General features: G+C 46.8%; 1 protein-coding gene, 2 long non-coding RNA genes, 2 other non-coding genes and 1 pseudogene across 6 annotated transcripts; 4 read left to right on the forward strand and 2 right to left on the reverse strand.

The window, feature by feature from the left end:
* Positions 1–9,407: 9,407 nt before the first annotated feature.
* On the forward strand, positions 9,408–17,203 carry TMSB4X (thymosin beta 4 X-linked). Of its 2 annotated transcripts, none has more exons than XM_058714567.1 (4): positions 9,408–9,454; positions 15,037–15,131; positions 16,240–16,353; positions 16,764–17,203. In XM_058714567.1, exons 1-4 carry the CDS (start codon positions 9,423–9,425, stop codon positions 16,796–16,798), a joined length of 276 nt encoding a protein of 91 aa, XP_058570550.1. In that variant the 5' UTR covers positions 9,408–9,422; the 3' UTR covers positions 16,799–17,203. The 2 variants fall into 2 exon arrangements, with proteins under 2 accessions (XP_058570550.1, XP_058570551.1); XM_058714568.1 differs by lacking the exon at positions 9,408–9,454 and adding an exon at positions 14,452–14,489.
* A 7,517-nt stretch (positions 17,204–24,720) lies between these two features.
* On the forward strand, positions 24,721–222,470 carry LOC131502000 (uncharacterized). The gene is made up of 3 exons (XR_009256945.1): positions 24,721–25,067; positions 28,426–28,503; positions 221,600–222,470. It is a non-coding gene; the product is annotated as an uncharacterized LOC131502000 (long non-coding RNA).
* On the reverse strand, positions 64,923–67,137 carry LOC131501999 (uncharacterized). The gene is made up of 3 exons (XR_009256944.1): positions 66,981–67,137; positions 66,341–66,491; positions 64,923–65,542 (listed from the first exon to the last, which is right to left on the reverse strand). It is a non-coding gene; the product is annotated as an uncharacterized LOC131501999 (long non-coding RNA).
* Positions 184,781–184,865, forward strand: TRNAQ-UUG (transfer RNA glutamine (anticodon UUG)). Its single transcript has one exon. It is a non-coding gene; the product is annotated as a tRNA-Gln (tRNA).
* TRNAR-CCG (transfer RNA arginine (anticodon CCG)) lies at positions 196,876–196,960 on the forward strand. The gene has a single exon. It is a non-coding gene; the product is annotated as a tRNA-Arg (tRNA).
* A 13,896-nt stretch (positions 222,471–236,366) lies between the features above and the next one.
* Positions 236,367–237,336, reverse strand: LOC131502370 (small ribosomal subunit protein eS6-like; annotated as a pseudogene).
* Between the last annotated feature and the right edge of the window lie 51,022 nt (positions 237,337–288,358).

Raw genomic sequence — 288,358 nt, forward strand, 5'->3', positions numbered from 1 at the left:
TCAGTTAAGCGTCCGACTTCGGCTCAGGTCATGATCTCACAGGTGGTGAGTTTGAGCCCCGTGTCGGGCTCTGTACTGACAGCTCAGAACCTGGAGCCTGCTTCGGATTCTGTGTCTCCCCCCTTTGCCCCTCCCCTGCTCACTCTCTGTCTCTCTCAAAAATAAACAAACCTTCAAAAATAATAATAATAACAATCTCCCTACTTTTCGTGATTCAGGGCTGGAATTCTGCCCCAGTATAGTTCTTGGGTAAGCATTCAACAAGCGTTCTTTCAGGCCCCTTGCTGTTATGCATTGGAGATGCAGAGGGAAACCAGCCCAGGCCCACCACTGAGGAGAGCCAGCCCGACTGGGAGAGTGGCAGGGAACAAACAAATGGCAACAGGGACAAATGTCGCCACAGAAGGCTTTCCTCCAGAGGCCTGGGGGTGTGAGGATAGCATTCTGCCTCAGGGAGTGGAGACAGCTTCCCACCTCAGGTCACATTTAAGCACAAGTCTCTAAAATGGCTGCCAGACAGGGAACTTCCGGGGCTGATGGAAACATTCTGTATCTCATCTGGGAGGGTGGTTACACCGCCATACACGGCCGTCAGCCCCCGTGGAAAGCACACGTAGAATGAATGCACTCTGTTTCATGTGAATGAAACGTCAATCAGGTTGATTGTAAACCGTCTGCAGGCCCGGGCGCCATGTTGTCACGTCAGCACGCTGCCTGGCACTCGGTGGATTCGCTGCTGAATGAGACCCTGAAGGGCCGAGTGTGTCCCCAGGAGCCGGCTCCGTGTTGCTCCCGGTTCTGAATCCTGCCTTTGTGCAGCCACCAGGAGCTGAGGGCTGAGGCCAGCCTCTGCAGGGGAGGAGCCTCAGCTAAATGCATTGACCTTGCCAGGCCTTGGGGAGTTCAGGGAAGTCTTTCTGCTTCCTCCTCTTGGCAGGGGGCTCTTCTGGTCTGAATGCAGGGCCCTATTGGCCGACCAGTTCCAGGCTCTGAAGGAGCATTTATCATGTTCGTGGCTCCCATGTGCCCTTAGAGTTTGTTGACTAGTCTCTTCCGGGCTGAGCTCTCAGCCACCGCCTCCAATGCTGTTCTCTTCTGAACCCCCCACCCTCTCTCCTTGCCCCTCCCTGATCCCCCTCCCCTCTTCCCCCTCCCTCCCCCAGGTGAGGACCCAGCTGGGGCTGGGCTGCCAAGAGACCCCAGGCCAGAGCCTTGAGGCCTGACACTTACCAAGGCCCATGTGTGTCTGTGTTTGAGTAGATCTGGATGGACAGAGAGCTGAAGTGACGATTGATTTTGGGAAAGGGTCTCAGTTTCCCCCCTCAAGGTAAGGCTACCAGACAAAACACAGGAGTCCTAGTTAAAGTGGAATTTCAGATAAATCATAATTTTTTAACTACGTCTCAAATATTGCATGGGGTAACGCACTCGAAAGTGTTTGTCATTCGTCTGAAATTCCAGCGGAGCAGGATTTTGGCTACATTTAGCAGCCCTGCTCGGCATGGGGGGAAGCAGTGGGAGAGGACGAGGAGAGCACACAGCCCTCTGGGGGGACAAGGGCGGCCAAGCCTTCTCGGTGCTTCCCCCAGGGCATTGGAATGGCAGGAACCACGGTGACAGGGCAGGGTGTGTGAGGTGTGAGGCTGCTTTCCACCAAAGCCATTATCTGATGAGCCTGATAATTGGGAAAGAAGGGGATGGGCTGTGAAGGTGCTTCGTCCCCTCCCCCACTGTGGGGCTCCTTCTCCCTCCCCGTGAGGCCAGCTGAGGTAGCCAGGTGGGGCACCGAGAGGCTGACAGGGCGGCCAGACTTCTGTCTGGCCTCCTCACCTGCTTTCCCGGGCCTCCCCATCCTCGCAAGACCCACGTGGCACCCCCCCCCTTTAGGACCTTCACCCCATGGCTCCATGGGCACCGAGCTGTCTAGGCAGGCATAGGAGGAGTCAGCGGAGAGTTACTTGCATATAAACGGGTGGACGGATGATGAAACCCCAGGAAACCACGGCTCCTCCCAGCTGGGGCCCCAGGCAAAAGCCAGCCTGCCAGGCTTGGGACCTGCGTCTGGCCTCACTACATCCCCAGAGACCTTGGACCAGTCCCTTACCGTGTGCCCTGTCTCTTCATTTGTAGACGGGGTGCCAGCTGCCTTCCCGCACCCAGGAGGCAGGAATGAGCTGGCAGGTGCAAAGTGATGGCAACATTTAAAAATGAAACACCTGGGGGTGCCCGGGTGGCTCAGTCGGGTAAGCGTCTGACTCTTGATCTCGCTCAGGTCACCATCTCAGGGTTCGTGCACTCGAGCCCCACATCAGGCTCTGCACCGACAGTGTGGAGCCTGCTTAGGGTTCTTTCCTCGCTCCCTGCCCCTCCCCCACTTGTTTTCTCTTTGTGTCTCTGTCTCTCTTTCTCTCTCTCTCTCTCTCAAAATAAATAAATAAAGTGGGGCGCCTGGGTGGCTCAGTCAGTTTGAGCGTCTGACTTCAGCTCAGGTCATGATCTCACGGCTCGTGAGTTCAAGCCCCGCGTGGGGCTCTGGGCTGACAGCTCAGAGCCTGGAGCCTGCTTCGGATTCTGTGTCTCCCTCTCTCTCTGCTCCTAACCCACTCACATTCTGTCTCTCTCAAAAAAAATAAATACACATTTAAAAAATTGTTTTCAAACAATAAAAAATAAACTTTAAAACAAAAATGAAGCCTCTGTACAAATGTACCTTTTTATGGTGGTTCAACCTGGCTACAGGTGCTTCTGCTTTGAGAAATGCAATACGTGAATATTCAGGCACCTACACACATCGCCAGGAGATTCAAACAGCAGCTCCTCTGAAAATATGAATCGATTCACCAAAAGGTAGCGTTGTGCTCGCATTTTACGGGAAAACATCTAAGACCCAGCTTCTGTAGCTGGGATGGCTCTTCATTGGTCATGTGGTAGGCTGGCTGCCTGCACTCGATGTGCTTGGATTGCATTCTAGAAAGGAGGCCTGTGGCTGACCTGTCTACAGTCCATTTGCTTTAGGATTATGAGCGTCATAGTCTTAGTAACTGTCCTCCTGCCCCTTTAAGAACAGAAGTTCCCTCGGTACAGAAAAGCAGGAAGTGTCCCTGCTCTATCTTGGCTGGGAGTTTCACTTCCTTCCAGAAGTGTTTTCGTACTAAAGAAACCCCAAGTCCAAGGTCTCATCTCTTTCTTTCAAAGGCAGCCTTAACTGCCTTTGTGTTGGGTTTTATGAAATTTCTTGGGCAGGAAAATATGCAAATATATTTTTTTACTTTTTAGTTTTAAATAGCCTTTATTTTTTAGAGAAGTTTTACATCCACAGCAAAACTGAGTGGAAGGTACAGAGATTTCCCATATAGCCTCTGCCCACACACACACACATGCAGAGCCTCCCCCATTGCCAACACAGATAATATATTCTTTTCAAAGTTTTATTTATTTGTTCTGGGACAGAGAGAGGCAGAGAAATAGAGGGAAGGAGAAGTGGGGGGGGGGGGCCAAGCAGGGAGCCCGACGCGGGGCTCGAACTCACAAACCCTGAGATCATGACCTGAGCTGAGATCAAGAGTCAGACGCTTAAGCAACTGAGCCACCCAGGCGCCCCGACACAAATAATGTTTGGTAAATATATAAAAGGTGAAAGCAAAACATAACATGATATTTTTAATATTTTAAAATATGAAAGTAATACATGCTTCTGGTAAAATGTAAATGATTGAGGATTCACCAGAGGTAACTTCTGTTCATAGTTCTTAAAATTCCCTTCTGGAAATTGTCTCCGTAACCTCACTTTATTTATCGCACAGAGATAGAAGATACAACATTTAGAAGGTTCTCTTTTTTCCATTTAGGGTTATACTTTGGGGGAGCCTGGCTGCCCCGGTTGGTGGAACATGTGACTCTTGATGTCAGGGTTGTAGGTTCAAGCCCCACATTGGGTTTCTTTCTTTTCTTTCTTCTTTCTTTCTTTTCTTTCTTTCTTTTTATTTATTTGAAGAGAGAGAGCTTGAGCTGGGGAGGAGCAGAGGGAGAGAGGGAGAGAAAAATCCCAAGTAGCCTTGGGGCCTGAACCTTCGAACCCAAGGATCACGATTTGAGCCAAAACCAAGAGCCAGATGCCGCCCAGGCACCCCTGCCTTAGTCTTTTCCTAATGGCTGTGTAATTTTCCATCGTTTGCATATCTGTCACATATTTAACTAACTCCCTAATTAATATACACTTGGGTTAATCCTAGCTCTTCGTCTTACGTACAGTGCTATGGGGACAGATATATGTGCATGTGTGTATGTACGTGTATATCTTGGCATAACTGCACAAACACGGCCCTAGAGAACATTTCTAGCGGGGGAACCACTGGATCAAATGGGAAATGCTGGTTTATTCGTGAGGGCCCCTGGTAGCTCTGAGAAAGTCTACACCAGCTCACGCTTCCAACAAGGGCATGTGAGAGCTGCTCTCAGCCTTCCTTTCCTGCCTTCGGACCAACCTCAGACATTACTTAACCTTTTCATTTTCGTCAGTCGGCAAGGGGCTGAGAGGGCCTGCTTGTTTGATTTGCATTTGAAAGCCTGCCAGCCAGGGGCATCGAGAGAGAGAGGGAGCGTTGGATTCGATCCCAGTGCCGGCACCTGCCGCCGTGATGTCTGGAGCCTCAGTTTGTCCATCTGTAAAATAAGCATCCTAAGCCCAAGACCATGGGGTTATGGAAAGCCTCCGACAAGTGGCCAGCACGACAAATGTGAATGGGCTTCCCATCGAAGCAAAACAAAACCCCAAAGAGCCAATTTCAACTGGCCCAGTCCGAGGCCCAGGAACAGTTTCTGCGGTATCTGAGATCTCACCTTCTTACGCGCTGCCCCTGCTTGAGGGAGGAAAATGCAAATTAAACGCTGCAGGAGAAAACTTAAGCGATCACATCAAATGGTCCGTCTGACTAGTGAGTGAGCCAGCGCATGTTACATCTTGGAGCCCCAGTTTCTTCTTTGTAGGCTGGGGTGTTCACTTTACCTACCCACCCAGGTCGCTCGGGGAATGAGAAGGGACACGGGACAGTGCCTGGCTCTGGATGACCCTTGTGGTTATTCCCAGCCACGGATCCCCCTAACTGCTCAGCCCATGTCCCCCAGCGGGACAGGTGAAGCATAGAGTCCCCTCCACTAGCGGTGATTCTCAACATTTACTAGGTGCCGGGCTAGCTGAAGACCCTTTGGGACTATAAACCCTGCAGGAGGGGACTGGCGGAAGGGCAGCCCCCAACTTTCTGGCCTGCCCTTTGGGATGGAATTATATATCCTGCGATGCTCAGCAAGCTGGGTGCGAGCGAACAGTGCCCATTACCCCATTTTCTAGAGTTTAATGAAACCTTCATGGGCCTGCTTTGTGAAATTATATCTCCCATGTTTCTTTCTTTCTTCCTTTTTTTTTTTTTTTTTAATTGTCTCCTTTGGAAGCTGGGTGCACTCTGAATCTAAGTGACACGTAAGTGGAGACGTCACGGACATGGTTTCTCCGGTGACGTCCGTGCCGCAGACTCTCGCTTGTGCGGGGTGGGGGCGGGGTGGGGGGGGAGGAGTTTGTATCTCCCCAAACTTCAGGTGTTGGAATCGTAATCCCCATGATGATGGTATCAGGAGGTGGGCCTTCGGGCCTACTAGGTCATGAGGGCAGAGCCTTCCTGAATGGGATCAGTGCCCTCTTTTATGAGAGGCCCCGTAGAGCTCCCTCACCCTTCCACTGGGACTGGGAAGAGGGCCCTCACGGGACGTGCTGGGCCCCTGCTGTCACACGTCCAGCCTCCAGAAGTGTGAGAATAAACGTCTATTGTTTGTAAGCCCCCCAGTCGGTGGGATTTCCTTGTAGCAGCCTGAAGGAACCAAGACCCTGACCTAGGAGCTGTTTGTGCAGACAGCTGACATGGCCCCACCATCTTAGGAACAGAGATACAGTAAAGAGTATGTCGCAAAAACGAACAGCTTCACCGTGGAGAAACCCGGCAGACGGCACCTTCGTCCATCGATCAAAGTTAACACCCCCAATCATGGTACAAGCCAACGTCATGAGCCTCCTGATTCGAGACACCGAGAAGGTCACAGCATCCCTCATGCAGCATTCCTGCCAAAAAGGCAAAGCCCAAATCCAATCACGAGGAAACACCAGACAGACCTAACTCAAGGGAAATTCCACAGAACAACTGGCCCGTCGCCTTCAAAAATATTAGTGTCCTGGAAGACCACGAGAGGCTGAGGAAGTTCTAAACTCAAAGACACTGAAGGGACATAACATCTACATGGGACGCGTGCTCCTGGATCGCAACCTGGACCGGAAGGAAAATTTGTTAGAAGGACATTATCAGGCTGATAGGCAACATTCGAATGAGATTTGTAGATTAGATAGCAGTTTTGTAGCAACGGGAACCTTCCTAGTACTGGTAATTGTACAGTGACTGTGCTGGGGAACGTCCTTGTTTTTAGTAAATGCACACCGAGTATCCGGGAGCACAAAGGCGTTATATTCGCGACTTGCTCTCGGGGGTTTAGAAGATACATATAGAGAGATGTATGATAAAGCAAATGTAGCAAAGTATTAACAGTTGATGAATCTGGGTGCAGGGTACACAGGAATTCTTCACTGTGTTTTTGCAACTTTTCTATAAGCCACCTCGTTATCATAAACAATCAGACATTGTCCAAGGGGCGCACCAGGAATAACAAAGACCGTGCAACCACTTGGGAAACACCAAGGGTTTAAGAGGCTACCTCGCAGGAACCAGGAACCAGGGACCAAGGCCAGCCACATTATTATGCAAACCGGATCCAGTATTCTAGCTAGAAAAGTAAGGCATTTATGCAAATAGAGCCTGAGAGTACAAAATATACTATTCAAACATTAAAATACCTCCTCCTGGCCCAAACTAAAATTGTGTCCCAGTCTATAAATAGACAGAAAAATAGAAAGAGTTAAGTCCAAACATGTGCTTTCTCTTCCTGCCAAGGACTACTGGTAGTTAAGATAGAGTGTGTGTGTGTGTGTGTGTGCGCGTGCGCGCGCGCGGTGGCGGGGGGGGGGGGGGGGGGGGGTGCGGCTTATGTCAGGGACACCATTTTCGTGAAGGAGTCACTGTGGGTCTTTGGAAGCCAGGCACGCAGGTTCAAATCTGAGAAATGGATTCATGGAGGATAAAACTAACCAAATGCACGGCCGTCACCGCCACCGCCACGGCCACGGCCACAACAGAATCGGGTGCTGTTTCCTTAGTGTCGGGAACACTTCCAGTACCAATAAATCATCCTGGAGTTAGCAACACTACTCTCACATGACCGACGTTCATAAACCACGGCATCTGGCTCCGTTTCATCCTATATAATCTGCTTCCTGAGGTGTTTGAGCTCCCGCGCCTAAAATCACGCCTCCAGGGCTAGGGGCCCACCGCAGAAAGTAAGGCGCTTTGCTTTCTGCCCTTGGCTCTGCTGAGCAGCGGAATGCCGCTGGGCAAGTCGCTTCCCCTCTCTGTGCTGGCTTTCATCCACTGCAAAATCCTGATGCCAATACCTAGTCCCTTTAGCTGCCCAAGGCCGCCTTCAGGAGAAAATGGCACACAAGATGAAGAAACTGCATCGACAAAGTTCACAAACACCAGACAAACGTGACTCGCGTTACCTAAGGAATTACCGGAGCCCCAAACGTAAGGTGACACTTATAAGCTGGCCTTTCTTCCAACGGTTGTCCAGTTTACTGGTTGCTCTGAGCTCGCGCCTAAGCCCTTGTAAGTTGCTAGTACGGTCTAGAATCTAGGCCAGGCCGAGAACACGCAGGAGGCAGTGGTAGGTAACCTTCCCAAAGCAGATATTCGTTGGTTTATCTGCTTCATTGATAGCCACACCATGATCCCTTCCATTCTGTCTCAGAAATTCTGTTGGTGACTTTTTCTGGGTCCAGAGACCCCCTCCCTTAGATAGGCTCGGGTCCACAGCCATCCGAGAGGGCCTTGGAGGGACCCCAGGGAGTCCCTGAACTTAGAAAGGAAAAAAAACTTACATCCTTTCATTAACCTCGAACTGAGCGTTAGCATTTCCTTCCAGCAGATCTACGGGCGGGCGAGGCTCTGAGCACCGGCCGCTGTCACAAAATAGCACAGACCTAGCGGCTCAAACGACACACATGTTATTTCTCACCGCCCTGGAGGCTGGGAAGTCGAAGATCAGGGCGCAGGTACAGTTAGTTCCTGGGGAGAACCTGTTTCTCGTCTGGCTCCCGGACAAGCTGCCTTCCTTCAAACGTGCCGTCCTTCTCGGCAAGGAAGGTCTGTAGCATTGGCGGTTCCTGTGACTGGGTCACCAAGACACCGCAGATATTTTTATATCTGTTCACCTTCTGCAGATATCTACACGCTCCTCACGACTTTGAATTTATGCCGGACGGGGGACCGACCGACTACTGGATTGTGTTATTTAATGCCTAAAGCAGCATGTCTGTTACTCCCGCACAGTGTTTACACTTCTCTTGGTAACTGCATGGAAATACACTTGTTTTCGCTCTTGATCTCAGGTTTTTCTTTAAGTGTATTTATTTGCTTAGAGAGAGAGAGAGAGAGAGAAGCAGCGGAGGAGGGGCAGAGAGAAAGGGGGACAGAGGATCTGAAGCAGGCTCTGTGTTGACGGCAGAGCGCCTGATCCGGGGCTCCAACTCACGAACCGTGAGGTCACGACCTGAGCCGAAGTCGGACCCTTAACCGGCTGAACCCCCCAGGCGCCCCTAGGCTTTTCTTTTCTTTTCTGCATGTTCATGATTCTGAGAAAAGGTCTGGGGGCTTCATCAAATTGGTGCAGCACGGAAAGAGTTATGAACCAGACTCACTCCACCCCCAACCAGACACTGGAGTGTGAGGAAATGGGCCTATGATTTACTTTTTCTTCCTTTTTTTTTCTCTCTCCACCAACCCATGCCGCCCCCCCACCCCCCGCTTTCTTAATCGAGGTAAAAATTCACATAACATAAAACGAACAGTTTTAAAGCGAACAATTCAGCGGCATTTCAGACGTCCAGGCTGTTGTGCAACCGACCTGCTGTCTCGTTCCCAAACGTTTCCATCACGCTAAAATGAAACCTTGGACCTATTCAGCGGTCATTCCCCTGGGCTCCCTCCCCTCAGCCCTTGGCAACCTCTAATCTCTTTCTCTCTCTCTATGGATTTGTCTCTACTCCGGATGTTTCCCATAAATGGGATCAGACGACACGTCAAGGTCCTCCCATGTCGTAGTGCCCACCAGGGCTCCGTTCCTTTTTATGGCTGGACACTGTCCCCTCGTGTGGCTATACCACATTTCCTTCACGCAGTCGTCCACCGACGGGCATGTGGCTGGCTCTAACTTTTGGCCGACGGCTGTGAATGGTGTTGCTGTGAACAAGAAGACGAGTATTTGTTCGGATGCGTGGCCTTGATGGAACCAATTCGCTAAAGTGAGTTTTGGTAACCATAGTGTCTTTGAATCTCAAGTGTCCATATCGTCTTGACCCCCTCAGGCAGTGGAGTCCTGGCTCTAAATTGCGCAGTAAAAACCTGGACCTCGGGGCGCCTGGGTGGCTTGGTCGACTAAGAGCCTGATTCTTGATCTCGATCTTGGCTCAGGTCATGATCTCACTGACAGTACATCTAGCCTGCTTGCGATTCTCTCTGTCCCTCTCTCTCGCTGTCCCTCCCCCACTCACATGCGTTCTCTCTCTCTCTCTCTCTCTCAGAATAAATAAACTTAAAAAAAACCTTGAACGCAAGCATCCTTTTCTGGTGTTTCCATTGGCCTTGTGTGTGGCCTTTGTGTGAGAAAATGACATCCTCCTCTTCTTGCTTTGTTGCAAATTCTATCTGGGGAATTCTTTCCCAGGGAAGCCTCCTGTGAGAGAAGGTGCTTGCTCCCTCATCGGCCCTGGAACCTGCCAGGCGGTTCTCACGTACAAGTAAGCCTGCAGGCATCCCGCGGGCAGAGAAAAAGAGCCAGGCAGCAAGGAACGGAAGAGAACTGGGGTTGACACCTGACGCAGGCCCTAGAAAAGGGTGGTGGCCGCCAGCTCCCAGGGCAACTAGGCTCAGATTGAGGCCTAGCAGAGGGTGCAGAGGCCGAACCGTCCTGTGCCCCTGCTCAGACCTCTTCACGCTCAGGCAGCATAGGTGGGAAGGATCAGAGAGGGAGGGCATTGTAGGCCCAGGGAGGGGCCCAGGAGTAGATGGGCCCCTTCCTGGGTCCTAGGAAAAGCCAGGGCACTGGGAGTGCACAGGGAATGAGAACGAAAGGGGCAGGACTAGCTTCATAACCTGGGGACACGGTACAAAATGAAAGCGCGGGGCCCTTCGTTGAAAATTAATGATTTCAAGATGGCGGCCGGGGAGCACGAAGCCACGCCAAGGGTCTTTGTGAGAGCGGGGTTAAATAGGTTAAATAGGTTAAAAAGACTTGTACCTCTGCATAGGTCCCATGCCCTTGGAGCCAGCCCTGCAGAGGGGGAATGGTCCGGGTCATCCAAGGAGGTCGAACTTGGCCTACGTGAGGTAGCCTCTCAAACCTAGTGCCCACCTTGATTTTCCTTACCATAAAGCCGTTAGTCACCTTCTGCTGATGGTGTGGGAGACACATTCTATTTAAAAAGCTTTGACGTCCGCCCATTAAAATACGGGGAACACTTGTTACTTGCTGATGATAACTTCCGCTTCGCAGCGGAGTAAAAAGTTGGTCATTTCTTTTTTACACCTAAGTCCAGCGGGAGTAGGCGGAGCCTCCCCTTTCAGTATATTATTATTTGACCTGCTAATTTTTTGTCGCCGCTGTAATGGGAATGACCTCTGGGGAAAATACTGAAGGCGTGCAAAGCTGTGCGAAAGTGCCAACACTGAAGATAACGTAATCGTTTTAATTTTCAAATTTAATTGCTATGCTATGTGACTGCGATATCCGCGTTTCAAAGTTTTCGTGCCGGAAAAATGTATTGCGATGGGATAAAACTTCACCCTTATCGGGCCTATGGAACAAAGCCTAAGGGCCTTTGGATTCTAGAAAAGCATAGTGTTTAAATGAAGCAGCTTCTGAACCAACCCTGCCTCTGGTTTCCATCGGTTGGTTTTGGGTAAATCATTTAATCTCCCCAGGGCTCCCTCAACTGCAGAGGTGCCTCTGTCATAGGTTGGGTAAGGATTTAGGGAGATTACGCATGGAGAGCTCCCCTGTATACGGCGAGCACGCAAAAAACGTTATCATTACGGTCACGACTGCTGCTTCTACTGCGACGGTGATGATCGCGATGGTTGACTCCGGCCGCTGCCTGCTTCTCAATCTTATTTCCTGTTACTTTCTCTCGTTCTGCGCAAGCCCCCGCCAAACTAAGCGACGCACCGCCCCCTGCACATACTTGAAGGTTCTCTGCCTTCTTTTTGGTGCCCTTGCTGTGCAGAGACTGAGTAACCACTTGGAGGGGATGTTGTAGAGGCGAATTCAAGCCACAGAAGGGAACTGGGTTGAATGAAATCCCCTTGAAAGTTCCCTTTGGCGCTAAGATCCCATCAGATCAACAAAGCGAACGGGAAAGCGAGGGGCACGTTTGCTATTCCCCAGAGTGATCTTCGACTCTGCTCTGCGTGGCCTCCTCTGCTCGTTTTTGTTGTTGTTGTTGTTGTTGTTTTTTGTTTTTTTGTTAGTGCCCCTTGCAGCCGGTGAGAGTTGAACTAGATACTGTATATGGATAGGCCACTCAATACCCCTTCCCTGTCATTAGGGGGTGGGACTCGGGCGTTGTCCGTGGGGGATTTAGATGAACAGATGGCGTGGGGCCACCGGGGAAAGTGGGTTGCAGGCAGGTAGGGCAGCTGGTGGGCGGCCCTGGAACCCGGACACAGGGACCCCGGGCTTGAGAAGGCCAAGGGTGGGGAACCTTGCTGCTGTCACTTCTGTTCCTTCTCTTCTTGTTCTGGCCAGTGCTCTGCCCAGAATTTAATAGGTTAAAAAGACGAGGGCTGGTTTGCATGAACCCAGACTTCCCTGGCTGTTTGTCCAGCTTTGAAAATAGCTACAAACCCGTCCCGGGCCATCCCTGGAAAGGAAAATGAAACACAGTGTGGTCCGACACCTCTTCCTGGTTCCACGGGGCATGGGCTTTGGAGGTGGGCCACCCGCCCAGTGCAGGCTCTCTCGGCGCATTTTTCACAGGGTGCTGTGGCCCACGAGCTGAGGAAGGCCTGGCCGGCACCAGGTGGGTGCCTTACCAGAGTCTTCCACTGGAGAGCCGTGAGCTGGGTGGGTGCACCCTGAAGTTCTGTAGTCACTCAAAGCCGCGATCTTTTCAAGTGGGACGGAAAACCCCCACCTCCACGGTGGCTGTGCCCGGCACCCGCTAAGCCACTTAAAATGGGAGCTTCGGTGAGGCGGGAATTATCTGGGACATCTGAAACATGGACGCTGAGAGGTTTGAATCATCTGGGGGAGGAAGGCAAGGTGGTTAGAGCCACAGGTTCAAAGTTGGGCCCAGCCGGGTTCAAGGACCTTCCTCGCTGAAGTAAGTCAGCTCTGCCAGGCATTCTGGGAAACAGAGCGGCCTGCCCCCTCCTCACACGCTTCCTGAGGATTCTCCGGCACAGACTTGGGGGACGGGGGTGAAGGCTTTTATGAACCCCTCAGCACAAATAACACAAATAACTCCCGCCTGAGTTACCGCAACAATGGATCTCTAGCCTCAGTTTCCCCATCTGTGAACCTCTCCTCCCAGACGGGCAGCGGGCAGGACAGGCAGAAGCAAGTCTAAAGCACGTCTGACAATGCCTGATGCTTACAAGGCATCAACCAAGGGGAGATGCAATTTTTTATTTGCTGTAAAACTAACACGAGATCTCATTTTCCCCGGTACTTTATGAAAACATCGAAAATTTGCAATTCCAAACACCGAACATTCATTTATTTTTTCCCTCCACTTGCCATCCCAAATGAGAATAACAGTACAAAGCACTTCCTAAGGCTTTAGGCCTCCCAGCCACCCCGTGAGGTCCGTACAACTGCAATGGCCCCGTTTTACAGACGAGAAAGCTCGGGCACGGAAACATGAATTCACGTGGCCAGGGTCACCTAACTCTGAAGAATATTCCTTCAGTTCGCGTTTCCCTTCATCTGCCTCCCCCTGTCTTTCCATTCTCTCTGGGTCCCAGACAAGGTGTCAGGACAGGCCGGGCACAGTAGACACCCTTCCTTTTAGTGTGTCCCCTTCCTCTCTGTCTGTCCATATCTAAACACAACGGAAGGCTGCTTGCTCGAAACTCGAAACTAGAAAGATTCTCCGGGCATTTCCAAATTTCCACTCCTCTGTCTCTTCTGGAGACATGGCTCTGGCAGGCCTAACCCTTTCTAAGCAAAAGGCCTTGGGGAGAAGAAGGACTGGGCCTTGTGGTCCTTTGTACTGGGAGACACTGCAGGGGAGGGGGGTGGAAGGGGCGGCGGGAAGCAGTGACTTTTGACAGCAGCTGGGTGAGGCAAAATGGAATCCCGGAACCTACAGAAATGGTGGCAGTATCTGAAACGGGCCAGAAATTCACCCTGCATGATCTTTTCTGAGCTTCCACGACCAAGGGGACTCAACTAGGGTAGGCCAGGGGGAGGTGTAATCAGAGAGGTGACATCCTGTTTGGAGAACAGAATGGCAGCCACCCAGCAGAGCATGAACTGGGGAGCCAGACAGTCACCTGCCCCTCCCCACCCCCTCCTGCTTTCCCCCCCCACCGCCCACCCCAGGAAGAAGGAAGTCAAGTGGATAAAGAAATGGGGAAGTCGGAGGTGCTCCTGCAATGGCTTTTAAGGGCCTATATAACACTTGACTTTAATCCCCAGGAGACAAAAGCCACTGCCCTACACATGATTAGTAAGGGGTTTCTGGAAATATTTCCTCAGGATACAGAAAGGGATAAAGAGTATCATGCATACTGTTTCTCAGCTCAAAATCATCTCAGGTAGTTCTTTTCCAACCCACCGGTCTTTTTCCTTTCACCTGCCACTCGCAGGCACAGGGCACGGGGTCTGTAACTAATTTCGGCGGCAAGGGGGTCACGGTACTAGCAGGCAAGGTGCCATTTTGAAAACCGTTCGTCTCCACCGAAATCTCCCATTTCCGGATGTAACTTAGAAGGGCCCTTCAATGTCTTGGGCTGGAAAGGCTCTCTTCGAAACGGAATGAGATTTTTAAATTTAATCTTTCGATTTTAGAAATGATGGGACTGCAGTCTTTGGCATTGGGCCTCCTTAGCAATCACTTTTATATTTAGGAAAATAAGAAACAGGACAGAAAAGAACTTCCTTATTGTCAGGCAGCAAGTCAATAGCAGAGCTTGAACTTGACTTATTTTTCTAAGGCGGGGGGGCGTTGTACCCTATAAAATACGGATAAATTAACCTCCAAGCGGCCAATATTCCGGTTTTTTGATTCGACTGCTCGCAAAAATTATAGCGATGAAGAAAATACGCATGTTACAGTAAGGAACCTTGAAAACAAAATCCCTTCAGGGTGTTTTACCTCCCACCCAATTCAAGGAGAAGCCGGGCGAGGAGACAAAGAGGGCCGGGGTGGGGCGCGGGCCCTCGGCTGGTCCGAAAGCTGAGTCACAGGAATCGCACCCCTGCAGTGGGCGAGGCCCTCCCGCGCGGCCACCGCACCCTGGCTTGGGGATGTCCGCCCCAGACAAAGCCAGCTTCTCAGTAAAGGAATGCCTGTCCCCCCCCCCGCCCCCCCGTAGGTACCACCCTAGACCCTTAGTTATCATGCCCCGGTCCCCAAGAGCAGGCTTCCGCGGCTGTTGCAAAGATCCACGATGCTAAAATAGACACGAAGAGGGAAAATGCATTATGCAGGAAGTGCTGGAGGGTGGGGGGGCTTGCGCCCGTTTTAATTTTCCGCCGTCGTTGCGGTCAGGGTGCACTGGTGCACACGGGGCAGGGGTCCCCCAAACGCCAGGCAGGGTGAGGAGCCGGGGCGCTAAGGGGTTAAGTGGGCCGGCGGGTGACATCACCTCATTTACATAGGAGCGCGCATATAGCGGCGCGCGGCGCGTCCCGCCCGGCATTCGGCGGCGGCCACTGCGCAGATCGGACTTCGCTCGCTCGTGCACCTCTCTCCGGTGAGCCCCAGGGCCCTTGCCTCCTGCCCTCCCGTCCCTTCCCCGCCCCGCGCCCGCACTCGCCCCTCGGCGGTCGCCTCCCACCCGAGGCGTCCCTGCAGCCCGAGCCCAAACGGTCCTCCCGGGGAGGCCTGCCTTGGGGGCCTGGGGGTGCCAGACCCTGCCAGATGCTGGGGGGACGGGGTCGGGAACTCGGTGATTTTAAAAAAACGACCCCCCCCCCCCCCACCGGACCTTCGGCCGTGCAACATCGAGGGAACATTTTTTTCTCCCCCGCCCGAGGCATTCTACATTGTCTCTTAGGCGGTGATTAGTCAGGAACAGAAAGATCCTTTGTTCCAACTCACACCCACCCGAACCCGGAGCTTCAACAATTACATTTTTTCTTGTAGCCTCCGAGGGCTTCTTGGGCTCCTATCTGTCCAGATTCAGGCGGCTGGGCTCCACTGTGAGATGGAAAAAAAAAGGGGGGGGGGTCAGCCCTTCTTGCGGGGGCTGCCGAATGGCTCCTGCGTGCCGATCACCACCGGTCGATGGGGTGTGGGGCAGCTTTGTGTGCAGCCGGCGGCATTGTTGAGCGCCAGCGAGGAAGCGGTAGGGCGGTGGTCGGAGCGCCGGCCGCAGCTGCCGCCTTTGTGAGCAGAGAAGAAAGCACGGGCGCGCATCTTTGGCGGACAGAGCGCGCATGGAAAATGGCAGCGCTGTGCAGCCCGGGATTCATTTTAAGAATTTTTACTCGATCCCATCCCCCCCCCCCCCCACTTGAAATGACTTCACCGTGTTCCCCTTTTAACTAGCCGTGAATGGTTCCACATTGCAATTCACAACCCGCCGTGGTCAATTTCATTATTCCGAAAGATTCGCCCCCCCCCCCCCCGATGGGGGAGCGATCTTGCCGGTTTGGGCCCCGGCATTTGGAAATAATGAAGGGGGGGGTTCTTTTTTGTATAGAAAGAGGAAGCTTTAGCCTTGAATGAAAGCGGAAGGAGACAGAGGTGGGGTTTCAGGCAGGGGATGCGAGGGCAAAAGCGCATTTCTGAGCGGGGAGAGACAAGGGTGGGTCGCTCCTCGCGCGATCTCACCCTCCCTCTTGGCTTTGTATATGCAGCTTCCTCTGCAACCATGTCTGACAAACCCGATATGGCTGAGATTGAGAAATTCGATAAGTCGAAATTGAAGAAGACAGAAACGCAAGAGAAAAATCCGCTGCCTTCAAAAGAAAGTAAGTCTCCCCCCTACTCCCCCCCCCCCCCCCCCCGCCCCACCACCTTGAGAAAAGGCTGGGCGGGAGGATGGGGAGGGGCTGGGAGGGGGGGGCGGGGGAGTGCGGGGGAGGAGCTGACAGCTCTTCATGATGAATGTGGCCTGCAAAGGCTAATTAAAAATTGTTTTGCAGCCAGCCAATAAGGCTTTAATAATTTAATAATGGGATGTTTACAATATATTACGATGCAGTATGTATTCCATTTTATCTGTTCAGATGGTCTTTTTAATGTACATGTTTTCGTGGTGGAACGGCTTGATACTTGGGATATGGGAAGCGATCGTAAAAGAAAGTGCAATCATCTGCCACTCGGCTACACTGAGTCCCCCTAATGAGCTCTTCTCTTTCTTTTTTCTTTCCTGTCACAGCGATTGAGCAGGAGAAGCAAGCAGGCGAATCGTAATGAGGCGTGCGCCGCCAATATGCACTGTACATTCCACAAGCATTGCCTTCTTATTTTACTTCTTTTAGCTGTTTAACTTTGTAAGATGCAAAGAGGTTGGATCGAGTTTAAATGACTGTGCTGCACCCTTTTCACATCAAAGAATCGAGAACTACTGACAAACGAAGGCGCCTGCCTCTCCCATCTGCCTGTCTGGCTGGCAGCGAAGGAAAAGAACTTGCATGTTGGTGAAGGAAGAAGCTGGGTGGGACGACAGAGAAATCTAGAGTAAAAACCAAGCTGGTCCAAGGTGTCCTGCAGGCTGTAAAATGCAGTTTAATCAGAGTGCCATTTTTTTGTTCAAATGATTTTAATTATTGGAATGCACAATTTTTTTAATATGCAAATAAAAAGTTTTAAAACCTGGCTGGTGTGACTGTGGTGTCTGGAAGGAGCGGCTTATTCATATACGAACCCTTTGCCAAAGGGCCGAGAGCGGTCTCGCTGGGGAACGATGATAAGTTAACAAACATCGGGTAATTGGGGGTAAAATCAGAGACGGCGTAGAAATGAATTTCATCCAGGAATGTGAAAAACCTCGTGTGTCCTAGGTGATGGGAAGATTATTTCTTTAGGCTGCTAAATTCCTAGTATGCGTTGTACGAAAACAAAAATACATTTGCAGTTCTTGCCTTTCATAGGGTTCGATAAGCCAACGCCAAATTTATTGCATTAATGGTGGTGGTGATAATTCACAGCACAATCTTTGATTCAGGAGTCAAGGTGAACTTGCTTACTTAGCCAGTGACCAGCATTGACACAGATAGCATTTAAGCAGTTTGGTGGTGAGGAAAAATTACATTTTTAACAGCTCCTTTATAAAAGGATTCAAAATGTGCTTCCTTGTCTAATGGCCGGTGTCAATATTCAAAATTGTTTTTATAAAATGATGGGTGCATTTATGATTAATGAGTATCATTTTTAAATAAAGAGGAAGGACCTCTTTGGATTTAAACGACATCAGGACAAGGAATCTATGTTAAACTTAAAGTCCATGGGATTTAATTGGTTCATCTCGAGGGTTCGCCTTTCCTGAGGCTGATAACTTCTTTGAAGTACCTGTTTTTAACTGATGGGGAAAAGCCAAGCCCTTGTTTGGGGCCATTTAGGTACAGAAAAAGGGAATCGAAGTCTCAGGATTTTTTTTTTTTTTTTAAATACAAAGGATATCATTCTCAAATGTCCTTAACGGATTCCTCGGCTTTGTAAGGACGGGTGCAAATATTTTTTTCAAAAATCCTACCAACGTTCTCAAGTGGCAGCAGCCTTTAAGGATGCCAGTTCACCCAGTAAGTATCTCAGCAAAGCTAAGCCTTGGCCTGCAGATGTCCAGGAAGTTCAACTGCCCCCCCCCAATCCCTGCCCCCAAGACTGAAGAAAATACCCCTCCTGAAGGAGGGGGTGGAGGGCAGATTGTTGATCAGTATTAAACCGGTTGATCTCATTTCCTTTGCTCAACACTTATTTTGAGAAATGCACAGGAAACCATTTACCTGTGGTTTAGACAATCAACCAGACCATCAACTACAAGCGTATCTGCAGCGCCAGGGAAGGGATGTGTGCCGGTTGGCTGCAAAACCCGAATGCCACAGTCTGCTCAGCCGGCCCTCCAGCCCCGCATTTTCTTTTCCCTCCTGCAAGGAAGGGTGTGGACAAAATGAAAATGCCCAAGGCACAAAGAGAGGCCAAGCCCACATGGGTTTTTGCTGTGTCCGTTTTTCAAACCATGCGGAGATGAAATGAGTGTTAAGGGGAGAGGGAGGAAAAAAAAAAGTAAAAATGAAAAATCTGGTAATGATTGAGTCTTGGCGGCGTGGTGTGTGGGATGGGGAAATTCAGAAGCTTCTGTACATATCACACTGTGCACTTAACTACTGCACGTGGGGATGGGGGGTAGGAGAGGCTACTTTTGTAAAAAAAATTGATGAGTGCATTCTGTTTTGTTCCCAAGAGAGGATCTTCCCAGAAGGGCCTGGGATATTTGTGAATCCATATGGGAATGTATACTGTTATTAGGAGCTTGGAGTAGACGGTCTTTTTCACGGACGCGGAGAGTGAGGTCCCCGTTAGAATGAGGGACTGCTCGAATTGAAGGAGGCCATAGCCACCGCATCTTTGACCCTCTCTCCTCCCCCAGGAGGAAAGAGGCCAAGGTTGCTTATGTAAGAGCCTAGGGTCACACAGTCCTGTCCGGGACTTCTGCAAATTTTCAATTGATCCGGACGAATCAAGCAAAAACAGAGGAAGTAAAAAGAGACTCACCCAGAGACTCTCAAACAAAAACACCCCAAGCTGGAGCCTTTCTGAGTTCCAGATTATAAATCGAAACATTATTTCATAAAATTGCAAGCACTTAGCCCTTGATTTCCCCTCGTAGGGTTCACTGAGCTGGCAAGAGAATAAGAAAAACACCCTGCCCAGCTCCCCCCACCCCCGCATATTCCTCACTTTTAAGAGCGCCTTACGGTGCAATCTAAGAGAATTAAACACATGGATTTGAAGTTCAACTATATTTTATTTGAATGTTGTAAGAGGCTAGATGACAAATCGAAGACACAGATGTGCAATGCAGCAAGCTAAGAAGAAAATATGTTTCTATGGCTTAAATTTGCCTGGCTTACGTGTTCCCTGGATAATTGTACTATAGCCTCTGACCTCTCTCGTGATACTGTTGGCTTCTGAGACTTGCGGGCAGGGTACGTGTGTGCCCTAAGTTCATACTCCTGTGGTTTTCCTTCTGTGTCCAATGGGGCCTCGCCTGGTAAGGGGCACATCTTAGGGCTGCAATATCCACTTTTCTTCTCTTAATTGATGAAGACTTTATGTAACGTGATGGTTTCGGGGTACCTTTGAATGTGGGAATGTCATAGTAAATAGCACGATTTCAGATGTGTATATATTTTTGGTTACTGATAAACAAATGGTTGCCAGTGGCCAATGGCCAAATACAGCCATAACTTAGAAGCAGTCTTACTAAAGACCATGGACTGTTTTTCCTTTTTCTGTGACGGTCTCAGACTAGAATGGCCAGCCAAGGACATTGGCATTGATTACACATATTAAGCCTCACTACACTTCTCCTTGGCCTCACTATATATTTTTAAAATATATTTTTTGGGGCACCTGGGTGGTTCAGTCGGTTAAGCGTCCGACTTCAGCTCAGGTCACCATCTCACGGTCTGTGAGTTCGAGCCCCATGTCGGGCTCTGTGCCGACAACTCAGGGCCGGGAGCCTGCTTCAGATTCTGTGTCTCCCCCTCTCTCTGCCCCTCCCCCGCTCATGTTCTGTCTCTCTCTCAAAAATAAGTAAACAGATTAAACAAATAAATAAAATATATTTTTTAATCAATATTATACAGGGATGTCATCCTCAATATTTATTTGTAATAACCACCTAAATGTAATGAAAGGAAAATCACATGTTATGTGGACTCTCCACCTCGTGAAACTTAAAAATTATTTTACGAATATATTTAAAGAGCTGTGAGCAGTGGCTAATTTGCCACTGTTCTTGGTTGTGCTGATTTTGAATCAACACTTAGAGCCAACTACATCTATTAAGCCAGAGTGCTGGGTCATTAGTTCACCCCACCAATATTTATCAACAGAATAGTACATGCCGGGCATTTGTTGATTATTATTATTATATTTGCCACCGAGATCCCTGACCTCATGTGTGTTCCCTTGGCTAAAGATGTTCTTTTCATCTAAATCTGAGCAGAAAATGCTAAGAAATTATTCCTATTCATTTTTAGGGTGAATGATGAACCCAAGGGCCTTGAAGTTTTTAATTATTTTTCATAAAATATATATATATATATATAATTTTTTTTTTTTTTTTTTTTTTTTTTTTTACTAAGTAAACTCTGGACACAACAGGGGGCTTGAACTCATGACGTCGAGATCAAGAGTCACATGCTCTGCCAGCCAGGTGCCCTAGGGCTTTGAGTTTTTAAATACATCTAAACATGTATTCTTTGCTTTACTGTGGACGCTTTCCCCAAATGTATCTATAATGATTCCATTCTAACCCCTCCCAAAGATCTGTGGTGAGTGAAATTTGATGGAAACCAACTGATTCTTTGCACCACAATCAAATATTTTATTAGCATAGAAAGATTGGGCATAATAATTCTTGCCTGTTATCTTTTTATTTGTTTTATTTATTATTTTTTAAATGTTTATTATTTTTGAGAGAGACAGAGACAGAGTTTGAGCAGGGGAGGGGCAGAGAGAGAGGGAGACACAGAATCTGAAGCGGGCTCCAGGCTCCGAGCTGTCAGCACAGAGCCCGATGCGGGGCTGGAACTCACAAACTATGAGATCATGACCTGAGCCGAAGTCAGAGGCTTAACCGACTGAGGCACGCAGGCACCCCTTTATTTTATTTTATTTTATTTTATTTTATTTTATTTTACTTTGTTTTGTTTTGTTTTGTTCTATTCTATTCTATTCTATTCTATGTAATCTCTACACCCAATGTGGGGCTCGAACTCACGACCCTGAGATCAAATGTCGCAAGCTCTACCGACTGCGCCAGCCAGCTGCCCCTTGCCCGTTATCTTTTGATAATCCTTTATGAAGAATGCCCAAGATTCTCGAATGGACTGAATGGATATTATTTTAAAATCTTTTTCTAGGATTTTAGGATTTTGGTGCTGAATTTCCAGAGCAACACTTCTTCTTGCTAAAGCCTTACCCTTCTTTAGCCTCCTTTCTCTAATTTGACAGTAACATTGTTGAGGGCAGAAACAGTCCCTTGAATTTTGAACCCCCTCCCCCTCCCCCCCCCCCCCCCCCCCCCCCGAGAAGATAGCCAGATCCCAACCGCATCAGGATATCTGTAAGTATAGCACTTCTCTGACTGGCAGCTGGGTCACATTTGTTGAGTAGGATTCCACGGCTTTCGACAGAGAGGGACAAGTTATGCTCATGATCTTTTCAAAGCAGCTGGAGCTATATTCCTCGGACATTATTGTCAAACCACCGGAAATTAGGCCTTTCCTCATGACCACACACAGCTCTGTGAGTGCCTGATACCCTTTGGCTACACAGAGACTTCCCGATAGTGTTTTCCCGGTCGAGAAACCAAAATAGTTCCCAAGATTAAAAAACATATTTATATATCATCTCGAGCATCATCTAGGTATTTCAATCTAAAGCGATGGCTTGCAAATAATAATAATAATAATAATGATAACGTAATGGCTCGCATGAAGGGTGGAAAGAATCATTCTTCGTTGCCGCACCAAGCATCTGTTGAGTACCTCCAGCGTGCCCGGCCCTTTCCTGGTTGCTGGGAACAGAGAGATGAATCAGACCTGGGCCTGATGGGAGAGACAGACCCGAGAGAGTGAAGGGGTATACACAGCCACGGGTCTGCTCCTTTGCCTGGCATCTGTTCACGGAGCTATTTTTGCTAGGCGACACCCTGGGCTGGGAGATACACTGGAACTGGTAAAAGGCTGTGTGACTGAGGGGCTTGAAAATCACCCTCGGGCCGTCAGGAGATATCAGAAGTAAAATCATGTCACCCACGAGACCGAGCGCGGACTCTTCCTGTACAGAAACAGAGCCGTCTGGAGGGTAGGGCGAAGAAGCTGTTCGTACTTGTTATCGCAAAAGCAGATTATCGGTGTTACGTGAACCTCGTAGGGGAAGGTAATAAATCATGCTTTTATTGGTATTTCTTAGTCTACGTCTCAATAAGACAGGCTGTAGCGGCTCCACCTGATAAACACTTTTCCTGTTCGTTTGCTACCAAGTTTTATACTGGTGCGGACAGAAGGTTAATATGTTTGAAATGGTTAAAGTTACATTTTTTTGCGTGGGACCGCCGAGATTTGCAGCGCTTTGTACTGGGGTTTGCGCATTCAAAGCGGGCCTCCGGTCATGTATTGGTTTCCTGACGGCTGCTGTAACAAAGTACCATAAATCCAGGGGCTTAAAACAATACAAATTCATTCGCTCACCGTTCCGTAGGTCAGGAGTCCAATGTCAAGGTACGGCCAGGCCACGTCCCCTCCCAAGGCTCTAGGGGACAGTATTTCTTGCCCCTTCCAGCCTCTGGCGGCTCGGGATAGTCCTTGGCTTGTGGTGGTGTAAATCCGGTGTTGGCCTGTGTCTTCACATGGCCCTCTCTGTCTCGGTGTCTTGTCCTCTATCTCTTCTAAGGATGCTTGTCATTGGGTTTAGGGCCCACCTGGGTAATCAAGGATGATCTCATCTCAAGATGGTTAACTATATCCGCGAAGACTCCTTTTCCCAATAGGCTCACATTCCCAGGTTGCAGGGATTTGACGTGGGCCGAGCTCACTGGCGGGGCCGCCATTCGACCCGCTAGGAATCGTGATCGGTAGGTCTTCTGGTGGAGGCATTGCACTGGGATGGTTGGAGCAGTACGCTGGCGAGCAGCACTGTGGGCAGGGACCCTTTGTGGAACAAGTGGGTTTGTGGAAGGAGAGAGGATAGTCGCGGGTTTCGCATTTTAATCAGAAAGTTACTCCACGTTCTAAGGATCAGTATGGAAAACTGGAGCTGTGGGTGAGTGGAGACAAAGGGGCACAGAACGGAAGGAACATCAAAGGTTTGGAATCGCTTATGTGCTTGCTGTGATCACAGAGATCAGTAACATGGGTGGTCACAGAAGAAAGCAATTGTGTGGGTACGGTAATTTGAAATGTCCTCAAGGTGAGTGAAAAATAACATTGGGGAAAATAAGTATATATGCTATTATAAGCAGTTGGCGAGGCCAGTCCTGAAAATTAAAAAGGAAATAATAAAGCTAAAAGAATAGAAAATGGATGATTTAAAGAAAGAACTATAACGGATAACCCTCAGCTTGTCATTTCAGAACCGATTATTGGGGCGCCCGGCTGGCTCAGTTGGTTGAGCGTCTGACTCTTGATTGTGGCTCAGGTCATGGTCCCAGGGTCGTGGGATCGAGCCCCTCGGGGATCGAGCCCCTCGTCGGGCTCCACACTGAACATGGAGCCTGCTTGAGGTTCTCTCTCTCTCCCTCTGCCCCTTCCCCTCTTGTTCTCTCCAAGGAAATAAAATAAACATTTAAAAAAAAAATTGGGGCGCCTGGGTGGCTCAGTCATTTGAGCGTCCATCTTTAGCTCAGGTCATGATCTCGCAGTTCGTGAGTTCGGGCCATGGAAGGGGCTCTGTGCTGACAGCTCGGAGCCTGGAGCCTGCTTCGGATCCTGCGTCTCCCTCTCTCTCTGCCCCTCCCCCGCTCATGCTCTCCCTTTCACACAAATAAACATTGAAAACACAAATACGCAAAAAATGAAAATAAGTAAGACAGTTGCCAACGTTGAGCTGAGATGATGACAGCCCTGTGAATTCATAAATGCAAACAGAAATTCTCGAAGCCATTCATAGATGTCTAAGGTATATCCTCCAAGATCCCACTGACTTTCGCTTTAAAAGCTCTGTATTGTAACAGAGAGGCACGACTGCACACACGCACCGAGAACAGACACACTCGCAACTAAATGCTGGGAACCTTCGTCCAATCAGGGCTGCTTTCCTGAAATAGGTCATGAAGTTTCCGAACAGGAGAGACGGGTACCCCGAAGCAAATTTATTTAGGTCCTTAGTCCAAGTTTCAAGGAATGCGTTCTTCAGATTAAAAAGAGGTGAGGCCAATCGACTCTAACTCAGACATTAAGACCCATCTACCTGCCTTCTGGGCTACGCCACCCTCTTGGCCGTATTCCTTTGAGACAGCTAGTTTTTATTTTCTCCCTCCTCCCTCAGCCCTGCGAGCTGATGCCTATGCATACTGACGGCTGCGGCTACGTACATCCAGAATTTCTTAGACCCTGGGCTTGACCAACACCGGGTGTGACTTAGCCCCCTGCCGCAGGGGTTTCCAATCAGGGCCTCATTAAGCTTCGAGGGCAGTGAGGGCGTGAGGTCTCGGGACCAGGTGAACAAACCCCGCGCAGGGGGCCGAGGGTGAGCTGAGCAAGGCAGGCTGGAGGGGGTGGCACCACACCGGACAGCCAACTCCCCCCCCACCCCCCGGCCGGGCACTGCCACCCTTGGGCCACACCTCAGAGCGAGGCTTTCAAACCACAGGCCGCGTCCCCTTGCGGTCCCAGGAAGTCAACGTAGCTGATGCTCGCCAGCATTCAAAACAAAAATGCAAAAACAGCGAACAAGCTAACACCAGTGACTAACGAGAAACAGAACAGGAACGACCAGACTCTCCTGCGTGGTAAGGGTCGGTGTTGTTTAATCAAACTTCTGTGTCAGTTCCTTGTGTGGGAGACGGTGTGTGTTTACCGGCCTGTGATGTCAAATGTTTTCTTTTTGAGCGTGAGTCAGAGTCACGCTTATCAAGACACCCATTCCCCAACCTCCTGCCTCCCCGCAGCTTGGTTTCTTTTCTCAGGCCGGCTTCCCCTCCTAATCAGTCCCTTCACATTGGTTCGAAACCTTCTCCGCCCCGTGCCTTGCTGCATACCCCGGTCGGGAATCCTGAATCCACTCCGAGAGCCTGTTTCCCATTCGTCCATCCAGGCTCCCACGGGCTAACACAGCGACACGCTATGCCATGCGGTTGCCGCTGAACTTGGCACTTGTCCCTGGCCGGCTCCCTGTTAGCTGTGCAACCTTGCCGACGCCTCACTACTTCTCTGAGCTGTGCTTTTCTCCTCCGCAAAGTAGGGGAGGGGATGGTCCCCACACACGGGCTCGCGGCAAGGGTTGAGAGAAGTCTGTGCTCCTGGAACATTCTAGGTGCTCAGTAGGTGGTCGCTTTTCTAATCAGGACGTTCTCTTACATAACCGTAGGACGGTGATCAAAGTCAGGAAATTTCACATCAGTGAAATAGAACATGAATGTCTTTAATGGCAGCTTTTTCCCTCCTCACTGGGGATCCAGTCCGGGCTCACACACAGCGTTTAGCTGTCCTGTCTCTTTAATCTGAAACAACCCTTCTGTTCTTTGTCTTTCGAGGCATTCACATTTCCGAAGGATACAGACCAGCTGGTTTGTAGAATTTCTCTCACTTAGGGTTTGCCTGAAGTCTTCTCATGGTTAGAATCAGATACTTTTGGGTAGGAATGTCTTCGAAGGATGTCGTGTCCTTCTCGATGCCCCTCATAGGAGGCACATGATGTCAACTTGTCCCACTTAATGACAGTAACTGTGATTGCTTGTCGACATGGCTGGCACCAGGTTTCTGGTCTGTAAAACCGACCTTTTTCCTTTTCCCTTTGTTACTAATCAATAACCTGTGGGGAGACCCTGTTTGTTTTGGGTTTTTAAAAAATATTTATATTTGTTTTTGAGAGAAAGAGAGACAGCATGAGCAGGGGAGGGGCAGAGAGAGAGAGGAAACACAGGATCCGAAGCAGGCTCCAGGCTCTGAGCTGTCAGCACAGAGTCCGATGTGGGGCTCGAACTCACGAACCGACAGATCGTGACTCAAGCAGAAGTTGGACGCTTAACGGATTGAGTCACCCAGGAGCTCCTACGGGGACACACTTTAAGACTCAAGGGGCCCCTGGGTGGCTCAGTCGGTTAAGCCTCTGACTTCGGCTCGGGTCATGATCTCACAGCTTGTGAGTTCGAGCCCCGCGTCAAGCTCTGTGCTGACAGCTCAGAGCCTGGAACCTGCCTCAGGTTCTGTGTCTCCCCTCTCTCTCTGCCCCTCCCCTGCTCACGCTTTGTCTCTCAGTAATAAATAAACGTTAAAAAAAAATTCCTTAAAAAAAGTCTCAAGTCTTCTGCTCATCAAGCTGTCACCAAATAGCTTTGGCATTTATTGATGATTCTTGCCTGTATCGATTATTTCTCTGATGTCAGCAAAGGAGGTGAATTTCCAACTCTATCTTTCCTTCTAATGTGACTTCTCATGTTTGGGTTCCACCTTCTAGAATAAACCAGTGAATGCAATTTCAAAATTTCCATGCTAACAACGTTGAAAATAAAAGCAGCTTCTACTCGTGGGCCTGCGGGCTTGTTCTGCCCGACTAGACTCAACATTACAGAGGTGCCGTGTTCTGAGGAGTATGTCCACGTGCCCTTTCAAGGTATGGCTCATGCAGGCAGGCCTGTGGTGTCATTTCGTCTTTAAGAGTCAGCTTAGGGCCTGTCTGCCACCAACCTTCTCACCTGGTGTGGCTGTGATCTTAAAGAGGGGTACAGACCTGTATGGATAAGTCCTTTACCTTCCGTTCAAATCAGATCTTTAATGTCCACTTGGATCTACTAAACATATTATTCATGATCTGGCAGAGAAGGTGCTCGTTATTAGTTCTGCGTGGACAGCAAAGGCTTGAGGGCCGGTAGGGGCCGATCCTTTGCGGGTTCCCGACGGACAAGGGATGTTTGCGTTGTAGAGGAACAGCAAACACAGCTGGAAGAGTAGGGCACGGGCCTCCACGGAAGAGAGCTTCTGCTCTTTCTCGAAGAACTTCAGATTTGCGCGTTTGACTTCGGTCAGGTGCCCCTGTTTCAACAAACCTTAAACAAACATCACCTGTTCTACTGGTCAAACACCTTCCCAATACCAGTGGGGGTGGGGGCAGGAACAAAAGTCAGGAGAGCTTCAAGAATGTCTGGCCTGCCTCCATTGTCTACCTGGAAAGAATGTCTTCGCCCCAATGCTGCTGTTTGCTTATAACTTGTGCCCTCTCCTATCTTGAGTCTTGAGGTCAGTGCTGAAGCAGCTGTGTCCCTGAACAATGACTCACCCCCGAAGTCATTTTAAGGACACCCGGACCACGTATTTGTTATGGAAACCAGGGAAAAGTCTGTGGTTTCAGTAGGGGCATATCCTCAAAAGAGTCAGAGGCTCCAATATGTAATTAGAAATAATAAACATTTTCTTCTGTGTTTCGGGGGAAGTAGGAAGGTAGCTGTTGACCTTTTAAAAGTGTTTCTGGGACACCTGGGTGACTTAGTTAAGTGCCTGACTCTTGATTTTTGGCTCAGGTCATGATTGCACGGTTTTGTGAGTTCAAGCCCCGTGTCCGGCTCTGTGCTGATGGCACAGAGTCTGCTTCGGATTCTTTGTCTTTTTCTCTCTTTCTCTCTCTCTCTTCCCCCCATCAAAATAAATAAATAAACTTATACTGTTAATTTCCCCAAGACTCTAGTTATTTTCTCTAACCCAGTGACTCTGTGTCTCCCTTGGACTCCATCTGGCTAGACATCTCTACACGACCGTTGTTTAAAGTCATCCTGTCTGTGAAACTTGTCCTTCTAAGTTGGTCAACGGCATTATTGTGGTTCAAGTCACAGGACAAGTCAATTGCCCCTTGTTCCTCCTAGCTCCCATCCATTACTTACCAGCGTGGGGGTTCTAATCCAAATGTCCTCCTCTACGAACCTCGGGCTCTGTCCCTAGGTTCAGGATTTTGCTTCTTTCTGTCAAGCTCTCTCTTCATCCCAGTCATCTTCCAAGGCCCAAGTCATTTCACAGTCTCCGAGAGGCCTCCCTAGATCCTCGTGCAGATGAATTCTGCCCCCTTCCCCGCCCCCCCAACTACGACATTCTGCTGGTACTTTCTGTGAAGGCCTAGAGTCCATGCCGAATTAACTAAACCTCTGTTTTCCTCACCAGATTGGAGGCCCTTATCTGGGCTGGGAAGAACAGAACAGATCCTAGCATGGAGCTCTGTGGAGTATGTGCTCGAGAAACGTAAGTTGAGTTGTTTTCTGTAGAATTTACGTACTACATCTAGGAACACCGCCAATGAAAGGTGGAGGGGAGAGCAAGTGTTCTCCACCTCTGGGGTCACAAGCTCATGTGTCTACAGGTGCCCGGCAGGTCATGTAAACGACCGGAGAGGCCAAGCTCTGTCAAGAGGGGAGGCAGCCCTTTCTTGCCTCCAGCCGTTTACTATAAGGAAACATGGACCCAGAGTTGCCAAATCTGATTTCCTGAGAGGAGGCAGAAATAGAGAGATTTAAATATGCAGTCTTAAAGGTTTTAATTATTGGCTAACTCATTAAAAACATGGTAACCTTTTCACTGTAAAACAAAAAGTAAACTGCCAAAAATAATGCGTCGCTTAATGCGTTATCGTAAGGCAAGCATCCAATTCTCGTAACCATCACCCAGGGCAAGTAATAGAACTTTGCCACCTGCCCCAGGAGCCCCACATGGGCCCCATTCTAGTCTCGACGCCCCCGCATTAATCACTTCCCTACTTTTATACTGATAATTTCCTTTTGCTTCCTTATGGTTTTCTCATCTAGGTGTGCATCCCTAGGTGCTATATTCTTACTAAAAACAAGTTGAGTCTTACTCATTTTTTGAAACTTTTGTCTTCTCATGTACGGCTCACCCCTCCAGCCCTTCCTTAAGGTTCTTCTGTTGACGTACTTGGGGTATTTGACCTGTAAACTTTCCCACAGTCTGGATTTTGCTGATGTTTACTGAACGGTGTGGCTCAACACGTGGCCTGTATTACCTGCCTCTTGGCAACTGGATCCAAAACGTACTATGCACAATCATCACGTTGCTGACTATACGCATTAAGTGTAGTGACTCCATTGATCCCATAACATGGGCCACATAGGGATGCTTTAAAGGGAAACAACCAGGCATCCTGCCAGAGACTGATTTGTTTTTAGCCAGATGGTTCTCTGGGTAGGATTCGGCCAAGACACCAGACTTTCCCTCACCAGGTGACTGGGTTTCCTCCAACCCTGGCATATACTGGTTTAAAAGAGAACTCTAGAACCACTTCCCACACATGGGATGACTCTTACTCCCGGTGCCCAAAGTCAGGAAGTTCAAGGGCAAGGGGCGGGAGGGTTCGAGGTATGATGTGAATACAGCCGCAGGGAAAGGGAGTCCGTCCGACAGACACAATCATACACAGGACCTATGTCTTCCACAGGGTAAAAGGGGTAAAATGAACCCGTGTTTGCAGAGAGACCCTCAGGGTAGCAAAGGCTTGCTGAAAAATCTGACCAGGCATCTGTAAAATCCCCAGAAAGAACACACACACACACACACACACACACACACACACCACAACACAACAAGGGGGAGAAGGATCTAGACAATAGAACGATGACATTGACCTAAATGTCCTAGATGGGAAAATGTTGTCGCCGTCAATGAAAGGGCCCAGTGAACAAAGCTGAAGTGTGCATTTGTGGATGTATGTGCTTAATCATTACCATTTAAGCCGCCTGATCGTTTCAGGTAAAAGTTTGTCCCTCCTGGTAGATTGCTGCCCGAATAAAACTTTTTGTTACAAGTCCAAGACTAAGAACTCAAACACATAAAGCATAATGACCCTTGATTAGCGGACTAACAACCAGGGAAAAACCTGCCTCTAGGTGAGTTGACCTGTACAGCTTCTGCCCTGGGGGCTCCGCCTCTCCTGTTGAGTGCACATAATGTCTCTTGGCAGGTAATTACCGATTATAACAGCAGGTAGACGCCTCATCTGGCCTCACCCCTCTCTCCTCCTTTCCAGCCTCTTTACTTCTTTGTGAGAGACTCTTTCATTGCTTAGCCTACCTCAGGTCCGCCGGTGATTGGACAGTGAAATGTCTGATTGCACGTAGGTGGCTAGGTGAGATTTTCCTCAAAGAACATAGAGTTCCGTATCTGGCAAGAAATGACTTTCATGAGCATGACTCTCTAATGAACTACTGACCTTCAAGAGAAGCGTTCTCTGAATGAAAATTTGCCTGGTCATCATGCTTTGGGCATTAAAAGATCACATCGTGGGGGCAAAGGCAGAAATATGGTTCTTCCTCACAGAATAATTCCAAATTCCGTATATAGATCCTCCCGGGAGAGGCTATTTCCTCCCCCTGCCCCACCGGGTAAGAGTTTGTGACTCACTCGCAAAGACCAGTGTATGAACAAGGAAAGGGGGAAACGGTGACTTTGTAGTGAAGAAACTTGGCAGACAGCACCTTCAGTAAGTGATGAAGGGTAACACCACCTGCGATGTCCAGTGGATTTTCAGGTACCTTCCCTTAGGTTGTCCCCATAGGAGGGGAGCTTGGCGTCTTCCCCAAAACGCATGGCCCCAGTCTGATGAGAAAAGCATCAGGCCAATCCACGTTGAGGGCCACTGTACAAAATTCAGGACCGGCACTATTGAAAATGGTCAAGGTCATGCAAAACGGGGAAAGGTACGGAAACCATCACAGCCCAGAGGAGACTAAGGAGACGTGGCGATTAAATGCAGGGTGGTGTCCTGGGTGGCAACCGCCCCTAGGACTGAAAGAGGAGGTTTAATAGAAAAACACGTGAAGTGTGAATGAAGCCTTGCGTTCAGTTCACAGCAACGTACTGTTGTTGGTTTCTCAGTTGTGATGAGTGTACCGTGCTGTTGTAAGAGGTTAACAATGGGAAAAGTCGGGTGCGGGATAAACGGGAACTTTGCCCTCTTTTTTGCAACTTTTCCGTAAATGGAAAATTATTCCAACGTAACGTCTCTTTAAAGAGAGGAGACAAAACCCCAAAAGAGCATCTTCTAGTTGGGTACTGAGTATTCAACATAGATTTATTTTCATAATTCAATATTTCTCATACCTTGTTCTTGCACAGACCAACTGGGCTTTTTTGTTTGTTTGTTTGTTTGTTTGTTTTCCTTCTATACCGAGATGCCCGGGGTGTATCTCTTCTCTTTTTGAGTTTATTTATTTAAGTAATCTCTACACCCAATGAGGGGCTCGAACCCACCACCCCGAGATCAAGTCATGCCCTTCCGACTGAGCCAGCCACATGCCCCTCCACCGTTAACATAGTAAAGACCTCCCTTCCATTTGTAATAGTTCACGGCAGGCCGTTTAGTGAATAAAGCGGCTAAAATCAAGACTATGAGGTTTCCCGTGGGCTCGTTGATTCTGTTTAATGCCACAGCCATCATCCCTCTTCCAGTTCTGTCTAGCGAGGTCTTGTGCAAATGTACACTCAATCAGGGTGGGTAAATGCTGTGGTTCCCCTGGGCCCCAGAAAATAACGAAACACACATGTTCTCTAGAAGGCGAGCCAACGGTGCTGTCTTTCCATAGGAAGACCTGCTTGATTATAATTAAAACTTTCATTTGACTATTAAAATTAAAGAACAGCTATAAATTAAGGTAACAATATTAAAACCTCTGGGGGGGTGAGTCTAAAAATCCTCTCTGTAATTAGAGAGCTATGAAACTTAAGGAACACTAATTCTTTTCAGCATCAAGGTCTCATTTTGTAAGGAAGCTGGTATTTTGTAAATCACAGCTCTTCCAGGGCTGAGGCCAGATTTTGGTTCTTACCAAGCGTTATTGCCTGAAATACTTTGCGCTTTCTGGGCTAGCCTACCGAGTTAGACTGATCTCTTAGCCTGATTGGATATGTGAGAGTCTGGGTGGTCTCTGTCATGTCATGGCCTTTCTAGATGAGAGTTTCCATCGCCCTACAGTTAGATGTTGGGTTATCAACATTATTTGACTCGTTCGGTTCAAAAAGGTTGGGGTTTTTATTGTAATAATGAAAATAATACCTCCTACCGCAACCTCTCCTTAAGAAGAGAAGGTATGAGTTATCTTTGAGTGGTAGGCTTGGTTATTCGTGGTGTATATATTCTCCTGCCTACTTGTCGATATTTTCCAAATGTGTGTATGTGTGTGTATAGCGATGTGTCACTTTAAGATCATGGAAAATTAAATAGCTGAAAACGTAACAAGGACAAATACTAACAGATTTTTCATGAAGACTTACCGAGCTAAACAAAGGTGCTATGCTCAGGTGGACCTTAATCTTTCACGTCAGTGAAAATTTTGCCAGGACAGTCTGAAAGTTGAACTTGGCCTTCAGGCCATTCCCTGACTATTTTTTTCCATTTGCCAGTCTTAATATTTGCACTTTGTCTTTATAGATCTTACTCCTCCGTTTTTATCTCTCTCTCTCTCTTTTTTTTTCCATTGGATTAAAACAAACAATGAGCTTTAAAAAGCACATTCCTCATGGTAGATATCTCTAGAGAGTTTAAATTTACTTCAAACCGAAGTCTCGCCAGACCACCCAAGTGGATACCCCTGATTTTTCATTATCCGTCAACACATTACGCTTTGGCGGACACAATCGCATAAAAATGGTGCGGTCAGGCAAAACTAAAACTCTGAATAGCCCGACAGGACAGCACAAAACCATGAAAAACCATTTTCCTATCTGGTTCTAGAAAAATAATTCCTACTTTTTCTTCCTCCCTCCTTCCCTCCTTCCTGCCTTCCTTTCCTTCCCCTTTTGAGGCTTGTAAAAGGCAAAAGTATGGATATGGTCATTCGGGTCCTATGAATGGGGACTCTGAGTAAGGCACTGCCATTTGCCGTGTTTCCGCTTAGTTCATGAGATTCCTTTCCTAAGGATATGCAAACACTGTAATCCAGTCTTTTGTATTTTATAGTTATACTTGGGTGTTATTTTTTCTTTTTTTTTACTTTTTAAATTTTTTTTAATGTTTATTTTAGAGAGAGAGAGAGTGAGTGTGTGCACATGAGCTGGGGAGGGGCAGAGAGAGAGAGGGAGACGGAGAATCTGAAGTGGGCTCTGTAATGTCAGTGCAAAGCCTGACATGGGACTCGAACCCACCAACTATGAGATTGTGACCTGAGCTAAAGTCAGTGGCTCAACTGACTGAGCCACCCAGGTACCCCCTATACTTGTTTATCGTATAACATAATGCCCAGCATGATGTGTCTGAGACTAAAACTGTGTGTTTTGTGTTCAGAGTGATGAACGACGAAATGGACATTTGAGTTTGCCCGTGATTATCTTAATTCCCCAGAACCTGGATATGGCTGAGTCCCTTCTGGTTTGATTATCTTGGCTGATGGCCACCAATCATATCTAAGGATTTTGCCATCACGGGGCGGTTTTTTCATAATACTGATATGTGTATGTTAAATAGTGTAAAGGACTCTGGTAATATTAACCTAGTGTTTGGGCCTTCAATCGTAGGAACGACACGGTCCATCCCAGGTTTGTGAGTTTATTGTGTAGAGTGAAATGCATGTACAGGACCAGTTTCCCCCCCCACACACTCTTTTTTTAAAATCTTTTTAAAAAGTTTGTAAATTTTTTTAAGTTTATTCATTTCTGAGAGAGAGCGTGGGAGGGGCAGAGAGACAGAGAGAGAGAATCCCAAGCAGGCCCTGCGCTGTCAGCACGGAGCCCGATGCAGGGCTCAAACCTATGAACCGTGAGACCATGACCTGAGCCGAAACAGAGAGTCAGATGCCCGACCAACTAAGCCACCCAGGCACCCCCAGGACCGGTTCTGTTAGCAGAAGTAAAATCGGTGTCCTCTGTGACGATCTGGCATGATTTGTGAACCTGACCCCTGTAAGGACATGTGTCCCAATTTAATATATGTCTATATATATGTGTGTGTGTGTGTGTGTGTATGTATATATATGTATATATTTATTTATATATTGCTGTTTTTCATCCATATTTTCATTCCAAAAAGAGAAAAAAATCTTTATAATGATTAATACACTAACCCTGATAATATCTCTCTACAAACGGGGAGCCCGCAAACTCTGGCCCGAGGGCCACGTATGGCCAGCTGCCTGTGTTTCTACAGTCCAAGAGCTAGGTTGGTATTTACATTTGTAAATGGCTGGAAAGTAGGTCAAAAGAAGAAATACTATGTCTTGGCATGCACAGATTCTAGAAAACCCAAATTTCGGTGTCTGTAAATAAGGTTTGATGGCCACACTCATTCATTTGTGGCTTGTCCGTGGCTGCTTCCACATTCAGTGGCAGCCTGGGTAGCTGTGACCGAGACTACCTGGCCCGCAAGACAGAAAAATATTTACTGGGTGGCCCATTTCAGAAAAAGTGTGCTGCTCCCTGGTAAAGGTAAGGCTCTCTTCAGAAGGAGAACTGAGGCACAGCATAAAATGTGTAGGCACAGAAAATTCGCCACAATGAACGAACCGGCTCGGGGCGTAAGTGAAATGTCTCGTGTGAGTTAATTTCTGATGAAGCATCTTGTATAAGCCGGGAAGATAAAAATCTGGTGATTAAAAAATAAAACTTAAAGACCGGAACTTTGCATGATGGGCAAGTTTGAAGAACAAAGCCCAAAGATCGAAAGCATTTGAGAAAATAATATTGCCAACGTGTGCCCCTTCTGGACCGCATGCTTCCCTTCCTAAAAGCCGAGCCATACAGCCCTCGGCGATCTCTAACCCTTGCTGACTGGCTGTTGGGTGAGAAACACCCAGCTTTGAGTCTGGTCGGAGTAGGCAGTGATGAGGGTGACCTTTGGATGTCTAGGGTCTCAAAGCAGACCTACTTTGGTGGGGGCGGTGCCATGAAAAGGCTGAGTATGTGTCCTTTCATACATGGCCCCCCCTAGAAGTGCTACAGTCAGGTTCTTAAAAACCTTGTGTATTCCTTTTATTTTGGACATATTTTAGTCCATTTGAAAGGGGATAGCTATGCTTAGAGTTTCAATACTTGTTAGAACCTCTACAGCAGTGGTGGAGGAGGGGCATGACTAAGAACAGTGGCTATCCTGGGCGCCTGGGGGGGCTCAGTGGGCGGAGCATCCATCCGACTCTTGATTTCAGCTCAGGTCATGATCTCACGGCTCAAGAGTTCGAGCCCCACGTCGGGCTTTGCACTGACGGTGCGGAGCCTGCTTGGGATTCTCTCTCTCTGCCCCTCTCCTGCTCATCTTCTCTTTCTCTCTCTCCCTCAAGATAAATAAACCTCAAAACAAAACAATAGCTATCCATCATTTTTTCCAGTTGGGGTGTGTATGTGTGTCTAGAGTGTTTTACTCGGGGGTCATCTCTTGGCGTAGTAGTTCTTAAATGTCATTTATAAATATGTGTTATTTTTATATATTTGTGCGCTCGAACGTTTTATTGAGAGGCTTATTTGTGTTATCGAGGAGTTTGTACACTCGGCCTAATTTTGTATTGTCGCGTAACAAATCACCACAAATTTAGTGACTTAAAGCAGTACGTCGTTTACCTCACAGATTTCTTCCCTCAGGACTCTGGGAACGGCTTAGCCAGATCCCGGGGTCAGGGTCTCACAAGGCTGCGATCAGGGTGTTGACCGGGGCCGTGTCCTCACCTGGAAGCTTGGACCCCTTCCAAACTCAAGTAGTTGTTGACAGAATTCTTTGTCTGCAAGCTGTAGAACCCGTGGCCGCCTGCTTCTGCAAGGTTATCAGGATCCAGTCTCCAGGATTCAGAGAAGGCCTAGCACCTCTTTCGAAGGATGCCTGATGAAGTCAGGCCGCCCCCTAGGATAATTTCCCTTTTGATTACTTAAAGTCAACTGATTTGGGACATGAATTACACATGCAAAATCCCTTTCACCTTGCCATATGATGTAACGTCATCAAGAGAGTGACCTCCATCACCCTTTCACATAACATGACCTCATCATGGTACGACACCACGGGGCTGAGATCATAGGTGCCATCTTGGGACTTTGGCCGCCCCACTGTGGGCAGGAAAAGCATGGCTCCGGGAGCCACAGGGGCCATCTTGGAATCCTGGCTCTCACTTACTCGCTGTACAAGTAACTTAACTCTCTCTGTCTCAGTGCTTTTACCAGTACACTGTAGATCATTCTAGCAACATTTTAGCATCCTAGCACCTACCACTTTGGGCTGATGCCAAAATTATTATTTTTTTAATGCCTGTTTATTTTTGAGGGAGGGAGAGAGAGAGAGAGAGCGCGTGTGAGTGAGTGGGGGAGGGGCAGAGAGAGAGGGAGACACAGAATCTGAAACAGGCTCCAGGCTGCGAGCCGTCAGCACAGAGCCTGACGCAGGGCTCGAACTCACGAACTGTTAGATCACGACCTGAGCCGAAGTCAGACGCTCAACCAACTGAGCCACCCAGGCGCCCCAGTGAATCTTGGCTTTATGAGCACAAAGGGCTCACTCTGGGGATAATGAAGGACAGAGTAGTTCAGAAAACGGTGCTGTAATGCCCCATGATGTACTGTATGTGAAAGTACTCTCTCCCAACAAACAGTAATGGAATTTGAACCTGGACAGAAGTAAATGTTTAAGAGCTGTCCGTGGATTAATTGACGTGATTATTTTGGTTGTAAAGTCAAATCCTTTGCTTCACCAAATGGCTTCTTTGCCTTTACCGCTGCCCGCAGAGCTATGGGAACGTGACAAACGTTTAATTTGTCACACGGCTCCTCCTTTCTTCCCTGACCTAAGGTAAGCTCTGTTAATATGAAAACAATAGAGTCAATGCGGAAGGACATTCGCCAGAGACCTTGATGAAGCATGGTGTGTGGCCAATGGAGAAACACACATATCACACTCAGGACCTGTAGTTTCAGTACTGAAATACAGTTCCCAGCCACCTCCTGGTTTCAAGTTAAGAAGCCTGCACTTGGCTCTTCCTCTGTGAACGGGGTAGGGAAGAAAAAAACCACACACACACACCAAAACCAAAAACCAAGAAAGCCCTCCCCAAAACACCGCTCTCGATGGCTCACATCCTTGGAAATAAAAACCCCCAGTTTCCCGTGATTACAGACTTCCTGACATGCAGGGAAAGCAGTGCGCACCCCCAAGCTCCCCAGCGCGTCTCACAACAATGGGCGCACAGAAATGCACACAGGGCAGGCTCGTCCCCATTATCCTCTTATTCCCCAGAATGCCTTCTGGCCTGGTGACGCGGGGAGGCCTGCTGGCTGAGGAGCCCTCTTCAGCAGGATGGCTGTGGCCTGGCCGTGGGCGGCGATGGGAAGCCTGGGAGAGGAACGTTCCAGGGAGAGGGGCTGTGCCATAGCTCCAGTAACTCAGTCCCCCCGGAATTCCTGACAAGGCCAGTGCCCTGGGCTCCCAGAGTTCCTATCAGAGTGAATCAGGCAGCTAAGTATTCTCAAATTTTATGGAAGAAGAGGAGAGGGAGAGGGGGACAGAAGGACCTCAACACGGAGCAACATTCTGAGTCAAGACATTGTCAAGTCCTGGCAAACCATGCTTAGCGGCCAAGCCAGATCTTGCTAAATTTCCCACAAAAAAGGAATTTTGTTAGAGGGCAGTAGGAACAAGGGAACCACAGGGTCGGTAGATCACTTTTGGCCTTACTTCAGCACCTCAGTATATAACCTTTCCATTTTTATCTTTAACTAACTGGAGGCAAATTGAATAATAGAGACAACCATCTGGAAGTTTCCAAACCTCCAGGTGTTTGACACTGCGGAATTATATATAGACACAAACTGGGCTTTCCATGGGCTCATTATTATTTTTTTTTTTTAATGTTTATTTAAAAAAATTTTTTTTAACATTTATTTATTTTTGGGACAGAGAGAGACAGAGCATGAACGGGGGAGGGGCAGAGAGAGAGGGAGACACGGAATCTGAAGCAGGCTCCAGGCTCCGAGCCATCAGCCCAGAGCCTGACGCGGGGCTCGAACTCACGGACCGCGAGATCGTGACCTGAGCTGAAGTCGGACGCTTAACCGACTGAGCCACCCAGGCGCCCCTTAATATTTATTTTAGAGACAGAGAGAGAGAAAGAGGCAGGGAGATCACTTCTCGGCCTTTTGGCTAAGATCAAGTGGAGAAAGAGGCAGGGAGAGAGGCAGACCGAGAGGCAGACCGAGGATCCGAAGCAGCTCTGTGACCTATCGATCGGTTTGCGTCAACTGGAGGAAAAACAAGCAGTCCAACTGCTCTCAGGAAGGCATCATTGTGAGCAACCGGTCACAGGCTGTTTTCACGTCTGAACTGTGTTGGGTTTCACCTGCACGATTCTTGCGTGTGCTCTCTCAGCGCCCGCTCTTCTGTTTCTCCCCGTTCAACGCCTCTCGTTTTCTTCGTAGTCCTCAGTGGCAAAACTGGACAGACTACTATTTTCTGAGGGCCTCTTTTTCCTTCTAAACATCCGTGGCATTCTTCTTTTTTTTTTTTTTTTCAACGTTTTTTTATTTATTTTTGGGACAGAGAGAGACAGAGCATGAACGGGGGAGGGGCAGAGAGAGAGGGAGACACAGAATCGGAAACAGGCTCCAGGCTCCGAGCCATCAGCCCAGAGCCTGACGCGGGGCTCGAACTCACGGACCGCGAGATCGTGACCTGGCTGAAGTCGGACGCTTAACCGACTGCGCCACCCAGGCACCCCTGTGGCATTCTTCTTAAAGGAACAACCGACCTAATACGTGTATCATTTGCCCCACCTACAGCGTTGTTGCCGAGAAGAATCCACGTGGGTGCTGGCCCAGTTTTAGCCTTCTATTCCTGAACTGTTGGAAGCCACTTAAACAGCTGGTCTATGGGGTGGGGGTGGGGTAGGGGGGACTCCTTAGAGCGCCTTTGGATACCTTCCAGAGAGGGGTATGTTTTAACCAACGCCGCACCATCTCTATGGCTATGATAGTCCCTGGAATTTTCAGGAAATGATGCTACATCAGAGCCCCACCGTTACTTAAGTGTTTGTTCCCGCGAGTGGCGTAGTCAACGGTGGCCCTCTCTACCGTTTGAAGATGTGTCACGCGGTAGGGTCTCTCTTGACAAAGGCGGCCAGCAAGTGACCCTCTGCTCCGCAGCCACAGCACTTTCCGATTGCTCTGCTCGACAGAGGTCAACAGGAAGTGAAAGCTGTTGTGCCCTTCTGGGCTGCTGTTTTTCCAGGCAGAGCAGCAACGTGCGTCTGTACGTTCTTCTAAGGACTTGCTAAGAAAGGGTTGAAGAGAGCAGGCAAGCAGTGTTTGGCTGCCGGTCCTTTGGCTACGACGTGAAAACGCACCGCAAAAAATGACACCGAACGTGCCCTCTGAACTGCAGCGCGGTTGCTGCCGCCACGACTGGCGAGACAAGCCCACGACATTCTAGAAGCATGAGCTCAGCCCAGGAGCCCGGCACAGCCATTTCCCGAGAACGAAAAAGGGTTGGGGCCACGCGGTAGTGTTTCCTCCTCCTGACCTTTATAGCAGCGAGCCGGGCAGAGACACCACGGAAATAGAAATCAAGAACCCCGGAGGGTAACCCAATCATTCCCAGACAGACTGCTCATGAACGTCAAGCCTCCAGCGATCAGCGATTTCATCCATGTGTTCTAGCTCTTTCGTAGACTAGGAGGTTAAATACACAAATTTATGTTCAACTTCTCTCTGTACTAGTACCGTCGTGTGATTTTTTTTTTTTTTTAAGACCCCATACAGTGGAGTGATTTTTAAATATCTGGCGCTTAAATCTTCATCAAGCTGGGGGCTTGGGGATTAACTTTCCCTGATTGTGAATGTTGTGTTTTCCTTTTTTTTTTTTTCTAATGACACGACCTCAGAGATTTTAAACATTTCAGCCACATGTGAGCGCTGAGGGTGAAGGAGGCTGCGTTTTATTTACCCCTGTGTCCCAGGCAACCGGAAATGGTTAGCGTTAGGGTTTGTTGACCGCCAGAAGCCTCGGCCCACCTCTCTTTCTGTTCTTCTACTCCGTCTGACCCTCCCGGCTTCTTCTTCTTCTGGGCAGGATCATGTCAGACTTGCTGGGTCAGTAGCACTGCCTGACGTCTGGGATTACATTCAGGAGAAGTGTCGATTGGACATCTCTGAAGTCTTCAGGGTTTTCCCCTGTGTCGGGGGATTTATTGAGAAAATCTGCCTTCAGCTACCATAGTGGCCTGGTAGCTGGGTCCTCCCTTACTTCCTGTCAGCTATTTGCATTTCTAGGGCCCGTTATAGCTACACATTTCAAAGAACCTCCTAAAATGTGAGGGTTCATTTAATCAAACTGGACTTCTCCCTGGTCTCTGGGATGAATGTGACAACGTTTTGCTCATCCCAGAACTGGTAAACGCTGTGTATGCATGCAGTATATGAAGAAATTATTTAGTACAGTAAAAAAAAAAAAAAAAAAAAATCAGATTTTCTTTCTTTTGGGTGGGAAACCGCTCTTTTCAGAGGTTCTGATGATTCTTCCTGCGACCCTCGCTTTATTCACACGTCCTGCTAACTAACCCCCGTTTATCAAGTCAGCAGAGCCATCCGCCTGCTTCTTTGCCTCCTTTCCTAACCACTCCTCAGCGTCCAGTGTTGGAGGATGGGGACTAGGCCACCTTCTTCTCTGTCTCGGCGCCGGCCGCCTCGCGCGGCTTCAGAAACTCGTTGTGTGCACGCTGCTGGTTCATTCTCTTGAGCCCCTTTTGCCTTAGGGAGAGGCACTGCGCCGACCTTTCCAACAGATCTGGGGCTCCGCACCTTGTTTCGCGTTTCAGTATAAAAAGCAGGGCCTCTGACCTCCACCTAGAAAGGATCTGACCAAGTATGCATAAGGCCACAGCTTCCCGTCTTTGCAGGCTTGGTCCTTTGAAGACCTTTTGCTTTCTTTTCTCACCACTGCAGGGTCTTTCCGTTTCCTGTTGAGCGTAAAGTTTCCGAAGGCCCATTCCCTCCAGAAAGGGACATCAGGGCCGCTCGACTGGACGGGATCAAGGGTCTGGGCCCGCCCCACTGGCTGCTGCAATAGTCAAGTGAAGAAAAAGCGGCCCCGTTAACCACCTTTTCTACGCATACTTTCATCTTGCTTGCAGATTGTTGGTTTTCTGCTGTCTTTTCATCAGCCTTGACGATCAGCTTGTCAACAAGCTATTCTAAAAATGGTCAAAAGGACTCCATGAATTCTTAGCACGGAAGTGATCTTTTTGTTTTTGTTTTTTTTTTTTAAATGTTTCTTTAATTATTTTGAGAGAGAGAGAGGGAAAAAAAAAAAAAAAAAAAACGAACGCGTGGGGGAGGGGCAGACAGAGAGAGAAAATCCCAAGCAGGCTTTGCGCTGTCAGCACGGAGCCCGACGCGGGGCTCGAACCCACAAACCGGGAGATCATGACCCGAGCCCAAATCAAGAGTCGGACGTTTAACCGACTCCGCGCCCCCCTGGGCGGCCCTCAGAAGCCACCCTTTGGATTCTTTTCTGATTATTGCTTTGCTCTTACCACGTGGCTGGTATTAACTAGTTTTGAAAATCTTGGCATCGAACAAACGTCCACCCGGTAGAGTCATTGCCACCTTCCTCAGGGGCCGGTTGTGAGGGGCTTCTTCAGCTAATCGGCAATGACCCCGGAACCTTAACCCCTACCGCAAGGGTCTCCCAGCTAACTCACCTGCCAAACCTCACCGCTGCTTCACCTCTCCGAGCTGCTGGACGGACATTGGATGTAACTCCCCTTAACTGTGGTTGCCTAGCATTGGCCGGGAATCACATGTGTCTCTCCACATAATAAGAATTCTTTGTGGGCCTAGATCCTGGCATGTGGCCTTCTCCAAAACACAAGTGGAGATACTTTTTCACGTTAAATAATGTGCGGGGACCTGCCATTAGCTCCAGGTTGTTTTTGGTTTTGGTTTTGGTTTTTTAACCCGAGTGGTTCTCTGGTGTTGGTGGGGAGTAGCAGGCCAAACAGATCCGGTTCTTTCCAGGCCTCTTTCTGGTCCTTTCCATCTCTAAAGGTCCGTGAGGGATAGGTGAGCTGTGTCATCACGGGTCCTCACTCCCCGTCCCTGGCACGCACGCACGCACATCTCCCTACGGGGCTCCCCGGTTTTTAAAGAAAGGCAAGTGGCAAAGGAGACCTGAAACCCACCTAGTTTCACTTCTGACTTAGGGAGTTTTGAATTTCAACGCTTTCGCGTATGAAACAGTGCGTGGGCAGAAGAATCCTACAACGCGAGGCCGGAGATCGGCTGAGCAATGCACAACCTCTTTCTACTGGTGATTCTCTTCTGGAACAAAAACACAGCCCTACTCAAAGCCAAACAAGGGGAAGGAGAAGGAGAAGAAGAAAAAGAACAAGCAGCAGAAGGAAGAGAACTCATCACACTATGTGAGAGGCACCGTTGAGCAAAGAGAAATAGAACATGGAGGCAAGTATGGCCTCAGAGGCCCTTGGCCAACCCACCTACTTCTAATGCTGTCGCACCTGCGTGTATCGGGGTGATTTCTGGGACGGACGTTTTCACGGAGCCTTTGAAGGCAGAGCAGTTCGCTCTGGGTCTCAAGGCTTGGAAAACAAAAACAGTGCTAAGAAAGACAACTGTTGGGACTTAAGGCCACACACAATAGCATCTCGCAAACGGCTCCCTCCGTGGGCGGGGTAACACTCGAGTTGGGCCGTGTGACAAGAATGGACAATGGGGCATCACCACGGCTTCCCACAGCCTCCTACCAAGCAGAGATCCCTGTTACTGAGGGTTCTGAGCACACTGCCTGCAAATAACACGTTTGCAACTTTTAAACTCACGTTGGGGGCCTGACCGACAAATGTGCTCCGGGCAAATGATTATCTACATGATTTCTCATAGGATTTTGTGGAACCAGCTCTTAGATAAAATATGCAAATGAATCAGGGAGTGAGAGAGGTCTGAAATGTTGCTTGGGAGTGCGAAAAAAAAGATAGAAATGGGGGCGCCTGGGTGGCGCAGTCGGTTAAGCGTCCGACTTCAGCCAGGTCACGATCTCCCGGTCTGTGAGTTCGAGCCCCGCGTCAGGCTCTGGGCTGATGGCTCGGAGCCTGGAGCTTGTTTCCGATTCTGTGTCTCCCTCTCTCTCTGCCCCTCCCCTGTTCATGCTCTCTCTCTGTCCCAAAAATAAATAAAAAACGTTGAAAAAAAAAAATTAAAAAAAAAAAAAAAAAGATAGAAATGTTACGCATTTAAATAGGAAAGGACTAATGAGGAAAAACATATGACACTATTACACTGGAATTTTTCCTTTTTTGGCCATTCCTGAAGTTCCATCATTGTCACCAGTCTACTCAAGCTATTCTTCTGACTTTTAATTTTTTTTAGCATTTTATAAAAAGGGAGAGTTTATCAAGGACAACATCTTGTAGGCTTAGAGTATTTGTAACTGGAGTTTTGAAAGAACTTGTTACTTATTTGCCTGTGTCTTTCCAAGCTTTCTTTGGAATTTTTTTTTTTTTTAAGGGGGAGGGGGGTTAGTTTTCCTGTTTAAATGCTGGACCTCCTGGAGGACATCTGTTTCTCAGAGAATGATAAATAAGGATAGGGGATATGATGCATACGACACATTTTTAAAAAAACATCATCAGGGGCATCTGGGAAGCTCAGTCAGTTAAGTGTCGACTCTTGATTTCAGCTCAGGTCGTGATCTCGCGGTTCGTGGGATCGAGCCCCGTGTCAGCCTCTGCTGGGATTCTGTTTCCCCCTCTCTTTGCACTTCCCTCACTTGCATTCTCTCTCTCTCTCTCTCTCTCTCTCTCTCTCAAAAAGCAAAACAAAACAAAAAAACCTAAACCATCATCAGTTGTGCACAGGTACCTAAAGAAAACACGATGTACGGATTTGGGGGAAAGGGTTCAAGGGAAGTCAGACCCTGGGAGAAAGAAACATAACGTGATAACATACAGCGGTGAATGAAGGGATCTAGCTAGAGAATCAGAAGATGAGTAAGAATTGAAAGTAACGTTGATTTTTCTCCTGGACTTAGAAAGTTGGGGGAACGGTTTAGAAACAAACCCTCCAAAGTTCTCTCATGGAGTATTAGACATGGGAAAGATTGATTTCTAACTGATAGCCCAGCTCGCTGGACAGAGCTGAAAGAGAACATGTGCCTGAAACCTGGGGAGTTGGGAGTAACCAAGGGTGGGGGTGGCCTAAATCGTGTTGAGAGCTCCTTCCCCTCCAGATTGCAAGCTTAGACTCCTGCGTGCTAATCCGGGCTGCAGGGGTGACTCAGTCTGTGTCTGCAAATGAAAGCTTTCGTCCTTGGCTGTGAAATAAAAATAGCAGAGTGCGTGCCACGGTGGGGCTTTTCCTCTGCTAGAGCCAGCCCGAAGGCAGCAGTGAGCGCGAGCGAGGACCTAGTTTGGGGCAGATTGTAGAACCAGTCTGCAGGACTCGGGCGGCGCGCAAACCCTGCCTTCGTCGCTCTTCACGTTTGAGCCCTTTTGCTCACTTGCTGCAAGCGTCTGGCCGCCACCAGCCATGACTGACCCCGTCCAAGTGAAGTCATATCCTGGGGCTTCAAAAGGCAGCTCAGGAGGGAAAAGGCAGCCCACCCCCCCCACGCCCCCACCCCCCCCCACCGTGATTTGGCTGAGCCTGGGAGAACCGGGCTCCCCAAGTCTGTTTGCCAGCTCGGGCTTCTGCAGGAGGAAAATGGTAACACTGATAATAAGAAACAATTAAAGTGATACCTCTAAGTGGGCAAAAGCTGGGCAATTCTCATCATTTTCAGGGAGGCAAAACGGGTTGTGGTGGACCCAGGCTTTCACAGCTACCTGGGGCTTTGTTTCAATCCGAAACTCTAGAACATTTGGTCTGTATTCTGTGAGGCCCAGCGCGGGTATGTGAGTATGGGCTGGTAAGTGGGTGGTGGATGTCTGATTTTGGATTTCAAGGCATGTGCCAAAATCTTTTAGGTTGCCCTACTCCTCCCGGGGTCCAGACTTGTTACCACCACCCCCACCCCCCCACCCGGGGACGGGGGATGGTTATCTACCTTGGAATTGTTGGGATCTTTCTAATGCTCCCAGGACAAATGGAACACTCTGGACCACCAACCCATCATGGCCCAGAGGTTGGACTTCACCCTGGGAATTTTGTTGGTCTCTCTTGTTCAAAGTTGAACCGGGAGAGGTGGTAAATACAGCTGATCTCTCTTATCAGTTACTAGAACGCTTTTCTTGACCCAGATCAGCCATTCAAGGAAAACAAAGACTGCTTCCTTGACCCATATCAGCTCGCATCCTAACAGGTCCCCAGCCCTGGGGGAAGGGAACAGTGAAGGCAAAACACCCTCTTCTTCACCAAATTTTAGTCCCTTCCAGTGTCTCAGGGATGAGGCTTGGGAACAGTCCACCTATCACAGGCCTGAGGTTTCTGCTGAGACTGGTCCCGGCCTGGCAAACACTATGCTTCCAGCAGGAGATTCTGGGAAAACAAAGGGGGGAAAAAAAACAAACAAAAAAAAACCCTCTTAATTCAAGTGGTCCTTCTCACTTTCACTTTGAATGGCTACATCATTTGTATTTTTAAGTGCCCGCACTTCCAGGCACTGGTGGATGTGAGTGGACACCCACCCACAGGGTCCTTCTAGAGCTCTGTGGAATGAGCCAGGCCCCGGGCAGGGGGGGAGGGATGGAGAGAGATTCTATCCTTTTTTCCTTATTAGGTGATTAACTTTAAAGCATTGCAATGTCAAAACAAATAAATACAAAAACACATAAAACATTGCAATGTCTTTAAGGCAAAATGACAGGCTTGTTTTTGCTTGACTCAACTTGTTACGCTGGAATAGTTTTTTTTTTAATGTTTTTTTTTTTTTTTTTTACTTTTGAGAGAGAGCGCGCGCATGTGCGTGAGTGGGGGAGGGGCAGAGAGGGGGACAGAGGATCCGAAGCAGGCTCCACACTGAGAGCAGAGAGCCCGGTGCGGGGCTCGAACTCCTGAACCGTAAGATCGTGACCTGAGCCGAAGTGGGACGCTCAGCCGACCGAGCCACCCAGGCGCCCCTGGAATAGTTTTAAATTCTTAAAAAAAGTGGCAAAGACAGTACAGGGCTCCCCTATACTCCTCATCCAGCTTCCCCGAATGTTAACATCTTCCCGTTCCAGCGCGCATTCGTCAAAGCTAAGAACCCGAGCTGAGTGCGGTCGCGTGTCAGTCGAACTTTGGACTCGATTTGGTCAGTTTTTTCCCCATGGATGTGCCTTTTCTAGTCCAGGAGCCAATCCAGGGTACCATGTTGTGCATAGTAGCATGCTCTTTTCTAGCAAACCCTACTTGAGCTAACCCAGCAGAGTTTCTCACCTGCCTTAACTGAGCAGGACCTTGGCTGGGCCAGCCCTAGGAGACCAGGATAAGTTCTCAGCACCACCACGGGGGGCACACAGGGTGCTTTGCCAACAGCCCCTCGGGACTGGGGAACACGGGCCTAGCTGTGGCCCGGGCCTCACTGGGGACACATGTGCGATGCGCCTGGGAGAATCAGAAGTCGTTCCTAGGTAGACACGTCGGCCGGGGAAGGAAGCCTGGGAAGGTTGAGCAGGGCTCTGCCCGATCTGACTTCAGTAGGAAAGGGAAAATACCGGGTGGCACCAAGCTAGCCATTCAAGAGGTAGGTGCTTGGAACGGAGAAATGTCCTGGTCTCCAAAAACGATGAAAGGAGGCGCCCTGACACTGGCCCGGTCGTGTTTGTGCGCGTGTGTGCGCGGGTTTGTGTGTGTGCTGGTGAGATTTTCAGTCGGGGCTTGTTAGGAAGAAACCCCACCGATCTCTCTTTTCTTTTGCAATGTGGTGGCTGCTCGAGCTATTCAACGTTACGGCAAAGAACCCGCACCCGAAGAAGTGCCTATGTGCCCCAGGCTGAAAGCTCTCGAGAACGCCAGCAGTCCCATACCATTCCAGCCCCCGGGATAGAAAATCGCCCGCTAAATTTTGCCGGTTCACTTTGTCGGTGGCCATCGCCTCGGCTCTCTCCTCACCCTCCTGGTGCTCGCTGTCCACACAGCAGAGCTTTGACTAGTGGAGCGAGAGTCCACTTCCCCCACCAGCCAAATGGCGGCAGGCAAATGGGGCTGTGGGACTGACGCCACACAGCCTCCGCTCCGTCCCCAGAGATCACGGGGTGTCCCGGGGAGGGACCGAACACCGGGTTGAAAGCTGTGCTCTCCAAAAGCAGGGCACCCACCGCTGTCAGGAGGAATTGCAATGTCGGCCCGTAGGATGTCAGGTAGGGGTCAGAGTGTTCCCAAGTTCCGCCTTCCGTAATCAAAGCTTGACTTCTGTTCTCCCGTGAGAATTTGCTCTCTTGAGGCAAAGAAGGCCACACCGTAGCATCCGTGCTCTTCCGGTCTGTCTGCCCCAACACTGCCAGCCCGGCCGGGAGGGGACGTAGGGTGGGGGCGGGGCTGCTGCCTCAGAGCAGCCCAAACTGGGACTCGGAGGGCTGTCGTGAGGCCTGCTGGCCAGCTTAAGTTAAAGGCAAGAAAAGAGGGCCAGACTCCGTCCATGGAGGGCCGCCCCCAGACTCCCGGGGGGGTTGAAAAGGTAGGCTCTGTAAATGAGAACAGTGCCACCTGCATTGTCTATCTCGCAGGGCTCTAGTAAGATCCTGAAAACAAACGAACGTAGAGTACATCGCCTGCTATAACAGCACTCAACAATGGGTGGCCATCCTTCATATGACTTCATGTATCCTAAACGAGCACTTTCCTGCCTTTGAATTCCTAGCAACCGTGAGGGTCTTACTACAGTAAAAAGAGAGCAACCCTTATGCTACAAAGAAAGATAAATAGCACACCTCTCGTGGCAGAGAGGATAAGGGCTGTGCAAAGATGCCCGTGTCCTAAGCTCCGGAACAAAGGGGACTTTATTTATTTCCTTTTTTTAAAGATTTTATTTTTAAGTAATCTCCACACCCAACGCGGGGCTCGAACTCACGCTCTGCTGGGCCAGCGCGGCGCCCCTAAGGCGACTTTAGGTTGCCGATGGAATTAAGGCTGCTAATCGGAAGAACTTGAAATAGAGCGACTGTCACGGAGGATTGGGACATGCCCAATGTCATCCCGGGGAGGGGGGGGGGGGCCTTAAACGTGGAAGCCGAAGGAGTGACTGCAGAAGACAGAACCCTAACCCTCTAACCCTAACCCGGACTCTCACCCTCCAGAAAGCAATGTCAGCTCGCCGATCCCGCGGTCTTAGCCCGGTGAGATCCACGTCAGACTTCTGACACACAGATCTGTAAGAGAACAGATTTACGTTGCTTTAAGCCAAGGCGTTTGTGGCACATAGGAAACTGACACACCTGTCATTAGGCACGCCAGGGTAACAGATGAATTGGTATTTTTCCCCACTTGCCTGGCATGAGCCCTGGTTGCTCAGCCAGAACAGCTACTTGCAGAACTCCTTTGACACTTTCTATTACGTTGGCAAAGATTTATACACAAAATACTCTTGCCTGGTTCAGGCTCCCCAGCTTGGTTTTGGACCGGGCGCGCCCGGGGTCAATTACAAGGGAAATTCCGGACTCGGGGACAAAGTGATGTTGATAAAGTCCAACACAAAATATTTACAGAAGCAAGCCTGGGGCCATGGAGTGGGGGGTGGGGGGGGCTTTCCCCTGTGAAGTCAGGTTTTCTCTGGGAACGACGGGGAGGGCATGCTTTGCTGGGCTCTGAACCTAAAATGCGGGAGGGGTAGATGATAGCCGGTTCACACCGCCTGACCCCCCCCTCCCCGGAGGAGGGCAGAGGGGGTGAGGCGAACCCGCATTCCCAAGCGATCATCTGTAAAAGGATCTGGAAGGACGGAGAGGGAAGTTCTGAGGCCCCTCTAAAAGGGAAGGAAGGGCTCTATGTACTGGCCGCGGATTGTACTTCCTGTTGTGCAGCCGAGCGAGCGCTGTTTCATAACGGCCGGGGGGCTGCGGGGCCCTGTGCTACAATGAGGAAGCGGCAGCCTTGGTTCCTCCATGTTACACAAGCGCCAGGCCTCGGCCACGCGGTGAAATGGACGCAGGCGGAAGAACGGAGCACTTGCACTTGCTTTCACCGACACGACAGAGCTGGTTTTTTTCAGTTGCAGAAGCACCTTCTCGTATGCAACCCTACGGAACGCCCAGGGGATCCTTTCTTCTTGTGCCGGCTCTTTGCTCGCCTGGAGATGAAAAGAGCCCAGAGGGATAAGGTGGGGGTGGGGGGAGGGGGCCGCAGCATGCAGGCATCAGCTGTCGCTGCACCGCCAGGAGCTCCAAAAGCCAGCACGGCCTGTGAAAGAAGGAATCAGGGTCACATCTCTGTTCTACAGCTTTGCCATACATGCCACGAAGGCTGCTTTTGCAGCAGGTTTCAGCCAAGGGATTGGGAAACGACATCTGAAGGGTGATAGGATGTGTCCTGTATGAGTGCCCTGCCCCCGCCCCCCTGGGGGCTGCCGGCACACAGGGAAAACACAGTGAGACACTGCAGAGACCCCCCCCCCACCATAGCTTTTTGGCTGAATGCTCAAAAATCTAGATTTTTCACATCTGTTGGCGACAGAGGTGCAGAACCGGGAGAGTCACTCCAGGGGAGGAAGGCCCACAGGCCCGGGAACCGGCCCCCACCAACACGTGGTGTCATTTGTACCCAGCATTCAGGGCTTTCCATCTCGTCCGGCCAGCTGCTTTTCCAGCCTGCTTCCCCATGACAAGCCTTCCAGAAGCTTCTGCATCGGCCCCACTGGCCCCGAGAACTTGCCCGTCTCTTTCCCTGGACTCCTACATTTCCCCCGCTCATATCTGCCCTTCTGCCCATCCATTCTACTGAGAGTTCTTCTGTTTCTCTGCGAAAACTTCCTTCTTCCTGTGAGCTCACACAACTAAAAGTCACAGGTTTTTTGTTTTGGGGGGTTTTGGGTTTTGTTTTTTTTTTAATTATTTGAAGGGACTTTAGATATCTTGCCTATGTTACAAATTGAAAAATCTGGACCAGAAAAGTTGCACGGTTTGACAATCTTATTCAACTCTGTGCTTGGAAAACATGAACTGAAGTCCGGGTTTTCAACTCACTTACCACTGAGCCCTACTAAATACTGGGGACACCACTCTTCTAACAAATGAAAGTTTGTGCGACTGTATTCTTTCCTCTGTCGTTGCTTAGCCTTTGGGGTTTGGTTTCTGATCCCTCCATTTGATTCTACGGGCTCCAAGGCAGGGATCCGAGGTAAGCTCTGTATTCCCAAAGAGATCTCTCAATCCAAATCACGGATCCCTGATGCTGTCGAGAATCTCTGGCATAAATGTTTATTGACATTCGTATCGATTCAGTGATCAGGTGGCTTTTCCCCTTCCAGCGCAAACGTCTATGAAAGGCGGGCTGTTTCCCTCCACTGCAGGGTCTGGGGTTGGGGTACAGATCTCAAGCGTGCCCCCCCCCCCCATTGTGAACTCTGGCTGTTTTCATCACAGTACATGACATTCTGGACTTCCCCCCCACAAGACTCTGGTTCCATCTCAAAGCCCTGTCCTTAGCATTCCCCACACGGACCACACTGGAAGTGATACCATAGGCTCAGTTTTCATGCAGAGATGCGGTATATGAGGAAGTAAAAAAAAAAAAAAAAAAAAAAGGCAAGGGGAAAACAGGGCTGCTTTGTTCCCTTTAATGTCAGGTTTGGTGGGTTGCAGAGTTTGGGGCAGGCTTTGGAGGCCAACAAATGACACCATACTGCCTCTTCCGTATTCTCCAGGGAACGTGGCTACTGAATTCCTTTTGCAAAGGAAGGTGGGACAGTTTCAGCTTAGCATTTCAACTAATTGCATAGTATCACGGCCTTTCACAGCCCGGATTTAAACTTCTGGGTCTTTCGACGCAAGCTCGTGGTAAAATGAAATATCGCTCTTGCCGGGTCATTCGCGTATTCTAGGCACTATGGAAATACTGATCTACGGTTTTCAGCATTGCCAGGCGGAAAACCATGGTCAAGCCTCTTGGGGATGCCTCCCTCCCGCTGCCTAAGTCAGGCCCCGCTTCCCACCTCTGCGCACAAATATTTCCTCCCCGTAACGTTAGAGAGAGAAGGTCAGATTACATGGCAAACACCTATCAGTTCCCACCTCCTAAGCAGCTCCTTTTTTCTTGGTGCCCTGTGGTAGGTGGGGGAGGGACGGGGAGTCCGACTTGGTGTCAGATTTGAGTTCCAACAGCAGGGATCCTGCTTCCTGGCTGTGTGCAGTTAAGTGAGTGCACGTCTCCAAGCCTCAGTTTCCTCATCTCTAAAATGGAAACGATAAGGCCAGTCTCAAGGGGTCATTGAGAGCGTTAATGAGGTCATGGGCAAGATGCACCCTGTACAGTGCCTGGCACACGGGGGGCACCGAATGCCTTCAGGTGTTGTTCTTGCCATCATGACTGTGGTAATAACAGTATCTTTCGCGAGGTTAACAAATAAAAAGGGGGTGCCCGGGTGGCTCAGTCAGTTAAGCGTCCGACTCTTGATTCCGACTCAGGTCGTGATCTCACGGTTTGGTTCCTGAGCTCGAGCCCCTCGCGGGGCTCCGTGCCTATAGCAGGGGGCCGGCCTGGGATTCTCTCTCCCTCTCTTTGTGCCTCCCCCCCTCACGCCATCTCTCGCTCCCCCTCAAAATAAATAAACACTTAAAAATAATAATACAAAATAAACAGAACCGGTCGGGTGAATCCTTACAATGCCATGTTAAAACCCTAGCAGATAGTAAGGGCCGTTCCTTGCCATCAGTCTGCTAGTCCTTCCTGTTCCACTTCGGGGCCCAAGTTTATCCGCATTTTTATTGTGTAATTTGGCTTTGGTCCACCTTCCGCTGTATTCCATGTTGTTCTGTATTCCACAGAACCTGACACAAGGCCATATGTATGGTAGTGCATTATAAAACATATAACAGAGAGAACTGATTATTTTTTATTTCACCAACCAGTTTACTATGCCACGTAATCAGGATGACAATGTCCACCATGCCGACCAGTGCTCTGGTCTGGGGACGATGGACGGGGATGGCTCACGGTCACGTTCTGAGCAGCAACCTGCCCCCCGCCCCCCAATTCTGTGTTGTCAACACTGGGGAGAGCTTTCGGTTCTACGCGCGCAGGACCCAAGCCGTTCAGGGGCTGCTGGGAACCGGACCTGGAAGGGACACAGAGGTCGAGCAGAACAAACTAGGTCCCTCTTGCTGAGCAGCTGACGCCTGCCATTTCCCACAATCCTCCCAGCCATTGTCAAGGCAAGAAGCTGTGTCCTCCATTTTAATGAAGAAATGGGGATCCAGAAAGATTGAGTAACCTTGTCAGAATCGAGCCAGGCTCTCTGACTCGACGGCCATGTGCTTCCCCACCATGCTGCCCGGACTCCCCAGCGGTATGGGCGGGCCTCCCTGGCCCATGCCCAGGAAGCACGCTTCACTTTCTGAATTACTCACTGCTCTCTGAGGCATCTTGGACAACTAGATGACAGCTTTCACACATGTTTTCATCTCTCTCCTGCCTCCCTGGGCGTGTCAGGAAGTCATTCGCTGCACGCTTTCCAGAATGATAGGCTTGAGGCAGACTTTCAAATTATGAGGCTCGTTTGAACGGAATTAAATGTTCCGCCTGATGTCTTCCACGGGGCCTTGAACCCATCTCCAATAAGGATCTTTCTGATTGAATCTGGTTTTAAGAAATGTACTTTCTCTTAACTCGCCTTCAGTAGCCCCCGCCACCCCCACCCCCCTGTCCTGCTACTGTGACTTGGAAGAAAATTGGTGTAAGGAATCAGAGACCGCTCCTTGTAGTGAATACACTTGGAATTTCCCCACAAACACAGACTCCCATGACAACCAAACAAAAAGCGAAAAGGAAGGAGAAACTCACTATCTTAAAGCCGCCAGCTGTAATTCCTTTCTGCTAAAAACTGTGGTACAACATAGATTCTATTTAAATGTTTGTTATTTTTACGGCTGACGGAATAGACACTGAGCTTACAAGCCCTTTCTGTTGTTCTGTTTTGCCTCTGAACTGGTGCGGAGAAATCGCTCCCCAATGAGTGAATCGATGCATCGATTTGATAAATCTGACCCATCCACCTAGCCCACCCGGTCAAGAATCATTTTGACAATTTCCACTCTCTCCCCCTCTCCCCCAGGCTGTCTGGACTGGCGTACCTCTCTGTGGCTCAGCGAGGAAGCACTCGATATGGTGTAGGCCAAAATAATCCACCTGTTTCTGGCTTTCCCCTAAAAGTAACTCATGCTTGAACATCACTGATGACAGCTGAACCTTCTGTTCTAAAAGGAATTGTACATGTATTTAGCTCTATGAGGTTTACTTCCCAGCCACGCCATTAGCCAGGTCTATGTACGGATGTAATTCACGTTCACAACTCTGCGGCCAAGAAAGGTTCGATTTTATGTGTCATCGTCACTTTCATTTGTCTCATTAGAGCCTCTAAGCTGGGAGGCTGGGTGACGAACTCGGCAAGCTGATCGCCCCCGCCCCCGTGATGGTTCCTTTCTCTGTAAGAGGAGATAAGGTTTTCCTGTGCAGTAAACTCTCCAGATATGCTTATCCCCGGGTACTTTAAAAATCAGAGCTGGGGTGCATTTTTCTCTCCATAAATCACCACCGAATGAGCCCGTGACAGATCAGTAGCTAGAATGACTCCCAGCCAATCCTGGGATAATTCCTTTCTTCTTGAGCAGAGGCTTTCAATGCCCCGGGGCTCCCCTCCCTCTTATCAGAAGACACCATGCAGTGTGCGGTGGGTTTTAATTAACTCACTAAATGTGCTGGCCCTTTAATTCTCTGCATGATGTTGTGTGTGTTCTAGCCTAAGACACACAACTCCTCCCCACGTTTCTCTCTTCAGAGAGGCGATTCTGCGCAAAGATTCCCCACAAGCATTTGTACGGTCTCTGAGTGTAGTAGGAGAAAGTTTACTGAAAGCCCAAGTAAAGGACATTAGCCAGATAAACTGTGGTAGAACAAACTGGGATATTAAGCATCTGTTTAACACGAGGTGTCTAAAAGTATCCGAATATTATGGAAAGTGTCCAATGCGACAGTGAGCGTCCTTGTGTGGGATCACGTGCACTTACGCAAGAAATTCTTTAAGACACATTTCCAGGAGTAGAATTGCTCATTTCCAAAGTTTGATCGGTCTTCATTTAATATAGTGAGGCGGTGGGGGGGGGGGGATCTTCAGAAAAAAAAAACCTGTACACACTTCTGATCACACAGTGGTCATCAGTTGGATGGGACAAGACAATAATCGATTTCCAAGGGACCGTTTTTAATCCATCCATCTGGGTCTAGGGACATGCTGGAATGCTGTGCTAGAAACTCCAAACCCTCTATAAAATAGGCCATCAGCTGTGCTAATAAGCCCCTTGCATCCATTAGTTGATTTATAGACCTTCAACAAGTATTTACTGAGCATGTGGGTCAAGTATCCGTTAGGGACTCACGTATGAATTAAGACGCTTCAAGGATGCTCGAGGAATTTGGGAGAGACCCTGCAATTCTGTGTTGAATGTGTATCTGCATGTATGCAGGACTCCTAGATAGTGGGGGGCTGGGGTTGAGCCAGCCATGAGAGAATCAGAAAGACAAGACGTCCTAGGCTGGGAGGCAGCAAGGGCAAAGGCCCTGGGCGGGCAGAGTGGGGGGACCAGGAGGAGGGCAGGAGGCCGCCCTCTATGTTGCAGGGGGAGAGAGGAGATCTATGCTGTCTGCTGGGGTGTCACAGGTGCGAGAAAGCAGCCCACGGGCCTCATACTGTTGCCATCTGACTTTCACAGCGTGGACAGCCAATGGAAGGATCGAAGCAGGGAACTGAAGCGATCTGAGGATTCGTAATGAAAATATAATAGTACGTCTAGCATGATCCTTCTGGAGATGTCCTCCTTCTAATGAGTTTGGGAAAGAGGCCTTGGGCTGGAGGCAGACGGGAGCCTCGACCGGGCAGAGAGGACCATGTAGCAAGGGAGGAATGAGGAGCTCTGGGTACTGTGTGCCTGTGCGGGGGGGGGGGGGGGGGGGGGGCAAAGTCTGAGTCCACCCTCTGTGTTTGCTTTGCTCTGGGGCCACCACGGCCCGCCCTTTGGCCAAGATAAGAGACGAGTGGCTTGAAAAGAAGCCTCCCAGTCCCCAGCAGCTTGTTTATTTGAAATGGGAAGTTCCTTGGAATGGGGCTTGCCCGCCACCTGCGAGGTCAGTCTCCGGGTCGGACCAGGATTCACCAGGCTCTCGTGGGCACTAGCCCCCGCGGCGTCCCTTCTGTCCCGTACCGTCCCCTTCTGCGTTAGCCCTTCTGTAAGGCCGGGCAGCGTCCGCTCTTCTCGGCCCGGATCGCACGGAGCTTGGGCACCACGTTCGGTGCCCCGACTCCAGACCCCCGACCCGAATCCTGCTCTGAAGCCGGTTCTCCAACGAAGTCATGGTGGACCCATTCGGTCACTGGGAAGGGAAGCCAGTGACAGCAGAGACTTTGTGTCAAGTAAACACAGCAATAGGCTCTTAACGGAGGAACACGTCTTTCCTCTTTAGCCAGTTGTTTTGTTGTGTGGAGGGAGCCCCGAGCCGTCCAGGGGACACCATTCCACGGCTCTGTCCTTCCCGGGCCTCCGTGGGCCCGGGCTCGTTCGCGCTGTTTTCTCTGGCGACGCGCCACAACCTGACAGGTCAGAGTTGCGGAAAATCAGAGAAAAGGGGAGTCCGGAGTACGCGTGTCAAACAAGCTCCTCGCCGCACCCCCGGGAAAGAATGGGCCCGTGGGCCCCGCACGAAGAGAGGGTGCGCACACAGCACCAGGACGGGGAGGGATGCGCAAGGCCCCGGGGGCCCTTAGGGCTCCCCGAACGGTGGCGGGCGACGGGACGGACGCAAATATCAAATCTGCCCGACTGGCGGGGGGGGGATCAGCCAGCTGTTTCCCTGTTTGGCCTTTGCCTTTCTCAACGGGGGGCATGGCCTTCAAGGGGTGCACCGGGTCCCCTCAGTGCGCCCGGGAGGGTCCTTCCCCATTCCTTCCTGATCATTCTCTCCCCGCCCAGGGGCGAACAGGAGGATACCCTGTGACTATTTCCGGTCTCACAATGGGCATGACTGTTTTGTCGCCTGGGCCTGCACATCTGGGGGAAATGCCTGTTTTCCTTTGAATTCAATAGGCAGCTAATGACTTTCCCATTCCTCTGGGCCTCTCCGAGCTCTGATGGCACGGCCACTGATGGCTCGTGCAAATATAAAGCAGTCGGGTACACTTCCTTCCATTGCAAAAGGAGACTTTCGGAACCCATCGCAGATGGGTGGTCTTGTATGAAGATTTGGTTGAATGCTAAAAATAATTTAGAGATGTGTGTGTGTATGTAAAGAAAACTTTATTTTATTTTTAATTTTTAAAAAATGTTTATTTTTGAGAGATAGAGATAGAGACAGGGTGTGAGCAGGGAAGGGGCAGAGACAGAGAGAGGGACACGAAGAATCCGAAGCAGGCTCCAGACTCCGAGCTGTCAACACAGAACCCGACGTGGGCCTGGAACTCACGGACCGTTGAGATCATGACCTGAGCCGAAGTCTGACGCTTCTCGGACTGAGCCCCCCTGGGCGTCCCAAGGGAACTTTATTGACATGAAGCCATGGACGCTGGGAGTGGGTCTGCTCACCAGGAAAAAGGGTAATCTCTTCTGTCCCTTAAGTGTCACATTTAGAAAAGCCTGGGTTGGCAGGAGAGATAGTTAGCTTCACCCCTCACTTCGGCCTCTTCGAGAACGTTCTTTTTTAACAACAAAAGGGTGTGCAGATCACATAGCACGGCAGGTCACAGGAGTCACCCTTGCCACGTTCTGTAGGCCGTTTGGTAAAAGAGAAACAGCGATTCATTTTAAGAATAAATACAGAAAACCATTTTATCTACAAGGCAATTCCATCTGGACTGCAGCCAGCAAGGACTAGTCAGGCTCCTAGTAAGTGGTTAGTGGCACAAGCAGACTCGAACGCAAGAACTTCAATCACTTAGACGCACGTTTGATCCTCTGGAAGGAAGCTGAAGAAAATCCATGACCTAAATCTCTGAGGCCGGGTATTTCCAAGGAAACTACCCAACTTCCCAACTGTCTTGGATTTAACACAATTAACGAAATGCCTGACAGGCCCCCACAGTTCTTTGTGTAATTAGATCGGTACCAGTAAAAGTCATCAGCCTCTGAGATTTACATCCTTTTCCAGCCAAGACCCCTTAGGCTTAGTAACACATCCAAGTGGAAAGAAGAGGAAATCAAAACCCAGAAAACAAACAAAAACAAACCAAACTACTGATGCAATTAAGAGCCCAGGATTTTTCCCGAAGGCAAACAGGGAACTCGCACCACCAGGGAGACTGTCGGCGACCTGCCTTTACTCTGCGCGGGCACGATCCATTCTTGATGTTTTAATAAACATGGGCGGGTAGCAGTAAAGTCCTTGTGTTTTGATAAAACGCAGGTCAGTATCATCGGCCTCATTTTACAGATAAAGAAACTGAGGTTCTGAGAGTCACCGGCAGTCTTGAAGTTGAGAAGACTGTAAGGCCAGGACCCAAACCTAGGACCTGGGACTCTGTGTTCTCTCCTTAACTGGTACACCTTAACGGGCCTCACCGGGGAAAGATTTCACATTATCATTTCACATAGAATTTTTATAATTTTTTTTAATGTCTATTTATTTTTGAGACAGAGAGCGTGAACAGGGGAGGGGCAGAGAGAGAGGGAGACACAGAATCCGAAGCGGGCTCCGAGCTGTCAGCACAGGGCCCGACGCGGGGCTCGAACCCACGAACTGTGAGATCATGACCTGAGCCGAAGTCGGACGCCTAACCGAGTGAGCCCCCCAGGCGCCCCTCACATATAGTTTTCAAAAAGTGGAGTTGGGGGCGGGCAATGAAACTATGACCCAAGCGTATCTAAGACAGCTCACTGGCATAGCAGGTCATGAAATGACTAGGGCATAGACGTGAACTAGTCAACTAAAATGCACATGGGACTGGCCCAGACACCATTGATGGCATCATCTGGAGAAACGTTGAAGCCTATCAAGAAACGATGCCAAGCAGAAAAGTGGTATGTCACACAGCGATCAATATCTTGTGTTCCTTCTCACATGAAGTAGTGATTCCTACGTACGACATATTCCTTTGTTTTGGCAACGATTTGTAGGTTGGAAGAGAAAAACCCTACTCCATAGATTTTAAGATAAGCTTATGGAGAGGAGAACGGGAGTTGGAAGGTGGATGCCTAGCAGCTTGGAAGACAGGATCAGGATTGGAAAGAGATCAGAGGAAATTGAGAAGGGATTCACAGACAGGGGCACCTGGGTGGCTCAGTGGGTGAAGCGTCCGACTCTTGATCTCGGCTCAGGTCATGATCTCATGGTTCATGGGATCCTCACATCGGGTTCTGCCCTGGCAGCGCAGAGCCTGCTTGGGATTCTCTCTCTCTCCCTCTCTCTCTCTGCCCCTCCACTCGCACGCTCTCTCTCAAAATAAATAAAAATAAACTTAAAAAAAAAAAAGGATTCAAAAAAAGCATGCAACAAATACTTGTTGAGTGAGCAATCAAAATGCAAGGCAGTTCTTCTGGCAAAATGGAGGTAGAGAAGTAGGTCATAAAGCAAACGGTCCCTGGATCATAGTTACGGTTCCTTTGCTTCTGAAACAGAAACCAAACTATATCATAACAAGCAGAGATGTCCTCGGTAACACCAGCTCATCGAGTGGCTATCTGGTTAATGCTGAAATTCCCATGAGGTGGAGACCAGGAAAATGAGAATCAGAATGGTCACCTGCCTGTTGGGCACTCAGAGGCTAGCTCTTGACTGGCGCGTGAAAATGTACTCCTTTCGCGTGTTTTGGCTTTATTGAGGAGTAATTGACATATAGTGAACTGCATGTATTAAAAATGTGCGATGTGGTGAGTGTTGATTTACATGCACACCTGGTAAGATAATGAACGTATCCATCATCCCTAAAAGTTTCCTCGCGCCCGACTATAATCCCTCACCCTCTGCCCTCATTGCCAGGCAACCACTGACCCGCTTTGTTCCTACTGATTGTATTTTATAGACTTCTTTTATAAAAAGGAAATCATACAATAGATCCCCTTTTGAGTCTGGCCTCTTTCACTCAGCGTAAGTATCTCCACAGCCATCGTGTTTCACCTGTCAATATTTCCTTTCTCTGTATTCCCCGGTAGGACCCTATTCCCTATGGTTTATCTTTCGAGGCTTAGTGATTACTTCCCTGGATAGATTATTCAGCTGACACATTCTTACCGCCTTTATTCTACGTTTTTGTTGTTTGACTCACCATAAATACCCACATCGATTTACTTCAGGATTTGCTTTTAAAGGTGTCAGGAGGATTCCATGCGAGCTCATTCATTCACTTGTTTAACTATGCAGCCAAGATTGAGCCTTTACTGGTGTTAAAAGAGAAACTGAGGCACATGAAAAACGCAAGTTGATTTGAGCAAACATCGATGTGGCGGGGGCAGCGCCGGGCCGGCTGTGGTGAGGGGCGCGTCGCAGACGGGGGTGCCGCTCAGGGAGAGATTATATAGAGAAAAGGCAGAAGCGAAGGAAGGAAATGATTGATTGGCTATCGCTTCAAGCCTCGTTGGCTGTTGGGGACTGGTTGTTTTGGGGTTTCAGCTCGCGAACCTTGAGGCGTTTGCAGGCTTGCATTTGGGTTCGCTTACCTAGGCCTCCACGGTATTAGAGCCTCCTGGGCCTGCCGACCTCTTTATTCGGTACTAAAGAAGACAGACGTGAATCCCTCACAATCCAATGAGAGGAGATAGCCAAAGAGTTGAGATGCGGAGAGGAGATGCGAGCAAAGAGTTTGTAGTATGTTAGAAGCTAAGACGTGCCATTTAGAAAGAAGGGAGCAGGTTTACGTAAAGGGCCATCAGATGCCACGCTAAGGATGCGGCTCGACTCGGACCACCTCCCACAAATCCAACCGGACGTGGTCTCTGGTGGGCTTTTTCACGGTGTCCGCGCCACGAGACTGCACGGAAATCAGCCCCCAGGGGGGACTGCAAGCCAGGCTGCCGCAATGATGGCAGGAGTCAGCAAGGCGATCGTCCCATGCGGGGCTTCTGGGACCCCCCTGGAGGAGAAAAGCCGGAGAGTGGGAAATGAGGAGGGGGTGGGGGGGGGGGAGAGCATCATCCAGAAAGTCAAAGCTTGTCCCGTGATGGTGGCCCGTGTCTCCTTTCGGTTCCAGAGAGAAACCTGGACCCAGGAACGTGTGTGCGTGGCCGATTCCAAGCCCTCAGCTGTTTGGCGTGGGGCGGGGAGGGAACGAGGCAGAGCCGACTGCCAGTTGAGCCCAGCCGAGATGTCTTGCTCAAACGCTGAGGAAGCAGGGCCCCAAGTCCGTAACCGAAGAATGTTGGACGCTTCCCCAGCCGCACAAATGGTTTTGCATTTAAGCTTAGGTAGGTTTGAGGGAGGAGCGTGAGAGGGTTTCTGTGTAGCCGGAGGAAGAGAACCCTCTGGGCCTGACTTCGGCGCTTTCACGCCGGTGACACCTGGCGCCCGGCCAAGGCAGCCTGAACTTTCTGAGAAACTTCATTTCCTGTTCCCACTGCCTGTGCTGCCTGGAGGGTTGGGGTGACCGAGGCAGGGGAGTGGGCTGCGGGTTAGATGAAAAGCAGGGGGGGGGGGGTGGGACCTGTCTGCTCTGACATGGCTTGGCAATTCTCGCCGGGGCAACTGTAAAAATAAAACTTTGTGCTGCAGAAACTTGGTCCTTTCGGCGGCGAACTTCACTCGTCAGGGTCTTAAGAGGCTTTGGGGAAGACGAAGTTTCGGGTTTTGTTTTGCTTTAGAGCCATTTAGAACAAAACTACTGACTCAAAGCTCAGCGCGGGCCTTACCGCCAACCTAGTTCGAGCCTTGCGTTCAGAGCCACTGGGTGACAGTGGCGGTTGGGGGCGCTGGGGGGATGCGAACAGGATCCACGCACGTCTCCTGACCCCGAACAGGGTGCGGGTTCCCCCACGGATGGTAGGAAAGTGCAATTCCAAATACCAGGACTTGGCGAGTTTTGCGGGACGTTAAGTTGTATCTCACAAGCCGACTTAAAAAAAAAAAAAGGTGCGCCGACCCGTCCAGAGCTTCTAATAGGGCCGTGCAAATTTCACTTCCCGGTGAAATTAATCACTCTTGGTGTAGAGAGGCCTTTAGAACTGCGCCAGTTCCTGCTTGAGGTTCCGGACCGAAAAACAAAACAGGGCCGCGCGGTGATGGGAAAGGGACTGTTGGTATGCTCTTCGGCTTCCTGGCTAATTACGATGCCTTCATGACATTCAAAGGAAACTTGCCTCCCTCGGTGATCTGCAGAGAAGGAAGGGCGGCAGTAGGTGAGCCAAAGAAAAGACAGGGCCCTCCAGTGAAATGCAGAGCAAGACCAATCGGGCCCAATAAATTGAACCTGCAGCGGGGCGGCGGGGGAAGCATCTTAATTTATAAAGGCAATAGATACCCCAGTAATTTGGAAAACCAGCACAGGCGGAAATCAGGTGGGACCAAGAGGTCTGAAACCAATCATAGCTGGTTTTCTCATCTCAAGGACGTGTTACTGAAAACAATTTCGCAAACAAGAGGCCAATAGAAGGAATCGTGGTCTCTTCCTTAAGGTCCATAGCAAACACACACACAGGACACACAAACCATGCGTGTGCGAGGAATTAGGAAACAAGACAAGAACAGATAGAGACGATAAAGCTTTTTAACACTGAACGGCAACTGAAAATGTTCTCTGATAATATTCCTTAAGAAAAAGGTCAACATGATATTTTGTTTTGCCCATTAGGACTATGCTTGATGAATTTTGCTCCTGTGGTTAAAATGATATTAATTCAAGATTTCCGACGTCTCCTTGGAGAGCATCTGGTTGCTGGTCAGGACCAATTAGGCTTGATCGTTTCTACAGTTTGGTTTATATCAAATATCAGTCTTGGCATTCTACGGGCTGAATCTTTTTACTCCCCAGTGCTTTGAACTGTGTTCCACTCTCAGCCTGCCCTGACATTGCTGAATGAATGACTTCGGCAGCTTCCGATCTTCTCTTCTTGAAATTTCCCGAGTGTTTCATTATGGCCATTCAATAGCTATCCAGTCCCTTCCGAGCGCTGTTCATTAGATTCCTCCCATTTCTGCCTCTTCCCCCTTTCTCACCTCCAGTTTTCTCTGTAGCTTTCTCACCTCCAGTTTTCTCTGTAGGGTGCTTTGGCATGCTAGATGGCTTTCTTTACACAGGATTAAGATGGGTTCCAGGAATGTCCTAGGCAACAATTTCTGGATGTTCAAGTCCATTAAAATAGGGGTCAAGGTGTTATGAAGGCAAAGAAGGTTCACCATGATGATAGGTTGAGTGAAAAGAACACCCGGTTTGGGGACCGGTTGCTTTCAGATGTCTTTAAAGATATCTTAATTTCTCTTTTAGAAATTCTTTACTTTTAGAAATGATTCACCTGGATGGCTCAGGTGGTTAAGCATCTGGCTCTTGATTTCAGCTCAGGTCATAATCTCGGCTCAGGGCCTGATCTCGCAGTTCATGGGTTCGAGCCCTGCTTCAGGCTCTGTGCTGTGGCTCCTGCTTGGGATTCCCTCTCTCGCCCTCTCTTGCCCTCTCTCTCTGCCCCTCCCCCACTTGTGGGGGCATGTGTGCACTCTCTCTCTCAAAATAAATAAACATAAAAAAAAAAAAAAAGAAATGGTTCACAAGCCTTCGTTGGGCTTGAGGACCAGGGAGGAGGGCCTGCCACAGGCTCGGGGCATTTAATTGGGTCCTGTCCTACTTCATTCACTCCCACAGAGCATTACACGATGCTCTAGTGAACCTACCAAGTCGAAGGCTTGCTCGGCAAATGGCTTGCAGGGGATTGGAGCAGGGCCGAATGTTCTGGGAGACGTGCTCTGTGTCTTTCGGCGACTCAGGCTTGCTTCCCCCTGACACTGAGTTCACCCTCGTGTGACCTGCATGACGTCAGGAAGGAACAAAGATCAGGCAGCCACAATCAAGGCCATCCAGAGTGCACTCTGTTATTACCGGTCTCCTTCATACCTGGTCGTCACCTGCTCTTTCACTGCAGGAGCCCCCCACAGGTGCTGACCCCTCGCCCATGCCTTTCCTCTCCTGCTTTCCAGATAGACCCCAGGGCCACGAGCCTCTGACCGCCAGTGGTACCCTGTGTCTTCAGTCGGGCAGAAAGGAACAACCCACACGCGGCCCCTTAGCTACAGACTTAGGCCTGTCTCCTCTGCTAGAAAATTCCTGCAAAGCCTTTCCCCCTCTTTAGACTAGAAATGCTGACAATGGATTTGACTCTATCCGGGACTTTCCTACTCCACTGGGCCCAGTGTCTGCCTAAAATGGTGGGCTGGGAAATGTGAGGGTCCCCGGCCTCAGAGATCAGGGACGATGGTGTCTCCGGCTCTTTCTCCACCTCTGTATGGTGAACCTGGGCCTGCTTCCTCATTGTCCGCTCTGGGTCCCTACCCCTCTGACCGCCCTACTGGCTCGTCCCAGACAATTCTCTCCACCCCAACATGGCCTCCTGCCTTAGGCACAGCGGCGGCTCCACCCACAGGGCCCGGCTGGCTTGGCAGCCATCTTTGCCCTTGAAGTCAGCACGCCTTCGTACCCGAGAGGCCTCAGTAGCCCGCGGGGAATCCCCGAGTCCTGACACTAAACACCACCAGCTATCCTCATTTCCCCACCGCCCACTGGGCACCCTAATTAGCCAATGAGACATCTTGGGTAACTTTGAACCAGAATTGCCTCAGGGTTCCCTCTCTTTCAAGCTCTGGATCCATACAACTTGCAAACCCCGTAATCAGACGCGCGCGCGCGCGCGCGCACACACACACACACCAGCTAGTGATCTTCAGCTAAGAATTCAATGCTATCTCGATTTTCTTTAAAAGAATGCCAAATCAAGGAAACGTTCTCCCTCACAAAGCAGGATGAGATGGCAGGTGTGGACAAATGAGGGTCCCAGAACTACTCCTTGTCAGGCACGACCATCTGGAAATGAACCGAAAAGGATTCTCCGGTGTTCCGCAGGCTCCAAGCGTTCTTTTAAGAACACCGAGCGTTCAAGTCACAAAACCCTGAAGGAGTTCTTGTACGCTCTCAGACGGGGCGGTTTGCCCCTTTTCCCAGCTGGGGTGTTTGTGAGATGTCTCTCAAAAAGAAACAACTCAGTACGCAAATCTCTGGGCCTCGGTGAAGCGAGGAAGTCTATTTGAGGCGCCTCTGGGCTGAGGAAGCCCCAAGACATTTTTCACATGGGTTTTGTTAACTAACCAGAGCATTGAGGGCCAATATGGACACTTCAATTTTTTTTTTTCCCCACTAGAGGTTATCTGCGAAGACCACAGGAAATGTTTAAGCAAATTCAAAGGCTATTTCTCAAGAGTTATTAGGATAAGTATAGTAATTTAGAGGCTCGGTTTCTAACAACTGGAGGCCTGACTCCTCCCACCCCCAACCCGCGCTCCACTCAGTTATGTGACCTGACTAACAAATAATCAAAATGCTTGTCAACAGATGTCGGACTGATTTTTTTTTTTTAACGTCTTTTATTTTATTTTTTGAAAGACAGAGAGCACGAGCAGGGGAGGGGCAGAGAGAGAGAAAAAGAGAGGGGGAGACAGAATCCGAAGCAGGCTCCAATCTGTCAGCACAGAGCCCGATGAAGGGCCCGAACCCACACCCGTGAGATCTCCACCTGAGCCCAAGTCGGACGCTTAAGCTGAGCCACCCCTATATTTGCCCCTATATTTGCAATTTTTCATAAAATGTCAGAAAAACAAACCTAGCACTCAGTGTGAAAGCGTCCAGAAGTCTAAGATGTGGCTTTTGGTCCAAAGACTTGGGAGCATCCCTACCCTGTAGCCTGAAGGAGCCATTTTGGCTCTGCCGGCCCAGCGGACGTTGCTGACTGAGCTGACCGGGCTGGTGGCGCAGGGATGGGGGTTTCCGCCACCCAATATCCTCTAGCTCTTTCACTGTTTTGTGTTCCCTTACGTGTCAGCCTTTTCTCCAATTTTTAGACGCTTGGCCACCCTTTTTGCCCGAACTCGGGCTCTGGCATCATCAGGCTCCACGCAAGCGTTTATCTGCTTCGAAAGTGTCCCCCCTTCCTCTCCTCTGTGCAAAGTCGAGGAGGGCTCTTCTCAGTGGCCTGTCCTGGAGTCTTTCCAACTAGATCGGAAGTCCCTGGAGGGCAAGAACAGGATCTTGGCGGGTCTCCCCCCCCACCCCCCCCCACCCCCCAGCACGGACCACCATAGCCGGCCTTCGGTGGCCGTGTGCAAATGCTGCCTTTGTCCGCACGTGAGTCAACGCCACATCTGCTCAGAGCGGAGTTCCCCACGCTGCTGTGGCCCAGAACCCCTCGGGAGGCCCCACAGCACACGGCTGCCTGCGTCCTTACCCACCGGGTTCCTGGGGGGGGCCGCAGCGGGAGGCGGCCTGGGCCTCAGGATGTGGGCCTCTCCCCAGGGATGGGCCCGTGCAGGCGGCACCCGGAGCCCCTGGGGCTGCAGGCTCTACCGGGTGGTTTCACTTTCCCGTACTCTCTTTCATTTGGTTCTCAGGACGATCTGGCAGGTCTCGGGGGCAGACGGCGATCATCTAAGTCACCGGTTCTCGACTGGGGCCCGTCTCGGCCTCCAGGGGACATCCGGCAGGGTCTGGAGGCTGCTTCAGTTGTCACACTTGGGGGCGGGGGCCTCCAGTGGGTAGCGGTCAGGGAGACCGCTAAACACGCCACAGTGCACAGGTCAACCCCCCCCACCCCCCCACCCCACACACGGAATTATCTGTCCCTAAATGTCAACAGGGCTGAGACTGAGGCCCCCTCCCCCTCCCCACCATCTGTGGCAACGTCTGCTTAGCTCGGGCTTCTTAGTCAAAGTAATTTCTTTGTAGCCACCTCCCACCCCCCACCCCTCTCCCCCCACCCCCCCCACCCCCACCACAGGCTGTGCCCCCGCCCCCCGGTGAATCAGACACCTGCATGGCAGTTGATTCCAAAGTGCATCAGAGACAACTGTTGATGATGCGGGTGGGGTTGTCTGCAATGAGTGAGGAGGCGGGCGTCTGATGAGTGTCCCCTCTGGCCCGGGGCCCTTGACACGCGGGCCGTCTGCTTCCGGCGACAATCCTGAGAGAGATTCTAAATCAGAAACTAAGCTCCTCACAGAAGGTCGCGCATCCAATAAAGGGCTCGAGCTCCTAGTCTCATGTTAAAGACAGCAGGCTGCCTCAGATCCTGAATGGATCCGTGTTGTTTTTATGTAAACTGAATAGTATCCCGTGTTTCACAAAACCCCTTGGAGACACTTGGGCCTAAAACATGTGCTACCTTCGTCACTCTTGAGAGAAGCTGAGGTGTCATCCACACGTAATCATTACTTAGCAAGGCACACGGATGAACTTTCCTCGAAATCCCACCCTCCTCCACCCCACCAGGAAGCGGAAAATGCCTTGTATGGCAAAGTAGCAATCACTTCTGCCTTGTCAGAGCCACGGTTTAACCGTGTTGTCCCGCATAATTGCAGTGACTGCGCGGACAGCAGCTCCTGAATAATCTGTGATAGGTCAATTTCCACAGTGTCGAATGTCACCGTTAAAACAGAAGCCACGTACTTACCGTGGTACAGCCAGACCTGGCACAGTTCCTGGCCTAAGGTTTATGCCCACACATGCCGGCTGAGCGAACCACAAGGCTCGTCCGAATAAATCAGGATACGAAGCAACACGTTCAATTGATTTGCAGAACGGAAACTCTAGAGAGTTTTTGCTTGAGATTGATGCCTTCTCTAGTAGTAGCCAAAGAGGCGATAGCTGGCTTTCGTTTCATTGTCAGGGCACAAATAGACATTTCACTATTTCTTTTCTTTTCCTTTTTATTTTTTATTTTTTATTTTTTTTTTAGTGTTATTTTTGAGAGAGAGAGAGAGAGAGCAAGCGCGTGAGAGCATGAGCAGGAGAGGGGCAGAGAGAGAAGGAGACACAGAATCCGAAGCAGGCTCCAGGCTCCGAGCTGTCAGCACAGAGCCGGATGCTGGGCTCCAACTCAGGAACCGTTGAGATCACGACCTGAGCCTAAGTCGGATGTTTAACTGACTGAGCCACCCAGGCGCCCTCCCCCCCCCCCCCCCCCGTTTATTTTCTCAGGGACCCTTGTGCACTTTTGGTGGGAGTGTAGATTGGTACAGCCATCATGGATGACACTCTGGGGATTGCTCAAAAAATTAAAAAATAGAGCTACCGTATGATCCAGCGATCCCACTTGGGGGGATCTGTGTCCAAAGGAAATGAAATCAGGATCTCAAAGACTTACGTGTACCCCCACATTCGTTGTACCACTAACACACACACACACACACACACACACACACACAGGAATATGATTCAGTCTTAAAAAAAAAAAAAAAAGGAGCAAACCCTGCTCCATTTGAGACAACATGGATGAACCTGGAAGACATTACGCTACGTGAGATAAACCAGACACAGACAAATGCTACATGAAATCACTTCTGTGCGGAATCTGCAGGAGTGGCACTCACTGAAGCAGAAAACAGAGTGGCTGCCTGGGGCTGTGGGGGGAAATGGGGAGATGTTGAACAACACGTACAAGGTTTCAGGTCTGTGGGATGAGTACGTTCTGGGGATGTAATGTATGGCACGGTGACTGGAGTCAGTAATACTGTATTGTATACTTATAATTTGCCGTGTGGATCCTAAGTGTCCTCAGTAGGAAACAGAACAAGAACAATGGTCATTAGGTGAGGTGATGGACGTGTTAATTAGCTTGACTGTAGCAATCATTTACCAATGTGAATAGACACCAAAAACAAGATGTGGCGTACCTTAAATATACATAATTTTTGTCAATTATAAAGCTAGAAAAACAAAAAGAACAGCCAAATCAGAAGGCTGATTTCCCCCTAAGATTAATCACGCATCTTGAAATATTACAAGGTTATTTTTCATCCTTATATCGGAATCTAGGAACGCCACCAAATATTATATTTTATGGATGAATATAATTCCAATACATCCGCATTTCTTGTTGGCAGACATTAGTTACATCTTTCTTTAAAAAGAGGGATACACAGTTTAAGACAGGAAATGTTTTCCACGATGAGGTTTTTTTTTAAAAGAACTTCTTGTGGTTTTAGTAACATCTGATGACAAATATGCCCAGCAGTGACTTCTCCATTAGGTACAGAACTAAGGACCCATGAAATGATTTCGATTTCTTCGAAAAATCGGAAGGGAAAAAACTAATATGATCCAGCCCAGACTGTACTCCCCATCAAAGCAACATAGTCCTAAAATCTAACTTTGAACATATACATACATATTTTGGTAGAGGAAGGGCTCTTTGAAGGGAGAAGCACCTACAGCCCATGAAAGTTCTGTCTGGTGGTCCTGTCACCTCTCTCCATTCCACTACTCGACTCTTCTCAAAGAAGTGGTTTTTCTCCTTAGCTTCTGATTTCCATTTTTCAGAGAGCTTCATTCAGTCATCCAAATGCCTTTCTGGGTCCTTCAACGGAAAGACACTTTTTACATCCAGGGGATGACAAGGGACCGATTCAGGGAGCCGGGGAAGGGGCAGGCCCTGTGTGAAGCGACCGGCTTGCAGGTCAAAGGTGAGGGGTCATAGATGACTCCAAGATTGTCAGCTTTGGGATTGGGGCAGATGAAGGTACAGTCATCCAAGTTATCTCAGGGAAATAATCAGGAGAGAGGGGATGCCTGACAGGTCTCGTGGAGAACGACACTGGCGGGGGCTCGGGCTGACCTTGGCAGTGGTACAGATCTTGATGCGGCAGGCAGAGGCAGGAGGATAGGCTGGAGGACTGGGTCCAGGATTTTAAGAGTTATGGAGAGGTCAGTAAATTCAAAGACCTCATGGGAGTCCAGAATGTTGAGGCTTGGATGGCCACCCCCAGCCTTGACCACGAGAAGGGCACCTTGGTAGTTTGTGAAGCCCCGTGTGGGGAAGTCAGAATGCAGTGGATAAAGATCGAGAGGCAGAGAGGGAAAGAGAGAGCTCCTCCCTCGAGGGTCGCCACGTTTTAGAATGCGAGTTGACGTGAAGAAGTCAGTGCGAGGGAGAAAGAGCATGCTGGTATTTTCGCTGCTCTTGTGTCGCTCAGAAAGATGCCTCACTGGTCAGAGAGAATGAAGGATAATCATCTAGATCGGGGTCACCAAACTGTGGCTCACAGGCTAAATGCAGCCCGCTGCCACCTGTTTGTAAATAAAGTTTTATTGGCACCCAGCTATGCTCGTTCATTTTCGTATTGTCTAGACTGGAGTCGTTGCGACAGAGACTGGCCAGAAAAAAGGACCCTTTTATTTACTATCAGGCCCTTTACAGAAAGTTTTTCGGCCCCTGTTCTAGGTCAACTTCCTCAACGTAAAGATGAAAAAACAGATACTCTGTTATATTTCTATAAGCATTTGCTGTCGTGTTCTGACAAATCAGTCATCGCCTCCTGGGATGGCTAATTATCTAGTACATCCCTGCTCACGGACCGAATTTCTCCTCTCATCAAGGCGGATTCTCCTCCCCGTTCTAGCTACAAACCCAAACGAAAGCTAGACGCACCTCCATCTCGTTTCAGGAATGTCTGTTGGGTACCTGATGGCTTAGCCTCATCGCTGCTTCTGAAAACATGGACATTTAGGTGAAAAGGAAATACTTTTGTTTCTACCTCCAGCCTTTACTGTGAATCAAAGCTCATGGTCCGGTTCGCAGTTCACAAGAAAGGGCGAGGTCGCCAGAAAATCAAAAATCACATAGCTTCCTGTTTTTGAAGATGTATTTCAACAATGTCACTGAGGGCTTCAAAGACAAAAAGGGCTGTTTGCCAGAGCCGGACGAGCTCCAAGTGTCTTCGTGTGCCTTATTGTTTATGCTCAGGGGTCAGAGCACCGCCCCCATTGTGGTCTGTCTGCTTCCCACCCCTGCGAGTGTTTTGTTATGCCATTAAGGTTCTTGCTGAAACTTAAATGAAACTTCCCTGATTCCTCTTTGTTGATCCAAGCAACTCATGACAGATAAATGCGAAATGACGTGCAACACTAGGGTAGGTTTTGAGGTTGCAATTGGACAAAGATGGTGGAACGATAGTTTAGAAAACGAAAAGAGTACTGATTTTTGCCATTAATATTTATATATCTTGGCATCAAAATCCCTCGCATTCCCTCCATTTGAATCTGGAAAGGTGCCTCTTAGCAGCGCGATAATCGGCTCCCTGCACCCTCTTCCTCCCTGCTCATTCTCACATGTCCCCCACACCAATTTTCTTTTTAAGTTTATTTATTCGTTTTTGAGAGAGAAAGAGGAGAAGTAGAGGGAGAGGGAGAGGGAGAGGGAGAGGGAGAGGGAGAGAGAGAGAGAGAGAGAGAGAGAGAGAGAATCCCAAGCAGGCTCTGCACCGTCAGTGTGGAGCCGGATGCGGGACCGGAACTCACGAACCGTGAGATCATGACCTGAACTGAAATCAAGAGTTGGAGGCTTAATCGACTGAGCCACCTAGGCGCCCCTCCCCCACACCTGTTTTAAATGATGGCCCTGGGCCTGCATAGCCTCTGTCATCCAGCTCCAAGGCCAAAGCTACACTCCCAGACTACCTAGCATGTTGTTGTCATACAGCTTCAGCTCTGGACTGGTTGAAAAGTCTTCCGAGGAAAGTTGATTTTGTTTATATCTTCTAGTATAGAATTATATACAGGGCAGCCGTGGAAGAATCAGAAGATCTGCTGCCTCAAGGGCTCCAGAGAGTCCTGTCCTTTATGTGAATTCAAACTGCTAAAGCAACTACTACACTGACTGACTGTCCTGAGCTTTGGGTCCAGATTCACGTGGCTATCATAGACTCGAATGGTTCGACCTCTGGCCACCACAGTTCAAGAATAGACTCCGGGAGAAATTAAGAGTTTCTGGGGTCTTCTCAGGATGTGGGGACAGTAGGCCTGGAGTGCCTTAAAAGTTTCCCATAGGAGCCATTTTGGATATGACAACCATGTTGTCTGAATTTAAATTTGAAAGGCACGAACACGTATCCATAGACGTGGACGAACATCCGTAAAGTGCTACTGTCTCTGAGCCTAGTTGGCTTTTTAGGCTACGTGGCATTTCTGTAATTTGTCACTGTCAAGTCTCCTACGCGAGAAGCGTTTTCTCGGGCCTGGTCATCCCTGTCTAAGCTGACTATCAAGGTCTGTCCACCTCAGAAATGAGACGCTGGGGCCTAACTTACTCTGCAGCCTGGTGACATATCTGAAAGTCCTTGAATCGAAATGGCCCAGCTGCCATAGTTCTGGCGATCACGCCCCTCGTACCTTGCTAAATGTCCACCAGCCAGAATATGGATAATCAGATATGGGCCCCTGATGACATTTTGGCTAAGAAGACTTTTCTGCATTTACCTACGGCTGTCCCCAAGATGGTTTTTCAAAAGGTACCTTATTTGGAGAGCTTTGCCGTCTTCTCTTTGATGTAAAATAATTGAGGACTAGTCATTCAGACATCATCAGTGTTTAGTATCGAGCCACCTCTGAATCACCAGTTTATTCTGTTCAGATTTCAGGTGAGTCAGGATTCACGAACCCGGACGAGTTAATCAACACAGAAGGAACAGAGACACAGAGGTCATCTTTGGCCGTTAGTGTTTACCATGTCAATGACTGAGATGATCTTAAAACACCATAAAAACCCAGAGGTGATAGCTTAGTCCCATAACATCAGAATTACGAAGCACTTCAAATCAGTATTGCTCTAAATCAGCGCAGTCCGTTCACCACGCTAATTACAAGTAACGCTAATTTGGATGAGTTTCCTGAATAGTCCACAGATTTAAATCAGTGTTTTCTTTCTAGTACAATCCGAGCATTTTTGACCTTTAGAAAAACAATTCTAAAAATAACATGGACTCGGGATGGGTAAGCCAGCCACAGTTTACCTTTTCTCGGTCGCTATTCCTCGCAGGGATAACGCTACCTTATATGAGCTTCCAGGAGAGTTTTTACGCCACTTATAAATAGGCCCATTAACTCCTCAGCAACCTTGTGAGCGGAAACATACCAACTGATAAAATAGGCTGGCGCTGCACATCTGCCCCGGACAACCCCGGATACCTCGGGCATCCTTGTGTATTATTACGTGTACATTTGCCTTATTCCATGGTTGCGCGGTAGCCCATCGTATGGCGATAGCCTATTTTAACCAGTTCCCTTCTGGTGGCTGTTTATGTTGATTCTGGCTTTTTTTCCTTGGCTGGTATAAACGTGGGATTTTTACATCATCGTTCGGCTGTGCAAATTCGTAGCCAACGATAAACGCCTGGATCAACTAGAGTGTACCTTAAAACCTTGTGGTCTGTTTGCACGTTTCGTCGCTGGCATAAAAGCCCGTGCTGGTGTTTAGGAAGGTAAGGCACGTGTGTTAGCAGAGGCATCATGGGGATGGTTTAGAACAGAGCCTTTGCTCACTCTCTCTGCGACAGGCCGTGAGCTGACTAGTAGACATTTTGTATTTCTAGCCCTCCGTGCAAACTGCATGCTGGTTTCACCGCGTGTTATGCCCGGCCTTGATCATGGGGGGGCTCTTCACATACACACTGAACTTTGAGGGTGAGGATGGAACACGGAGAAGACAAGATAAATGCTTAAGATTGCGATTTAGAAAACTGAATTTGCCTGGGGACTAATAAGCCTTTTACTAGTACTACAAATACTCATGTAAGTCTTTGCCCTAAATTATTTATTATTCCTTAGAACTCAGGCTATTTTGAGTATCCCTCGGATGGTCGCTCTACAATGACACAGGCCATCAAGATTGTTTATAAAATATAGAATCCAGGGGCACCCAGGTGGCTCAGTCGGTTGAGTGTCCGACTTCGGCTCAGGTCCTGATCTCGCGGTTCATGGGTTCAAGCCCTGCGTCGGGCTCTGTGCTGACAGCTCAGAGCCTGGAGCCTGCTTCGGATTCTGTCTCTCTCTCTCTCTCTCTCTCTGCCCCTCCTCCACTCACGCTCCATCTCTCTCTCCTTTGGAAAGAAACATTTAAAAAAATAAAATAAAAATAAAATAAAATATGGAATCCAGCTCTGCATAACGCAAGCCAAAAGGAATTGAGGAGGACCTGGCTGCTTCATATCATCACCAGAAAAAGGAGAGATCGGACTCAGAGAAAAAGGAAGAACTGACAGTGGGCCTCATGACCAAGCACAAGGCCAAAATCACACTCTGCTTTGGTCAGGGCCTCACCTCCAGCACCGCTACTCCTGGCCTCCCCCCTCCCTCCAACCTTTAAGGGCCCAACTCCACCACCGAGAATAATCTCGTGCCAGCCTCCGTCATGATGCCCAGTCATTACTGGGGCTTTCTGATTGGCTGAGTGTAGGTCATGCGTTCAAGTCCCGGTCTCGGTGTGACAGCCTTAGGCTTTCCCCTTGGGAGATCTCCCACCGAGAGCCACACACTGGGCAACTGGTCCTAACTAAGAAGCCCAATGCTCCATAGCCCAAAAAATGAGAAATGAGAACTGATCGCCGCCGTGAGGTCTTGACTTGAGGAATGACAGAATTTGTTCATGATTCTCTATCGGCCCCTCGGCACCTCATCTCACCTCCATCCCTTGGTATGTGTTGTAATTGGTTTTGAATGATTCTCAGCAGTAACAACAATAATAACCCTTCACAGTCAACCTAGCGCTTGTGGTTTTCTGAATGCTTTTCCGTGTAGGATGGCATTTAATTAATTACCTTCATGTGGTAGGGATAACTCCCCCCACCCCCCAGCCCCGTCATGTTTACTTCTTTTGACATACCTTGTTTTTCAAACCTTCTCCCTACCCAAACACCGAGCGCGCCGTTCCTGCTTGCTTTCTCGGCAACGTTCAAAGCTCCACATCAGTCACTGGACTGAAGACTTTGCTTTTGTCCCCTGCCCGTCCCTTTGCTGCTTGCCACCACACATCACCCAGCCAGCCGGAGGCAACCCCCCCCACCCCCGCTCAATCCCAAGTGTTTATGCATACATTACCCATTGCCCTCAGTGGAAATGAGGTCCCAGGCTTTGAGTGAGACGGCAACGGCCACGCCCCGCCCATATTGGCATGATTTGTATTACTCAGTATTCCAGAAATGTGCAAATAGCACATTACTTTCTGGTGTTTGCTATTTTGCACATCTCTTCTGTGGATTTGTTCCTTTGTGACCAAATGCCGAAGTGGGATTAAAACTACTTCAGGGAGTTCTATGAAAACTTGCACTAATTCAGCTGTGTGTTTTATTGGAAAAACAGAGGAGCTCTCTGGGCCTCGTCTGACATGCTAAATGTTGGGCCGGATGATTTCTGATCTCTTCTTCAACTGTAATCGTCTATTCCGTGGCCGAAAGTAGGGGCTGACAGAGAAGGGGGCTTAAGGCAACATTTTATTTATATATATAAATATGCATATATTTATATATATGCATATTTATATATTATAACATATATAATATATAAATATATATATTTATATTTAATTATAACATATAACATATATAATATATTATAATACATATTTTATATAATCATATATATTATATATTTTTTATATAATTATATATTATACAATATATATTATACAATATATTTTATATAATTATATATTATACAATATATATTATACAATATATATTTTATATACTTATATTTTTATATAATTATATATATATTATATATTTATATATATATTTATATATTATATATAAAATATATATTATTTTATAAATTTTTATATAAACTATTTTATAAATTATTATATAAATTATATATTTTATAAAATATATTATATATTTATACATTTATTTATTTATATATTTTATATATTTATATATATTATAGTATATATTATATAATATATTTTATATAATTATATATGTTATAAATATATATTTATATATTTATAAAATTTATATATTTATATATAAATAAATATATATATATATATATATATATATATATATATATATATATATCACTGGCTTTATCCGAAAGTGAGAATCCTAATTGAGCATCTTGGAGTAGCTTGAAGATAGAAAAGTTCACTGATGCGCATTAAGTTCAATACTGTCCGCTACTTTAAGACCTTAATACACCATTCTTGTTTTGGGGAGCTCCTGCCTTATTAAAATATAATAGTAATTAGGATCTTCAGGTGTGATAACAGTGTCGTTGGTTATGTTTTTATAAAGTCTTTATCTTTTAGAGCAGGTTTCTCCCATCAACCCTATTGACATTTGGGGGTCATTCTTTGTTAGGGTGGGGGATGCTATCCTGTCCATCATAGGATGTTTATTCCTGAGCTAAGAACCTCCTGACTTAAAGCACGGTGTTCAATTGACCGTACTCTATCAAAGGGATCGAATCATCCCTTCAGGTTCATCTTTTGTGCTATTAATGTGTGAAAGACTAACAAAAACTCTGTCCCTTTAGAGATACTTGTTATTTGTGTTTTTAACCCCGTCTCCCAGATGGCCCGCAGATCTTTTCTGGTGTCATTTCAAATCGGGAAGTGAATCTGGTTAACTATCTTTGCTGCCAGGGTTTTCTTGTCAGATGATGTTATAAGAAATTCAAATACTCCATGTTTTTTTTTTATATTTATTTATTTATTGAAAGAAAGAGAGAGCAGGGGAGGGTCAGAGGGAGAAGGAGAGAGAATCCCATGCAGGCTCCACGCTGTCAGCACAGAGCCCAATGTGGGACTTGAACTCACGAACCACGTGAGATCATGATCTGAGCCGAAATCAAGAGATGGTCGCTTAACCGACTAAGCTACCCAGGTGCCCCTCAAATATGTCACATTTCTGTGTTCTTTATTCCTTGATGTTTTTCTTTTCAGCAACCAAATTATTCTGCCTTTTGTACAAACACTGCTCCCAATCCAGACAAAGGCTTCTCACTCTCTTCCAAGGGTGGCCCAACCAGCATATGCTTTGGTTTGCCCACGCTGTGCCCTCTGTAAATGGTATTATGTCTCGGATCATAGTCCCCAACCGTACGAATTAAAACTGTAGTTTCTTGGGCGCTGGGTGGCTCAGTCGGTTAAGCATCTGACTTCGGCTCAGGTCATGATCTCCCGGTTCGTGACTTTGAGCCCCGCGTCGGGCTCTGTGCTGACAGCTCGGAGCCCGGAGCCTGCTTCGGATTCTGTGTCGCCCTCTCTGCCCCTCCCCAACTCGTGCTCTGTCTCTCTGTCTCTGTCTGTCTCTCTCTCTCTCAAAAATAAACATGAAAAACATTTTTTAAAAAACCAAACTGCAGTTTCCTGGCTGAACCCCAGATCTTCTGAATCTGAATTTCTGACAGTGGGGCCCAGGAAAGTGGATTCTTACCAAGCATCCCAAGGGGTTCTGGTGCTCCTGAAGTTGGGGACCTGTGGCCCTGCTACCTTAAACCCAGGGCCTGCCCGCCACCCCCAGAGCGAGTTTGTCAGCACCCTCACTTTCTGTCTTAGCTACCCAGGAGGCTCCCTTCCCAGATATGCATCCTGCATGGTGTCAGCAAGTTGTTTTCCAAGGAAGATAAACTCTTGATGTGAGCTTCGTGGTGAGGGGAGGATAAAGCTGTTTTTATCTGAAGTTGAGAGGTTGTATCTTGAGCCTTAGACAGAAAACAGACAGGATGAGTCAGCCAAGGAAAAGATGAAAAGGTCCAGCCTGAGCAGATAGAGACAACCTTGAGTCTGACAACGTGAAACCATGCTCTTGGCTCAATAAATAGTTCCAGCACGAAAGCATTGATTTACTGATATGGACCCGGAGAGACTGGCCACTTGGATTATCTCTCTGTGCACAGTGTCTAACTCCGGAGTCCGCCCATTAGAGCAAAGTAGCTTGTGTCTCCTCCAGGGTGACTGGGCTGCAGCCCTTACTCAGATCTGATTGTGCTTGCTTTATCCATGATTCCAAGAAGGTTGGTCATTGGATTGCTCACTCCGCTGAAAATGGGAAGGAGCTGATTAGAAGCAATTTGCAGGAACAAAGGGAACGTGTGGACACGGGCTCCGTGACAGCCGCCAAAACGGACAGAACTTAGAATACTGGAAAATTTGGCCAGATGGAACTCATCATTCCATGATTATGACATACAGGTTAGGTGGGAATGGAATGATATCTTTAAAAGTTGAGTATTCCCCGGGGTGTCTGGGTCGCTCAGTGGTTAGGCATCTGACTTCGGCTCAGGTCATGATCTCGTGGTTCGTGAGTTCGAGCCCCACGTCGGGCTCTGTGCTGACAGCTGGGAGCCTGGCGCCTGCTTCGGATTCTGTGTCTCCCTCTCTCCTTGCCCCTCCCTTGCCCGCACTCTGTCTGTCTGTCTCTCTCTCTCTCAAAAATAAATAAACATTAAAAAAAATTTTTTTTAAGTTGAGTACTCCCAACTTAAAGACTACCGTAAAAACCTAATCCTTAAAAAAAAAAAAAAAAATAGGCCATTGCTGATGAAGTATAATGTTAACTACTTAGGGGTGGGGTAGGGATAATGAAAGGTAGAAAGGCCGTACACAGGTCAAGGAGCGATCCAGGGTCTGGGACTAGATCTTAAACAGGTCTCCTTGAATTCATAGATTGTGTTTTATAAAAGGAAAAGGACAGTTGAAAAACCTACACTGAGCTTCTCTCTTCCATTTGATTGACCTACATTTCTTTGAGCTTCGGCTGATTACCAAAGCATCACGTTAGCAAAATGCTTCCCGCTAGCGTATGGACGTTGACGCTAGAAATGCAATACTCAAGTAATTAGAATCAATGTTCCCTACGCAAATATAAGTGATAGCTCAGAAAGTTCTCTGCATACAGGGAAGAAATAAATCAAGTTCTGGCATAGCTCTGTAAATATTCGCTGATGTCACACAATTCCAGCAATGCCGTCACAAGATCCACGATGTAAATGTGCAAGTTCTAAACTACAATGGAATACTCTTATGTCTACTTGGGTAACCCTTGTATTTGAGGTTATGTTAAGAGAATAAACTTAGTGTTTGTAGTTAGCCACGGAAATCAGCTAAATAGTTCAGGCGATGCTGTTGTGTTAGATGGTGTCAGGCATCTATGTGACTGTCATCTCGAGGGGGGAGATATGCAAAGAAGAACACATGGTGATGAGGGTCGGGAAGATTGTTAGCCAGCACCAGCCAGCTGGGCTTCTATTTTAAATCTCAAATAGGAATTGGAAAAATTGATCTCGTGTTGAGAAACATCTTTTGCCCGAACTCTGAAGAGGCGTGGAAACGTCTCTGCTTTTGGGTTCCTCTGTGCCCTGAGGCATCTTGTCCTCTCACCATGGGCAAGATTCGAAGCTGCCTTGGGTCCCAGTCTCTCTCCATTGATACAGTGTGACTATACTGTTCACCACAGCACAGCACCCCCCCCCCCCCCCGCTCGCCCTGCCAAGGTTCATGACACTGACAAATGACCCTCAAACTCCAAACGTGGTTTCTGGGAGGACCGAACACATTCGAATGGAGGACCGGGGTCTTGGGTCAGGAAGAAATGTTGATTAGGCAGGGCTGTGCTCATTTGATAGCTAGAGAAACTGGTCAGAGCGGCTAGGTGGCTTCCCCACCTCTTGTCGTGTATTGTCTCTGGTGCGTAATGACAGTCGGGCCATGTTCCTCTCGGTTCTGGGAGTTCCTTCAAGGCAGGAGGTGTATCTTAATCATCTTGATGTCCCTCTACCCTAGCAGAATGCCAGGAGCACAGCAGATGTTTGCTGTTTGTTAAATAAGTTGCCAAAGCAAGTCAGAAAAGGAGTGTCCCTGGTAATGGGACTCCCAGCCAGCCCTCCTTTCATTAAGCCTCAGCTCTGTAAACGTTCTTGACAAATATGTCAGTTCAGAACATTCTGGACTCACTGAGGGATTTGTCCCAGCAGCATCTCCCTGGAGCGAGATGTTTAAATTCCTTCGCTGAAGGTCCTGCCTGCATCGTCCCATATGCCTTGGCCAACTCCATGCACACATGATCCGTTTCCTTGGGGCTCCTTCCCCCAGCCGTGGGTCCCCTGAGGACTGCACCTGTGTCACTTGAAGCCAGCACAATGCCCGGTGCCTACTAGCGCTGGGGCGAGCGTATGTTAACGTTGTTTAACACGTGTCAACCACGAACCATGCACTAGGCACCTTCCCAAAGGGCTACGACTGATGACCTCCTTCAGTCTGCACGGTGGCACTCTTACTGTGTTTCCAGTTTTACCAATGCAGAAACAGGACAGAGAAATGTGCAACCTCATCCAACCGAGGTCACACGGGTAGTAATGATGAGAATTAAGAGAAGCCGAGATCGGAACCCAGGGAACCTGGCTCCAGGGCTGACCATACCAGCAATTTCCAAAGCTCCGGTCTCAGGACCCGCCTGCGTCTCCTAATTTATCGAGGACCTCAAAGAGCCTTCCTTTGTGGGGGCCAAATCTCTCAAAGTTTACTCTTGTAGCAATTCAACTGGAGAAACTTAAAAATACTTAATCATGACTCTAAGTGTAGCCATCATGTGTTGAACACGATATATTTTTTATTAAAAAAAAAAAAAAACCCTATACTTTCCTAAACACATCCACAAGAGAATGAGCAAGAACAAGTATGGGTTGGGGGGGGCGGGTCACAGAGATGAAGGTTCTGGGGTCTCATAAAGCCCCTTCACTCCCCCTGTGCCTTCCTGCCTTTGTCCCCTGTGCTCCTGCTGTGCCCGCTCCCTGGCCCGTCGTCCACCTGCGGGAGGCTTCCGGCCGGTCGGACTGGACGGCGCGGCCACCTTATCTGGACCCTCGGAGTCCCCCCGGGAGGGCCCCGCTGCGGCCCTCGCCACCCTCCTCGCTCCTCTCTACCCCCGTGGGCCTCGCCGGGGCAGGGATTTGAAGTGTTGCCCCCTTCCCACCTGCAGCGTTGAGGGCAGAACCGTGGCAACGTTCCGGGGACCCCGGGGGGGCGCGGAGCAGGAAAAACTGGGCCTGAGGATGCAGGGAGGCCCCCTGGAGGAGAGGGGTTGGACCTGATCTGAAGGCCGAGGAGAACAGTTGGAACCCGGGCAGGGACATGGCCTGGAGGAAGGAGGAAGAGGGTGGGAGGGTCGTTGGCAGAGGCTGCTGGGAGTGGAGAAGACTAGAGAGGCCCGATGTCCGCTGCATACAGCAGGCGCTTGGATGGGGGGAGCCCATCGGGTCTCACCCGGTGCGAGTTGCGGAACCACTGGGAACACTGATTCCAGGCTTGGCACAAGCTGTCACTCAGGCCTTTCGGGCGAGACCAAAATGCTTCTCTTGAGCAGCGGCCAACAGAGGTCACATTCAGGAGCCTCCTGATCCCCCAGGAGCCAGGAGACTGGTCCTGGAGGAGCAAGGTCTCCTGCAGAAGAAAGCTCACGGCCACCGGCAGGGTCAGTGAATCTGTTGATGAGGATGCAGGCCATAGCCGTGATACAGATACAAGCGAGGTTGGGGCGCCTGGGGGGCTCAGCCAGTTGAGCGTCCAACTTCGGCTCAGGTCATGATCTCACAGCTCATGGGTTCAAGCCCCGCGTCGGCCTCTGTGCTGACAGCTCAGCCTGGAGCCTGCTTCCAGTTCTGTGTCTCCCCCGCTCTCTGCCCCTCCCCCACTAGTGTTTTGTCTCTCTGTCTCTCAAAACTGAATTAAAAAGTTTAAAAAAAATTAAAAAAAAAATACAAGAGGCTGCACGACTAAGGAGCGGAGTGCTTAAGGGGGCAAGGCTTTAGGTTTAGTCCACGGCAAGAAATCTCTTTTCCTTCTTGTGCCTCAGCTGACCCCGTGGCTGGTTTTTGTTGCTCTGCAGAGAGGCAAATCCGAGAGAGAACGGCTCGCGGACATTCTTTCCCAACAGGTATCACGTTTCAAAAAGCCTAGAAACATCTTCTCCTTGATCTGTTTATTCCAGGCATTCCAGTTCACGCCGCTGAATGAATTCTTTCATTCAAACTTAGCACCGTTGCAAAATCATTACTAGGATTACGGTGGTGCTCGTTGGGAGAGTTTGAAGGCATGGAGACAAAGAAAGAAGCAGGCAACATATCCCCTCTCTTATAATTCCAAACACCCAGACTCTTGTCCCCGCACGGTGGTCCCCACGAAGTCTGTTGTCAATTCCTTCTGTGCCTGTACGCACGTGCTCTCCCACCTATCAAGAGGCGGGGTCCCTCCCCTTGAATCTGGGCTGGTGTCCCGAATTCCTTTGGCCATTAGAAGTCTGTAGAAGTGATGCTGAGCCAGTTCTACGCCTGGACTTTAAGAGGCCTGGCAGCTTTCACTTTCCCTCGGGAAACCAGCACCCATGTCAAAAGTCTGACTACGTAGAGCCTCCGCGCTGTGAGGAACCCCAAGCTAATGGTGAGTAGAGGCCCACGTAGAAGAAGAACCAAGACAGCTGGCACGTGAGAAAAGCCTTCTAGGACATTCCAGCCTACCCTGGCCACCAGGGCAGTGCAGTGCAACGAGTGACCTCAGCTGACATCACATGGAACAGAAAGCCACCCAGATAAGAACAGTTACTCACCGAATCATGACCAATCATAAACAATTATTGATTTATGACACTAAATGTTTTGATTTGTTGTTGGGCAGCCAGCAGTAACAGAAACACCCCATGGTGTTTTGGAATCTTCTCAGTATCTATTTTCAAAGCATTTTCAGCAGAGTCAGACTCCTATAATAACAACAGTTGGTTTTTAGTGCTTTCATTTTACATGGTAGCACACACCTTTTCTCTCGTTACCAAAAGTGCAAGGACTATGTTTAATGAATACACACTATTCAGTTGTAGGGAGGTGTTATCATCTGGGCCAATTATTAAAAAAAAATTTTTTTTTAATGTTTGTTTATTTTTGAGAAAGAGAGTGCGAGCAAGGAAGGGGAAGAGAGAGGGGGAGACAGAATCCCAAGCAGGCTCCAGGCTTTGAGCTGTCGGCACAGAGCCCAACACGGGGCTCGAACCCACGGACTGTGAGGTCACGACCTGAGCCGAAGTTGGACGCTTAACTGACTGAGCCACCCAGGTGCCCCTCACCTAGGCCAGTTAGATCCCCGCCCCCCCCCCCCCCCCCCGCCAGCTCCCAGGAAGATAAAATTGAGACAAAGTGATTCTGGTTAATGTTTGCAAGTCGGATGGCCACATTTGGACACTGTGCAAACGGAAAGAGAAAATCAGTTACAGAGAGAAAAAAGAAAGAAGCAGACGCCAAGAGACGAGAGGAAATGGAGACGAGGCAGCCCATGGGCAGTCTCCGTGGAACATGCTGGTATTCTCATTCTGGCCTTCATATACAGCCCACCGTGTTCCGTGAAATCCTTCTGTATCTGTTTCCAGTAATTCTTCGTTTACTCTTAAACCACTTGGATGGACTTTGGTTCTCTGTAACGGAAAGACTCTTGAATAAGGCGAATGGCTTCAGGAGAAGAGCAAGAAGGAATCTCCACTTGGAGAGGCACAGAGACTTTCTGTTCTAAAGTTACATTTACAGACTTCAATTTCCGGGTGATTCATCATCTCTACAACTTGGAAGCGAGCAATTAACAGGCGACTCGTGCAAAGTCATTCCAGTGATAGATGGACAGTGTATCTCTAGATGCCCACCAGTAAGATGCACTTGGGACGCTGAATTCTGATTCAGGAAGGAAGAGAGGCTGTATTAGTCTGCCTGGGCCTGCCATAACACATCCTGCAGACTGGGGGGCTTAACACACATGGATTTCTCACAGTTTTGAAGGCTGGGAAGTCCAAGATCAAGGTGCCAGTAGATTCGGTTCTTGGTGAGAACTCTCTTCCTGCCTTGCAGAAGGCCACCTTCTTGCTGTGTGTGTGTGTGTGTGTGTGTGAGAGAGAGAGAGAGAGAGAGAGAGAGAGAGGGAAAGGGAGAGAGAGAGAAAGAGAGCACGCATGCACGCTTAAAGCTTCCATATGTGAATTTTGGAGGGATACGCTTTAATCCACAGCAGAGGCCAAAACCCATATGTGTCCCTGAGAAGACTGCCAAATTTTGCCCTTGTAAAATGGGGACGTTAATAATCGTCACCTTACCACACTGAGGCTATGACAGATTATCACCTCAGTTTCGCCAAATCACTCATGGCTTGAGAAATTAAGGACATCTGAATAGTGTGTGTGTGTACATATTTATGCATAATTAATATGGTATTTCTAGGCCAAGAGTCCAGAAACTCTTTTATATAAGCATGTACAAATGTACCTTTTATGTTTGGATGATATTTGACTTCTTCATAGGCAGTTTTCTTCCTTAATCCATTACTTATGATGGTGTTTATCCCTGAAAGATCCTGAGGAGTTTTCCAGATTTAGTCTCCAGTGTTTTAGACGTCCGGCATCCTTGCCAACATGTGGTCTTGAATGCTCTGTATCTAACCTTTTCTGTACAGTATACACATGTGGCTACTGAAATGTGTCAGATCCAAGCTCAGAAGTCCTGGAAGGGTAATGTACACACCGAACTTCGACGACTCAGTACGGATAGAAAATACACAATATCGAGTAATTTCTCTGCCCGTTAAATACTGAAATGGTAATCGTTTAGGTATATTGAGTGAAACACAATGTATTATATTGATTTCGCTTGTTTCTTTACACTCTTTGAAATGTGCCTGGAAACCTTTCAGTTACGGATGTGGTTCACTTTTGTGGCTCACGTTGTATTTCCAATGGAGAGCGCTGGTCTATAGGGTCCAACTCAGCCTTTTATGAGTTCACCCAATAAAGACTGGTAACCTTAAAGCCCCAGCGTGTTTCTTCTCAGGGGCCACAAGAACCAGTGCAAGCATGGAAGAATGGGGGTGCGTTCGCCTTCGATGCCTCCCTTCTTTGTACCCTCCTCAACTGCTGGACGTGACTTGCGACAAGAGAACCTCCCCAGCATGCCCTTCCCAAGACATCTCCCTGAACTTTGTGGTTGCTCATTATTCTTTTTCTGTTTCATCTCCACAAAGCTAACAACCCCTGAGCCTAGAGAATCCCCCACAGTTGTTACATGGGGTGTGGGCTTTAAAACCTTTCCCTCAGGGGCACCTGGGTGGCTCAGTCAGTTGAGTGTCCAGCTTTGGCTCGGGTCGTGATCACGGCTCATGAGTTCAAGCCCCGCATTGGGCTCTATGCTCACAGCTCAGAGCCTGGAGCCTGCTTCGGATTCTGGGTCTCTGTCTTTCTCTGCCCCTCCTCTCCTCATGCTCTCTCTCTCTCAAAAATAAAATAAGCATAGTTTTTTTTTTTTCATTTTCCCCAAAGAATGTAGAAGACAGATTCTCTATTACCCTGTTAGAAGTGAGATCACAACGCTCTCAGTCCAGTAACTTCTGGCCATGTGTCCCAGTAAAAAGATGCATTTCCAACATCCGGGAGGCTGTATTTTGGGGTAATGTATTTAAACCAAGCATCATAAATGCAGTCTATTGCAATCAGTATTACAATCAATATTATGTAGTCTCAAACTGTTTTCCCTTTAGATAATCTCTACATGTTTCTGTATAAGCCCCTCTGCCCCATTTCCGTATCTACTTCCCCATTAAAAGTCTTTAAAATTCTAAAGGTGCCATTAATGACCAAATCACTTCTGTGGCAAAGCTGTCTGTCCGATGTTTTTTAACTGTGCTCCGTTATCGATAGCTTTCTGTTCTTCGGAGTGACGTTTTTCTCATTGACTCGTGATATTTATGTACCATGCACACTCTGAAAGTTCTTGAAGTGCACAGACACCTTTCCTAGGCATACAAACTCTTCCATTGCTGTTCTGTCAAACTGAGGCCTCTACGGAAGGAAAACAGTTCCACATGAACACCGATACTGCGGCAAGTGACATGAGGCCAGGCCTTTGGGGAATTTTTCAAGTAGTCGTGTTTTTTTTTTGTTTTGTTTTGTTTTATTTTGAGAGCAGGGCTTTTTTTTTTTTTTTAAAGTCCCCCCTAAATTAACCCATGGTCTATAAAAATTAGCCAAGATTTAAAGAGGTCTATTAAACAATTTCCCCAGCTACAGCATTATGTTTCAGGGAGTTTATGGAGATAAGTAGGTCTTTATTGGGAATCACCATGAACCTGGTCATTAGCTTTCACATCATTAAATATCTCATTTCAAGGGCAATTATGTTGGACTCTATACTCATCGGAAAATAATTGCAGAAAAAATGTGCCATACGCCCCAGCTTTTCAGAAGCATCAGTGATACAACAGGTGGAAATCAAAAGTAATACTTCCTTTTTGCGTGTGATTTGAAAACTGTGGCCTGGCAGTTTTGCAGGACTAACTGATAGATTGGCTTATTCACGTCCGATGTTAAATGAGCATCAAATTATCCAGATTCTCTAGGATTCTTTTAATCTGTTCCTCCTAAATGTACACATGCTTCTTCCTGCCAAGTTGGGTTTATAGGGTGACTGATGGCTTACTATTCAAAGACTCAGCCCATTAAAATAAGATTATCCGTAGATGGGTGTGGTGAATACATTGTAAGGTGACCCCCAGGGAGTCACATTCTTATATAACCTTTTCCCCTTGAGTGCCAGAGGAACCTGTGGCCTGCTTCCAGCCAACAGAATATGGTACAGGTGATGGGATGTCGCACCCCTGATTACGTTACGTCTGTGAGAAGGCCACATGGCAGGGAACTTCGGGGGGCTTCTAGGAGGCTGATGACAGCCCCTGGCAGATAGCTAGTAAGAAAACAGGGACCCCAGTCCTATTGCTTCAAGGACCTGAACTCTGCCAACAACCACGGAAGCTTGGAAGACACGTCCCTGAGCTCCAGAGGGGACTGCAGTCCCATTGTCATCTTGACTGTGGCCCTAGTGAGACCCTGAGTGGAGGGGCCGGTCATGCTGGGCCCGGCCTTCTGATACAGTGAATGGGTGTTATTTTGAGCCGCTAAATTTGGAGTAGTTTGTCATACAGCATAGGAAACAAATACAGTGGGTTTTCCACTAGTTTCTACAACCCGGTATTCACAAATTTATCTTCGAACTGGTTATTTTCAAACCCTGCCTGTGAAAAAAAGCCCAGTGTTTTCAGCTCCAATCCATCTATGGAAAAAAAACCTTCCCAAAGTGAAATCAAAATGAGTTAGAAAAATTACATAAAAAGGCATACAAGATGCAAGCCTAAGTGTTTTATTATTAGATTCAATGAAGATAATTTCTCTGTCAAATTAGTCTACAAGTTTCCCAACATTTGCTCTCAATTTACATACTCATTGAGGAGGGGCAATAAATAGTCTATAGCCAGCACCAGTCTACGCAATCATGCATTTGAATGAAACCAACCCAACTTATAAAAACAGCTGGTATTTATGGAGGGCATCCTATGCCCTGGACAGTGTGTATAGTCCTTTTCATGAATTACCTTCTATCCATGCCTCTCACGACTCCGTGAACTTTACAAATTCCCCCATTTTACGCATGAACAAGCGTGGGGTGGGGTGAAGTCACTTGCCCAACCGGGTCACATGGCTAGGAAGTGTAGAAAGCCCTGCCCCAACCCAGAAACCTTCACAGAATGATACTGCAGAACTGCTTTATCGTTCCTAATAGGCGAGAGAGTATAATACTCCAGTTATCAGAAATAAGAGTTATAGTTAATTCCATCTTGGTCAAATATCCTGCAAAGTCCTACAGAGGGAGTTTACCGGGCTTTCACTTCCTTCACTGAAGTCTGTCAGGGGTTAAGGGTAACAGTTCCCATCAGAAAGGCCGGGGGGATTTTTACAACTACTGATGCATGGGCCCTGTCCCAAGGGATTCTTAGTTTACCGGTCTGGAAGAGCCAGGGAATCGGGAGGATTTCCAAAGCTTCTCTGAGGATTCTAATGTGCAGCCAGGGTTGAAGACCAGATTTATAAAGAAGATCAGCGTGGGACGAGGAGCAACAGAGCCAATTCTGCTCCAGGCTTGATGCCCTGTTGCCCAGGGCTGTGTGGAAGGGACATGGGAACAGCCTTCCGTCCCCAGCACTCATCTACAGGGACACCCAAGGAGGGTTACAGTGGCTCAAGGGCCACATGTTACTGGAGGACTTCCGCCGACAACGTTAACCGTCTCCAGCCTCTGTCACTCCAGGCCTTCAACAGCTTAGGTGTTTTTGCACAAGTACATTCAATTGATTTTAGTGTTTGAGGTTGTCATTTATGGCAAAATTAGAATTTCATTGCTATTCAGCCCTCATGGTTTGCGAGCATAATTCCTTCTGGAACCATGCTTGTAATCTAAAGCACTTGTACATCAGAGGGAATTTCAAGAACCATGGGTTCAGCTGTGATCATGTGACATTCAGCACATCACGTACTACTCGTATCGCAAGACATCGCTCGTTTACCAAATTAAAACGTATTGGAAATGTTTGCTCGTCCTGCGGAACACTCGCAGAACAAGTTCCTCGCAACCCAAGGGTTTACTGTCCTTCTGTCCTCTTCGAACTTTCCTCAGCATTTTAGTATTTCTGCATTTTATATCCACCCAGCCTTGAGTGACCAAAATTACAAATCATTGAGGTCTTGCTTTGGAGAATTTTGTGTTGGTTCCCCGCCCCCCCATATTAGATTGGACGCAATGGTGGGGCTAGACCCGAGACCGTATTCTCCCAGCACGTTTGCCGGAATCCAGTCTTGTGAGAAGTTCCTTGAAAGGAGAGGTTCCCAGCCCCCTGCTACTCAAAGTGTGCTGTTCACCAGCTGCAGTACCCACACCTCCTGGGAGCCCCAGATCTAAATGCAGAATCAAAGTCCACGTTTAACTGGATGCCCAAATGCTTTGTATGAACGTGTAGGAAGAGTTTGAGAAGCACCCAATGTTGAGACACAAGTATAATTTGGGCCTCCTGTTTGAAGATGAACGACACACATTAGCATAGGAAGAATTCTGCTAAGTCCACTATTGACAAAGAAACATCTACTCCAGATTTTCCCAAATGTATTTGACCATAGAACAACATTGTTTTTAGGTGGCCTTTTATTTTTTATTTTCCTTTATTTTTTCGAATTTAAACCCAAGTTAGTTAACATAGAGTGTGATAATGGCTTCAGGACTAGAATTTGGTGATTCATCACTTACATACAACATCCAGTGCTCATCCCAACAAGTGCCCTCCTTAATGCCCGTCACCCAGTTAGCCCCTCCCCCTCCCCACCTCCCCTCCAGCAACCCTCAGTCGGTTCTCTGTATTTAAGAGTCTCTGATGGTTTGCCTCCCTCTCTGTTTTTATCTTATTTTTCCTTGCCTTCCCCTATGTTCATCTGTTGTGTTTCTTAAATTCCACATATGGGGGGCGCCTGGGTGGCGCAGTCGGTTAAGCGTCCGACTTCAGCCAGGTCACGATCTCGCGGTCTGTGAGTTCGAGCCCCGCGTCAGGCTCTGGGCTGATGGCTCGGAGCCTGGAGCCTGTTTCCGATTCTGTGTCTCCCTCTGTCTCTGCCCCTCCCCCGTTCATGCTCTGTCTCTCTCTGTCCCAAAAATAAATAAAAAACGTTGAAAAAAAAAAAAAAAAAAAAAATTCCACATATGAGTGAAATCATAGGATATTTACCTTTCCCTGACTGACTTATTTCACTTGGCATAATGCTTTCTAGTTCCATCCACGTTTTTGCAAGTGGCAAGATTTTATTCTTTTTGGTCGCTGAGTAATATTCCATTATATATATATATATATATATATATATATATATATATACACACACACACACACACACACACACATACACACACACACACACATACATACACCACATCTTCCTTCTCCATTTGTCAGTTGATGGGCGTTTGGGCTCTTTCCACGATTTGGCTATTGTTGATAGCGCTGCTAGTCCTTTTGGGGTAAATGTTTATTTACTTATTTTTAAGAGAGAGCACACGCACAGGGCGGGCGGGGGGTGCAGGTGGCGGTGCAGAGAGAGAGTGAGAGAGAGAGAATCCCAAGCAGGACAGCACAGAGCTCATTGCAGGGCTCGATCCCAGGAACCATGAGATCACAACCTGAGCCGCAATCAAGAGTTGGACGCTTAACCAGCTGAGCTACCCAGGCGCCCCTCAGGTAGCACTTTCTGGAAACTTTTTGTTGAAGGAGGACATACATCAGAATAGTGTACGTAATGTTGTCGGATGACCATTCTTCATAGGTCCCTCGCCTTTCTGCAAGTCTAGCTGGCAGCACTGACTTCCCTCATTCTGAATTCTCTTCTCCAGGATGTTTATAGAGCAAACAGCCTTGGAAGACAAAGCTAGGGTCTCCCTCCCGAGCAAAGGTCCAGCATAATAAAGCCAGTCCAATGTAATAAAGACAGTGTTTCTCTCCAGGGCAAAGGTCAGGCAGACTTACTATTTTAGAAGCTTCGGGTTTCCCTAAAGCCTGGGCTCTTCAATCAGGACACAAGCCTACCTCGTGCTCAGCATCCCATGGGCCCCTCCGTGTTGCCCAGGGGTCCCCAGGGACTAGGGGGCCCAGGGTGACTGATGCAAACAAGAGGCTCATGTTGCCTGCTGTGCTATGAGCAATGAGATCCTTTGTTTCTGACCCAGGAGTCGCATGTCTCCTGGTGGCATCCACAGAACTGTGGCCGGCTAACTGGTCAGCTTGCAAGGAGGGTCAAATCTGAGACCCTTCACAGTTCTTGGTAATTATATGGATCAACTTGATAGATTTTGTAAGCCGCACATGACCACGAAGCCAGTTACCAGGGCAGGAAAGATAACATTCTCAGCACCCAGAAGGCCTCCTCATGACCCTTTCTGGTCACTACTCTCCTCAACTCAGGTAGACTACCAGTGACCTCATATAGGAGGTCAGGAGCTGTTTTCTGAACCAAGATCAGTTAAGCTGACATTTGCTAGCACTTAGAATGAGTCACTACATTTAGTAAATAATTTAATCTTCAGCGCAACCCTCCGAGGTAGGGACTCTTGTCCTCATTTTATAGGCGGTAAATAAGCACAGAGAAGCTAAGTGATTTCCCAAAGGTCACACAGCTAGAATTTGAACGTAGGTAAGTTGACATCAAAGCTAACTCTGAACTCTGTTACCCCATGGGACCCTGTGTTCTGAACCTGGCATAGGATGTCCGCAATGGGAAGCATCCTGGGAACTCTGGGCATGTGTAGTTTATAAACACAAGCAGGCCCAAGATATAAATACGCTGTGTTCCAAGAGTTTGTTTAGAAGCCAATTATCTTTGTCGTATGGTACAAAAGGTACTGAATTTAGTATCTGAGAAACAAAATCTAGATTCCACTCCTGACTCTTACCTAGCAGCTGTGTGACCTTGGACAAGTCACTTAACCTCTTTGGGCTTCAGTTTCTTCATCAGCGAAATAACGGACTTGGCCCAGATGAGCCTGCAAGTTTCTTTGAACTTTCATATCCTGTATTTTTATATTCAATAAATATTCTCCATAGAATCAATGTCATTAATTCCAAGGCTAGCACCATATTTTTTTAAACGTTTGTTTGGGTTTGAGACGGGGGAGGGGCAGAGAGAGAGGGAGACACAGAATCCGAAGCGGGCTCCAGGCTCCGAGCTGTCAGCACAGAGTTCAATGCGGGGCTCGAACCCACGAACCGCGAGATCATGACCTGAGCCGAAGTCAGGTGCTCAACTGACTGAGCCACCCAGGCGCCCTGCACCATATTTTTTTTAAAGATTTTTTTTTTTCTAAGTAATCTCTCTACCTAATAGGGGCTCAACTTATAACACTGAGATTAAGAGCCACGTGCTCTACCCACTGAGCCACCCAAGAGCTCCCATAATATTTTTTTTCAAGTAAAAGGAACCTCAAAATTATAAATAAACACACCATACTCTAGGCAATATTATCTCCATGAACTAGAACTTGACTACATCGCTCGTGACTTGGTCAAGTCATCTATAGGTGTGAGGCTCTCTTTACTCTGATGTGATGAAAATAAAAAATATTTGTTCTTCGGGGATTCATGAACTCCAACCAGATTATCTATCTATCTACCTACCTATCCTCGATCTATCAACATGTTTTGTAAGGAGGTATGTACTGGGCACACTGAGTTATTTGTTGTTTATAATTTCAGCCAGCCAGCCATCTAGCCATCCATCCATCCATCCATCCATCCGGTCCAAAAACACTTCTTGAATACCTGCCCACTCCTTGCCAGTGGAGGCATAACAACAGAATACAGAGTGATAAAGAATGGCGTCGAATCTAACTGGCTGGGATTTGGGGGTGGGCGGGGGATGAAGCAGGGGTGACTCCCCCGAGGAGTTGACGTAAAAGTTGAGACTTGCCTGACAACGCAGGCCGCCAGCCGGGCTGGTGAAAGCCCGACTGGAGCTGGTCCAGGCCTGGACGCCGAGTGGGCCAAGGCTGGGGGGCCTGAGAAAGCCGAAACCTGGTTTCGCCAGCGGGGTCAATGTACTTGGACTTTTCGGAACCACAATTCCAACAAGCGGCCTGGGGGGTGGGAAGGCGGGGGGGGGGGGGGGCTATGATTATGGCCTGGCGCGGACAGCTGTAGTTTGCAAACTTTCAATCCGTCCTTTGGAAAGAATTCTTTCTTGAGCAGCCAGCCCTTCCCCCTCCAAATTGGGGACATCAGGGAGGGGACTCCTGGAGGGAGCGATGGCTTATTTCGGGTTCCTCTGAGAACCGCTTTCTCTTCGGAGGTTGTATGGACAGAATGGCAAGCCCGGGTGCGCTAAATCCCACATCAGCCTGTGGTCTCATCCCTCCCCTCCTCCCCTCCTTCCTCCACCCTGCCAAGAAGGCCGCAGAGGCTGAAACTGAGTTTAGGGATGCACTTTGGTCTTCAAGGCTGGCTGATTTTGCCCCTTTACCCTGGCTCTGCCTGGTAAAGATGTCAGAGGGGCCCTCTCTGCCCCTCACTATCCTTCGGGCCCAGCCCGACCGCGCTCCCTGGGGAGGAAATCTGAGGGAGGCTCTCTGCTGGAAAAGGGAAGTGCTTCCGGTTTTAGCTTTTGCTTGGGAGATGGGGGTGGGGGAGGGTTCCCGTCTTGCTGCCTTTCCAGCCAGACCAGTCCCTGCGTAACCTGGGGCCGGGGGATGGGCTGGGCTGGGGGGAGATGGTGTCCCGGGAACACTCCTCATTTCCCTTATCAGAAGGACTCCTGTGACTCCTGTGACAGTTTGGCGGATGGAGAGCCAAGGAGCCAGAAGCAACTTCAAACCCAAGTTCGATGTCTGGTGCGCGGGGGGATTGGCTTCCCTGAGCACCGAGGGCATGCCTCTCGGCCCCATTTGGTTTTCATGGCTGCTTTTGTGACGCGGGGAAAACTTGTCATGGCTATTTGTTCTCTGCCACCCAGCAAGGTCTGGCGGGTCACAGGCACTTGAATTATTTGGTGGAGGAGGGAAAAATGAGCCCGAGTGCTGAAAACTTTCTCTGCGCCAGGCAGTGTCAGCGCAGGGACACAGATGCTGGCCTTTTCCTGTCTCAGGATCCAGCCCAGGACAGCACGCTACATGAAGTCATCTGTTTTCTCAAGCAAGATCATTTCCCCTTTCGGCTGGAGAATTTTCATTTTTTTTTTAAATTTCTTTTTAAGTTTTATTTCTTTTTATTTTTTTTTATTTATTTTTATTTTTATTTTTTTTAAGTTTTATTTCTTTTTAATATTTATTTATTTTTAAGAGAGACACAGAGCGTGAGCAGGGGAGGGGCAGAGAGAGAGAGCGAGACACAGAGTCCGAAACAGGCTCCAGGCCCCGAGCTGTCAGCACAGAGCCCTACGCGGGGCCCGAACTCACGAACCACGAGATCATCACCTGAACCAAAGTCGGACACTTAACCAACTGAGCCACCCAGGTGCCCTGGAGAATTGCATTTATTTTTGTATTTTTTGATGTTTATTTTTATTTTTGAGAGACAGAGACAGAAAGAGAGACAGAACATGAGCCGAGGAAGGGCAGAGAGAGAGAGGGAGACACAGAATCCAAAGCAGGCTCCAGGCTCTGAGCTGTCAGCACAGAACCCAAAGCGGGGCTCAAACTCACGAACCGCAAGATGGTGACCTGAACCAAAGTCGGATGCTTAACCACCTGAGCCACCCAGGCACCTGGAGAATTTTCATTCTTAATCATTATTGCCCATCTTTCTTAAAATCCCAGTGTCAATTTTGGAAACATTTATTTTTTAGGTAATGAGGACATTCTTATATTCAGTAGCTGATTGGCCCCTCATGGCCAATGGTAGAGGAAATGTATAACAGTTTAAATAATCGTTCTGGCGCAAGTCGCTATTTTAATTAGCCAAGCAGGTGGTAACACGGGGCAGAAGGAGGGGTCCAGTGAATGCAGCGGGAGAAACCCTCACCTCTTAACTTTTGTCATTTAAAACAAAATGGATTTACTAAGTTGGGCTCTAAATGACTCCTACAGTAGTGTCGTAGGTATTGTATCAATGGAAGTGAGATCATGTCTCTTTGTTACTTAAAGACCTGCAATGTTTAGCAGCACTGTTCCCAATAGCTAAAAGGTGGAAATGGCCCGACTGTCTGTGGACTGATGAGTGTGTAAACCAATTGTCTCTCCGTGCGATGGAATATTACTCAGCCGTAAAAAGGAATGAACTACTGACATATACTACAATACGGATAAACCTCCAAAACATTATTCCAAGTCAAAGAAGCCAATCACAGAAGGCCACGTACTGTCCGATTTCCTTTTACGTGAAACATCCAGAATGGGCAGATCCATAGACACAGAATGCAGACCGGAATTTGCCGGAGGCTGAAGGGGAGAGTGGAATGGGGGTGACTGCTCTATGGGTTTGGGGGTTTCTCTTTGAGGTGATGAAAACATTTTGGAACCAAAAAGAGGTGGGATTGGGGGGCCTGGGGGGCTCAGTCGGTTAAGTAGCTGACTCCTGGTTTCGGCTTAGGTCATGATCTCACGGTTCAGGAGTTTGAGCCCCACGTGCTGTCAGCACGGAGGCTGCTTGAGAATCAATCTCTCTCTCTCTCTCTCTCTTCTGCCCCTTTCCCGCACACAGGTTCACTCTCTTTCTCTCTCTCAAAATAAATAAATAAACTTAAAAAAAAAACACAACAGAGGTGGGGTTGCACAGCATTATGAATTGGTCACTTTCCAATGGTTAATTCTATATTATGTGCATTTTACCTCGGTAAAAAAAAAAAAAAAATGTTTATTACTTAATTAAAACCTGCAATGGCTCCTCATTTCTTTGAGAGTAGGAGCCGAATCCTTACAGTGGCTTGCCGAGTCCTGTGGGATCTGGCCCTGTTACCTCCTGTCCCTCCCAGCCCCCTCCCCGCCTTCCTGGGCACACCGGCCTCCACACGTGTGGTTTTTCCTCTGTGCCAGATGTGTTCCCGCCCTTCACTCCCCTTTGCCCAGGCTGTTCCCTCTGCCTGGAAGACCGATCCTCCCCCCGCCCTTACCCTTCTGGCAATCCTCACCTCCTTTATGTCTTTGCGGTGATGTCACCTCTCAAGGAGGCCTGTCCTCACCCCCTCCATCTCCAATGACACCAGCCTCAAGCATCATTCCCTTTATTCCACTCTATTTATTACCTCTACACAAACATTGTACTTTTACTGATTTATTCTGTTTGTTGCTTGTTCTCTCCTCCCCCCCCCCCTTTCCTCCTCCGTCCTTAGAATGTAGCTCCATTAAGAAAAGGATTTTAGCATGTTTCCACATTCTGAGCTCAATTTGGGTCAAGTTTTTAAAAATGTCCACAGAATCAAATAACAAGGAATCACAAATTCAAGCAGATTCCATTAAGTGGATTCTGGAGGAAATATCCGTAGAAAATGAAGTATCAAATCTAATAGTAAAGTGCTATTAGGGCTTTTTATTCCCTGCCAGTCTGTATACTTCACGGAGGTATATAAGCATTTGGGTTGGGGGCGACTGAGCGGCTCCGTTGGTGGGGCGTCCAACTCTTGATTTCGGCTCAGATCATGATCCCAGGGTTGTGGGATCGAGCCCCATGTCAGGCTCCACGCTGAGCGTGGGGCCTGCTTGGGATTCTCTCTCTCTCCCTCTGACCCTCTCCCCCATGCGCATGTGTGCACGTGCTCTCTCTCTCTCTCTCTCTCTCTCAAAAAAAAAAAAAAAAAAATAGCATTTGGGCTGACGTTAAAACTTGCTTACAAGTCATTTGAGTTTTGAGCCCGAAAGAGTTCCTTTGGGTTGAAAGTTATTAATTAGAGAAGCTGGTGGAGCTGGAAGACATTTCCTTTTGGGAGACAGTAACTTATTATTATTATTATTATTATTATTAACAAATAACGCCATCTCCTTTCATCCAGGCCTATGTGGGCTGTGATAGCTTTGATCGGGGGTGGAGGGAGGACAGAATATAAAAGCCCCTTTCTGCAGGTTGCATTTGTTTACTAAATTTGTGCAGGGCCTCGATGGTGATTGTGGGAGGTCCAAAGGACATCTATATTAGTATTCAAAGTAAGACAACTGGATTTACCACAAGGGGGGTGAAAGTCTGAGAAGGAAAGAAAAAGGAACAGAGAGAAAAAAAAGGGACAAGGATTCAGAAATAGGTCTCTGCCTGAAATATTTTCGTACACGAGCAGGAAGTTGCTCTCGGAAAGCCAGGCCGCAGACTCTTGCATACAGACCTTGTGCAAGGGAATCTATGATTAGAAACTCATATCATGTGCTTCACGCTCTTACATTTTGCAGACGGGGCATCTCTGTTAATCGGATCTTTACTGTGGCTGGAGATCCCACTAATCTGATACAAAAGCAAACAAGAAATGCTACGTCCCTTCCTCAGTGTTGGCCCTCGAGCTGAAACTTATGTGTGTCTGTCTATCTCAAGCGTAAGGAAGCGGAGTACCACGGCATCCGAATTCACCAGGCATCTAAGATTTAGCGCGGAATTCTAATAGGAGAGCTCTTGGGCGCCAAGTTGCAGCCTTGGACAGGAAGGGTTTCTCTATATCAGTTACCATTCTCCCACTCGGCTTAAAGACGCGCTTCATGGATCCGCATTCCATTGTCCAGGCATTGAATGTCCAAGAGGCAGAGGGCAGGTGGGATTTTTTTTGTGAATGCTGTCACCTTAGGGAATCTGCCAGTAGCATGACCCGACACTGGCGACCCTCACGCTGCCGAGCTGCTCTGTTCCTAGCCGCAGAGGACGGAGCAGAGTTTTGCCTGATGGCCAAAGAACGATGAGTTTTCTTCCCTTGCTGTAAGGCAAGCGGATACGAATGCTTCTCTTGGTTGACTTAAGCCTCCTCAAACGATAGCAGGCATTTGTGTTTTTCACGGGGGAAGTCGGATGGCGGCTCAGTCCTGGCGTGAGGCAGGAGTCATCATTTAGGGTTTTTCGTATGCCCTTGGATGTACAGTGAAAGCTGTCTGGAAGACGCCAGAGACTGCCCAACCCGGTGGATGTCAACCGGGGGCAAATTGGCAGGGGCACACGTAGCAGCATCCGGAAATATATTTCATTGTCATGATTCAGCGGGGTAGGCATTGCTACTGTCATCGAGTGGGTAGAGGGCAGAGATACTGCTAAACATCCCACCATGCACAGGACGGCCCCTCACAACAAAGAAGATTCCAAAATGTCACTGAGGCTGAGACTGAGAAACCCTCGTCATAACACACGTTCTACGCGTGAACCCGCTAGAAACAGCCCCCGATTGGTGGAATTCACCAGAACAACAGTCTGATAAAACATAAACCAAGCAACTTAGTAACATTTCCTTCTTCCTCTTTCCTACAGAAAAAAAAACAAACAAAAACAAAACATTAAATAAATGTTAAGAATGACCTTAAAAAAAAAAAAAAAAAAGACTCGGTAAGCAGTCTCCTGAAACGTTTCCCCACAATATCTGCTGTTCTCTGGAGACTCTTACGTTCCCAATAAAATTATTGAAACCACCATAGTAATAACAATTTATAACTGCATTAGCATCGTCTTGGCTAAGCGTGTTTGGGCACCTGTGTGGCTCAGTCGGTTAAGTGTCCGACTTCGGCCCAGGTCACGATCTTGCAGTTCATGAGTTCGAGCCCCGCGTCGGGCTCTTTGCTGCCAGCTCGGAGCCTGGAGCCTGTTTCGGATTCTGTGTCTCCCTCTCTCTCTGTGCCTCCCCCGCTCACACTCTGTCTCTCTCTCTCTCTCTCTCTCTCTCTCAAAAATAAACATTAAAAAAATTTTTTTAAATGTATCTGCTTGTTTGATTATTGCTGTACAGTGTAAGAAGGAAGACTGGAATTTATGCTAGAACCACCTTTAGAGGCATGGCAGTAACTGACATATATCAAAATTCAAGCCCAATAAAGCAAGGCCTGTTTTGGTTGGCCTCAGCCTGTCGTTCTCATCTATTGGACTGAAGAGGAACTCGATCTTCCGTTGTTCTTCCTAGTTAGGAACCTTGATGATCATTATTGAGATATGAAGCCCAAGATACGTTGAAAATGCTAACACAGAAAGTCCGGACCTTGGCTTTGAGAGGTTTGTGCAAAGAGCGCCAACTGGGCGTCAACTTGGGGGATCTCGGCTTTTAAGACCCTTGGTCCCACCGCTTAACTGAATGACCTTGGTCTTCGGGTTTTCTCATCTGTAAAACAAAGGCTCTGAGTTAGGACCCGCAAGGTCATTTTAAACTAAAAAACAATCGCACACATATAGCTAAGTACAGGCCGACCTGGAGCGTTCCACCACCCCCGCCAAATGTCTCTGGTCCTTTTTACCAATTTAGAAGTAACCGATAGCTCCTAAGCCCGTGGATTTGCTGCTTCATTCAGTAGAGGAAAGACTTAGTATCTGCGACAGAAGGATTTTAAGTGATTAAGACCCCCTTTCCTTCATCAGAGAAATGAAATCAGGAAATCTCTGACGGAGAATTGATTCTTCTCCCGCACTCAAATCTGTTTGTTATTCTGAAGTGGTCAGGGTTGGGCATTTGTGTAATTGCAGACTATTTCTCTGTCCAATCTGGCCTCGCAAGCCCCCTCACATAACGGTACCTGTATCTCCACATTAGCCGGAATGTTAATGCTAATTAATTTAGAATTTTCCGAGCAAATCTGTATGCCCAATAGATGACCGGGCAGCGTGGTGCTTCAGCATCTATTGTCTTCTCCAAGACAGGCTCTCGAAAGCTGAAAACAGGAGAGCCAGAGTGCAGAATCAGTGTTTTTTCCTCTACAGGAAGCCTCTCTCCGGAAGCCATGCGGCAGAGCACACAGGCAGCTTGCAGACAAGGAGGTGACCCACACTGAGCCCGAGCGAACCCTAGGGAAGGCAGGCTTTGCTCGCTTCTCAGCTAGTTTTATTCCCTTGCCCACACCCTCCTACCCAGAGCATTCGCTTAGCTACTAGGTCCTTCCGTCTGCAGCCGCTTTCAAGGGTTTCAGGAATGGTTTTACAGTCTTTGCTTTATCCTGATTTTTGTCCCCCCTTGTCCTCCCTTCGTGGGCTTGGATTGAGATGGGACAGAAGAGCAAAGGGCAGTGAATCCCAAACCCGTTTTATTTACTCATTCTTTTGTTTGTTTACCTCCCTCTCAGCACAGCTGGGCAGGGAGGAAGGTGAATCGGATGACAGACATATGGGTTTGCAAACTCTTTAGGGAAGCCACCCTCCGTGTGAGATCTTGTGAACCAGCTGTGTTCCTCTGCTAACGCCGTGTAACGTTAAAAAGAAACGCGCGCACACACACACACACACACACACACACAAAACCTCCATGAGGAAACCTGTAAATGTTTACAAAGGCTTCCCTTCTATGTCCAGCTCCCTTGTGCAAGACGTATCTAATCTTGCAGTCTTGCAGTCTGGTTGCATTTGTAATAAACGGTACAAGAGGTGTTTTTGTTGATTTTATTATTTTTTTTTTATTTCTTCGTAATGAAGCATAACCTGCTTGTAGAGCCCGCGAGCGTGCATCCTAATTTGTGGACTTTCTTCCTCTCCCTTGGAAGGGAAATGCCTGGCCCGGTGCTACTGGGATCGGAAAGGGTGGTCCTAACAGTCTGAGCATCTTAGATGTGGTTTTAGGGCCCTCTCAGACTCTCCACGAATGCTTGTTCGCTTGTGACAAACGACATCGAATGGCCCTGAGACCAAATTCCTAACAAGGCAGCTCCAAGTGTTCTCTTCTAGCCTCTTTTCCCAAAAAGGGCTCACTCAGCTGCGTTAGTAGAGCGGGCTCTTCCTCCTGCGAGTGGTCTCTCTAGAAGGTGGAGGGATTGTTGCGCAAGGGAAAATGGCTCAATCTGAGGGATTCTCTAAGGGCAGGTGAGCAAAGGCCCTGAACCCAGGCCTCTCCTCAACTGGATCCAGCCTGTGGTCCCGTGCGTCGTACCTTCAGATGTTGCACTAAGTAAAAATAAATACAGCATGAGAAATCAAATGGCCTTTGCCAAGTGTGAACGGCACCGCGTCTAACCAACGCCTGACTTGGCCAGAAGCCATAAAGGGTGTCTTGTGTGAATGTTTCCGGCTGCAAAATCTACCTGTTGCGCCGAAACTGCTTCTATCTAACACACGCTTGCATGAACCACCCCCCCCCGCCCCGCCACCCCCCCCTGCCCCGCCACCCCCCCCAGAAGCTTCATGTTTCATGTGGCTCGTGAGAAAGATTGCACAGTGCAGTACAGGTTTCATCAGCTTTGTGCTGTTTCCAAGATGGGAGAAAGAAGGATGTATGCTTTGTATTTTAAGCTATTCCTGAATACTTGACATCTAGAAATCTCTCCATTAGTATACAGATACTATGAGGCAATAGAGAGGAGACAGAGGAGCCACTTTAGCCTTGGAGAGGAGTTGGGACATCTCCAGAGCTAAAAGCAGGGTAGGTTGGCAGAGGGACTTCCAAGGAAGCATCGGGCTGAGACAGGGAAACACGATTGACAGATGGTAAGCTGGTTCTCGAAGGTTCGACAGATGGGATGGGCGTGGGCAGGTTGGTGTGTGAGGCCAGAAGGCTTGCAGCCTCGCCCGCGGAGTCCAGTGCCCAGCGAAGACCAATGAGAGACGGTGGAGGGGAGTGTGGTCTCATGTAAGGTTCACATCAGACCTCACACGTTAGCACCACATGTTCACACCACATGTTCCCCCAAGGAATGGCCGAGTCCTCTCTCCTTGTAAGCAACTATGGACACGTTATTCAGTGCCATTAAACAAGCATCTGGTCAGTTCTGATTGCAAGGTGGGCAGTTTCCTGAAGATAAGAGAACACTGTGACCATGGCCACAGGTCCCCAAATAGGGGCTCCTCGGGCCTCCAGGCCTGTCCTCAAACTCTGCCCAGGGATTGCTTCAATGTGCTCTGAAGGCTATGGTCGACGAAGGCTTTCTCTTCCCTGCACCATCGCCCACGACTGGGCGAGCTTTTAGTCACCATTTCTGAGCATGAAAGCAGGGGCTGTTGACACGGCATGTGTTATACGTTATCACAACGGCCCTTCTATAAGCAGCAAGTAGAGAGAACACAGGATGTCCTCGTAGCCGACATCCTAGCCTCTGTCGAGTCGACTGGACTATTTGCACGTTGCCTTTCCCCCAACTTCGTGTTGTTAATTGACTCAGTTCCCAAACGAGTTTTTAATTACAAGAAACAATACTTAATCACCGTACAGAATGTCAACAATACAGAAAAGCACAAAGAAGGGGGGGGGGAGCCCTTATGAACTTCACCCTCCACGCGCCAAGGTCGCTGTTAACATTTTGATGTATTTCCTTCCGGCATTTTTTTCCCCGCCTCTACATACTTGCCTGAACATGTCTCTTTTCTTACAGACCCCGGTTATTCTGGGTCTTCAGTTTGCTTCCCTCTCTTCTTTATTTGTATTTTTGTGATATTTTAGCCACATCACCCCCATTTTCCTACAACGTGGTTATTAACGGTCATCAGAAGGTGTTGGTAGACGCTATGAGCCTGTCCTCCAAATGTCTCTACTGGTTTACAGTCACGGTAGCTTTGCTCTGTTATCAAAGGATCCGTGGTGCTGAGGACTGATAGTGATCGTGCAGTGGCTTAAGGGAGAGCGAGAAGCCCAGCGCAGCTCCATATCTGGGATTTAGAGATCCAAGAAGAAAACTGAACGCGAGAAAGACGTCTACTTCATCCAAAATGTCCCTTATGTCCCTCACACCCACACTTCTCTGTTCAAGTCAGGGTTCATGACAGGGTGGCCAACTAGGGTTTGAGGCTTCAGCAAGGGGAGGGTGAATGCGCCTGTGATTAGCTCTTGAGGGAGAGGAAAGTGAATGCATAAGCTGACCTTTGAGGTCATTCGGCGCACGCCCACCCCGTGCACCGGGCACCTCCAGGTGACCCAGGGCTCGTCCACTTCAGCTTCTGGCCAGAACTGACGGCGTCATTGTTTTTCTACTGGGGATAATACTCCCCACGGGCTTCCCAAGGGGTGTGGGGGGTTGACTCGCTGGTTATCAGGCTTTGGAGGAGAGGATCTGACGGCCATTTGCAGATTGGCGGGGAAGGCCGGCCCTGGCCTGGGCTCCCGAATGGCTCTCCAGAGACTCCTTGGGTTGCTCCCAAAATGAGGCTGGCCTCACTAGTCTCCATCCTCACAGTTTCTGGGGTGATTGAGCAAGAGACTCGTGATCCGGTCACAAGGGTGAAACGAACGCCTGTGTGGTGGTAACAAAGAATTCCACTGGGCTGGCGCGGACGCTGGTGCTTTAAGACGTCTATCATCTCGGGCCATCAAGGAGAGGGACCAGCTGAAGCCACCCCAACTGAGTCCGGACTTTCAATGGGGCTTTTTAAACCGGCTGAACTATGGCTTGCCTTTCAGAGTGTTCGTAAGCTGCTGCGTTGATAGCAGTACACATCGGCAGCGTGGCCAGAGACCCAATTGAAATTCGACCCAACGTCGGGCCTGAAAGCTCCTGAGACTCAAATGTCAACGACACGGGGGTGCGGCCCCTCAGCTAATTGCCAATTGCCTGGGCCCGGGTCCTGGTTTAAATGAAGAAGGAGGTTGAAGAGCCATTCAGTTGATTTCGACACTTCCTGGGGACGACGTTGAAACCGCAATGTTCTCTTTTAGGGGCAGAGGCCAGAGCCAATCACAGCTGAGGCTTCTCTGAGTGTTCTGCCCATATTTGGCTGTGCTCTTTCTTCATTCACCTAAAACTTATAATATATGCACTTGAAAAGCAAGGCTTTGAGAAGTGGGTGTCTCTCTCCCTGCTATAAAACAAGTCTTATCTCCCCACACTTGGGCCTGCCCGTGGACTTCCCGGGTATAGCTTCAAGGCTAAAGAAAGGAGCCAGTGGAGGAAACGTATTTTTTACTCTTACGAAAACCAAAAAAAAAAAAAAAAAAAAAAAAAAGGCAAACACAGAAACTTCAAGTGCAGCCTCTGGCTTTATACCCTTTACACAAAAATACATTCGAAAACAAACTAGTTTTGTCTTGTGCGCAAATACCCAGAAGTGGCTTATGAGATTATGGGAGATTGCAGAAGGAATGCTGTGTGCATTATTGAGGTGTAGGAGGCCCGTTTCCCAGGGATTCCAAGAGATAAATGCACCCTTCAAAGTACCTTCTTAAGGCTTCTTTGTGAAGGACGAGCAAGCCTTGTGGAAAGATCCAACACACATACGACAAACCTCACCCTACCTTTTTTAAGCGACTGTTTAGTGACCACTTTTATGCACCGTCCATTTCGTTCTCACCACGGCCCCACAAAGGAGTCCCGATTCTTGTCCAAGGTGCCTGGGCTCACAAACGCTGGAGCTGGGAATCCACCCCAGCAGTCAGATGCCCAAGCCCTCACGCTTAACCACACCTCACTCTACTCCACTGAGATGTTCTCTCGGTTTATGGGAAAGAACAGAGGCCTTGAGTCATACGGAATGGCCCTGGGGACCCCCCAGTCTCTAAGAACTCAACCTCCTCCAGCTCTCAGGATCCTAGAGAAAGTTGAGAGGTTTCTCAGCCTGATGCGAGGCCTGAGGTTGGGAAAGTTCCCAGTGATCCCCTAGAGATCACGTCTGGGACTGTCCGGTCAGAGAGGAGCCCACGGTCCACCAGCTGAGCCCCTCACTCGGGGCCTCGTTATTCTTAGTCTCAGGAGCCCCAGCTGTAGAAAGCCCTCCTCCGTGGGGCCGAAGACACATGGGCTGGAGCAGAGAGCCAGCAACATGGTCCTCTGTGTTCTCAAAACTGGGGAGACCTAGAGAAAGGGGAAGGAGGGGGCAAGGCGGCCCAGCCTCCCTCTGGGACTACAGAGAGGCCCCACCTCCTCCCTGCAGAACAGCGGTGCTCACGGGGCCGGGGGCGATTTGGCAATGTTTAGAGTCATTTTGGGCTGCCACAGCCGGGGGGAGAGGGTGCTACTGGCATCCAGTGGGTAGAGGTCAGGGATGTGGTTAAACATCCTCCGGTGCACAGGACGCACCCCCACTCCCCTTAACAAAGAACCATGTGGCCCCAAATACCACTAGGGCTGCGGTGAGAAGCCCTGCCTGAGAGTCGTGGTTCAGTGCATTCTACCCACAGCTCAGAGGAAGCTCTGTCTGGGGCTCCTTCAAGGAGTCATTCTGCAACCAGGAAGCCGGCAGCCTGCACCACTAGGCCGAGGGCGGGCAGAGAGAGGGCGGGACCATGTGTACAGGTTCAAATTTACTGCATCTTCCTTCCCGACAGAGAGAGGTCAGTGTCTGCCTCCGTTTACAGGCATCGGGGCCAAGGTAGGGACTGGCCCCAGGCAGTAGGCGGAATGATGGCCCCCAAAGATGTCAAGTCTGAAATCCTAGAGCCGGTGAATGTTACTTTCTCTGGAAAAGAGAACGGTCTCTGCAGGCATGATTAAGTTAAGCTCCGTGAGATGGGGAGGTTATCCTGCATTTTCCGGGTGGGCCCTGATTGCAAATGGCAAATACCCCTCTGAGCAGGAGGCGGAGGGAGGTGTGACCCATGCGCAGTGGAATGGGCGATGTGAGAGGAGAGGCAGAAGTGGGAGCAACGGGACCAGAAGCCAAGGAGTGCGGGCAGTCACCAGAAGCAGGGTGAAGCAAGGCACAGATGCTTCCCTAGAGTTTCCGAAGGGAGCGTGGCCCCACCAACAGCTTGCTTTTGGCCCGGTGACACTGGTTTCAAACTTCTGGCCTCCAGAACCATGAGAATAAGCCTTCCTTGTGTTAAGTCACTGAGTTTGCGGTAGTTTGTCACAGCAGCCCTAGAAAACTAAAACCCCCCGATACTCCGTGAGCCCCCAAATCGATCAGTTGAAGCTGAAGGACAGGTCCTTCCAGTACAGATGAGGCCAAAGCCCTTCTGGGGCAGGGTTTGAGGGGAAAATGGAAATTTCCTTTGCACCTTCCTCTATACGCTCACCTGTTACACCTTCCCTGTGAAGCACCCTCCCCTGTGGAAATATGGCACCTACCGTCCCTCTGCTTCTCTCAGCCAACAGTTTCCCGTGAATGCCCGGCAAGTGATCGGACAATCCCGGTGCAGGTTTCCAACCTGCCTGGGGCTGCCTCTCACTTTCTCCCTCAGTTTCTTGTCTGCATACGCGTGGCATGTCCTATGCTAGATCGTGAGCTCCTGGGAAGCAGGAACCCTGTTCGATCTATCGTTATGTCTCCCAAGGACCCCAGCGCCTCAGCAAGCACACAGTAGGTGCTCAATCCGCGATTAATGTGTGCTTCCCGTGTCCTTACGATGAGAGAGGTTGCTTTGCTCCCTTTGTTCCCTGGCAGTCAAGAAGCTCAAAACCAAGTGAGATGCTCATAAACCGGAATCCTCACCCATTCGGTCAGATCTGCAGCAACAGACATCGTTAGTATTCTTTGTTTTTAAATTGGCATGTGATTTACATGCGGTAAAAAGCACACATCTTACCAGTACAGCTTGATGACTTTTTACCTCTCTGTGCTTCCTTGTAACGACTGCCCGGATCAAGGTACAGAATCTGTCCAACTACCCCAGCACATTCCCCTGTTCCCTTTCCCAGTTAACTAACCCCCTTGCTCGTCACACCTCAGTGAACCACTGTTCTCTCTTCTACCCCATAAACTAGGTTTGCTTGTTTGCAAATTTCATATAACAAGAATCATCTGGCTTCTTTCTCTCCACGTGACGTTTTTAAGATTTATCCACGTGGTTGTGTGTATCGGTAGCTTTTTCTTCTTTTCGAAAAATTGCTGCGTGTTATTCCATCGTAAGGATATGCCACAATGTGTTTCTCCATCCTTCCGTTGATGAGAGTTTGGATCGTTTCCAGGCTGGACCTCTCGTGAATAAAGCTGCTATGAGCATTGTTGTATTTTACGGCCCTGTGCTTTCATTTTCCTTGGTTATATATCCAGGAATAAAATGGCCAGGCCGTAGGGAAGGTATCTGCTTAACTTTATCAAAACTAGTGTCACTATTCATGGTTTGGATACAAGGAAACAGATTTTTGGACAAAAATGAAGCAGCGACAGTCTTTCTGTACTCATTTTCCCGATTCTGTCCATTAAAGTAAATTTCTTAAAGAAACAGAGTGCCGTATGCATGCCTAGTTGAATCAGCCGTGGAGAGAGCTGGCGGGTCATGAAGCATGGAGAATTGAACGAACACACGCACATAAACACATTCTCCTATCGTTTCCTGTTCGCACCAGCCCGAATCTTCAAAGCTGCTCTTGCCTGGCGTTGGCATTGAACGTGGTGCCCGCGCAGACAGGTTCCCTAAGAAAGAAACTATTTTAAAAGGACAGTTTGCTGTGTAGTGAAGCCCTGATGGAAATGCCAACTGCAGGCAGTGAGAAGAATGTGGAATGAGCAGGACAAGGGCGATCGGATCCTTCTGTGGTGTCCGTTCTGAGTATCTGAGTCTTCCCCCGCCAAACCCGCAGCTCTCCTGGGGCCTGGGCACGGACACCTGTCCTGCTTCCGGCTGCCAGCTCCCTTCAGAAGGGAACTCCTGAGTGCCAGCTGCTCCCCACTTGAGTGCCCCTGAATCCTACAGATCCTGAAGGGCTTTGCAAACGTGACTGGGTGGACCGGAGGAGGGGAAGCTGTTTTCAGACCCTGTAGTGTTGCCATGAGACTGTAGCTTGTCTTTCTACAAGGTGCGTTTTCCAGCAGCCATTACTCATTACAAGGCAGACTTCTTTCACTGACATGGGTGTTTCATAGCATTTTTCTAATGGTGCACGGTGTCGGCTTGTTTTCAGATTAACAAACATCCCACCCTTTTTAAAAAATGTTTATTAATTTATTTAGAAAGAGAGAGAGCGAGAGAGCTCCGGCCAGCAGGGGAGGGGCAGAGAGAGGGAGAGAGAGAATCTCAAGTAAGTTCCAAGCTGTCAGTACAGAGCCCAAAGGATGCGGGGCTCAAACTCACAAACCGTGAGATGACTGACTGAGCCACCCAGGCACCCCCATCCCACCCTTTTTGCTATTTAAAACTCGGTCTCCCTAAAATCCTCATACTGTTCTTTGTCCCTTTCTTCCCCTCCATGGGAAAAAAAAATAGCCGTGTCTGAGCGGCATCAAAACAGATTGAGTCAGCAAATAAGAAACGTCAGTCACCCAGCTCGGCTATCTGGCACCAGGGAATTAAAACAAAGGCGTGATTCAATATCTTTTTTTTTTTCCCTTATTTTTCTTTGTTGTTATTGTTGTTAAACACTTATCTTTCCACTGCTCTCCCGCTGTGTAGATAGTTGTTTTCTGGACAAAAAAACAAATCACCTGTTATTTGATCTTCTTTGCCATTTTTGAGAGAGAGTGCTGATTGACCTCGTCCTGGAACTGTTTTCGGAAGAGAGCACAGCTCTCTCGGGGGGGTTGGTAAACAATGCAGTGGGAACTGGCCTGACGTTTTTCTTAAAGCTTTTATTCAGTTTTCATTTTGAGAGAGAGAGAGCAGCATCAGCAGTTTAAAAAAAACAAAAGTTGGGGCACCTGGAGGGGGCTCGGTTGAGGGTCCGACTTCGGCTCAGGTCATGATCATGCGGTTCGTGAGTTCCAGCCCCGTGTCAGGCTCTGTGCTGCCGGCTTGGAGCCCGGAGCCTGCTTCGGATTCTGTGTCTCCCTCTCTCCCTCTGTCCCTTCCCTGCTCATACTCTGTCTCTTCAGTGAAGAGTTTGACCTAATCTTTCGGCCATTTTTCAATGGAGCTGTTTGTTTCGTTTTTCTGATTGCAATGCGAGAGTTCTTTAGATGTTTCTGGATACGAGTCCTTAATCAGATATGTGATTGGTAAATATTTTCTCCTTGTCTCATCTCGCCTTTTCGTTTTCTTATCGGTGTCTTGTCATACACTCTCGTCATCAGGGTGTTGGGATCGTCCCTAGCCCCACTCCTGACCCCTCCACCATCTTGAACAGCAGGGTAAGGAGCTACGAGGTGCCATTGGCTTTGACCCAATCCATAATACTCTGTGGGTTAAGGTCAGTCTCCTGAAAAAAGAATGTTAACCTGAACAACGGATACTTCACTCTCTAACTATAGTGTGTGCATAGAATAATTTGGGAAGTTTGATTAGCGTCTAGATTTCCAAGTTCCACTCCTTGATATGTTTCTTCCGTAGGTCTGTGGTGAGGTACAGGTTGTCGCGATACTCAGCAATCGCCCAGATTATCTAGACATAGGTGGCTTTGGGGATGATACCCTGAAACTCGAATGCCGCTGACAATGTGTCACGTCCACTACAGTCAGGATGCAAAGTCTATGTCCAGGCCTAGACAAAATGGTGTGGCATAAGTCAGAGGAGGGAGATGTCACCGAAAAGAAGACATGTCGAGTCTGAGGAAACTTGAGCACATTTTTACCAAACATTTGCTCATCCCTTCTTCTGTCTGTCTCTGCTATTATAGGCATGTCTTAATTTGGGCACATACCTTTTATTTTTTTTAATTTTTTTTTAAATGTTTATTTTTGAGAGAGAGAGAGAGAGAGAGAGAGAGAGAGACAGAGAGCACATGAGCGTACATGAGCAGGGGAGGGGCAGAGAGAGAGGAAGGCCGAGGATCCAAAGCAGGCTCCGCGCCGACAGACCGATATGGGGCTCGAACTCACGAATCGCAACATCATGACCTGAGCTGAAGCTGGACGCTTAGCAACTGAGCCACCCAGGTGCCCTTGGGCCCATCTCTTTTAAAAGTGCCTTTCACATGTGATCCTTTATTTGGATAGGTACTGGAGGGGAAAGGTGGTTAATAAGTAAATTGTGGCACGTTAATACAGGTCAATAAATTCTTACCCCTGATCGTGAATAATAACATTTTCTCCTGATGTCAAGTACGAGACTGCCAGGTACAGTGTCACAATAGGTCATCCTGAACTTCACACCCGTCTTTTGTCTTACAATAAAAATCTGGGGGCAAAGGGACAACTTACTCTGCATCTCTCCAAACAAATCCACGAAGGAGTTTGGAGCTTGAGTCATTACCATGTTGTACAGAAAAGAAAACACAGACAGTAGCAACAAAACACCCAACTCTGTAAAATCCAGGCATCCAGATGTTTGGACCGTAGAACACCAAACAATCGGTAGGCCTGAGGTTTGTCCTGAATTGGACAAACGATTCTGACGTGGCATAATTATGACCAGCATGATTTAAGTTTTCTCTACAGACAGAAGCCAGTTGGGAGTGACCTGATTTTCTGTGTTAATTAATCACATGTTATTGTTCAAACTTGTTGGTACCTCTCAGTTAAAATAATTGAAAAGGCCTGTTGTTCTAATCCTGTGGTGGAATGTTTCTTTATTTTTTTAAAAAATTTTTTTGATGTTTATTTATTTCTTTTTGAGAGACAGAGGCAGAGCGCACGCAGAGAAGGGGCAGAGAGAGGGAGACACAGGGTCCGAAGCAGGCTGCAGGTTCCCAGCTGTAAGCACAGATCCCAACGCGGCGTATGAACTCACAAGCTGCGAGATCATGGCCTGAGCTGAAGTTGGATACTTAACCGACTGAGCCACCCAGGCGCCCCGGAATGTTTCTTTAAATTACAGCTTAGTTACGGGCGCCTGGGTGGCTCAGCCGGTTAAGCGTTCGACTCTAGATTTTGGCTCAGATGATGATCTCACGGTTGGTGGGATCGAGCCCCGTGTTGGGCTCTGTGCTGGCAGCGTGGAGCCTGCTTGGGCTTCTCTCTCTCCCTCTGTCTGCCCTTTCCCTACTCTCTGTCTCTCTCCCCCCCTCAAAGTAAATAAACAAACAATAAAGGAATATAAGTCACAACTAGTTAACAGATCTTCTAGGGTAACTAGGGCGCCTCGGCCTCTAACCAACATGAGTGACTGGTGATTGTCACTCAAAGGGGGTGCAGTAGGACAAAACCTGGAACAGGAGGCAAGGAACGTGGGTTCCATTGCTTGCTTGAGCCAAACTATGCCCCCTTACACTTTCCTGAGAGTAGATACTTAAGGAATCGTAAATTTGTAGGAAGACTAAAACCAAGGTGGTTAACCACTCTCTCTAAATATAATCTATGCCCCCAAAGCAAGCAAGCAAACAAAACAATCCCAACAATATGAGCGTTCACGTACCTCCCATACAAAGGGGACCCGAAACCAGGGTTCGGTGAGGGAAGCAGAGAATTATTTTCTTTATTCTCGAATGTGATTCGAGTTATGTATAATTAATACTGAGAACTTAGAAAATAAGGAAAAGACCAATCAATCGAGAAAACCAATTAAAATTCTACAGCTGTCAGCCTATCAGTGTTTATGCCTCCGTGGATCCATACGTGTTTGTGATATACATAGATGTCAAATGGCTACTATTCTGACGTCTGCTTCTGTGACATATTTCTATATTGTGAAGCTCCTTCCGTGCCAACAAATATGTGCCTTTATCATCCATTTAAACGGCCTTATTGTACGCCACGGTAGGCTCGTAAATGTCCGCGATGAACATACACAGTGCTTCCTATGTGCTCGGTGCTGTTCCAGGCCCTCTGATGCCATCGCTGTGATGTAGATAGTGTGACGACTCCTGTTGTACAGGTAGGGAAACGGAGTCAAGGAAAGATTGACTAACTTGCTACCTGAGATTCAACACGGATGTTCTGGTTCCAGGGTCCAAGTTCTTAACACCTGGCCATGTCGCTTCTAACTGCATCCCCTTGGTTATGTAAGTTATTTATATTTTGCCCTTTTTTTCTAACGCTAATTTATTTGTTTTTATTTTTTAAGGTTTTTTAAATATTTATTTTTATTTTTGAGAGAGAGAGAGGGAGGGAGACATAGTACTGGAAGCAGGCTCCAGGCTCTGAGCTGTTAGCACAGAGCGTGACACGGGACTCGAACCCACAAGCCGTGAGATCGTGACCTGAGCTGAAGTCGGACATTTAACCAGCTGAGCCACCCAGGCGCCCCAGTTTATTTATTTATTCTGAGACACAGAGTGAGTCCACACACATGAGCTGGGGAGGGGCAGAGAGAGAAGGGGGGAGAGAGAATCCCAAGCAGGCTCCACGCTCGGCACAGAGCCCAACGAGGGGCTCAATCCCACGACCGTGAGATCATGACCTGAGCCTAAATCAAGAGTCAGATGCTCAATGGACCGAGCCACCCAGGGGCCCCTATATTTTATCCTTTTAAGCAGTGCAATTTAGAGCTATGCTGCCTCACAAGACTAGAGGTGAAACGTGGTGGCAGAAACAAGACGGTACAAGGGGGGCATTCTTTTGGGGGAGCTCAGATTAGACCACGTTCGCTCTCACGGTAACAACCAGACAAGTCCATCAAATCGGCGCAGTTCCCCAGTGGAGGGAGGCTCCGGGGCCTGCGCCCAGGCCAGATTTGCCATGGTGCAGGAGAGATGGCCCCAGCAATTCCCTGGGTCCGGGCTGCGGAATAAGGGCGAGTCCGCAGTAGAGAAGGGCAGAAGGGATATGCTGCAGGCTGAACTCTGACCCACTGCAAAGAGAAAGAGAAGTCCTTAGCAATTGGAGTGTCAGCTTTAAGACCAGGAAGTGAGTATTCATCTGGGGCCGGGTGTGGTGGGAAACTGAGCAGAGAATTACTCACAGCGGAGAGGGGCGGGGAGGAGGGAGGAGACCAGAGTCCTGAGAGCGAGGCAGCTCTTCTCTGCGGGGGCTGGAGGCTCTGCCGGCTCAGCCCAGACACAGGGTTTCCTTCTTGCTGACTTACACAACTGACGTGCGGGGTGAAGGTGGGCGTGGGTGGTTGCTAGTCAACAAGTGGGCAGGTAGGTAAATGCATCATCAAGAGTGACCAGAATCTGGATAAACCTTTCCTCAAAGAAGCTGTCCCCATGGCTCATATCCATCTGAAAAGATGGCCAGCCTAATGAGGCATTAGGGAAATGCAAATGAAAACCACACCAAGACACGACTTCGTACCCAGGAGGGTGGCTGGAATCAAAAAGACCATAACAAACGTTGAGAGGAATTGGAGAAACGGAACCTTCGGACACTGCTGGCAGGAATGGAAAATGGTGCCGCCACGGTGGAAGGTGGCTTGACCGTTCCTCAAAGGGTTAACACAGAGTCAACACACGACCAGCAACAACTCCTCTAGTATACGCCCAAGAGAAATGAAAATATACGTGTACACGAAAACATAAACACATGTCAATACAGGCAGTCTTGGTAATAGCCCGGATGTCCATCCACAGGTAGGTAAACAAAATGGAGCCCATCCACACAATGGAAGACTATTCAGCCACAAAGGGGTGTGAGGAATTGATGCACGGAGGAACCTTGAAAACATGGCACGGAAAGAAAGAAGCCAGCCGCAAAAGGCCATGCGTTGTATGATTCCGTTGATGTGAATTTGCCAGCAGAGGCAAAGCCACAGAGACAGAGAGTAGATGGGTGGTTGCCAGGGGCTGGGGGCGGGGAAGAAGGCGGATGGGCTACTAGTTGGTGCGGAGTTTCTGTGAATCCAACAACCGCCGAATTGCATCCTTTATGATTTTGTCGAAGTTTATGTCTTTTGAGAGAGCGAGCGAGCGCGCAAGCAGGGGAGGGGCAGAGACGGGGAGAGACAGAATCCCAAGCGGGCTCCGCTCTGTCGGTACAGAGGCCCCAGGTGGGGCTGGATCCCACGAACCGTGAGATCGTGACCTGAACTGAAATCAAGAGTCGGACGCTTAACCCACCGAGTGACCCAGGTGGCCCTGAACTGTATAGTTTAAAAAGAGGAATTGTATGGTTTGTGAATTACATCTTCATTGAGGGCATTATGCTAAGTGAAATGAGCCGGGCAGAGAAACAGAAATACTGTATGATCTCACTTATACGTGAAATGCAAAACAGCTGAACTCCTGGACACAGAGAGTAGAGTTCTGGTTGCCAGGGCCCGGGCCTGGGAGAAACGGGGAGATGCGGGTCAGAGGGCACAAGCTTCCAGTTACACGACGTCCTGTGGCCAACATACAGCACGGTGGCTGTAGTTAATCATACTATATTATATACTTCAAAGTTGCTAACAGAGTAGAACTGCCGTGCTCTCATCACCAAAAAGAACCAAGGCAAAAAATTACGTGAGCCGAAGGAAGGGTTAGCTCACCGCGTTGTAATCCTTTTGCAATATACACGCGTTATCAAATACCGGGACCCGCCGTGTACCTTAAAGGGACACAGTGTTATATGTGAACGATAGCTCCATAAAGCTGGGGGAAGGCAAAGTGATGAAGAGAGTTGAGAGAGTAGGAGTGAGAGCCTGAGGCATGGAAAGGCACCGATGGCCCAAGAAAGAAAAGACTACGTGACTGAGCATGCTACAGAGGCTGAGGGAATCTCCAAGAGTTTAGGCGAGAGGTCCAGCAGATAAAATCAGTAATCAGAGGCTCTTTGGGATTCTTTTCAAAGGCCAATGGGAAATCCCCGGTGGCTACAAAACTCAGCAGTTACAGAACCCAGCTTGTCTTTTAAATACAAGTTCTTTTTACATTTTGAATTTTAAATTGAATTTGAATTTTAAATACAATTCCAATTCTTGGATTCTTCCGGCAGAAATAGGTTGCTGTCAGAGCTAATAAAGCCCGAGAGAAATCATGAACTTACAAACTCGGAGTTAAAATTAGCACGCCGTTATTTCTTTTTTATTTATTATGCATGCTAGGGAAATGAGGACTTCAAAATACCTCTCCAATGAAAGGAGCGCATTATCATGGAAGCAATAATGTGAGCTTCTGGCTTTTTAGCCAATTATACGCTCTTGCTTCTAGGAATCAACAACTGTAGGACACAAGTGGAGAATTTAAACTCTTAATGTTCAATAGCATATTTGTGTCACACACAGACTTGAGTGTAATCGCAGGAGCGGGTGGAAATATATTCAACAAAGGTGACGATGGGGTGGGCCAAAGCCCACGTCAAGCGTGGGGTCATCGGCAGATCGTACAGTTTACTCTGAATCCTTTTGGCCTCTTGGTTGAAACTGAAGGAGTTATTGGGGCTAATAATCGCAGTTCAGAGATTCTGAGACTAACACTCCCAGATGAGGAGAGACGGGCTTCCCCAGCCTCGGGGTGGGCAAGAGAACGTCTCCGGCAAATGGAGAACACGGCTGTGTGGGGAGACAGCCGAAGGATGTGTGCACATCCCGGGACCCCAGGTCTAGGCGGTGGCGAAAGGACAAGTTTTGGTGTGGCACCTGCCAGGGTGCCAGGGGAGCCCAGGTTTGGGTGCACCTGTTCTGAGTTCCTCGACAGTGGAAGGCCTGTAAATCTTCTGGAAGAGCCAGATTCTTTTCTGGAGATGGCAGCATGGTTGGGATGAAGCTTCCTTTGACAGCTCCTGGCAGTGACATTAGCAAGACAAGAAACAAAGTAATGAGGAGCGACAGTTAGAAAACCATTTGTGATAGAAGGTTCAGGTACACACACACACACGCGCGCACACACACACCCCAAGCGCCATTCTAGGGAATTTCAAATACGTTGAAACCTGGTGAAGAGAATCCATGGGGAAAGAGAGAGAAGGTCAGAAAGCATGGATTCTTCATAACTTAATTACCATTATCTCTGGGTACGTTCCATTGTGTGGATGTATCATTATTCATTTAGTCTTGTAGCAGTCAACTTTGGGGGTTGTTTCACCCTTGTAGCATTACGAACAGTGCTGCAACAAATTTTCTGTGTCTACATACCTGCATCTCTGCTGGGACAAAAATTACATGCCACGTACACTGCAACAGCTGTCACCGAATTGTTCCGCCAAAATGCGGAGAAAATGTACATGTCCGCCGAAACGCGTACGCGAACGTGTACCGACATTCTTGCCCCTACTGGGTGTTGACAGATTTTAACTTTTGGGACCACTCCTAGTCTAAAAAAGTACCTCGCTGTTGTTTTGATTTGCGATTCTTCGATTATAAGTGGGGGTATCTTCTTTTAAATGTTGATTTATTTTGAGGGAGAGTGCGCATGCATGCAAGTGGGGGAGGGGCAGAGAGAGAGCGAATCCCAAGCAGGTTCCGCCGTGTCAGCGCAGAGCCTGACGCAGGGCCCGACCACACGAACTGTGAGATCATGACCTGAGCCGAAATCAAGAGTCAGACACTTAACCGCCTGAGCCACCCAGGCGCCCCTAAGTGAGAGTATCTTTTCAAAAGTCCACCGGCTATTTATTTTGTTCCCCCTCCCCACTCCCTTCCAGAAACTTCCTGCTTGCCTGATTTCTACCGGTTTATCCATCTTGTTCTTGCTGATCTGTATGAGCTCACTTTCATTCACGCTGCAGTATTTTTCTCAGTCTTTGGCTTTAGCAATAACAGTTTCTGAAATAAAGAAGTTTATACTTTTGATGTAGTTAAACGGTATAAATAATCTCCTTTATGGCTTCTGAATTGGACATCTTGCCTAGGAGGCCCTATTTTCCGCCACGATTAAAAAAACATTCACTTTATAGAATTATCGTATGATCTAGTAATTTCACTCGTAGGTATATACCCCAGAGGACAGACAGTGAGGAGTCAGATACTCGTGTGGCAGTGTTCACAGTGGTATTAGTCACCATCGTCCAAACTAGAGACAAGTCAAGTGTCTATCAATAGATGAATAGATGAACACAGTGTGGTCTGTCCATCCGATGGAATAGTATTCCACCATAAAAATGGATGGAATTCTAATACATGCTACGACATGGATGAACCTTGATGACACTATGCCAAGTGAAATAAGCCAGTCGCAAAAGACAAATATTCTCTGATTCCACTCATACAAGGTACCTGGAATAGGCAAATTCGTCGAAACAAAAGTAGAATTGTGGTTACCAGGGGCTAAGGAAAGAGAGGAATGGGAAATTATTATCCAATGCAGACAGAGTTTCTATTTGGGATGACGAGAAAGTTCTGGAAATGGATAGTGGTGATGGTTGTGGAACATTGTGAACATGAGTCTGTACTTTCTTTCCTTCTTTCTGTCTTTGTTCAATTTATTTGCTTGTCTTCTGCTTTGAGTCACCGTGGTTTAAACGCTTCTCCCATGTACCACTGAGAGTTGGAAGGTTTTTGTTTTTTAATGTTTATTTATTTTTGAAAGAGAGAGAGAGAGAGCAGGGAAGGGGCAGAGAGAGAGGGAGACACAGAATCCAAAGAAGGCTCCAGACTCCGAGCTGTCAGCACAGAGCCCAATGGGGGGGGGGGGGCCTCGAACCCACGAACCATGAGATCATGACCTGAGCTGAAGTCGGACGTTTAACTGACTGAACCACCCAGGCACTCCAGGAAGGTTTTTTTTAATTCAATCTGAGAGATTTTTTTAAAAATAAAATTACGTTTATTTCATTCACTTCTACTGTTATACATTTACACATATGTCTGGGTTTAATTCTGTAATCTTATTTTTTCTTTCCTGATTTTTAAAATATATAAACATGTGAGTTTTTCATCTGATAATTTAGAAGATTTATATTCATATCTGGGGACACAGAGGGGTCACCTCACGAATTGAAATCCGAAACGCTTCAATGACTGTATAATAATCCATCATATGATAAAATTCTAATTTACTCTTATCATTTCCTTTTTTTATAAATTTTGATTGCCTCCAGTGTTTTGCTAATATGGGGTAATGTTATACACACATCCTTGGGCTTACATTTTCTCTTCCTATATTTCAGATTCTCTCCAGAGAATAAATTCAAAGGATAGAATAATGTTATCAAAGAATTTTAATGTTGCAAAATCTGGTCTCTATTGTAAGATTATTTTCCATATACTCTGTGACAATTTATACTCCAAACATTCACATAATTGGGAAGAAAAAAAGTCTTACTTAATATAAGAAATGTGCCCAAATCTTAGCCTGAAGGTCGATATCACCTTGGGATAAAAGCATCCCCTCTGATTTGCATTCTGAAACAATTAAGGGAGGGAGTTCTATAGCCAATTAACTTCACTTCCGTCAAATGTTTGGACTCCTTTTCTTGATGAAGGATTTCAGAGATGATATCTGCCATATTTCTGTGGATTTTTTATACCACCAATAGCCCTAATAACAAGCTCCTTTACCCTTTTTTTTCATCGCAGTGGAAAAAGAAGAGTGTTCTAAAGATCTTTTCAACAAACACAAAGAGTTTATGGAAACTCATGTATAAGCTCGTGATGTTATCGCCAGGTTTTGTAATGAGACGCAAACCAAGAAATTAATTGAGGGAAAAAAAAATCACATCACAGCAGTTCTGGCTTCAATTTCACATCAGCAGGGCTTAGAAGTCATTGCAGCAAGTGGGTTGATCCCTAGAGTATCATTGAGTGACTGTTGGCTGAGCTCCTTAGGCACATAATTTAAATAGATCATGGAAAAGAAGAAAGTCTCCTTTAGATTAGTTCAAGTTATGTGGCATCTTCAAAGGAAAAAGAATTCAGGGTATTTATGTGGTTGCTCACTTCTATAATCTTCTTGCTTGTTGACATAAACTCTTTAGAGTCTCTGGGTGGACTTTCCAAAGCATTCCATGGCGGGTGATGTCGGGTGATAAGTTCCCTTTGCTGTCTCTGTAATCATAGCCCGTACAAAGGGGGAATTTGCAAGCCCCCCCCCCCGCCCCCCATCATGATCTAAAGCCCAAAAGAGGAGTTAAATACTACATGTCTGTGCTTCTCGTCCCTGATCTTCTGCTCCAAATTTTGAGTAGGAAACATGCTATACATCTTCGGCCTATAATTTCTCCCCAGGCTGACTACATTCTATGTAGGACAGGGTCAGCAAACTCCGGCCCGTGGCCCAAATCCAGCCCACTGTCTGTGTTTTTATAGCCTGGGAGCTGAGAATGGTGTTTACACTTTCAAATGGCTGGAAAAAAAGAAATCAGGAGAAGATGAACATTTCATGACATGAAACTTCTATGAAATTCAAAATTCGGTGTCCCCAAATAAAGTTGTATTGGAACACGGCCAGGCGCAATCATTTACATATTCTCCATGGCTGCTTTCGAGCTACATTAGCAAAGTTGTATAGTCGTGACAAAGACAGAAATTCTGTGCCCACAAAGCCAAAAATATTTACTCGTTGGACCTTTACAGAAAAAGTTGGCCGACTTATGTTCCAGAAGATTCATCAGGTTCTGAAGTCTTGCCGAGAGCAGCTAACATGGCCCAGGAGGTCCCATTTGCCCAAAACGGGAGCATCTGATCCCCATTTATAATGATCCACTACGGTGCTCCACACTTCATAGACTCCTCCAACGCGAGTGTTTCCTTTCCTTCCTCTCTGCCCACTAAGGGATCAGGTCCTTTCCAATTGCTAAAAACTCTGTAGTAGGCTGTGCGGTGGGCTAAGCAGGTGAGAGTAAGTAAGGTGGCAGGGAGGTTATGTGTCCGGAAATATGGTCCAGACAGTGCTTCTCAAACTTTAACGTGCCTTTCTCTCACCTGGGGCTCTTGTGAAAATGCAGAATCTGATTCACCAGGTCTGAGGTGGGCCTGGGATTCTGCGTTTCTCACAAGCTCCCAGGTGATGCTGCTGCTCTTGGTCCACAGACCACACTGGGAGGGGCAAGGGTCTAGGGGACTGATGTCTGTTTCTTCAACCGAGTTGGTTGCCTTTTCATCTTTGAATTTCTGTAATACCAATAAAAAATATTCCCAAATTGTGATAGGTGGCTTATATATTCTTTTTTTTAATTTTTTAATGTTTATTTTGAGAGAGAGAGAGAGAGAGAGAGAGAGAGCACACAAGTGGGGGAGGGACAGAGAGAGGGAGACGCAGAATCTGAAGCAGGCTCCAGGCTCTGAGCTGTCAGTATAGAGCCCGATGCGGGGCTCGAACTCACAAACCGTGAGCCAAAGTCAGACGCTTAACCAACTGAGCTGCTTAGGTGCCCCTATATATTCTATCTTATTAGCCATTTCCTTACCTCATGACTTATACCTCTTATTATAAGTAGATTGTGTTTTCTAGAACTTGGATGGGAAGTCTCTCCTATATTGCCCAAATCATGCACTGGGCTCAGTTTGCCTTCAGGACCCTGGTTGTCTTGTCTTTTCTTATCTCCTCTTTTCTTATGGGCCCGAGGTGTAAACCTCCTAAGCCTTCCCACTCATGTCTTACTCTTGGGATCAATCCCCATCCTCATTCCTCTCCTCACCCTTGGACCTCCAGAAGTCCCTCTGCACACCAACCTGATGAACACAGGAGTCTTAACCTTAGGGAACATCTGCTCCAGCTCTAGGGACCTAGAGAATTGAGGTGACACTCCCAAGGTAACCAAGCAGAGACCAGGAAGCCAAGGTCCCCAACTTTCAGCCCTTGAACTTTGCTCTCTCAAGCCTAGATGGCCTAAAATGTCATCAACAATAAATTGTTTGGTTGGCATCCGAGTACATCTGCATCACACGTCTCTGGTAACATCTCTGCAGTGAAGCAGGATCTGTCTGGAGTGACTCTAATGGCCATGGTTCCAGATACCACGGCGGGGTAGCTGGGGACAATAGCTCTAAAGCTCTGGGCCTTTCCCCTGAAAGGGGATTGTTCTCTTGGCTTCCTATGTTAGAGAAATGGGGGTAAAATTCACATAACATAAAATTAAAAAGTGAGCAATTAAGAAGCATTTAGTACATTCACAAGGTTGTGCAACCATCACCTCTAGCTAGTTCCAAAACATTTCACCGACCCAAAGGGAAACACATTGGTGTTACTCCTCATTCCCCCTCACCCAGCCCCTGGCAACCACCAATCTGCTTTCTGCCTCTATGGCTTGGCCGATTCTAGAAATTTCATATAAATCAATCATGCAATACGCGACCTTTTACGACTGCCTTCTTTCACTTGGCGTAATGGTTTTGAGGTCCATCCATGCTGTAGCGCGTGTCAGAGCTGCTTTCTTGGGTATGGCTGAATAATCTGTTGTCTGCATATACCGCCATTTTTCCATCCACTGATGGATATTGGAGTTGTTTTGACCTCTTGGCTATTGTGAACAATGCTGCTATGAAGATTGCTGGACAAGTTCCTGCTTGAGCCCCTGTTTTCAACTCTTCTGGATAGATACCTAGGTGTGGAATTTCTGGGTCATATGGCGACTCTATGCTTAACTTCTGGAAGGTCTGAGTTTCATTTGAGTGTTCGGCTACTCTCCCATGCTATCACACCATTTCACGATAAGGACAAGTGAAATAATCAGGCGACGGGAAAATATCTCACTAGTTAGTATCTTTACCTCCCCTCCACCAACTGCCATTAGCCAAATCAATAAATTTCATTTTATATTGTTTATTTTCCCAGCCCACAACTTAACATAGCAGTTTCTGAAGGGCCAGAGATTTGTCTCAAGGCAGCAAGCAGGAAAGTGAATGAGAGAAAACACAGAGCCCCGTTAACCTTCAGGCTGCCTATAAATAATCCAGGATTGGGGCTGGCTTCACGGACGTGTGACCTGTTTGGTCACGCAGAGCCCCTCACTTAGAAGGACCCCACGCTTGAGTTAATGTTCTGCTGCCTCTGCCTTGAAAATCTTAATCATTTTGAACATGGCCTCACATGTTCATTTTGCACTGGGCTGCATAAATTTCGTAGATGGCCCTACCAAGAAGTGAAAGTTTCTCTTATACCCATCCAGCAGCCTGAACAACAAATTCTAAATTTTAAAATAAACTCTAAAACGGAAATAAAAAAAGATACGTCTGTCACTGAAGGTGGAAGCATTCCAAATGTGGGTGGCTACTAAACAGAATGATAATAGAATAACTCAATTATATTTAAAAATACAGACAACAGATCAAAGCCAGACAGTTTCCACACATGAATTTGCTGGGTCTACTATCGTTGGCCTGAGAAACAAACACAAAAAAGCCCGCGGAGGAAACTGAACCCAAATAAGGACAAAGAGTAAACACATTCCTTCTGCCCTCCAAGGAAAAGTGGAGACGTTTCAGTAAATCCGAAGCAGAATGCAGTTTCAAGAGATGAATGTTAGAGAAAACAGGATACTTTTGCTTAGGCTGCTAAGCGTTTCTGTCATCTTTCGGTTGCAGGAGAAATCCAGGTTCATGGACTCGAGGAGAAATAAATGTGTTGCTGATAAGCCTAAACCCTGCCCTGCCCTTTCCAGTGAAAGCAAGGAGCAGAGGGCCCAGATTTTTCCTAACATAAGAGTAAACAGGTTTTTAGTTCAGGGTAGAATCACAAGTGGCCAAAAAGCTGACGGGGACGTGTCATCTGCTCTCTCTGCTGGCTCTCAGCAAACTTTAGCAATTGCCCAGTTGTGATGTCGTTAAAGAAATCTGGCCAACCACACCCTTGCTCCCCAAACTTTCTTGAGTTAAAACAGTCTACCAAAAACTGATGGGGGGGGGTGCCGCTTCGGTCTTTATTACCAGTGAATACGAGAAGTATCCTCGGAGACCGATCCTCCAGGAGAACGATCAGCATACCGGTCCTGTGCAGAGGCTTCCAGTAAAGCACGTTAGCAATGACGCGATCACGTAATTAATACGGCATGTCAAGGGGGCATCGTAAAAGGCAATTGACAAGTTGGCATCAGGCAGTAATTTGGGGTGTAACCTCTGTCTGGAGGAGCCACGTTGGATGCCAAAAGCAGAAGGACTCACTTTTGTAGGGAAATAAGAGAGAGAGGTGTTTGGCAGCGGTGAGGAATACGACGTATTTGTGGCTTCTTATAAGGAGTTTTTTTAAATACGTTTCTGTTTTTTAATTTTTTTCCGTGTTTATTTATTTTTGAGAGAAAGAGGGACAGAGTGGGAGTAAGGGAGAGGCAGAGAGAGAGGGAAACACCGAATCCGAAGCAGGCTCTAGGCCCAATGCTGGGCTCAAACTCACAAACCGCAAGATCATGGCCTGAGCCAAAACCAAGAGTTGGACGCTTAACCGACTGAGCCCCTCAGGAGCCCCTAATGGCGCATTTACTTTTGATCGCATTCTGTTGAGTCTCTCCACCCTCCACTGGGCTTTTCTGCACAGACAAGGTCATGATTCCGCTTCAGCTTGCCATTGGCTGTTCCCGAAGCTTCCATTGGTCTCCTTAAGGGTGAGGCATGGTCCTCATGGTTTTGTAACTAAGTGTCCACTTGTCTGTCACATCCAACATCCAGTGTGTATTCTTAGCTCGTGCCCAATAAATGCTATCTACTCTTAATTCCTGCGCGACGAGGTTTCTGAACTTCAGCTCTGTTGACATCTGGGGCCAGATCCTTCTCTGCTGGGGCTGTACCGTGCGCTGTAGGATGGTCAGCAGCAGCCCTGGCCAAGGGATGCCTGGGTGGCTCAGTCGCTTGAGTGTCCGACTTTGGCTCAGGTCATGATCTCACGGATCGTGAGTTCCAGCCCCGTATCGGGCTCTGTGCTGTCAGAGGAGAGCCCCCTCTCTCTGCCCCTCCCATGCTCGTGCTCTTTCTCTCAAAAATAAATAAACATTAAAAAAATGCCTCCAGAGATTTTGTCTGCCAAGCATCCCCTGTGGGGCAAAATCATCCTTCTGCTAGAGCATGAGACTACAGATACCAGTGCAGTGATCAGACCCCCCCCCCACAAAGCTGTGAAAACAACACTCCCCCCTCTTTTTCGAGAAGAACGCATCAATATTTTACCAATGCAGACTTCAGATTCTATTTTAATAACATATTTTCAAATCATATTAAAACCCGATTAAAAAAAAAAAAGATCCCTCAGGGGGCACCTGAGTGGCTCGTTGGTTAAGCGTCCGACTCTTGATTTCGGCTCGGGTCATGATCCGTGGTTCGAGAGATCGAGATTTACGTCGGGCTCCGTGTGCCGACGGCACGGAGCCTGCTTGGGATTCTCTCCCTCCCTCCCTCTCTGCCCCTCCCCTGCTCATGCTCGCTTGCGCATACACACGCTCTCTCTCAAAATAAATAAACTAAAAAAAAAAAAAAAATCCCTGAGAGGTAGGTTTAGCTGCAGTCTTTCTAGAGTAGCAGTTAAGAGAAGAGTGTTGAACCCACCCCTTCAGTTTGAAATCCAGAACCTCTCTGTGTGTTCTTAGGAGAGTCCCTTAGCCTAACTGTGCTTCCTCGGCTGAAGAATAATCCAATCAATCTAAGTCATAATCTAGAATAATCATACCACCTGCCAAAAAGGGGTGTGGAGAGGGTTAATATTTAAGATTTGAAAAGCTCTTAGAGGAGTACCCTTCACCAAGTAAACAAGACAGAAACATTAGCTCAAAGCCAAAATGTAGCAGGATTTTCAAGAGGCCTCCAAAGTACAGCACCTTTCTTTAGAACGAAGTTTCTGCTACCCGAGGGATCGGCAGACTAGATGATGCAAAATGTACCAAACATCTTGATACATCCAAAATTTTGGAACTGAATTATGAAATTAGGGTCAGCTCTCTAAGTTTATACTCTTTAAATTTTTGTTTAATGTTCATTTATTTTTGAGAGACAGAGACAGAGCATGAGCAGGGGAGAGGAGGAGAGAGAGGGAGACACAGAATCCAAAGCAGGCTCCAGGCTCAGAGTTTCATGCGGGGCTCAAGCTCGTGAATGGCGAGATCACCACCTGAGCTGAAGTCAGACGCTTAACCAACTGAGCCACCGAGTCGGCCCTCTAGGTTTCTACTCTTAAGACTTTGACCTTGTGGGGCACCTGGGTGGCTCAGTCGGTTAAGTGTCCGACTTGGGTTCGGGTCATGATCTCACAGCTCGTGGGTTCGAGCCCCGCGTCAGGATCTGTGCTGACAGCTCAGAGCCTGGAGCCTGCCTCACATTCTGTGTCTCCTGCTCTCTCTGCCCCTCCCCCACTCGTGCTCGGTCTCTTGCTTCCCCTGTGATTCCAAGCACTTCTTTTGGAAAGTAACAGACACAGTGAATCTTAATAGATAAGAACCTGGAAGTCTCACTGTGTCTTAGGCGTAGTGGTCACTGGGTTCACACCTTCTAGAAGCACAATCACAGAGGAAACCAGTAGGCCACCATTTTCGATTAACACATTCATGTTGCTTCATGTGCCCTGGGACACGGAGCCGTTAATCTCCAGGGAACTTGTCCTTTTAAAATTTTCTTCCCTTTTTTTTTTTTTTACAATTAAAGCCCCAAAAGTTAAAAACATGTGGTTTTTAGACAGTCAACCGTGATAATAATTTCGTCCGTTTCCACTATGTCATGTTGTATTCTAGACTCAGCGGAGTTCAGGGGTAAGAACATAGCCTCGGGGCTCAAATTCCACCTCTGTGACTAAAAACGTGGGTAACCTTGGGTGAGGCACATAATTTCTCTGTGGCTCAGTTTCCGTACGCATAAGGTAACAGCGACATGACTGCTCTCATCAGGCAGGTTTGGGGAGACTGAAATGAAAGTTCCACATTCACATGTCAGTCTAGAGCAGCACGGATAAGGTTCTGTAGATGCGAGCCGTTAGCGTTCTTAATGTTTCATAACCACAGAGGAGTTGATCCTCTTTCAAGTTCGCGTTCACGAGGTCACATGACAGTAAGAGCATTGCTCAAAAAGTGGGGGAAGGTGATTTTTGCCCCACTTTGGAGAGAAGAGGACCGAGGCAAAAACATGGTGAGGAATTCGCCCAAGGTCACCAGTGAATTAGTACCTGTTGGATCTGGAACCGGATCTCCAACACCCTGACTCTTGTGCATTTTTTTTTTTTTTTTGATTAGTGCCTCTCAAAAATTAATGTGCCTTCAGATGATCTGAAAATTCCCTGAAAATGCAGATTCTGATTCAGTAGATCTGGCGGTGGGAAGGCTGTGATTTGCACTTTCAGAAGACTTCCGGAAGATCGTGATGCTGCTGGCCTGCCGACCGCAGTTGGGCTAGGGAAGGTCTATAACTGATGGCTTCAACCGCTGGCATTTCGGATGTCTGGAGGGTATTTTCAGTAGAAGTCAAGGAAAAAGAAGTGTACAAAAGTGTCACAAAACATATCATGGGATAACCTCCCGAGTGATCATTTTCTCGCCACCGTGAAGTTACATGGGAGTTTATTACCAACATACTCGTCGACCTTCACAGCATCAGTACAAACTGAATTCTGCCACGGCCCACAATCAACCAAGGTTTCTATGCTGTTGGCTGATTGGTAGTCCTCCTGGGACCCACGACAGTCCCTCCTCTCCTGCCATTTCCCTTGGAGCCAGGGAGCGTACTCACAAAGGGCTCCATGGAAAAGAGCATTTCTTGGGGCGCCTGGGTGGCTCAGTCAATTTAGCATCTGACTCTTGATTTCAGCTCAGGTCATGATCTCATGGTTGAGAAGATCGAGCCCCACATCAGGCTCTGCGCTGACAGTGTGGAACCTGCTTGGGATTTCTCTCTCTCCAAATCTCTTTACCCCTCCCCAACTCAACTCATGCTTATGTGCATGCACGCTCGCGCCCTCTCTCAAAATAAATAAACATTAAAAAAAAAACAAAAACATTTCTTTCTCCTGAAAACTGATTGCTCCCTCTCCGTATACATATGTTTTTCATTTACATACATATTTCAGCTTATTTTTGCTTTGTTGTTAACCTAAGTAGCCTAAACCAGCTAAAATAAGAACTAATTCCAACTCGTGAATCTAGTTTCAAACCATATCTGAGCTTTGCACAGATCACACAGCTGAAAGAATGGCAAGGTTTTGCAGGGAGGGTGGCCTCTTTAAGATGGCCGGACTGCCATAAAAAGTGGGTACAGATGCACAGAAGAGGGTCAAGTGCAGCTTATGAAAATCAAGTTATTTCTTTCTCTCTCTCTCTCTCTCTCTTTGTGTGTGCGTGTGTGTATAATTTTACTTTCAGGTTACACAGGTCTTTGCATATTTGAGGGGAGATCGGCAGACTTTTTCTATATAGGGCCAGATAGTAAATATCTTGGGCTTTACAGGCCATTGGATCTCTTTTGAAAGGACTCAACTTTGCCCTATAGCTCAAAAGCAACCACAGACGATACGTAAACGATTGAGTGGGGCTGCGTTCCATCGGACTGTATTCATGGACACCGTAATTAGAATTTCAATTCATTTTCCTGTACGACGAAGTATTAATTTCCTCTTGATGTTTCTTTTTACCATGTAAGAATGTAAAAACCGTTCTCAGGTCTCAGGCTGTACAAAAACAGGCGGCAGGCAGGATTTGGCTCATGGATCACAATTTGCTGGGCATTTGAACGCAGCCAAAGGCAACATTCTCGTATATTGTGATGTTAAAAATTAGATGAAGAATATGCTTCAAGATTTCCTGCGTTTCTGATGGCAGTTTTGAAGGAAACCAAAGCTGTGTGCTGGGGAAGTGTTCTGAGTGTTCTGCAAATGTTTTTTTCATGTTAGCTTTTGGTATAGAATTAAAACATTCTCATTTCCTAGGGCTGTTTAGTTTGCGAATGTGAAACCATCAACTTCCTGTGTCAACTTTAAGTAGCCAAGTTTTCCTATTTGTTTAAATTCCTTTAGGGGACCCTCACCTTGTATTTATTTATTTGAGTTCCACAGGCTGACCATACTCATAGCAAGACTTGGGAAACATTAGGTAGTAATTTTCTGCAAAGGACTATATTCTAACCGATTCATTTTACTGAAACTTCCTAAACTATGTGCTTTTATTCAAGCGGTAATGATAGTGATACAGGCTTGTGGCCAGGTTCTTTAGGCCTGTGGCTTGCGTATATTATAACTACAACCATGTGGTTGAATTTTTTTCATGGAGGAATTCTGTGAAGCTGTTTCAGTGTCAAGGTGATCTCTGTGATATGTGTCTTCAACAGTGGGAGAGTGCTTTTTGTGTACATACCCAAAAATCTACTTTTTTTGTTAAATATTCTTTAAACTTTTTTTTTTTTTTTTTTTTTTAACACGGAGACACGAAGAGATACCGAGCACAGCTGGGAAGGGGCAGAGAGAGAGAGACAGAATCCGAAGCAGGCTCCAGGCTCCGAGCTGTCGGCACAGAGCCGGACGCAGGGCTCGCACTCACGAACCGTGAGACGGTGACCTGAGCCGAAGGCTACGCTCAACCCACCTAGCCACCCAGGCGCCCTCTTTCTTAGATATTCTAAACCTACTTTTCTTTTGCGTATTTCATTTTGCATCAGGCCCCATCACCTCTCAGACGCCCTTCCGCCATCACCACACGCGTGGCCATTAATCTCAACAGCCTCCGCCGCAGGAATTTCTTGGAAGTCTGGAAATGAATTTTCTCCAAACACCCCATTCGGTTGTTCCTCCCCTTGGTAGCGCTACCTTAAAACAAGATACACGGGCCTTTTGGTTCGGCGTTCTTCTTTTATGGCTTTTGCAAACCGTCACCAGCTTGTTCAGCGGACCGATCGTACATACGGAGTAAGCTTATTAACCAGAATAGCTCTTGGTGACGCGTGCAATGACTATGTTTCTACTAAAGGAGTTTACCGGGGGAACGGGTCAGTGAGAAACATCTGTATCCATCTGACCTGTATCCATCGTCTAGTCCCCGGCTAGGGGGTAGTGCTCCCACGCACTCCCCACCCTGCGGATCCCTGGGTGGCCTCACGAGGAAAGCACGGTGTCCGGGAGGACAGAAGGAGAAGGACAAGAAGAACTCTAAGTGAGCCAATCTGCAGTGTTATCAGGACCTGGCTATTCCACGTGTGCTTAACTGCCAGTTCGTAAAATCGAAGGGAACAGAAAGGAGGCAGGCCGCTGGCACACGTGCACTTGTTTCCGGTGACTTAAGGCTTCGCAGGAAGCCGCCGGAAGGAGACGCAGTGTCATGCTCAAAACAGACAAGCCGGCCTGGCTTCCGGGCCACCGCCCTTCACAACCTCAGGTGCTGCGGCCTTGCCCTTCACGCTCCCGCCCCCACTGGACGTAACACGGAGGGGAACCCCATTATTTCCCCCTCGGCCGCCCGGCCGCGGGGGAGGCAGGGACAAGCACGACGCGACACCCGTTTCTGTGAAGTCAGGCTGAGTTGCACGTGCGCCGTCGGCTGCACCGGCTTTGTCCTTGCGACCTTCCGAGGGTGTCTGCCTTGGACTAATTGCAAGTGCATCCGGATGCCCTTGAGCACACCTTCTGACGAAACTTACCCCAAACGCCACGCTCCCAGGGCTGTCGCGCGGCAGCTCGGGTAACTTTGCGCAGCCACGACACGGGGGGAGCCGGACGGGGTTCGCGTCCAGAGACCAGGCCCAGGGCATCACGCATTTTCCCCGCTCGCTTTTCTCCTGCCAGCGCCCCTCATTCCCATAATGTGTCGAGCCAGACAGGGAGCGGTGGACCGGTCCGGTCGGCTGATGAAAGGGCCCAGAACCCGGTCGTGTGCGGCCGTGTCCCTCAGCACTACTGCTGTCTTGGCTGGATCAAGGCCAAGGCTCACAGGCGCTGTCCTGTGCCCCGGAGGATGAGCAGGAACCCCCGGGCTCTGCCCGCTGGATGCCAGGACCTCCTCCCCCTTAGATGCGACAGACGCGATTGTCTTCAGATGTTGCCCAATGTCCCCTGGGGCCAGGGTGGGGGTGCAAAATCGCTTCCCGCTGAGCACCACGGCTGTTGCGTGAGGGAGCTGTGGGCGGATTCGCAACGGCTGGGCCAAGATCATTCCTTTCGGCCGGGTTCATCCTTTTCCAGACTTTCCGGTCAGGCAGTCGCTCAAGCTCCGTGACGAAAGGGTGCCCGCTGTCTGCCTAGTTCCTGGGCCCGTCAAAGCAAAGCAGGTGCTCAATCAACGTGTGACGAGTTAGATTCTATTTTCTTTTCTCCTGCTAACCGTCTGCCCCTTCCACTCTGCGCTTAAAGTCCGGGACTGTTGGCTCACTCTTCTTGGCAAGGGGAAGAAAAGGACACTTTGGCTTTGGACCTCGGGTCCTGGCTCAGTGTCGGATCTCCACCTCCTTTTCCTCACCGCCCCCCCCCCCCAGATCTCAACCCGAGAGCACCCCCAAGAATCTTCCAGTGTACCCTGGAAGGCTGAAGGAATGTCTCTGTGCCAGGTAACCCTCATCTCTCCACTTGTTCTTCCTCACCACCGCTTCTTTATCTTTCTTCTCCCTGACCTGAGCCCTTCACGGTCCACTTGTGGCCCTGGTTGGCCATTAGTGACCTCCAAGTCTCTGTTTCAGGCCCCCACATTCCCACCACTCAGGAAGCACCCCCTTTTGGGACCCTCAGTCCCGGGCACGTCTCTTCACAAATGAACATTCACGGACAGCTGAGAGAGGACGCCCTTAGGTAGAGGCCCACAGATGGGAGTTTGGGAATCGGTCGGCATCTAAGTTGCCCAACGACCCTTTTCGTTGGAGCTGTCAAACTCTCCCTGAGCAGAATGTCCACGGCCTTCAGCACATATCCAGAAGGATTTAGGGTACACACACATTTCCAGAACCATGTCTCTAGATCCTGGCCCAGCAAAGTGTAACTGCATTTTGAGATCCGTTAAACAGGTGAGTGGCTCATACTCTATACATCGTCTTTAGGGGAAGGGGTTCATTTCATTATCTCAACAAATGCATATGGAGCCCTATGCAGTATAGCCCTAGTATACAGTAGGGCTCCATATGCATTTGTTGAGATAATGAAATGATATACTAGGTCCTGCACTAGGTATCAGGGGTATGGCAGGCAGTAGCCAGATCCCCCTGCCTTCACGAAGGTTACGATAGCAGGGCTGGCTAGCTCAAGAAAGGAACAGGGGCCGGCATGCAATTCCGAAGGCAGCCAGTGTCTTTGATCATTTTAGAAAGTGAAAAATCAAAACATATGCTGTGTGAAAGGTGCACAGCGAAAGAATCCTTCCATGGATCTGTATAGATCCGTAGCATTGCTAGGGAAAAGGAAGTATCACAAGAGTCATGGAGTCTAGGAAACCAAATGGATGGAAAGACACGGAAGCCTTTTGTATGGAAGAAAACTTACCAGAGACTTTTGCTCCGTGTTTCTGAAAGAAGAGTTAAGTTCTAACTAAGGCTCCTTTCGAAAATTCAAAGAAAACTTGAAGAATTCATGGAATTACAAATGCAATTAGAGTATAGAAGCCTTCAATAACAACACGAAATGTTTTGGGGCACCGGGCTGGCTCAGTTAAGCGTCCGACTCTTGATCTTGGCTCAGGTCAGAATCTCACAGTTCGTGAGTTCGAGCCCCGCGTCGGGCTCCACACTGATGGCACAGAGCCTGCTTGGGATTCCTCTCTCCCTCTCTCTCTCTCTCTCTGCCCCTCCCAAGCTTGAGCTCTCTTTCTCTCTCTCTCAAAATAAACAAATAAACTTTAAAAAAAAAGAAAGGTTAAAAAAAACAAAATAATATGAAGGGTTTTGTTTTGACCCTTTCATCTCATGGTGCTGGAAAGGGAAAGAAAAGCCACTAGGAGATTTGGGGCAATAGGGAGTTCTCCAGACAAGCTGGTTGCTGGATCATTTTGGTCCAAAAGCCCTTGGTGATTTTCTTCTGCATGGGAGGTGGCTGTGGAAAAAAGACGCAGTCCATTATTTTTCTTGATAGAGTCATATGAAGAATGATATTGCAAAAGGAGTCTGAGGTTATGCCAGAGCTAATTATATAATTGATTCTCCCATTAAAAAAAATATGGTCAAAAGCCATTTTCAAAACTAGATTTTTGTTTTCCAGTATACTAAGCCTAGGGCGATTCGTAACAAGCGACAATACTGTCTTATCCCACCCATTACTTGTTGATGAGAGTATTGTTCAAAAAAAAAAAAAAAACTGGCGAAAGAAAGAAAAGGAAATTGGATGCACAATGATTACATTCTGGCTCAGGAAGGCAAACAAAAGAATTAACATGGTTATTTCAGTTGAAAACCTTAAGAAACAAGGAAAGTCTCGTGTCGCCAGACAAGAGGAGGACGGGTTTAATAGAGGCATATGAGAATATTACCTTAAAAGGCAGATGAGAGAATTTAAGTTTGGGAAAGAATCATTTGTCATATTTGAAAGTGGTTTGCTTTTTCAGATATTTCCAAAACGTATGAATAATAGTGTTTGTAAATATTTTCGAGTCTCCTTATTGGCATAAGACAATCTTAAGGAGCTGAGAAGACTTAACCTGAGTCCTCTAACCCTCCACTGAGGACTCAGAATGGAATGAGCACCAAAAGACTAAAGATCAGAATTTAGATTCTGAATACCATTGGCCAATGGATAGGAGTCTAACATAATTATCAAAGGTTTGATTGCTGAGCTCCTAATAGAAAACCAGTCATCACCAGCATTGAGTGACAGCTCTCTGGAAAGAGTAATGCCTGATCAATCTCAAACCATTTTAAAATAAAATTACTATTTTATGAAATGAGGATAGTTTGTGGTATTAGAACATTAGGGAAAGGACAACTAAGCCCATTGCCTCACAACCAACACAATTCAAAGATTCTTTGACCCACATGTGGCTTCCTACCAGTTTGCATCTAGGAATATAACATAATACATAAAATATTATTTTATATTAAGCAATACATAAAATATTATTTTATATTAAGCAACACCAACGATAAAAAAAAAATATGTCCTGTGATTCTGTATATAGTTCACCCTGTTTTTCTTTGAGAGGCGAGGTGTTTGAGGATCTAGACTGTGACAGAGACAGTAAATGGATTGCAGATGTAAATGACAATATCGTCACGGGGACTTTCTATTTATGGGCATTTGTCAGTTGCACACGGTATACATACCAGAACTCTGACATGGATTATCCCAGAGCTCTTTCCTGTGACCCACTGGGTGGAAATCATCCTGGAAATCCCGGTGGTTAGTTATTTTTTTTTTTTTCTGGGAGGAGTATCACCATGTAGTTAAACCAATTGTTCTGACACTCCCAGCCTCCCCACATGCAACTGCCTTAGCGGTGGAAACGTGCGGTCAGGGACTGCAGGAACTCATGTGATGATGTGGGCTAGGTGTCTACTATATTTATAACAAATTCACCAACAAAGCCCATGGGATCATCAGTGACCTCTGCTTAAGTCTCAGAAGTGCCAAAACTGATGGGTAGCCTCAAACAAGAGCCCTTTTACACACACACACACACACACACACACACATGATAAATACAGGACATAATTTGTTTGTTTCCCAAATACTCTTCTCTTTCCCCAGACTCTGTCGGCTCTACCACCAAGACGGTTTAAATAAATCAAACAAACAAACAAGTACAATAGTAACCTTTATCACTAGAGCCCAAACGATTATTTCTAGAAGCTGGAACTCAGCAAAAGTCGTTTGAGACCGGTATCCATTCGAGAAGGCACTGGTTTCTGGATCTTTACAATGTGTGTCCTCCTCCCTGGAGGACGAAAGGATTGCTGGGGAGATGAGGGTAAAATCTGCTTGATGCAGCTTGTTTTTCTCTGTACTAGAAATTCTATCCAATGCTCGTGGCCTTGAAAATAGACTCTGGGTTGGAAAGAACGTAAGTACCTGTAGAGAGACAGGATTTAGAAGCTAGAAGGATGCTCTCTGGGTGGCCACCGCCACCAGATTCCATTTCATTTCTAAAATTGTAATTTCTGTGTTCATCCATTAGTTTGCATAGGGCTTTCTCATTTTGCATTGTTTTATTTTGTTTCCGTTCTGGAGTCCCACGCCAACACGCTGTGAGGAATAGCTTCTAGACGGTGTTTATGAACAGCCAGAGGCAAGGATCAAGTTAAATAGCACATATACTCCCAGTGGGACTTTCCTCTTTGCATTTCATAATCTTCACGTTGCCGAATGCCTTAAACTACACTCTGTCTTCCCTATCAGAATTGCCAAGGCAAACTTCAAAGAGCTCGAGATGTGACCTTCATGCAAATATATGGTGAGCCTGTATCAAAGACATATTGAATTCATTCACGAGGAAACCAGCATATAAGTGACACCGCTGTGTAAATAGCGGAAAAAGGAATGTCATGATATGATTGTGACGATCGATACAAAACTGTTTAATGTCCTACGAGGCAATAAAACTGTAGCCTTACAGATGATCCCTTTTACCAAAAAAATCGTTTCTAAGTCATCAGTCTATGGGTTAACATCTAACTTCATAGGGTCCCAGTCCTAATCAATGATAAAAGGTACCTCAAGCAAAGATGCATTTCTGTAGAGAGTTCAAGTCCCTTGGCCTGGTACACAGTGCTTCGGTGTGACCTTGAAAGGGCACGCAGTCATTCTTTTGCTTATTGCCAAGCGCTGGAGGACTTTTCCTCCCAGGGGCCACACATACGGTACCCTGTCTGCGTTTCAGTGGAGGGGGTTTTATGGGTCTCGGTCTCTGAAATTCCCTCCTAGTCCCCCCCATAGCTTCTCTGTGGCGTGAGAAGCTTCAGCAACCGAAGGAAAACCCCGATATTTCAAAAAAGAGATCTTGAAGGACTTGTCTTTCAAAAAGCAAGCTTTTGCCAAGAACCGGAGGCCGTGAACTGTTTGTCAATATCCTTCTGTAATCGGACGTTGGGGGCGGGGGTGCGGGTGTGACTGCCCACCGCCGGCCACAGCTGCTCAGTCTACACTTTGCCAGCCCTCACTTGCAGTCAGAAAGTCCTTCCGAATGTTGCAATGAACAAAACCAGAAGCCCACAGGCCATCTGGGGGGCAGAGGAAACCGCAGACAGACTCGCCATCCTCCACTGGCCCCCAACTCGGGTCGACCCTGTTCGTTTCTCACTATTTCAAGTCCTCTGACCTTAGCCGGAGGTTCAACATGCAGTGCTGACTGAGCAGGACAGGGACAGAATCACAGCTCTTGACACAGGCTGGGAGGTGCCAACGGTCAGATTCGAATTCCGGGTTGACCGTGTTCCCGGAGCTGCGCCCGCCTCAGTCTCCGTTTTCTCGTCTGTCCGGCAGGGCTGGGGACACCTCACCTGCCTACTCCAAGGAAGTGTTTGTGATAATGAACGGAGTTGCCACTCTTATTAAAAGCCACCGGGGGCGGCCCGGGTGGCTCCGTCGGTTGAGCATCCGACTCTTGGTTTTGGCTCCGGTCACGACCCCGGGGGTCGTGGGATCGAGCCCCGTGTCGGGCTTCACGCTCAGCATTTGGAGCCTGCTTAAGATCCCCTCTCTCCCTCTGCCCCTCTCCCCCACTTGCATTCTCTCTCTCTCTCTCTCTCAAATAGACAAATACATAAAACTCCTTGAAAACAAAAATCTACCCTACACTGGACGCCCACTGAAATGGGTGCTTTGTCTCCCCTAACTCAAATCCTGCAGCAAGCCACACAGCTGTTGGTCACTGCGGCGTGTATGACAAATCCTGTTAGTTGCACGCCAGTACCCGTTCACCCCCTTCTTCTGTGCTAACACAATCGCAATTTGTCTGCGGCACTGACGTTGCCCAGCCCTGTGCCACGGGCCATCTTGTAGCCGGGAGCCATGTGACCTGATTCCCGGCAGGGAGCCCTGAGCAGAAGTCTTCTCGGGACAGGGGCGAACGCTGGACAGCCTCTGATTCCATGACCAAAGGAGACCGGGCCGGCTGGTGTGGCCTTTCTCTCTTCTCTTCCCATTTGCCTTCTGCCTTGGACGCAGAAGTGACGCTTGGAACCTGGAAAACGAGGGAGAGGCCCAGACTGCTGGAGGCATGTGGGTCCCGCTGCGACAGGGTGGAGCCCTTTCATCGGAACGCGCCACTGTCCGTCTCCGCACTTCCTGTTATGTGAAAAATTCGTGCCTCCAGCCTCGAGCCGCTCAAGTCTGGTTTTCCACTACTCGCAGCGGAACACGACACTAAGCGATGTTCACGCAGCAGCAAAAGCGCCGCTCTGAGGAGCTGTTGACACCACGGGAGGCTGTGCTTGGGGGGGGGGGGTTGGGAGCAAATGGGAAATCTCTGTGCCTTCCTCTAGCTTTTGTTGTCGTATGCACCTAAAACTGCTTTGAAAAGTTTAAAAGTCTCGGGGCGCCCGGGGGGCTCAGTCGGTTGAGCGTCCGGCTTCGGCTCAGGTCACAATCTCACGGTTCGTGGGTTCGAGCCCCGCGTCGGGCTCTGTGCTGATGGCTCAGAGCCTGGAGCCTGCTGGAGCCTGCTTCGGATTCTGTGTGTGTGTGTGTGTGTGTGTGTGTGTGTTTCAGTGCCTCCTCTGCTGTGCTCTCTCTCTCTCAAAAATAAATAACCATTTTTTTTTTAAAGTTTAAAAGTCTCGAACTGTGTGGGCACCCACTGCTGCACTGCCTCTACCTCGCCGAGCTCTAGCTGAAGGAGAAGGGGGGTAAGGAGGTGTCTGTACTGCGGCTCCTACTAAGCCGACAGCCCACAAACCGACCGGGGGTAAATTCCGCCCCCGCCCCCCCCCCCCCCCCCCCAGCCACCAGCTACAAAAGCCGTTCGCAAGAGCGCACCCTCTCCTGGAGGGGCAAAGAAAGCTCACTGTGACAGGCCTGGTACTGTGCGCGCCTCGAGGTTAGACGCCATCATCGGAAAGGCACTGAACTTCTGGTTCGCAAACTTCCTTTCCAGCGTTTGGTGGGAGACATTGCCATCGGTGCCGCACAGGATGCAAGGGAGGACTATCTGGGGGGCCCCTGGGGGGCCTCTTCGAGGACACCAGCCTGTGTGCTGTCCACGCCTAACGTGTAACAGTTGTGCCAAAGGCCATCCAGCTAGCACGCCGCATGCGCGGAGAACGTGCCTAAGAATCCACTCTGATGGGAAATATTTCACGCTTCAAAAATTCCCTTCTTTTTGTTATTGGTAGTTCTGAACTTTAGATCCCCACCCCCACCCCCCACCAACGGGGTCAAAAGGGACCTACGTGTATGATTGCCAAGTGGAAAAACAGGGGATGGAAATCAGGTATCGGCAGTGTTTCCGTTTTCATTTGTGTGTGAATTTTTCCCTTTATTTATTTGTGTATTTTAAGCTTTGTTTTGTTCCGTGCGTGTGAATTTTTAATACAAATGCAGGGACCTAAAGCAGTAATGCAAGTCAAAATGCTTCAGTGAACGTGTTTCAGCGGTTCAACTTTTATAACAATTACAAATGAGCCTGTTAAAATTTTCCAGACAATGCCACCATTTGGAGGTGTTTTTTTTTAATGTTTGTTTATTTTGAAAGAGAGAGAGAGAGAGAGAGCACGAGCAGGGGAGGGCCAGAGAGAGAGGGAGAGAGAATCCCAAACAGGCTCTGTACTGTCTGCACCGAGCCCTCCTAGGGCTTGAAATCAAGAGCCATGAGATCATGGCCTGAGCCAAAATCCAGAGTCAGATGCCTAACCGACTGAACCACCCAGGCACCCCAGCATTTGGACTTTTTAAAAACAGGAACATTTCTGGGGCACCTGGCTGGCTTCGTCGGAAGGGTGTGCAGCTCTTGATCTCGGGGTGGTGAGTTCAAGCCCCATGTTGGGTGTAGAGATTTCTTAAAATAAATAAAACTTAAACAAACAAACAAGTAAATTTCTTACTGACTTCAACTAAGTGGCGTTTGTCGCATTTTTATCACACGGATTCCATCCAGTCACTATACTTTTCTAACTGGGCTGACCTACAGGCAAGCAAGCACATGTTTTTAATGTTGTCTGTCTTCTGTGCTGTTCCTGTAAGTTTGCTATTAAAATACATTAAACTATTGTTTAAAAAATGTAAACTCTCTAAAAAGAGCCGTGTCTGCAGGAGTTTGAAGTTTGGTTATTCAGGGAATGTCACCTCCTTTATGAAAGCCCAGAGGCTCTGAATTCTGGGGCCTGGCTTTTCTTATGGAAATGCATCGGCCTCCCTCCCTAAGCCTCTCTGCCCTCCCTCCCCCCAAAATCTTTAAAACTTATCTTCAGTGGCCAATTCTTCCAAATTAAGTGTTTGATTATTACCCCAAAGTAAGGTTGGTTCTTGACACGGAGCAGCTGTTTTTAATCACTTTGCCCTGTTATTCCTATAAATTACAGAAATACCTTGGAATTGAAAATACTCTGCCTTGCAAACTTCATTGATTCATTAAATCAAAAAAGGAAGGCATGCTGGCTAAGTTCTAGGCTTTGGGAAGACAAATACAGTCTAGGGAAGAAGATAGACTTGGAAACAATTCATTTCAAAATGGCTGGAAGGAAAGCCACCAAAATATCGTTGTGTTTATCCTGAATGAGAAGGATCCATGAGTGATTTTGCTTTTCTACGTATTTCTAAACGTTTCCAGTTTTCTATATTGAACATACATAGTGGTAGGCAGCCCAGACTCAAACATTAAAAAAAAAAGTCTTTCGTTGGGATAATAACCCCTGAATTTTGTTTTGATAGACAGGTATAGGTCACATTTTTTCAGCCAACCTTACACATTGACTTTTGTCAGACCCCACCCAGCTCCTAAGCTGGTAAAGTGCAAGGCGCCTTGGAGATGACCTAGGCTGACTCCCCCACTCGCAGATGAGGAAACTGAGTCCCAGACAGGTGAACGGCAGACAAGTGGATCCCGGGGCACTGGGCTAAAACCGGTGTTCGTGAAACTCTCAAGTGGATTCCTCCCCCATGGACATGGCATTTCAGGGTTAAAAGTCCTGTTGGGAGAAGACCAGACAGGGGGGGAATGGCCTGGTTAGCAGCAAGTATTTACAATCCATTCTTAGTGCCAAGGGTTCTTCTAGAATGTTTTTAAATCGACTTTATTTTTTGAGCAATTTTAGGTTCGCAGCAAAATTGAGGGAAGGGACAAAGACTTCCTAGTTTCCCCCTTCCCCCACCACACGCCCAGCCTCCCCCATTGTCAACATCCCTCACCAGAGGGGACATTTGTTACAACTGATGAGCCTACACTGACATCATCACCCAGAGTCCACAGTTGACATTACCATTCACTGGGTATGGAACATTCTGCGGGTTTGGACAAATGTAAAATGTAAAATGACCTGTGCTCCCCCTGTTCATCCTTTCCTCCTCCCAACCCCTGGCCACCACTGATCTTTCTTTTTTTTCAATGTTTTTTTTTTTTTTAATTCATTTTTTGAGACAGAGAGAGACAGAGCATGAGCACGGGAGGGGCAGAGGGAGAGGGAGACACAGAATCTGAAGCAGGCTCCAGGTGCCATGCCGTCAGCACAGAGCCCGACGCGGGGCTCGAACTCACGGACCGCGAGATCGTGACCTGGGCTGAAGTCGGACCCTTCAACGACTGAGCCACCCAGGCGCCCCCACTGATCTTTCTACTGTCTGCATGTTTGCCTGTCCTGAATGCCGTATGGTTAGGAATCTTAAAGTCTGTAGCCTTTTCACACTGGCTTCTTTCACTGAGGAACAGGCATTTAAGTACCCTCCATGGCTTTTCATGGCTTGATGACTCCTTTCTTTTTAGTGCTGAATAATATTCCATTGTCTGGATGGATATATCATAAGTTATCCATTCACCTGCTGAAGGACATCTAGAGGCTTCCAAGTTTTGGTCATCAGGAAGGAAGCCTCTATAAACATCCATGTGCCGGTTTTTGCGTGGACAGAAGCTTTCAGTTCTTTTGGGTAAGTACCACGGAGCGTGATTGCTGGATCATATGGTAAGAGTGTTTGGTTTTGTGAGAAACCGCTAGACTGTCTTCCAAAGTGGCTGTGCGTGGGCGGCCCAAGGAGAAAGAACAGTGCCCTCCCTCACCCCAAGAACCCAGAAGTAAATACTCCTTGTTCCGTCAATGAAGGCGTATGAGGCAAACTTCTTGCTATGATCCAACGTACGCGAGTGTTTGAGATCCTGAAGACATGTTATCTAAAACCCACACAGCACAGGGGAGCAAAGGGCCAGTGTTGGCTTTCACCCCGGAGATATTCTGCTCCTGGAGAAAGAGTCCCCAGAGCTGTGTTTGTGCACAGTGGGAGGGGCCCCCAGGATACGGTTTATCTGGGCAGAGCCTGGCCTTCCTGGGCACTGCCTTCCTGCACCCCCTCTTGGCCAAACCTCTGGCTTTATCTCTTGATAATTTAGGGTGTTTGCTCAACCTGCCCTTGTACTTGGGAGGTGCTGCAAGCAAGTGGCTGTGTTTCACGGCCCTTTTTCCAATCTCTGGGCCTCTGTAAAAAGAAATCAAGAGGGAGGAAGGGGAGGAAGCTGGATCAAACCTTTCAAAAAACAAAACTCATAAAGCTCCAGGAGCGAAAAAAATTAATCATAATAATTCTTATATTATTATTTTTTTTTTTACTAGGTAGTTAGGCTTTATGTGTCCTGGCATGTCTTGAACTTCCAGAAGAGGGTTGTAAAAATGCCCACCAAATGTTTCCTGTAAAAGGAAGGAAACACCACTCACGAGAGAGGGGTGGATAAAAACCAAGGTAGATATAAAGTCTGTGTTCCCACTTAAGGGACTGTTACTATCGAAGTGAAAAAATGGTGGAAAAGGAGCCAACCTCATGTGATCTGATGAAAGAAAGAGTCCGCTCTGTAGGTCTTCTAGGAAGCCATTAAAAAGATAGCTAACCTAAGAATCCTTTTTATAAAATTAAGATACAATTTGCATACCACAGAAGTTACTCTTTTTTCTTTTTTTCAAACGCTTATTTTTGAGAGAGACAGAGAGAGCAGGGGAAGGGCAGAGAGAGAGAAGGCAGAGGGTCCAAAGCGGGCTCTGCGCTGACAGCAGAGAGCCCGAGGCCAGGCTCGAACTCACAAACCATGAGATCATGACCGAAGTCAGACTCTCAACCCACTGAGCCACCCAGGCGCCCCGAAGTTACCCTTCTAAAGCGTACAATTCAGTGGTTTTAGGATGACCAGAAAGTTGCACAACCATGACCGCATTCTAATTCCAGAACGTTTTCATCACCCCAAAAAGAAACCCCACACTCATGACCCGTCACTCCTCATTCTCCCCCTCTCCCCAGCCCCTGACAGAGGCTGCTCTGTGTTCGGTCTCCATGTGCTTGCCTATTCTGGATATTTCATGTAAGTGGAATCATACTCTATTTTCTTTTGGGTCTAGTTTTTTTTTGTTGTTTGTTTACTTAGCATAAGGCTGCTTTGGGCAGGACCTCCAGACACCCACCTGGTCACCTAACGAGCGCCCATTTAGTCAACGTGAGCTGGGAGAATTGCCCTGACGGGACAGTGGGTGATGCACTGTATCTACGAAACTCCTTTTTCAAACTAGGTGAATTGCTAAGCCGTGGGGCAAACACAGTCAATTTTCAAGGGCAAAATGTCACTCAAAATGTGTGGTGATGTTTAGACATTCAGGGAACGGATTGTTAAAAATTCTGGCAGAACCAAAGAAGACAGACCGATCGGCATATGAAAAGTCGTTCCGCACCACAGGTCGCGAGGGAAATGCATATTACCAGAGCGATGAGATACGGCTTACAAACACCTATTAGAATGGCCAAAATCTCAAACACCAACACCACCAAATGCTGGAGAGGATGCGAAGCAACAGGAACTCTCATATTTTGGTCGTGGGAGTGTAAAATTGCACAGCTACTTTGGAAGACAATGACCCAAACTTGGAAGCCTCTAGAGGACCTTCAACGGGGCACCTGGGTGACTCAGTCGGTTAAGTGTCCAACTCTTGGTTTCGGCTCAGGTCATGATCTCATGGTTTGTGACTTCGAGCCCTGCCTCTGGCTCTGTGCGGACGGCACGGAGCCTGCTTGGGATTCTCTCTCTCCTTCTGTCTGCTCCTCCCTCCCCTGCTTGCTCTCTCTCTCTCAAAATAAATACACATTAAAAAAACTTTTTTAATATTGGTATTAATTTCCAAAGCTAGGGTTGAAGTACTTTCTGGTCTGTAAATTGCCTTTTCAGACTAATGTATACAGACTATGTCATTTCGTATTCTCATGGAGCAATGGGTCCCACCTCGAACCTGGATGGAAATGCATATTCCCAGACCTCGTCTGAGATCTACTTAATCAGAAACTTTGGGGATAATGCACAGCAGCTTGTGTTTGATTTAATAAGTCCTCTGGGGGGATTCTGATGCACATCCAAATTTGAGATGCATCTTTTTTCTTTAACGTAATCGCTACACCCAACGTGGGGCTTGAACTTACAACCCCGAGATCAAGAGTCACTTCCTCTACCGACTGAGCCAGCCAGACACCCTGAGATTCATCTTATTTTATCATCTGCATACAGCATGTTTTATGCTACCATTCTTCTTTTAAGAAGTCTCTGAACAGTTGTTGTTTTTTCCTTATAAAAATTGCCATGCGTAGATATCCTTATAATCAAGCCTTTGGGCATATCTACAAGTATTTCTCTAGAATAGATGTAAGAAATACCATTGCTGGGTCAAAGGGTGTGCACAACTCTAAGTACCCACACACTTTTTTTGCTACAAGATCACAGGGTCAGCACAAAGTTGGACTGCGGTCTGGAGCCAATGTCTTGTGTCTGTACAACTCCACAATGCCCTTGTACCGGTGACCCCCGCGATGACATGAGCATTCCAAGGAGAGCGTTTAGAGTAGGCTCAGGATGTCCAGACACCAGTGCAGGAAAGCATTAGCTCATGAGAAAGGATCTGAGGCTTCAGAAAGTGGAGGGAAAGGTCAGATGGAAAGCCAAGAGTGCTCCCCAGAAATAAGCCAACAGTGGGGGAAGTTATCACAAATTCAGCTCATGAGAGGATCGACTAGGATTGAATTTAAAAGCAAGGAAAGTATAAAAGCAAAATTTAAATGTCGCCATGATAAAGAATCTCTCCCATTAGCTATTACATTAAAACGCCTTACTGCATACAGGTCAGGACATTATTAAAACAAAACATTCCAAGCATTGTCAATGTTTCCAGAGACATCTGAGTCATCTTATAAAAATAGGTTATTTTTCGCTTATTACTAAGAGTTGGTACGAAATGTTAGAAATAGAAACGAGAAACCCTTCACCGGGGCTGGTGATACATGACAAGGAACTTCAGTATTCCTGGAGCGAGTCCCCGTTCAAATGGGGGTCCCTGTTTGAGGCTTACCACTGCCAAGCATAAAAGGGACAGAGGACCACACCAAACCCGTGACAAAGAGCTGTGTTCAATAGGCATCAAGCATAAAGGGAACAAGGCTCCAGTCTCAACTATGTTACTTCCAGACACGTGACCGTGGCCAGACCCTTCTCTTAGCTTCCGCGCCAAGGGCACGCAGGTATCTGCCCGTGTTTGTCCCCCTGGATTACAGTGGGCGTGAAATGAGGGAAGCGTTCTGAACATGTTTCCTGAAGGATGGCATATGGTACGTATTGCCATTAGAGAAAGCGGACGTGACGAGCCAGTGGCAAGGCTGAGAGATGGATGGGTTTTTGTCTTGACTGAGTGCCAGTAGGTGGCTCTGGGTAGCGACTAGGATAGATGCTGGTGGTGCCCCACTTGGATCCCCTCTATGGGGCCGATACATCACCCCCAGAGGCAGGATGTTCACAGCTCTGCCCTCTTCAGAAGTTTGCCCCTGGCCAAAGGGAGTCACCTTGTCTGGGAGGCCATGCTCTTCCCCTACCAAAGGTGGGTTCTCTTGCTTCAGGGCGCAACTCTGTGGTGCTCTCCATGCTCCGGAGCTCCTTCGTGGGATCAGGCCGGAGCTACGCTGAGACTGAATCCTTGTTTTCCTCCGTTTCCTTCTCTACTATATCTGCCATGCGCCTTTTCTCCTCAAAGCGCCTCCCTCAGTGATTCCCACGCACCCACTGAAGACCGTGGGGTTACCTCCCAATAAACCGATCGTTAGCTGAAAATGTCAGAAGTCAAAGATGCATTCACTACGCCTAACCTACTAAACATCATAGCTTAGCCCAGCCTTGCTTAAATGTGCTCAGAACACTTGCCTTCACTTACAGTGGGGCAAAATCATCTCGCCCCAAAGCGTATCTGATAGCAAAGGGGTGACTCTCTCGTGTAGTTCATCTTAGACTGTCTGCAGCTGAAAAACAGCCTGGTTGTGTGCGGACACGGTGGTCGTCAGTGCAGTTGATCAGTCTCGCGATTGTGTGGCATAATGTAAACATTATTAATAATGTTTTGTTTTAATAATGTGGCGATCCTCGAGAGAGGATCGGACCGCATATCGCCGGCCCCGGAAAAGATCCAAACTCACAATTCCAAGTACTGTGTCCACTGAATGCGTGTCACTTTTGCACTATCGTAAAGTCGAAAGTCTTAAATTGAATCCTAAGTCTGGGGCCCTCTGTGGTTTTGTTCCTGAGCCGTTTCTCAGCCCGAAGAGTTTGTTGAAATTTTGGTTACCAGGGTGCTCTGTGATTCCTGTACCGAGACTGGTTAAATACTCATTTTTACCCAAAACGTTGCTCTCTACGATGACCTTGGTGCTTCTCGCGTTACCCGGGTCCTATGATGTTCTACTTTCCCTGCAAAGTGGCCCCAAGAAATGACTTGAAAGTGAACTCTCTCTCTGGATGAAACACAATTCTTCCCGAGCAACTCAGAGCTTACAAGTTGGTAAGGTTTGCTGATCTAACTAAGTCAGAGCCTTGATGATTCTTTTGCCAACTGTGTAAATGAACGTATCCTGGTTTTTTGGTTTGGCTTCTAAAATGTGTTTGTCCCTCGTTACCAGGCGATCTTTCTACAGATCGGATGGAATCTCCGAGGGCCATGTCCCTGAGCATAAAAGCATTGCCACTGGAACCTCCCGGGCTACAGACATGACTCCTGTTTCAGGCAGGAGTGCTTCCCATGGTAACCTTCACATGGGGCCCATTGAAGGGGAAGGCAGGAGAAGGGTCTATGCTGTGGCATTTAATCGATTTCCCATAATTACCTTGCAGAGATGGGCAACATTATGATGGGCAACATCAGAGATGGGCAACATTCTAGCCTAATGGGGCTAGAAGTCTCACTCGCTGGCTGTCAGGCAGATCGTTTCCCCAAGTCTCCCAGCTTCTTGCGAGTTTCACCGACTTGCGCAAACATCACCCTCTCTGCTGACGTTCACAAACACTGCTGCCGTCCTCTGTCCTTACGCCAGGAAAACACAGAGTAGAAAAAAAAAAAAAACTGGGGAAAAAAATAGTTCTGAGTTTTGCACCTCTCCTGAACCCTAGAGTCCTTTCTTCCTTTGTCTCTTTCTTCCTCCAAACTCCAGTTATGCAAGTATTTACTGAGCTTATGGGGGGTGCTCAGCAGGTAACAGGGAGTAGACCAAAGAGAAAGAAAAGCCAGCCTCTGCTTTTATGTTGCTAACAGTCAAGTTGGAGAGATTAAGACGTGGCCGAGTTGGTATCGTTATGTACATTTCTCAGATAAAGAAACGGAGGCTGGTAAAGCCTAACTGATATGTCTGGGGTCACCCAGCGACCGATTTTGGGCTGAGACTCAAATCCGGTTCCTGGCCAGCCCTCCTTCCACACCGCCCCCATCACGTCTGTTCACGAGTAAGGCATAGCATGGCTGTGTTCTATGGCCATAGGATAATATACATTGAGAAGAGAAAGAATCGGGGCGCCTGGGTGGCTCAGTCAGCTAAGCGTCCAACCGTGGCTCAGGCCGTGATTTCGCGGTACGTGGGTTCGAGCCCTGCGTCAGGCTTCAGATCCTGTGTGTGTGTCTCTCTCTCTCTCTGCCCCTTCCCCTGCTCGTGTTCTGTCTCTCTCAAAAATAAATCAACATTAAAAAAAAAAAATTATAAAAAAAGAAAAGAGAGCGAGAGAATCCGAGTCATAAGAAAAGTGCAGCAATGACGTTGTGGAGCTCTAGAATACGATTGCCTTGGAACTGTTACAGAAGATGCGTATTCAAGGCAGCATTTTCTGATCAGCAAGTAAACCCATTCTAGCGTCCAGAGATTCTGTTGTGTGCCTCTCTGAGTCAAAAAGAAAAGAAAGTTACGAATGCACTGTGTGCTCGGCATTGCCCTAAAGTGTTGTGAACAACTGAAGTAGGTAACAGCATGACCTCCGAGAATTTACACTCTTCTCGAAAAGAAGTTTTCCAAATCAATGGTAGTTACCAGGGAGAATTCCCCAAATAGCCAGACCACTTGCTGCCATTGGGGGAGGATTTTTTTTTTTTTTTTTTTTTTTAGAGAGAGAGCAAGCGGGGGAGGGACAGAGAAAGAGGGGGACAGAAGATCCCAAGTGGGCTCTGCTCGGAGAGCAGAGAGCCCGACGCAGGGCTCGAACCCACGAACCTTGAGATCGTGACCTGAGCCGAAGGCAGACGCTTAACTGGCTGAGCCACCCGGGCGCCCCTTGGGAGGATTTTTAATTGCACCTCGTAGAAGCTCACCGTGTGACACCCATGTGATGTGCGCCTGCCAAGGAATGCATCCTGGTTTTTTCTGAAGCAATAGGACTTTCTTGCCTGTTTTAATTCCAGCAGACGATTTAAGGTCAAATAGGCCACTCAGGGTCACATCTCTGAATAACTAGCTGGAGTTGCTCTACATAAGACCAGCCATGGGGTCTGTATTTGTGCTGTACGATGTCTGGATTGGGAAATACTAATGGGGCAGAACAGAAAGGCGCCTTCTCTCCATTCCACGAGCTAAATATTCAGTGAGCAAATCATTCCACCAGGCGCTCCATGAAGTGGCATCTCGGAACATTTTATGCTAAAACCCCAGCACGCTGGATATCATTCCTTAGGAATTTCTGCTACAGTATTTTTATTTGAAAACCCCTTTATTCTTTAGACTTCATTCTGGGAAAAAATAAAGGGAAGGCAGGATGAGATATTGGCAGAACGGCGCTGGCACCGTCTGGAACGTTCTGTGAAGTTTCCTCAGTTCTTTCCCAAGCGTGTCTGTGCAAAAGCCACTTTCCTTTTCCTATGGCATCTTTTCCCCTCACTTCGTTAGGTGCCAAATCAGCGCAGTGAGTGGCCAATACATTTTATCAAAGATGAGCTGCGTCGTGGTTTCCATGGTAGGCTGCTGATTCCTGCTTATTCTGGCTCAAGCGAATCTCGATGTCCTTCTCTCCCGTATTCCAAATCCCACTCACCGTAAGGGCCCAGGCCCACTGTTCAGAAGCATCACGGGACCTAGAGCTGGACAAAAAGGTCTAGAGTCTCGAGGATTCCTGGTTCACTACATATGGTGTGAAATACGTATGGTATTTTTTGTATTAAAATATTTTCCAGGTGATTCCGATGAGCGGCCAAGGTTGGTGACATCTAGTCTGGCTTAAGTCAGTGGTTCTCAAGGTGTGCTAAGGCATCAGCCTCCCCAAGAACTTGTTAGAGATGCAAATTTTCAGGTCTCCACCCCAGACCTACTGGATCAGAAACTCTGGGTGTGCGGATCGGCGATCTGAATAATACGCCCCAGAAGGTTCAAGCCTGAGAACCCCTGGTTGATCTCTAAGGGGCCTTTGCTCTTGCCCTACGAGTCTTTATGTTTTAAATGTTCCACAGACATCTGTGATGTCACCTTAGTCTGGGAGGCACTTGGCAAGGAAAACCAAGACCCAGAAAGTTACACGGCTTGACCACATTCATGGTCGTGCAGTGACCCAAACAGGGACAAAAGCCCTGACTCTTGATTCTCAGAACTCAAGCTCACTGTGAGCCCTCTTTTCAGCCTTTGAGGAGTACAGGCCAGGAGAGCTTTTCCATCTCTACATTCTGTAAACATGTACAATACTCTTTATCGCCCCATTTGAGCTCCCACCTAATTCTGCCTTGCCCGGCTAATTAACTTTTCCACGAGGCAGGCTGTGGCCTCCGGGTGTCAGGCACGCTGGCAATATTTGTCCCCTACCACGCTGGTGGCCCTTGGGCAAAACAGCTCCTCCCACTATCCTTACTTCTGCCGCCCTTGTCCCGTCCTCATCACAGGATAGGGCGGCGTAATCACACGGCTTTCCTCTTCTAGATGAGACGCAGACAGCTCGCTTAATATTAATAGAATGAATGGAATATATTTGCCTGGCAGTCGGCTTTTGTATAGCATCTTTTCCTTTAATATTTTATTGTTGAGCGCGTTATTTGTATTTAAAAGGTGTTGAATGTAACGTGATGCAATCTGTTCTGACATGGCAACTTTTTGAGGTAAAATTCACGGAACATAAAATGAACCTTTTTAAAGCATACAATTTAGTGGCACTGAGTGGCTCCCAGGGGCTCTGTGTGACTGGAATACCAAGCTGAAGGTGGGCTGAATTTGGAGGAAAAAGGAGAAGTGTAGACCTTGCCGATACGTTCCCCACGTGGCACACGTTGTGGGTTAAGATGCGACAGTGGGAGTCTGTGGTCTTCGGATGTGAATCGACCTCCTGGCGGTTGATGTGACTGTGGATATTCAAAGGAGACTCTTTGCTGGGGACAGTGATGCAGGGAGATTTGAGAAAGCATTCAGACAAATGCTGGCGAGGCACCCTCGTCTCTCTGCCCTTCCCTCCTCCTCTATGAATGGACCGTAAGACGAGGGCCTCTCACTGTTGTGCAAACATCACCACTATCTAGTTCCAGAACCTTTTCATCACCCCAGAAGGAAACCCCATGCCCATGAAGCAGGTTTCCCTTTACTTCCAGCCTCTGGCAACCATCAATCTACTTTCCGTCTCTGTGGATTTGTCTACATTTCATATAAGTGGAACCATCCGGTAGGTAACCTGTGGCGACTGGCTTCTCTCATTTAACTCCGCGTTTAGCGATCCATCCTCGTAGCTCGTGGCGGTGGTTCGTTCCCTGTTATGGCTGAGTAGCGTTCCATTGTGTGGATAGACCACATTTTGCTTATTCGTTCGTCCACCGATGGACGTTTGGGTTGTTTCCACCTCTTAGCTGTTGTGAACAGTGCTGGATGAACCTTCGTGCCCAAGTATTTGTTTATCTATTTTCAATTCTTGAGGGAGCCCATTCACCTTTAAATGTGGAGCAGATGTATATCGGGGTGGGCGGTAGAGGGCAGCGGGCAGAGTCCCGTTTTTTGGTCCTCATTTGGGGCCTCACATCATTATTCTTTTGTAAAGGCCCAAATGGCTACAAGGGAGAAGTTTTGTGACCCACCTCATCTTCTATATGCGAAGGGTGGGGACCCTGCCCAGCTTTCAGCTTGGATGAGAGACTCAGCCATGGCGAAGGACCTTCGGTTCCAGCTAGCACCGTGTCGAGGGGAAGGCTTTTGGGTTTCGTCACTTAATCACAACTTCCTGTTATTTCAGAAGGATGAAAAGATTATTGTTCATAGAAAAAGGCACCAGATAGTAGACAGCAGCTAAGAAAGCATGTTCTGAGGAGGATCTTTTTAATGACCGAGGGAAACCATTTCGATCTAATAAGGCTATTGGCGGAAGGATCCTGCCTAAGGCCTCAAACCCAGCCGTGGTAAATCACAACCTCCCTAGTTTCGCACCATGTGAAGAAAACACAGCGTATCTCCGGGAGCTACGGAAAGGAAACAAACACACACAGAAAATGGAAGCTGCAAACTGCTAATATCTCTTTGTAGTCTGGTTGCCATGGCTCTTGGTTCCTGCAAAATACTGGCAGGCCTACTCCAGAAAGTGGTTAACGAAGGAGTTGATAACCACAGAGGCGTTTACAGATTCCTATCTTTCAGGCTCTCCTACCAGCCTGAAGCCTTCTGACTAAGACTTTACTCCCACCTTCTTATGGTTTCTGGAGCTGCCGGTGATTAAGGCGACACAGGAAGAAATGAAAGAAAACCCCACTCAGAACACAGCAGCCGGTTCGCCACTGAGGCTCCCAGGGGCTCTGTGTGACAGGAATACCAAGCTGAAGGTGGGCTGAATTTGGAGGGATAAGGAGAAGGGTAGACCTTGCCAGTATGTTCCCCACAAGGCACACGTTGTGGGGTTAAGATGCGACAGTGGGAGTCTGCGGTCTTCGGATATGAATCGACCTCATGGTGGTTGACGTGAGTGTGGACATTTGGAGACTCTTTGCTGGGGACAGTGATGCAAGGAGATTTGAGAAAGCATTCAGACAAATGGTGGCGAGCCACCCTCGTCTCTCTGCCCTTCCCTCCTCCTCTATGAATGGATCTGTAAGAGGCGGGCCTCTTCCGGTCCCCGGGACCCCAAGAAGCCTCCCCCTTGTCTCTTTGTAAATCAGCTTTATTGAAGTAGAACTTAGATACAATAAGTGACATACGTTTAAAGTACACAATTTGCTCAGTTTGACACCCTGACACCACTGCCACAATCAACATACAGAATATTTCTCCTTCAAGAGTGTCCTTGTACCTCTTTGTGGTTTGTTCTAACCTTAGGCACCAAGTGATCTACATTGCATCAACCCAGGTTAGTTTGCGCAGTACGTACTCTGTGTTGTTTGGCGTCTTTCGCTCCACGAAGGGATTTTGTGATTCAGCCCTATGATGGCACATCACAGTCCATCGTGCCTTTTTATTACTGAGTTGTAGCGTGTTCCCTCATGCACCTCTTTTTGTTTATCCATCTTCCTGGTGGTTGGGTTGTTCCTAGTGTGTGGCTATTGTTTCTCCTCTATCTCTAATTGTCCTTCTCTCCTGGGGCACCTGGGTGGCCCAGTCGGTTCGGCGGCCGACTTCCGCTCAGGTCATGATCTTGTGTTTCATGAGTTTGAGCCCCGCGTCCGGCTCTGTGCTTGACAGCTTGGAGCCTGGAGCCTGCTTCGGATTCTGTGTCTCCCTCTCTGTCCGCCCACCCCACCCCCACCCCCCGGCTCACGCTCTGTCTCTCTTGCTCTCTCTCAAAAATAAACAAACATAAAAAAATAAAAATGTGTCTTCTCTCCTGCCTCTGCCCCCTTAACATAGAAATATGCCCAATCTCTTCCATCTTTAGACAAATACTTTCTTGACCCAGCAAACTTATGTGCCCAGTTGGGAATAGTGATGGACTGGGCTTTTCTGGAACATTCGGAGATTTTGTAGGCATAATCCAAACATATAAGGCAGGTGAATCTAAGAGGCCTATCACAGTCATGTCATAAGCCAGCCTTTGCAGATATAGTTTATCTAATCTGTATGTTTCTCAGGGCTGGCTCACAGTCTCTACAAGTGGCGGCTTTAGACTGGGATACCCCTGGACTATTTTTCTTCCTTTTTCTGGACCAAGCAACCATTCTGTGCCTCACTTTCCCCTTTGGAAACCAGGAAGACCCTTTATTTATAATTATTTAAAATTAGCGAACCAAGTAAAAGTCAAAGAATCCTGGCCTTGGGTAGAGAAAAGGCAGTGACCAAATTGTAAGGATTTATATCTCATCTTGAGTATTGTAAATACTGGGGTCAAGTTGGGGTCAAGGATAACTATTTGTTTTAAATCAAAAAGTATAGGACAAGTCAGGGGCGTCTGGGTGGCGCAGTCAGTTAAGTGTCCAACTCTTGATCTCGGCTCCGGTCATGATCTCACTGTTCGTGAGTTCGAGCCCAGCATCGGGCTGTGGGCTGATGGTGTGGAGCCTGCTTGGGATTCTCTGTCTCCTTCTGTCCGCCCCTCCCCTGCTTGTGCTCTCTCTCTCTCTTAAAATAAATAAACTTCAAAATGTGTTTTGAAAAGTACAGAACAAGTTGTATAAGTTATACTACTAGAATTGTAAGTGTTATGGGTGTTATCGGTGATAGAATAGTCTGAGATAAAATTGGCAAACTGCCAGGGTCTGACACCATGCCTCGTGCATAGTGGTCGCAAAAAAAGTGTCAAGTAACTGAACCCACCCCTAATGAGGCAGACGGCTGGGCTAGATGCTGGGTCATCCTTGCCCATGGAGGTCCTTGTTGGGTATTGGGTTGGCACCGCGACTGGAGCTTACACCAGAACTTTCTCCATGAGGCTCGATGGAAGATGGAAAGATGAGGACGAGGCGTTTCCACAACCCCAGATGGAAATGGTTATAGTGACTTAAGAAGCCAGACAGAATTCCCTGATCATGTTTTTTTTTTTTTTTTAATGTTTATTTATTTTTGAGAGAGAGCGCCAGTGGGGGAGGGGCAGAGAGAGAGGGAGACGCAAAACCCAAAGCAGGCTCAGGCTCCGAGCTGTCAGCACAGAGCCCGATATGGGGCTCGAACCCACGTGCTATGAGATCATGACCTGAGCTGAAGTCCTGGAACTCACGTGCTGTGAGATCATGACCTGAGCTGAAGTCAGAAGAAGCTGAACCAACTGAGCCACCAAGGAACCCCCTCCCTGATCATGCTTAAAAATCATAGTCTTTGCAGGAAGAGGTGACTGTACTCAATGTTGTGGGACTCAGTAAGTCATTAGGCCCCCCAGAGCTTCAGTGTTACCATGTGTAGAATGGGTGTACCAATGCCACGCTCCAGTGTGGTTTAAGGACAACATAAAGTGATGGACATAGAGTGTGCACTGCCCATGCCCAGACCATTGTACATATTTAAAGGCAGTGGCGATGGTAATGGTGTTAATATTCCAAGAAGGCTCCTCTTTGTGTTTCTCTGGTAGAATAATGGCCCCCAAATATGTCCCTGTCTTAATCTCTGAAACCTGTGAATATATAGCCTTGCACGACAAAAGGGATTTTGTAGATGGTTTAAGATCTTGAGATGTGGAGCTTATTCTATACAAACCTGGTGGGCCCAATGTAATCACAAGGGTCCTTAAACGAGGAAGATAGGGAGAGATTGGAAGATGTGATGCTTTCAGGAAGGAAGAAGGGCCCACAAAGGAAAGAATGCCAGTGGCTTCTAGAAACCAGAGAAGGCAAGGAAATGGATTCTCCCCTAGAGACTCCAGAAGGAACAGCCTTTGCTGACACCTCGATCTTGGCCTAGTGGGATCCATGCCAGACTTCTAATCTATAGAACTGTAAGATAACAAATCTGTGCTGTTCTGAGCCACTAAATTTGTGGTAATTTGTTACAGCAGCCATAGGAAATTAATACAGTCTCTAAGGCAAAGCCAGGATTCCAAACGTGACTGGAGCCTCCACCAGAACTTTCTCCATGAGGTTAGACAGAAGATGGAAAGATGAGGACAAGGTGTTTCCACAACCGCCGATGGGAATGGTTGTAGTGACGTGAGAGGCCAGGATTCTAATTCTCGAGTACTTGGTCATGACCATTTCAAGTTCCTGGGGAGTACACAGAGAGGACATTCCAAACAAGTGGATAATGCTTTTTTACTAGCTACAGCCATGGCCCTACACCTCCAGGTGGGAAATCTCACTTTGGCCAGCTTGCCTAGGCCCTGGGTGGCCCTCAAGGAGTTGAGCAATCTTGGAAATGAGGCTGTAAGGCAATCGCAGTTGGCCTTTCATGGGCCCTGCTTGGCTACAGCTTTGACTTTACGTCTTCACTTGCTAATGAGGCAGATGGCTGGGCTAGATGTTGTATCACCCTTACCCATGGAGGTCCTTGTTGGGTATTGGGTTGCTAAGGTCATTCAAATTGAGACATCTGAGAGGCAAGTGATTTCTGACTTTCTCTGAAATGATACTTCTCTGATATCAAAACTTATCAATAATAATTTAAGATATCACTGCATCTTTGAATAGTATTCGAGGATAGAAAATTCTTTGGGACCCTAGAATACTATTCAGGTAACTTGACTCTCGTGTTGGGAGCATTTACTTGGATACAACTTACGGAATGGATCGTGGTTGCTCTCCAGAGAACACTAAACACGAATAGGATTCTATTCATCTCCATATACTTAATTTCTTGCTGACCTAGCCAATATATGTTAAACGTAGACCTACGATACACACTTTAGTATGGTATTAATTGATTTCTTTTAAGAAACCATGTGCCAAATATAAGCCTTTCGAAAAAAAAATTACTACCAATTGGAATTTAGAGTACATGTGTCTAGTCTGTAGAAAGCTGATAGCCACACTAACATGGTCATTTATTACTTATTGAATTTGCTTAGTCTTTAGGTCCAATGCCATGCACATAGTAGGCTCACAGCAGTCATAAATGATGGATTTTTTTTTTTAAGTACGTGAGCTCAGGTCATGATCTCGCGGTTCATGAGTTCGAGCCCTGGGCTCTGTGCTGACAGCTCAGTGCCTGGAACCTGCTTCAGATTCTGTGTCTCCCTCTCTCTCTGCCCCCGCCCCCCGACTCGTGCTCGCTTGCTCGCTCGCTTTCTCTCTGTCTCAAAAATAAACATTAAAAGTTTTTTTTAAATAAAAAATGTATATGATTCCACCATTCTCTGGCTTTATGAATGTGGAAACTCCAACATAAGCACAGCCAATTATCTGGCTTTCCAGACACTTTCCAATAAATCAGACAGAGAGCCCAGGCTCAGTCTATCAGTGTCCAAGGGCTGCACAATGGTAAAAGCCAGACATATCAATTCACAAATGAAACCAAAACATGTTCCCCCTAATTCATCATTTCACATCAATATGGTAGTTTGTGAGTTGTGTTTGACACATTCACACTCTACAACCGAGCATCTCCAGCTCTGGTTTGATTTAAATTACTATTACTCAGAATCGTCTTCTGAATTAAATCAACCAACACAGGCATCCATATGCAAAAATATGAGAGTTTAAAGTGTCCTTGGGAAATTAAAATACAGGCAGGAAAGAAAAATCTTAAGGTAGTATATACCATCAACTGAGCAGAACACATAATAATGTGGCTACAAAATAAAGATCATCTTTTCTTTGACAGTCCAGTTATAATGATCTGATTTGGCCACAAGTTGTTGTTTTTTTTAGACAACTTTACTGAGATGTAATTCACATACCATACAATTCCCCCATTTAAACGTGTACAATCCAGTGGTGTTTACTGTATTCACAGGGTTGTGCAACAGTTACCTTGACAATCATTTTTGGAACATTTTCTTGAGTCCTAAAAGAAACCCTAAAAGTCCTAAAAGAAACCATTACCCATTCCTTCAATCCCACCCCGGGCCTAGGCAATAGCGAATCTACTTTCTAGCTCTGTAGATTTGCCTATGGCGAACATTTCATACAAATGGAATCATGGAGTATGTGACCTTTTGTGTTTGTTGGCTTATGAGTCGATGGCCGTTTGGGTTGTTTCTACTCTTTGGCTCCATGAATAATGCTGCTGTGAACCTAAGTGTACAAGTCACTGTGCGGACATTTATTTTTTTTTTTTTTTCATTTCGCTTGGGGATATACCTGGACTTCTGGAATTTCTGGGTCATATGGTAACTCTATGTCTAATCTTTTGAAGAACTACCAGACTGGTTTCCAAAGTGGCCGCACCATTTTGCATTCCCACCAGCACTGTGTGAAGGTTCCAATTTCTCCACATCCTCGCCAACCCTAGTTACTGTCAGTCTTTCTATGATAGCCACCCTGGGTGTGTGTGAGGTGATATCTTATGGTGGTTGGCCATGAGTCTTTTCCTAGGACCACGGGTTTAGGGAAAGGAGTTTGGGGGTCGGAGGGGGGGTATGGGTAGGGGAGATCAGGGGCAAGGGCATAAAGGTAGGAATCCCCCTCTCCCAGAGTGTTGATTTCATCTGTCGAAAGCCAATCATTTGGGTTTGCACAGAGGATCTGTGTAGGGAAGTAGAGAGGGATTAAGACTAGAAAACTCCATCAAAGGGAAAACTGCACTTAAACAGGCAGAGGGTCCTGTAGGCTGGGTCAATGTGTGCAGGAAATGGTAGACATTGAAGGGGGTTTGATGACAAAAGTCTTGCTCTATGAGGATTAATTTGGACACACAGAATATCTTGTGTGGGAGAGAGGGACAGGTGCTGGAAGCATTGCATGAGGTCAGCCATCGGATCGGAATGCTGGTGTTGCGCGCACCCAAGTGGGAGCCAAGGTGCCTCTGAGAATGCCACCCTGGGTCCCTGGGGAAATTCTGGTGTCCTAAGAGAAACAAAGAAGTGAGAAAGAGCAGCTATTTTGTGGGCTGGAGAAAGGGACAGGGTGATTTTCATTTTATAAATGTCACGTCTGGGGGCGTTTTGGACAGCAGGAGGGATGAAACATGGAGAGAGGTTTTGGTCCGAACAGGGGTCTACAAACTCCAATATCTTGTGATAAGTGAAAATTACATGAAACTCCAATTTCAGTGTTCATAAATACAGTTTTATTGGAACACAGACGTGCCTATTCATTTGCATGTTGTTTCTGGCTGCCTTCATGCTGTGAAGACAGAGCTGAGTCATTTCAACAGGGACTGTATGTCCTACAAAGCCTAAAATATGTATTATCTGGCCTTTGGCAGGGAAAGTTTACCGACCCTTGGGTTGAAGAGAAATTTGGGAGGTGTGGCCTCCTTACTGTGATACTTAAGGCCGAGAAAGCCTGAGAGTGACACGAATTGAGAAGTTGTATAGCAAAAAGTGGGCTGGAACCAGTCCTTGGGGCAGCTTCTATTTCGGGAACAGAGGGAGGTAGGAGAATCAGTGAAGAGAATAGGTAAATAATTTTAAGTAAACCTCAACTTAATTGAACGTGTCAACTCCCAGACCACTTGATTGCTTGGTAGTTTAAACACACTCCCAAAAGGAAGATCCATAAATGAAGTTGCAAGCTGGGGTGGTTGGGACGAGCCTGTGACAAGGAGACCTTTGTCCTGAGCAAATCCCCACATCCAGTCTTTCCTCCCTTCTCCCCCAACACGGTGCGATGTCTCACTCCTGCCTTGTTCCAGGAAGACCTGGCTTCTAGCTAATTCTCTCCGAACAGGGTATGAGGAAGAATATTCTACTAAGGCAAATGTTTGGTAAAAGCTCAGAGTGCTATTCCTGCCCTAAGACTTGAATCTTAATAGGGGAAATTTAACACACCCTAAGGACTCTCAACCCTGGGAATTTCAGGTAAACAGGGAATCGGGTAAAAATACGGTGGGGGAGGGTGTTGGTGGGTAGATCCTTGCCCTGTCCCACCAACGAGGCTAATTGTGAGTGCCAGCCATGTAGGGGTTGAACCCACCAGCCTGCCAAGTGGCCTTGGGGGATTTACTCCAATATTCTGTTTTGGTAACTCACGTGGACTCTGCCTGCCCTGACAGCAGTGAGCCCGGTGTGGGGCTTGAACTCACCAACTGCGAGACTGTGCCCTGAGCTGAAGTCGGAGACTCAACTGACTGAGCCACCCAGAGGCCCCCAAGTCACTTTTAAATGAGAGGCATAGAAGCATTAGAGTCTCCAGTATTTACTTAATTCATCATTGTAGACTGGCTATGTCAATAACAATGAAGTTGAGAGGAAAACACTTCCATTAATGTTGCAAGTGAAATGGTTTCTTCCTTTCCTTGGGCCCAGCACAAGGAGTGGGGAACAGAAAGCCATTCCCAGGAGTTGCCCTCCCTCCCAGCCCTGAGTACACCGCAGGGCAATAGTCGTGGCTGAATGCCCAGGCCCAGAACCACGAACAACTAACCTGTGCCCTTGAAGGGAGGAAACACATTGTGTTCGTGGACTCTGCTCTTTGGGAGCAGCTCTTGTGGGAGGCCCTTGTGGGCCCAGACCCGATAGAGCATGTGCTCTCTGACCAGTTCTCCATCTGCCATTTGTTTCTGGGGCTATTCAGGAAGGACCAGCTGGTGTCAGTCGCCCCGTGAAGTATGGATGTAATAAATTACCCTCCATCTATACACGCATACCCCTACTCACTTAGCTTATCTCAGCCAAGGGACTAGGAGAGTTATGGAGGAACTGTATTAGCAGAACTTACAACTTTGGAGAAATCAGACCCTGATTTTCCTTCCGACCCCCACCTACCCAAATTAGTATACACTCTGTTTTCTTCTGAGTGTGTGCCCACGGCAAGTTGACTGTTGACTGGCAGTTGATGAAAATGTCTCACTGTCCATCCAATATGGGGCCATCAAAACCTTCATAATACAACGTAACTGCTGACGTGTGAATGATCTTAGCAAGGATCTGGTCCACTGAGCACCGACTCCCTCCCTTTCATATATTGGAAAACCAAGGCCCCAAGAATTTGAGTGCTTATAAAGGATAATAGTTGCGAGAAAACTTGGAACAGAATTCAAGGCACCTTGACTCACAATCCAAAGCAGCTTTCTACCAGTCCCAGCTGAGTTGATGAATGTAAAAAAAAACTTTGTAAATAAAATTATAACACCCATGAAGATGTGAAACACTGTGACTTAGAGTTACTAATCACAAATTACCTGTCCTTTGAGATGCCTCAGTGAGGATCTTGACAGACACACTTGTAATCCTGCCCTAAGTAACGAGCTTTCTGAGACACAAGGAGCCACCAGAGGCCCACATCTAGAGACGTGAGGGAATGAGCCAAAGAGATGCTGTGGAATATAATTTTGCAGGCAGAAATCGAAAAGAATTCCTTAGTACAAACCCCTCTAGTTCTGTGTGATTTTGTGTTTTTGCTTTAATTAAACTAAGAGAAACACCAGCTTCTTGATTGCAAGGGACTTTCTACAGAGACTAAAGGGTCACGCATTCCCACGCACCACCCTGCCTAGTGTAGGGGCCAAGGGCATACCACCCCAAACGTGCCATTTTGGTATATTGATTTTTTTTTTTCTTGGTATATTGCTTATTTTCAATAAAAGCTACTTAAGAGACAGCTTTCCCAAAAAGGGCACAGAGACCCTCCTCTGTCCGCCCCCCCCAAAAGGCAGGAAATAAGTCTCCCCGTGTGAAACTTGCCTTCCTGTACCACGAGGGAAAGAGATTTCCTTATCACTAGAGATAAGGAATTTACAGCTGACAGGCTATATAAACAATGCGTATTACTGCTTACTAATTTACTACCCCTGCCCAAAGTCTCTTTAGAATTCCTTCCTAATTGAAGCTCCCAAAATTAAGCGGTTTTTGTCTGTTTGTTTGTTGTTTTGTTTTCATCCTGTCAGTTAAAAACTGCCTGCTTTAGGGGCGCCTGGGTGGCTCAGTCGGTTAAGCGTCCGACTTCGGCTCAGGTCACGATCTCGTGATATGTGAGTTCGAGCCCCGCGTCGGGCTCTGTTCTGACCGCTCAGAGCCTGGAGCCTGTTTCAGATTCTGTGTCTCCCTCTCTCTCTGACCCTCCCCCGTTCATGCTCTGTCTCTCTCTGTCTCAGAAATGAATAAATGTTAAAAAAAAAAAAAAAAACTGCCTGCCTTATATTTCAATTTCGTTATTAGGCCTCCCCGCAGGCACATAATAAAACTTGGGTTTATTCTCTTGTTAAATTGTTAAATTATTCTTAAACCAGCTGGAAGAACCTTGGAGGGAAGGGTAAAATTTCCTCCTTCCTACACTAGACAAGCCACAAGGCCCCCTGCATTAAAGGCTGCAAAATTAGAGAATAAGAGTCAAAACATCTGAAAAGCAGTGACAGTGCAAACTTTGTATAACGGACCACAGAGGCATGTAACCACACGAGGTCAGAGAAAGAGCTGGATAGAGAGCGCTGGGTGGGGGCGCCTGGGTTGCTCATTCTGTTAAGTGTGTGACTTTGGCTCAGGTCATGATCTCACGGTTCATGAGTACGAGCCCCACTTCAGGCTTGGACTCTCTGCTGTCAGTGTGGACCCTGCTTCGGATTCTCTGTCTCCCTCTCTCTCTGTCCCTCTTTTGCTTGCCCGCTCTCTCTCAAAAATAAATAAATATTAAAAAAAAGAAAGAGCTGTGTGTGTGAGCGACAGGTGAATGGGAGGAAGGATGGATGGATAGATGGATAGGTGAGAAGGAAGGAAAGGAATAGAAGAAGGAAGAGAATGGGCCAAAACATCCGTTGTAATCCATCTCTGGGTGGTGCTTTTAATTTTCCAACCTCGGCTTCTCTGTATTTTATACATTCCGGTATTTTCGTACAGTCAGTCAACGACAACAACAGCATTTCTAAAACAGGTGCAATTTGCAAAGAGGCTTGATGGACCGTGACAGACACAAAGCCCTTGAAATTCCCAGCCCTGCCCACCAGGCAATTCTGCTTTCACTTGGGCTCTTTCCCATTCCTCATCCACGTGGAGGCTTCAAGAAATCCCACTAGATGAAGTCCAGACCACATCTAAGACAGAACCCCCTACACTTGAACTTTTCTCTGATCCTTTTGGCGACTAGGGCTTGCTGGAGATAAAAAGTTGCCTTTAGATACAGTCATCACCACCCAGCGCCCAGGGCTGTCATTCGGTTTTCACCAATACCGGCTCAACTCGCCCCTGAGAAAATGTCTTTGAAATTATGACCTTCACTCAGTGCCTCCAGGTTAATTTCGCCGCCGCCCCCCCCCCCCCCACCCCGGAAGAATCTGAAACCATTGGACAAACCCAATTTGATTCGCAGAGAGCTATTGGCCCAAATCCAAACCTTATCTCTTGGCCCTGAGAAAATAGCTGTTGTTTGGATATGTTAATCATTTAGCTATTAAGATCTCTCCCTTTGCCGTTGTATCTTTTATCTACCGATTGCTTGACAAAATTCTTCTATGGTGCTTTCTTCATATTTTCTTAACTCTACAGTACTCTTAAGGCTAAACGACATGATCTATCTCCCAGCTACCAAAGACGTCAGGAAATAATACGCTTTGACTCCAAAGAATGTGAAAACAGGAGAATGAAGGTTTTTGTGACATTTTTAAACCCAGATCAAAGAAGGCTACTTAAACCGGGAAAAATACATGTTATCCAGCACGTTTTGGAAAATTCATTCGAGGGTTTTGGAAACACTTGGGTGGGATCGTAGGAACCTCTAAGAAGCAGGAACTATAATTTTTAACTTCTGTAGAATTTGTGACATTTGGGTTTAATTTTGGTTGGTTTCGGAGACTGAAACTATAGGGATTTTCCTTTCTAAACACGTGTTTTTGTCTCTAATATGAGCTAGGAAGTTTTCTATTACAATAAAGGAGTCAAAGTTGGATGAGATCTGGCCCAGTGTCTGACACATTATAGAGAGACAATAAATCATCACTCAGTGAATGAACAACTAAAATCTGGTCTTATTCACGTGAGATTGAAAGTGTCTCCCATCCTGTCAGGAGCGAGGTTTTAGGGTTTGTCCACCAGGTTCCTGGAAGTGTCACAAGCCACAACATGTCTTGCAGAGGGCTCATCCCACGGCAGTCTGTTCACCTCTGGCGTGGTGAATGTGAGCGTCTGTGATGAGAGGTCTTAATGTAATAACAGTGATAATAATATCATCCAGCATTTGTCAAACGCTTACTTCTTGGAAAGTACAGTGCGAGGCGGTTTCCTTTATATCTCATTTAACCCTTCCAGTCCACATATTTGCTGTGACTGCTGTTACAGGTGCGGAAACCGTAGCTGCAGACGGGTTACGTGATGTGTCAGCACCCAGCTCTGCAAAGTGTTAATGGCAGGAATCAAAACCAGGATTTACACGTGCCTCTGTGGTGCTACACGTTGTAACAATGCTAGGAAATCTGATTTGCCAGGCAACGTGTTAGCCTCGGTTTGGACGTTTTGAGTATCAATTTAAGTGATCGATCATACAGTTGACATGTTGTAGAAAGCTAACTCTGGGGGCGCCTGGGTGGCGCAGTCGGTTGGGCGTCCGACTTCAGCCAGGTCACGATCTCGCGGTCCGTGAGTTCGAGCCCCGTGTCAGGCTCTGGGCTGATGGCTCGGAGCCTGGAGCCTGTTTCCGATTCTGTGTCTCCCTCTCTCTCTGCCCCTCCCCCGTTCATGCTCTGTCTCTCTCTGTCCCAAAAATAAATTAAAAACGTTGAAAAAAAAAAAATTTAAAAAAAAAAAAAAAGAAAGCTAACTCTGTCAGTCATGTGGAAAAGGGACTGGAGTCCTAGGAGGAACCTGGGGGAGGGGGGCTAGCTGAGCAGCACGTGACTCTGACAGTAGGGCAGGGGACAGAGGATAAGAATCTGAAGAGAGAGCTTGGAGAAAATGGAACCGATTCAAGCAATAACTCCAACAGAACTTGGTAAATCCATTGAAAGGAGGCGAGGAAAGCATCTAACCTTATTTTAAGGATTTTAGGGCAAATACCTGGAAATAGGGCGGGAGGAGGGAGTATGGGGATGATGGGTGCAGAGTGGCCGGGAACCTGGTTTGGAAAGTACATCTTTGGGAGTGATTCTCCAGTGAAGAGGTGGGACGCACGGAAGGCGGTCGAAATACAGGGCTGGGGGATAAGGGCCACATTGCCAATAGAGTGAGACTTCTCTGCTCCTAAATTGCACGTACGTTCGAGAGTGGGAGAGCATGTCTATTAAATCGTAGGGTTTTCAAAAAAAATTGAACTTTCAACGACTCTTGGCAGGAAACCAAACTAAATGCTAGAATTCGGTGAATTTCTACCCACTTCTATTCAGATACAATGAGCGGCTTTGCCACTGACTCCCAGAGTCACACAACGGCTTTTCCTGGTGGTTTTGCCTGGCATGTTTATGCAATTCCTTCTCGGAAACATCCAGTCTCCCCGATCTGAATAAAATTTCTCTCCCCAGGGTGGGGAGAGTTCTAATGTCCCCGAGGTCTGCCTGCCGGCCCCAGCCCCTTTGTGGCTGTGTTATGGTATCCTGTCATTTGGGCTTAAATTTCAAATTCCAGCGTGGCTTTGCACTTGAAGCCTGGGGCTTTGTGCAGAGCCTGGCACTCCGGCCCTTTTCTCCGTGACATCATCGTCTTTCTAATTACAGAGAGGGTCACTTTTACTTAAGACGAGTGAGGGCTGTCAGGGAGGGAGTTTTCCTTCCTCCAGTTTTAAGGCCGCAAGAGCTGGTTGTGACCCTCTGTGTACATCACGGCGCGTTCTGGCTTCTCCAGGAGCAGAAACTTCCCCGAAGGTGATAATGTTTCCAGCCAGGCCTGTGCCCATGTCCCCCTGCAGCGAACTTGTGAACCCTTTGACTTCCTGTTGGGAGAGGAAGTCTGTCCTCTGAGATGCTCTGATGTTTCTCCTCTTTACCCAGCCTTTCTGTTGACAGTGGTGACTTTCCAGACTTCTCCGTCGTTCTGCACCTACCCCACTCTCTCGGCAACCGAGACTGAGAGCAGGAAACCCACTGGTATTTTTACAATCCATGTAAAGATAGAGCAGGCCAGCCATTAGCTGCTGAATTTCCACAGGACGCCAGGGTTTAGGGGAGAGCGAATGTCAGTTTGGGCGCAAATATTTTTGGCATAGTTCACGCTGTGATACAATAGCAAGGCCATTAAAAGGTTAAAATATGTTCCTTTGTGTCTTGGGTGGCTATAAGAAATCTTTTGTCCCTAAAAATTCCTTCCTGGGTAGCTTGTGGTTTGCTACCCTCAATGTCTGCCTTCATTGCATCTCCTTGCTAGAATCTTCTGTGGATGATCAGTTACCGAGGTCACAGGAAATCTGGCTGTACTTGGCTTTCTCTGAATCAGGCGATGAGGCTTTCTTCCAGCAAAGTGTAAGTGACTCAAGATAGGGAGTAACAAACTGAGAGTAACTAAGGAAATTTCTGTTGACAGGCCCAAGAGTGGATTAATTTAAGGACTAGATTTCCTTGTAACCCTTGTAACTCTCCCGCCTGGCTGGGGAGAGTATGGACCGTTTTTATAAAGTGTTTGCTGCAAACTAATATAGACATGTTTGAGTTTTTCATGGGCTTCAACTACTCAGATAAGAATGCAGACTGTGACAAGGTTGAAGATGTTATGAATTATTCCCTGTGAGGGAAAAGGGAGCAGAACAGGTAAACCCGCGTTCAAAGGGACCAGCACATGGGATTCTTTACGACACACAACTTCTAAGAATCCTCTGATGGAAAGCCTCTTCTAAGAAAGGAAGATATTTACACATAAGGTGCAGTGTTCTGTAATAAAAGTATCACTATACGCTGCACAAGGATAGGGAGAGAAATGACTGTTTCCATGGCTCTGGGCAGGGGAGCTAGTGGAAGCATTTGGGCTAAACAGTGGGTGAGTAGGATTTGCCAGAAGGGGAATAAGTGAGAGAGAAATCCCCGCATAGGAGAAGAACATACCCCAAGGCACAAAACTATGAAGAAGCAGGATGTGTTCACGGAAAGCCTAGAATTGCAAATGGCGTCAGTATAAGGTACATGGGAAGTTGGCTGTGAAGGACCATGTTGAATTTTATCCATTAATCAACCAAAGATGGTTGCGTTCCTTTTTCTTTCTTTCTTTCTTTCTTTCTTTCTTTCTTTCTTTCTTTCTTTCTTTCTCTTATGTATATGTCAATCAGGTATATCTATGTTTCTTTGGATTTTTATTTCAGTGAAACAGAATGAACAGAGTAAAAAGCCATGGGGACGTATTTAAAAATCAAATAGTAGGGGGGCCTGGGTGGTTCAGTATGACTCCTGGTTTTGGCTCGGGTCATGATCTCGTGGTTCGTGGGTTCGAGCCCTGCATTGGGCTCTGCGCTGGCAGCAGAGAGCCTGCTCAGGATTCTCTCTCTCCCTCTCTCTCTGCCCCTCTCCCTGTTCGTTCTCTCTCTCTCTCAAAATAAGTAAATAAAGTTTAAAATAAATAAATGAAAATCAAAATCAAATAGTCCTCATAAAACTTATGAGACAAACAAGGGTTGTCCAACCCTTCCACATCCTCAGTCTTATGCCCATAAGCATCCATACTCAAGTGTTCTGGCTCTTTCTTCTCTCGTGTCTACCTTCTACCAAATGCTTAATCTTCGTCTATCATAATAGAAAGTCCGAATAATATGTCTAAAAATTAGCTTCCTTCATTATATCAATCCCAGTTCTCCCAATAGTAGTATCACAGTTTGGGGATCAATCTGTATTTATGCTATTATTTCCATCATATATATATGAATAACATATATATATATGTTATTCAAGTAGTGTACAATAATTGTACATTTTTCCCCTAGAGTCAAAATCACATTATTTTTCACTCGCTTAGTCTTTATGTACCTATTGCTAATTCTTCTCATACATTCCAACCTGTGCATGGTCAAACAGACAATAGAGCGGATTTATTTATTTGTTTATTATTTATTGTTCCCCCCCCCCCCCCCAGCCTCGTGACATCCTTCCTAGAATCTTTTGTCTTCCTGCTTCAGTCTGAACTGGTTGCTTTCTAGACCTGGTGGGTGACTATCCTCCCAGGATTGTTTCTTCCTACTCTTCTGTGTTGTATCCCCTGACTCTCCGACCACATATGGTTTTAAAACATGGCCCCAAATCTCTTTGGCCCTCTTCCCACCAATGGTGGTGTGTGTGTCCCCTCCCCTTGGATCTGGGTGGGCGTGCAACAGCTCCAAACAATAGAGAGTGGTAAAAGTAATGTTATATGATTTCTGGGGCTAGATCATAAAACACCTTGAAGCTCTGCCCTTGTTCACTGGGAACACTTGCCGTAAGAGTCCTGAGCCGCCATGTAAAATGGCCCACCACCCTGAGACCACTGCGGGAAGAACACCCACGGATGTTGGCCCTAAGTCTGGCCTTTAGCCACCTCAGCCTGTAGCTAGATGTGTGAATGGAAGGATTGGATTGGAAGTCGATTCTCCGGCTCCTGTCATTCAAGCCTCCAGCCATTTGACTCACTAGTCCGAGTCATGCCAACTGAGACCTCAGATATCATGGAGGAGAGAAAAGCCATCCTTGCTGTGTCCTTTTTGAATTTCTGACCACTTAATGAATTTTTTATACCACTACATATTTGGGTAGTTTATTGTACAGCAAAATATAACCAGCATACCATATTTTCTTTCCTTCCTTCCTTCCTTCCTTCCTGGTTTTCTTCCTTTATCATTTTTGTTTGCTTGTTTATTCCCTTGTTGGGGTAGAATATATCCACCAGTGTTTTCCTGAGAAAGAGATGGGAGGTAAATTTTTGAGTATTTTCCTGTCTGAAATGTTATTTTAACTACTCATTTGATTGATGCTTTGGCTGCATATAGAGTTTCTGCTTAACATTTTAAGACGACGCTTCTTCGACTTCCAACATGCTGTGTCCCTATTAAGGATAAGGTCAGAGGTGCCTGGGTGGCTCAGTTGGTTGAGTGTCCAACTCTTGATTTGGGCTCAGGTCATGATCTCACGATTCATGGGTTTGAGCCCCAAGTCGGGCTCTGCGCTGACAGCGTGGAGCCTGCTTGGGATTCTGTCTCTCCCTCTCTCTTTGCCCCTTCCCTACTCTCATGCTGTCTCTATCTCTCAAAATAAATAAACTGAAAAGAATGTTTTAAAATGAATAGGGTCAATGTAATTCTTTTTTTTTTTTAAGTTTATTTATTTATTTTGAGAGAGAGACAGAGAGCAAGCAGGGAAGGGGCAGAGAGAAGGAGAGACAGAATCCCAAGCAGGCTCCACTCCATCATTGCCGACAAAGCACGATGCAGGGCTTGAACCCACGAACTGAGAGATCATGACTTGAGCGGAGGTCAAGAGTTGGACGCGTAACCAGCTGAGCCACCTGGGCGCCCCAAGGTCAGTCCAATTCTTAATCCTTTGTGTGTTATCAGCCCACATCCACTCCCGCCACCAGGAATCTTTTATACTTAAAAACAAAAAGAAATTCCAATGGTAGGGAATTTCACAGTGCCTGGATGTCACTCGTGGTTCTTATTTATTTTTGCTGTATTTGTTGATTTATTTTGCTCTCAGCTTTAATCTGGAGACGCTCCTGTTTTAGAATATATTCGCAGGTCATTTTATGATTTTCCTCCTCTGCTTTCCCTGCTCTCTGTGTCTGGAACTTCTATGTATTAGATAGTGGACGTGCTAGACGGACTTTTCTTCACCTTTCTCTCACATGATCCATTTGTGTTTTATTCTCCTTTGGGCCACTTAGTTGCACAATTCATGGGGCACTAGATAATGTCAGTGGTTTTTTGTGAGATTGTTCAATGGTATGGTGGGGAGATAACCTTTATCACCTAAGCTTTTCGCTGAGAACATTTTTCAGTTCCTTCTAATAAGTCATCCTTATCTTGTTTCGCCTATAACCTTATTTCATGTTTAGTACAACCCCTTATGATTCTGAGAAAATTAATTTTAATTTCTTTCAACTTTTCCTTCTTCCCGATTTATCTTTGCCTTCTACAAGTTCCTTCACTTGTGTGTGTTTTGGTTTCTGTCTTTCACATTGCAGGCTTTCCTTCGTTCTGTGTTCAGATTTGAGGCTAAAGTATGGAAAATAAAATTAGAAGCTTTGTGAGTGAGCAGAGATGGGGCCCAATCCCAGTTAACATGCACCGTGGGGTATGCAGCAATTTTCTGCTGAGTTAGATTTGACGTTGGTAGATCTCCAGATATTAGTATCTGGAGATTTAGGATTTAGGATTTATAAATGACCATCTATCGGTATTTGTATCCAGAGACCTGGGAGACGTTGCTTTCTCCTGTTACTGCTACCAACTTGCAAACAAAACAAAACAAAACAAAACAAAAAAACCACAATGCTGGGATCTGCATTAGGGAGCAAACACCCCCTAGATCTCAACGGCTTACATCAACACTTTTTCCCCCAACGTTACGTGAGGGCTGTTGCTGTTACAGGAGGGTTCTGCTGGGCTTGGCTTCATGAGGTTTTGCAATCTGGGACTCGGGCTCAAGAGCAGACACTGTCTGGGGAATTTTGTTCTTCTGGTGAAGGACAGAAGCAACGAGTCGAACCACGGAACCGCGCTGAAGCTTTTGTTCAGACATGTCTTGTGTATTATTTGCGCCCATTGCATTGGCCAGAGCAAGTCTGATGGCTGCGCCCAGAGTACATGGGGCAAAGTATTTGCACCCACAGGAAAGCCGAGCAAGGACGAGCCGGGAACAATAATAAAATCTATCACGGTATCTCAGGTTGACTCACGTCTCATTTTTCCTGTTCTCTGTATCTTTGGGAAGTTTTAATCTTTCCATCTTTTACTATCGTTTTAATGGGTTTGTGGGAGAGGCAGAGATAAATGTGGGTGTTTCATCTTTAATGTCTAACTAAACATCTGCTGTTAAATCCTCAGCGCTGTTAACATTGTTGGACCAAACTCAGTGCTTGTCAGAAACAACTCTTGTATAAAAAGGGGGAAATAAGGATCAACGTTCATATTTGTTTGGTTGAAATTCTCGGTGGGGGGGGGGGGGGGGGGAGGAAATCCGTACAAAACGAAAACAAGGGGGCGCCTGGGTGGCTCAGTCGGTTGAGCGTCCAACTTTGGCTCAGGTCATGATCTCACGGTTCATGGGTTCGAGCCCCGTGTCAGGCTCTGTGCTGACAGCTTAGAGCCTGGAGCCTGCTTCGGATGCTGTGTCTCCCTCTCTCTCTGCCCCTCCCGTGCTCATGCTCTGTCTCTCTCTGTCTCTCAAAAGTAAATAAATGTAAAAAAAATTTTTTTAATAAGAGAAAAACAAAAATGAATATTTCCTGGGGGGGGGCGGCAGTGGTCGGTAGGAACTGGGTCTGGCAAACAGACCTGTTGTACATTCTTGTTTTTCTCCCGTGCAAATGCACTCCCTCCTCAGAAACTTAAACTTACCAGTAAATTCCAGCAATGCTAAACCTTAGAAGAATTAACATGAATTTTTAATATTGTTATGGCTACACTGGCAAATCAAATTGGGTCTCTTCTCAAAAGCTATGAATGATGCAATACCTTTGTGTTTGTTACCCGAGTCCGGTTGCCCAATCTGCAAAATGGAAGGGTTTTATTTAATCTCAGCTGTCCCTCTTCTTGCCTTCTTTCACATTGTTATCATTTGAATTCCTTGCGGTGATAACAGATTTTCAAGTCAGAGCGGAGAAGTCAATCTTTCCCTAAACAAACTCTCATTACTCTGTTTGAAAGCGTGCTTTAAAAATTCATACCTTTCCATTCTTCTAAATGAAAAAAAGGTAAGAGAAGAATCCAGAGAAAAAAAAAAATCCCAAACCAAACAAACCTGTTTTGTCGTTTCCAGTACATTAGCAGGGAGCGCCAGAAGGTGGGGGGAACTTGGTAAAAAGATTCACTTCAAATGTCATTTTCTGAGGACTTTGTTAACCTATCCTCTCCCCACTCCTGCCCCCGGAGAACTAATATTTTGTGTCTCTGTGACAGCCAAAGCTTCGTGTCTGCACTGTGGCACAAACCTCTGATGCAATCATTGATGTGTGTTTCTCTCTCCCGTACTGGAGTGGGGTCCTCATGGCCGCGTAATGCTAGGACCTAGCTTAATCAAATGTCAGTGAATCATTGATAAATTAATATACACTATATTCTTTTCAAAATCTCATGTAGTAACATGAATACAATCCAAACAAAAGAAACCACTGTCTTTTTGTTTCATGATGCTTTCAGTCCCAATGCCGACCTTTATAAAGATTTCATTTCTCTTACCTACATTCTTTTCTTTCTTTGTTAGTTTTTTAAGATTTTGGTTTTTTTTTTAACATTTATTTATTTATTTATTTATTTATTTTTTGAGAGACAGCCAGAGAGAGCACAAGCAGGGGAGGGGCAGAAAGAGAAAGAGAGAGAGAATCTCAAGCAGGCTCTTCACTGTCAGCATAGAGCCCTATGTGGGGCTCAAACTCAGGAACCCTGAGATCATGACCTGAGCTGAAATCAAGTGTCAGATACTTAACTGACTGGGCCACCCAGGTGCCCCCCCCCCCGACTAAAATTTTATTTTTAGGTAATCTCTGCACCCAAGGTGGGGTTCGAACTTATGACCCTCAGGTCAAGAGTCACACGCACTAACCGACTGAGCCAGCCAAGCGCCCCTCTTTCTAGCTGTTTTTGTTTTTCCTGAATAACCACGGGGAATAAATGTCACCGATGCATTATTTTTGTTTCAAAATAACATCTTTTTCTTGATTAGAAAAATAATGCATGCTTATCGAACAATACAAAACAAAATACTAAAGCGGTAGAAAGTGCATGAAGTAGAATGTGAATAAGCTATGTCATTATCCCACCAAAAAGTAAACAGCTATTAACAGACGTGGAGACAACTGTAATTAACACATACACATGAGCGTGCACACATGCACACATGCACACACACACAGTGAAAATTAGGAAATAAAAATATAGCCATTAAAATAAAAAATAGATATACTGGCTCTCTGGCAGTGAACTGAACACTCATGTTTTCCTCTATCCCTCACAAAATCCTCCTAAAATGGAAATGGGAAGACTATTTTTAAAGATGAAAACACAGGGGCGCCTGGGTGTCTCAGTGGGTTGAACGTCTGACTCTTGATTTCGGCTCAGGTCATGATCTCACGGTTCGTGAGTTCAAGCCCCATATTGGGCTCTTTGCTGTCAGCAGGGAGCCCTCCTTGGGTCCTCTGTCTCTGTCTCTCTCTCTCTCTCTCTCTCTCTGCCCCTTCCCTGCTCACACTCTGTCTCAAATATATAAACTTAAAAAAAAAAAGGTGAAAACATAGAAGACAGAATGGGATGGGAGATGACAGAAAATGACATTTTAAAAGGTGAACAATGGTTACATGAGTGGAAACTGAACTAAGACACCCAAAAACTAGAACCTGAGCCAGTAGTGCTGGAAGTCCCCAAAGAAATGCCTGTGGTGTACAAGCCCACACAGGCTCAGGGTTCGAGCCACCCGTCACCTCCACAGCTGGAGACACAATGGGGTTGAAGTGAGGAAGAAGTGAGAATCCCAAACCCCTCCCCATCTTGGCAGAAGACTGTGGGTAAGAACAGGGGGATTTTTTTTTTTTTTTAACTAGGGGGATTTTGAACTTAAGATTTCAAGTAGAGCTAAGAAAAGGATTATTAATTTTTTGTAATTTTTTTTTTTCAGATAGAGAGACAGAGTGTGAGCAGGGGAGGGGCAGAGAGAGAGGGAGACACCGAATCCAAAACAGGCTCCAGGCTCCAAGATGTCAGCAGAGAGCCCGATGTAGGGCTCGAACCCACAAACCGTGAGATCATGACCTGAGCTGAAGCTGGCTATTAACTGACTGGGCCACCTAGATGCCCAAGAAAGGAGGTTAAACATCTGTGCCATTAACGGTGGCACGTCTAGCTGCCTCCCCTACTTGGAACCCAGAGCTCGGCAAGGGTATCATATACTCTAAGCAAGAAATGAAAGAATTCTCAGGAATCACTGACAATACCTAAAGAAACGGACAGCTGGGCATTCCGAGTGAGTCAAAGAGAACGTTCTTTGTTCAAGTCTGCAAAGAACAGAAAAACTTTACTCATAAGTGGGTGTTCCAATCTGCCTTGCTCCTCAATATGAGCAGGCAGTCAGAGGTCACCAGATATCTGAGGGAAGCCTGTAGCATGAAAGATGGAGACCAAAACAAAAAAGGAACTTGGAAGAAACAGTGCAGAGAGAAGAAAAAATTGATAATAGCAAATCTATAGCTAATATTCTCAAAGGTACAAGGGAAGGTGTTGTACTCCTGAAGCAGGAACAAAACACTATGAAAAAGGAACATTCACCAAATGCTTAGAAATCAGAAGCATGAAAACAAATTACAAATAATAGTAGAAGTTCTGGCAAATAAAATCAAGGACGTCTTCGAGGAGATAGAATGAAACCATAAGGAGATGGGATGCCTCAGAGAAGAGATAAGAAAATTAGGTCACCATCTAGGAGATCCAGCGTGAAACAGCGGCCAACCTAGAAACAAGGGGCTCAGAAAATGTAAGGGAAGAAATCTTCAGGAAAGTGTTACGAAGTTTCCCCCAGAACTAAAGAACACACGCCTCCAGATTGAAAAGGCTCCCTTAAGTGAGCAGCCTAAGGAAAGAAAACCCACCCAAACCATACCATATCCCTATGAACTTGTAGAACACCAGGGTTAAAGAGAAGATTCTAAACATTTCCACACAAAGGTATACAATAGATCATATCACAGGAGGAATAAACAAGACGCTTGTCTTCTCCATAAGGACCCAAAAGCCTCAGATGTAGCTGCAAAATCCTGCGTGGAAGTCACTGGCCAGGGACCCTACAGTCAGGCAATCAAGTGCGAGGCTGAGAAAAATATATTTAGACCTGAAAGGGTTTGAAATTTCACCTCCTCTTTCTTTCTTTGGAAGCTTCTAGGGGAGAAGTTGCACCAAAATGAGGTAATAAACCAATAAAGAGGAAGTTAGGGATTTAGAAACTACTGGAGAGGTGATGATGAGGCGAGCTTCTGGGATGGCGGATGTGCCGAAGATCACAGTGTCACCAGCCCACGTTGATGGCTGGTATTTTGTGTTTGAATTTATTGAGAGAAGTGTCATCTTTTAGCAAAGGTCTAAGGGGACAATCAGTGACAGATACGGATATTTTCTTTTTTGGTTTTATCAAAGTTACACGTGCACAAAGCAACACGTGGATAGTTCATTAAAAACATTGCTCCCCTGGGGCGACTGGGTGGCTCAGTCGGAGTTGAGCCTCTGACTTTGGCGCAGGTCATGATCTCACGGTTCATGGGTTCGAGCCCCGCCTCGGGCTCTGTGCTGACAGCTCAGAGCCTGGAGCCTGCTTCGGATTCCGCGTCTCCCTCTCTCTCTGCCCCTCCCCTGCTTGCTCTCTCTCTCTCTCTCTCTCTCTCAAACATTTTTTTTTTAATCTAATAAACATTATCTTTCTTTAATTGCCTAAACACGAGCACTTCCTCATTTTGGATAATAAACACCATCATCTCTTCTGATGCTTTCCTGTCTCTTCCAGCACTTTCTTTACCACTGTTGGGGAGGAAGACCTTCCTCTGCCCTATGGTCCTTCTAGCTGGACTTAAAATCTCATTGGCATGTGACAGATTAAGAGGGGAAAATCAAATCTAATAGTTTTATATGTACCTGGGGGGAATCCACAGGGACGTGGAAAGTCTAAAGACAATGAGGCAACAGAAGCTTATGGGCCGAGGAGAGGGGGAGGGGCTTAGGACCCAATGGGGAGAAAGCTCATTAGCAAGAAGGTGATAGATGTTTGGCAAAACAAGTTTGCCCTATTATGCAGATGAGTCTCTCAGGTAAAGGAGGGTCTGTTAATTGCTGTCTTCCTGGTACACGGGCTCTCCTTTCCAAAGTAGGCAGTTGTGGGGGAGGCAGAGCTTTTCCTGCATCTGCTGGGTTTTGATTCCTTTTAATCCGAAATAATCTTCATGCCAAAGTGGCCCCTTTGGGGGCATCTCCTCCTGGACCCCTTCACCACCAACTGGTTTCCCCTTATCCTTGTCAGTTTTTGAATTGCTTTGTCACCTCGGTGTGGCTTTTGGATTACTCTGACATGAATTCCATCAGGGAACGCTGCATCCAGAGTACGTTCTGGGTGTATTCCATCTGGTTGGGCCCAGACCTTCGTCTATCCTGTTTTTAGAAAGTGTAATTCCCTTTTTCTCTTTTCTACCCCAAATTATGCATTCCACCTCATTCACTGGAAAACCCATTTTCACTCAATGCCTATTTTCTCCTTTGGATTAGAAGCCTGGGTTTCTCAGCTCAGTATTCTCCATGAGGAACAGGCAAGCTTTAGGAATTTCTGTCTACCGTTGCCAGTTGTTAACCCTAACACTTTTAGAGAAACGTGTGACGAAAAGCTTTCACTCGCTTCTAGCTTCTTTTGGTCATTTTCAGCCTTTGCCTCCATGAATGGAGATACGTGAAGGGCTCGATTATACTGACCTGCTCACGCAAAAACGTGTATTTTTATAACCTTGAAGGTCAAGCTCAGTATAAAATGTCCTCTGACAGAGCAGATCACACTTATTTTGTGGGGTTCCTCTGGGAGCTAAGTGGCCCATAGTTGAGGTTTGGGCCATCCATTTATCTACAGGTTAGAATAGTCTAGAACACTTTGCTGAGGGATGTATTGATCCTTTCTACAGAGACACTCTTGGTTCATCTTTCCCACGTGATGGCTGTGAGGACATTCATCCAACACGTGTCTTGAGTTGGTATTTTATAAATTTCCCCCAAACGACCTCAACTCCACCCTCTTTTTGATGGTTGAATCACATGGATCATCCTGTATTTGGCAGCGAGAAATGTTCACATCGGAGCTATTAACCTTGAACAATCTCCTCTGCAAACCTTATCAGAAACACATTGGCAAGGAATAGTATTGCTGGAGGGTTGCTTAAAAGAAATGAAGTCCATCCTTAGCCTTAGATATTCTGAGGATTTACCACATTGGAGGACTGGACCAAATTCACCCTTGGACCAGTCCAATCTGTTAGCAAGCTGTGTACTTGACCTTCATTGCTCAGACCCTACACAGATCGCTTAGCGAATTTCCTTCTGCCGTGTGTTTTTATTCCGCAACAAAGAACCCTTCTAGGAAACAGCTTTCCGCAACCCATTTTTCTCTGTTGCAGAAAAGTGGTCCAAGGTGCCTTACATACTTAATTTTCAAAGTGTGGTCCCAGAAGTTTTGACATCACCTGGAAGTTGGTTAGAAATGGAGAATCCTGGGCTCCACCAGACCTACTGAATCAGAATCCGCATTTTAACAAGACCCCGGGTGATTTGCGTGCACACTTATTTTGCTCACACGTATGTACTTTGGGTGGGGCTTGACAGGACAGCCGGTCTCTGTTCCACTCGGTGTCAGCTCATCAGCTCGGGCAGCTCAAAGGCTGGGGGCTGGAATCATCTGAAGCTTTGCTCACTCACATGTGTGGAAGTTAATGCTGGCTGTTAGATGGGAAGTCCCAGCTATTAGCTGGGACTAGGGCCGGAACACCTACGGCCAACATGGAGACCAAGTGCCAAGGGCAAGGGTCCCAAGATAAAGATGAGCAGGGCAAAGCTGTGTTGCCTTTTACTACGTACCCATGGAAGTCAGGCAGCATCACCCCGGCTAAATTCTTTCCTAAGGGCCGTCACAAAGTCCCTCCCAAAGAAAGGAAATAGATTCCATCTTTAAATGGGGGAACGGCAAGATTCTGGAAGGCATGAGAAATACTGCAGCAGCTGTGTTTTAGAAAATAAAATCTGCTGGCCAACCAACACACCAAAAAAAATGCTCCACATCACTCATCATCAGGGAAATACAAATCAAAACCTCAGTGAGGTACCACCTCACCCCTGTCAGAATGGCGAACGTTAACAACTCCGGCAACAACCGATGTTGGCGAGGATTCGGAGAAAGAGGATCTCTTTTGCATTGCTGGTGGGAATGCAGGCTGGTGCAGCCACTCTGGAAAACAGGATGGAGGTTCCTCAAAAAGTTAAAAATAGAACTACCCTACGACCCAGCAATGGCACTACTAGGTATTTACCCAAGGGATACGGGTATGCTGTTTCGAAGGGACACAGGCACCCCCATGTTTCTAGCAACACTATCAACAACAGCCAACATATGGAAAGGGCCCAAATGTCCACTGATGGATGAATGGATAAAGAAGATGTAATATATATATATATATACACAATGGGGGATTACTCGGCAATCAAGAAGAATGAAATCTTGCCATTTGCAACTACATGGATGGAACTGGAGGGTATTATGCTAAGCGAAATTATTCAGTCAGAGAATGACAAATATCGTATGACTTCACTCATATGAGGACTTTAAGATCCAAAACAGATGAACATAAGGGAAGGGAAGTAAAAGTAATATAAAAACAGGGTGGGGGACAAGACATAAGAGACTCTTAAATATGGAGAACAAACAGAGGGTTCCTGGAGGGGGTGTGGGAGGGGGGATGGGCTAAATGGGGAAGGGGCACTAAGGAAGCTACTCCTGAAATCATTGTTGCACTATACGCTCACTAACTTGGATGTAAATTAAATACAAAATAAAAAATAAATAAATAAAGGCATACTCTCAACCTAAAAAAAGAAAAAGAAAAAAGAAGATAAAATCTGCTACAATACTCACTTTTTTTTTCAACGTTTTTTTTTTTTTTTTTTTTTTTTTTTTTTTGGACAGAGAGAGACAGAGCATGAACGGGGGAGGGGCAGAGAGAGCGGGAGACACAGAATCGGAAACAGGCTCCAGGCTCGGAGCCATCAGCCCGGAGCCCGACGCGGGGCTCGAACTCACGGACCGCGAGATCGTGATCTGGCTGAAGTCGGACGCTTAACCGACTGCGCCACCCAGGCGCCCCTACAATACTCATTTTTAAAGCTCTTTTAAATTGTTTTGGAAGAGACTGGGGATATAAATTAATAATAAATTAATAAAGAATATTTATTAGAATTCAATAGCTTTTAGTTGCCGCCTGGCCCCCAAGCCTATTGTACATCTTTGCTTTCTAGTAAAGTAAATAACCTGAGAGGACCAGGGAAACAGTTAAAATTTATGGAAATCAATTTCTTGCCTACATGATGGAAAGTGGTCAGAAAACCACATCTCACCAGGTTGCTCCCAGCTCCCCTTGACTGACTACAGGTCCTTCTGGAATCTTCTCCGGTGGTGTCGGTCTCACCAACTCTGGTTTGTTTTTTTTTTTTGTGACCGGACACTATGAGCTGGATTGGCAGATGTGCGAACTTGGTCTTTTCAGTAATGCTCTCTTAGTCCCTTTACCCGCCCCTCCAACTACCTTGGCCCTACCTTGAACGGTTTCATCTCTGCCTGGGGCTGTGCTGCGGGTCCCTTCAGAGGACACACATTCTATGCGTAAGACAGAGACAAGTCTCGTCTGTTCTCGAAGCCCCAGGAAACCAAGGTAGGATTTCTAGATTCTGTACATTTTCTTTCTTTTTTTTTTTTTTTTTGCACAAGCATCTGATATAAGGGGGCAAAGCACAGACGTGTGCTCAGGAGATCTGGGCCTATTATCTCAGTACAGTGAGCTCGGCCACTTAATACTACACAGGAAGCGCTGTGAGCCTGTGGCTTTGCCAGTGAAGTGATTATAAACTTCCTACCTTAGAACGCCGTGGGAGGAAAATTCTAGCAAATCATAGCGTGGAAGTGTTTTTAAGATAAAAAATGCTAGACAAAGGCAAAGGTCCAGGTTGGTGGCCTAGGCGCTGCTGTGGCAGCCTAATAGGTGGGATAACAGTGAAGGCATCATTTTCTCTTCTCACATCCCGTCTTTTGAAGAGTGGGATTCAAGGACCAGGGCACCAGAATCACCTGGAACGTTTTTAAAAACGCCTCACTTTAGCTGTAACGGAATCTGACTGCCTGAAGGAAAGGTAGAGTCGTGTGTTTTTGGATCCCCACCAATGACCCTTGGGCACGCGGACGTGTTGGGAACCAGGCAGCTGCCTCCACCTTGGCCGTGTTTGATTGGCCTCTGCTGGGTTAGGTTTGCTGGGGCAAGCTCATAGCCAACTGGGACGTTTCCTGCTCATTCTCAAGACTCAGATCCTGACCCCTCTGAGCTCCAGTCCTGGCCTGCTTTCTCACAGCCCCACCATGTGTGAGTAGGCTCCAGGCCCTCTTTCTAGAGCTTCTCCTGGGTGTCCTTCCCAGAAGCCTCCACTTTTAGCCTCCCTCCAGCTTCCACTCCTAGAGTGTGCCCTCTGGCTCCCCAGACTAAATTCTCAGGCAAGTTTCTGCAGCCCCTGGGGAGTAATTATCGCAACCTTCTCTTCTTGAGCTAGCTCTGAGGCCATCTTGGCTATAATACATCCCATGAGTCAGCTCTCTGGGGGGAAAGGAAGACTCCCCCACAAGTCGGGTCATGTGGGAATCATCTCGTCACCGTGAGAGAAGTGCGCTGACAACCCGACCCTGCCTCGGGGCTTGCTGGGAAGCCAGCAGATCCCCAGCGAAGAGCCCGGAAGTGGCTCTCCTGAATCCTCGCAGAGGAAAATCCAAACATCCAAGGAGCCGTGAAACGGATCCAGCGTAGTGCAGATCCCGTTTGCCGTCACCACCCTAGAACCAGGAAAAACCGGGGACCGCTCGGGGGTGGGGGGCAAGTTCACTTTGGGCCCCAGCGACACTCTGCTTTCTCAGATTTCCCAGAAGGAAGTATATGTTAGTGACGAGTACCGTGGATGAGTACCAGCCCAGCTTCCACTGGCCTTGGGAGCAGATGTGTGCGTCAAGTTCTGTTCCAGCCATGAATCGGAGCGCTCAGACAACTCTACTTGGCTCCTTGTCCTGGCATCATTTCCTAGCACATATATATGTTCCCGTGGAGGTGAGAACACTGGAGATGTAGATTTTGTTCCAAAGAACACTTGTTCCTCTTTTCCTTTCATGGTGTCTCTGGAGGACCACACCATTGTCCTTGTCCGTCTTTGCCAAGTGAAATGGCGGGAGAGTAATGGGGGAAACTCTTTAACTGGTGGGCATCTTAAATGCCGGCCTGCTGGGTTTGTTTAGATCTGGGGTTGCCAACTCAACGGGCATAGCCGTTTTGTAAATCAAGTCTTCCTGGGACACGGCCATGCCCACTTATCCACGTATGGTCTACGGCCGCTTTCTCACCACGGTAGCAAAAGCTGAGGCAAAGGAGAAAGTCGGATTGGAACAAATGGACATTCCCTGAGGGGGGCGCAGAGACTTTCAGGCCCCCCTCCCTTTGTTCTTTGGCGCATGCTCATTGCAAAACCGGCGAAAATAAGCCCACGAGACGGAGAGGGGAAGAAGCACCCGGAAGCGAAGGGTCTAAGGGTTTGGGACTCATCGTGGGAAGGTGCGTACCTATATCCCATAGGTCGTAAACCTACTGCTAACGAGACAACACAGCTTTCAGTTGGTATTTCTGACAACAGGTCATCTCCCTTACTTCTCACAAGGTCATGGAACAGGCATAGATAGGTTACTTGTAAAGAGCTGGGCACAACTCTACATGCCTAATAGATACATCCGTGTGTGCTTGTTGACTTCCAGAGCTGCAGTACGTAGGACTTTAGAACTTCTATGTGGAGGGGGGAAGAAATGAAAGAAACAAAAAATGTTAATCATGCTTCTCTTTGATGAGTAAGATTATGGATCGGTTTAATTTTCTTTCTTGTCCTTTCTGGACTCCTCAAATTTCCTTCCGTGACTATTTATTACACACACACACACACACACACACGCACACACGGTCAGGGAGGAAGACCTTTCTGTGCCCTATGGTCTTTCTAGCCGGACTTAGAATCAAGTTGATGGGAGACAGAATAACAGGAGAAAATCAATTTTAATAGGGAATCCACACCGACCTGGACATTTCAAAGACAATGAGGCAACTGAGGTATAGCCGACATCCGGAGCTCAGGAGAGGGGTAGGGGCCTGAGGACGCCAAGGGGAGAAAGCTCATTAGCATGAAGGGGAAAGGAGGAGTTTGGAGAAACAAAGGTTTCCCTATTATGCAGATTAAGTCTCTTAGGTAAAGGAGAGAGTCTGTTAATAGCTCTCTTCTTGGTACAGGCTCTCTTTTCCAATGTAAATTTAGGCAGTTGAGGGGGAGGCTGAGAGCTTTTCCTGCATCTGCTGGGTTTTGATTACTTTTAACTCAAAATTATCTTTATGCCAAAGTGGCCCGTTTTGGGGCAGCCTGCCCTGGGCCCCTACAACGAACACACACACACACACACACTCACTCCAGGTTACTGGATGGGGTTTACTTCTTTAGACAAAAAAAAAGACCTAAACAATATGGAAATATTGGCTTTTGTAAGTCAATGTGACTTAAAACCTTTTTTTTTAATAATCAAATCATATTTCGGTGAAAACAATCATCTCCAAAATCTCTCTTTTCGCATTATGGCCCTGTGAGAGACACTCCTGGAGAGAGTGGAGGAGGGGGCAGTGAAAAGGAAGCCAGGATCCAGTCACAGTCCCTTGGGGGGATTATTTTGGGGCAGGCGGCCACTGTGACTGGCAGCTACTTTATTATAGACAGATGGTCCAAGCGAACTAAGTGAGCCTGGAGGTGGCCAATAAAGTTCAGCTCAGGGAATCCATGTTATTGAAATCCTTAAAGCCCATTCATTCAACGCCAGGAAAAGCTAGCCCTCCTCTCCCTGGCACAGACCTATCAACAGCACTGGGGTAGCCAAACCCTCCTTTGGTCCAGGAGGTGACAGTCGTGGGCGACAGGTGAACTTGGCAAGTAGTTTTGTATAGCGTCCACCTTTCTCTGCAGGGCGGCACCCTTGAGAGGTGAGATGGCCCCGCATCGCACGCCATCAGGGACCTGCAGACGAAAACAATAGTTTTCACACACCTATCAGAACGGCCCAAATCTCGAACGCTGCCGACCCCATGTGCTGTTTTGCCAAAGTAAGCACACTCTCGCCCTGGGAGCCGGCAATTGCACTCCTTGGCATTTACCCAAAGGCGTTGAAAACTCACGTCCACGCGAAGACCCGCACACAGAGGTGCACAGCCACTGCAGTTATAACTGTCGAAGCTTGGAATCGATAACGGTATCCTTCGGTGGGTGAATGGAGAAACGAACCGCGGTATGTCCCCACAACGGACTATCATTCAGCTTTAAAAACAAATGAGTTCTCCAGCCATGAAAAACAAAAACAAAAACGTGGAGGGACCTTAATTGAAAATTATCACGCGAAAGAAGCCCGTCGGAAAAGGCCGTGCCCTATATAATTCCGGAATTATACACGATCTTAGGTATGCTCCGTGAGATTCCGGAAAAGGCCAAACTATGGAGGCAGGAAAAAGATCAGTGGTTCCCGGGGGTTGCGTGGGAGGAAAGGATGAATAAATGGGATATGCAGGATTTCTAAGGCAGGGAAAATACTCGGCCCGATACTGTAATGGTAGATGCACGCCGTTACACGGTTTGTCCAAACCCATAGAGTGAAACTTGATGTGAACCACGGACCCCGGGTGCTGACGCCGCGTCAGTGCAGATTCATCGTTTGCAACAAATGTCCCCTCTGTCGGGGACGTTGCCCATGGAGGAGACTGGGCATGTGTGGGGACAGGGGACGTAGCGTGTCTTTGCACCTCCCCCTCCATTTTGCTGTCAACCTAAAACTGCTCTGAAAAGTAGTCTTAATCATTGGGGCGCCTGGGTGGCTCAGTCGGTTGAGCGACCGACTTCGGCTCAGGTCATGATCTCACGGTTTGTGAGTTCGAGCCCCGCATCGGGCTCTGTGCTGACAGCTCGGAGCCCGGAGCCTGTTTCACATTCTGTGTCATCCCTCTCTCTCTGCCCCTCCCCCTCTCAGGCTCTATCTCTCTGTGTCTCGGAAATAAATAAACGTTAAAAAAAAAATTTTTTTTTTAAATAGTCTTCATCAAAAGAAAAAGACAAAAGGCCACGAAAGAACGTAGATTACAGTACCATCAACTTAACATCTGGTGTTTCGTATTGTGCTTACCTCCTTGTATTATCAGCCTGGCCCCTGGAGGCATCTGAGTTTGCAGTGCTCGGTTCTAAAACAACCTCTTAATACAGGAGGGAGGAGGGAGGAGATGGGCCACACAATCTGCCCAAGGCTCAACAGGGAAGACAGACTGGAAATCCAAGCCCGTGGCCATGATCACAGCGTCGGCCTGAATCCATACACAGCCACTGGAACTCTCTAGTACATTCAGGTAAAGCCGTGTTATGCATTCATTTATTTTTTCTTTCAGCATGCATTCCCCGGGCACAGTGTTCTTATTCGTGCGCACACACGTAATGCACACAAGTAAATTGCACAAAGCAGAGGTTCTCATGCGTTACCTAATAACAGCGTTAAACATGTGACATATCGGGCCCATGATATTTAGTTAGCAGCCCCTTCAAATGCTTGAAGATAGAGATGTTCCAGCAACAAGTTCTATTTTTGAAATACCAAATTGGAACTTGGAACTTATTATGAGACCGGATGCCTCTTCCATCTATCGATGCAAGAGTGAAAACAGCTGCCCTCTTAGAACGCGGGAGCTATGGCCAAACTATTTCTCCCCGTTCAAAGAAATTTGGCACCGTCTGGGATTTTTTTTTTTTTTTTTTATCTTTAACATTCTAGCTTTAAAAGAATTGTAAAGAAAAAAAAAACAAAAAAGCAAAAACCAAAGCCATGGGCAACAACAAACCGCAGAACAGAAAATTCAATATATTAAAGAGCAAAGAAAGATGCTAAATTACCCTCGAAGGCTGCTTCTAGAAAAGGGGTCGGCCACCTATGGCCTGCATGTCAAAGCCAGCTCCCCCATCTGTTTTTATAAATGAAGTTTTTCTAGAAGACAGCCGCATGCATTCATTTACATATTTTCTATGGTCGCTTCCATTTCACAGTGGCGGGGCTGAGTAGTGGAACAGAGACCTTCTGGCTGGCAAAGCCTAAAATATTTATTGTCTGGGCTCTTTGCGGGAAACATTTGCCAACCCTGCTCTTGATGATGTGGTAGGTGATACCGTACGAAATTGCCCACGTTTGGCAGTTTTCACCTACACTCGCATAGGGTTCACTCTCAAAAGCAGAGGGTAATTATTCCACTGGAAAGGGGCATATTTTTCTTGCAGGCCGTAACTCGTACTGACGCCCTGGGCTCAAAACAGAATTTCACAACGGCCGTGTTTATCAATAAAACCACTCCCTCGTCCACAGCAGAAAATAAAATCAAAACCATCCCTTCCTTTTTCCAGAAAGTGGACAAAGACTAGATTGCCTCACCGGTGTTGAAACCGAATTTTCTAGTGAAAGGTTTTGCAGCTCTCCTCAGACACAAATCCACCCTTGCCCCACCTATGAAATCTCTCTCAACTTCAGTTAGTCATGCGTGAGGACTTACTCTGAGTTCCCTCTGCCCACGCCACTTTATGCAAACTCCTCAATATCTACATTTCACGTACGAGATTGCACTAAATAGGTTTGCGTAATGTGGGTCATCGCTAACATAACAGACTATAAACCTCTGCTCCGAGGGCCTCAGGTTACACCACACCCAGAGCTGTCAATTTCCATCTTCCCCCAGAAAGATCCAGCCTGGTGAGAGGGAACGAGCTGAGGTGTGGGACTTAGGCCAACTTCCTTTGGGATTCTGGCACTACGTCTTAGCAGTTGCATGAACTGGGGCACGTTTTGTAGCTTTGATGAGCCTCACTTGCCTGAACTGTAAAATGGGGCTGATCCCCGAAAGGTTCATAATTAGGGGAGCAAAGTGCCCGGCAATTAGCAAATAGTCGAGCCGCGTGAAATTGCGACCAAAAACAAATGGCAATAGCATGTCCTTTATTTTTTTTTTAAATAAATTTTTAAAAGTTTTTATTGATTTTCGAGACACAGAGCGCGAGCAGGGGAGGGGCAGAGAGAGAGGGAGACACGGAATCCGAGGCAGGCTCCAGGCTCTGAGCTGACAGCACAGAGCCCGACGTGGGGCTCGAACCCGCGGACTGTGAGATCATGACCTGAGCCGAGGTCGGACGCCTAGGTCAAATGGACACAGCACCGTGTGCCACTTGGAGCTTCCGGTCAGGGTCTGGACGAGGGTGAGGCACGTTAAGGGCCCCGGGGTGCAAAATTGAAACGGCCCTCACGCTCGGGGGCAGACCCTGTCCTACCACGACTCGGAGAGCACGTGGTTTCTCAAGTTTTCCTCCTGAGGCAACTTTCTTGACCCTCCATATTTCCAGCTGTGCTGCAGGGCTCCCCTTATCTCGCTGAGAAATTCCTCGTCTCTTCAGCTCCGGTGCCTAAAAAAAACATCTCTTGGTTGACCCTTTCATAAATGAGTCATAGCAGATCGTAACGTTACACCCTCCGCAAAACGCTTGCTTCAAGAGAGGATTAAAATCTTAACTGAAAAGGCACGAAGGAAGTTTTAAGTAACATGTTCCATAGCAACATGAGTAGCATTCAGGCCAAAAGAAAAAAGAAAAACCTCCTTCGATCGGTCACAAAAGGACAAACAAGACCATGGAACAGTGGGCAAGAGACTGGAAGAGACACTTCACACACAAAAGAATATCTGAGAGGCCCGTAGCCATGCTGCTATGGACTGAATGTGTGTGTCCCCCTAAAATTCACATGTTGAAACCGAATCCCCAGCATGATGGTATTTGGAGGCGAAGCCTTTGGGTGGTAGTGGTAGTGGTGCTTGCGTGCCACGAACGCGCCGGTAAGGGCGATGCTGACGACTCGGAAGGAAAAGAGGAGCGCTGTACGGAAAGCTTCAGCCTCGGAGAATCCCTAAGGAATCCAGAACAGAGTGGCAGCAGGCACACGGATGGCAAAGGCTGATGGGGTCTCGGGCGGAAATGAGGACCACGTGATCGGAAACCGGAGGAAAGGCCATCTCGTCCTAAAGCGGCCAAGAAGTCGGCTGACTGTGTGTGTGGTAGTGTTTAGTGCAAGGTCAAACCGGCAAGCGGTGAGACGGGACAGACAGCTGAGGCTCTCTGCGAGCCAAGTGCTGAAGGCGGGGCTTGCGCCCCCCCCCCCACCCCCGCTCGTAATAAAATACGCGAAGAGAGAAAGGACTTTGAGACCCAAGTGTTCAGCCAAAAGGAAGCAGAACTTAAAGATCTGGAGGTACGTGTTAGCACTAGTGGGGAATCCGCCCAGCAGACCCCTTCCGTCCCCTGTAGGAAGGTGACCTTGCCTGAAACAATCTACTTTTTGCTAGAAACTTCCTTTTCCTGCCCCTTTCTGCCTATAAATCCTTCCATGTTGTACAGCTTTTTGGAGTTCCTTTCTGTCTGCTACGTAGGACGCTGTCCAATTCATGAATCGTTGAATAAAGCCAATGAGATGTTTCAAATGCACGCCATTGAATTTTGTTTCTTAACACCAGCAGAGCCTCAGGCTTCAGACGCCAACCCGGGACAGCTTGCGGGGGGGACCCAGGCCTGGAACCCCTGTGGGTCGTCACTCTGAGGGTGGGGGCGATGGGGCCATACACAGAAACACTCTGTGGCAATAGAATTGAGTGGACGGCAGGTACACACAGTGACAGGCCTGGCTCACCGGATAGTGTCGAACCTCTGGGAGGCTGGGGGTGGCGTTTTGCAATTTCGTAACCCGAGTACTGATGACGCGAATGCGTTAAGTGTCCAACTCTTGGTTTCGGCTCCGAGTCACGATCTCACGGTTGGTGAGTTCGAGCCCCGCATCGGGCTCTGTGCGGACAGTGCGGAGCCTGCTTGGGATTCTCTTTCTGTCTCTGCCCTTCCCCTGCTTGCCCTCTATCTCTCTTTCAAAGTAAATAAGTAAATAAAAAGATTTTGAAAGCACCCACTTTCTGCGATGTATTAGAAGGTCAGAAGCTCCCAGTTCAGATCCTGACATCTGTAGTTCTGAAGTCCAGGCTCGAGGTGGAGTCACGTTCGCATACCTATTCCTCTGGTTCGGCGGTAGGCGAATTATGGCTCACAGGCAAAATCCAGCCAGCCATCTTTTTTCTTTGCAAATAAAGCTTTACTGGGGCACAGACACATCCATTTATGTATGTGTTATCTGGGGCCGCTGTCACCAGACATCGCAGAGCTGAGTCGTTGTGACGGGAATCAATTACACGGTCCACAAAGCCAACAGGTCTGATTGAGAAGCTTCTTGATACCTGCTGCGTCTCTCACCTCTCTAGGCTCTTCACCGTTTATCCTGCCTTCCTCTTGCCCGAGCCTGTGGATCAAATGCCTATTATCCCAATGCAGGCAAGCCCTGTGATTTTTCCGGACAGAAGACAGGTAGGACCAGGAACTTGCTGGTCATTGCCACGCTATCAGACTGTTCATTTGGCTCATGACTAAGGTGCCTCTGAAGAGGTGATGGAAATTGATGACAATGGCAATTCAGGGCGTGTAGGACACCTGCACACATTCGAGCCTCCAGGTGGACAGAGACCTGTAAGTGCATGGCTCTTAGAAGAGGACATCTGAACACAATCGTTTCGACTGCGGACTTCAACCCTACTGTAGCACACGATCAGAGATGGGCTCTGGGTTCCCACGGCTTAGGTTCCTTTAGCCAAGAGTATATGACACATGCCAGGTGTTTGGCAGTTTTATCTTGCTGCATGTGGTCACTTACATGGAAATCCAAAAATCATTCACTGTTATAATCAAGAAAATTGCCCCTGCCAGACACGTTAGAGACCTTCTTTTTTTTCTGAAGTGTTTTCTCTCCCCCATCTATAAGCAGCTATCTTTTGGGCATGATTTTTTCTCAAGAAAGGAGACGTTGAAATGGAAGAAAACAGTTTGGAGAGAGAGGCTGTCCAGTGGTTAAAACTCGAAGTTTGGACTGAAAAAGTTGGCCGTGTTTCCTGCATTCTTCTAAGGATTTGCTCTGTGACCTTGGGTTCGCTTGGCCTATCTGGTCTTTCACCTGTAAAAAGTAAATTTTTGAAAAGTTCATGCTCACTCAACTTCCTCAACTGATCTAGGGAATGATAGTTGTTCATGTTCTTTTAGCTGTCTAGGTGAAACAGAGATGGAATCAACCCGTGACAAGGCCAGTACATTTCCACTGCCCGCACTTTGTCATAAAAAGATTTATGCCCATACTTGGTTGTAACTTGCACAGTGTCTTCGAATGATGCAATTGCTGTTACCTAAGGGAGGTGAAGAAGATTCTGGGCAAAGAGAAGAAGCTCCTTTCACGAGGGAGAGATTGTAGAGAAGCACAAAGGGAAAGACCTTCTAAAATTATTTATTACTTCTTTGTTTTGCTTGTATTGGTTGAATTTTCAATTAAACCAGAAACGCATGGGGCGCCTGGGTGGCTCAGTGGGTTAAGCGTCTGACTTTGGCTCAGGTCATGATCTCACAGTACGTGGGTTCGAGCCCCACTCCGGGCTCTGTGCTGACAGCTCAGAGCCTGGAGCCTGCTTTGGATTCTGTGTCTCCCTCTCTTTCTGCCCGTCCCCCACTCGCGCTCTCTCTGTCTCTCTTTGTTTCTCAAAAACAATAATTTTTTTTAAAAAAAGTTATTTTAAAAACTGGTGATTTAAAAAAAATTATAAACCAGAAAAACATACCGAACACATATAATATTTCAGACACTGTCTTTGTGGATACAGAGAGATTTTAGAAGTCCTCTTTGTGAGATACAAAAGCTTTCAGTCTAAGAAACCACAGGTTCAAATTCGGTCTCCACCTTTTACTGGATAGATGACCTTGGGGAACCTACTTATTTTATCTAAGCCTTAATTTTCTTATCCAGAAAATGGAGCTAATCATCCATTATCCACCCATCCCTTAGCTTTGGAGTGAGAACGAAATGAAATACAGGATGTAAAGTACTCAGTAGAGTGCCTGGGAAGAAATCAGCAGTAAATATTAGCCTTGCAATGGTTGTTGTAATGTTAAAAAGCGTTTCCCAACTGAATCTACTTTTATTAAGAAAAGATTTCCAAAACACGGAACACAAATAGATTACAGTGGGCCCTTTCAATGGCATTCAAGAACATTACCTACAAGCCCACCTCAGGGGCAGCTCACGTAAGCAACTTTGTTTGCCTTATTATTTACTTGATTCCGACCCAAGTCTTTACAAAATTAAATGATAACTTGTGGACAATTGATACACTGAGAAAGTTTGTTGTCAGGTAGAGATGTAAATGATTTCTGTGTAACAGAAAAGTCTTAACGGTTTCATTACTCCTTCAGATATTAACCATTTTGTCTCCAACTTGGACATTGTATTTTGGCATACATGTTAGTTTTCCATAAGGCTGATAAGGTGTAGAGTCTCAAGATGTAGCGTTTCTAATGGAAACATGCAGATGTCTGCCTACCTACTACGTGTGTATGCCTTGCAGTCAGCCCTTGATTTGTGAACTCAGCTCGTGGGAGAGCAAAGATTTTACATATGTTTCAGAAATCCTTTCCACAAGAGACCCATTTAGATTCAAAATGTCTGACAGTAACTGCCTTTTGATTGCATTGTCTAATCCATTTACATTTATAGTTATTCTCAATACGGTTGGATTTATCTCTGGCATTTTGTTTTGTTTTCCAAATGTCTCAGATATTTTTGTTCCTGTCTTCCACCTTTACTACACTCTGTGGTAGTAAGTGGATATTTTCTAGTGTATAATTTTAATTCTTTTGATCATATTTTTACTGTTTCTCTCTTCTCTCTCTCTCTTTTTTCTTAGTGGATGCTCTAAGGTTTGCAAAGTACATCTGAACTTAAAATCCACTTCAGGTATACTAATTTGATCTCAGTAAGATATAAAAAACTGTATTCCTGTATAGCTCCACCCCTCCCCCTATTCTGTGCCATTACTGCTAGACATACTATGTGTATATATGCTAGAAACCAAACAATATGTTGTTATAGTTATTCCTTTGTATAGTCTCATGTCTTTTAAAGAAGCTGAGAGAAGAAAGGAGAGCAAGTATATATTTATAGAATTTGTTATATTAACCTTCTTATTTACCATTTTTGGTTCTCTTCGTTTCTTCCTGTGGATTTGTGTCAGCACTTGGTGTCATTTCCTTACTCCATATCCTCACAAAGTAACTTCTTTATAAGAAATAGGCTTTATATATATATTTGGCTTCTTCAATGGCTTTTTTAAAAACTTTTTTTCGGGGCGCCTGCGTGGCTCAGTTGGTTGAGTGTCTGACTTCAGCTCAGGTCATGATCTCACCACTTGTGGGTTCAAGCCCCGCGTCGGGCTCTGTGCTGTCAGCTCAGAGCCTGGAGCCTGCTTCGGATTCTGTGTCTCCCTCTCTCTCTGTCCCTCCCCTGCTCATGCTCTGTCTCTCTCTGTCTCAAAAATAAATTAATAAAAACATTTAAAAAATTGAAAAAAAATAAAAATAAAAACTTTTTTTCAATGTTTATTTATTTTTGAGAGAGAGACAGAGCATGAACAGGGGAGGGGCAGAGAGAGAGGGAGACACAGAATCCGAGTCAGTCTCCAGGCTCCGAGCTGTCAGCACAGAGCCCAACATGGGGCTCGAACCCTCGAACTGCACAATCATGCACTGAGCCAAAATCAAGAGTCAGAAGCTTAATCAACTGAGCCATCCAGGCGACCCTATAAGAAATAGGTTAAGCTTCTTGATTTCGGCTCAGATCATGATCTCATGGCTCATGAGTTCAAGCCCCGCGTTGCGGTCTGTGCTGACAGCACAGAATCTGCTTGGGATTCTCTCTCTCCACTCTCTCTCTGCCCCTTACCCACTTGTGCTCTCTCTCAAAATAAAGTTAAAAAAAAAACTTCTTTTAAGAAATAGACTTTATGGTTTCAGCCTCTGTGCGTGTGTGTGTAGTTCCAGAGAAATAAACATGTAGTTGATTCAGTTTAAGATCTTTGTCAATAATAAATTTTGACCTTACACCCACACACGGGAAGACAAATAGAAACATTTCTTATTATGACTTAATCCCACCCTAAATCCTTTCTCCTGTAAAACGTGTTTAAAACATGTAGAAATCAGTGGTCTTTTTTATGGACACTGTTTTATTCAGACAAACTTCAAGGGTTTAGGTAACCTGATAGAACATTCTTTGAGTCTTCAACCTAAAAGCTTTTCCCGGGAAAAGACAAAATTGGTTTTTTGGAGGCTTCTGCCTTAATCAATTTTTCCTGACGTTGCTGGGAATCTTGATAGGCAAGTGCACTGTCCCTCAGCACAGGGTGACAAAATCTAGTTCCGGTGACAAATCGCCTGCTTTCTCCAAAAGAACGCCTGGGCTTCCAACTGTAGCAATTTACAGTTAGACGAAGAGGTGAGGGAAGGGAGAAGGTATCTCTTCTTTGGGCTAAGAGGCAGGAACTAATCCTAAGGGTTTGTCCTCACAGAGAGGCCACGCGGAGTGCCTCCTAAACTTCCATGTGTATACGAATGACCTGGAGCTTAGGTAAAATGCGGATTCTGATTCAATAGAGGGAGGGTTTTGCCCAGGAACCTGCAGTTGGAATAAACTCCCAGACAAAGCAGGTGTTGCTAGCGGTTGGGCGACCACACTTCAAGTAGCAAGCGTTAGTTAGAGCTCTCGTTCTCAAACTTCCAGCCCATTGTAATCACCTGGGGAGTTTTCAGAAATTCGCGGGGCCCTGGGCTCAAAGATTGTGATTTGATTGATTGTGATTGTGATAGTAATGGGCAGACGAGTTTAGGAATTACTGGGAAAAGTGATGGTGGCCGAGTCCCCAGCTCCGGATGAAACCGCCTCTTTGTTCTCTTTGGGCTGGTCTTCGTCATTGACACAATAATGAACCTACGAGTCTGCTTTTTATTACCGCCATGCATCAGCAATTCTCAATAATGTCAGTGATATAATACCCTTCCTAGGTGAGGGTGGCCCGCACCCATCACCCTGGCCCCTTGGTGACGTCATTGTTTTTTAGGCACTTTTCCTACGAGCTCTTAAAGCCCAGCTTGGCATCCAGGCTGGCCCCGAGCTGCAGACCGCTCTCTGCCCCGCAGAATTTGCTGCATATCTGCCGCTCCTCTGAGCTCTCCCTTCAGCTGCAGCTGTAACCATTCCATCACGTTTTTCCCCAGCAGGTCACCACCTCTGACTCCCTCCTCTCCGCGCCTTTCTTGCCTTTCTTCCTGGCAGCTTCCCCACCCTCCCCAACTCCAGCCTAGGGCCTGCCTCCAAATCTCAGCTTTTCATTTTGGTTTCTTGTCCTACTTCCTGCTAGCTGATCCCCGGCCCCGGGAAACGAACATTTTCAGCGTTGCATAATTAACGCCGGATAAACTGTGAAAAAAGCGTGTGCATCCTTCGGTAACAAAGTGTGTTATTTAAAGTCACAAATGCAGGTCAGAAGCTGCTTCCAAACCGGTTTACTGGTTTCTGGTAGGGCACATTAGGCCTATAGTTATGCTTTGTTTGTTTTTAAAGCCACTTTTGCTTTGTTCGCTTTTGCCTCACTCTCCTTCCTCAAGGCCACCTTAGTCTCACCTGCCAAACACACCTAAGTTCAGGTTTCTGGGGTGTAGGGAAAACTCCCACATCGTGAAGGCTAATTTGCCAGTATATTCTCCCTATCATCTTGATTATGCATCAGAATAGATCAGGAGAGGAATAATATGTCAGGCGTTAAGAAAAATGACCTAAATCTCGGAATAAAGGCCAGGAGCGTTCAGGACGTCCTTTCATTGCCACGGCCAGCCCAGGACTACGTAACTGGCTATAGAAGGTATCTTTGTTTGACTTGCTATCTACTATTCATTAAACAAGAACCCAGATGATGTGAAGTTATGTGTTAACATGTATATTTTGTCTAGAAGAAATGCAAATCCTTTCTGACTGGTGGAAAAGATCACCCCAAGGGTCATAGTGTTATTGCCCTGTAGGGATGGGGCGGTATCGTGTGCAATCTAGCCATCTCATTCAAACATCCTTCTTCTTTTTTTTTTTAAGGTTATTTATTTATTTTTGGTGGGGAGGGGCAGAGAGAGAGAATCCCAAGCAGGCTCCGCTGTGAGCACAGAGCCTGACACGGGGCTCGAATTCACAAACCACGAGATCATGCCCTGAGCCGAGATCAAGAGTCAGACGCTTAACCGACTGAGCCACCCAGGCGCCCCAAACAGCCTTCTTTTTTAATGCCTATAAATACGCAATTCCTCCAACGCTCCTTGCGATACCTTTACTGTCTCGTTGAGCCCGTCGTTAACGACTTGCAGAAACTTTCTGGAAATCCTACTTTGAACAGAGGCCAGAAAAGCCAGCTGTGGGGAATGAAGCGCATTGGGGTCCTTCAGTGCAGCTGTTCTAACCTTTTCATAGAGCCCCCCCCCCCACCCCCCTTGCAGAGTTCTTTTTTCCACCTATACTAGCAACTAGTGACCTGGAGAAGGCCAGCCCCCCGGGGAGTTCTAACAGCAAACCCAGGAGAAACCCGAGCCTCGTGAAGGGGAGCACGCTTCACCATGAAATTTGTTGGCAATAAAATATTTGAACAGCTGGGGCCCTGTGCGGAGTTCTGACATTGGCTATTTTATACAAAGGAGTCCTTTTTTGGTTCTCCCCGCTCCGAAAAGGGAAAGGTCTTTTCATGTTTGTATTGAAAAAGTCGTCACTAGCCCCACTAGGTCAGCCACGCTGCTTGCGTTCTGGCTTCTTGAACACCGTTCCTTGTCCTTAACTATGTGTTTGCAATCGCCTGGCATGCATTTAAGTGGGTTTTTCTGATAGAAGAGGCATTTCGCTTTCTGAAGATATCATAAGGCACGTTTGTCTCTTCGTTGGTCGTCAGGCTGCTGTCTGCACTGTGGTCCCCTGCTTGAAGGGCTATGTTGCCTTCATCTGGCTCTGAAGTGTTGGCCGTCAAGGCAACAGCTGCTGGGGAGGCATAGACTGTTGATCACAGTCATTCCGATCTCAAAATTCAAGGCATTTCCGTTTTGTTTTGGTTTGAAATATTAAAGTGACCGGGTGAGAACATACATGAAAAGCTTATTGAAAACAACAGTCTCCTTTGCTAAGAACACCCGGAGTCGTTCCGTGCTTTGGGAAGTCTTTAGCAAAGCTGTTTTGCAGATCTTGGCAGAAACGCAGAAGGATTAGCCAGGGCGTAGACCAGTGCCGTCGTTGTAGTTGCTGGTTGAATTTTCTTAAATAATAAAAGCAACTGAAATGGCCCATTTATAGATACATAATTGATTTTGCCTTAGTCTAAGAATGCCTATGCCAGAATAAATGTAGAAAGCAGAGCTGAGGAATGGAGGTCAAGGATTTTACTGAGACTGTTCTGTGGGACCAAGCTGTACCTCCTTCCAACCTTGTCCCCGAAAGAGGCGTTTTGATCAGAGGTCTCTTACCCCTGCGGGCAGTCCCCCGCTCAGAGATGTGTTCACTGGACACTCACTGCCTTCTGAGATGGTGACAGGCTAGTCTCTTTCCCCCTGGCTTTCTCTGGCTCCCCCTCTTCCCCCATCGTAGTGCTATTTGTCAGGAAAGAAACAGAAGAATGTCAAGACCTTAAACTTGCAGTGTTTTCCTTAACTGCGTTTAATGCTGGTTATTTTGCAAGAGGTTGAGAAAATCTCCCCCCCAAAATTGCTGCTTCCTCCTGGACGTATTAGTCCAGGCTTTTTTCCCTTGCGTTTTCCAGAAACTTCCGTCTTCAAAGAATTGAACACTCACGCTCCCTCTATCAAGTTCCGGGTCCCCTCTGGGTTTCCTGCTGCTTTTGATACTCAAATTACTTGTTGTGCTGCACAAAGACCTTCACTTACTGCTTCGAATTGGATTCGATTCGTCAGGGCTGTTATTCACCAAAGACGAGGGACTCATCTGTTTTTCCCAGTTGCCCCACCACCAGGCTAAGATTAATGGCCCCACGGAAATTGCGGCTCTGTTCCTTTATCTGCACTGTCTGGAAGTTCTGACCCCATAACACAGGTGATGGAAGCCAGTGGTAGCAAATAAATCAGCAGCGGGTGGGTCAAGTTCATTAGAATAGCTTGCTTTGTTGTGTTTGTCTTGAACCCTTGGCATCTTGGCTCTGCTGCCTCCAGTTTGGAGGCACCCCTGCCCCCCCCCCACACCGGGGCCCCTCCCCCTTCCTCAGAGCAAGCTGCTTGCTCCCCGGGGTTCGGGGTGGGCGTGGCCCAATCTCCTTGCTGGTTTAGTGGAGTCTCCCCCGCTCCCCTCCCCCCTCCCTTCTCACAAGCCTCTGGGCCTTTCGGAGGAGACCTGGTTTTTCTCCCTCTCCCCTGAGGCCTAGAGGAAAGGTCGACCTCCTTCCTTCCGGGGCACTGCGTGTCAGCGTCTACACCACTCGCCAGCGTGGCAGCCACGTACCACACGGTAACTATTGAGCCCTCCAAACGTGGCCAAATACGTCAATATGGTTTACAGGTTATATGTTGAAATGACAATATTGGGTGCATACTGGCTTAAACAAAATGCATTATTAAAATTAACCACCATTTTCCTCGCACTTTTTCTTTTAACGTGGCCACTAGAAATGTAACACTGTATACGTGGCTTGTGTTTGTGGCCCCTTTCTATTCCCGTTGGGCAGCGACGGTCTCCTCACCCGGCATTTCTCTGCCTTTGCAGGCCACGCCATTCGGTGCGAGGCCTTTTTCCACCCGCAACGGCTCCCGGACGCTCCTCGGTCGGCCTCTGGGCTGAGAGGACCGCTCTTCTCCAATCCCTTTCCAAACCCTCGGCCAAGACCCTTGGGCGCAATGCGAGGAGGCCAGGGGGCAGCAGTCCAGGGCAGGTGGAGGTGGAAGGTGCCTTTTAGGACCAGATGACAGAGCTGCAGGAGGCCAGGGCGGCGAGGCTGTGGAGGGGTGACGGGCACTGAGTGAGCACGCTGTGGAGGACCGGATCGTGGTGGGAAACGAGGATGCGCCGATGATGCGGCTACAGGGGTCCTGGGAGTTAAGGCTGCAGCCCCCCGGGGTCCCTGGGAGGGTTCAGTGGGTTAAGCGTCCGACTCTTGTTTTCGGCTCAGGTCGGGATCTCGCGGTTCGTGCGTTCGAGCCCCGCATCGGGCTCTGTGCTGACAGCTCCGAGTCGGCTTGGGATCATCTGTCTCCTCTCGCTGTCCCTCCTCTGCTCACGCTCTTTCTCTCTCTCTCTCTAAATAAATAAATAAACATTTAAAAAAAAACTTTACATTAAAAAAAATAAAAAGGCTGCAGTCCTGCCAGCCTCAGAGGCAGGAGTAGGATCTTGGGGGCGAAGATAGGGCACCGGGGCTGTGACAGGAGGGGGGCGGGGTGCTTAGTGGTCTCAGCCCCCAAGCTGGGTCAGTCCTGACCCTGGTCACGCGTCTCTAGGAGCACCCCCTGGGCACCGGCAGGGGCGTGGGGCCGGAGAACTTGCTAATGGGTCCCAGCTTCTGCAAAGGTCTGCAAAGGTCTCCTTGACGGGTGAGCTGCTTTTGCCCGAAAAACTTGAGCGGGAACAATGACCCACGTCACCTGCCTCCAGGCCGGCTGGCTTGCCAGGGCAAAACGCTGGACGTTTATTAAAAGGGAAAGCTCACTTTCCAGTAAACGCCTTGCTTGTCAGAACCTTCTCTCCACCTTTCAGTGACAAGAAATCCAGGGTAACGAGCAGTTACAGAGCCCGTGTATTTTCTTTGCTCCTGGAACCCAAAGACAAAATGGGGGGGGGGGGGGACCCTCTCAGCTTAGGGATGCTGCAGACCTTTGGGGGCCACCCGGGACCTGTCGTTTAGACGACTGGCGGCTCCGTGCCGGTGTGCCCAGGACTAGCACACCCACCCCTGTTGCCTTTCACGGCCACATGCGGAGCGGACGCTCCGAGAGGAGAAATGCCTCACTCCAAAAAAGAAAAATCAGCACCGGGATGAAGTTTAGTTTACAAAGAAAATTAAGGCAGAGGGGCGCCTGGGCGGCCCAGTCGGTTGAGCGTCCGACTTCGGCTCAGCTCAGGATCTCGCGGTTCGGGGGTTCGAGGCCCGTGTGGGGCTCTGCGCTGACAGCTCGGAGCCTGGAGCCTGCTCAGGATTCTGCGTCTCCCTCTCTCTCTGCCCCTCCCCCACTTGTGCTGTCTCTCAAAAATACATAAATGTAAAAAAAAAAATTTATAAAAACATATTAAAAAATTAAGGCAGATTCTCCCCACCAAGCCAAGGCCAGAGCATTATTTGGAGATTTTTCAGCTCACAAGATTACATGGGGAGCTCAAAAAAAAAAAAAGCAAAAAACAAAAAAAAAACCACCCACAGCAAAGAGCTGCCCCCCCCCCCCCCCCCCCCGCAGAGTCTGATTTAATTGGCCTGTTTGGGGGCGGCGGGGGGGGGGGGGGCGGGGGGGGCGGGGTTTGAGCAGTCCCAGGTGGTTTCAATTTGCAGCCAAAAAGAAATTGATCAATTTCTCTAGAGCCCGTGGTTCCCAGTGAGATCACCTTGGAAGGGCTTGATCGAGTGCTGATTGCTCCGTCCCACCCCCAGAATTGCTGGTGAGGCCAGAAAACTTGCATTTCCAACCAGATCCCAGGTGATGTTGATGCTGCTGGTCCCCGGAAGGCAGGGGACTTCCAGTTTCTTCTCGGAGGTGGACGGGGCTAGTAAAAGCATGGCTCACACCCTTGCGATACCGAAAACACAGCGAAACTACACGTTTCTGCTTTCCTTGGATCTATCAAATGTCTGAGGCTGCAGGGTGAACAACTACCCCAGAATGGAAGAAAGGACAGACATCTGCAGCAAGGGACCGGGACATCAGACCTTCCTTACTTGGGGCAGATGCTCTATGAATTTGCTAGAATTTTTTTTAAGTGTGTTTTTAAAATTATTTTTATTGAGGTCTTACGTGGGCTTGGGGCCACAGTTTGAAATTCATTTGGAGACAAGGTCCCCCCCTCCCCTCCCACCCCCGTTCTGCCACTTCCGGTTTCCCCAAATGACGGCCAGGCCATAGGGTAGGAATGAGGGGGGAATATGAATAGCCCCCAGGCCTCCCATTGTATCAGGGTCCCTGAAGCCGGGAATGAAACTGAATGAGTTTGAACAGCTGAAGGTAGCCCCTAGTTTGGGGTCCCAAAAGGGCCAGCTGGGGGGAACCCAGCCAACAGGCACCCACGCTAATTGTTGCCAGTGGTATTCGTGCCAATGCGATACCTGAAGCCCTAGGATGGGGCCAGCCAGGATGGATCGATGGGGATTCTTTTTGCTAGCAATTTCTACCACTGGCGGGCCTGACCCTTTGCAGATCAGGGGACATCCCTAGAGTTTCTCTGTCCCGACAGTGTTTGCTCTCTAGGGTCATCCCATGCACCACCTCACCATACACTCAACCTGTTTCCTTACAAAAAAAAGAAGCCGAGTAAATACAGTCTCTTAAAAATTGCCCATCCCTGGGCCACGCCCATCACTTTTTCTATACGTACAAGTTTTCCCCTGGCGGGTCTGAGATAAATCTGGAATGTCACGGAAAGCTCTGCATTCTGAAAATGTTTTTACTGGACTTTCTGAATTCTTTCATATAAAGCTCATGAAAGTATATTAGTTTTCTTTCCTGGGGACTTTGGGATAACACGAAAGAATTCAATGGAAAAAATGCTCATCTTCCCGAAAATGCCAACAACCAAGATTTGCTGCTGCTTAATGAGAGGCCAATAGAAGTCAGACTAGCTGGAGGAGAGAAGGGTAATTCTTCATCTACTTTATGTTCCTTATTCTTGTAGCTTCGCTTTCAGGATTTGTCCGTCTCTCTGTAGCCTGTACTGACTGGAAAGATGCCCGACTCCATTCTTCCCCTCAAAATCTGTGCGGCCAATTTCTCCTTCCTATGAATCCTTTGCTGCCTAAACCATCCTTTTCCTACCACACACCAGGAACCCAGGGAGAGATGTAGACCCTGAATTAAGAAATGCTCCCTCCTTAGTTGTCACCCTAAAATAAACTTTCTAGAATTTCCAGTAATTCACCAGTAATTTATGGTGAATTCTTGGTATTCTCTCGAATCATTCACTGTCACTCCTCCTCCCTTCAAGCTAATTGTACCATTTGGAGAGGAATCAAACCCATTTTCCAAATATCTGGGGTTGTGAGTCTTCCAAATTTATCCTCAAACTGAAATACTATCAATCCCATAGATTGTCCTTGGTCTTGCCAACCTCGGTTTGGACCTACCGGAGGAGTCTCACATCTAGAATCGTTAATTGGACAACTGTGACCCTGATTCCCAGTTCCATACTCTGGTCTCCACACAAACTGCCCAACGTACAGATTCACATTTAATCTGAGAACTCTCTTGGAACTGGCCAACTTCTCCCCACCAGTAATTAACCCGGGGCCAAATCGGATGTCCTGGGCTGGCATTGACCTCAAGCTGACCCTTTGTGTCTCCTCTCATCTCAACCCCAGCTGGTACGCAAGATGGGAGTGCAACAAGATAGGCCTGGGCTGAAACCACCTGGAATAACTTCCCCCCACACTTCCCTGGCAGTGGGCTCGACTTGAAGGAGACGATTTATCTTTGTGAGTGAGACATCATCCAGCGCACATGTGGCTTTCACCAAAGATAAGCACGACCTATGATTTCTTTTGCTAGAACATTCACACGCATTTTCTAAAAGCCCTTGAACGCCCCCAGAGCCGAAAGCCTCATGTCCCAGGAGAATAAATATGTATCTACCCACAACTACAGTCCTTCACACACACACACACACACACACACACGCAAGTAAGTCACAGAACAGTATCCCTGCATAGGAAAGGGATTACGTTAGTGAAATGCTAAACCGAGTATCGGTGTCCATTTGCTTATTCTTGTTGGGATTAAACTGAAAGCTGTTTATCTGCCGCGAGTCGCACAGGGATATATCCTGCCTTGGCTCTTGAAATAGATTCTTGGCACAGTTTCATTGTTAGGGATACAGGATCCAAGACAAAAAAGAGATTGTCCTTAAGGAGTATACAAGAGTTATGGTCCTCAGATCTTTATCTGTCTTGATGTTTTGAAAGCTTGCTTTAAGAGAAATAACATGGGCCCAGAGTGGAAGGAGCAGAAGGAAGACGAAGCTGAGAGAACAGCCAGGAAGCTGGGGGCTAGCAGCTGCCGAGTAGGGGAATACAATTAGACAACAGTTACAAACACGCGAGTGTAAAATCACAGCGTGTCCGAGCAGAGCGGGGCGGTGCTGAGTCCACACTGCTTGTGTGGGAAGGACAATCAAAAGTCGTTCGTGGAAACTTCACGAAGACGAATCCATCAGGGCACGGTCTCACGGTTCGAGAGTTCGAGCCCCGCGTTGGGCTGTGTGGACATGCAGGGAGCCGGCTTCGGGCCCTCTGTCTCCCCCTCTCTCTGCTCCTCCTCCGTTCGTATTCTCTCCCTCTCTCTCAAAAATAAATAAACATTAAAAAAAAAAAAAGTTAAGAATCAGAGTAAAGGCGGGGCGCCTGGGTGGCTCAGTCGGTTGAGCATCCGACTCCGGCTCGGGTCATGATCTCGTGGTTCGTGGGTTCGAGCCCCGCGTCGGGCTCTGTGCTGACAGCTCCGAGCCTGGAGCCTGCTTCGGATTCTGTGTCTCCTTCTCTGTCTGCCCCTTCCCCGCTCATGCTCTGTCTCTCTCTATCTCTCAAAAATGAATAAATGTACAAAAAAAGAATCAGAGTAAAGGCGACACACTCACCTTAGACATTTGCTCTTTGAATACAGACGTCTTTCTCTTTTGTGTTGATTTGCTTTCCTCCCGGGGCCTGTCGCTGTCCAAATCATGTGTCAAGAGTATGCCTTAATGGGGAACATTCTGCTAAAAAAAGAGCCTTTTGGTAAGTCTTTTTCACCACCCAACGGATAACATGCTTGGACTGCATTAAAATCAGTTCGATCATTTAATAAAATTATTGAGTCCATAATACATACTAGACCCCATCCTAATCACCGGGCACAAGGCAGCAAATAAAATAGAAATCCCTTCTCTTGAAGTTTATATTCTAGTGGTGATAGGAAAGAAAATGGGACAGGGGTAGGGAACACCAGCGGTCACGGCGATCGTGCAATTTTATAGAGGTCGGTCCACGGGGGTGATGTTCGCAGAGGTGTTTGAGCAAAAAACTGGAGGAGAAGAAGGAAAACGGTGGATGTGTGGGGTGGCATACTCCTGGGGAATGAAGTAGCCGGTATAAAGGCCGCACAGTAAGAGCCTGCCTGTGCGATGGCAGAGGGCATGGAGGCCAGGGGGCTGCAGGAGTGAGGGAGGAGGCAAATTACAGTTTGAAACCATAATTAAAATTTCACGGGGCGCCTGGGGGGTTCAGTCGGTTAAGCGACTGACTCTTGATTTCGGCTAAGGGCGAGATCTCACGGTTCGTGAGTTCGAGCCCCACGTTGGCCCCTGCACTGACCTTGCAGAGCCTGCTTGGAATCTCTCTCTCTCTCTCCCCCTCTCTCTCCCTGTCTCTCTCTCTCTCTCCGCCCCTCCCCTAGTCGTGCTTTCACTCTCAAAATAAAGACACTTGAAAGATTTTTCAAAAAAGTGTTCTTTCTCAACGTGATTTGTAACAAAATCAATTTTCTGATTTTTTTCCTTCTCCACTTCGCCATCCAGACAACATACGCGATTTGAGGTGTCAGCTGTATGCTCACACGCCCGTCATGTTTCCTTTTAAGAAGAAAGATTAGTAGCTAGAAAAGGTTGCGGGTTTTTTCCCTGAAGTTTATTTATTTCTCTAGAGGGGGGTGGGGGAGAGAATCCCAGGCAGGCTCCGCGCTGTCAGCGCAGAGCCCAACTCACAAACCATGAAATCGAACTCACAAACCATGAGATCGTGACCTGAGCCGAAATCAAGAGTCGGACGCTTAACCGACTAAGCCACCCAGGCGCCTCTGAAAAGATTGGTTTACCAAATAGGGAAAAAGCAAACTGAACAATGACATTTATTTCAATGGTCTCGTCAAAAGTGAGGAACAACCTCCAAGTCCAATAATAAGTGGTTATGTATGGAAGGCAGGATAATGGCCACCCTGAGGTCTGCGTCCTAATTCCTGGGGCCTGCGAATATGTCACCTGACATGACCGGGGGGTGGGGGGGGGGGCTGCGTGGGATGAAGGTTGCAGGTGGAATTAAGATTGCTACTCAGGGAGATTACTGAGCGCCCCCCTCCCACCCCGATGCTCCCGCAATCGTAAGGGTTCTTAAAAGTAGAAGCCGAAGAAAGGCACAGAGAGAAGCAATGTTTTTGGCTTCGAAGGTAGAGGAAGGGCCACCAGCTGAGGGACGCAGGTGGCTTTCAGAACCTGCAGAGGGCAAGGAAATATTCTTTCTGGAGCCTCCAGAAGGAACGCAGCCTTGCGGACACCTGGGCTTTAGTCCAGTGAGACCCACGTCGGATGGCTGCCCTCCAGAATGGTCACATAATAAATCCGTGTTGTTTTCAGCTCTTCAATCTCTGATTTGTTATAGCAGCAGTGGAAAACTAATATGGTAAATCAATATGGACTGGGTACTTAAGGGTGTGCCATGCGGGCCTTTAAATGTGTACGAGGCGTGGGGCACCCGGGTGGCTCAGTCGGTTAAGTGTCCGACTTCGGCCCAGGCCGTGATCTCGTGGTTCGTGGGTTCAAGCCCAGCATCGGGCTCCGTGCTGCCAGCTCGGAGCCTGGAGCCTGCTTCGGATTCTGTGTCTCCCTCTCTCTCTGCCCCTCCCGCTACGCATGCTCTGTCTCTCTCAAAAATAAACGTTTAAAACCATTAAATAAATAACCATTAAATAAATAAATGTGTATGAGGCCCATGTGGTAACATGGAAAACTTTTAGGATCCACGTTTAAAAAGCGCTACATAGACACGTATACACGGAGGGGTTAAAACCACGTGTGAAAAACAAAGAGACAAAAACTTCGGTGGATATCCAATCTGGGGGAAGATTCGCGACAAGGTGAACAACGGGGAGTGTGAGTGACATGATGATGCGGGTTCTTTGTTTTTTTCTTTCGCCGTCTATAAATTCTTTCAAACTTCCTTTATGGGCCTGTATGGAGCGAATATGAAAATTAAGTTTTAGGTTGACTTGCGAGGGTAAAAATCCCATTCGGAGAACCGTAATGATACGTGGTGCCTGGACGGAACACCAGCAATCGTGACATCTGTGGGGAGAGGCTCGGATTGTGTATGGGAGAGGCAGCTGGGGGACCGAGGCTGCCTGGGGCCGGGACAGAAGGAGGTGGGGGTCGGTCGAAGACTTTTGAAGGAAAGCACACACCCAAGGCACGCTTTCAAAGGACTTCGGCACGTCGCAGATCGGGTGAGTCCCTGTTACCCTACATCTTCAGCAAAACTGCAACGTATCCACGTTTGAGTGGATTTCATGGGCCACACGAAGAAACGGGACGAGAGATGCGTAGCCCTTGTAGATGGGGAAAGAGCCAAGATCTGAATCGCGCATCCCTTCAACTTTGCTCTGTCGCCAGTGCCACTCAGGTGGACATTCACTGCCCTGCTGGCCCTCTCTCCTTCCCGGGGTGAGTCCTGGCTCCCATGTACCGCGGGGTGCCTTACAAAATAGCAAACGTTCCCAGGGCCATTTCGCTACCTCGAGTTGCATTCTGTGTATACAGCCGGCCTAGAAGCCCGCCCTTGGGTTACTTGGGGCTTTGCCAGCTTGTTGCAAAGCAACCGCTAAACCCTGAGAGCCTCTGGAAAGCTCCTCACCGCTGACGTTCCCTGGGCACCCAGCAGCTACTCATTCCCCAGGGTGAGGTGGTTTCTGAGCCGGGGACCTGCAGCTCTTCAGAGGAGTCGAGGCACTCGGGCTGTCCCCACGAGCCCAGAAGATGCTGGGAAGGAGAGCTTGTTAGAGAACCCATCGAGGATTCTGTAGCCCCCAGGGTGCTCTGGAGAGCTGAACAAGCTTAACTCCCCCAGACGCTCCAGAAACCGTTCAGAACTCCCGAGGTGCCTGGGATCGAAAACAAGGAGGCTTCCCCAGAGGTCTTCTGGGTCAGAGCCAACTTCGTTCACAGTGGTCTGTCCAGAGTGGCAATAGCTTTTTAGGTGGTGTTCTCCGGGCTCGATGAATCCGAGCTCCCTCAGGGTCAGATGATATCCTAGGGGTCTAGTGTCTGTGGTGGGTGGCAAAACTTGTTGCCAAAACTTGTTGGGGAAGGAGCAATGGTGACGTGAGCCTGCGTGTGCTCACGTGGGAGCACACGTGTACGGGTGTCCACGTGCGCACATATGTATGCACTCGTGCCTGTTGGGCAGGTAGGAGTGGATCCAGATTTTGTGGGCCTAACATGTGATTTTGAGGGCCCCCCCTTTTTAAAATTTTTTAATGTGTATTTGTTTTTGAGAGAGAGAGAAACAGAGTGCCATCAGGGGAGGGGCAGAGAGAGACAGGGAGACACAGAATCCGAAGCAGGCTCCGGGCTCCGAGCTGTCAGCACAGAGCCCGACTCGGGGCTCGAACTTGAGAACCGTGAGAACATGCCCTGAGCCGCAGTCGGACGCTTCACCGAATGAGCCACCCAGGCGCCCGTTGAGGGCCCCTTGTTAGAAAAAGGAACACGACATTCCGAGTTCAAAATTAGTTGTAAAAATTCAAATACAGATTTGGAATGAGAAAAAAAAAAGATTGCAACAAATTACAAATAGAATAAAAGCTCGCAAAGTCCAAAAGCATCACAAAATCTGGAAAAATAGCATACGTTGGTTAACTCCCTCGCGCACCTCTACAACATTTTTTCCTGCATTTTTAAACTGCATTTCCTGTGACCAGTTGTTCAAATGACAATGCTTTTGTCATGTTTTCTGTCACAGAAATTGAAAGCCTTTCCTCTGTCTAGCACGCTTGGTTAATTTTTTAAAACTCTTGATAGTTGAGAAATTGATTTTCAGCTTCCCAATTCATTTTCAAGTTGACATGACATTCACTGCCAAAAACGTCGCATACATTTTTAGACTCTGTTCCCAAATGCGGAAAACCTATCCAATTTCTTGCATGTACGAGCTCTCAGATTTCAGGGCATTTCAAGTTTCCTTGTACAGAAACTGATCTTAAACATTCTTTGAACTGATGACCCTCATTGAACGATTTGGCATTAATGTCCTTGCTTAGCGGTATACCGCTTCTGTGTTAATCATGGTCGGTGTTAGGATTTCGTATCGGATTGGCAAGAAATTTCAGTTTCTTCATCTGTGCTTATAGGATTCACTTCTTTTCATTAGCTGGATTAGCAAACAACCCAAGTGCCTATTCATTACTTCTATTCAAAATTTATTTCTTCCTTTTCAGGAAAGGATTTTGTTGTGATCCAAAGGAAATTGATTTTGTCGTGATCCAAAGGAATCCTTCAATCGTAATTCCTTTCTCCGTATCACTATCACTTCTGTTGATTTCAAATATATATCACACACATGATACATCTTCCTATTGATGTAATATGTATTTTTTACATATAGTAAAATGATATATGAAATATACATCCTATGTGGTGAAATCCATATCATATGAAAATAGTTCTCATGTATTTGAAAATAAATATCATATGAAATATATTTCATACACACACACGTAATTTCACCATATAGTAAGTTTATAATTTCATACGCTGAGCTATCATGGTCTCTTCCTGATGGGAGAGAACTTCCATTTTGGTTTTTGGTTTTTTTTGTTTTGTTTTTTTTTATTTATTTTATTCAATATATGAAATTTATTGTCAAATTGGTTTCCATACAACACCCAGTGCTCATCCCAAAAGGTGCCCTCCTCAATACCCATCACCCACCCTCCGCTCCCTCCCACCCCCCATCAACCCTCAGTTTGAGAACTTCCATTTTGACCTGAGGTTGTCGAGAACTAAATCTTTCTACCTACAATTCTACTAATTTCATGATGGGAAGATTTTCCACAGCCCAGCTTCTGGCTTTCTGTATTTCAAACGTTCTGTCTCCTCCACTACCCCCTACTTCTGGTGCTTCGAGGCATGACGGCACACATTAATGTTTGTTTGTTTGTTTGTTTGTTTTTGTCTCCGGCCCTAAATGTCATGATTCTGGGTGCGTCACCCCAGGAGAAGATAGACGTATTCCTGAAAGCCATCCCTACACCAGGACGGCTGGTAATAACTTAAGACTAAAATACAAATATATCCCACCAAACCCACGCAGCCTAATTCAATTTCACCTTAGATTTCAAAGATGTCATGGCTGTCGCCAGCACCGCCCCATGTAAGGAAGGGGAGCTGTGATGGAAAGAGACAAGAGATTTAACTGTGGGTGAAATGTATTGCCTTTGCAAGTTTGACAAAAACATGACCGTGTGAAGACATTGCCTTGGAAGGAACCCAGGTTTGCTGTGGAGCCTTTAATCAGCTTCCTGATCCATCTACTTCAGGGAGTAAAAGTAGGTAACGGGACGATGCGTTCTACTAGAACCTTCTCTTTTCTCTAGTGTTGAAGCCACCTGTGTTTTTGCATATGGGTACATTTTCAGACACACTCATACACCGTCATACCTCTTTCACTCATCGTTCCAACATTTCCGGTGGAAACAGCTATGTTAAAACCATAGTTTGAAGCAATCTATTATAAACAGAAACAATTTTCAGGAGTTATTTTTCCCGAATGAAGCACGAATTTTACTTTCAAGTTGACAAAGAAATTTTTATTCGATGATTTCAATACCGCTAATACTTTGCCAGAAACATCAGAGACTTTAAAGGAAATAAAATTATTTCTGCACTACCACAATGATAAAAGTTTCTGCCTATTATGAAAACAAAAATTCGAATAAAGTGTAAAACAAGTCACCAGAAAGTTGCTTAAAAGGCTTTATTCTTTTGAATAACAATGCTCGCCCTTTTGAATAAGATTAACGTTTTCTTTTTAAATCTCATCTACAAAGCTTTATGAGATGAATCTGGATTTATTAATCATTCCTGTATCTTTCATCAGTGGCCCGAAAAATCTTAATACAGACTCTACTGGCATTAGAAGATCCACTGAAAGAATAAAGACTCTTTGTGTAGATTCATACTGGGACAAAAATAAATCTGTGTCCTTCTGGTTCTTAGTGAATTCTTTCTGGTCCGTGTGTGTGTGTGTGTGTGTGTGTGTGTCTTTCTCTTACACACATCCCAACCAAACACTTCCTTTTGCAAATATTATGATTATCGTTATCTCTGTTGTGCTGGGGGACTTTCCAGCACTCTAAAAATAATTTCAATGCTATGGAGTCAGAATGTTTTCAGTTACTGCTGAGAAAACAGTGGGGTTTCACATCAGATCCATTTTGAAATACCATAAAAGATGCAGAAAATGCTAAAAACATGAAAAATGCTTTGGAAATGAGGATAACTAAATCTGATTGAAGTCAACTTCCGTCCTAGCCAAAGGATAAAACCCTAGCGTTAACGGTTCAGCAACAAGGCCTTGATAAAACCCTGTTTCCTGGGGCACCTGGGTGGCTCAGTTGGTTAAGCGTCCGGCTTTGGCCCCAGGTCATGATCTCACGGTTGGTGGGTTCGAGCCCCCACATCAGGCTCCGTGCCGACAGCTCAGAGCCTGAAGTCTGCTTCGGGTTCTGTGTCTCCCTCTCTCTCTGCCCCTCCCCGGTGCTCACTCGCTCACTCTCTCCCTCTCAAAAATAAATAAACATTAAAAACTGTTTAAAAAAAACCTGTTTCCTTTCTCTCTTCCTCATCCTCTTTTCGCTTCCTTTCTCACTGTCTTTTTTTTTTTCTGTCCTACTTTCACATCAGCTAGAACTGGTTTCAGTTTTTCCACTGGTTTTCATCCGAAATCCTAAACTAGGCAGGCTGTAGGCAAAAGGTACGCCTGAAGGTGAGTTATTCTTGTTTCCAAGCCATCTGCTGTTGACCTGAAACTTGCATATAACTGGATTAACATCTCCCCTCTCGCCTGTACATATTTCGCGATTTGACATAAGCGATTGGTTTTGTTATCGCCTTCAACCATGCAAAATCGAGTTTTTCGATTTGATTCACTTTGCTTATAAATACCACAATGAAGACTAGTAACTAGTCATGGTACAGTTCTTATAAAAAGCTTGGTGTAATATCCGTGAAGATCGCCCAAGGAAAGTACAATCCATGGCTGACTATATTCATGGTCTGCAGGTTAAAGACCTTTGTGGTATCTGATAGTGTTCGTTAGTTATTGCTACACATCAAATAACCCCCCAATTCTCAGGAGCTGACAACAACAAATGTCTGTTTTTTCGGGCACTGGTCTTTGGATCAGCTACAGCTTGGTTGTCCTCAACTGGGATTAGGAGGGCTTGGCTCCGGCCAGCAGGACGATTTTACATCTCCCTGTTTTTCCATTTTCCCCAAAGCAGCGGCTACTTGAGGCGTATTTTTCTCCTGGTGAATCACAGGAGCCTAAGAGGTCAAGTCCAGCCCCGCACGTGCCCTTAAAGCTTTAAAGCCCCAGTCAAGTTTGCAAGCTTTCCACTGGCCAAGCCCAGACTCAGGGGGCAGGGACGCAGGCTCAGCCTACTTTATTGCAGTGCTAGGTCACATGGCACAGGGGAGCGGGGAGAATTCAAGACAGTGACCATTTATGTCTGTGACTTGTTTCTCCTATTTTTAAAACGTAACACAAAATAAAAACGTCTACCTCCTAGAATTGTAAGGATTATAGCACTCGGAACAGTGCCTGGCAAATACGTTTAAGAAAAAAACACGTACTAAAGTACGAGGCAAAGATGTGAAGGAAACACACCAATCAGTAAATTGATTCTGGGTGGTGATTGTTTTCTTCTTTGTAGTTTTCCCTGTTTCCCAGTGTTCTATAATAAAATGTGTTTTTCTCTAATAACAGTTTGAAAAACGTTGTTAAAAACAAAAAGAGATCTAGGGTTTGAGCCAGTATATGAGCATCTGATCCCAGCCATTAATTCTTTGTTTTGTGTTTGGGGGTAATTTTTAACCTCTGCCTTTCGCCTTCTCGTGACGGACCGATACCATCAGTTTCATTGTTCAGTTTTTCAAATATCCAGTTCCTTCCCTTTCACATCTGGCTTTGGACCCTTTCAAAGGTTAAGTGAGATGTTTTCCATGATTGGAAAAATACACAGCAGAGGCTGTGAATGCAAGAAGCTTAAGAATGCAAGGAGATGATATTTCGGGTCATAACAAAATTGCTCCTGGTACATGCTAGGGGAGATATCTATAAATATTAATAGGTTATCTTTACATTATTTTTCTGTTTTAATTATTTGCTTTCTCTTGAGTCCTCATGAATAATGGTACGGACTGTGAGCCTGACCCTTTTAGAAAAATGCTACACTCCTGTAATTATATTTTAGAGATACATTATTTAAAAAGTCACCTTGATCTTATTCAGACATATTGTATTATGTCCAGGACTCCAGATCTTTGACAAATGCAAACTTTCCTGACCTTCATCACATTTAGTGTAGACAGGTTGACTGTGGGCATATTTTTAGCTCCATTAGATAAATTGGATTGTGTTTTTTACATTCTTGGACTTCCAGACCAGTGTTTTCTGAAACCCAAAGTCTGCTTATGTGGGGGCTCGAAGATATGTCTGCACATTCTCTGAGATTGCTTCCTTAGGAGGTTGAGTCAAATTCCTCTCCCCTAAAGTAATGGGAGGTGACCTCCAAGACTAGGAGATAAAAGTGTGGCCTCTCCTCGCTTGTTTTCTTTGATTGCTCATTCTCAGGGAAGCCAACCGCCATGTTGTGGGAGCACTCCAGTAGCCCTATGGAGAGGCCCATGTGGCAAGGCACAGAGGCCTCCTGCCCACAGACGCGCACACACGCCATCTTGGAAGCACATCCACCAGCCTCGGTCGAGCCTTCAGGTGACTGCAGCCTCACTGATGTCCTAACTACAAAACCTCAAGACACCCTGAGTCTGACTCCCCCGGGTAAGGTGCTCCCGGCTTCCTATTCCACAGGATCTGTGAGGGTGATAAATGCTGATTGCTTTGAGCCACTGTTTTGGAGTAATTTGTCAGCAGCAACAGATGAATAACACAGCTTATCACATGACTTTACTGCTGGAAAACTGCCTTGAAAGCTTTTATGTCCAGACCACGCAGTGCCTCCCATAAGTAGGGTCTGAACTGCATGGTAGGTCCCGTGTGGCGAGGAAAACACACCCAGAATCTGCCTTCGGGCAGCTTATAATTGAATTCCACAAACATGGAACGAAAGAAAAGGAGCCAAACGTTTGTGACGCTGAGGAAGTTACTTAATATCACACACCCTTGATTTATGAAATCGAGAATCACATTTACTTTGCGTTGTTACGAGGTTGAGAAATAACATTAAAGTACCTACAATGGGTTGTTACTCACGAGTGCTTGCTTTTCTTATTACAGAGGTGGGTTTTCACCACCAGCTCGTTTCTTTTCTTCTTTCCAGCCTTCAAGTGAGAGCCCCTGAGTTGTGCCAAAAATGTCTAACCCTTTGCCTGTGTGTGGAAGGCAGCGTTTTCGCCACTAGTTCGGAAAAGTTAGTAACTTCACTAGGAAAAGCTCTCCACTGTCTTTCTCAAAACCATTGGTTCGAGCAGCTCTCAGGGAGACAATGGCGCCATGGTTTAGGTTTGACTCCGTGCCCACCATAAGCTAGTGGTGAATACATCTTTTCGTTACTAATCGTTGAGAATAATAAATAAGCTGACTTTTCACTCTGATGGGCCGACACACTAAATGCCATCAGCCATTTTGAGGAAAGGTAGAGTAATATTTCTTTGGCCGAGCCATGTGTGTGATATTTCATTCCAAAGCAATTCTGTCATCATTTAGATAAGTGAGTATCCACCAGCACACTATTTACTCCAAAATTACATAGGTTCCTCTTTTCCTTAATTATATTATAGCTTCCACTCCATCTCATCAATGATATCGATTTTTTTTAATTAAAAAAATTTTTTTTAATATTTATTTGTTTTTGAGAAAGAGACAGGTGTGAGCAGGGGAGGAGCAGAGAGGGAGAGGGAGACACAGAATCAGAAGCAGGCTCCAGGCTCCGAGTTGGCAGCACAGAGCCCGACGCGGGACTCGAGCTCACGAACCGTGACATCATGCCCTGAGCCCAAGTCGGATACTTAACCGACTGAGCCACCCGGGCGCCCCAATGATATCGATTTCTTAAGCCATTGAGACAAGGGGATCTGACACCCACTTTATCACCCTCTTCTGCTCTAATATCCTGGGAATGATCAAGAGAAAGAGACCCTAACGTTTAGGTAGATGATCAGCAATTTTAAGAGCCCACATCTAGACATTCGATGTACAAGGTGAAGGAACTAGATGGCAGTGAACAAGCCAGTCACTTCTGACCAGAGAGCATCTCTCCCTGGCTGCTGTCTCCGTATATGCATAATCGCAGCCGCTGGATTGCTCTGTTGTTATGGCAACCATCGCTGTCTATCACACCAAAACCTGGTATTGAAATGCACCAGAAGCACAAAAGCATACATTTTTCCCAAGCTCTTTTTCCATGGATTCACGTAGCAAGCCAACATGAGACATCGACCTGAGCTTTCAAAATCATAAATGCCTATTTCTCCCACTCTGGTGTTCAGAACTAGCCTCTGTGACCATAATAGCAATTCCCCATCACACGGATTGAACACATTTCCAACAATTAGAAGTTCTTTCAAAAATGAAGCGACTCGACATCATGAGCAGAACTCGCCTTCGGATTCCGAACCGCCGAGAGACAATGTGGGGAGGTTTCAAATGAGGAGTGACATTTTTGCATCCATTCCACAGGGAACAGAGTGTTGAAATTCACATGCTGTTCTGTTTAACTCATATGGAAAAGTCAGAGGCTTCTTGAATGAAAACCGGCTGCTCCTTTCAGAACAGCGACTAGCTACTTATCGCTACTTCGGTAGTGGAATAACACACTGCTGTTATCAGAATTGCTGGCCCTCAAATAATGGGGAGAAGGCTCTAGATTATAGTTAAATACAGAGCGCTAAAACTGATTTAAAAAAAAAAAACAACTTTCAATAACCCAATACAGGGACTACCAAGGATGCCTCCTGGAAAGAATTTTGCATTAAGCGTTCCTATCAAGAGAAAGACCCACATCCATTTATCTGACACATTCAACTCACGGCGTTATTCCTCTTTCTTTAGGGGAAAGATTGTATAATCGAAAATACCATAACAAATGGAAGTAACACACAGCAAAACCCAGTAGAGTAAATTGCTGACCTGATGTGAATTTTTGCAAACATTTCTCAGATGCAAACTTAACGGCTTTTTTCCATATTAATGCTATTAAAATACACTCGTTGCCAAGACTAGAATATATTGCTAAGAATTCGTAACCAACTCAAGGCTTTGGAGTTTGAAATCTGCTTTTTCAATATTGGAGATAATTCACCGGTTGCAACGTCTTTGCCTTATTATTCTTTTCATGGAAAGGCCATTCCAATCAACTGGACAATCTTGTTAGAATACAGCTTGAGAGGGAGGAAAGATTTTTCTCTTCATCACCAAACAGTCCTAGGATCAAATTTCTAACTTTGGAAATGGAGATAAAAATAAAGGTCAAACGAATTAAAATGTCCTTGAGCCAGAAAGTCAGATAGGGTGGAGGGGAGCATGTCATTGGATTTATTTTGCTTCAATTCGGATACCATAAGCAAACTCCGGCTACTCAGAGGCCTCGTTAGGGAAATATCCCAACCTAGAGACCATAGAGAACTGAACGAGGCCACAGCAATCCCCAGTCAGTCCACTGTCGAGGAACTGCTGACCTAGTGAATTTCTAGAATGGGTAGGCAGTGTAGTCAGAGAAAACTGCCCTACGCATAGACAACGAGCGTCTGACTTTCCTCATGAGGAATCACATCAGTCAAGCTCCTGATTAAACGGATCCTGCATTCCTACTCGGTCTATTAAACCAAGGACTGTGCTCTTGGTTCCGGGGCACCCGACCGTGATGCCAGATCCCGCCAGACCAAGGCACACGCTGGACAGTGTACTCTAGAACATTTTCATCATAGCCACAGGTTCTGTCGGACGAGGCTGTTCTGAGTGCAGAGCCAGTGAGAAAAATTAATCAAGATTAATGGTATGGTTTCAGAAATATTGCTTGAAATAACAGACAAGCTTTTAAGTGCTTTCAATTATACGACATCTTAGAAACGAAACAGAATGTTCTGGCGGCTGAGAGAAAACAAATCGGGAGGTGAAGGCTGCATCTAATGATAGAACTTAGAGGATATTTTTCCAAAGTTTGAAAATGTACTCAACAAAAATGCCTGGCTCTTCCCCATACTTGATACCGTGCGAGGTATGCATTCAAAACCGAAGAGACATACACGCTAGCCTCCTGGTGTCAAACAGACCTAAAGAAGGTCAAAGTCAAACAAAGAGATACAGGTGGGCAATATGATTGATCGATACCACACAGGAGACCCTCCAGGTGTGCACAGGTTCTCTGGACCCCTTCTCAGGAACGCGGCGTTGACCACCCCACCCCCGGCTGTTGGGAGTGTTGCCTCCTAATGGCTTTCAGCTGACGCCCTCCCCAGCAGGCTAGCCCACTGGATTGGCGATGTTTTCGCCTAGAAAATCTACCCCAAATGAAGGATCTCTCTCCTTCTCTGTCGCCTCCCAGAATGTTCAGTAGACACAAGCCATCGGGCAGCCATAAGAGCACAGAGAAAATTCAAGGGAAGCAGTGACTAATGTTTCAAGGGGGGGCAGGGGGAGGAGTGGTCACAGTAACGCAGGTTTTTCTTATTTGATGTATCTGCTTTGCCAAGCGTGGGGCTTGGGGTTGCCAAGGAAAATCCAACGTGGTCTAGAAAAAGGCTAGAGGCTCAGCTGAGATGGCTAGAACAAGGCACCCTTATCCCCGTGACGGACAAAGGCCTTTCTCGAAGGAAAGCAGGACGCCGATTCTGGCGCCGTCGGTTTGCGCCCCCGGTGAGGACAAGAAGTCAAGTCAGGTTACACCGGCCTGAGCGTGTTCGTCCGTAGAGCCGGGAATCCCGCTGCAAGTTCGACTGCGCCTCCTCCTCTGTGCCTCCGTGGGCAACGAACCTGAACTTGGAACTCGAGGAAACGGCATGTTCTTCGGGGCGCAGGTAAGGATTCGCGGGAGACTCGTGCGCGCACCAAAGTCTGAGAAGCAGCGTTCTCATCCGGTGGTTCTCAAAGTTGGACGTTCAGCAGAATCAGAAAAGCGATCTGTTAGGCTGCGGGCTGCAGGGCGCAGCCCCGGACTTTTGGAAGCGAGGAGGTCTGAGATGGGGCCCGGAGAGCTTGCGTTTCAGGCAGGTCCGTAGGCGAGGCTGGTGCTGTGAGGGGGGCACCCTTGAGTAGCACTGCTCTAACTCGTTCTCCTCATTCACCGGGGAACGAGGCTTCCTCTCTGAGAGCCCACGGGTTTGCAGAGTCCTGGGGGGCACCAAGTGCACAGAACGTGCATTCACAGTGAACTTGCCTCCCAACCCAGGGTTCACGGGGAAATAGACACGGCCCGAGAGGAGAGAAAGGGTTCCTAGACCTGAGGGCTTGCTTACCTGACTTTGTCATTGTTTTGGATATTCACGCCGAGGTTCTGCTTGAATTCTCGGCGGGGTGGGGGCAGGAGAGGACTACGGCAGAGAAGGGTTAGCAAAAGCCACGCAGGGGATAGAGAGTCCAATAGGGAGAACTGGGTTCTGTGAGAACCCATGGCCCAGCCGAGCTCCCACCGCAGAAGGCAGCCCCCTCAATGTTCCGGTGCCGGGTTCTTTGCGAACAGAGTACTGTTTGGGAATCCTTCCCATTTGTAGTTCTTTTATTGTACGGACCAAATGGATCCTTCCTGAACATTCTCCTGAACGCCATCCCTCCCCCTTAAGTTTATGGCTAATTTTGTCGTTGAGCTTTCTCTTGGTCACCTTGTTCTTTCCTTGAAGCTGAGGAAGGCTGGACTCCCATAAACAAGCCATCATCCCAAGTACTGTGGCTGCAAGATTTACACTGCCCGTTATCGTGGCAATCAATACGGCGATACTCACTTTATAGCTGGAAGAAGGTCAGAGATGGGGAGTAATTTATCCAAAGTCATAGCCTGTCCGGGTTGGGGATATGCTTAAAATTTCGATCCCCAGTCTGAAGCCTCTTGATAGGAAACAGAGACATAAAAATGATGAGTTCCAAGGAAGAGCTAGATTTTACACTTTGAGACTTGATTCCTTTACTTGGCTGTATTTTCTCCTCCCTGGCCCCCAAGCACTGACATCTGGATATAGCGGCATTATGTCCGTGAAAACAGAAGCAACTTTGGGGGAAGTGGATCTCAGGCCTTAATCAAAAGCCCCACTTGTGAGAATTAGACGTCCAGTTCAAGACCGGGCAGAGCCCCTTCAGACGAGTCCACAACTCATCTCATTTAACGAATGACGGATCTCAGAAATTTGCCTCCTCCTGCTGCAACCCCCAGATCCGTGTCAAAATTCAGTGCAGTGGGACAATCAAACGGTGACCACCTCTAAGCAGGAGAGGGTAGCGATTTGGGGCTGGGAAGGAAGGAGCCAGGCAGAATTTTCTGGAATGAAAGTAAGCACCCTTTTTCACAGAGGTTTGGTATGCATTTGTCAACGCTCGTGGAATGGTACATTGAAGATTTTTGTGTTTCCTTATATGTTCATTCTACCTGTAATAAAACCTTGGCTCATGAAACAGACTCCCTGGGAAAACATTTGGGACAGTGATAGGGTTAAGAGCTAAAAGCTGTTAAGTTTTGCTGTTTTCAGCTGTCATTATCTTCACCAACCAGGAGGGGGTCGGGTGGAAGTTCTTAGAAGCCAAAACGTACCTGTATCTCAAGTAGAGGATGTATGTTCTGGGGCAATTGTCTTTCTGCTGGAACTGCCGGGAAACCAGATCTTTGCCCTGGATGGAGAAGCTTTCCTTCGGCAGTCAAGCATCGTGGAAAAATAGTCGCTAGGGTTGTGGTTGTGTGTGGAGGACTTGTAGGAACTCGGTCGTGACTCTCCTGGAGGAGACCCCACGCATCTCCCGGTCTCTGCTGCCTTCCCCTAAGTCAATGTAGAAATGGGTCAAACCCTGGCCGGGGGGGGGGGGGGGGCCTGCTTCAAGACAAAATCCATTACATTATGGGTTGGGGGAGAATTATAAAAGCACGTGGGTAAAGAATAAACGTTATTAAGATTGTTTCCTTTGAGAGTTGTTACCCTTCTGTTCCCTCTTTGACCATCCCTCTCCTTCCCCAGTTTACCAATGTGGTTTGCTGCTTTTATTATCATGCAATATTCCAAGCCTTTGGCAGATTACTTCTTCTTGTTTTTGTTTTTTTAAACTAATTTCTACCCCCAACCTGGAGCTCGAACTTACAGTCTCAACAACGCGAGTCGCGGGCTCCACTGTGACTCAGCCGGGTGCCGCAGATCACTTCTTTCTCAAGATTGCAAATGTGTGTTGCTTTGTGATCCGTGATTATTAATAACTGATGAATCCATGAATCCTCCTATGAACGTTTGCCCTTCTGAGTTTTTCCTCACCTTTACGCGGTATGTACTTGGAAATAGGCATTTGGACGTTAACTATACTCACCATGCGGTACGTTAGATCCCCAGAACTTTTTCATCTTGTAACTGTAAGTGTGTACCCTTTGACCAACATCTCCCATTTTCTGCACCCCCTCACCCCTGGGAACCACCACTCTCCTCTCTGTTTCTGAGTTTGACGTTTTTAGATTCCACACGGGAGATCATACAGTATTTGTTTTTCTCTATCTGACATATTATCCTTAATATGATGACCTCAAGGTCCATCCATGTGGTCACAAATGGCAGGATTTCCTTCTTTCTCACGGCCGAATAATATTCCATTGTGCGTGTATATATATATCATATATCCATGTGGATATATGGGTATGTGTGTGTGTGTGTGTGTGTGTATTATTATTTTCTTTATATGTCCACAGAGAGAAACATCTTGTTTATCCGTTCATCCATCCAGGGAAACTTAAGTACTTAAGCTGTTTCTGTACCTTGGCTATTGTGAATGATGCTGCGGTGACCATAGAAGCTCAGATCTCTCTTTGAAATCCTGATTTCATTTCCTTTGGGTATATACCCAGCAGCGGAATTGTTGGGTCATATGGTGGTTCTGTATTTCATTTTTTGAGGAACCTCCCAACTTACACACCCACCAACAGTCCACGAGGGTTCTCTTTCCTCCACATCCTCCCCAACACTTGTTATCCGTTGTCACTTTATTTATTTTTTAAGTTTATTTGAGAGAGAGAGAGAGAGAGAGAGAGCATGAGCCAGGAAGGGGCAGAGAGAGGGAGTGAATCCCAAGCAGGTTCCGCACCCCCCCGCTGAGCCCAGTGTGGGGCTCAATCTCATGACTGTGAGATCATGACCTGGGCCAAAATCAAGAGTTGGACGCTTAACCAACTGAGCCACCCCGGTGCCCCATCTCTTGTCTTTTTGATAGTGCCTTTCTAACTCGTGTCAAGTGATATCTCAGCGTGGTTTTGATTTGTATTTCTCCCAATGATTACTAATGTTGAGCCCCTGTCGGCTGTTTGTATGTGTTCTTTGGAAACATGACTATTCGGGTCCTCTCTTTGTTTTTTTTGATGGGACTGTTTGTGTTTTGCTCTTGAGTTGTAGGAGTTCCTTATAAGTTTTGGATATTAACCTCATGAGACTATCAGCAATTTCAAAATTTGAAAATGGAAATCTTTATTTGTGGTGTAAGTCAGTGATTCTCAAACATTTTGGTCCTGGGAGTCATTTAGTCTTAAGAATGCTTGAGGACTCCATGGGGCGCCTGGGTGGATCATTCGGTTGAGCGGCCGACTTCAGCTCAGGTCATGATCTCACAGTTTGTGGGTTTGAGCCCCACATCGGGCTCTGGGCTGACAGCTCGGAGCCTGGAGCCTGCTTCTGATTCTGTGTCTCCTTCTCTCTCTGCCCCTCCCCTGCTCATGCTCTGTCTCTCAAAAATAAATAAATGTAAAAAAATAAAATTAATTAAAAAAAAAAAAAAAGAATGCTTGGGGTCTCCAGAGAGCTGGTGTTTGTGTGGGTTTTCTCAACTGATATTATCATGGTAGGAACAAAAGTAGAGAAAAATTTCTAAATACTGATTTATGAGCTTATTTAAAATAACAATAACAAACCCAGTATATGTTAACACATTTTAATGAAAGTAACCGTTTTCTAAAATAAAAAAATAAATTTCTTGTGAAAATGACACCATTATACATTTTTGCAATCTCTTTAATGTCTGCCTTATTAGAAGCAGCTGGATTCTCATACTTCTGTATTCAATATATTCTGAAACATTGTTTTGATTAGGAAATATGGAGAAAACTCAGCCTCACACATACATGTATTTGGAAATGGGAGGAATATATATATATAAAGTTTATTTATTTATTTTGAGAGAGAGAGCAAGGGAGGGGCAGACAGAGAGAATCCCAAGCAGGCTCCAGGCGTCAGCGTAGAGCCCAACGTGGGGCTTGATCTCACGAATGGTGAGATCATGACCTGAGCCAAAATCAAAAGTTGGATGCTTAACCGACTGAGCCACGCAGGCACCCCGGGAGGAGTATATTAATAGCTTTTTCAGGTAGTTGTAGATATTCCTTTTTGGTACTCTACCAAAGTTTGAAAAGTGGTAGTTTCTTGAAGAAAATATGCATCATGAGATTTGAGACCATAATAATGAAGTTTTCGTACTCTTCCGTTAAAGTTCATTGGGTTATCTCACGTTTTGAATGAATATTTTTCCCATGCATGGTTTTGTAGCATCGTGTGTTGATCATTAGGGAAATGATGTCTCACTGACCTATGCAGGTCTTCCTAACGCAATATAAAATAAAATCACACTACTCCTCAGCTCTGGAAAGTCACTGGCTTTCAGTTAGACTTTCAAGTTACAACGGTACTGCGCGAAAGCAACAGCTTATTGACCCTGCAACTCCAACTTGGCACTTGAAACAGTCACTGAGCGCTTTTCCTTGAGACGATGGATGATTTAGACACGCTTCTCATTTTGTCTCACAGAATTTTAGAAGATAAGTACTCGAGGGTTGAGATGCAATGCAATAGTAAGCAAACACAAAGCCTTTGTCCTTAGGGAATTTCTATTCTACTGGGTGAGACAAACTGTAGTCCAACACCTGCTAACTGTAAATGTGTGATTGTCATAAGTGCCGTGAGATCCACACGAGGGGCAGTCGGCTTAATCTGTGGGTGGGAGGTTCAGACACAGTATTCCTGAGGACATAATGTTCGCCTTAAAACGAAGGCTCAATAGGTGTGAGCAGGTGGGAGAGGGGGTGATAGAGAGTGTTTTGGCAGAAGGACCCGCATGTGCAAAGGTCCTGAGGCAGGAGGGAGCTTGGCATGTTCCGGAAACAGGAAACAGCTCTGAACAGGAGAATGATGGGAAATAATGCCAGCATGGAAAGTATAGACCAGAATATATCATAGCCTCGATGAACATTGTGGCTTTTGTGCAGAGAACAAAAAGGTGCTACGGATGTGTTTCTAGAAAGGGTGGCTTAATCAACTTGGCAGTATAAAAAGATCACCTGGGCAAGCGGTGCTGAGAATCAACGGATGATGTTGGAGGGTTAGGCCAATGAATGCAGGGAACCATTTTTCAGATGAGGAAGCTCAGAAATATTGACATTTGCCAAAAATCACACTACTCCCGATCTCAAAACGGATTTCCACACTGTCTTTTCCTTTATTTTTTTCCAGCTTTATTGAGGTACGACTGACAAATAAAATGACAATATATTGAGCCACACTATTTTTTTCTTCAAGAACTGAATGATATTTCTGATACAGAGGCTTCCGAGTTTGGGGGGGCGGGGTCATGGACCCTTCTGGGATTCTGCCGACAGCTCCTGTCCTTCTCCCTAGTGTGTACACACACAGAATTGAGACCCCATTTCCAGAGGCTTTTCAGGTCTTTTGAAACCCACCCAGAGATTGCTCAAGATCATTTGAAACCCAAGGTTAACTAGGCTTATCCTCGGGCCTTTCAAAGCTCTTACCGGCGTTAAGTCTGGTCACTGGTGGATTTTTTTAATAATCAGCGAAATAACTAACCACTGCAGATTTCCAGACTAAAAATTGGTTGCTCTTCATAGAATTACCATGTAACCCAGCAATTCCCCGCCCCCCCCCCCCTCCCCAGGTGTGTGTCCAAAAGAATTGAAAACAGGCATTGAAACAAAAACTTGTCCACGCGTGTTCGGAGCAGCGCTGGTCACGATAGCCAAACAGTGGAAACGACCCAAATGTCCATCGATGGATGAATGGAGAAGCAAATGGCGGTCTAGTCATACGGTGAAAGGGTTTGGCAGTAAAAGGGAATGAGGTCCTGATGCACGCTACAACATGGATGAATCTTGAAAAGTAGACAGTAATATAAGGGCTTTTTAAAGACTTTAAATCCTACACACCGTTCTTTGAATGTTCTCTTCCCTTAGCTGCTCTGGGTCTGTTATTTCTACCTTGTTGACGACAGCAGTGGTTCTCAAAGGTGGGGGCAGGGAGGTGGGAGTGGGTTGTTGTGACCTGCCGGTGGGCCTTCAGCAACGTCTGGAGACAGCTGAGTCTCCGTAGACAGAGGCCACGGATGCTGTTAAATGTCCTACGACGCACAGGACAGCCCTCACGGCAAAGAGTGATCTGAGCTCAAATGTCCATAGTTGCTGAGGTCGAGAAGCTGAGGATTATAACATTGATGCCATAGGACTGAAAACGCCAATAACTACTCATGCAGACAGCTCCCATTCTCTTGGTCTCCATGGCTTGTGATGCCAAATGCTGAAACAGCCCCAAAGGAGAGGGTTCTGGAACTCTAGGGAAATCAAAGACCTCAGCCTTGTAACTTATGCCACAGAGGCTATATCCCATAAGGTCCCCGGGCATGTACATGTCACAGAACTATAAAATGGAAGTGAACCCCTCCATGTCTGGCCCCATGGTATCTGCACGCTAGCCTGCCTGGCAAGGACGAGCAGGTACAGAATTAGAGTGTTTTTCACAGCATAAGAACAACGCGATCTATAAAGGAAAGAGACGAGCACATTTGTCTCCTTTTTCTTTACCATTTCATTTATTCTCACTAATAATTGCATCATCAGTGATTTCATTCTGAACCCGGGTTTATTTCTTGATGTTTTACATTAACCCATAGAAGGTTGGTCCTTCCATCTTGCAAGGAAGACACTGGCTCTGTGGATCCGTTTCAGTGTCTTTAATAATATTCTAATATGGGTAAAAACAAATGCTTTTATAACAGGCATGATCTCGAATGGAAATAAGACCCTCCATCTAAAAAACTTTGTGACTGTCTTTCCTGAAGGGGACACACACACGCTTGCGTAAGACTGCAACGGATTCTTAAAACATTCTCCTTATTATCCTGCGGAGAGACGACGTGCTCCCAAACACCCTTAACCGTACTTACATTACTTTAGAAAATACCTTAGGGAAAACCTTCAGTAATTATTTACTTGCTGGAAGGTTTCCTCGCTGAAAAATTGTGCTTGGTCTCTCCCTAGCTGCAGAAAAATGTCACAACTAGGAGACATCATGTTGAACACATCGTTTGACAATTTGGAGGTCACATAGGGGAGGGGTTCATGATATAGTTGCTCTATAATGAGTTTGTTAAATGCATCTGTACCCACCCCCGTGGTGTGAGGCCATCCAGAATAAATGGAAAAATCACGTTTGAGGACAGCGGGTGCTTGCTTATGCGAATTCACTCATACTGAAAATGGCATGAAGTCAAATTCACATTTTTCTTTTTTTTTTTTTTTTTTGTTAATTTTTTTTTCAACTTTTTTTTTTATTTATTTTTGGGACAGAGAGAGACAGAGCATGAACGGGGGAGGGGCAGAGAGAGAGGGAGACACGGAATCGGAAACAGGCTCCAGGCTCCGAGCCATCAGCCCAGAGCCTGACGCGGGGCTCGAACTCACGGACCGTGAGATCGTGACCTGGCTGAAGTCGGACGCTTAACCGACTGCGCCACCCAGGCGCCCCAAATTCACATTTTTCTTTATCTTCGGGTCTGGCTAACCCTTTCTGATAACAGTGCACACATCCATGAGGCCGCTGAGGCCAAGACTTCATATGTTTGTGATTAGGAGAGAATTGCTACAATAGGAAGTAATGTATTTGAAAGAAATTAACAAACACACACAAGGGTGGGTGTGAGCTTCTCAGCATGGAAACATCTGCTCCAAACCTTTCTGAGCTAGGAAGAATGTGGGGACCAACCATATGGTTCTCATGGAAAACGCTTACCTCGCAATCTTGACCCAAGAGATGGTGTCTGGACAGAGGAGGAAACAGAAGTGGTCTTGGAATTGCATCCTTTTAAAAACAAAACAAAACAAAACAAAAGCCGTGTCCCTATGCTTTTGTAAAGGGTTTCTTCATAGCATAAAAATTCCCCAAATATCCTCTGCGTGTTTATTTTTTTAACTCCTTACACAGTTTCCCCATGGTTAGTATCTTTCATGACTGTGGCACTTTTTTGTCAAAATGCAGAAACCAAAGTTGGCACATTATAATTTAATCAAACCCCAGACTTTATTTGAATTGCGTTTTTTCTGTAACGTCTTCTCTCTATTCCAGGATCCCATCCAGGACACTAAATTGCATTTAGTCCTTTAGTTCTTCTCTTCCTTCTTGGCTTTTGATGAGACCATAAGTTGCAAAATGGGCTCTTAAGAAGTCCTTCTAAACATACCAGGGCCAACATTTCAATTGTGTCTATTGTAAGGAAGAACAAAAACACCTTTACCCCCCAGGTTCAGCAGTTGGGTCCCTGGAAATGAAACCGAGAAAAGACAGATTAACAAGAGAAACACCGAGTTTATTAACGTGAGCAGAGTGAATATACGTGGAAGAAATTCAGTGAGAACTCAAAGTAGTGGTTAGGACTTGAGCTGGTATAACACCTTAACAAGAGCAATAGATTTGTAGCAAAGTGACAAGACAAAAATAAAACGGTCTTGGGTTTCTGGGGATGTCAAGCCATGGTAAAGCAAATATATGGGGGGAACTAATGGATGAAAATGGTTACTTAGTGAAGTTCGTTACATATAGATTCCTCTCATCTCTGGGCTGAAAGGAGTGTAGAGTTGTCCCCAGTTATTAGGAGTCTGAGAATTGTCCTCCTCTTCCTGGTATGAGAGAGAGAGAAAAAAATAATCTTATGATAAAGTAGTATATTTTGAGGAGGCATATTCTGATCCTCTATACTATAATTCAAAAAACAAACAACAAACTACAACAAACAATTTTAAAAACCCAATCAAAAAAACCTTGGAAAATAAAAAAAAAAAAAATTAGCCATTGCTATTTTACCTACATAAAATCAGTCATCCTCCATTTGTTAAATTTATTTTCTATGATTTGATTGGTTATTCAGGCATAACTCATATCTGGATCTATCTCACGAGTCAGAACAAGGGGTCATCAGGCAATAGGAAGGACTAGACTAGGACAAGCAAGGTATTAGAAACTAGACTTCTGGACTGGGAAAGAGCAGAAGTTTGGACCAGACCATGCTTAACTATACAAGGGGAAGTTCAGAGAGCTGGACAACTATGTCCAGAAAGCTGGACCATAGAACATGTGGGAGATCTCAGACAGATGGCATCAGAAATTAGAGCAAATACGGGCCCCTGGGGGGTTGAGTTGGTTTAGCGTCCGACTTCGGCTCAGGTCATGATCTTGCGGTTCGTGAGTTCCAGCCCCGCGTCGGGCTCTGTGCTGATGGCTCAGAGCCTGGAGCCTGCTTTGGATTCTGTGTCTCCCTCTCTCTCTGCCCTTCCCCTGCTTGCGCTCTGTCTCTGTCTCTCTCACACACAAAAATAAAATTTAAAAAAAAAACAATAAAAAAAAAGAAATTGGAGCAAATAACAGGAATGTGGGGGCAAGGGTTGGGTGATGTGCAGGAGTCAGTCAGCGATGAGGAGGAGGTTGGACAGAAAGAGCAGGAAGGACATCAGCCTGGGCTCCCACTGCCTGTGAATCAGAGGCAGGATCCTGGTGCGAGATCTGAGAGCTCAGGTTCTCAGCTGTATCGCAGCAGGACTTGGGCATACGGGGACTACCCAGGAGCAAGATACCGGGCATACCAACGTAGAAAGGTGAACACAGAGATGCTGTTAAATATCCTACAATGCACAGGACAGCCCTCGCAGCAAAGACCTATCCAGCCCCAAATCTCATCGGCACCAAGGTTGAAACTCTGAGTTAGGGTTAATGATTACTTATTTTCCTGTTCAGGGAGAATTGAGCATCTTTTGTTTGGTAGGGATGTTAATTCAACCTCAAGTTAACGTGAGTTCGGACCTTACCCTTACCTCCTCCTAAGGTCGTTCGGCACAGAGATCAGTGGCATAACGTTACACGATCAGATGTGGGCAACACACAGCTATGGAGACCAAACAAAACGATTCAACTTGAACTCCAGCTCCTAACGGGTAGAGGGGGGCCCTGAGGTGGGAGGACCGCAGCTGATCATGACACACAGAATTGAAGGCTGCTGAGAAGTGAAAGAGAACCTACCCGTGACATGGAGACGGGAAGTTCACCCTTTCTAGCCACAAAACAAGGCCCAAGTGGATACAGTCCGCCCAACTGCGGTAGGCGGGAGAAAACCCAAACCCAAAGGGTGGTGATGTGAATACCAGCCGAGGTGTCCATTGCACAGCGGGGAAGGGACGCCAGAAAGAACAGGATCCAGGGTTTGACGAGCCCCAGGGAGCCATGGGATAAAATGGCACTTGTGGTCTCAGGGGAATTGTGAAGCATGTTTAAAAATATATTTCCACAATGTGATGTGTGATAAAGAGTGAAACATTCCTAACAACAACCACAACCCCAACCCCCACGAAGGAAGAAGCCTCGGCCTCCCAGCCCTCCGGGTGACTAACCCAGCCTGGATTTTCTGGGCCATTCCGTAGGCCCCAAGGACAAGAAAGCACTGATGGAAGAAGGAGAGAGTCAAGGATGTGAGAGTCTATGCTTTGTCACTGGACAGAAACATAAATAAATAAAACCCTCAAAAACGATAGTACCGTGTATTGATCATGGCACAAAAGAGTTTACGGTTTCCTTAAACTTCTTGTTTCCCAGGGGAAGGGACCGAGCCCTCACGACAAGGTGTGTAGACGGTGGAGCCAGATGAAACCCAGGCCATGCGATTCCTAAGCATAGCTTCTACCCGTGGATGTATTCACAAGACGGAACAACGGAGCAGCACAAGGTAAGAGCAGTCAGAACGTGATGGCCCTTGAGCGGAGCCGTCCTGCAGACCCTTGCCGGGCAAGGCCGGCTGTATCACAAGAGGCTAGCACAGTGACCGAGGGAGGGGAACACCACAGTTGCTCAGGGCCCTGTTTACTGATTATGTGCTTATATACTACCCGGCCCTGCAGTTCTGCCCTCGGGCCCTCAAGCGTCGGCTCAGACGTACTGGTGCAGGTGGGCCGAGAGCAACGTTGTTCCCACCCGGTCTCGTCCCAGGCCGCCTTCCTGCGAGGTCCTGTTTCCGCCTGTCACATAAAACATGGACAATTATTTCCAGCACAAGCTGACTAAGAGCGAAGGAGAAGCCAGATTGTCTGCTCCCTCGAGCATTTGTAGGCAGACAACTTTTAAATAGAAGCACACACATGGGGTTCTGACAGCTGCACTGGGACAGTGAGTTCCGGTCTGACGTCCCTCTAGAAAGAGAAACTCAGGCTACTGTCTTGCCTCTTGAAAAGCGGTGGGGGTGGGATTCGGCTGCTTAGGGGAAAAAAGCTGGTCTCTTCGTCTCATGTAAAATCACAAGATCATGGTGTAAATTCAGGGGCGCCTGGGTGGCTCAGTCGGTTGAGCGTCCGACTTTGGCCCAGGTCATGATCTCGCGGTGCGTGAGTTCGAGCCCCGCGTGGGGCTCTATGCTGACGGCTCAGAGCCTGGAACCTGCTTCGGATTATGTGTCCCCCTCTCTCTCTGCTCCTCCCCCATTCACGCTCTGTCTCTCTCTCTCTCAAAAATAAATAAACATTAAAAATAAAATAAAATAGTCATAGATTGCCCTCCTCCAGCCTGGCTGCCTCACTTCTGCTGAGTGCAGATTGGAAGAAGAAAGCTGTCTATTTGGCCTGAGGCTGGAGGACGCCACTGACAGTAGAATGGAAAGAAATGCTTCTCACCCCTAGAGTCACCTTCCAAAGATTTTGATAATCGATCTGTGGTGTGGCCTGGCAACGAGATTCACATCTCCCCCGATGATTACAATGGACAGCCCAGGATGGGGATCACTCATCTAGAGGGCTGGCAGGACCTTTGCAGGGACCTCTGATGCACAGAGGGGGTTGATGTTTTGTCACATTCTGGCTTGGCCATGCCAGACCCCAGAGAGGAACCCACACCTTGGGCTAGGCGGGAGGGTTGGGGAAGCCCGGACCTCTCTGTGTCTGAAGGGTTCCGGTAGAATTGTAACATGACACAGTGAATGCTTTCCTGGCTGGCCTTGAGCTGGTGTATGCACAAACCCTTCAACAGTCACAGAATTATACAAAGGAAGATGTAATGACTCTAAGTCTCCTATGTTTTCGTGTATACCACAGTCCCGCACATCTTGAACCTTGCTCGACGCTGGGATTTTCTGGGGCCATTTTCTGTATGGTGCCATGTGCCAGTTCTCAAACTATCACGTGCATGCCAACCCCACCCCTGGGGCTCCTATTAAAATGTCGATCCCGAGTCAGTAGATCCGCGTGCAGCCTGAGATTCTCCATTTCTGTGTTTTAAGCATTGCGGGTCATTCCGAAGCTTCTTCTACAACGAAGGCACTAAGCATCGAAATCCGGCCACGCTAAGCCCCACTGGCCTCCTCCCATTTGTAACCTGCCGCCTCCAATCCGTTGGGGGTTGAAAACAGAGTCTGAAATTAGAGCTGCCGAGAGTAAGAAGCCCTCGATTTTTTTCCCGCCTACACTTGCTTCCCCATAGCGTCTCCCGCCATCCCTGTTCAGATCAAGTCTGGTTTCCCAACTCCTCACTCCCGAGTTCTAAGACTCTGCCACCCAGTTGCCCCCTCACCACGGCTGCCAGGCTGTTGAGCAGGATCTCAAACCTAACACGCTCAAAGCAGGACTCTTGACCCACCCCCTCTGGGCCCTCCTTGCGCTCCGCCAGTTTGTCCCCCGATAGCCTACGTGCCAACGTGTGGCACCAAGGGCCAGCCACCTAAGAGCCATATTGGGTGATCTTTTCCACACCCCCCTCCCTTTCCAGTCCATCAGCTGGCCCTGGCGGCTCTCTCTCTCTCTCTCTCTCTCTCTCTCTCTCGGAACATTTCTCCAATCTACCCGTCCCTCTGTTAAAAAATGAAATTCAGCGGAGTAAATTTTAAAGACCTTATACTTCGTTCAGTGATATTGATTGATGACTCATCGAATAAGCAGCATCCCTTCTAGCAAATAGAATGGAACTCCGGGAGAGAGCCATATAATATGAGAGACTTTTATAGGTAGAAGGGGCGGGACAAGGAAGTTACTAGGGAAGGGAGGATTGTGTCGGGCAAATCGCCTTCCTTTGAGGAACCGCAGGGGTCCATCAGGCAGTTCCCTTCCTAGTACCGACCAGGTTGTTCCAGACTGACTGGCTTAAGATTCTGCTCCTGGGACAGGTTGAAACTGTAAGTAAGCTCGGTATTAAGTCTCAGTTTGGTGATGTGGGCTTAGCCCAGGTGACTCCATTTTGGACCTGTTGCCTCCCTTTTAACATCTCTCGTTCCCACTGCTGAAGTCCCTGTCTAGGCCATCACCCCTTCCCCCCTGCCTGGACTAGTGCAGGATTTATCTGGTCTCCAATCTCTCCTTGGGGCACCAGAGTGGCTCAGTCAGTTAAGCGTTGGACTCCTGACCTCAGGGTTCCGAGTTCAAGCTTCGCATTGGGCTCTGTGCTGGGCCTGAAGCCTATTTTAAAAAAAAAAAAAAAAAATCTAGAATCTCTTCTTGTCTCTTTTCCTCAAAGTGCTGCAACAGTTCCCGGTTGGAATTAGAAGCTGGTAAGTTCGTGACAGATTCTGAACTGGGGGCGATTTTGTACACCTACCCACACCCCGTCCGGAGACAATGTTTGCAGACATTTTTGGTTGTCATCACTGGTGGGGGGGTGGGGGGAGTGGTTACTGGCACCGGGATAGCCCACTGATGCCAAAGGATGTCCGGTCCCACAGGTCAGTCGTGCAGAGGCCGGGAGACCCTGGCCCGAGGTAAGTGGTACCCAAAGACGCTGTGCCGAGAGCCTTGTGTGCTCCCACCACAGAAGCAGGCGTAACTAGGTCACTCAGAGCTTGTATAACATCGAACAGATGAAACCCCGAGTAAAGAAGCAAACAGCTGAACACCAGAGCCCTTTGCGCTGAAGGGTTGTGGTTCCAAAGGTGCCGGGAGGGGGGCAGCCACTGAAGGCCCAGGCCGCTGGGCCACTCGCTTGCTCGTGGCTGCCCAGAGTCGCTGCGGGGAACAAAGGCCTCTGATTTTGGCCCCCAAGCTGTTAGCCTCAAGTGAAACGAGGATGATGTAGGCAAAGTGTTTTGATCTCTCACGAAAACTACGGAATCTGTCTGCTTCTGTTGAAACATCTCTTCCAATGACACCTCATCAGGCTAACAAGGGCAACTTCAAAATGTGTGCCTTCTTCCACCTCGGGGGAAAAAAAGAAAATGCGACAACAAGTGTTGTTCTTTTCCAGTTCGTTAAGCTAAACAGACCTGATAGAAGGCTGGCCCTTCCTGCTACTGAGGAATCCCATGGACTACGAATACAGCCACCAAAGAACGAATAGTTGCTAATTATCTCCCTCCACTGGCTTTCCTGGTAACCATTTTTAACTCGGGGTTTCCCTGATGGGGTAGGAAGCAGTCTGTGGTGGTTTACCAGAGAAGCCCTCGAATCCCCTCTCACTTGATAGGCAAAACCCAACCCTATCTTTGTCCGACGGGTTTCAGGAGCCCCAACGGTGATAAACGAAGCAACATGGCGGCAGTGCAGGGGGAAGGTTGGGACGCAGAGGACTCTGGGAGAGACACAAAACGGATGCTTACAGGAAGCGGATACGTAGGGGTTTAGGATGTCGAAGGAGTTCTCAATTCTGGCTACAGGTTAGAATCCCCTGGAAAGTTTTTTGTTTTTGTTTTTTTAAGTTTATTTATTTGGGGGGGGGGAGGGGTAAAGAGAGAGGGACAGAGAGAATCCCAAGCAGGTTCTGTGCTGCCAGCTCAGAGCCCCATGCGGGGCTTGAACACACGAACTGTGAGATCATGACTGAGCCGAAATCAAGAGCTGGATGCTTAACTGACTGAGCCACCCAGGCATGCCCACCACCCCCTGCCCTTTTTTTTTTAAGTTTTATTTCTTTATTTTGAGATGGAGACAGAGAATCACTTAGAGAGCTTTGTAAAAGCACCGATGCCTGGGCTGGGCCCCACTCTTCGAGTTTCATGTTCAGCTGGTCTGGGGAAGGCCCAGGGCATTGGGATACTTCTCAAGGTTCCCAAGTGATTCCAAGGGACATTGAGGGTTGAGAAGAAGACTACTGCCCTAGGCTAGGATTTCTCCGCCACAGTGCTGGTGGTAGTTGGGGGCCAGATCGTCCTGTGTGCTGTAGAATGTTTAGCAGCATCTCTGGGCTCTACCCACTAGAGGCCAGTGACATCCCCTCCTCCCAGCGAGACAACCAAAAGCGTCGGCAGATATTACCAAATGTGAAATGTCCCCCAAGGGACCAAATCGCCGCCCCCACCCCACATCGAAAATCGCGGTCTTGGCACAGTTCACTGGGGACTCCACAGGGGGTATGGTTGGGGGGTGGGGTTGGAAGTTCAGCTCCCTGAAATAAAAATCTAAGGATTGAAAGACCTGCTCAATGTCCCATCCTCGGCCTAGAGGCGGGGCCAGTGGTGACTCCGTAACTCTACACTGAAATGCCTTTCCTCTTGATTATAGACGTACCGACTAAATTGGCCCCGTAATAATTTGTGGTCTATATGCTGAATACATAAGCCCAGAGTCAAAATTGTTTATCTGACACTAAAGATCTGTCTCTGAAAGAAACAGAAGACAAATCATTCTCTCTCTAATCTCACTATTTGTTCCCAGAGGCAGGCCACCTCCCTTCCATTCCCTGCTGCTGCTGGGAAAACTGTCCAGCTGTAGGCACTCCGACATCGTTGTCACTAGCCAGTAGTCACATGTGGCTTGTTCGATTGAGGCTTACATTCATATAAATGAAATAAAAATAAAAGTTCAGTTTCTCAGTCATACCAGCCACATTTCGGTTGCTCAATAGTCAGGCATGGCCAGCGGCTACAAGATCTTAATCCAGATATAGAACATTCTCATGTATCAACGCAGGAAGTTCTATTGGACGGCACTGTTTGACCATAGATCTTACGGTGAAGTTCTCATGTTTACACGTCTCTGTGACACGTCCCTACAAACAACCGATGCGTTCTCTGTTGCCCTGCGTAACTTGAATACCTAGCACACCCTTGTCACCTTTCATCTTAAGGCATCGTCCGTAAGTGTGTTTCCTGTGCCTAACGCAGAGCTCCTGAAGGTCAAGGAGCAAGGCTTCAGTCCTCTTTGCATCACCAAAGGCTGGCACGATGTAGGCACCCACATCGCGAGCGAAATAATTAATCAACTAGCTAATGAATGAAGGCGGCTTGACAGACACATTTAACACCACAGAAGGTCCACCACCCACACCTCTGAAACTGACGGCACGTCTCCGGACTAAGGACATCTGCCTTTTCTTTTCTGAGCAGAATGAGCATATCTGGTGGCCTGCCAGGGCTGTTTGCTGGCCCAGAAGAGACATCCGTAGTCACAAAAAGGAAGACAGAAAAGAAAGCGGACATTTCGTTTTCCCCTATGAGGATTTCATCTCTTCTATCAGGTAAACAGAACTATCTTAAGAGGAGGAACGTTTAAATAGTAAAACAAAACAAAAACAACAACAAAGGATCCGCTCAGTCGTATCCTACACTTCCTTTCTTTTTCCTCGGCACCTGACACGGTGTCCAGCCCGCAGCTGGTGCTCAGTTCACTCACCTCCTCCAGGAAGCCTTCCTTGACTTCTCCCACCTGGTTTTACCCCTCTTAGGTGATCTGGAAATACCAGGTACACCTGCTTCATCATGTACGGGCCACACTGTATTACATACTATCTCTTTAACGTTGCTATGCTTTTCCTGAGGTCAGAAACTATATCTCACTGTTCTTTGAGTTTTCATGGCCTATTTGAGTATGTGGCACCGCGATAAATCTTTGATAGATAAATAAACCTTGGGCGGTGGGCAATCCAGGTTTTAAAGAACAGCACTGTTTCTTTGCAAAAGTTAACAGTATTAGGAATTTTTAGAATTTGGAATGAGGAGTGGGGAAAAAGTTATGGCTGTGAATTTCTTTGGATTAAAAAAAAAAAAAAACTCTTTGGTGTTGCTTGGCCTGAATAAAGCCACAATAATCATTAACTAATTCTGGAAAGCCGAGACAATTCTAGCAAAAGAATCCTTGCCAGGTTCCCTTTAAACCTGTTGATTTCGATCCAATGAATAAACATTGAAGACGCAGGGTGAGCCAAGAGAGAAAAAAGAAAATTCTCCTGCCGCTTAACATTTCCTGATTCTATGACCTTACGATTCCGAGCGCCTACATGAGGTATTTTTAAACCTCGGCAGTCACGTGGGGCAGATTTACAGGAAGAACAGATTTACAGAGCTTGCGTGGATTTTTCTCGTCAAAATTGTGCTACAAACTGGTGCCACCGGGTCATTTGCAGATTCAGGCCACTGGTTTATGGCTTCACCCCGGGAGTGGACTGGGCAGTCAGGCCCCCCCCCCCCCCCGGGCAGCTCTCAAGGTGCACGTTCTTTCTGTTGAACGTTCTGTCCACTCTTCTGGCAGCCAGATGGTTCATTGCCCTTCCTTAAGCGCAGGCACATTCGCAGAAAACGTGTGAGGAAGGGCCCTGGAGAGCCGAGCCTCTGCTGAGCCCATGCTGTCCAGAAGTTGGGATTGTTGCAAGCCTTTTCAGCCACACAAAACCCTGGGTTTCTTCATTAACATATCAGAGGTGGCGCAGTGGTGGGAACTGACAGGGGCAACAAAGGACAGGGCTGGGTGGCATTATCTCATTGGTGCTTACGGAAGCAGAAAAAAAACGATCATCGGGCCGGGGCTGCAGTGCTGGACAGATGCTGACATCTTTTCTTGGGTGACCAATGTCTCCGCGGCCCCCCCTCCCTCCACCTGCTCCGTACTCAACATTGCCCTTCCCCCTCCGAAGGCGCAGTTCCCAGATCCTGTACAAGGAAGAGCCGCGTCCCAATCCAAACCTCTCTCTGGCTGAAATGAAGACTTCTTTGGTTCGAAATGTCAGTAGCGCTGAGGCTGAGAAGCTCTGCTCTGTGGCCTTCTTTGTGAATACACTTTACAAATTCTTATCAAGACTAATTGCTCCTGACAAATGGGCACCTTGAGGGGCTTGCGTTCCCATGCTCGCTGTATGAATTTAGAATATGGAACCGTTTTTGACAAAGAAACAGGACCTACATGATGATTTCTCATCTTTGGCTGTATCATTGGAAGATTTCATCGAAGCAGTGGGTGTAAAATTTTAGAAAATTGAGCACAGAGGGGTGAAAATTTTCCTTTATGCTCAGCTGAGTCTTAAATATACTCCAAATGGCATGAAATCTGATTAAAGAATCCTTCCTCCTCACTTGGAAATATTTATAACCTCTTAGAATATGACACATTGGGGTAAAATACACATTGTTCAAATGTGTATGCATATTATATATATATGTATAAAATTAAATTTTTATTTAAAAATCACACGTTGTAGTAGGTTTGTGTTATTTAATATCATGTTTTCCCGGATCAAAATTTTTTTCAGTTCAATATTTACGAATCAGAATATCAGTAATCTCATATATACATATATACATATGCATGTATAAATAGATATAGATGTGTAGAAAAACATACACAGTCGACCCTTGAACAATGTGGCTGTTGGGGCGCTGACCCCGACACAGTCAAAAATCTCTGGTATAACTTTGGGCTCCCCCAAAACTTTACTAATAGCCTACTGTTGACCAGAAGCCTTGCTGATGACATAAACTGTCGATTAATACGTATGTTGTATACGCGTGGCATACTGTATTCCAGCAATAAAGCAAGCTGGAGAAAAGACGATGTGATTCAGAAAATCATAAGGAAGAGAAAATACATTTAGAGTAGTATACTGTTTTTGTTGAAAAAAAAAATCCACGTATAAGTAGACTCAGTTCAAACCTGTGCTGTTCAAGGGCCAACTGTGTTGTTTTCCTTGGATACGGGTTTTTCTATCCAAGTAGCTTACCTGTTGACCAAACCACTCCAGATCCAAAGCTCTAAGGACTGTTGATCACTGGTTATTGTATACATCGGTATACAACTTAGCTAACTGCCTTCTTCCTAGATTTTAGCTGCCAGAAAAAAAATTACAGATGATTATAATGCACTTTAGAAAGAAGAACATAAAATGGAGACCAAAGGGAATCGCTTTAATCCACTTCCAATTATCTTAATCCTATCGTCTGGCACAATAGATAGTTTTGTTCCCCTCAAACTTCCCAATTACAATTATGCTCTGGTTTGCAAAGCGGTCAGGCCTGAGACACCTCCAGAATCAGAGCATGCTCTGTGGTGAAGATATTTCTTATGTCACCGTTTGTAAAAACAGTTTTACCTTCTGTAAAACACCGTGGTTCATATGAGAGTCAACGGAGCCTTAAAAGCATATTCATTTCTTAGGCTCCACTCAGACCGATTGAATTAAAATAACTCATGGTCCGTGAGTTCGAGCCCCGCGTCGGGCTCTGTGCTGACAGCTCAGAGCCCGGAGCCTGCTTCAGATTCTGTGTCTCCCTCTCTCTCTGACCCTCTCCCATTCATGCTCTGTCTCTCTCTGTCTCCAAAATAAATAAACATTAAAAAAAAAATTAAAAAAAAAAATAAGATTTAAAAAAAATGCTAGAATCGAGGCACTATTCTTAATTCTGGCTCTTTCTCTGACTAGCAATGGGTGAGCTCCGTCAAGTCCCCTCATTCTGCCCAGCCTCAGTTTACTCACCTGTAAAATGAGAGGGCCTGGTTATGTGATTTCTACTGTTTCATTTAATTGAGAAAGAAAAATGACTATGAGTGATGATTATGAATTTAGAAAAAATATTAACAATTTAACATTGTATATGTTTTTTACATTTATAAAGCATTATCTGGCAAAATAATATAGAGTTTTTAAAGGAATTTGGAGCAATTTATAAGAAACACATTTCATCAGAAAAATGGGCCTAGTGTTTTGGCTATATGATATTTCTACAGCTAAATATATCTTAGACTGGAGATCAGCAAATTTTCCTGTAAAGGAACAGATAGTAAATATTTTAGGCTTTGAGGGGCAGGCTACAGAAAATTTCTGTTACGCCATCTTTTCTGTGTAGTCATTTCAACACGTCATAAACAGGTGTTGGGCAAGATTTGCTGATCCTTGTTTTAAACAATAAAATTTATATTTCCACGAAAACAAAATCGCTTGCTTTATAACAACAACAACAACAACAACAACAGCAAAAACCTACTAGACGCTATTGTTGCATGTTGTTACACGGAGATTGAATTTAGACAAAAAAGAAGCCTGCTGAAGTTGTTACCCGATGCCTGCGGGGGACAACCATCCATGTGACGGCTGACCAACCTGTCCTGGTTTGCCTGGGACTCGCCCAGTTGTCGCCCTGAGGTTCTAAGACCCTGGCGCCCAGGATGGCTGGTCACCATTCACGTAAGACTCTCAGACAGATTTCTTTCATGGGAAATCCGGGATCCAGTTGAAAGGCAAAAAACTTGAAATGGAAATGCTTTCGGGAGCTTTCGCACATACACAATAGGCAAAGACCCCCGCTGGAAAACTTTAAAAGGAAAAATTACAAGAGAATATTTCATAGCCCTTTTTTGGATTAAGCTCAGGCAAGCCTAAATCTGCCTTCCGGTTAAGAGTCCCAACCCAACAGATGAGAAAAAGGCTTATTCACAGGCGTGGCAGGTGGTTTTTCGTACAAGTTTATACATCCTCTGGATATGATAAATGCCGGATGTTAGGATGAAACACAGCCCAACCTTATTACTCAAAAGCGACGGAGTTTATAATTACTTCCTGGGTCACTGTGAAGAGAACACATGACTTGGAACGAGCCGTGAGCCTATAAATAAAAAAAAAAAAAAAAATGACTAATCAGGACTGCTCTGGAAACAGCCAGGAATAAAAAGAGAGAACAATCTTGTCAGCACGCTTGTGCATCATTATCATTCATTAAAATCTTTATAGGACTGCAAACTCAAAACTCAAAAGGCTATTTTCTCTTAGGAACTGGCCTCGAGAGGAGGTACCCCACTCGAGGGTTTTCCATTTGTACTTTATAAAACCAGGAACCCTTGTTAAAACATAAATATTAAAAAGCAGATCTAATAGCTTAAAAGAGGACGTCATTGAGTAAAACAAAAGCAAGGAGATAATCTGGAATCTTCTGCAATTTTTTTTTTTCATTGTTACCAATTTGTTCCAGTTCTAATCCTGTTTGGAGCTGTGCTCGTATCTTTAGGACTCATCCTACTCGGGTCCTAAAAGCACCTTTTCTTCTGGGCGTCAAAAGCTCTTGCGTCTTTTGAAACCACGGCTATGGGCACTTCTCTTTGGAATCTACTTCGGCAGAATCAGGGCCGCTGGGGAATAATCACGCCTTTCTCTATGTGGATCTACCTACCCCTTCCGTGGTATGAGGTCAAGGGGAAAGAGGGAAGACCCATTTCGGTAGTGGCTCGATATCTCGATTCTACAAGAAACCCGGCAATGAGTGTCTTTCCCTAAGTGGAAACTTTCCTTTGTTGTAAGGAGAGGAGGCGGGGGGGGGGGGCATTAGAGCCCCAAACCGGGAGAGTTCAGAATGGTTCAGGGGATCCTAAGTGAGGAAACAATGACCAGGGTCCATTTGGGCGCACCGAGGATGGCCATGGAAGGTCTGAGCAGTGGCAGTTGAAGGCAGCGTTAAAGTATTGCTTCCCCCAACTCTCTCCCAAGGTATATAAATGTGTATTCGACTCCAAATCCATGGGGCGGGCGCCTGGGTGGCTTGGTTGGTTGAGCGTCCGACTTCGGCTCAGGTCATGATCTCACGGTTCGGGAGTTCAAGCCCCACGTCGGGCTCTGGGCTGACAGCTCAGAGCCTGGAGCCTGCTTCGGATTCTCTCTTCCTTTCTCTCTGCCCCTCCCCCGCTCACACTCTGCCTCTATGTCAAAAATAAAGAAACATAAAAAAAAAAAAACACAAATACAAAGCGTGACGTGTGTACAATGGCCCAACTGTTCCTGTCCCCACCCCCACCCCCGTGCCTTCCGCTGCCCCCCTGGGTCCAATCCCTGGATTCAGTATTTTTCACAGGAGGGTGCATTCCGTGGCCCCCTGCTACTCTCTGTTAGCAGGGTCCATCCCCCTGCGCTGGGCTCCCAGGTCATGCGGGACCACAGGCCCTCTTTTTTGTATGGTCTCCTTAGACTAGTTATTAAGCCGTAGTCTCTCGGCGCGAGCTCTGCTTTCTTTTTTTTTCCTTTTTATACGTTCACTTATCTACTTTGAGAGAGAGAGCTCACGGGAGGGACAGAGAGAGAGGGAGAGAAAGAGAGAGAACCCCAAGCAGGCTGGGCACTGTCACAGCACGGAGCCGACACGGGGCTTAAAGTCACGAACCGTGAGATCACGACCTGAGCCCGAATCAGAGGTCGGCCACTTAACCGACTGAGCCACCCAGGCGCCCTGCAAGCCCTGCTTTCTGTACTCTGCCCTCTGGGGCTGGGGCTGGGACTCTGCGAACCCCACTGCCCCTTTGCCACCTGTCTCATGGCTTGGCCAATCCAGGGAGGGGTGCCGGCTCGAGGGAGACGCACGAAGGACGGAGGACGGGCCTCTGCTCACAGATTTGGGGTTCTGAGAGCCCCAACTTCTACTTGTTCCCACGGGCCTAGGAGTGACCACTGCTTCGAGCAGCAGTGACGACTTCTGTGACACGGCGGTCTTCCTTCCGTGACTTCCCAGTCCGCCAATATCTACCTAACTGACTATATGAAATTCTCTCTGTTCAAATAACTGGTGTATTTCCTCCTTATTTAGTGGCTTCTTTTTTTTTTTTTTTAAGTGATTTTATTTACTTATTTTTTTAGTGATCTCTACACCCAACGGGGGACTTGAACTCGCGATCCCGAGATCAAGAGTCATCTGTTCTTCAGACTGAGCCGGCCAGGCTCCCCTTTTACTTGCATCTTGGCAAAGACTCTTCTCTGTCGGCTTCTAAGGTTCTGATTCCTCAAACACGGCACACGTCAGTAGAAGGGAGCCTGGAAACGTCCCTTCCAACTTATCCGGGGCTTACTGTCCCCTCACTGGGGTCTCTGGGCTTATATAAAGTGGTCCCCAAAGGGGGCTCCTCCTTGTCAGATCTGTTTTACCCCCCACCCCCACCCCCTGCACCATATACACATCCTTATTGCAGCTTTGTACCCACTGTGCGGATTGGCCACACACGGAGGGTTCTATCTTTACTCAGAAAAAAATCAGCCTGCCTGCTAGGGAACCACAGCAAACAGCCTGGATTCTAGGGCATTCTTATCATTGATTCCATCCTTAGCAGAACGTCCTGTATCTAATTCAGGGTCAGTCTGCTTTCCATTCTATTTGGGAGAGCTGGCCCCTCCCCAGAAGGCCACGTACTAGGTGATCAGAGGGTTTCTGGAAAAGCCCTAAGACGCCTCATTTTAGGTCCATGAGTCACTTCCTAGATACACTTAAAGTCTATAAAATGGGCCTTAAAAATTACCTGCAATCTATTCCAACCTTTCATTTTTAAGAAGGATCTATACAGTCTATATTTTTTAATGACAATTTGGGGAAATAAAAAAAAATTGTTTGACTAGATAATACAAAGAATACTAATGTTCCTTTGCCTGATGCTGGTAAAGCAGGCAAGGTGTTCAAAGGAAATCTTATAAAATACATTTAGATTTCATTTTGATCTTTAAAACAATTTTTTTATGTTTATTTTTGAGAGAGAGAGAGAGGAGAGAGAGAGAGAGAGAGAGCGCATGAACGGGGAGGGGGCAAAGAGACAGGGAGACACAGAATCCGAAGCCGGCTCCGGGCTCTGAGCTGTCCACACAGAGCATGGCGTGGGGCTCGAACCCATGAACCACAAGATCATGACCTGAGCTGAAGTTAGAGGTTTAACAGACTGAACCACCCAGGCGCCCCAGATTTCATTTGGATCTTCAAGCCACGCATGAGGCTACGATCGCCACAGATGCCAGGTTTGGGAACATGTAGATTTTATGGAACAGCACTAAAGCAATTTTCCTGTGATTATTCATCAGCTGCCATTCCTGAAAATTGTAATTGCAGTGAAATAGAATGTTCTCAAATCATGATGAGGGGAGGCAATGTTCTGTGATCTGGAGCATGCAATGCCAGCGAGAAATGCAGCATATAATCTGAATATCTTGAATATAAAATGAAAATATTGCTAGGGCGCATGAGGCCAACATTCTTCAGTTATTCAAAAACAGTTTACAATATTTTGGTCTTTTGAACACCAATGGTCACATTCTGATGGGATCCCATGTAATCTTCCGCGTGTTCTAGTTTGCATATTTGATTATGACATTCCCACCACTATGGAAACAATCATGCTTATGTGCATTTAAAAAACACTCTTAACAATGAACTCTTTCTTTTCCCCATAAATGCACAACAACAGCCCAAGCTGAAAAACAGGGATGGGTCTCTGTGTGATGTTTGAATGTCTTCGTTCCATTCACAGCGTTAGTGCTACGGTTATCTGTTAGTTTGGTATTGTTACGTGACAAACGACCCCAAACCATAGTAGTTGAAGCCAGCCAACATTTATTATGTCACCACTTCTGGGGAGCAGGAATTCAACAGCATCTCAGCTGGGTGATGGCTCTCGGGCTCTTTTGGGCTTGCAGTCAAGCTGTCGACCAGCAGCAGTCACCTGAGCATGTGAGCGGGGCTGGAAGAACCAACTTGCAGGCTCCCCCACGGGGTTATTGGCATGCCCCTGTTCCAGTGGGCTGATGGCTTCAGGTCCTCCACAGGACTAACCAAAACACAACAGTTTGTTTCCCTTAGAACAAGCCATCTTTGAGACCCTTCTTGCCATTCTTTTGGGTATATACCCAGAAGTGGAATCATCGTACTCTGTCATGGGGGTCCCACCATCTTACAATCTCGTCAACAGTACACCAGGGTCTCAATCACTCACATTTTCACCAATACTTGTTTTCTTTTTTCTATTCTATTCTTTCCTTTCCTTTCCTTTCCTTTCCTTTCTTTCCTTTCCTTCCTTTCCTTCAGCCATCGTAATGGGTATGAGGCAGTTGTATCTCATTGGGGTTGTTGATGTGCATTTCTCTAATGATGAGTGACGTTGAGCATCTTTTCATACACTTGTTGGCCATTTGTAGAAATATCTGTTCCAGAATTTTGGCCGTTTTTAAATCATGTTATTTGTGAGTTGTTATTGAGTTGTAGGGGTTCTGTGCTCTAATTATTCACCCTTTATCAGGTAGATGATCTACAAAGATTTTCTCCCATCCCATGGGTTGCGTTCTTAGGTATTTTTGTTAACTTTTGAGTTAGTTTTTTTTGATGATGTCCTTTGATACACAAACTTTGTATTTGTTTGCTTGTCGATGTCTGGTCTTATTTATTTGTTGCTCTTAGAAAATCTCATTTTTGACTGGACTCAGACCTGGAGGTAGTTCTTGAGAGACGAGGGGCGCCTGGGTGGTTCGGTCGGTTGAGCATTCGACATCAACTCAGGTCACAGGCTCACGGTTCGTGGGTTCGAGCCCCGTGTTGGGCCTGTGTGCTGACAGCTCAGAGCCTGGAGCCTGCTTCGGACTCTCACTCTGTCTCTCAAAAATGAATGAATGTTAAAAAACATTAAAAAAAAAAAAAAAGTTCCCAAGACTCAAAGGACAGTCTCCGTCTCTTGGCAATCTGTTCCTGGCGTTTTTCTTTGGCCTCCTTCATTCTCTTGGCCAAAAGTTTAGCGTGCTCTGCAGTCTCTTCCTTATTTTTCTTAGTATGCTGTTTCTTCAGAGTGATACGCCGACGTGTCTGTTGGAAGACACGTGGAGGAAAGAGATGCTGAATCTCGGGCGCTTTGGTTCTAGGTTTCTTCCCTTCTTTGTTTAGGGGCTTTTTCACAACGTATCGGCAGACACCATCTTCTTTAGAGAGACTGAAAAGTTTGCGGATTCCACTAGCTCTTTGGGGCCCCAGGCGACGACGCACGGTAGTACTAGTGAGTCCAAGAATATCCTTCTCCCCCGCTTTTTTTTTTTTTTTTTTCACAATGACCAAGTTGAGAACACTGAGATTGGCATCCCCAATGCATCCCCGGGGCAGATTTGTGCTTTCTTTCTCCAGTCCTCCTTGGTCTGGACTGGAGATGCCCCGACTCAGGTGCAGGCAGACACGGCCACGGGTCAAGACACCCTGCTTCATGGGGAAGCCTTATTTGTCATCGTCACCACTGATTCGGACCATGTAACCCTTCCATTTTTTACTCAGAGCATCCACAGCGACTTCTGTAGCCATATGCTTCTCACCAAAAGGTACGAAGTTTGCGTTCATCATTCACTCCAATGAGTTTCTGGCAACCGGTAGCTGGGAAGGAGATGTTCAGCTTCATCCTAAAGCTGCCTACCGCCTCCAAGGCGCCATGAGAAAGAGCAATACACAAAGTTTGACAGAATCCCATTTGTCCGTTATGACTTTTGTTTTCTGTACTTTGGTGTCATTTCCAAGCAATCATTGTCAAATCCAAAGTCACGAAGCTCTTCCTTTATGTTTTTGTCGGGGAGGAAGACGGTCCTCTGCCCTCCCAGGTCTTCTAGCTGGGCTTAGAATCAAATTGATATGAGACAGATTAACGGGAGAAGCTCAAATTTAATAGCATATGTACAGGGAGTCCACAGGAACAGGAGATTCCGAAGACAATGAGGCAACACGAAGCTCATATGAGCTAAGGAAAAACACGGGGGCCTGAGGACACGAAGGGAAGAAAGCTCATTAGCAAGAAGGTGAAAGATGTTTGGCAAAATAAGGTTGCCCTATTGTGCATATGAGTCTCTTAGGTAAAGGGGAGTCTGTTAATAGCTGTCTTCCTGGTACAGGCTCTCCTTTCCAAGGGCAGCGTGGGCAGTTATGGGGGAGGCAGAGAGCTTTTCCTGCGTCTGCTGGGTTTCGATTACTTTTAAGTCAAAATAATCTTTAGGCCAAAGTGGCACATTTTGATGAGTGGCATCTCATCCTGTACCCCCTTAGTTAATTTTTGTATATGGTATAAGAGAAAGGTTCATTTTCCCTCTTTTGCATGTGGATATCCAGTTTTGCCAACATTATTAGTTGAAAAGACTAGCCTTTCCCCATCAAATGGTCTTGGACCTATGTGGAAGACCATTTGACCATACAGATGAGGGTTTATCTGGGGGGCTCTCTATCCTCTTCCATTGGTCTACAAGTCTGTCTTTATGCCAGTACCACCCTGTTTTGATTACGATAGCTTTAAAATATGGTTTGAAATCACCAAGTGTGGGACCTCCAACTTTATTCAGCTTTTTCAAGATTGTTTGGACTATGTGGGGTCCCTTGAGATGTCACATGAATTTTAGGATGGATATTTTTTTTTCTGCAAAAAGTACAATTGGGATTTTGATAGGGCTTGTATTGAATTTGTAGATCGCTTTTCAATCGTATTGATATCTTAATAATATTAAGTTTTCCGATCCATGAGCACAGATGTCTTTCCATTTATTTAAGTCTTTAATTTCTTTCAGCAATGTTTTGTAGCTTTCATCGTATAAATCTTTCACCTCCTTGGTTAAGTTTATTCCTAAGTATTGTTTTTGATGCTATTGTAAATATTTTAAAATTTTCTTTTCAGATTGCTCATTGTCAGTGCATAGAAACACAGTTGATCTTAGCACGTTCACTTTGTATCCTGCAACTTTGCTAAGTCATTTATTAGTTCTAACACTGTTTATGGGGATCTTTTTAGTTTTCCTGTATAAGCTCATGTCCTCGGCAAACTCCTTCCTGTCCAATTTGAATGCCTTTTCTTTCTTTCTCTTACCTGATCTCTCTGGTTGGGACTTCCAATATTATGTTGAATAGAAGTGGCAAGAGCGGGCATTCTTCTCTTGTTCATGATCTTAGGGGAAATTTTTTGTCTTTTACTACCGAGTAGGATGTTAGCTATGGGATTTTCTTTTCTTTTTTAATTTTTTTTAATGTTTATTTATTTTTGAGAGAGAGAGCATAGGGGAGGGGCAGAAAGAGAGGGAGACACAGAGTCCAAAGCAGGCTCCAGGCTCTGACTGTCAGCACAGAGCCTGACACGGGGCTCGAACCCACAAACTGTGAGATCAGGACCTGAGCCGAAGTCGGACACTTAACTGACTGAGCCCTCCAGGGGCCCAGCTATGGGATTTTCATATGTGGTTTTTATTATGTGGATGTACTTTCCTTCTACTCTTGGTATGTTGACTGTTTTTTATCATGAAAGGGTGTTGGATCTTGCCAAATGCTTTTCCTGCATCGATTGAAAGGATCGTGTGGCTTTTGTCCCACATTCTATTAATTCTCATATGCTGAACCACTCTTATATTCGAGGAACAAATCCCACTTCGTCGTGGAATATAATCCTTTCGATATGCTCTTAAACTGGGTTTGCTGGTATTTTGTTGAAGATTTTTGACTATGATATCATCTTAAGTAATTAATCTGCAATGATCCCATTTCTAAATAAGGGCACATTCAGCCACCACGAGCTGTGACTTCAACATCTCAAACCCTTATGATTTCTGCCCAAAGTGCCCACACGCTTTATTTATTTTGAGTTCTGCGGTTCCAGAGAATTGCTTTTCATTGTTTACAGAGGCCCTTTGAATACAAACCATTTGTATCATTCCCTTGATTCCCACCCCCACCCCCTGCTGTGGAAACCAGCCACTTTTGTACAGTGAGCTCATTTTTAATTCAAGAAAAAACAAAAATAAACGATTGGCATGTAGGTCAGTTTCCTAGTTCTGTCTCAGTTCGAAAACAAAGGATCAGGGCCCAGCTAGCATAGCGTAGTTCGGTTCTTCCTTAATACGGCCCTCATACATCAGCTCATGTGCATTTCACCTGGCTCTTTCCTTGTGACCCAGCGATAATAAATTTCCCAAGGTCTGACTCAGGCTAAGTAAAAAGTCCAAATTTCTCACGTCTTGGGTGAATCTTTTTTTTTTTTTTTTTTTTTACTTTGGGTACTTTATTTATTTTATTTAATATGAAATTTATTGTCAAATTGGTTTCCATACAACACCCAGTGCTCATCCCAACAGGTGCCCTCCTCAATACCCATCACCCACCCTCCCCGCCCTCCCACCCCCCATCAACCCCCAGTTTATTCTCAGTTTTTAAGTCTCTTATGGTTTGGCTCCCTCCCTCTCTAACTTTTTTTTTCCTTCCCCTCCCCTACGGTCTTCTGTTAAGTTGCTCAGGATCCACATAAGAGTGAAAACATACGGTATCTTTCTCTGTATGACTTATTTCACTTAGCGTAACACTCTCCAGTTCCATCCATGTTGCTACAAAAGGCCAGATTTCATTCTTTCTCATTGCCAACTAGTACTCCATTGTGTATATAAACAACAATTTCTTTATCCATTCATCACTTGATGGACATTTAGGCTCTTTCCATAATTTGGCTATTGTTGAGAGTGCTGCTATACACATTGGGGTACAAGTGCCCCTATGCTTCAGCACTCCTGTATCCCTTAGGTAAATTCCTAGCAATGCTATTGCTGGGTCATAGGGTAGATCTATTTTTAATTTTTTGAGGAACCTCCACACTGTTTTCCAGAGTGGCTGCACCAGTTTGCATTCCCACCAACAGTGCAAGAGGGTTCCCATTTCTCCACATCCTCGCCAGCATCTATAGTCTCCTGATTTGTCATTTTGGCCACTCTGACCGGCGTGAGGTGATATCTGAGTGTGGTTTTGATTTGTATTTCCCTGATGAGGAGTGACGTTGAGCATCTTTTCATGTGCCTGCAGGCCATCCGGGTGTCTTCTTTAGAGAAGGGTCTATTCATGTCCTCTGCCCATTTCTTCACTGGATTATTTGGTTTTCGGGGGTGGACTTTGGTGAGTTCTTTAGAGATTTTGGATACTAGCCCTTTGTCTGATGTGTCATTTGCAAATATCTTTTCCCATTCCGTCAGTTGCCTTTTAGGATGAATCTTATTTGACACTTTGGAGAATCTTCTGACCTCACTAAACCAGACCGCTTTCTCTACGGAGACATGTATTGTTAAAAATGAACTTCGTGTGGTTTTTTAAGAGACTGTGTTTTTCTGCCAGCCTGAGATTACTGGGAGATGTTAGGCATATTGTTGAGACTAGGGTATAAAATCTCTCAAAGCACTCAAGAAATATAAAGGGTCTCTCGTCACTTTGTGGTGCCTTTCTCTTCAGGAAATATCTCTGGTGGTCTGACCTCCCTCTCATGCCGTCCTGGAGCTCTGACCAGTGTCCTACAGCTTGCAGACCATCGTCCTTCACCTCACCAGTTGAGAGCCTTTACTCAAAGCTTCAACACGTGGGGAAGAAATTTTCCACTGTGGGAACATTTTCATTTTTCAAATTCAAATCGCAGCACAGCCCTACGGTTAGAAGAGTGGCATTTCTAACTAAGGTGACACCAGGTCACACGCACACTAGAGATGAAATCATTTCTGCTGTTGGCTGCATTTGACAGACTGAGCAAGATCCTTCTGAAAAAGTAGGCATTGGCTCCTAGCATCTGTCCATGTTCCTGTATTCTTGCAAAACATTCATATCCCACTTTCTTCCGGGAGATTAGGAAGTAACAGGATGACTTTTACAAAATCAAATATCAGATGTTCTTACGCATCAGGAAGAAAGTTAGAATGTTTCTTCCAGCTCACACTGGCCCATAAGATCTAACTGTTCAAAACTCAGGGATGTTGTGAGTTGACTGAAATCACGTTGGTAGCTTGAAATCAGCCCTGGTGAAGATATGTACACCATGGAAATCAGCCAACACAGAGAAAGGAGCGATCGCGCTCCTGGCAGAAACTTCAAGAACATGTTGGACTTGGAGCTAGGCCTCGAAGTACAGGGAGGAAAGGAGGTCGAGCAGGCGAGCAGAGTGAAGGTCATGGAAAAGAAGCGGTAAGTAGACAGAAGGAAATCTGCGGATAAGAACAGCTTGCGCGGAATGAGAGACTGGGGTGATGGAGGGTGCCCTGCAACTGCACGGCCCAGGACCGTCTGCAAAGACTTTATATACGTTGCCTCGTTCTTTCTGTCAAGCCTGAGAGGTGAGGCTCCGAGAACTAGGGTGACACAGCTGGATGAGCCCGTGTTTGGAACCCAAACCCAGTCTTGCAGCGCTTGCCCAGCGTTCTTCCCACGGTCCCATGTCGATTCTACTCGTCTCTGTTATAAGGCATGTAACACAGAGAAACAGGGATGAAAAAGGATTTTAAACAAGGCATAATGTAGTACACCCCAGCTGGCTTTAAACGGGCAACTGTGCTGTCCTGGGTGGCCTTGAATGGCAGTAAAGTCTAACTTCTAAGTAGAATCGCTTTCAAGAGTTCAGATACAATTTTTCTGCAAGGCGTCCAACATACCCAAGCCCACAGCTTTATTGTACTCAGTGCTGACTCTTAAAACAGGAAACAGAATTATAATCAGAGCTCAGTTTCTAAGAAAAAGAACGCCCAGAACGAGGAAAAAATAGTGCTATCTAAACCACGAGGGTTAGAGTCTTAGGGCCTCTGAGAGTCAACATTTCTAAAAGAAATATTTTTGTTCTCTTCCCCATACCAGACATGAACCCTCAAAAGGGATAAACAAGAATTAAACTTTCAAGTTGAAAACTTTCCACTAACCTGAATCCCACAAACAGTGTTGAGCGAAAGAAGCCAGGCGTGAATGCAATACTTGACGATTGCATTTCCATCCAGTATGAAAAGCAGGGAAAACTGACCTGTGCTGTTAGAAGTCAGCCCTGTGGTCACTCTCGGTAGGTTGGGGGTATAGGGCCAGGAAGGGGGTCACAAGAGAGCTTCTGGGGTATAGGTGACAGTTTCTCCACTGGGTACCCTTTACGCAGGTATGTTCACTTTGTAAAAAAAAAATTCATCAAGCTTCCACCTATCACGGGCACATTCTTCCTGATGTGTGGCATGCTTTAATAACAAGGTACTTAAATATTTCCTGCAATGAACATGAAAGTAGTGTTTGATGCTAGGAAAACGCTCAACGATAAGAGAGAGGAGTACTGGAATTCTGGCCCCCGCAGATGTCGGGGGGCAGGGGGGGAAGCAGTTGAAGGAGGTTCTGCGGGAAGAGAGCCATGCACACGGGAGCAATGGTACATCCCAGCCTTCCACACGGGCGCCAGAATGTCGCGGAAGGATACTCCAGAGGATTACAGGCACAGTAGGCAGCCCGCAATGGCATATCATGTCTGATATTAAACTGTAACAGATAGTATCAGGATCTGGCCCGCTCTGGGGCCATTTTCCCATTATTCAGCTGATTGGTTGCCCCTTAACGTATTAATGCAGAAGGAAATGGTCCCAGATAAAAACAGCAAAGGCCCTTCTCTTACAGGCAAAGTAAAATGTTCAAGCTTTAGTCCCTCAATGAACAGGGTACGATTTAAAAAGCAGGGTGGAGGGCCCCTTTCATTTCACGCACTGACTCCTCTTCCTAACCTGAGCGAATACTCAAGCTCATGGCATTTTTTTTTTTTTTACCAGAAGGAGGTTTATAATTTAAGAGACATACTATGTCATCATCTCCCTTCTAGGTTTGCTAAGCCTTTACTTGTATCAAGTTAGATCATCAGAAAGTGTTTTTTTTTTTCTTAAGTTCATTCGTCTGTTTATTTTGAGAGAGAGAAAGTGCAAGCGGGAGAAGGGCAGAGAGTGAGAAGGAGAGAGAGAGAATCACAGGCAGGCTCCCCACTGGCACCGTGGGGCGTGAACCCATGAACCGTGAGATCATGACCTGAGCCAAAGTCAAAGATGCTTAACCCACAGAGCCATCCAGTCGCCCTGATCATCAGAAAGTTCTGTACCATGTTAGGTTAGTTTCTTACCTCTCTGGAGCAGGTGTCTGATTTTTTTTTTTTTTTTTTCTGTGCTATGGAGCCCAACGGTGGTCTGGTGAAGTCTATAGGACCTTGCCCAGAGTGAGTATTTAAATGCATGAATAAAACACATGGAGTGTTACAAAGAAACCACTTACTCTGAAATTCAGTTATCAAAATATTTCAATATAGCAACATGTATGCTTCTTAATTAAAGCATTACAAACAAGAGCTGCCTGCGTTCTAATAGCAATTGTACTTTCAAAGTAAGAATGAGGGGCGTCTGGGTGGCTCAGTCGGTTAAGCGTCTGACTTCGGCTCAGGTCACAATCTCACAGTTCATGAGTTCGAGCCTCGAGTCAGTCTCTGTGCTGACAGCTCAGAGCCTGGAGCCTGCTTCAGACTCTGTGTTTCCTTCTCTCTCTCTGCCCCTCCCCCACTCGGACTCTGTCTTTCTCTCAAAAATAAATAAACATTAAAAAAAGAAGAAGAAAATATCTATAAAGGCACCTGGGTGGCTCAGTCGGTTGAACATCTGACTCTTGATTTCAGCTCAGGTCATGGTCTCATAGTTCATGAGACCAAGTGCCACGTCGGGCTCTGTGCTGACAGCACAGAACCTGCTTGGTATTTTCTCTCTCTCTTTGCTCCTCCCTCCATCCCCCCAAATAAATAAATAAACATTAAAAAAGAAGAAAAGAAAATATCCATGATATTGCTTAACAATCTCCATTTTAGAACCTGTTCTTGGCCAATATTCATGCTAAGTAGCCATTTGACCATAACATTCTTGATTTTTTTTTTGTAAAACTATTTAAATCATCGCGTAACGTGTCATGCAAGGTCTCCCGAATAAAGGATTTAGATTTTAGCATTAAGAGAAACTGCCTCTGGAAACTAAGAAGCTTCACACATAACTGTCCTGCTTACATTTTCCGCCACGTTAAATTTTCTTTTTCTTAAGAGTAACTGTATTAACCTTTGTAGCTCGCGTATTCAACTTCTCTGCTGCTTTACAATTTTCGTTTACGGCTCCTATTATACACAGCCAATCTCGTGTGTGTGTTTATTGGAAATTAGGGTGTGCGTGCGTGTGTTTTGAGAGGTGTGGCATAAATACAAAAATACGAGTCATTGTTCCATTGCACCCAGGGCTGCCAAGCCACCGTGAGGATCTCGGTCTTGATCTCCGGACCCTGTGACCTTTCCTAGCCCCCCAGTACCTGCTTACTGCTTCATTCATTGTGTGTTGACAAAACCAGTCAACGCATTAGACACTAAAGCCCGGAAAGACAAGGGTGGAAGGTTTTATTTCTGGGGACAGATGAAAATGACATCTTTTCCGAAGGAGGTTCGGAGCTAAAAGCACACATGAGCAGCCAGGCAGAAAGAATAGAATCTTCTAAGGATAATGCGTGCATCAAACCTCACATCACTCAGGTGTGGAAAGAAAATTTCGTTTATGCTCTCCTTGCTAAAGAAAGGCTGAAATGGCCTTCAGGTACAGCAGTTTGACTTTTTATCTAATCTGTCCATCACATGAGGGTTTGAAGGTGCCTTGTGACAATTCTGAGGCGTTAGAATGGTGGGTAGTTTAGGAAAAGACCAACTCCCCTGCTCAAGGGAGCGCCAGTGAGTTTCTCTCTTCTCTTTGGAACATTCTGGAGATTTAAAGTTTCATGTGGATAGGGAGCACCTGGGTGGCTCAGTCGGTTAAGCGTCGGACTCCTGGTTTTGGCTGAGGTCATCATCTCACAGTTGGTGAGTTTGAGCCCAGCATCGGGCTCTGGGCTGACAGTGCGGGCCCTGCTTGGGATTTTCTCTCTCCCTCTCTCTCTGCCCCTCCCCTGCTCACATTCGGTCTCTCTCTGTCTCTCAAAACAAATAAGTAGGCTTAAAAAACAGTTATATATCTCTCTCTCTATATATATTTACATACGGATATAGATATACGAAGCGTATCTTTTATGTTACTAAATTAATCAGTAGTAAGGCCATGCATGATAAATATAGACGGTTGAGGGGCACCTGGGTGGCTCAGTCAGTTAAGCATCTGACTTGTGACTTTGGCTCAGGTCATAATCTCCTGATTCTTGGGATCGAGCCCCGTGTCAGGCTCCACACTCACAGCATGGAGCCTGCCTGGGATTCCCCCTCTCTCCCTCTGTCTGCCCCTCCTCTGCTCATGCTCTCTCACTCTCTCCCTCAAAGTCATTTAAAAAAAATTTTTTTTTTTTAATTTGATGTGGATAATTCTATCCTCGGTTCCAGTTAGCTGTTTTCCACCAACTCTATTTCCTTCAAATATACACATACTTACCACAAATTGGATTCTTCCAGGATCTTCCAGGATCTGAACACTTGGATGAATTCATGATCAGGAAGAAGAGTTTACCTTGAGGTTGGGGGAATGGGGGTTGGGGGCGGGGAGGGGAGGGGAAGCCAGCGCAAGCTCTTTGTCAATGTCATGTTTTCAAATATTTGCAAAACCTGGTAAATAACAACCATAAGGTTTAGAACTAATACGCACTGTCATTGGCTATGGGTTTGTTGTTATGTGAGAGAGAGAGTGGTTTCCAGCAGACATAGGAATTGCCTTTGGAAAAATATTCCAATGCAGAATAGCACTGGGTAGGCTGGAGCCCCACATGCCTGTGTCCTGTCGTCAGAGGACACGGCAGAGGGTCCAGAGTTCATCTCGGGTGATGCCATGAGATGTCTTCGTGTTCTAATCTTTCCACCCCCGTTTAAACGTGATGGTTTTTTTTTTTTTTCTTATATTGATTTCAATTTTAAAATTCCAGACTTAGGGAGAAAAATTAGAAGAGTGATATATTCATTATTTTTAAAGATGTTAAAGTGACAGAAGAAGTCTTATCGTTCTGATTTACGAAGTTCCATGTACTGCCTGCGTGATATATAACAAATCTACTGGCTGGGTTGGAAAGGGGCCTCACACGACAGCCAGGGAGAGGATAAGCAGGGCACGATACTTTTCTTCATCCTTGTTTAGCAAATGCCTTGGGTGTAATTTTCTTCTCTGTTCAGCTTGAGAGTGACTCCAATTTGGAAGCAAGGCCATCCTTAAATATGTTCTCCATTCCTCTGCCTCTATGAAAGGGACAGCGACAATACATGACTCCTCCCTAGAGGCAGGACCATCCTTAATTGTTCGCTCCAGTCTTCTACCGCCACACTTGAAGCAGAAACATGGGTCATGCCACATGGGCTTCTTGGGTAACCATCAGGGCCTAAATACTTTTAAATCCGCATGTCCACTCTGGTCAGGCAGCAAGGGCGCGGGATGACCTTCACAGACTTTAAAATGGTCTTCCCTTGGGGCCAAGGATGAAGAAAGCTGTTAAGAGTTCCCTGGAGGGGCGCCTGGGTGGCTCAGTCGGTTGAGCGTCTGACTTCAGCTCAGGTCACGATCTCGCGGTTCGTGAGTTCGAGCCCCGCGTCGGGCTCTGGGCTGACGGCTCAGAGCCTGGAGCCTGCTTCGGATTCTGTGTCTCCCTCTCTCTCTGCCCCTCCCCCGTTCATGCTCTGTCTCTCTCTGTCCCAAAAATAAATAAACGTTAAAAAAAAAAAAAAAAAAAAAAAGAGTTCCCTGGAGAAGTTCATGACTTGAGGGTAGACATCTTAACACTTTCGTCAACGAAGACACCGGGAGCTGCCTGTGCCCCATGCACCCCACAGATCTCTGGGCTCCCGTGACATTTGTGCCCGTACAGTTGTCACATTTTCAGCTCGGCAGGATTAACCAATATAGACACAAACCCGTCGTACTATCCTTTGTTTCTGTACAAGACAGCGTTTTTACAGGACTTTCCTCCTTGTGAGAGTGAAACCTGGTATAAAAGCGCGCAGGGGGGGTTGGATTATTTAGACAAGTGGTCTCCCCATTTCTTCAGAAATGAAAAATCTCTCACTCAAAATGCAACACCTCTCCGCTGCCTATGAGGGAAACCCCAACCTTTGAGCCTGGACTTAACAGCTTCTGTGCTCTGGCTTCTGAGTCATGTCCCCCGCCCTGTCCCGTTACATGGTACACGCCAGCGGGACTCATTGAGAGTAATGCCCTCAGAATGCCATTCTCTCCTTTGTTTGGACCCTCACGCATACCATTTCCCCACAATGACTTCCCTGATTTGTGTGCCTGGGAAACTCCCATTCATTCTTCAAATCTTAAGCTCCAAACCTTCATATCCTATCGTCCCAGGCCAACAAATCCTCCCCCCTATGCTCCAGACGCTTCTTCCACGTCTGCCTGCAAAGGTTCTCAACCTTGGCTGCACGCCCTGGGCTCATTACATCACAATCTCCGGAAGTGAGACCCAGAGATCAGTATTTTTTTTATTTTTTTTTTTTACAGTTTACTTATTGAAATTTGAGAGAGAGAGAGAGGGAGAGGGGCAGAGAGAGATGGAGGGAGAATCCCAAGCAGGCTCTGCACCATCAGCATGGGGCCCAACACGGGGCTCGAACCTGAGAGCCATGAGGTCATGACCTAAGCCGACCTACCCAACCTCCTGAGCCGTCCAGGTGCCCTGAGACGTCAGTATTTTTTTTTTTAAACCTCTCCAAGCGATTCCAATGTTTGAGGGCCACTGGGGTATTTTTCTTCCCAAATAGAAGACTCCAGACAAACACATAGAGCCTGAGCGGTAACTCTCCTCGAAATGTTTTTCGGTCACGAGTGAATTCTTTACACAATAACCCTAGGAAGCAGCAAAAAATGCTTTGTCCAAATCGAACTGTTTGCATATTCTTATCGACAAGTCGAATTGTCGTATTTCGGAATATATCTGTCTTTTGCAAACCACATTCCCTCGCTTTTAGAGAAGGAAGGGGGCTGTCATTCCAAAACTGCTATTGTACAGTGTGGTTGGACACATCTCACTCATTTAGCACAATCAGAAAAAAAATGAAAAAGAAGATTAAGAAGTTAGTTCCTTCCAAAAACAATCGCCATCTACAGTGGGGACACCGTGCGTTAAGTGTCTGGTATTGTACCTGGTCCTTGACTTATGCTCAGTGATGGCGGCTGATATCATTATGTGCTTCCTCTTTGAGGAAAGGCTACCTTATATATATATATTATAAATATATATATATTATAAATTATATATTTATTTATTAACATTTATATATATATATATATATATATATATATATATATAAACGTTTATTTATTACTGAGAGACAGAGACAGAGCATGAGCAGAGGAGGGGCAGAGAGAGGAGGAGACACAGAATCCAAAGCAGGATCCAGGCTCTGAGCTGTCAGGACAGAGCCCCACGCGAGGCTCGAACCCATCAACTGCGAGATCATGACCCCAGCCGAACTCCGACGCTTAACCAACTGAGCCACCCAGGCGCCCCTACCTTATATTATTTTTTAGTTTATTTATTCATTTTCAAAGAGAGAGGGAGAGAGAGAATCCCAAGCAGGCTCCTCACTGTCAGAGCACAGCCCGATGCAGGGCTCGAACTCATGAACTGTGAGATCATGACCCGAGCCGAAATCAAGAGTCAGATGCTTAACTGACTGAGCCACCCCGGCACCCCAGAAAAGGTTGCCTTCATGACCCACCTCACACACACGAAGCCATCTGGCGATGACACTCCAAAAGGAAACAAGATATCTTGCCAAACGCTTCTTATCACTTAAGTACAGTCCATGAGATTTCCTGAGCGTTCATCGTAAACAGAGAGGTGTTCGCAGCTTTACGAAGTCATTGGATATGCCACTGTCAGGGAGGGAGAACTTCCTGTGCCCTTCCAGGTCCTTCTAGCCAGACCGAGAATCATAGTGACGTGAGACAGATTAACAGGAGACAATCACATTTAATTTCATACTCACGGGGAACCCATGCAGCCACGAAATGCCCAAGACAGGCAAAATGAAATACGTGTGTCATCCGAAGCTAAGGAAAGGAAGGAGGCGTGTAGGACTTCAAAGGGGAGGAATGAGCTTCACAGGACGTTGACGAAGAGTAAATGTTTGGGAAGCAAATGTTTGCGGGGCCGCTCAGAAGCAGTGGGACAGAGGGGACTTCGATCAAACAGATCTTGCCAGCTTCATCCCGTCTATCGTACCTAGTTCCTATCATAGCGTAGCTACAGGGACAGGTCCCTTCCTGGAACAGGTCCTCTTTCAAAACTCTTTGTAGGCAGTAGAGAGAGAGGCAAAGATCCTTTCCTGAATCTGCTGGGCTCTGATGGCTTTTAACTCGAAATAATCTTTATGCCAAAGATAAAGCCTATCCTGGGGTGGCCTGGCCCTGGCCCCTACACTACCCATGACACAGAAAAAAAAGAAAAGTTCCGTTCCACGTTTTCTCCCTCCATTCGGCTACCGCTATGTAACGCCTGCTTCTCTACTCTTCTTTTTTCCCATAAAACGCTGGCTTGACATCTACCCAAAAAGCCTTCCAATTGGCTGTTCCAGGACTAGCCGGCTACGTCTCAGGGTTAATCACACAGCTCCGCGTCCACGCGGTCCCTTCTCTCCTGGGTTCTGTGCGTCCCCACCCCCGGCTGAGTCACTCCGACACGGTCACGTTAATTGCCGCCACCTGAATGACTGTCTTGGGGCAGGCTGCCTTTGTCAAGCAGTAAGCAACGTGTTTTTATGCCATAGCATTTTAGTATCCGCGGTACAAATCGCCTCTTGTGATGTTGCAGGCATAAATTAAAGGGAGAGCTTTCCATGTTATGATGACAGTACAAGCTGAATTAACTGCAACTCTCACCAAATAACTGTTGTCAAACACCGACCTCTGTGCCTCAGAGCCGAAAGATAACGCAAAAATGGAGTCCGGGATGTAGAGGAACGATGGCTTTATTGCTTTGCCGCGCAAGCAGGCTGTGGCCTTCAAATCCTGCAAGGCTTCCCGGAGGAAGGGGCCGAGTGGTTTACAGGGAGATACAGCATCTAGCCGGTTTCCACAGGAATTGCGTCTGTACCTCCTCAGTCGTTTTCAGGGTGCCACCGGGTTCTGGAAACAGAAGGGCTAAGAAGGCAGGAGAGGAGGCGTGCGGAAGAGAGGAAAAGGCTGCTTGAAAACTGGGCCTCATGGGAGCATTAGTGCAGCCATTTTGATTTTTGTTCAACTTTATGCTTGTAAGTGGTTTCACAAGTATACGGTTATTTACTTTTTACCCAACTCGGGATGAACTTAAAAAAAGCATTCTGTTTTCAGTCCTTAGTTTTACGCTTTAGTAAGCATCACACGCTCACTCAGTAATGTGTTCATTTTGACAATTAAGTGTTTTGTAGTACGGGTTCATAATTACGATCGTAACTTTTCATTGACTAGGCCTCCAGGAGTTGCTAAAGGAGACACCGAAAACCAGACCTTCCTGGCATAGACTGGCCAGATGTTGAATAAACCCCTCTCCTCTGCCTCACTGAGTGCCCACATTTCCCAGCTGCCCTTGAACTTGGGTGTGGCCATGTGCCTACATTCTAATCAATGAAATGCCGACAGAGGTATTGTGGATGAATTTCAGGCCTAGCCCATTCCAGTCCTTCTTTCCTATTACCCATGACCTTGGAGGCCATATGTTGAAAACAGCAGAACCACAAGAGAGAAGAAAGCTGCGTACCAGAATTACCACTGGGAAGAGTGTCACCCACCTGTCAGGAATACCCTCTTTTGGGCCTTCCATGAAAAAGAAAGAAATTTCTCATTTTTCTAGGCCACTGAGATTTTGGATGCATGTGTTACAGCATAGTTTTACCTTAGGTAGTACACATTTATACTCAAAAATACACTCAAAAATAGTACATTCAAAACTAGTACACTCAAAAATAGTGTTATATTCCCCCTAATAACGGTAATATATTTTCATCGTTTACTATTGGAAAATACTCCACGTTGGCACATTAATGTCACCTGAAAGATGCTTTTAGAAATAAATCTCTGATGATAACTTTGTCAGTCAGTCATAACATCCTTTCTTTTTCCTGAACATGGAAAGTAAAAACAAAACACAGAACACACGCAAAAAAAGACTCCCTCAGTTAAGATGTGTTATTCTAGGGGCCCCTGGGAGGCTCAGTCGGTTAAGCGTCTGCCTTTGGCTCAGGTCATGATCTCGCGGTCCATGAGTTCGAGCCCCGCGTCGGGCTCTGTGCTGACAGCCCAGAGCCTGGAGCCTGCTTCGGATTCTGTGTCTCCCTCTCCCTCTGCCCCTCCCCTGCTCATGCTCTGTCTGTCTGTCTGTCTCTCTCTCTCTCTCAAAAATAAACATAGAAAAAAAATTTTTAAAGATGCTTTATTCTAATTAATGTCTCAGCAATGACAAAGGTTATGCTAATGATTCAACTAACAGTGACTTAAGCAGCCTTGGGAATTACAATTTTCTCAGGCCCCCAAGACATGATGCACTATTTCAGTGACATTTCTGCTTTACAACTAGGATACAACTTTGGCTCTGCCCCAAATTCTCCCACCGTGTGTCAGTACGTGCGGAGGTGGAACCCATCATGCAGTCGAGGCTAGATATGTTAAATCATGGTTCGTAGGACACAAGGGTATGAAATGTTCGTGCCGTTATATGCAGAGCTTTATACCTTTTCAGGGTCGTGCTCTTGTCAGACAACTCGAGCGGTACTGTGCTTTCATTCAGGCAGCAAACATTCAGGAAGCACTGACCAGGAACTGTCTAGATGCTTGGGGCACGACGCTGAGTGAGCAGGAGCCTTGATGATGGAAGAGCTTTTAGGTCTGGGCAGAGGGCAACTAATTCCTGTGAGGAAGGGGATGAGAAGATCTTCAAAGACAAGGTTATACCTGATAGAAGTCTGGCAAGGATGAAGGGAACGCATCCCACGTTGAGAGAACACCGGGGACCAAGACAGAAGATACGGAATGAGGCAAAACATTTGGGGAATGAGGAGTTCGTTTTGGCTGGCGTGCAGGGGAAACATCGGGAGCACAGAATGGGGGCTTGGGGAGGTAGACTGGGGTCAAGTTAGGGAACCTTGAGTGACAGGCTATGCATCCGGAACATTTACTTTCTGTGTGCAAAGAGAGGTCAACACACAGAGATAATAGCAGAGGGCAGATGTTCAGCAGCGCAGTGGGTGACCTAATCATGTGAGGTTTAGGGAAAGTTTCTGGCACAGCATGGAGTATGGCCTAGAGTAGAGACGACATTCTGGAAGCACGGAGGCCGGCTAGGAGGCTGTTGGAGTACTAGAGTGGGTGAGGCGCCTGATTCAGGAGAAGTTTCTGAGACAGAATCAGTAGGACTTGTTGGCCGTTTGGGGGCGTAGGGGCCAAGGGCAGGCTGACCCCAAATGTGCCACTTTGTATGCATGATGCATCAATACATTGATAATAACAAGAATACTGATTGTTCTAAGCAGAAGTTACTTAAGGGACAGTCTGCACAAAAAGGACACTCGGACCCTTCTCTGTCCCCCCTGAAAGCAGGAGCTAAGTCTCCCGTGCGAGAGGTCCCCTCCCATAGCAGGCAGTAAAGAGACATCCTTATCACCGGAGATGGGAAATTTAGAGCCCAGGAGGCTATATAAACAACCTGTGGTGTCTCCTCCCGATTGGGTGGGGGCCCCCCAATGTGGGGCGACCCAATCGGATGGAAGCCCACTGGAACAGACGGTGAAAGAATTCACCTGAGGCAGAACAGAGATAGAAGTTTATTGAATACACCATAAGGGAGCGGCAGGCGGGGACAGCCGAGGAGAGACTATCTGTCCCGGTGCAGTGGCTGGGGGCCTTATTTAGATGGGGAGCGTGAGGGGGTATGGGAAACGTATGGAACTTTCCCTTTTTTGGTACCTGTGCCTGGTTGTAAGTAACCCATCGTTCAGCTAGGGCTTATGGATATTTTGAGGCGGGTCCCCTAATGGGCCTGTTTGTATCAGCTCGGCGGTGGGTGGTCGGTGGTCGCAGGTGGCCGTGGGCCCTTTCGTCTTCCTTTACATTCCGTTGCTCAAGCCTGTTGCCGAAAATCAGCCTCTACGCAACCCTCGTTACTTTTTACTAATTTACTACCCCGGTCCCAATTCTGTTTAGAATTCCTTTTAATTGAAGCTCCCCAAATTCAGCTTTCTTTGCCCTGTCAATTCCGCATACATTAATTGTCTCATTGTCTAAAGAGTATAAAAACTGCCTGCCTTGGTCATTCCTTTGGGTCTCAATGTCACGATCGGGCTTCTGTGCGCATGTAAGAAAATGGATTTTTTCCCCCTCCTGTTACTGTATCTCGTGTCAGTCTAATTCTGTCCAATTAGAGGACCTATGAAGAGTAGAGAAGAATGTTTCCTTCCCTGCGAGTATAACGGAGAAGTTCAAGCCGCCTGAGGTTTCTAGCTGGGAACTCTGGGTGGATGGGGATACTCTTAGTTGAGAGAGGAAACTTAGAAAGAAAAGCCAAGCACAGGGTGAAGCTAAAGAGATTGGTTCCTTTATTTTTTAAAAAAAAAATTTTTTTTAACGTTTATTTATTATTGAGAGACAGAGACAGAGTGTGAACAGGGGAGGGGCAGAGAGAGGGGGAGACCAGGAATCCGAAGCAGGCTCCAGGCTCCGAGCTGTCAGCACAGAGCCCAACGGCGGGGCTCGAACCCACCAACTGTGAGATCGTGACCTGAGCCGAAGCCGGACGCTTCACCGACTGAGCCACCCAGGCGAACCCTAATGAGCCTGGTTCTTGACATGTGGTCATAAAAGTGCCTGTGCAGTATCCAGGCAGAGCAGGAACTAAAAAGCTACACGGTGGATTACAGTCTCAAAAACGTAATAGTTCATGTTAATTGCAAAAGGAGAAAGGTGACTGACAGGGACGAAGCACGGAAGACACTGCCTCAACCCACTGATTAGTCAGCACCAAGGTCACGTCTCCTGATCCAACACGCTGATAAGGACACAACACCACTTATGAAATTCTCCTGCCAGAAATTTCCTAACCTCATTGTGGTCTTGAGAAAACATGAAACACCCCCCAACACGTTACTGAAAGAAAACCTCAGCTCCTTGCATTTTGATCCCAGACTTTCTAGTTGGGTTCTTTCCAGTTAGTCTCCTGGCTCAGGCAGAGCACCCTGAGGGCAGAGCATCCCCTGATGGGAACCGAAATTACCCGCTCAAGCAACAACCCCTGCCCTAAACCAGCAAGACCCCAAGTGATGGACCCCAAGACAACGATCAACTGGACCTTCACTGCCCACCTGCACCCGCCTTTGCCCCACACTTTCCTTATATAAACCCGGAAGTGTTTTCAGTCCTTTGGAGACAGCCTTTGAGACACTAGTCCGCTGTCTTCCCGGTGCTGGCCTCCCTGGAGTAAATCTCCCTCTTGTTTCACTACTGCTCGATACTCTGCCTTTGGATTTTGTCAGCAGCGAGTGGCCGCACCTGGCCTGTCTGGGACCCCTGGAGCCGGGAGCTCTTGTCCCGCTGCATGCTGCCCTGTGTTCTTCAACAATGTCAACGCCATTCAAGACCAAAAAAAGCCCGGGCTGGGTCCTCTTGCCACTTCCCGCGCCTGCACGCACCCTGACTACGTGCACAACGTCTGGGCACCGCGCGACTAGACCTTGGGGCTCGTTGCCGGCCGATACTGTCTTCTTACTGTGCACCTGCAGGAACCCCCCTGCCGGCCCACACGTGGTTGTGATGCAGTTTCGGGGTCTGGAGTGGTGGTGGGGTCTGGAGCCCATGGCCAAGAAAAAATTCTTGAGACGACTCTGGTACCAAAAGGTGATTTTATTAAAGCCCGGGGACGGGACGCGTGGACAGAAAGAGCAGCAGTGGGGTTGTGAGGAGTGAGTGGTTACGGAGTTGGGGGAGGTAAAGTCAAGGGGAAGTTTCCAGAGGGATTTTCGTACGCTAAAGAGGATTTACAGATTACAGGAGGACTTGCTATTGTCCAGCTAAGGTTGGTTTCCCTCGAGGAAGGCGTTAACATTAAGCCAGTAGGGGGTTCCAGAGAGATGTTCTACTCTCTATTTGCCTTGAGTATTTGTCAATGGGCTGTAGATGATATGGAAATGTAATTGTACCTGCCATTTCCTTCTTGCCTTTGTTCCCACATCACCATGGAGGGGAGGGTGATGTTGGGGGCTATGAGTTTCTAGAGCATAGGCTATTGGTAAAATTGTCTTTTTCTTGTAATTTGCTAAGACATTTGGAAACTGATGGAGACTCATGTCCTGTATGACTGTGATCTCTACCTGTTAACCATTGGTTTTTCGGTCCTTTCCTCTGTTCTTGGGCAGCCAGGAGTGCCTGAGGAGTGTCCCACACATCCCACCGGGGGGCCGGGGGGCACTAGCTTGTGCTCTGCCCTCAGCCCACCTTATGCTCCCTCATCAGATGGAGATTGGACAAACAAACGTTCCATATCCAAAGACATTTGGTTGGGCCTCCCTGGCCCCACCCAACCGCATAAAATAGAGCCTCAAAAACTTTGCCTCCCCGTCAGCCTTGCATATTTTATTGAGATCCTGCATCACCAGGTGAAGGGGAGTAGAATTTGTCACCCCAGAATATGCCGCTTTGGCATAAGAATTGTCTTGAGCTGCTTGTGGTGTGTTCTTGTTTTGTTGTTGTTGTTGTTGTTGTTGATTTATTTTGAGAGAGACCGAGAGAAAAGCGAGGGAGGGGCAGAGAGGGAGAATCCCAAGCAGGCTCCACGCTGTCAGGGCAGTGCAGAGCCCCACTCAGGGCTCGAACCCATGAAAGTGTGAGATCATGACCTGAGCCAAAACCAAGATGCTCAACCGACCGACCCACCCAGGCACTTCTGGACCTGGCTGTTTTTAAGAGACAGCAGACACCGACGTTCTGAAAACAGAATAGAAGTTACCCTTTGTAAGAGACATTGACATTTATAAGGGCAAATCTCCATTGGTAAGGGTGTCTCCCTCACTGTACCAGGAAGAATGAGATTGACCAAATCTCTAGAAACCTTCTCAATGAACGAGGTGCGGACAAATCTGCACCGTAACCTTAGCTGGCTTACTGGGCTTTGCTGGGTAACCTCCCATAACTGACTCCCTACCCCCAACATCTTTCTTTTGTCTTCAGCTGAACATCTTCAGCATTTAAGGTGGAGGCCTTGGCCCTTTCTGAGAGTCTCTCTCTCTTGTATGCATACAGGCGGTACACATGTTATTAAACTGTTGGCTTTTCTCCTGTGCGTCTGCCTTTTGATTACAGGAGTGTCTCAGTCAAGAACCCAGTAGAGTAGAGGGAAAATGATTTTTTCCTCCTTCACGAAGGGAAGGAAAGATAGCTGCTGATCTTAACTGCTGACGGGGCAGTCCAGCATTTTCCAGGAGATGAACTGTACATGGAAACTTAAAATTAAAAGTAAGAACAGGGGCGCCTGGGTGGCTCAGTTGGTTAAATGGCCGACTTTGGCTCAGGTCATGATCTCTCGATCCATGAGTTCGAGCCCCGCGTCGGGCTCTGGGCTGACAGCTCAGAGCCTGGAGCCTGTTTCAGATTCTGTGTCTCCCTCTCTCTGACCCTCCCCTGTTCATGCTCTGTCTCTCCCTGTCTCAAAAATAAATAAAACGTTAAAAAAATTGAATAAAAAAAATTAATAAAAGTAAGAACAGGTTTATCCTAAGACCTGTGCGGTAGCAGCCTAAGAAAATAAGATATGAGATACAGAGACTAGAGATCCAACATGTGGATTGTTGACATGTCTTAAAGAAAATTCCAGAACAAATGGAAGATTGGCAATATTTGGAGAAGAGAATACAATTTTCTCGAGCTGAAGAGAAAAGTTTCGTCTCCAAACGGGAAGACTCTGTCACAGTCAAAGCAAAATTGCCTAAAATTGCCCCATATCCGAGATATATTTCAAAGATAAAGAATGCCATGGATTTTCAGAATAAAAAAGAGTACCCACAAAGTACAAAATCGGGCTTCTCCGGGGTGTCGCAGGGTAACAGTGAGACAGGGACACTGAAGGGGCCCCATGAAAAACACGTGATGTTTTGCTCCTTTCCCCACTTCTATTCTTGCTGGGACTTGCCCCCCCCCCACACCCCCACCCCGGCCTTACATGTGCCTTAACTAACGTCCTCCTCGTAAAGGTCAAGGAGTTAACGATTTCTTTGGAGTCTTCCAGCACAACAGATAATATCTAAGGGGGGCCGGGGGGGGGGGGTCCTCATGAACGTTTCCCAAGACCCCTGACTCCAGGGCACAAGTGACTTATGGAGGCCACCTGAGCCTTATATAACCATTGGAGGGGCGCCTGGGTGGCGCAGTCGGTTAAGCGTCCGACTTCAGCCAGGTCACGATCTCGCGGTCCGTGAGTTCGAGCCCCGCGTCAGGCTCTGGGCCGATGGCTCGGAGCCTGGAGCCTGTTTCCGATTCTGTGTCTCCCTCTCTCTCTGCCCCTCCCCCGTTCATGCTCTGTCTCTCTCTGTCCCAAAAATAAATAAAAAACGTTGAAAAAAAAAAAAATTTAACCATTGGTTTTCCTGACGGGACACGTACCCCAGACCACTGTCTTCGATAAAAACCCCAGACCCCGAGCAAAGACGAGACTCTCTCCTTTCTTTTCCAGGTCTTCCAGCTGCCCAGTCTGTACCTGCACTCTCTCTAGGTCTTCGGTAAATGCTGCTCTCAGTTCCATTCTCTGTGAAGCTAAGATCCTCTTGGCTGGTGCCGTGGGACCCCCTCTGGGTCCTCGGACCCAGCCAGCCTGCGTCGACGGGATACACAAGACGGACTATATAGTATTTTGAAGAGGAAGGCTGTGTGTGGCTCAATAACTCTATGTCAAGTCATGTGCGAAAGCTGCAGAAGTCATTCTCATTTATATGTGAGCTATAAAGACTCCAGCCTAAGAAAATTCACCCACAGATGTACTCTGTAAGGGACTGAGTGTTTAATCAAGGGAAAGACTTTCGATGGCGAGGGTGAGAAACACGGAAAATAGGAAATCCAAATAATTATTGCAAATGTGGTCTAGAAGCACAAAAATGTTCTTAAAGATTCAACTCTTCCCCCGTTTTGGTTCCCTAAAACTATTTTATGTTATTGTATCTTCATTCATTTATTTCTTTTGAGAGAGAGAGAGAGCCCAAGCAGGTGAGGGGCGGAGAGAAGGAGAGACAGAATCTCAACTAGTAGGCTCTGCGTCATCAGTGCAGAGCCCGACGCGGGGGCTCGAACTCACGAACCCTGAGGTCATGAACTGAGAGGAGATCCAGAGGCAGACACTTCAGGTGTCCCCTGTTTCCCTATTACATTTTCTGAATTTGAGAATTGCACTGGGATTACATTAGAGAATGGCATTGTTCTTGGAAAATAGTCAAGTGTCGCTGGGTGAGGGGGTCCACGAAAGTGAGGAAGGAGGGAGGGGAAGAGAGCCAGAGAGGGAGGGAAAGGGGGAGAGGGAGACAGCAAACGGGGTGTAACAGTGGTGACGCCGGGTAAACGGCGCACGGGAGTGTTTTGTACTATTCTTGCCCACCTTCTGTACATTTGAAACCATTTCAAAAGACAACGTTTAAAAATCGCTTTAAAAGTATGGGATCAGGATGTCACAAATATTCTTGTGAGAGCCATTTCGATGTGATAGTTGGGACCGAATCCAGTTGGAGTGCGTTTATGGAGCCAGAGATGAAAAAGTACAGCAAATGATAGGTAACCCTTGGTCCTGAAATACAAACATCTTACCCGCTTGAGTATTGGGTTTTCATAGGTTTGGTTTTCGTGGACAAATCACATATGTAAATTCAGGGATTAATGCGCGTTCATCTATCCCATGCCATAACGTTAACAAAACGTCAACGGTGCAGGGCTGTCACTGTTCTATTTTCGTTCTACGACTTTATTTTTAGTAATCTCTACACCCAACCTGGGGCTTGAACTCACACCCCCCAAGCTCAAGAGTTGCACACTCTACCGTCTGAGCCAGCCAGACGCCCCCGGGGGCTGTCACCGGTTTAAACAGGAAAGTCCAACTGGACTATACTGAAATTGGAATTCTGGCAGAGCATTAGCCCCTGTGAGGCAAGCAAAGAACCAGCATCCCTGAGATGCTGCGGCTTGTTGCCCACGATCAGGAGCTGAATGCTCCCCAGTCCCCGAATGCTCCCCAGTCCCCGTTCCCTCCCTCAAAAATATTTAGTCCCTGCAAGCCCGGGCAGGGTTCTTGGGTAGAGACGAGAGTGATTGCTTTATTGGCTCTGCCCCTCAGTGGCTACATAATTATACTCTTTCCTCACGAAGGAAGTGGTCGTGTAAACACATGACATGTCATTACCACAAATCGCAATGTGCCTCCTTCCTGGCCACCCCACCGAGTATCTAAATTACCCGCTCTGCCAAGGCAGGTAGAAAACCGGACCTAAGGTAAAACAGGGCAGAGATTGGCTATCACGATAGCAGTGTTTGTAGAAACTTTTAGTTGGGATTAAAGTGGTTTTGAAATAGATGAGGGACATCTAATGACATACGTGTTTCCACTCTGCCAATAGCAGAATGATTTTCATTTGTTTGGAGGTCTTTCAATATATCCATACAGACATATTGTCTCTAATGTCCATCAAACGGTCTATGTTTTATCAATTAATAAATTTTTATACGTCATGTAACATTATTTTAGAAACACTGTGCCCCGGTTTTATATTTTTATCACAAAAATTTTAGTAACCGTACACCACCCCATTTTATTTATACCTAATATGTGTACTTAACCGTTTCCTTATTATTGGCTGCAAATGCTGGGGTTTTTTTAAATTCCGAATAACTCTGCTGGAAATATCTTCATACATATGGATTTTTCTCCTTTTGAATTTTCATATTTCCTCAATTAAACTGATATTGCCTCTTAAAAATTGACACTGTCTTCGAATTGGCAAAACATAAGGATTCTGCAATAGAAAATCAGAGTAGAGGGTTTACTGAGTCGAAATAAGTTTCTAATACTTGATATGGGTGTCACAATGTCCTCTGAAAAGATTTCATCCGTACTATTTGCAATACATGTGTGTTACTATTTTCCTACAGCTTTGCCAGCATGTGAGGTTGGACTTTTCTATTGATTTTTTGTCATCGACATAGATGTAAATTGTTTCCTCATTATGTTAATTTTAAGATATTTAGCTATTCTAGTAGTAAGAGGTACCATCTTGCTTCTTGTCTCTCGGTGGTTCCTTGAGGGCTTTGATAATCAGGGCAGAGGCAGAAGGTACCACGTCACTCTGGGCCTATCTCTTCTGAATGGGTCAGTTTCACTGTAATCCTCAGGCCCTTCCAATATCCGGTTGCCTTGACGATGTCATCAACCTTTTTTGGAGACAGACCCAGCAGGCTGATCTTCGGGGCCAGGGCAGATGTGGCAGTGACTTCGCCAGGGTGCACCTCAGGTATACGACTTTGATCTCGTTGGGGTGAAAGGCAGCGTGGTGGAGACAGTTGGTGTTGGACGAACCAGGGTTCGTCTGAACCGAAGACTGTCGCCCTCTCGCCTCCTCCGAGCCAATAGCCAAACGCTAGCATTATAGAGTTTTTAAGCTAGAACCCTTAGGGATCAGCTAGGCAGACCCCTCATTTTACACATGATTAGATAAAAACCCAGTGAGGTTCAAATTGCTCAAGCTTTGGCCACTAGGAAGTGGCAGGGCGAACATTTGAGACCAAAATTCTGGACCTTTCCACCAGGCGCTCTGCCTCTCTGGTGCAAATTCTGTTTGAATGCTAATGACACAACTATCAGTCCTTGACATTTAGGCTGGGCACTATCAAATTTAGGCTGAAAATATTCCTAATTCTCACTAAATAAGTTAGTCAAGAAAGGGAGCTCTGGGTGATCTTACATTTAAGATTATAGAACCAAACATGAACACAAATGGATTCTATCTGAGTATGTTGCACAAAACTCCAAGCACCTGACAGGCACTGCCTGGAATTGGCTTAGGTAATAAATTCTGAATTAGAAGGCTTAAGTCCAGTAATCCACATTAAGCCCTATGGGGAACTGCATCACCATGTTCTTGAATTTTTCTCACTGTAAATTCAGTCTCGTCGCTATTAAATACTGATGCTATGCTTACTTTTCCAAACCAAATCAGTGCTCAAACTTTACATGTAAAGAATGGCTTATTTTTATCCCATCAACTTTATCCTTGTTATTTTCGATCCCTCGTGATTTTATAAAATGTTCCAACAATTGTTAACCCAAGTCTCAGGCTTTATCTGTCTGCAACAAGGGTATTAACTCATGCTTCTGTCTCACACCCAAGCTATGTCTTGAGTTCAGGTCAGCAAAACTGCTGGAAACTGGCCCTCCTCAGATTGTTTCTGAGATTTCTGAGATCCCCAGTATAATGCTTCATAAATACCCAGGCCTGGCCATCGTCTTTTTTTTTTTTTTTTTAGTGTTTATTTATTTTGAGAGAGAGCGAGAGAGAGAGAGAGAGAGAGAGTGCATGTATAAGTGGGAGAGGGCCAGAGAGAGAGGGAGAGAGAATTCCAAGCAGGCTCAGTGCCATCATTGGGGAGCCCCACTGGTGTGGGACTTGATCCCACAAACCGTGAGTTCATGACCTGAGCCAAAATCAAAAGTCAGACACTTAACTGACTGAGCCACCCAGGCACCCCCGACCACCATCTTTTATCCCTGCCTCTTTGTCTTTCTTTTGGACAGTCATGCTGCTGAGCACCTCTGTCCTCCCTTGATGACACAATTAATTCACCCCTTCTGTGGTCTCAAAGCAAGGTTAGTCCTTCTCCAAATTCCCCGTATCAAAACTGTGATGAAACCATACTTTTTTTTTAATCTCTCTTTTTATATCATTTTATTTTATTTTATTTTATTTTATTTTATTTTATTTTAGAGAGAGAACACAGTTGGGGAGAGGGGCAGAGGGAGAGAGAGAAAGAATCTTAAGCAGGCTCCACACCCAGCATGGAGCCCAATGTGGGGCTTGATCCCACGGCCCTGGGATCATGACTTGAGCCAAAATCAAGTCAGACACTCGACCAACTGAGCCACCCAGGTGCCCCGATGAAACTGTACTTTTAAAAATCCATGTCTTGAACTCTCCAGGAAAAGGAAACTTAAAACAGAAAGTAACTTACAACACCCAGGAAAAGTAGATGTCTTTAGAGATGACAAGTCCAAACTCAAACCCTGAAGCCTTGCCTAATTCCCAGCAATCGCTCACGTGGCAGGGAGATGACTCAAAAAGACATAGGCAACTCCATGTGTTGCCCTAGCTTGGAAGTCAGGTCCCACTGCCAGCCAATTTAGAGAAAGAAGAAATCCTCCAGATTTTCTCAAGCCCTAGCCGAGGTTTATTTTCCTGCCCTGGAATTGTCTTCTCAGAATGACTGACAAGGAGAATTCCCATTCCCTTTGGCAGGGGTGAGGGGGCAGGGAGGTGGTAGGAAGCCTACACCCTTTCTAGGGTTTGGTCTGGGCTTCATAACTTAAGTAAGATCACTGTAAGATCATTGTAATAGGCAGTATATTTTCCAAAGTCTGGCTTACAGTCTTAAAATTTTGACATGGGGGGGCGGGGGTGGAATTCGTTCTTTAGTGGGAAAATAGATTTTCTAGAGTATAGGGCGTCTCTCTGGGTTATCCAGTTCATGGGAGCTATTTTACAACTCTGTACGTTGTTGATAACTGACAGAATGCAGAAATATTTGGTGTTTATAGACATCCAATCATGTCCTGTCTGGTAGAGGGGTAGAGGTCGCTGGACTTCTCTCTTCTGCTGTGGACAAAGCCAGTTCTGTCTCAATTTGCATATTCATTTCACTATTCCTCATCTACAACTAATATTCTGCACTGATTCCACTTCTGATCACCAACTAATGATTCCGATTCCAGTTCTGATGTGGTGTAAGGTGGGGGTGGGGGGTAAGTTCTTCACACCCCTAAGCAATTCTCTGACCCTAATTTTGACCCTATCTACCCAGAGATAGCATCAGATCCCACAGGTTAAGGGCTCGGTCGTACAAGACTGGCCCCTCCCCAGCCTCGGACACCAATGGCAAGTCTAGGTTATCACCTATGCTTCTGACCAACCAGCTATAGATCGGTGGTTCCAGATTGTCCTTGGTTTCAGTTAATTTACTAGAGCAGCTTACAGAAATATTTTACTTACTAGATCTCTGGTTGATTGTAAAAGGATGTAACTCAAGAACAGCCAGACGGAAGAGACGCATAGGGCAAAGCATGGGGAAAGGGCCCAGAGGGTCCGTGCCCTCTCCAGGGTGCCACTGCCCCCAACCTCCATGTGTTCATCAATTCAGAAGCTCTCCAGATCCCAGCCATTTTTGGTTTTTGGTTTTTGGTTTTTTGGTTTTTGGTTTTTTTGTGGAGGCTTCATACATAGGCATGATTGATTAAATCCTTGACCATTGGTGATTGATTCAACCTCCAGCCCTTCTGCCAGCATGGGAGGTTAGGCCGGTGGGGCTGAAAATTCCAGCACTCCAATCACTTGCTTGGTTCCCCTGGCAACCACTCCTGTCCCCTGTGCTGCCAAGAGGCATCTCATTAACATAAACTTAGGTGTAGTCGAAAGGGGTTGTTAATGAACATCCACACACCTTTATAGCTCTTATCACATATGACATTCCAAGGGTTTTTGGAGCCCTGTGCCAGAAACAGAGGAAGACCAAATATATATATATGTGTGTGTGCGTATATATATATATATATATATAAAATAAATCACATATATATATATTATATATATATATATTATAAATCACAGTATCACAATGACCGTGTCCTTTGGGTTCTCCTCTGAACTGTCTGTAACACCTTAGCATTTTCCTCATTAGTGAGTTGAATAAGATCTTTAACACATGTTCATTTTTAGATCTGTACGAGAGTCATGATTTTACCATTTAAAAAGTATTATCTTTTAAAAAATAAATAAAAGAATACAAACAATAAAAAGAATTATCTTTTAATCTCACGTATGGGACCTTAGAGCACGGTAAGTTTTTGCTAAATCAAATCTAGTTTAGTTCCTATTTTTATATCAATATGAGGAATAGAGATCAAGTCTGTGGGTCCCCTCCCCCACCCCTGGCATAATAGTCACACACACGTAATACACATGCGTATACACACAACTCCCCCCCCCAAAAGCAATAATTTTTAGCCGTACAACAGCGTAAAATCCACATTCAAGAAGAAAATACTTTCTAATGCAATACACTTTCTCATGTCATCTGCCAAGCAGAGCATGAGCTGTCTCAGCTCGAAGGGGCCTTCTTTTGGGTTATCTCCCCCTATCTAGAAATTCTTCAAGAATGTTGAGTACTTAGCTTTCATCCGCATCAGGGTTTGTCGGACTCAGCACTGTTGCCATTTTGCACCGGATAATTCTTTGTTGTCGGGCCATCCTGTGTATTGAAGGACGTTTGCAACGACCCTGGCTTCTACCCACCAGTGCCAACAACACCCCACCCCCAATCGTGACAGCCCCAAATATCTCCAGACATGGCCAAATTTCACTTGAGGGGGGCACAATCAGCCCCAGCTGAGAACCATTGGCTTGTTTGTGATATATATATATATATATATATATATATATATATATATATATATCCCAGCCATCAAAAAGAATGAAATCTTGCCATTTGCAACGATGTGGATGGAACTAGAATGTATTATGCTAAGTGAGATAAGTCAAAGACAAGGACCATGTGATTTCACCCTTATGTGGAATTTATTATTTTTTTTTTAATGTTTTATTTATTTTTGAGAAAGAGAGCAGAGCATGAACGGGGCAGGGGCAGAGAGAGAGGGAGACACAGAATCCAAAGCAGGCTCCGGGCTCTGAGCTGTCGGCACAGAGCCCAACTCGGGGCTCGAACTCACAGACCGCGAGATCGTGACCTGAGCCGAAGTCGGACGCTCAACCGACTGAGCCACCCAGGCGCCCTTATGTGGAATTTAAGAAACAAAACAGATGAACATTGAGGAAGGGAAGGGAAAATAAGATGAAAATAAAAGAAAGAGAGGCAAACCGTAAGAGACTCTTAACTATAGAGAACAAAGTGAGGGTTGCTGGTGAGGTGCTGGGTGGGGGATGGGCTAAACGGGTGAGGGGCATTAAGGAGGACACTCGTTGGGATGCTCCCTGGGGGTTATATGTAAGTGATGAATCACTGGGTTCTTCTCCTGAAACCAATACTACATTATATGTTATCTAACTTGAATTTAAATAAAATCTTGGAAAGAGAAAAAAAAATAGGTCTCTCAAATGGCTCCTTCCAGAGTAAAAGGAGGCTCTCCCCAAAGATAAGTGAATGCACCCAACTGATATGTATCAACATAGATTGGTCCCAGTAATAGCATTGAATGCGTGATGCTATTCCTGTAAATCTTTAATCTTTTTTTTAAGTTTATTTATTTATTTGGAGAGAGAGAGAGAGAGAGCACGTGAGCAGGGGAGGTACAGAGAGAGGGGGAGAGAGAGAGAGAAAATCCCAAGCAGGCTCCACACTGTGAACATGGAGGCCTATGCGGGGCTCGATCTCATGAACCGTGAGGTCATGACCTGAACAGAAACCAAGAGTCGGATGCTTAGCCGACTGAGCCACCCAGGCACCCTTATTTATGTAAATCTTAAAATCACAAAGCCCAATAATGTGTACTGCTCATAGAAACATGCGTATGGAGTAAAAGCATAAAAGCATGAATGTGAAGAATACACCCGAGATTAAGGAGTGTGGTTGCCACCGGAAAAAGAGAGAGAGAATTGGGGCAGGCTAGGACTACAAAAGAAAATTCAACTGGATCTGCAATGCTTTGCTTATTTTTAAAAAGAGATCAAAAACAACTGTGGGGCGCCTGGGTGGCTCAGTCGGTTGAGCATCCGACTTCGGCTCAGGTCATGATCTCACGGTTGGAGAGTTTGAACCCCGCATCGGGCTCTGTGCTGCCGGCTCGGAGCCTGGAGCCTGCTTCAGATTCTGTAGCACCCCCCTCCGCCCCACCCCTGCTTGTGCTCTGTCTCTCTCTGTCTTTCAAAAATAAATAAACATTAAAAAAATAAATAAATAAAACAACAACGGTAACATGTTACCGCTTTCTCATTCCAGCCAGCGCATTATACAGATATTATGTCACTCTACCAACTACCGTATTTTTATTTGTAATAAAATATTTACAAATACGGTTTAAATTTTACAGAACGTTCTTTGAAGCCATGTGTTAGTGTTTTGATCGTCTACTGTGCTATATTATTCATCCCGCTGCTTGCCTCCGTCATTTCAGGTAGCTGTGAGCTGGCAGGATTTAGAGGGCAATTTCCCAACTCAGACGCTCACAGCAACCATAATACAGGGCTCTCAGCTGATACTTCTGGAGTGTTTTATCTTTTCCCAGCCCCCTTACATCCCTCTCCTCATTTTATATTCACAACTTCTGTCACCATCCATCTTAGTCTTGACTACATTCACCACGGACATATATAAAAACGACATCTATGAAAGCTTTCGCTTCCACAACTCCTTTAGTTTGGGTTACCCCAGAAGAACCAGCTCTGGGAGAAGGATCCGGTCGGGGAGGTGATCCTTCCCGGAAGCGTACCGGAAGCACACCCAGGGGAAGTGAGGCGGGGCTGGGAAGGAAGCTGAGAAATGGTACGCCAGAGAGCAGGTGTCCGATTCAGGACAACTGAGGCTGGATCTGCTGGGGGGGAACTTCGGGACGCACGGTCGAACATGGCTCAGAGCACTCCCTACTGAGAAGCGAGGTTGTGATGGGTTCTTTTTCCTCCAGTTCCCATCTGTTATTGACTGAGGGCTACTCCCAGAGATGATAGCGTTCCGTCACTTCAGACCGGCCCCACTCGGGGTTGGAGTGGAAGCCCGCAGGTGATGGTGAGTGGATACCGTTGGCACATTCTAGAACTCTTGAGTGCTGGGAGGAAATGGGCAGAGCCATCGACACATCTCCTACAACCCCTTTCTACAGGTGTATCCTGGATTTCCTGGATGTCTTACATTACTGCTTACATGGCATTTTTGCCGATATCACATCAAATCCTACGAAGAAGGGCATATTCTGATTTGTAATCAGAAAGTTCAGCTGGATCAATTTACTTGCCAGAGGCTTGAAAGTGTGTCTTTTGACGTGGCTGGTGTCTCCCTATACCAGCTATTAGCACACTATGGCCTCCCGGCACCTGTTTTTTTCAATAAAGTTTTATTAGAACACCAACACGCCCATTTGTTTGCACATTGTCTATGCAGCATTCCTGCTCCGATGGCAGAATCGAGCAGCTGCAACAGAGGTCTCCAAAGCCAAACGTATTTAGGATCCGGCTCTTTATGAGAAAAGTCCGCCAACCCCTGTTCAATGCCATAAAAGTAGGAGAGAAAAATTCATATTTTCAAGAGTTTTGAGAGCTTCCGGTATGAACAAGTTTGTAAGAAGGAAATATTAATTATTACTCATTCAAATCCCATTTTAATGAAGTGGGTTAGGAGCAAAAGAGTGTTTTTAAAGCTCTTTTCGTAAGAGCAAATGTTGGTCATTTGCCTCAAAAAATATATCTAAATCCAAGGAGAACCTTGAGGCAGTTTCATCGCTGCTGTGGAATATGTTGCAAACACCTAGTCCAGACAGAGAAAAGTGTAATCACGTATTGTGCCAAACCCCCACTCATTACAAGTGGTGTTGATAATGATTCGACACCGTGTTCAAGCTTAGTGAAAGAGGGCCGTGATTGTTGAGCAATGTCTCAATTGTGCTGGCCAACATGAACGCCAAAAATAAGCACAGCCACCTGTCGTGGAGGGCAGGAGGAGAAAAGAACAAGAGGCATGACATTGGCAGGTGTTTTCTTTTTTTTTATTTTTTATTTTATAGACTTTCTTTTTTAGAATTTCATCTTAGGTTCACAGAAAAACTGAGCCACTAATCCAGGCAGTTCCCACACATCCCCACCCCTCTCGCTCCCCCTCCCTCCCCCCACAGTTTCCCCTCTTAGTCACACCTCGGGTGGGTGTGGTACATTCATTAATAATTAATGAACCAGTGTGGGCATGTTATTATTAACTAAGGTCCCTAGTTTATATTAGGATTCACTCTGTGTGTTGTACATTCTATGCGTTTTGACAAATGCATGATGTCATGTATCCACTATTACAGTGGCATGTGAAGCAGTTTCCTGCAATTTCCAGGTTTCACCTGCTTACACTTTCCCTTCCACCCACATCACCCATCCGGATCCCCTGACAACCACTCAGTTTTTGACGGACTCTCGAGTTGCCTCTTCTGGAATGTCATAGCTGGAATCATACACTATGCAGCGTTTTCAGACTGGATCTTTCCACTTAGCTATGCGGATTTAAGGTTCCTACGTATCTTTTCTTTTTTTTTTAATGTTTTTTTTATTTTTGAGAGAGAGAGAGAGAATGGCGGAGGGACAGAGAGAGAAGGAGACAGAGGGTCCAAGGCAGGCTCTGTGCTGACAGTAGTGAGGCCCGTGCGGGGTTCGAACTCATGAATCACGAGATCGTGACCTGAGCCAAAGTCGGACGCTTAACCAAGTGAGGCACCCAGGCGCCCCTCCTCCGTGTCTTTTCATGCCTTGATAGCTCATTTTGTTTTATTTATTTATTTATTTATTTATTTATTTAGAGGGAGAGAGAGCAAGCAGGGGGAGGGGCAGAGAGAGAGGGAGAGAGAGAGAAAATCAAGAAGGCTCCACACTGACAGGCTCGAGCCTGATGTGGGGCTCGAACTCACACACTGTGAGATCATGACCTGAGCCGAAATCAACAGTCAGATGCTTAACTGACTGAACCACCCAGGTGCCCCCTGATGGTTCATTTTGTAATCAGTGAGTAATATTCCATTGTATGGAAGTGCTAATTTTTATAGATTTATTCACCTCCTGAAAGATATCTTGGTTGCTTCCAGTTTGGGACAATTCAATGATCTATCTCTTCTTGTGTAAATTTTGGTAGATTGTGTCTTTCGAGGAATTGGTCAATTTCATCTAAGTTATCAGATTTGTGGGCATAGACTCGTTCATAATATTCCTTCATTATCTTTTTTTAGTGTCTGTGGGATCAGCAGTGATGGCCTCTCTTTCATTTTTTTTTTTATGACTAATTTGCTTCTTTTCTCTTTTCGTCTTCATTAGTCTGGCGAGGGGGTTGTCAATTTTATTGATTTTTTTTCAAGGAACAGTTTCTGGGTTTGTGGGTATTTTTAAGTTGTTTTCCCGTCTTCAAGTTTATTGATTTCTGCTGAAATTTTTACTATTTCTTTTCTTGTGCTTGCTTTAGGTTTGTATTGTTCTTCTTTCTCGAGTTTCCTAAAGTAGGAACTTAGAATACAGATATTAGGTCTTTCTTTTCTAATATCTGCATTCATTGCTATAAATTTCTAAGCACAGCTTTTGCCGCATCTTCCATATTTTGGTAAGCTGCATTTTTATTTTCATTTAGTTCTAAGTATTTTAAAATTTCTCTTGGGGCGCCTGGGTGGCTCTGTCGGTTAAGCGTCCGACTTCGGCTCAGGTCACGATCTCGCGGTCCGTGAGTTCGAGCCCCGCGTCGGGCTCTGTGCTGACAGCTCAGAGCCTGGAGCCTGTTTCAGATTCTGTGTCTCCCTCTCTCTCTGACCCTCCCCCGTTCATGCTCTGTCTCTCTCTGTCTCAAAAATTAATAAACGTTAAAAAAAAAAGTTTAAAATTTCTCCCGATACTTCTTTGACACGTGCATTATTTAGAAGCGGCTGGTGTAATCTCCAAATATTTGGGGATTTTCCAGCTGTCTGTCTGTGATTGATTTCTAGTTGAATTCCACTGTGATCTGAGAGCACACATTGTATGGTTTCTTGTCTTCTAAATTAAGGTGTGTTCTATGACCCATACTGTAATCTAACCTGGTGAATGTTTCATGTGAGCTTGAGAAACATTCTCACATTTTGAGAAGCAGGCTCCACAGCTGTCAGTGCTGGGTCCGGGCAGGTGTTGGGCTCCACTCAGGGCTCCATTCCATGCACCATGAGATCATGACCCGAGCTGAAATTAAGAGTCACACGCTTAGCATGCTAAGCCACTCAGGAGCCCCACCAATTACCATTTAAATGTTCCAGGGGTGCTCGGTGGCTCAGTTAAGTGTCCAACTTCAGCTCAGGTCATGATATCACGGTTTGTGGGCTTGAGCCCCCCATCGGGCTCTGTGCTGACAGCTCAGAGCCTAGAGCCTGCTTGGGATTCTGTGTCTCAGTCTCTCTCTGCCCCTCCCCCACTTGTGTGCGCGCGCGCGCGCGCTCTCTCTCTCTCTCTCTCTCTCTCTCAAAAATAAATAAATGTAAAAAAAAAAACTAAAGGGGCGCCTGGGTGGCTCAGTCAGTTAAGCGTCCGACTTCAGCTCAGGTCACGATCTCACGGTCCGTGAGTTCGAGCCCTGCGTCGGGCTCTGGGCTGATGGCTCAGAGCCTGGAGCATGCTTCCGATTCTGTGTCTCCCTCTCTCTCTGCCCCTCCCCCGTTCATGCTCTGTCTCTCTCTGTCTCAAAAATAAATAAACGTTAAAAAATTAAAAAATTAAAAAAAAAAATTAAAAAATGTTCCAACTAGTTGGGGCGCCTGGGTGGCTCAGTCAGTTAATCAACCGACTCTTGGTTTCAGCTCAGGTCGTGATCTCACGGTTTGGGAGTTTGAGCCCCTCCCTGTCAGACTCAGCGCTGACAGCTGTGGAGCCTGCTTGGGATTCTCTGTCTCCCTCTCTCTCTGCCCCTCCCCTGCTGGCTCTCTCTCTCAAAATAAATAAATAAATATTAAAAAAATAAATGAGGGGCGCCTGGGTGGCTCGATCGGTTAAGCGTCTGACTTCGGCTTAGGTCATGATCTCACAGTCAGTGAGTTCGAGCCCCGCATCGGGCTCTGTGCTGACCGCTCAGAGCCTGGAGCCTGTTTCAGATTCTGTGTCTCCCTCTCTCTCTGCCCCTCCCCTGTTCATGCTGGATCTCTCTCTGTCTCAAAAATAAATAAACGTTAAAAAACAAATTTTTTTTTTAAATAAAATAAATGAAAATAAATGTTCCAACTAGCCTGGCTCCAGAGGTCTCTGCTCTTGGTGAGCTGTGATTTTCTGTATTTATATACCTCTCTAGTTTTCAGGATGGTAGTTTTCCCCGTGACCTCAGTTCTCTGCTAGATCCGAGACAAGTCACTGATTTTCACTTTGTTCAGCTTTTTTCTTGTTGTGATGACAGGAGTGGTGACGTGCCCCCCTGGTGGGGAGGCGTGAGCAGTATGCAACCGGAATTGCAGGCCCCCTGAAATCTAGGTGGAATTAGCCTACGGCCCATGGGGATCAGGCATATTGATCACTGCCAGCGGTCACCGACCCTTTCACGAGACCAACTTTTCAGCTAAAAGCGCCCTCTACACATACAGTGTTAAAATAAAATTAAATGTACTTTTCCAAAGAGGGATATTTTAGTGATGTTTGGTTTTATGGTTGGAACCAGACTTCATTCCCACTGTATGAAATCCCAGTGGCCTTTACGGGGACAGAACGGGTTTCTTATGAATTCTGTGCATTGCATAGTGCTTGAGTTGCTGCAGAATATGCTTTTTCTGGCTTATAAGCAGACCGCTACTCCACCATAGGAGTTTCCAGCTCTTTCCCCTTATACCTGAAACACACTGATAGGTTCCAGCCCAAGAGACCTGCCTGACAAGACACTCTTCTGAGGATGACTAGGTGGTGGACTAAAGACAAGAATTAGAACTTTTATTCAAGTGGCTAAATCCATAATCATATCTTTCTAAATTAGGTCTGTTTTGTTAGGACCTCTCTCTAGATTTCCATTCACAGTCTTACTGGTCAAATGATTTAGAGAAAGTAAACAAAAAAATATGCTTTTGATTGTTCTTCCTCTTCCTCTAATCCAATGGTTCTCAACTGGAGGCCATTTCATCCCCAAGGGGACATTTGGTAATGTCTGGATCCATTTCTAGTTGACTTAACTGGATTGTTGGGGGTGGGGGGTTTGTGCTACTGGTCTCTTATGAGTAGAGGGCAGAGATTCTGCTACACGTTTACAACACACAGGAAGTTTTCCCACAACAAAGAATATTCCACAAAAAATTATCTCGTCCAAAGTATGAATAGTGCTGAGGTAGAAAAACCCTGCTATAACCTGAGAAACAAGCCACTGTGGCCCAGCTCTGCAGCTATACCAGAATCCTAATGATCTCATTATTCTTACCTCTTTATTGATTTTTGTATTACAAAGATATTGCATCTCTTTGGACTATTTTTCCATGAGGCCTAGGAAGTTAGTCTTGAAATCCTGCCCCACGAAGCCTACGGGTCAACGATTTACAGTCTCACCTACTTACTGGAGGCCTACTGAGTACCGGGGTCCTAAGAGTTACACACTCCGGCAAAAATTACAGTTTATTTAGTATGCAGGTTATACAAGTAAAAATTTGTAATAACACCAGGAAATTCCAGATCAGACGTGTTGTCGAAAACCGACCTCTGCTTTAGAGCCAAAATATAACACAAAGACAGAGTTTGGGATGTATAGGAACACTAGCTTTGTTGCTTTGCTGGGCAAAAGAGGCCGTGGCAGACTGTGGCCTTCAAAACCTGCAAGCTCTGGGTAGGAAGGGGCTGGGGGCAGGGGAGTTATCGGGAAATACAGGATCAAGCCGGTTTTGACAGGAGTTGTGCTGCCAGCCTCATTGGTCACATCTTTAGGGTGGTACCGCGTTCCCTAAACAGAAGGGCTACAAAGGGAGGAGGGAGGTTTGCGGAAGAGAAGAAAAAAGTTTCCTCAAAATGGAGGTTCACTGAAGCATTAGTGCAGCCATTTTGTTTTTAGTTCAACTTTAAGCTTTTAAGTGGTTTCAGAAGTACAGATACAATTGCAGAAATAGCCTTGGTGGAATCACGAGAAGGAGCATCTTTCCAGCGGCCGAGTTGCAGCTGTGGTTTACAGATGTTCTACTTAATCCTCATAGACGTCCCATCCAGACAACCTTGCTCTCATCAAATAAAACAGTCAAGAAGAGAACAGAATGATACCTTGAAGATGGTTTTCCCCTTCCTGTTAGTAACTCAAATCCGTGCCTTGTAGAAATTTACAAGCTACCACATGTCTGCAGGGGAAACATAAAACTCACCCATGATCCCATTCTCAGTGCTAACTGTTCAGTGCACGACTTTGTAACTTATTTTTTTTTTGCATGAATAATGCATTTGAAAGAAAATTGAGTTTATAATATACGTAGTTCACATATTTTTTCCTCTCCCTACAATATTATTCATGGGTATTTCTGTAGGTTAGTTGATACTTTCTGAAGTGTAGAAGGCCGCCTTTAGGCACCAGGCTCCAACGCTGGAAAACGGAGCAAGGAGAAAGCCCACCACCCCCCACCAACACAGAGCTGAATACAAACAGGGTCATTAAGTGACCCACCTTGAAACAGTCACAGGCCCTAAGTGACCAATGGGTTACTTACAACCAGGCACGGTTCCTAAGGTTACCAAAAAAGGGGAAACTCCATACGCCCCCATTCTCCCCCACTCTGCCCTATAACTTGTGGCCCCTTACCACCACGGCCACCGGGCAGATAGTATCTCCTTTGCAACCCTGCCCCCCACCCCCTTGCGGTGTATTCTATAAACTTCTAACTCCTGTGTTCTGCCTTGTGTGAATTCTTTCACGAATTCACCGCCCGCACTGCCGGCCCCCCATCCGATCGGGACTCCCCATATAAAGTGTGTTCTTAATGGTTGTAGAAGACTTCACCGCATGACCACTTCATATATTTAACCTTTCTCATTGACGTGTAGCAACATTTTTCTGTATAAAAAAAAAAAACAGAAGCGGAAAAGAGGAACAAAACTGCCTGCATAGCACCAAACTCCAGAGTTCAGCAGCAAAAGCAATAAGCCTTCTGGAGTTGAAGGTCTGACCTGGGCTCAGGTCATGATCTCACAGTTCATGGGTTGGAGCCCCATGTCAGGCTCTGTGCGGACAGCTCACAGCTTGGAGCCTGGAGCCTGCTTCGGATCCTGTATCTCCCTCTCTCTCTGCCCCTCCCCCGCTTGCGTTCTTTTTCTCTCTCAAAAATAAATAAACATTTAAAAAAAAAACAAAACACAAAACCGCTCTCCTCCCCCTAATCCCCCATGATCAGTGAGGCACGGTACTTCCCCAATCCGTGGATTCTTTTCCCTGGAATAAAGGATATCAACCTCATTACTAAGTTGTGTTTTCGTTTGAAAATCTGATTGCTTGGTGCCTGCTTATAGAAAAGGGAGAAGATAATGAAGTTAGATAATCAGAATTCCTAAGCAGGGTTTCATTTTTAATATAAATAGTATGCTTAGAACTGGCAGCCTGGTGTGTGTGTGTGTGTGTGTGTGTGTGTGTGTGTGTATGGCTTTTCGTGATTTTATTTAAAAGTACTGTGATATTGTGATTTATAAGAATTATATATTTGGTGATTCAGGTGACCAAAATTTATTTCTCATATATTTTTGTCTTCATCCATGGTTCGTGGCTCACGGCTCCTGAAATCCTTGACATTTCCTGAGTGAACAGAGCCAGCAACTGGGGGAGCATCTTCTGTTGGAACATTTGGTCTCTCATCCACAGTTGCTGAAATCCCCGTGGAGCCATAAAGGTGTAATGTGTAAATTTTTATTCAGAACAAACTCCTTTCCACAATGGGGTTTATGTTAATGAGATGACTTTTGCAAAGCGCCTGCGGGTGGGAGCTGGTTGCCAGGGAAACCAACCTTGCTGAGAAAGGTTGAACTTTTCAGCCCCACGCCCTGATTTCTGGGGAGGGGAGAGGGGGAGAGGGGCGGGAAGTTGAATCCACCACCGGTGGTCAGTGATTTAATTAATCACCGCCTGCAGGAGGAAGCCTCCATAAAGACCCGACGGAGGGTTTTGGGGGGAGATTTCGGGTTGATGAAGTCACAGAGATTTGGGGAGAATGGCCCGCTCCGCGAGGGCTTCGCAGCTCCTCTCCCCCCACCTGGCCCTCTGCGTCTCTAACATCTGGCTGTTGCGGCGTCCTCTCCTTTTATAATGAACCGGGAATCTAGTAAGTACAACTTTCTCAGTTCTGTGAGCCGCTCTGGCACCTGAGCCAAACCCAAGGCGCGAGAGAGCCATAGATCCTAACGGACCGACGGGTTACCTCCAACCAGGCACAGTTTCCAAGAAAGGGAAAATTCCATATGTTCCCATACTCCCTCACTCTGCCCTGCAATTGTGCCCCCCGCCACGACCTCCTGGCGGGTTCTCCTCTGCCCCGTCCTACCCGCTGCTTCCCTTGCTGGGTGTTTTCGGTAATCTTCTACCTCTTGTTCTGCCTTGGGTGAAATCTTTCACGCACACACACACACACACACACACACACACACACGCTCTTCCCACCCCCACATGCCAGCAGGGTGTGCCACTCAAAGCACAAGTAACAACCTGGGCTTGCAACTGACATCTGAAGGAAAGGGGAGTCTTGTGGGACTGAGCCTATCTTGAGGAAGACCTTGTCAAAATGGAGTTAAATTCGGGGCACCCCCAGCTGGTGTCTGAGAATCACTGGCGTGGGGAAAACCTCCCCTCTGCACATTGTAATGGGTCTTGGAACTCGTACATTTCTTTCTTTAGTTTTTATTTCACAGAGAAAGCGTGCAAGCCGTGGGAAAGGGCAGAGAAAGAGAGAGAGAGAGAGAGAGAGAGAGAGAGAGAGAATCTCAAACAGACTCCACGTTCAGCACAGAGCCCAGCACGGGGCTCCATCCCACAACCCGGGGACCATGACCTGAGCTGAAATCAAGAGTCAGGCACTCAACCGACTGAGCCCCTCAGGCACCCTGAAATGGGTCTTAGAACCCTTAAGTGCCAAAGTGGTAATTTGAGTGTCAATCCCAGGATTTCCAAGGCTTCTTACATAAAATAAAATGAGTAGTAGGGGCACCTGGGTGGCTCAGTCAGTTAAGCGTCCGACTTCAGCTGAGGTCATGACCTCACGGTTCCTGGGTTCGAGCCCGGTGTCGGGCTCTGTGCGGACAGCTCAGAGCCTCGAGCCTGCTTTGGATTCTGTGTCTCCCCCTCTGTCTGCCCCTCCTCTGCTCACTCGCTCGCTCGCAAGCTCTGTCTCTCTCTCAAAAATAACGTTAAAAAAAAAAGACGTTCACTTTGTTTAAAAAAATTAGTAGTATTTATACTAACATCTATGTATCCTATATACCATATACGTAACAGCTGTGTAGTATTATGATTGTATTCAGACATAATCAAGACCTAAGATGTGTAAATTAAAGAATAAAAAAACCTTAATGAGTATAGTTGACACGTGGTGTTATGTTAGTTTCAGGTATATGACATGGTGATTCAGTATCTCTCTTCATTACCCTGTGCTCACCCCAAGTGTAGCTACCATTTCAGAATGAATTTTAGAAGGCATCGTTGCAGGATTCTCGCACAGAGAGTCGTGACGTCGAGGCTTTTCTTTCCAGGAAGCAACTTTATTCCAGCCGGCACCGCTCAGTTGGGTCCGTACCCAAAGAACTGAGCCCCGAACTTCACGCGACATAGTTTTTAATACATTTTTTACTTCTTTGTCTCCCATATGTGGTAACACACAAACATGCAGTCTGAGTAAGTGGTCTCCTGTTACAAGGTTGTGAGGCATGTTGTCATGTATGCATGACAGGTTGCCTTGAGGTTTTTTTTTTTTTTCCCTTAGGGAGGGGACCCTAACACATTCCCCCCTTTGATGCTCAGACCCCTTTATTTAGGGTCAAAGAGCGTCATCATGGTTTAGAGGTTTATATTTTTATAACCTTATTATATGAGTGGCCATCCTTTATTTTACTTTATTTTTTTAAATTATGGCCTCAATGAGACTGGAGGCAGACCGTACAACCAGCGGAGCTAAGCAGGGTAAGATTAAGCACCCTCCCAAAATTAGGATAATTCCCATAAGGGTTTTGAATCCCTCCCCCTCCCCCTCCCCCTCCCCGAGTTGAAAACCATCCCCCGTGTTTCAACTCTTCCAGGTCTGGACGGGGACATCGACAACCTTTCTCCTTCGATCTGTGATGTCCTCTAGGACTTTTCCCTCATCATCTGTAGGCAGCAGTCGCTCCGGTTAAACTTTCCACAGACTCTTCCCTCAGAAGCAAGCAGGTAATCAATCTAAGGCTGCGCGATTCTGATAGATGGCATTGCACATTTGGGTTTGCTGCTTGGCTAGGAGGCTAAGAGCCCTGGCAGTTTCGTTGACGATAATTTCTACAACCGCTGGCAGTCTGATTCTGCGGTTTAGCATGTAAATGGGGGTGTGGCAGCCCGAGGACCCGTCCTCTGCCCAGGCCGCAGGGCCATACTATTGGATTATACGCTCGGGAGGCCATTTATTATCTTTTTAATCGCCAATGTGTAAGGCACGCAGCTTGATTTGAGTCTCCCTGTCCCCATACACTTGGGCTCCCAAATGTTTCCCTCTGGCAAGTAGGAGCAGGAAGAAAGATGGACGATTAGTTTCTGACACATATGACCCTGACCAGACTGAGGGGAGTACTACATGTCCTTCCACATACCCAGTCTAGTCCACCTGCTACCCGCCATCTGACGGCTGTGTTGACATTGTCTAGGCCTCTTGGAGATGAGAGAAGTTAAGGGGCGGGGATGTGGCTCAAGGTGATCTGGGGTCCCCCACCATTGGGTTTTCCGGGCAGTTGAGTTGTAAAATCTTTGGTCTAGGCATGTTACATTTTTAACAGAGACCACAATGAACTTTTTCCCCATTAGGCAAGACAGGTTTTTTTTTTTCCAGGAATTGAACTTTTGAGAAGCCAAGCCCTGATAGTAGGACTTGGGGCATTTTGTTTTACTCTAAGGGCTGTGGGAATCGCATTTTCTGGTCTCCTACAGCCGTGGTTTCCCCGTGTTGGTACCAACGAAGTATCCTGTCCACAAAAGGAAGGGGAGTGCTCACAGAAATTTCTCACCACATTTCCAGCCGACCAGGGGGTACTCAGCCCATCCTATGGCAAAGAGTAGAGCAAAAATCACAATACCAGTGAGGAACAAGGGGTGATAGTGCATCACAGTAAAGAAACATACAGAAAATAAGGACAGTCGATTCGTTCTACCGGACCGCCGATTTCTCGAGCTTCTGCCGTGCGTGGATCAGCCGGCTTCCAGAGTGACCAGGGCAGGGCTGCAGTCTCCCGGAGCCTCTGGAGTGGCCGACTGCTGCTTCCGTGGGGTCAGCTCGCACGGCGTGGACGGATCAGGAACGCACTCCCAGTTTCGAGATGCCGGCTCCACTCTGCTGTGGTCAATCCAGGGACCCGCTTCGGCTACCTTTCCTGCAGGAGGGGCGGACGAAACGACAGTGAGCGGGTCCCTCCAGAGGGGGAGTGAGGGGTTGGAGACGCCACTCCTTCACCCACACGGCATCTCCTGGTTTAAAGGGGTGAGCGCCTGTGGTCGGCCTCACGGGTAAGCCCAGCCTGACCCAGTGGCGTAAGGTGCTTAGGGTAGAGCCGAGGGCCCGCATCTGTTGCCTTAGGGTTAGATTGCCTATGTCGTTTAGATCCCCCCCCTTAGGCCCTTGATAGTGGGGGGAGGGTGCCCATAAAGGATTTCCTAAGGGGAGAACCCCCGTCTGCTCCTTCAGCCTCCCATGTGCAGCTGCAGTCGGCCTCCCCGAAGGTCCCTGAGCTCTCCCTGCCCCATGTTAACCCTTTCCCTTCGTTCCTGCCCCTGGAATAGGGCCCCGAACTGTCATAAGGGAACAGGGACGATGACCGTTCTGGCTTCTTCAAGCTGACCAGGGACGGTGTGGGGGCACAGCAGTTAGAGTGTACCCCCGGGGTCGCTCACAGGAAAGCTGGCACAAACATTAATAGACATAAAAAGAAAAACCCCAAATAAAGAGGATACTGACCAATAAGATGGCATCTTAAGATAACGTCTACATTTCCCAAACCTGTCAAATAATCTGGGAGAGAGCTTGACTTTGTAAACAATATATGTCAGGGAATCTCTCATAACCCAGGTGATGGAGAAGCAGGAGCCTTAAGTCATCGATGGTGGCTCTCTTTCCAAGAGTTTGGCCCTAACTTAATTCAAAAGAAAAACATTTTTTAAAGCCCCTAATGCTTGGGAGGTGTTAGAGTTTTTCTGAGTATAAGGAGACGGTCTGCTTTATTTTGTGGTGTAAAACTTTTTTTAAGAGCCGGGAGTTTTACTAGAGAAAGTGTCAAGGCAGCCGTTTACCATTATGAATTTGTAAATTTTTAGGGAAGCCAAACCTGCGTATTATTTTATAAAGCCGAATTTTTATTACTTTCTGTGCCTTTCCTGCCTTGTAGGGGAAGGCCTTTCCCCAATTAGTAAAAGTATGGACTCCTACCAACAGATGTTGGATTTTTTTTTTTTTTTGACCTTGGCGTGTGAGTGAAACCTAATTGTTAGTCCTTGCTGGATCGTCTCCAGCTCCTTGGTTGTCTGGGAGAGCAAGTTTGTGGTTGGAAAGATTGTTTCTAAGACCTACTTCACAGGCTGATACTGCTTGGTGAACTGTCCTTGACAGATTTTTTTTTTCTAGTCAACATCCTTTGGGCCATTTGATAAGTTTTGTCCCTCCCTAAATGAGAGGCCTGCTGCTGTGTTTTAATAATATTTTAGCTCTGTCAGCTTGGTAATAGTCATCGCCCTGCTCTGTTTGTAGCTATTCCAAGGGCTGGAGACAGTGTCTAGAAGTTAGACCCCAGTTTATTTTTGGCGGGGAGAATCGGTGGGATTGAGTCTCCCTTAATAATTGATAGAGCCCCAAACTATTTTCCTGAACCCTGGTATCCACAGCGTACAATATCCAGTAATCTTTAAAGACTCACATAATTGTTTATCTGTCTTACAGTTAATAGCCCCATAGTCATTGATTTAGTTACAATGTCCCTTTCTAGCGAGGGGGGTAAGGCTCTCTGGCGTTCTCAGGAGAGAATGAGAAAAAATTAGGTTTCCCCACACACATCCCAGGGGCTGAGAGAAAAATCTAGTGAGAAGTTTTCCAGAGATGCCTCTCATTGTCATGTTGCGTTTGGATAGTTGGCCTGGAGTGGAAAGGAGGACCGAGAAGGTAGCTCTGGTGTTAAGAGGGGAATCAACCAGTTTTCCATCTATATGTAGAGTTACCCAAGGTTCTGGGTTTCAGATAGACGGTTGGCTCAGGGGAGCTACCCAGTCCTGGTTAGTCCCTTCCAGGGACACTGGTTATCTGAGCCCTCACAGATAGAGGTCCCCGAGGACGTTCACATCTCCAGTGATTGTCTCCACACAAGGGGCATGGCTTACGGGGTTTTCGTTTTGCTTGTCCCCTCTGAGGAAGTTCTCATTTTAGCGCTCTGGACGGCCATATAAATGGCACTTGGTGCCAGGACCTCGGGAAGTCCCGTCTGACATAGTATGTAAGGTCACCACTAAGGCCTCAGATTTTTCTTTTTTTTTTTAAGCTTTCTTTTCTGTTTTGTTTGTAATACACCCAACTGGCAGCTCGTAAGAGCTCCTCCAGGGCCCCTTCAAGGCCAACAGCCAGTTTTTGCGTTTTCTCTGAATACCTAGGGCTGACTGAGTGACAAATTTGTCCTTTCAAATCCTCTCAGCCTTAGGGATATCTCAAGGGGGATAGCCATATATTTACCGAGAGCCTCCTCAACCTCTCCAGGAAGGCCATTGGGCTCCCATTTAGTGTTTGTAAAATAGTGGTTAATTTAGCATAATTTAAGGGCTAAATCTTAGATTTCCTTAAATTTTTTTTTTTTTAATAGACTGAGGACCCGAGGAGGAAAAGGTTGATGTGGAAGACTTTCCTTCCTCCTTCTCTAGGTCTGTTTTGGATACAGGTATGGGGCCCTTAATTGTGTCCCCTCCTGATTGCGGGACTTGAGAAAGGGTTGTCATTAAATTAGGATCTACCTCACGTTGCTTACCTATATCTCAATTTTATTTTTTTTTACCCTTCTGTTTCCCATCTGTAGGACCTTGGGGGTGTGGACTGTGACCAAGCAAGGTTCTCTTGGTTGTGGTCTAACAGTAACTTACATATTGATCATTGGCCGTGGAGGGAGGGGGGTGAAGAGCCAAAGTCAAGGTCTGTCTATTCCCCTGCCTTTTTCAACAACACCTACCTAAATATGTTTCAGCCATGTGGATAGCCATTTTGGGCATACAATGGGCTAAGTTTAGTAAAATGGCTCCCACATATCTTAGTAAGAGCCCTTTATATATTATCCATCCCTCATACGGTGGAGGCATCCAGTCCTCTGTTAAACAGGAACAACACAAAGGTGGAGGTTTTGGAGGCTGGCACCAAGGGTATTGCCATCATTTTCCCAGGCTTTGGATCAAAGGAGGAGGCATTTTTTTTTTAATTTTATTTTTTCTTTTTTAGCATTTATTTATTCCTGAGAGACAGAGCACATGAGCAGGGGAGGGGCAGAGGGAGAGGGAGACACAGAATCCGAAGCAGGCTCCAGGCCCTGAGCTGTCAGCACAGAGCCCGATTCGGGGCTCGAACTTACAAACTGTGAGATCATGACCTGAGCCGAAGTTGGATGCTCAACCGACTGAGCCACCCAGGCGCCCCCGAAGGAGAGGAATTTTAACCTTAACCCTGTGTAGTTTTAAAATCCATTTATTTTAACCTTAGTCCATCCTGACCACACATAAAATTTCTTTTTACAGATTTTTCTTCATGAACCTTCTACAACTTTTCTTTGCATTTAGATTTTGTCCCAAGCCATTTTTCTCCAAATAAATTTGTCTCATTTAGGACAGAATTACTTTCTTTTACCTTCAAGAAAAATGTTTTTTCATTTCTTTTAACTTTCTTTTATATCTCCTACTGTTTTTTTATGATGTTTCATTATTTAATCATTGCTTTATTTTTTAGATACTAAAGGTGTTTTACATTTTTAACTGTTAGTAAATAATTCTGCAAAAACGTCTTTGAATATAAGTCTTTGTATGTGTCTTTGATTATTTTTTTGGACTACTGCTAAAGGTAATATGTTTTCACAGATTGTTTAAAACTTTGTTTTTTTTGGGGGCGCCTGGGTGGCTCGGTCGGTTGGGCTTCCGACTTCGGCTCAGGTCATGATCTTACAGTCCGTGAGTTCGAGCCCCGCGTCAGGCTCTGTGCTGACAGCTTGGAGCCTGGAGCCTGTTTCAGATTCTGTGTCTCCCTCTCTCTCTGCCCCTCCCCTGCTCATGCTCTGTCTCTCTCTGTCTCAAAAATAAATAAAAACATTAAAAAAAAAAAATTAAAAAAATAAATAAATAAAACTTTGTTTTTTGGGAAAATATTTTTCTTTTTTTTGATGATTCTTTTCTTTTTTTTTTTTAATTTACATCCAAGTTAGTTAGCATATGGTGCAACAGTGATTTCAGGAGTAGATTCCTTAATGCCCCTTATCCATTTACCCATTTAGCCCATCCCCCCTCCCACAGCCCCTCCAGGAACCCTCTGTTTGTTCTCCATATTTAAGAGTCTGTTAGGTTTTGTCCCCCTCCCTGTTTTTATATTATTTTTGCTTCCCTTCCCTTGTGTTCATCTGTTCTGTGTCTTAAAGTCCTCATATGAGTGAAGTCATATGACATTTGTCTTTCTCTGTCTGACTAATTTTGCTTAGCTTAATACCCTCTAGTTCCATCCACGTAGTTGCAAATGGCAAGATTTCATTCTTTTTGATCGCCGAGTAGTAGTCCTTTGTATATATCACATCTTTATCCATTCATCCATCGATGGACATTTGGGCTCTTTCCATACTTTGGCTATTGTTGATAGTGCTGCTCAAAACATGGGGGTGCAGGTGCCCCTTCGAAAGAGCATACCTCTCTCCCTTGGATAAATACCTAGTAGTGCAATTGCTGGGTCATAGGGTAGTTCTATTTTTAACTTTTTGAGGAACGTCCGCACTGTTTTCCAGAGTGGCTGCACCAGTTTGCATTCCCACCAGCAGTGTAAAAGAGATCCTCTTTTTCCGTATCCTCACCATCTGTTGTTGCCTGAGTTGTGAATGTTAGCCATTCTGACAGGTATGAGGTGGTATCTCATTGTGGTTTTGATTTGTATTTCCCTGATGATGAGTGATGTGGAGCATTTTTTTCATGTGTCGGTTGGCCATCCGGATGTCTTCTTTGGAGAAGTGTCTATTCATATGTTTTGCCCATTTCTTGACTGGATTATTTGTTTTTCGGGTGTTGAGTTTGATAAGTTCTTTATAGATGTTGGATACTAACCCTTTATCTGATAGGTTGTTTGCAAATATCTTTTCCCATTCTGTCAGTTGCCTTTTAGTTTTGCCGGTTGTTTCCACTCTGTGCAGAAGCTTTTTATTTTGATGAGGTCCCAGTAGTTCATTTTTGCTTTTGTTTCCCTTGCCTCTGGAGACACATTGAGTAAGAAGTTGCTGCGGCCAAGGTCAAAGAGGTTTTTGCCTGCTTTCTTCTCGAGGATTTTGATGGCTTCCTGTGTTACATTTAGGTCTTTCATCCATTTTGAGTTTATTTTTGTGTCTGGTATAAGAAAGTGGTCCAGGTTCATTCTTCTGCATGTCGCTGGCCAGTTTTCCCGGCACCATTTGCCGAAGAGACTGTCTTTATTCCGTTGGATATTCTTTCCTGCTTTGTCAAAGATGAGTTGGCCATACGTTAGTGGGTCCATTTCTGGGTTCTCCATTCTGTTCCATTGATCTGAATGTCTGTTTTTGTGCCAGTACCGTACTGTCTTGATGATTACAGCTTTGGAATACAGCTTGAAGCCCGTTCAAGTAGGTATTCTTATCCCCAGTTTACATACACTACAAGTATTAGCTGGGATGACCCTTCCTTTTGAGATCTGCATAAGCTTGGTGTAAACCTCCATTTCGTGACAAAGCAATGCTAGCTAGCCCCATGATTTTGAGTCCTTCCTTACGAGCATACTTTCTCAGTTTCCCCTGCCTCTGAGCTCCTGTTTTAGCTGAATGAGTTTTGCTTCGTAACTGTCTGATCCTTCCATCTTTCTTTTTTTTTGATGTACTTTATTGTCAAATTGGTTTCCATACAACACCCCGTGCTCATCCCAACAACTGCCCTCCTCAATGCCCATCACCCATTTTCCCTCTCCCCCATCGCCCCCCCATCCACCCTCAGTTTGTTTTCTGTATTTACATCTTTCTTTCTCCGATTCACTTCTACACGGAACACCAGGCCCAGCCCTTTGCTTAATTCACACGCAACCACACTCTCTCTCACACACACACACACACACACACACACACACAAATCCAACTCAGCCCCACGTCGGGCTCTGTGCTGAGAGTACAGAGCCTACTTGGGATTCTCTCTGCCTCCCTCACTCTCTGCCTCTCCCCTGCTTGTGCTTGCTCTCTGTCTCTCAAAAAAAATTTTAAGAAAAATAAAAATAAATAATAAAAAAAAATTTCATGAGAAAGCAAGATTGAATTGTCACTATTTCTAATGCTTCTTCCTGTTCATGTATTACTTTATTCATCAGCACATCCTGGTAAATGCCTAAAAGCAAAGCCCTAATGTGTAGCATTTGCTGATTTCTGTGGTATTAATACTTCCACCATGGCCAATTTCGAGGCCACCGAACAGTGAGTTGCAAAGATATGCCAATAATCAGCTCCCAATAGGTGATAAGGGCTGGCTTGAACATTCTACTGCCTGTAACCAGGAGAGAAAGGAATGTTTGGGGAAGTTCAGCTACTTAGAATGTTCACATTATAAAGGATGCGGGGACGGCAGGGGCCAAAGCTGATGAGACAGGCAGAAGTCAGAGCAGGAAGAGCCTTGAATGTCTATTCAAGAGATTCAGTGACCATAAGATCTGACAGATATTTAGGTAAGAGATGATAATGGCTCTCACCGTTGTACTGGCCATAGTTTGGGAAGGAATCTAGGGAAGAGATAATGTCTCTAACCATGATAGTGCCCATGGGATTTTGTAGGTTGAGAATGAAAAGACGACCAAGACGTAACCATGGTAATGTCTGTGGGAGTTTGTAAATACCCAGGAAATGAGGAAGTGAGGTGGTAAACCGAGAATAGTGAAGTTCTACAGGTGAGAAATGATCCATTTCACCCTGGGAATGACCGTGGTATTTTGTAGATAGCCAGTTAAAAATGGCGGCCTTAACTACAGTGCTGAAATTAGGGCTTCTCAAGTAAGCAAGGAGAAGCTTATGGTATCCCTTATTACATTAGTGAATGTGACATTTTGTGGTATTCCAGGTATGAAGGAAAACCCAACCACAGAAGCAAACGTGGGATTTTTCAGAAGTCTAGGAAAGATGATGGTGTCCTCAGCCATGAAAAAGATGTTGGGATTTTGCAGGTATGTGGTCAAGAGATGACCGCACTCCTAACCACAATAGCCAACGAGCAATTTTCCAAGTATCCAGGTAAGAGATGTTGATGTCCCCAAAAATGTGATGATCATAATATTTGAAGGTATCGAGGAAAGAAATGAGGTGTAACTAATCAGCAGTACCAAGGTACCTTACCGTTACCCAGATTAGAGTTGATGTGCCCCTGGCAGTGACGTTTATCTGGATAATTTGTAAATCTCCATGTAAGATCTGTTTTTCTAAACCCAGTAGAGACCATAGGCTTCTGTAGATAACCCAGTAAAGATAATGTGTCCCAAACCACTGTGCTGACTAAGATATTTTACAAGTATTTGGTCGAGAAATAATGGTAGACCTACAGGAAATATGGGACTTGGAAGGTATTGTAGGGGAGGGAAAAAAATTTTCCCTTTACTCTTCTAGGTTCTTGGTTGAGACCCCTTCCCCCCCCCCCCCCCCCCCCCCCCCCGGTAATAAAAGACCAATTAACAAGAGAAAAACAATCTTAGTTACCTATGCACAGGTGGGAACCCCACAAAGATTGGAGACTCAAAAAGGCAGCCGGGGCAATTGAAGCTTATATTCCATCCTGAGCTAAGGGAAGGGGCAGGGGCCTGGGGCTTCCAAGGAGAGGAGGGCAATTCACAGGAAGGTGAGAAGAGGAAATGTGTGGTAAACAGTTTGCTGTGCCCTGCCGGTCGCTTTGTAACCTGAGACACTTCTCTGGTCATCGTGCTCTTCTTCGTGGTACAGGCTCCTTTCGAATAGAAATTTCCCTTGCAAAAGCATAACGTCTCCTGAGGTCTCAGAGCTTGTCCTGTGTCTGCAGTTGCTCAAAATAATCGGTTCAAAATAATTCTTAGGCCTATGAGGCATATTCTGCTACTCTTCAGGATCCATTACATAATGATGGTGACTTAACTTAAACCATGGGAATGACCATGGGATTTTCAGGTGTCCTGGTAAGAGATGATGTGTCTCTAATTACAGTTGTCGTCATGACTTGTTTTCTTGGGTTTTTTTTGTTTTTTTTTTGTTTTTTTTTTGCAGTATCCAGTAAAGAAATAAAGGTAAAATTAACCACAGTGGTAACCGTGAGATGTGCCAAATAGTAAGGAGAGAAATAACGTGGGCTTTAACGAGGTAGGCATCGTGGTATTTTGGAATTGTTCAGATAAGCTATCATAGTGTCACTCACCACAGTCCAGACCATGGGATTTTTCAGGTCTCAATCAATAAATAAGGGAACCTAATAATAGGAGTAAATGTGGGACTTTGCTCATATCCAGGGAAGAGAAGATGTGGGCCTTAAACATGTGAGAGACCATGTGATTTTCAGATATCTAGACAAGTGATGGTGCTGTCCCAAGCTCTTAACCATGTGTTTTTATAACCATGTGTTTTTACAGGTGTTCGGGTAAGAAGTCGATGTCCCTAACAAAAGTAGGAACCATCAGTTTTTGTTTTTCTTTTTTAGTTCAGAGATGATTCGTCGTAAAACTTAGTAGTGACAAAGATACTTAAAGTTACCCCGACAGTATATCAGAGTCCTCATGACAGTAGTAACCACGGGATTTTTGCAGGTGTCCAGTGAATAGATGATGGCGTCTGAAACTACAGTATTGACCTTAGAGTTCTCCAAGTATCCAGGTACTGTTAGTGGCTGCCATAATGGAATGGACAGATGGAATTAGCAGGGGTCCGGATGGATGAACATGTATCCCTAATCAGGGTTTCAGTGTTTTCGGTTCCCATGCAAGAGGTGATAACTTCTTTAAGTACAATGTGGACCTTAGAACTAAAGGATCCAGGTAGAGTTCATGATTCCCCTAATAATAGTAGCGATCGTGGAAGTTTTCGAGGTCCGTGAAGAAGAAGATGTATCCCTAATGATGTGTTTTTGCAGATTCTAATCAAGAGCTGCTGGTGAAGACCACGGAATCTAGGTAAGTGATGATGTGGACCTTAAACACAGTAGAGGCCATCTGGTCTTCCGAAATCTAGTAGGTGATGATGGTATCCCTAACGTGTCAGTGCGATGTTTTTTTTTTGCAGGTATTCAGGTAAAAAATGAAACTGGGCCTATAAATACTAGTAACCAGGAGATCCAGCTTAACCAATT

Source organism: Neofelis nebulosa, chromosome X (assembly GCF_028018385.1).
Source record: "Neofelis nebulosa isolate mNeoNeb1 chromosome X, mNeoNeb1.pri, whole genome shotgun sequence".
NCBI classification, from domain to species: domain Eukaryota; kingdom Metazoa; phylum Chordata; class Mammalia; order Carnivora; family Felidae; genus Neofelis; species Neofelis nebulosa.

Coding starts and splice junctions, on each gene's coding strand:
- TMSB4X (XM_058714567.1), top strand. CDS start 9,423: ATGCGTGGCCTTGATGGAACCAATTCGCTAAA. Junction 9,455..15,036: donor GATGGAACCAATTCGCTAAA/GTGAGTTTTGGT, acceptor TCATTTACATAG/GAGCGCGCATATAGCGGCGC. Junction 16,354..16,763: donor TCCGCTGCCTTCAAAAGAAA/GTAAGTCTCCCC, acceptor TTCCTGTCACAG/CGATTGAGCAGGAGAAGCAA.